Consider the following 253,712-nt stretch of genomic DNA (forward strand, 5'->3'; position numbering starts at 1 on the left):
CACCCGCTTTAGGAGAGCAGATAATAGTAAGATCCATCTTTTTTCAATTTTTGATTTGAATATACTTGTTTCTTCTTACTCGGAACATTTTCCTTTTTCTTCCTCCTCATCCAGGAACTGAATTCCAGGTGGAACGGAAGTATTTGTAATAAACTGTTGTTTCTTGGTTCCACACACCTGACATTTTCCCGTGACCATCGGCCGTCGATTTTTCGACATGCGATAGTGGACGTCGACCGTATCGGTCTTGGCTCGGCATTTCACACACCAAATGGAATACGAAACAGGTTCCGCGTCAGAATGCTCCATTGCAGTAACACACTCTTTATTATTTTCTTCTCTTTCGATAGAGAGAGAGATTTTAACCAGAAGTGTAGATATAAAATTTACGATACGTTTCGGATCCGTCGGCTCTTTTCGCATACCCCACTTCTTCACAGAGGTATTCCGTTTGCTGATCCGCTCTTCGAGGATAAAACTCGTTTCCCCAAGCATTGCGAGCATAACGAATTCGATCGCCGGCCGTTAAACAATATTCGACTCCATCCGCCTTTTTAGGATACATTTCATGCCCCGATTCGTCTTTGGCATAAGGGAATAAAACAGACGTATAAAGCGAATACTCGTCCCCATTTTGAAATTTCGGGTAATATTCTCGTCCAAAAGCCGTTCGGGCATACCATCGAGGAGCTAAAATGTATTGGTTTCCGTTTAAATCTACCGCGTAATATTCATGACCGTTTTCGTCTCGAGCCAAGATAGGATTTCCTTCAGGATCCGTGACGTATATTTCGTAATGAGGATGTTGGGGGTCGGTCGGGTATCGTTCTTTCCCCGATGCGTCTACTCGATAAACAGACATGCTTAGTTCTCGTCGCCTGCTCCTTCCTTCCTTCCTTCTCCCACTCGAGACCCGTTGAGATGAGGGTATGAGGTTGATATCTATAAAATGGGTTGACCCTTTCAAACTATTCCATTGTTTAAAGACGGGTGGGTTAGGAAAAAAAATAATAATAAAAGCAAATATCTGAACGGTTCAACACAACGGGTGAATGGAAAAAGGAATAGTTCTCTCTCTCCACTCACAGGATGGTTTCTTCTTCTTGAACGGCTCACACTCAACTGAAGCGAAACTCGGAACTCGAAATGTTTAAATAGATCATAGAGTCCATTCCAGAAAGAATCCGGAGATATCTTGTCCAGCCAAGTCGACTGGGAAAATAATTCTCAGAGCTCTGAAAAAAATTTCTGAGTAAAAAAAAAAAAAAAAAAAAACTTTTGGTTAATTTTTATCATGTCTTATAGACATGATAAAAATTAACTGTCCCCTCTTTTTGTCTGGGAATGATGTCTCACCCATTCGAAAAAAACAAACCATGACTCATTCTTGGAATGGTTGCCATTAGAAAGGGTGAGTGATGGTCTAATTTTAGAAAGAGTGAGACATCGTTCCCAGACAAAAAGGGGGTTCATTAATTTTTATCATGTCTAGAAGACATGATTAAAATTAACCAAAAGTTTTTTTTTTTTTTTTTTTTTTTTTTTTTTTTTTTTTTTTTTGAGTAACAGAAATTTTTTCCAGCCGACTCGATCGACAAGACGTCCCCATTTTTATTTAAGAATGGATTCATGTTTATTTGTGTAAGCATTCCGAGTTTCGTTTTAGATGAGTCTATGTTGTTGAAGAGGAAACATGGGTACCCTCATTTTTTATTTTCCTATCTGATTTCTAAGATGAATTCAGTGAGTTCACCTTGACCTTTTCAAATTTTGTTTGTTTACTTTTAGCCCAGAGGTCGACGGATAAATCATTCTGATTTTTTATATATTTTTTGTGTCCCTCTCTCTCTCTAAGAAACCTATCTCGTTCCAAGTCTTCTCGAAGTGCTATTGGTTCGTTTCGAGACGAGGTCATTTCACACCCCCCCTCCTCAAAAAGTATATATATAACGTAAAGGAAGTGATTTTCATACACACACTTCACCTTTTTAAGTGGTGTCACGATGAGCCTATCCAGTAGAGAACGTCTTAGGGAAAGAATGCGTGAACAGAAACGACGCTGGCGAAGCAATTCAGCTAATCGAGAGCGAGAACGAATACTTCAAAGGGAACGTTATGCTGTTCTTAAAAAGAACTCCCGACCGCGAAAGAAACATCTTCCTCCCAAGCAGTGGGAAAGCTATATGAATTTGCAGTATAAGGATATGTGGTCCGAAGAAGCCTATCAAAAATGTATTCGACAATGTAATAAAGAGCAATACAATTTCCTGATCTACGTTCTCGTCCGTTTGTACACCTATTACGCGTTACCTGAATCGAAACGTCCCCCTCCTCTGGATATTGTTGTGCAAGGATCTGCCGGAACGGGTAAATCTTTCCTGATCCAAGCTTTATACCAAACTCTGACTCGAACGCCTCTTTTTAGCGAAGCGTGCTCGGTTCTCAAACTCGCACTCAGTGCTCAAGGAGCGGTCTACTTTACGGGAGATACTTTGCATCATGCCCTGCGTCTTCAAATGAACGGGACTTTTGTTCGACCTCTGACCCAAGAGACTTTAGACTATTACAGACCCCTGTATGCTCCTTTACGGATGGTGATTTTGGATGACGTTTCCACGATCGGATCCAATTTATTTTCGCGCCTCGACCAGCAACTTCGACAATTGTGTCATGTGCCGGATAAGCCGTTTGGGAATGTGCATATGATTAAATTCGGAGATTTGCAGCAGCTCCAACCGATTCGCGACAGGCCCATTTTTTATTCTGAAGGGTGGTGGACGCCTCAATCCACGCTCTACTATGAACTAGTCGAATGTATGCGATTCTCTCTGGATTACGAGGAGAGACTCGATTGTTTAACGAGAATTCACTTTTTAGAACCGGACGATGTGGCATTTTTCCAGCCCCGCGTTCGCAGTTTCGACGAAATTCCTCGCGAAGCTATTATTCTCTGTTTTTCGAGCAAGGATGCAGAGAAATATAATATGAAACGTCTCCAATCCCGAGGGACGTACTGTTCGTGTCTGGCTCGAGACGTGATTTATTCCGAGAGCGAAAAATTGCGGAAGAGGATGATGAAACGGAGTCGACATTTACATCGATCTCAGATGGCGAATCTCGAATCCGTCCTCCATTTACAAAGAGGAGCGCGATATCAATTGACTAAAACGCTCGACATATCCAAAGGATGGATGAATGGAGCGCTTGGAACACTACACCAAATAGACCAGGACGAAGACGGAGTTGTGACGCGTGACGGAGTTATCGCGAACAGTTTCCTTTGATGTTAGCCGAAGCGATTACGGCTCATAAAGCCCAAGGATCCACCTTTCCGTCGATCGCAATATACATGCACGGACCTTTTAATCGATTTCAGCAATATGTCGCTTTTTCTCGAGTGACTCAACCCCAGGGATTGTATATTCTGGACCAGTTTCGTCCCCGCATGAAATTGGCGAGCAAGCAAAAATACGAGGAGGAACTGGAGCGATTGCAAAACATGTCCCGGATTCCGTATGATATATCGGCTCGAAAAGAGAACCAAGATCCATACGAGTTTCTCATGAACCTTCTTCAATGTGGGAATCGTCTTTCCTTCCATCTTTCCAATAGAAACATCTCCCAAGAAAAAGAAGTCGTCAAACTAGAAGAAAAACCTTCTTTCCATGTAAAACCTGTTATAAAATGTCACTCTTAAATCTTTTTTTAAAAATTCAATAAAAAGAAATATTCTCCATCAAAACCCCTCCATTCTTTCAAAGCTTCACAAAACGCTCAACAATGTCCACACAATGGGAAGAGAAAAATCGATCTCAACGGTCCAAACAACATGTTGTCTCCTCAAAATATGTCTCTCCCAAGTGACAGGATGCTTCTTCTTCAACGGCTGACACTCATCTAAAGCCAAACTGGGAATGCTTAAATAGATAAGCGAGAGTTTATTCTTAAAAAAATGGCGCTGTCTTGTCAATGGAGAATCGAGTCGGCTGGGACAAAATTTTGAGAGCCGGGAAAAAAAATTCTCTAACTCTAAAAAAAAAGGAAAAAAAAAAACTTTTGCTTAATTTTTATCATGTCTTCTAGACATGATAAAAATTAACTCTACCCTCCTTTTGTCTGGGAATGTTGTCTCTCCGTTTCTAAAAATAGACAAGAACCCATTCTTGGAATTTTATTCTTTTTAGAAAGGATGAGTGATGGTCTATTTTTAGAAACGGTGAGACAACATTCCCAGACAAAAGGGGAAGGTAGTTAATTTTTATCATGTCTTAAGACATGATAAAAATTAACCTAAAGTTTTTTTTTTTTTTTTCAGATTTAGAAAATTTATTTTCTTGGCTCTCAAAATATTTTCCCAGCCGACTCGATTCTCCAATTGACGACACAGCGCCATTTTTTTTTTAAGAATGGACTCTCGTTTATCTATTTAAGCATTTCGAGTGTCACTTCAGATGAATGTCAGCCGTTGAGGAAGAAAAACGCAGATTCCCATTTTCTCATTTCCTTCAGAGAGAGAGGGAGAGAGAGAGACCTAGATTTTCGAGACTCGATGACTTTTCAAGCACTTTTTGTTTAAGCTATTCGACTTCATATTTGTCTGAAGTTCAAGAGTATGATCTCTCGTGGATGGATCTCTTCCACCTCATTCTCTTTCCAGTCGATTTAGAAGGGGAAGGGGAGATTTTTTTCCCTCATGGAGGATGTCTCCTGAATACCGTTCAAAGAGTCTATGGAGAAATTATATGGTCAGAGTCACGGATTTTCAGAGCAATCTGCTTCTCAGCTAAAAAAAGGATCTCTCTTTCCCAGTCTGTCTTCGATTGCATCGTTAACTGTGAAACCCATCCCTTTTCCGATTTCATGGTTCTCCCAGTATAATCAGACAGTCGGTCACAAAAGTATTCGAACACCGGTACCCTATCAGAAAATGACAAGATGGCGTTTTTTTTCTCTTTTCCTCTGTGTGTCGTGTTATTCCATCCTAGGTTTTCTTCTCCCCCCCATCTTGGAAAAAACTGGAAAAAATTGGTCACGATCTCTTTTTGAATGGGGAGATGACATTTTGAGAAAAAGCTGACGACCCTATCTTGGAGAATGAACATGACCGCTCTACACACCCTTTCACTCTCTCTCTCTCTCTCTCTCTCTCTCTTTGAATTGGGAAGCCATTTTGGGAAAAAGCAGACGACCCTATCTTGGAGTATGGAAATGAACGCCTCTCCCTCTCTCTTTGAAATGGGAAGCCATTTTGCGACCCTCTATTCTTGGGGAGGGAGAAAACTGAAGTCTGCACTTCGCTGTCTCTGAATGCGGAAAGCCATTTTGGGAAAAGCGGACCCTCTTCTTCTGATCTTGGAGAACTGGAAATGAACGCTCTACACGATCTCTCTTTGAATTCAGAAGGTATTTTGGAACCTTCTAATATTAGAAAACTGAAATGAACGCTCTACGCATTTTCTCTCTCTCTTTGAGATGAGTAGCCATTTTGGAGGATTCTCCACCACCATCCTAACCTTGGAAAACTGAAATGAACGCTCTACACCTTCTCTCTCTCTCTCTCTCTCTCTTTCTCTGAAATGGGTAGCCATTTGAAAACTCCCTAACTTTGGAAAAAAACAGAAATGAACGCTCTACACCATCTCTCTTCGAAAATGGGGGTGTCATTTTGAGACGTCCCTCCCCTAAACTTGGAAAAAAAACTGAAATGAACGCTCTACACTTTTTCTCTTTGGACATGGGTAGCCCTTTGGGGACCCTCTCCTCTTGGTAGGAAAAAAAGAACTGAAGTGAAGGCTCTACACAATCTCTCTTGGAATGGGATCCATATTTCGGGAAACGTGGATCACCTCATGCTGGAAAACTGAAGTGAACCACCAAGATTGGACTCTATATAATATTTTTTTTAATTGACATCATGACCCTCCTCCAATTTGTTATTAAAAAAATTGTTTGTTTTTTTTGTTTTGGTTTTTATCCCATTTCCGATGTGATTTCAGAAATGCAATTCCATAACAGTTCAATTTCATTCGAGGTTAAATGATCTAAACAGTCTTTGACCCACCCATCCGTATGATTATTTTCTTCTCCTTCCTGTTGCATCAAATTTTGTAAGTCCATATAATCATTCCATACGGGAAGGGCTGGATCCTCACAAGGCTGTCTTGAAACACTTGGAGTCTCTTTGGGATGAGTGGAGGGATCTAGGATGTCTGGACCCGGCTGCGATTCTACCTCCATGATTTCTGGACCCGTTGGAACTTGTGAACCCGGCTGAAATTCTGCCTCCATGATTTCTGGACCCGTTGGAACTTGTGGACCCGGCTGACATTCTACCTCTAAGATGTCGGGACTTTTTGAAGCTTGTGGACCCGTCTGACATTCTACCTCTACGATGTCGGGACAGGTTGGAACTTGTGGACCCGGCTGACATTCTACCTCTACGATGTCGGGACTCGTTGAAGCTTGTGGACCCGTCTGACATTCTACCTCTACAATGTCGGGACAGGTTGGAGGAGAAGAAGAAGAAGAAGAGGATACTGGAAGAGGTTCTGTCTGTGAGGAGTCAGAAAGAGGCTGCCTGTTTGAACAAGTCGGGGAAGAAGAAGAAGAATCTTCTGGGTTCTGAAGCGGATCTTGCACGCCAGGTAGGTTCCGGTAAGTCGACCGATTTTTAAGAGGTAATTTTTTTTCTTCCTCCTCATCTTCAATCGTGATGACTTCAATTTCATTCCGTTGCCGGGTCGATTTTGTTTCGGGCCATGACGGTTTGGTCCAGCTCCTCTTATCATCTAAGGAAGGGATGGGTAAAGGTGGCGGGGGGTTTTCTTCTTCTTCTTGAAACACCATCGGCGATTGGAAAGAAATCTCCTTTTTCAATTGTTTCCAAAGCGAGTAGGAGCAGCGATCGACGAGAAACAGACTCTTCTGGGTCGTGACGATGAGATATTGCGTTTTCGGGAGAACGACATAGTTTTGAAAAGGTCTTAGAATATATTTCTTATATTTCATGCTGTCGCTGACTTTAAAACTTCTTTCCTTCAGATTGGGGGACGATGATTCGTAATAGGCGAGAGGAGCGGCTGTGGTCTGAACAATATGAACTTCGTCCTCAGCCGTCGTTCTCACTCCAAACGTAAAATATCGTTTCGTGAGAAAAATATTCTTCCACCGAAAACTCGTGCGCGGATCCGTTTGGATCTGTTTGAATTGTTTGAACCGGCGAATGTTATCGCCGGTCTGTTTGAATGGGCCGTCTCAAAGCTCGATCCATCCGATTCCAAGAGAAGGGAGATTCCTCTTTCGTTTGTTGCGATTCGAATAAATTTCTGTATATATTCTGAACGAGCAGGTTGGAGGATTCGACATCTTGGTTGAAAGAAACGATCGCTTGATGAGGTGGTAAATGCGGAATAAATGTCGCACAATGACACGCCAAAAAAATTTTCAAGTTGGAGATTTGCTTTAGCGTCTTCAAATCCTCCCCGTTCGAAATCCGTTGAGTTGGAAAAACGTCTAACAGCGACATGGCTCCCAATGGAAAAGAAATGATCTCGCCCAGTACTCTCGTCTTTTTATATATATAGACACACACAGACACACATAGAGGCTCTATGACGTCCGCTTTATTTGTTTTTTTCTCTCTCTCTTCTTTCCAAAAAATCTTATCTCCATGACCTCTTTTTCTTTTCTTAAAAGATGAATGTGTGTGGGAATGAGGAAGTGAAAGTAATAATTTAATAAACAAAAAATTATCCAACCATGACCTTCTTTTTTTTTCCAAAGTCACCCTTTCCAATCCAAGGACGTCCAGAGAAAGAGGAAGCAGGGAGAGAGGAGGAGGGAAGGGAAGGTCACACTCTCTTTCTCTCTATAAATAAAAGGGGAGAGCCCCAAAGTCGTATTTTTGTCCAAGTGGATCATGAGGAGGCATCCCCAGCTCACTACGTGTATTCCTTTCAAATATAAATATGTTGATCTTTCCTTTTATATCATCCAAGGAGTCGTTTACTTGAAAGCCTCCGATTTTTCAAAATGTGCGGGTTATCATACCGTGGGGAGTTGTCAAAAGATGCGGGACGAATTTTTGTCCGACGAAAACGTGTTGATGGCTCGTGAAATTCCACCTTTGGATGCACAAATTTTGTTAATGAAACGAGCCAAATATTTTTACACGTCCCACTTTCTAACCGTCTCGCAAATGAATAGGATTATGGATCGTCTTGAGAAGACAAAAGGGATTCTCGTTTATTTTAGTGAATGGTTGCACAAATGTCTGCACGAACCTCTCTCGATCGAGAAGACTGGGAAGAATACCTATTATATTCTTCTCGAGGACTCTCCTCATTCGTCTCATCTTAAGGAGGCCACGACTTTTGAAAAAATCCTCGAGCAAGAAAAAATAGAATGGTGGAACAACTACCCCATCCCTCTCCCCGAGCATCAAGAGGAGCCTGTTCAGAAGAAAAAGAAAAAACCTATCCAAAAGCCTATCCTCATCCTCCTCGATAATGATGGGGATGAGGAGAAGCCTGTTCAGATTCCTCTCCGTTTGTCAAAACCCGTCGAGGATGAAAAACCTCTCCCTTTCTCAAGACCCCTTGAGGAAGAGAGACCCCTCGAGAAGGAGAGATCTCTTCCATTGTCAAACCTCCTCGAAGATGAAAAACCTCTCCCTTTCTCAAGACCCCTCGAGAAGGAGGGACCTCTTCCTTTATCAAACCTCCTCGAAGATGAAAAACCTCTCCATTTATCAAGACCCCTCGAAAATGAGGGACCTCTCGATTTGTCAAAACCCCTCGAGGATAAGGGAACCAAAACTTCTCTCTCTTTCTCAAGACTCCTCGAAGAGCAGAGATCTCTCCCTTTCGAAGAGGAGGGACCTCTCAATTTGTCAAGACCTCGCGAGAATAAGGGAACCGAAACTCCTCTCCCTTTCTCAAGAATTCTCGAGGAGGAGGAGGAGGAGAGACCGCTCCATGTCTCAAGACAGGATCCCCCTCTATCTCTTGAGGATCCGAGGGAAATGATTCCTATTGAAAAACCATCTATCGACGATTCTCAGAAAAGGTCTTCGGAGGAGACTAGACTTCCATGTAGAAAACGAATCTGCCACAATCATCATCATAATAATAATAATATACCCCCCTCTCAACAACAGAATCCTACAACATTTGCAGATAAATGCATTCAAACCAATCCCTTTATAGTAACCCTTTTGATTGGAGAACCCGTGCATTAGCCTCGAAAAAAAATGAGATTCTAGACTGTTTCTATGACCAGAATGTTAAGCCAATAGATAGGTCTAGCTCAGAATTTTAATTTTTAAAAGAAAATAAATAAATAAATAACCCAAAGACTATTCGTAAATATAAATGGTAAAGTCTTGAGTCGGCTGGAAAGAAATTTTCAGAGCTGAGAAAAATTCTCCAACTCAGGAAAAAAAAAAAAAAAAAAAAAACTTTTTGTTAATTTTTATCATGTCTTAGACATGATAAAAAATTAACGACCCCCTTCCCTTTTCGTCTGGGAATGTTGTCTCACTCTTTTAAAAAACAAATCGTGATTCATTCATGGAATGATTGTCATTAGCGAAAGGATGAGTCATGGTCTATTTTTAGAAAGGGTGAGACATCCTTCCCAGACAAAAAGGGAGGGTCATTAATTTTTATCATGTCTAAGACATGATAAAAATTAACCAAAAGTTTTTTTTTTTTTTTTTTTTCATTAGAGAATTTTATCTCAGCTCTGAGAAATTTTTTTCTCCCAGCCAATTCGAGACTTTACCATTTTTTTTTAAGAATGATTTCTCCCTGATCTATTATTTCAAAATTCCAAGTTTCGCTTCAGAACCATCTGTGCTGTTGAAGAAGTAACGTGATATATGTATTTTTTAATGAGTTCTGTCAAGATTGAATTGTGCAGGATCGACCTTGCGAATTTCTTCTCTGTGTCTTTAAATAATAATGATACCGAACCGCTTTTTGTAGAGCGCAATGGAAAAAACCTTTTGTATGGTTAGGACAATTCATGTGTTCGATCCCATTGTATTTGAGAATCTCTTCCGTCGATCCCGAAATGCAATAAATGGATCTTTGCAACCATTTCTCTAAAAACCGCCGTTTCATTTCTCCTCGCACCCAAATCATGGAAAAGGGTTCCGTCAACATCGTTAACACCCATGGAAAATAACTGTACGGAATTTCTCCTTCGTACCACGACAAGCCGTGATAATAATCACTCGCCCACACAGCGGTTCGTTTTTCTTTTTCTGTGAGCATTTGCCATGGAAACGGGGGTTTAAAAACAAATACCCCTCGAGAAGTACCGCCCAGTGTGACGTAAGCCAATTCTTTCACAATAAAGGCTCCTTGAGAATCGTAGAAACCTTCAAAGTCGAGCACGAGTTCCATGTTTTTTATTTCTTTTTCTTTCCAAGGTGACCTTTATTATTATTATGATGGATGTGTATTGAGATACGCACGATATTATTCAAAAACAAATATATATACGAATGTGACCTTTCCCAGAATTCATACGACCTGTCACGTGCAACCTTCTCTCTCTCTCTCTCTCTATAAAAGAGGAGACGGCGAGAGAACGCTATCCATTTTTTCCTTCAGGACACACAGCGAGAGAGAGAGAGAATTTTTTTTTTCTCAATTGAAGAAGATGGACATTTTGAGTGCCAAACCTCTCAAAGATTCCTACATTGTTCTGGACATGGAATACTTTCACTGTTATGATCCAAAGACGGGAGATATATGTTTCATCTTGAAAGAACTGGGCTACATCACTTGCGATTTAACCTTATGCGGATCCATGATTTTTCTCCCTCCTGTCCATTACGATGACTTATCGTCCCGCAATCAAGCTGTGGTCAACCAGACTACAAATAACCGACACGGCCTGCAATGGACCGAGGGTCGTCTTTCCTACGAGCATCTTCCTACGATCCTGAAAATACTGACCGAAAATGTGGAGGCGATCTACGTCAATGGATACGATAAAGCCGAATTTTTCAGCAAGCTCTGCCAGCGATCCGTTTACGAGTTTTACATCCCAGGGAAAACCGAGTGGCGGAACAATTCGAAATGCACGCGACACCAATATTTCCAAAAGATAATTCATTGTGCCGAGAACAAGGTGAGAAATTTTCGATACCATTTGATGGAGGGTAGTTACGTTTTCCGGAAATTACATTGTTACCCCTCCGAGAGCAAAGCTCTCCGAAGACGAAGAGGAGGCGGAAGAATCTCCCCAGGAGAACTCGTGCGACGATGAGGAGGAGGAGGATGAACTTTCTAATAATAATAATAAATGTCTAAGTTGGGATGCTTTAGAGACCCAAGAATATTGGTCTCAACCCTTATCTCACCTAGACCTGAAAGAGGATCCTCAAGTGTACTCTTTGTGGTCCTCTTCTAAAATTTGGTCTTGGAGAGAACCCTTGAATGTTCATGAATGAAATGGTATGTAAATCCCTAGAGAAAAAAGTACAAAAAAGTTCCTTTTTTTGTAATATGTTGATTTCTTTCCAATCGCATTTCTTTTCCATAACTCCACCCCAATCGACGAGAAGAAGAAGAATTTTCCAAGTTACACAAGACGAATCTTCCAAGTTACACAAGACGAATCTTCCAAGTTACACAAGACGAATCTTCCAAGTTACACAAGACGAATCTTCCAAGTTACACAAGACGTAGAAAGATTTCACAAGGATTTATAAATCACACTCTCCCACATGATATATGTATAGAGAGAAAAAGACCCTCTGTTCTCTAGCCAATACGTCAAGACTTCCCTAAACTAAGAGAGACCATGAGTACCGAGGAAACCTTAGCAGAGCAAGTGGAAAGACTTTCAAAGAGATTAGAAGAGTTAAGACGGGATAGATTTACAGTTCCGCCGACTAAAGAGGAAACTATCATCGATTTCAACAAACCGCTGTACTTTAATCCCCTACCCCAAAGAATGAGACGAGTGGACTCGCCGTTGAACAGTTCCAATGAGAAACAAAATGTCACTTATTTAAATAGCCAATTTCAACACATGAATATTTCATAAGTATTTTTTTGTTTTTTTCCCTAAAGCGCAGGGAAATCGGATCAGTAGTTTTTCATCGTCGAAAAAGATTGGGAGGAAAAATCTTTCTCAGCTCTCTCAGAAAAATTTTACAACCTTAAAAAAAAAAAAAAAAAAAAAAAAAAAAAAAAAAAAAACTTTTTGTTAATTTTTATCATGTCTTAGACATGATAAAAATTAACTCTACCCTCTTTTGTCTGGGAATGTTGTCTCACACTTTCTAAAAATAGACCATCACTCCTCCTTTCCTAAAGAATAGAATTCCAAGAATGGGATCTGGTCTATTTTTAGAAACGGTGAGACCCTATTCCCAGACAAAAGGCGGGTAGAGTTAATTTTTATCATGTCTAAAGTTCAGGGTCCATCCATCTTCTTATGTGAAACGGTGACCCTGACGAGATCGAGATAAACAAGTCCTGTGAGTTGTTTTGTAATCTTGACGCGATCCAAGAAAGACTTTTTATTTTTTTTTTTTGAAATAGGCGGGGGGGGGGGGAGAGAAAATGTTCTCACGACCCTCAGATATCTTTTCATAAATATATTTTTTATCAAAGTGTTTCTTTCATTCCGATCCTTTAAAGAGGTTGGAATGACCCTGACATTTAGATGGGGTCGCGATCCCGACAGATGTCGCGCGAGTATAAAAGTGTATGTTCTCCGCGAGATTTCTTCAGAGAACAGAAGAAGACGTGAACTGAGCTGGTAAGTCCCTTTGGTCCTATGAATATGGTTATCTATAAAATCGATTTGATTCTTAGTTTTTTTTCAATAATCATAATAATCATAACTTCATTTAAAAAGACCTTTGAAACTTTGAAACTTCTTAACTCTTTGAAAAGAAAAATGTCTCTTTCAAGACGACGACTCTAAAACGTTTTATTGTTTTTTTTTCCTTTCTAGATCTTCCCTGTTATACATATATACCTTTTCGATTCTTTTTTGCTCCTGTTTGTGGGAGACATCACCGTATTCATCGCCATGGCGTGTTCAGAAAACTTTATCGTGCTCGATCTAGAGGGTTTCCAGTCCTACAACCACAAGAAGGGTGAATTTACCTACGTTTTAAAACAATTGGGCTATGCGACAAAAGATTTTTTGACCGTGTGATCGTTGACGTTTGCTCCTCCTCAACCCTTCCACCAACTGAGTGACAAAAACCAAAAGACGAATGCCTGGCTGACGAGAAAACTGGCACGGACTTCGTTGGAACGAGGGTCATATTCCCTACAACCATTTAGGACGCATTCTCCAATCGCTCACTCACAGCTTCTCCACGATTTATGTGGTGGGATGCCAGAAAGCTAAATTCTTTGCTAAAGCCTTGGATTATCAAAAACCCGTGACGGAAATTTATGTGCCAGATGGAATCATTTGGAAGTATCGGGAAAAATGTGCCCGACATCATCAAAGGAGGAAATATTTCCATTGTGCCGAAAACAAAGTGGCATATTACGGAAGGAGATTTTCATATCAATCACGTCTATCCAGACGGAACGGAGAAAGAGGAGAGGATCCAGGAGGAAGCAGACAATCCTCTGCAAGCTTTTGATAAGGCCTACGATCAGTTAGAGAAGTATCCGTCCCCAAAAGCGTACGATGACCTCATCCAGAAATGGGATAATCTGTCCTGTTTCCAAGTGATGGAACATCCGGATGAGCATACGCCTTTCCACTTGATGGGCTCTTCTACTTCTTCTTTGTCGTCAACTTCCTCCAATAACTCGAGGAAGACGGAGGGTTGGGGAGACATACCTGAAAATATTCCCCATTACGATCCAGCAGCCTGTTGGGACGAACCTTCCAAAATATCTTCAGAGGATCCAAAGACAAAATCCACTGAGTGTCGGGACGATGAACGGACGACTCATGCTCCAAAATCCACTAAGTGTTGGGACAATGAACGGACGACTCATGCTCCAAAATCTACTGAGACTACGTCCACTGAATGTTGGGACAATGAACTGACGACCCATGCTCCAAAATCTACTGAGACTATGTCCACTGAGTGTTGGGACGATGAAACCGAAAAGACGACAGAGAATTGGGATGACCGTTCTCAAAAGTATTTGAATTGATATATACATAAACTCAGGAGAAAAAAAAAAGAAAAGATTTTTAGAAATAAGTACGGAAAGGTTCTCCACTTTCCCTATATTTATGGAAATGGACTGAGAAGAGAGAGAGAGACGAATCAGGAGACCAAAAAAATGGGTCTTGGAAGGAATGAGTGCAAATGCATTCGATTCCTTCCGAGACCCATTTTTTTGGGTCCCTCTCTCATCCAATCTTGTTAAAGAACTTTGTCCTATTTTTCTAGGTCCATTCAAAAAGAAATGAATCTATCCATAAATTTTCTTAAAAGAAAAAAACAAAAAGATCCTTTACCTCTTGACGATCCAAAGTCGAGAATCTTGGAAAAAGTCATCCACTCTCCATCCAGTCAAGCTTCTCTGTGGAAAATCTAGTAGGTGCATCTGCATTCTTGAACACCCGGCAGTTATTATTGGACGCGAAACGTCGAATGCTGAAATAGTTAACAGTGAGCCCATTCTTAAAGAAACGGGGATGTTTTATTCATCCAGTCGAGTGCGGAAAAATTTCTGAGAGCCGGAGAAAAATTTCTCTGGTTGAAAAAAAAAAAAATACCCCCCCTTTTAGTCTGAAAATTGATGTCTTCAATTTTTCAATTTTTTTTTTTTTTTTTTTTTTTTTTTTTTTTTTTTTTTTCCATATCTAACTTTGAGCCACAGAAATTTTTTCCGGCTCACAGAAACTTTTCCCAGCCGACTCGATGTGAATAAAACTTTACTGTTTTTTAAGAATGTTATTTAATGGATCGATTTCAACCTATCGAGTTTCGCTTGAGTTCCGGCCGTGCTGTGGGCCCACCTGGATACAAGTTTTCCCCTTTTGGAATAGAATAAAACTTTACTGTTTTTTAAGAATGTTATTTAAAGAATCGATTTCAACCTATCGAGTTTCGCTTGAGTTTTAGATGTAAATAAAACTTTACTGTTTTTTAAGAATGTTATTTAATGGATCGATTTCAACCTATCGAGTTTCGCTTGAGTTTTAGATGTGAATAAAACTTTACTGTTTTTTAAGAATGTTATTTAATGGATCGATTTCAACCTATCGAGTTTCGCTTGAGTTCCGGCCGTGCTGTGGGCCCACCTGGATACAAGTTTTCCCTTTTGGAATAGAATTTCCGTCAAGGTAGGCTACTTTTCCTCTTTTTGCATTTTTCATGTCATTTCATTTGTATTACAATATACTGAATACGGGCGTTCGAACTGATTTCTAGGCTATTTCTATACAAATGGAGCTCGATCCAAGAAAGAAAGGATGTCTTTTTTTTATTTTGTGGATTGCCAATTTGTATTGGAATATACTGAAAACGGGTGTTTGAGTCGGTTTTCAGTATATTTCAATACAAATGGAGCTCGATCCAAGAAAGAAATGATGTCTTTTTTTTTATTTTGTGGACTGCCAATTTGTATTGGAATATACTGAAAACGGGTGTTTGAGTCGTTTTTCAGTATATTTCAATACAAATAGACTCGATCCAAGAAAGAAATGATGTCTTTTTTTTATTTTGTGGACTACCAATTTGTATTGGAATATACTGAAAACGGGTGTTTGAGTCGGTTTTCAGTATATTTCAATACAAATAGAGCTCGATCCAAGAAAGAAATGATGCCTTTTTTTTTATTTTGTGGACTGCCAATTTGTATTGGAATATACTGAAAACGGTTGTTTGAGTCGGTTTTCAGTATATTTCAATACAAATGGAGCTCGATCCAATAAAGAAATGATGTCTTTTTTTATTTTGTGGACTGCCAATTTGTATTGGAATATACTGAAAACGGGTGTTTGAGTCGCTTTTCAGTATATTTCAATACAAATGGAGCTCGATCCAAGAAAGAAATGATGTCTTTTTTTTTATTTTGTGGACTGCCAATTTGTATTGGAATATACTGAAAACGGGTGTTTGAGTCGGTTTTCAGTATATTTCAATACAAATAGAGCTCGATCCAAGAAAGAAATCATGCCTTTTTTTTTATTTTGTGAACTGCCAATTTTTATTGTAATATACTGAAAACGGGTGTTTGAGTCGGTTTTCAGTATATTTCAATACAAATAGAGCTCGATCCAAGAAAGAAATGATGCCTTTTTTTTTATTTTGTGGACTGCCAATTTGTATTGGAATATACTGAAAACGGTTGTTTGAGTTGGTTTTCAGTATATTTCAATACAAATGGAGCTCGATCTAATAAAGAAATGATGTCTTTTTTTATTTTGTGGACTGCCAATTTGTATTGGAATATACTGAAAACGGGTGTTTGAGTCGCTTTTCAGTATATTTCAATACAAATGGAGCTCGATCCAAGAAAGAAATGATGTCTTTTTTTTTATTTTGTGGACTGCCAATTTGTATTGTAATATACTGAAAACGGGTGTTTGAGTCGGTTTTCAGTATATTTCAATACAAATAGAGCTCGATCCAAGAAAGAAATGATGTCTTTTTTTTTATTTTGTGGACTGCCAATTTGTATTGGAATATACTGAAAACGGTTGTTTGAGTCGGTTTTCAGTATATTTCAATACAAATGGAGCTCGATCCAATAAAGAAATGATGTCTTTTTTTATTTTGTGGACTGCCAATTTGTATTGGAATATACTGAAAACGGGTGTTTGAGTCGGTTTTCTGTATATTCCAATACAAATAGAGCTCGATCCAAGAAAGAAATGATGTCTTTTTTTTTATTTTGTGGACTGCCAATTTGTATTGGAATATACTGAAAACGGTTGTTTGAGTCGGTTTTCAGTATATTCCAATACAAGTGGAGCTCGATCCAAGGAAGAAATGATGTCTTTTTTTTATTTTGTGGACAACCAATTTTGTATTGGAATATACTGAAAACGGGCGTTCACGTCGGTTTTCAGTATATTTCAATACAAATGGAGCTCGATCCAAGAATGAAATGATGTCTTTTTTTATTTTGTGGACAACAAATTTTGTATTGGAATATACTGAAAACGGGCATTCACGTCGGTTTTCAGTATATTTCAATACAAATGGAGCTCGATCCAAGAAAGAAATGATGTCTTTTTTAATTTTGTGGACAACCAATTTTGTATTGGAATATACTGAAAACTGGCGTTCACGTCGGTTTTCAGTATATTCCAATACAAGTGGAGATCGATCCAAGATAAAAATGATGTCTTTTTTTATGTTGTGGACAGCCAATTTTGTATTGGAATATACTGAAAACGGGCGTTCACGTTGGTTTTCAGTATATTCCAATACAAATAGAGCTCCATCCAAGAAAAAAATTATATATATTTTTTTTTTTTTTTATATGTTGTGGACAGCCAATTTTGTATTGGAGTATACTGAAAACGGGCGTTCGAGTCGGTTTTCAGTATATTCTAATACAAATGGAGCTCCATCCAAAAAAAAAATGATGTCTTTTTTTATGTTGTGGACAGCCAATTTTGTATGGGAATATACTGAAAACGGGCGTTCGAGTCGGTTTTCAGTATATTCTAATACAAATGGAGCTCTATCCAAGAAAAAAATGATGTCTTTTTTTATGTTGTGGACAATCAATTTTGTATTGGAATATACTGAAAACGGGCGTTCGAGTCCTTTTTCCTACTATTTCTATACACATTCCACTATATTAAAATGACGTCATGGTTGAGTCCAAACAGAGTCGTCCCCGGACAGAGTCGTCTCCGGACAAAGTCGTCCTCGGACAATTTTATACCGAATTTGTATAGAAATATACTTAAATGGGCTTGGAGTGGGGGCGCTTTCTAGTATATTCCTATATACATTCGGTTGCATTCAGAAACAAAAAGAATGTCTTTTTGAATGGACAGGATGACTATGGAAACCCGATCTCTCTCTCTCTCCCAAGATTGGATGAGAGAGTGCCTCCTATTTGTATTGTAATATACTGAAAACGGGCTTTCGAGTCAATTTCTAGACTATTTCTATACAAATGGAGCTCTATTTACGAAAAAAATTATTTCTTTTTTATTGTGTGGACAGCCCTATTTGTATTGCAATATACTGAAAACAGGCGTTCGAGTCGGTTTCTAAACTCTTCCTATACAAATTCCACCATCTATATAGAAATGATGTCATCGTTGAGTCCAAACAAAGTCGTCCCCGGACCATCTTGATGACCGAATATGTATAGAAATAGTGTGAAAATGGGCTTGAGGGCCGGTTTCTGGACGATTCCTCCACAATTTCGGCCGCATCCAGAAAAACAAAAATACATAATTTCTTTTTGGGTGGACAGGAGATGATAAATTTCTTTTCTCTCTCTCTCCCAAGATTGGAGGAGAGAGTGGCCCAAAAAAATGGGTCTCGGAAGGAATCGAATGCATCTTGAAATGCACTCATTCCTTCCAAGACCCATTTTTTTGGTCTCCTGATTCAACTCTCCAGTCTATGGAATAGGGAAAGCGGAGAACGTTTCCCCTTCCTTAAGCGACTGGAGACCATAGCGCATCATCATCATCATCATCATCACCATCATCCTCTTTCTCATTCTTTTCAACGAAGGTTTGATGTCTCTGGATGATTTTGGGGAGATGATGGATCCCGAATTGAGTGATGAAAAAGAGAGGACTCTTTTTCCTTTCTTGTTCGTCTTGCACAGTCTCTCGGAGGGTGATATACGTTTCCCCGTCCTCCTCAATTTTCGTCAGAGATCTCATGAATATTTTACACATCCAAGGGAAGAGCGACTTGTTATGCAGGGATTTCGAAGCGACGAAGGCCGCTTCATTCGAAGTGAGGACAATCTGGTTCGGATGACCCCATTCTTTGGAGTAGTTGTCCAAATCGCCTAGTCGAAGAAAATGGTGTCGATTAGGAAAAAAGACTTGGAGAACACTCGTCGTATGCGAGACGTTCGTAGGCAAGAGAGTCAAGATATCTTTGGCATTCCAGTACAGGAATCCTAGATCCACATACGCGTGCACGTAATAGTCATCGTTATATTCCAGTTTGAGCAGCATGGCTTTTGTTTTTTTTTCCGTTCTCAAGGCGAAACACTCGTCTGATATGAACAAGAGCTCGCTGGCGATCCGTTTATATAGACTCCTCAGGGAGACAGAGGGAGAGGGGAGGAGGAACAAGGTTGATGAATTCTAAAATAAAAAAAATGATAAAACATGAGTGTTTGTGAAGGTCATAGAGAGATGATTATAAAGTTGTTTTATTTTTTATTTCCTCAAAAGAAAAAACCAAAAGGGTCCCATTCCATACGACATGGCCTTTGAGAAGGTGACGGGGTCATGTGTCTACAAAGTTGATAAACTCTAGAATAAAAAAAAAGCTTTCATCACGTAACTTTCGAGAAGAAAATGACAGGGGTCTCTAGGAGAAGGTTATAGGTAGTATACAAAGGATGGTTGTTTTTTTCGTTCCTCTCAATCCCATGACTTTTGAGAAGGTGACGGGGTGTCCTTTAGGAAAAAAAAATAGAAGGTCATAGAGAGAGAGGTAGACAAAGTTGATTTTTTTTTCTAGAAGTCAACCGTCACGTCGCCCATCACGTGGTCTTCTCGTATATATAGAGAGGCGAGTGGAAGACAGACTCTATTTCCCAGAGAGAAAGACTGCTGTGCGTAGCCGTATTTCTACTCAAGATGATGATCCGCGTCTTATATAATGAGTTTGTGGGCATTCGCTGTTATGTGGCTGACGGAAGATTGTTTGGAACGCTACGGACATTTTGCCTCTGATTCATACTTCCAGCAAAAGAACCTGGGACATTCTCTCCGTGTTTTTCGACGAACACCACGTCTTCAGGAAAATAAAAGATCTTGAGAGTCTCGGCAGTTCTCAAGAGGGATATGTCCTCTCCAGCGAAGAAATGTTACATCTGGCCGAAAAGAATCCTAAAAATAATCAGCTTCTGGCCTGGGTGTACAGCATTTTAACTCAGCCGCTGGTTCGAGTTGTACCCAATCAACCCGTTTACCGACTGCTCTATCCGGGGGAGAGATTTCCCTTCATCACCCTCTTTAATCTGGGAGTGTGCTACATACCGCCTCATCCAGGCATGACGGATTCTTCTACTTACCCTAAACAATATGCCAGCGCTTATTGCCAGACAGACCCCCGTCAAGAAAAGGTCGTCGAGACTCAAACGGATCCTCTGGTGGTCTCTTTAAATGTCACTAAAGTCATCACCTTCTAAAAAAAACAACCACCACCACCCAAAAAAAAATTTGCTCCTCCTCCAAATTTTTTTTTATCTTCTCGAAAGAAAAAAAAAAGAAACTTTTCCATCTAGCCTCTTTCTTTCAATCCCTCTTAAGAGAGAGAGGGAGGAGAAAAGAAAGAGAGTTCTGAGGAGGCAAAAGAAATGGGTCTGGAAGGAAACGGGTGCATTGCGAGAAAAAGAGGGTCCTCTTTTCTTTCTCGAAATGCACCCGTTTCCTTCCAGACCCATTTTTTTTTATCACTTCTTCAAACCAATCTTGGAAAGGGGGGGACACAATAAATTGTGCGTAAAGTCCATTTCGATCAAGACTGAATTTTTTTTTTAAAAGAAAACATAATGTTATATATATAGATAGCTAAATCATTATCATGATATTCTTTAAGAATTTCTTAGCCATTTGTCAAAGAAGGGGACTATAATTGAAGAATTTATGAATTTGGGAACATGTCACCCATGCAAATCTAAAATCTTGGAAGTGGATACTGGAAAGCCCCGCTCTGATTATAATTCTGAGTTCTAGCATGGGACATTTTTTAGATCAATAAGCTAAACTATTTTTCTAGTCTCATATTCTCTCGTGACTAGGGTTTCAGATTTGGGTAGAGAGAGACACTGTTCTGAACAGAAACGTGGAATGCTTTTAGCTTTTATAGAAAAGTGAAGAGTTGAAAGTGAAAGTCGAAAAACGAAATGGGATCGGCTAGGAAAAATTTCTCAGAGCTCAGAAAAAAATTCTGAGATGTAAAAGAAAAAAAAAAAACTTTTTGTTAATTTTTATCATGTCTTCTAGACATGATAAAAATTAACTCACCCCCCTTTTGTCTGGGAATGTTGTCTCCCACTTTCTAAAAATAGACCATGACTCATCCTTTTAAAGAATAGAATTCCAAGAAAAGACTGGGTTCTGGTCTATTTTTAGAAACGGTGAGACAACATACCCAGACAAAAGGGGGGTGAGTTAATTTTTATCATGTCTAGAAGACATGATAAAAATTAACAAAAAGTTTTTTTTTTTTTTTTACATCTCAGAATTTTTTTCTGAGCTCTGAAAATATTTTGCCAGCCGATCTCATTTCGCTTTTCGACTTTCACTTTCAACTCTTCTCTTTTCTATAAAAGCATTCCACGTTTCTGTTCAGAACACTGTGGGCTGTTGAAAAGGCAACACGCCTCCCTCTCTACCCTAATCGGGAATCCTGATCCAGTTGTCCCCCGCTTCACGCTACCCATCTTCACCCATTTCTAAAGAATCTCAGAGAAAACTAAAAGCGAGATTGCAAAAAAAGAAATAGCCTCCAGTGAACACAATTCCAACGACAGTGGATAGCTTTTTGGGGTCCTTCCAGATATATTACCGGTGACAGATAGGTTGTTCAGGGTCTACAGCACAGACTCAATGTACCCCCTTTTGTCTGGGAATGTTGTCTCACCGTTTCTAAAAATAGACCAGAACCCATTCTTTTCTTGGAATTCTATTCTTTAGAAAGAATGAGTCATGGTCTATTTTTAGAAACGGTAAGACAAAATTCATAGACAAAAGGGATTAGTTAATTTTTATCATGTCTAGAAGACATGATAAAAAATTAACAAAAAGTACTTATAATATATATTATATAATATATATTATAATATATATATTATATAATATATATATTATATATTTTTTCTTTTTTTTTCTGACTCAGAATTTTTTGTCGGCTCTCAGAAATTTTTCCCAGCCGATCCCATTTTGCTTTTTGACTTTCACTTTCAATTCTTCTCTTTTCTATAAAAGTATTCCACGTTTTTGTTCAGAATAATGTGGGCTGTTGAAAAGGCAATATGTCTGGTCATCAAGATGGTCCGGGGACGACTTTGTTTGGACTCAACGATGACATCATTTCTATATAGATGGTGGAATTTGTATAGGAAGAGTTTAGAAACCGACTCGAACGCCTCTTTTCAGTATATTGCAATACAAATAGGGCTGTCCACACAATAAAAAAGAAATAATTTTTTTCGTAAATAGAGCTCCATTTGTCTAGAAATAGTCTAGAAATTGACTCGAAAGCCCGTTTTCAGTATATTACAATACAAATAGGAGGCACTCTCTCATCCAATCTTGGGAGAGAGAGAGAGATCCGGTTTCCATAGTCATCCTGTCCATTCAAAAAGACATTCTTTTTGTTTCTGAATGCAACCGAATGTATATAGGAATATACTAGAAAGCGCCCCCTTCCAAGCCCATTTTAAGTATATTTCTATACAAATTGGGTATAAAATTGTCCGGGGACGACTTTGTCCGGAGACGACTCTGTCCGGGGACGACTCTGTTTGGACTCAACCATGACGTCATTTTAATATAGTGGAATGTGTATAGAAATATTCGGAAAAAGGACTCGAACGCCCGTTTTCAGTATATTCCAATACAAAATTGGCTGTCTACAACATAAAAAAAAGACATCATTTTTTTCTTGGATCGAGCTCCACTTGTATTGGAATATACTGAAAACCGACGTGAACGCCCGTTTTCAGTATATTCCAATACAAAATTGGCTGTCCACAACATAAAAAAAGACATCATTTTTTTCTTGGATCGAGCTCCACTTGTATTGGAATATACTGAAAACTGACGTGAACGCCAGTTTTCAGTATATTCCAATACAAAATTGGTTGTCCACAAAATTAAAAAAGACATCATTTCTTTCTTGGATCGAGCTCCATTTGTATTGAAATATACTGAAAACCGACGTGAATTCCCGTTTTCAGTATATTCCAATACAAAATTGGTTGTCGACAAAATAAAAAAAAGACATCATTTCATTCTTGGATCGAGCTCCATTTGTATTGAAATATACTGAAAACCGACGTGAACGCCCGTTTTCAGTATATTCAAATACAAAATTGGTTGTCCACAAAATAAAAAAAAAGACATCATTTCTTTCTTGGATCGAGCTCCACTTGTATTGGAATATACTGAAAACCGACGTAAACGCCCGTTTTCAGTATATTCCAATACAAAATTGGTTGTCCACAAAATAAAAAAAAGACATCATTTCTTCCTTGGATCGAGATCCACTTGTATTGGAATATACTGAAAACCGACGTGAACGCCCGTTTTCAGTATATTCCAATACAAATAGGACAGTCCACAAAATAAAAAAAGACATCATTTCATTCTTGGATCGAGCTCCACTTGTATTGGAATATACAGAAAACCGACGTGAACGCCCGTTTTCAGTATATTCCAATACAAAATTTGTTGTCCACAAAATAAAAAAAGACATCATTTCATTCTTGGATCGAGCTCCATTTGTATTGAAATATACTGAAAACCGACTCAAACACACGTTTTCAGTATATTCCAATACAAATTGGCAGTCCACAAAATAAAAAAAAGACATCTTTTCTTTCTTGGATCGAGCTCCATTTGTATTGAAATATACTGAAAACCGACTCAAACACCCGTTTTCAGTATATTCCAATACAAATTGGCAGTCCACAAAATAAAAAAAAGACATCATTTCTTTCTTGGATCGAGCTCCATTTGTATTGAAATATACTGAAAACCGACTCAAACACCCGTTTTCAGTATATTCCAATACAAATTGGCAATCCACAAAATAAAAAAAAGACATCCTTTCTTTCTTGGATGGAGCTCCATTTGTATAGAAATAGCCTAGAAATCAGTTCGAACGCCCGTATTCAGTATATTGTAATACAAATGAAATGACATGAAAAATGCAAAAAGAGGAAAAGTAGCCTACCTTGACGGAAATTCTATTCCAAAAGGGAAAACTTGTATCCAGGTGGGCCCACAGCACGGCCGGAACTCAAGCGAAACTCGATAGGTTGAAATCGATCCATTAAATAACATTCTTAAAAAACAGTAAAGTTTTATTCACATCGAGTCGGCTGGGAAACGTTTCTGAGAGCCGGAAAAAATTTCTGTGGTTCAAAGTTAGATATGAAAAAAAAATACCCCCCCTTTTAGTCTAAAAATTGATGTCTTCAATTTTTTAAAAACACAAACCGTGACTTGGATCTTACATTGGATGCAATTAGAAAAATAAATTACCCCCCTTTTTAGTCTGAAAATTTGAAAATTGATATCTTCAATTTTTGAAAAATTAAAGACATCAATTTTCAGACTAAAAGGGGGGTATTTTTTTTTTTTTTTTTTTTTTTTTCAACCAGAGAAATTTTTCTCCGGCTCTCAGAAATTTTTCCGCACTCGACTGGATGAATAAAACATCCCCGTTTCTTTAAGAATGGGCTCACTGTTAACTATTTCAGCATTCGACGTTTCGCGTCCAATAATAACTGCCGGGTGTTCAAGAATGCAGATGCACCTACTAGATTTTCCACAGTGAAGCTTGACTGGATGGAGAGTGGATGACTTTTTCCAAGATTCTCGACTTTGGACCGTCAAGAGGTAAAGGATCTTTTTGTTTTTTTCTTTTAAGAAAATTTATGGATAGATTCATTTCTTTTTGAATGGACCTAGAAAAATAGGACAAAGTTCTTTAACAAGATTGGATGAGAGAGGGGGCCCAAAAAAATGGGTCTCGGAAGGAATCGAATGCATTTGCACTCATTCCTTCCAAGACCCATTTTTTTGGTCTCCTGATTCGTCTCTCTCTCTCTTCTCAGTTCATTTCCATAAATATAGGGAAAGCGGAGAACCTTTCCTTACTTATTTCTAAAAATCTTTTCTTTTTTTTTCTCCTGAGTTTATGTATATATCAATTCAAATACTTTTGAGAACGGTCATCCCAATTCTCTGTCGTCTTTTCGGTTTCATCGTCCCAACACTCAGTGGACATAGTCTCAGTAGATTTTGGAGCATGGGTCGTCAGTTCATTGTCCCAACATTCAGTGGACATAGTCTCAGTAGATTTTGGAGCATGAGTCGTCCGTTCATTGTCCCAACACTTAGTGGATTTTGGAGCATGAGTCGTCCGTTCATCGTCCCGACACTCAGTGGATTTTGTCTTTGGATCCTCTGAAGATATTTTGGAAGGTTCGTCCCAACAGGCTGCTGGATCGTAATGGGGAATATTTTCAGGTATGTCTCCCCAACCCTCCGTCTTCCTCGAGTTATTGGAGGAAGTTGACGACAAAGAAGAAGTAGAAGAGCCCATCAAGTGGAAAGGCGTATGCTCATCCGGATGTTCCATCACTTGGAAACAGGACAGATTATCCCATTTCTGGATGAGGTCATCGTACGCTTTTGGGGACGGATCCTTCTCTAACTGATCGTAGGCCTTATCAAAAGCTTGCAGAGGATTGTCTGCTTCCTCCTGGATCCTCTCCTCTTTCTCCATTCCGTCTGGATAGACGTGATTGATATGAAAATCTCCTTCCGTAATATGCCATCGATAGTTGCGCACTTATTTTTCGGCACAATGGAAATATTTCCTCCTTTGATGATGTCGGGCACATTTTTCCCGATACTTCCAAATGATTCCATCTGGCACATAAATTTCCGTCACGGGTTTTTGATAATCCAAGGCTTTAGCAAGGAAATTAGCTTTCTGGCATCCCACCACATAAATCGTGGAGAAGCTGTGAGTGAGCGATTGGAGAATGCGTCCTAAATGGTTGTAGGGAATATGACCCTCGTTCCAACGAAGTCCGTGCCGGTTTCTCGTCAGCCAGGCATTCGTCTTTTGGTTTTTGTCACTCAGTTGATGGAAGGGTTGAGGAGGAGCAAACGTCAACGATCCCACGGTCAAAAAATCTTTTGTCGCATAGCCCAATTCTTTTAAAACGTAGGTAAATTCACCCTTCTTGTGGTTGTAGGACTGGAAACCCTCTAGATCGAGCACGATAAAGTTTTCTGAACACGCCATGGCGATGAATACGGTGATGTCTCCCACAAACAGGAGCAAAAAAAGAATCGAAAAGGTATATATGTATAACAGGGAAGATCTAGAAAGGAAAAAAAACAATAAAACGTTTTAGAGTCGTCGTCTTGAAAGAGACATTTTTCTTTTCAAAGAGTTAAGAAGTTTCAAAGTTTCAAAGGTCTTTTTAAATGAAGTTATGATTATTATGATTATTAAAAAAAAACTAAGAATCAAATCGATTTTATAGATAACCATATTCATAGGACCAAAGGGACTTACCAGCTCAGTTCACGTCTTCTTCTGTTCTCTGAAGAAATCTCGCGGAGGACACACACTTTTGTACTCGCGCGACATCTGTCGGGATCGCGACCCCATATAATGTCAGGGTCATTCCAACCTCTTCAAAGGATCGGAATGAAAGAAACACTTTGATAAAAAATATATTTATGAAAAGATATCTGAGGGTCGTGAGAACATTTTCTCTCCCCTCCCCGGCTATTTCAAAAAAAAATAAACAGTCTTTCTTGGATCGCGTCAAGATTACAAAACAACTCACAGGACTTGTTTATCTCGATCTCGTCAGGGTCACCGTTTCACATAAGAAGATGGATGGACCCTGTACTTTAGACATGATAAAAATTAACTCTACCCGCCTTTTGTCTGGGAATAGGGTCTCACCGTTTCTAAAAATAGACCAGATCGCATTCTTGGAATTCTATTCTTTAGGAAAGGAGGAGTGATGGTCTATTTTTAGAAAGTGTGAGACAACATTCCCAGACAAAAGAGGGTAGAGTTAATTTTTATCATGTCTAAGACATGATAAAAATTAACAAAAAGTTTTTTTTTTTTTTTTTTTTTAAGGTTGTAAAATTTTTCTGAGAGAGCTGAGAAAGATTTTTCCTCCCAATCTTTTTCGACGATGAAAAACTACTGATCCGATTTCCCTACGCTTTAGGGAAAAAAAAACAAAAAATACTTATGAAATATTCATGTGTTGAAATTGGCTATTTAAATAAGTGACATTTTGTTTCTCATTGGAACTGTTCAACGGCGAGTCCACTCGTCTCATTCTTTGGGGTAGGGGATTAAAGTACAGCGGTTTGTTGAAATCGATGATAGTTTCCTCTTTAGTCGGCGGAACTGTAAATCTATCCCGTCTTAACTCTTCTAATCACTTTGAAAGTCTTTCCACTTGCTCTGCTAAGGTTTCCTCGGTACTCATGGTCTCTCTTAGTTTAGGGAAGTCTTGACGTATTGGCTAGAGAACAGAGGGTCTTTTTCTCTCTATACATATATCATGTGGGAGCGTGTAATTTATAAATGCTTATGAAATCTTTCTACGTCTTGTGTAACTTGGAAGATTCGTCTTGTGTAACTTGGAAAATTCTTCTTCTTCTTGTCGATTGGGGTGGAGTTATGGAAAAGAAATGGGATTGGAAAGAAATCAACATATTACAAAGAAAAAGAACTTTTTTTTTCTATTTTTTTTCCTCTAGGGATTTACATACCATTTCATTCATGAACATTCAAGGGTTCTCTCCAAGACCAAATTTTAGAAGAGGACCACAAAGAGTACACTTGAGGATCCTCTTTCAGGTCTAGGTGAGATAAGGGTTGAGACCAATATTCTTGGGTCTCTAAAGCATCCCAACTTAGACATTTATTATTATTATTAGAAAGTTCATCCTCCTCCTCCTCCTCATCGTCGCACGAGTTCTCCTGGGGAGATTCTTCCGTCTCCTCTTCGTCTTCGACAGCTTTGCTCTCGGAGGGGTAACAATGTAATTTCCGGAAAACGTAACTACCCTCCATCAAATGGTATCGAAAATTTCTCACCTTGTTCTCGGCACAATGAATCATCTTTTGGAAATATTGGTGTCGCGTGCATTTCGACTTGTTCCGCCACTCGGTTTTCCCTGGGATGTAAAACTCGTAAACGGATCGCTGGCAGAGCTTGCTGAAAAATTCGGCTTTATCGTATCCATTGACGTAGATCGCCTCCACATTTTCGGTCAGTATTTTCAGGATCGTAGGAAGATGCTCGTAGGAAAGACGACCCTCGGTCCATTGCAGGCCGTGTCGGTTATTTGTAGTCTGGTTGACCACAGCTTGATTGCGGGACGATAAGTCATCGTAATGGACAGGAGCGAGAAAAATCATGGATCCGCATAAGGTTAAATCGCAAGTGATGTAGCCCAGTTCTTTCAAGATGAAACATATATCTCCCGTCTTTGGATCATAACAGTGAAAGTATTCCATGTCCAGAACAATGTAGGAATCTTTGAGAGGTTTGGCACTCAAAATGTCCATCTTCTTCAATTGAGAAAAAAAATTCTCTCTCTCTATCGCTGTGTGTCCTGAAGGAAAAAATGGATAGCGTTCTCTCGCCGTCTCCTCTTTTATAGAGAGAGAGAGAGAGAGAAGGTTGCACGTGATAGGTCGTATGAATTCTGGAAAAGGTCACATTCGTATATATATTTGTTTTTGAATAATATCGTGCGTATCTCAATACACATCCATCATAATAATAATAAAGGTCACCTTGGAAAGAAAAAGAAATAAAAAACATGGAACTCGTGCTCGACTTTGAAGGTTTCTACGATTCTCAAGGAGCCTTTATTGTGAAAGAATTGGCTTACGTCACATTGGACGGTACTTCTCGAGGGGTATTTGTTTTTAAACCCCCGTTTCCATGGCAAATGCTCACCGAAAAAGAAAAACGAACCTCTGTGTGGGCGAGTGATTATTATCACGGCTTGTCGTGGTACGAAGGAGAAATTCCATACAGTTATTTTCCATGGGTGTTAACGATGTTGACGGAACCCTTTTCCATGATTTGGGTGCGAGGAGAAATGAAACGGCGGTTTTTAAAGAAATGGTTGCAAATATCCATTTATTGCATTTCGGAATCGACGCAAGAGATTCTCAAAGAGAATGGGATCGAACACATGAATTGTCCTAACCATACAAAAGGTTTTTTCCATTGCGCTCTACAAAAAGGGGTTCGGTATCATTATTATTTAAAGACACAGAGAAGAAATTCGCAAGGTCGATCCTGCACAATTCAATCTTGACAGAACTCATTAAAAAAATACATATATCACGTTACTTCTTCAACAGCACAGATGGTTCTGAAGCGAAACTTGGAATTTTGAAATAATAGATCAGGGAGAAATCATTCTTAAAAAAAATGGTAAAGTCTCGAATTGGCTGGGAGAAAAAAATTTCTCAGAGCTGAGATAAAATTCTCTAATGAAAAAAAAAAAAAAAAAAAACTTTTGGTTAATTTTTATCATGTCTTAGACATCATAAAAATTAATCACCCTCCCTTTTTGTCTGGGAAGGATGTCTCACCCTTTCTAAAAATAGACCATGACTCATCCTTTCGCTAATGACAATCATTCCATGAATGAATCACGATTTGTTTTTTAAAAGAGTGAGACAACATTCCCAGACGAAAAGGGAAGGGGGTCGTTAATTTTTATCATGTCTAAGACATGATAAAAATTAACAAAAAGTTTTTTTTTTTTTTTTTTTTTTTTTTTCCTGAGTTGGAGAATTTTTCTCAGCTCTGAAAATTTTTTTCCAGCCGACTCAAGACTTTACCATTTATATTTACGAATAGTCTTTGGGTTATTTATTTATTTATTTTCTTTTAAAAATTAAAATTCTGAGCTAGACCTATCTATTGGCTTAACATTCTGGTCATAGAAACAGTCTAGAGTCTCATTTTTTTTCGAGGCTAATGCACGGGTTCTCCAATCAAAAGGGTTACTATAAAGGGATTGGTTTGAATGCATTTATCTGCAAATGTTGTAGGATTCTGTTGTTGAGAGGGGGGTATATTATTATTATTATGATGATGATTGTGGCAGATTCGTTTTCTACATGGAAGTCTAGTCTCCTCCGAAGATCTTTTCTGAGGATCGTCGATAGATGGTTTTTCAATAGGAATCATTTCCCTCGGATCCTCAAGAGATAGAGGGGGATCCTGTCTTGAGACATGGAGCGGTCTCTCCTCCTCCTCCTCCTCGAGAAGTCTTGAGAAAGGGAGAGGAGTTTCGGTTCCCTTATTCTCGCGAGGTCTTGACAAATTGAGAGGTCCCTCCTCTTCGAAAGGGACCTCTCTGCTCTTCGAGGAGTCTTGAGAAAGAGGGAGAAGTTTTGGTTCCCTTATCCTCGAGGGGTTTTGACAAATCGAGAGGTCCCTCATTTTCGAGGGGTCTTGATAAATGGAGAGGTTTTTCATCTTCGAGGAGGTTTGATAAAGGAAGAGGTCCCTCCTTCTCGAGGGGTCCTTGAGAAAGGGAGAGGTTTTTCATCTTCGAGGAGGTTTGACAATGGAAGAGATCTCTCCTTCTCGAGGGGTCTCTCTTCCTCATAGGGTCTTGAGAAAGGGAGAGGTTTTTCATCCTCGACGGGTTTTGACAAACGGAGAGGAATCTGAACAGGCTTCTCCTCATCCCCATCATTATCGAGGAGGATGAGGATATCCTTTTGGATAGGTTTTTTCTTTTTCTTCTGAACAGGCTCCTCTTGATGCTCGGGGAGAGGGATGGGGTAGTTGTTCCACCATTCTATTTTTTCTTGCTCGAGGATTTTTTCAAAAGTCGTGGCCTCCTTAAGATGAGACGAATGAGGAGAGTCCTCGAGAAGAATATAATAGGTATTCTTCCCAGTCTTCTCGATCGAGAGAGGTTCGTGCAGACATTTGTGCAACCATTCACTAAAATGAACGAGAATCCCTTTTGTCTTCTCAAGACGATCCATAATCCTATTCATTTGCGAGACGGTTAGAAAGTGGGACGTGTAAAAATATTTGGCTCGTTTTATTAACAAAATTTGTGCATCCAAAGGTGGAATTTCACGAGCCATCAACACGTTTTCGTCGGACAAAAATTCGTCCCGCATCTTTTGACAACTCCCCACGGTATGATAACCCGCACATTTTGAAAAATCGGAGGCTTTCAAGTAAACGACTCCTTGGATGATATAAAAGGAAAGATCAACATATTTATATTTGAAAGGAATACACGTAGTGAGCTGGGGTTGCCTCCTCATGATCCACTTGGACAAAAATACGACTTTGGGGCTCTCCCTTTTTATTTATAGAGAGAAAGAGAGTGTGACCTTCCCTTCCCTCCTCCTCTCTCCCTGCTTCCTCTATCTCTGGACGTCCTTGGATTGGAAAGGGTGACTTTGGAAAAAAAAAGAAGGTCATGGTTGGATAATTTTTTGTTTATTAAATTATTACTTTCACTTCCTCATTCCCACACACATTCATCTTTTAAGAAAAGAAAAAGAGGTCATGGAGATAAGATTTCTTGGAAAGAAGAGAGAGAAAAAAACAAATAAAACGGACGTCATAGAGCCTCTATGTGTGTCTGTGTGTGTCTATATATATAAAAAGACGAGAGTACTGGGCGAGATCATTTCTTTTCCATTGGGAGCCATGTCGCTGTTAGACGTTTTTCCAACTCAACGGATTTCGAACGGGGAGGATTTGAAGACGCTAAAGCAAATCTCCAACTTGAAAATTTTTTTGGCGTGTCATTGTGCGACATTTATTCCGCATTTACCACCTCATCAAGCGATCGTTTCTTTCAACCAAGATGTCGAATCTTCCAACCTGCTCGTTCAGAATATATACAGAAATTTATTCGAATCGCAACAAACGAAAGAGGAATCTCCCTTCTCTTGGAATCGGATGGATCGAGCTTTGAGACGGCCCATTCAAACAGACCGGCGATATACGGATCCGCGCACGAGTTTTCGGTGGAAGAATATTTTTCTCACGAAACGATATTTTACGTTTGGAGTGAGAACGACGGCTGAGGACGAAGTTCATATTGTTCAGACCACAGCCGCTCCTCTCGCCTATTACGAATCATCATCCCCCAATCTGAAGGAAAGAAGTTTTAAAGTCAGCGACAGCATGAAATATAAGAAATATATTCTAAGACCTTTTCAAAACTATGTCGTTCCCCCGAAAACGCAATATCTCATCGTCACGACCCAGAAGAGTCTCTTTCTCGTCGATCGGTGCTCGTACTCGCTTTGGAAACAATTGAAAAAGGAGATTTCTTTCCAATCGCCGATGGTGTTTCAAGAAGAAGAAGAAAACCCCCCGCCACCTTTACCCATCCCTTCCTTAGATGATAAGAGGAGCTGGACCAAACCGTCATGGCTCGAAACAAAATCGACCCGGCAACGGAATGAAATTGAAGTCATCACGATTGAAGATGAGGAGGAAGAAAAAAATTACCTCTTAAAAAACGGTCGACTTACCGGAACCTACCTGGCGTGCAAGATCCGCTTCAGAACCCAGAAGCTTCTTCTTCTTCTTCCCCGACTTGTTCAAACAGGCATATCTTTCGGACTCCTCACAGACAGAACCTCTTCCAGTATCCTCTTTTTCTTCTTCTTCTTCTTCTTCTTCTCCTCCTCCAACCTGTCCCGACATCGTAGAGGTAGAATGTCAGACGGGTCCACAAGCTTCAACGAGTCCCGACATCGTAGAGGTAGAATGTCAGCCGGGTCCACAAGTTCCAACCTGTCCCGACATCGTAGAGGTAGAATGTCAGACGGGTCCACAAGCTTCAAAAAGTCCCGACATCGTAGAGGTAGAATGTCAGCCGGGTCCACAAGTTCCAACGGGTCCAGAAATCATGGAGGCAGAATTTCAGCCGGGTTCACAAGTTCCAACGGGTCCAGAAATCATGGAGGTAGAATCGCAGCCGGGTCCAGACATCCTAGATCCCTCCACACATCCCAAAGAGACTCCAAGTGTTTCAAGACAGCCTTGTGAGGATCCAGCCCTTCCCGTATGGAATGATTATATGGACTTACAAAATTTGATGCAACAGGAAGGAGAAGAAAATAATCATACGGATGGGTGGGTCAAAGACTGTTTAGATCATTTAACCTCGAATGAAATTGAACTGATATGGAATTGCATTTCTGAAATCACATCGGAAATGGGATAAAAACCAAAACAAAAAAAAACAAACAATTTTTTTAATAACAAATTGGAGGAGGGTTATGATGTCAATTAAAAAAAATATTATATAGAGTCCAATCTTGGTGGTTCACTTCAGTTTTCCAGCATGAGGTGATCCACGTTTCCCGAAATATGGATCCCATTCCAAGAGAGATTGTGTAGAGCCTTCACTTCAGTTCTTTTTTTTCCTACCAAGAGGAGAGGGTCCCCAAAGGGCTACCCATGTCCAAAGAGAAAAAGTGTAGAGCGTTCATTTCAGTTTTTTTTCCAAGTTTAGGGGAGGGAGGTCTCAAAATGACACCCCCATTTTCAAAGAGAGATGGTGTAGAGCGTTCATTTATGTTTTTTCCAAAGTTAGGGAGTTTTCAAATGGCTACCCATTTCAGAGAAAGAGAGAGGGAGAGAGAGAAGGTGTAGAGCGTTCATTTCAGTTTTCCAAGGTTAGGATGGTGGGGGAGAATCCTCCAAAATGGCTACTCATCTCAAAGAGAGAGAGAGAGAGAGAGAAAATGGTAGAGCGTTCATTTCAGTTTTCCAACATTAGAAGGTTCCAAAATACCTTCTGAATTCAAAGAGAGATCGTGTAGAGCGTTCATTTCCAGTTCTCCAAGATCAGAAGAAGAGGGTCCGCTTTTCCCAAAATGGCTTTCCGCATTCAGAGACAGCGAAGTGCAGACTTCAGTTTTCTCCCTCCCCAAGAATAGAGGGTCCCAAAATGGCTTCCCATTTCAAAGAGAGAGGGAGAGGCGTTCATTTCCATACTCCAAGATAGGGTCGTCTGCTTTTTCCCAAAATGGCTTCCCAATTCAAAGAGAGAGAGAGAGAGAGAGAAAGGGTGTGTAGAGCGGTCATGTTCATTCTCCAAGATAGGGTCGTCAGCTTTTTCTCAAAATGTCATCTCCCCATTCAAAAAGAGATCGTGACCAATTTTTTCCAGTTTTTTCCAAGATGGGGGGGAGAAGAAAACCTAGGATGGAATAACACGACACACAGAGGAAAAGAGAAAAAAAACGCCATCTTGTCATTTTCTGATAGGGTACCGGTGTTCGAATACTTTTGTGACTGACTGTACAGCTGCGAAACGTAAAAGTTTTCTTCCCTTAAACAATCTTATTTCTACATATCTTCTCTACATATAATAAAAGAAAGTGTCTGTCTGTGTGTGTGCCTTTCGTTCGCGCTGCGCGTAAGCTAATAGACCCACGGCTACGAAATTTGGTACATAGGTACATCTACACAAGAGCCAGTGCACTTCGAAGCGATTTTTTCGAAATTCGAATTCCAATTTTTTTTTATTTCATGTTTTGTGACGAAATCGTGTCATTTTGAAACATAATGGGCTATAGGAAAGCGAGGTTTTACTCTACACACTCGTTTTTCACATCGTAATGAAACGTAGGCACTTAGCTATTTTACGAACTTAAAATAAATTTCGTGTTTCAATAAATCGATTAAATACGAATTTATTTAACAAAGGGAGCTTAACACTTTTTCAATGGGATTTTTTCTAAAAAAGTTTATTTTTAAAAATGTACAGTTTATTTTTCTTTGATTTTTGAACACGTTAAACTTTCATCCTTGCGAATGCTTTTACAAAAAGATTTTTGGAAAAAATGATAATATTTTGTATTTTAAAAAGATTTTTTAAATGAAGCATCCGAGTACAGTTCTCACATCTCACATCTTTAAAAATGTGATTTGGGCAACAATTTTCCTCTCTTATTGTTGTTGATAGATTTTTGATGAAATCGCATTATTTTGAATAGTTTCATTCTTTTAGCAATATGGGTTTGGCAACAATTTTTCATCGTATTTCTTATGTCACTGTTTTTAAGAGATTGGCATATTTCATTGTCATTTTTATATAAATATAATATTTTTTTTTTTTTTTTGATAAAGTTGTTCTGTGGAGTAAAATTCTACGCGGAATTTTATGTTTTTTGAGTTGCTTTCATGTTATTTTTTGCTTATTTCACTGTTTATAAGATATTGAAAAGTTTTGCATGATTTTTGTTCTACGGAAAGTTTGTTAATTTTTTAATTAGCATAATTAATATTTGTATTAAGAGATATAGCTTATTTCATTGTAATTTTTCCCTTGAAAACATAAGATAAAATATCATTAATTATACTTTGCTTTTCAGAATTTTTTGTTTTTTGCATTCCTTTATTTTATTAATTGCTCATTTCACTGTTTTTAAGATATTGAAAAGTTTTGACTGATTTTTTTAGGAAACAAAGTTCTTAACCTCCTTAATACCATTTGAGTTCTTAAGATTTTGCAAAGGGAATTTGGTTAATTTATTTATTAGGATAATTACTATTTGTATTAAGGGATATTGCTTATTTCATTGTATTTTTGTTATACGTAATAACTTTTTTTATGAAGTTGTTCTGCATAGTAAAATCCTACGCAGTATTTAAATTTAACGTTTGGAGTTCCCTTCAGCCATTTTTCCGGCACATTTAAAAGCCAGACGAAGGCTCGCAGCGAAGCTGCTAGTTTTCAAATAAATTGGTTTTAAAATTTACCCGGTTAAATTTTAAATTCTTACGCATTTTTAACCCAAGTAACGTAAATCTGTATGTCACTGATTATCACCGGAATTTCAATGCAGACTGATTAAACTGCTATCACTAAAATTATATTCTGACAAATATCTGGTGCAACTTTCATTCCTTCTGAGATATTGCTGAAACATTTCGTATTATTTCAGATTTTCTGTATTTTTGTCATTAATTAAAAATCTTTAAAACCTTCAGCATTTTCCTATATTCTTCAACTGCATGCAACTAATAGTTATTTTAAATAATTTCTTTTTTCCTTAATTATTACGTAGTTTTAAGAGAGTAATAAACGAAACATTTGGATGTTTTTTAAGGGTAATAATATTAATATTAAATTTGCATTTTACTTTTCCATATACATTCAAGATATTCAGAAAGGGAATTATAACTCGAAACCGTTTTCAGTGTATCATAAATTTATTGATTCAAATTAAAAATTCTTGCTTTCCTGTCAAGAAACACTAGCAAATTTTATCTGAAATAGGAAAGATGAGACATATTAATAACAAACAAAGCAATTAATTTGGAAGTCAAAGAACAAAAATCAGCGTTATATTTTCAAATTTTCACAGGACTAGTTTCGATGGTTTTACCGAACCATCATCTTCAGCTGCAAAAGCGCAAATGGACGAGATAAGATATAATGAAAATTAGATTGTGAAAATTTGAAAATATAACGCTGATTTTTGTTGTTTGACTTCCAATTTAATGTTTGTTCGGCTTGTTATTGTATCTTAATTAAACAAAGCAATGTTGTTACTTATTAGCTTACAATATAATTTATTCAATATGGTATTTTTGTAAGGAAAGAGTTTTGCTGTACATTTGGTAAAGTATAAATAAGCATTTCATTTAATAATTATAAAAGTTATTAATTATTTAATAATTAATCATAAGAATATGAATAATTAAATATTTTATCGGAGATATATTTTCCGGCGATATTTTTTTTTTTCTAGGGATCCCAGCATACATTTTTGAAGCATTATGCTCTAAATAAATGTCTTGTTTAAACATAGCATTTATTGTTGACAAATCTCCAACCAAAGAAAATGCCTTACTAGGGAGGATATTCAAACAAAAATTTTTATTAGAATAAATATTTTGGTTATTTTAATACTACTAATAATATACAAACATTAGTTTAAGTTCACTATAGTTGAGTGAATAAGATTGCTGGATGTTGGTAGTTTGTTGTTGGCAACCGAACAGTTTAGCTGCTTGTGGTCTTTATGATTTTCCCGATGCGTAACGTGAATTCAAGCCAATTTTATTTAGAAAATTGCCCACGAAGGTGTTCTTTTAAAGCAGATAACCCATGACTTCTTAAAAACTGTAAAATATACTCTGTGAATATTTTCCGTTATACGATACCACGAAGAAAATGATTTCCTATACGAAACATAGGATCAGCGCTGTTATTGCCCGCCATGCATCCATCTTATTCCTTACAATTAATTTTCCTTTTTCAAAGAAAGTTTGATTTCAGTAAAATGTACTATTTACAATGTGTCATTTTATTTTGCTCGTTTTTTATGCAAATATTCAAATTCAGATAGATATTGAGTTAAGTTCAGAAAGCCAACTAGTCTCCAAGCGGTAAGATAGCTGAGCACCGGTAAATTCTAGCGGCTGCATGGGAGGTTTAGGGGTTTTTCATAAGTACAATTGATTGTTAATTAACAGTTTGTTTCCCGCCAAAAAAATCTACCTTGAAGACTTCCTTTCCCTTAGAGAAACAGGTCCTGTGTGCTTTATCATAACCCAAAATCTTAAGCGTAAAAAACTTTTATCGTAGCCGTTGATGACGATAACATATTTTCTATCTGATGTGTCAAGTTAGCATAATTGTATATTTCTAACGAAAATTGTTTGGCTCATGTTACCCTATAATGAAAAAAAAAGATTCAAATCGGTTTTTAGCTTAAACAGTATTTTCATTATTAATTATATCACGAATTTTATCAATAGTATTCTTAGTATTAATTGCAGGCATGTATTCAAGAATATAATATACACAAAGCTGTGTCTAATGATTACGGCTAATTTTTATATAAAATTTTATAGTATAAAAATTTAGGTTCATAGGTCAGCCATATTTGAAAGAGTACTTGTGTATTATAAGAAAAGAGAGAGAAAAATTTAAGAATAAAAAAATTTACCACGAAGTAATATAAAAATGCAATAGAATACAAAAGAGTACAATACTATTTCATGTTTTGTGGATATACTTGAAGACAGAAACATGTTTCAGCTGTATTCGTTCATCGGAGAAAAACTTTTCATATGAAGCTATTTTTTTCAAATCTTTCACTATACAAGTAATACAAAAGCAGTATAGGAATTTCTTTTCGTAATACCCAACCGAAGAGCTGAGGGGACGTACAATGATTAACATACAATGGGTGCCTTGAATTATTTTGCTTTACATGCAGTTTCCTTATATATGTAAAACAAAATAAACTTTCACCCATTCCAAGATTTCAAGAACTTACAGAGAGAGAGAGAGAAATATCTGTAACAAATTTTATTGCTGTCTGACTTCGGGAACATCTTCCAACTCAAGCTTTCAAGCTTCAAGCTATTCAAATACGAACGCTTCTCAGAAAAGCCATTTGGACCGCATCTGCTTTGTTAAAGAAAACCTTTTGGGGGTAAAATCATCCACTTCATCGGGTTTTTCAAACAAAGCAGTCAGTGGTCCTGTTACAACCTGCTGACCTAGAGAAATTTCTCAGAAACTTTTGTTCAAAAAAAAACGAGGTTTATATTTTTCAGAATTTCCATTCTGAGAGAAAGATTTTGTTATTTTTCATATATAGATGAAAAGAAACTACTTTGTTTTTAATAAAGAAGAAAAAAAATTAATAAGCTTATTTAAATTTTTTACAAAGCACCGAGTAAGGAGACGAAATTTAATTTTCTTTATAAATATTTTTCTCAGACAATACTTTAGTGTTTTTCAAATTACGAGAATAGCGCGTTAGTGCATGCATTTTCAAACCAGATTTATTTAATTAATATATATGGATATGCCGAACAAGTACACTTTCGCACACATACACTGTATATCAGTACATACTAAAAAATGAAATAAAATTTGAAAACAAGCAATTTAAAAACTACTGTATTGAAAAATTATTGAAAATTTGTTTTTACCTCATTTTATTTTCGTTATATACATTTACTTCATTTTTTTATATGCATTTACTTAATTTTATTTTCTTATATGCATTTATTTAATTTTATTTTGTTATATGAATCTGTTAGTCTTTTCGAAACATTTTTAGATTTTTTGACTATGGCAAAGGAAACGAGATCTATCAGCCGAAGGCAATGAATATCTCCATGGACGACTTTCTAAGTAAAACGTACTCATGTTCATGTTACACATAGGGAAAATCACAAAATTCAACCAGTTCGTTTGTTTGGGTTCGAATATGAGTCGAAATAGCGATAATCAGATATCTTAGCCAGGAGGCCATTGATTGGGTTTGACAGATTTGGAAACCTAATAAGTAGTATTTAATAAATATAATATTATTAAACGAATCGGATTTATATAAACCAAATAAAATTCTTATATCGAACACAACTAAAACTCGATATAACTTACACTGATAAACTGATATGTAATAACACTGATAAATTGAAATACTAAACGGAATATACATTAATTCTACATAGATAATTTTTTGTAATGTATTTCGCTAGGAATGTCTGGCCGCAAAATCCTTCAAAATTCAGTAAAATTAACAACTTTTATTTCCATGTTGAAAATTCTCTGAATCTTTTCAAATATAAAAGCACACGCGCGAAACAGTTTGCTTTAAATAAATACATGCAGCAACGAGAAGATGCGCTTTTGACAGCAACTCGTTTCGAAAATCGAAAATTTTTCTAAATGTAAGAGATTTGTCGCTTAAATTAATTTTTCATTAAACAAAAAAACAAAATAGAATCGCATATTATTAAAAGAATTTTATTGATAATTCAGATTCTGAAAACAAGAACATTGTTGTCATAAAAAACAAAGAAAAAATAAACAACATATTTCATTCAACGGGGGCCAACTTTGGCGCATGAACTTTTCAACATAAAAATATTTGAAGCATGTTATGGATAAAGGTTTATTTGATTATGGCAAAGTACTCGATGGGTATTTGCCTAAGGTGAAGGATGCCTTCGTTCGAGGATTCCCTAACGGAAATTGGCTTGCATACATGTTACACATATGGAAAACTAAGAATATCATCCTGGCAACCAGCCCGTCTGCCGGGATTCGAACCCCGGACAGAACCACCAGTTGTTCCGTTAGACTCCGCTCAGTCGCTGGTGGGCTGTCTGATAGCGGAAAAGTTCAAAATTTCAAATTAGAGGAAAAGTGCTAGCATAGTATAATTCGAAGTTATTGCCATTTCAGTAATGTGAAGAGATTTCAAGAATGTTTAATTATTTTATTTAGCGAATGACAAACTAAATAAAATAATTATATATTTTTGAAATCGCTTCTCTTAACATACTGGTAGTTTGACCTGCATTCAAACCCCGTGAACAAGCTGATTGCATGGGCGTTTTTACGGTTTTAACTTTTTGTAGTGTCTCTTAGAAAATCTGTCACGAAAGCATACCGCCCCTTAGACAGATCGCCTTCACGTGCTTAATAATCTAACAAGCCAAACCAAACACAACCCGAGTGAGGACTCGTAGTCAAGTCACGTCATCATGAAAAGCTAACTAAAATTGGCTCATATTCACATTAAACATGGGCAGCAAAAATTCGCTAAAACTGGTATGCAGGCAATCCATTCGTCAGGATTTGAACCCGCTTCAAGCTATTAGTATTCAACGATTTTACCGCTACTTCGTTGGCGGCCTTTTGTAGTACCTATAAGAAAAATAATCGCAAAGACACAATCATTGCATACCGACGGATGAATTAAGTTCGGAATTTAAAGAATAACTTTCATTCGTGTTATAGCTGTTAGCATTGACATTTGGACAGATGTTAATTTATTTTAAATTCTTTTAATGTAATTAATTCATATCTTTAAATAATTGATCTTCTGACTGCAAATTTTTCTGCAGAGTAGATCTAACCCTTACGTACACTAACTGTTTTAATTAATTTACACTCCATTAATTTTAAGAGATTTTATATCGATAGATTTCTTTCCAAAAATGTTTCAAGGATTGCATATTTTTTTCTTTAGATTTCAAAACATTTTGTATTTAAAATCTTAATAATAAAATTTTTAAAACAAATATTTCTAGAAATTTCTTCGGCGTATTCATTTATTCCATTTAGTTGAAGTTTCGAGTAGAATATCTTTCTTTCAACATTCATATAATTTTTATATGTCAGTTCGCCATTTCTACGGAGCATAGAGCCACACATACGAGTACAAAACTCAGGCATGCTGAAAGCACAGTTTTAACATTTAAGGATGTAAAAAGAAGAATATACCATTATAATAACGCGCATTTGAAATACGAAGACAAACAAGAAAGCTGGTTGCAACATTTTATATTTTTTTCCTGACGAATCAGAAATTGTAATCATTTTTCAATACAAAAATAAAATATTTCATTCTATAACATATAGGCATAAAGGCGTCCTCCGTTACAAATCTTATTTTTTCTTCTTTCTACTAAATTTCGGAAATGTACTATAACAACGTCGGATTCTGTTTGACGTTCATTTGTATAAAGTACCACAAGGCAAACAGTTGTAAAACGATTTATCTTCTTTCGCAAACTTTTAGTCGGCACACAGATAATACACACCTGCTGTCTGACAAAGATATTTCACTCTAAGGACTTTTTCCTAAAGTGCTCTTTTCAAAGAGACTTCACACCCTATTAAGACCTTTGTGTCAACTGACAGCCGCCTTTAGAAAGGTAGGGGAAGGAAGACCAGATCGCGTCGTCTAAACACGTCTTAAGCAATCTTCGCGAAATTCGGGCTTCTTGTATACACGTCTTAAGCATTTTTCGTGCGATTTGAAATTCGTGTAAAGACGTCTTAAGCATTTTTAAAGAAATTCCAAAAACGTTTAAACACGTCTTAAGCAGTTAAAGGGTTAAAAAAGCTTTAATTGAATTTTAATACTTTGTTTCAGAATTATAGTTTATCGTGTAAGATTTTGTTTAAAAGAACTGACACTAAAAATATTCAGCTTAAATTTATAATTGATATTTGTGGTAAAGAAGTATTTTAAAATTATTATTTATGCTTTACTTTTATTTGTATTGAATTTTTATATTGATAATTGATATGTGTAAGCCATCCCGGCGTTTATATATATAAAAAAGAACTGCTAGCTGAATTTTGAATTTGTTGCCAAGCAGGCGCGTGGAAAATAAGTAGCAACGTCAAACTGACGTAGTGTGATTTGATTATACTGCAGAATTGGCAAAAGTTTTTTTTTCTTAGTTCTCGCCATCCAGGCGTGTGGTAGATACTAACGTCATCCCAACGTATTATAGATTGTATATTCTAAAATTTGATTTGCCAAACTGGCAAAAATTGTTTTTGTTATCGCCAACGAGGCGTGGAGATAGATAGTAAAATCGTCAAACTGACGTGGGTAATTGCCTAACTGGCAAAGGTGTTTATATAGTTATAGCTAACGAGGCTTGTGAATAGTGAGTTAAAAAGGGAACCCGACGTAATATTATAGTATTTTGTGCCAACCTGGCAAAGTTGTTTAAATAAATCTCTCCAATTGGTTGGTGTGAATTTCGTATTTGAGAAATTAAGTCTCTCCAAAAATTATATATTTTTAATACAAGTACGAGCTTTTAGATTGTATTTCAAAAGGAAGCCTATTAAAGGTAACTTGTGTCAACATGTCATTCTTAGCTAGGAGTAAAAAAACAGGATTTAAAAGTACTAGCAGAAGAGTTAGGTTTAACCGTGAAAGCTGAATTTCAGATTGCTCAGTTGCATAAATTGATTACTGAAAGTCTCGGTTATGATGAGAAGTTTACTCGAGAACTACAGGCTGCAATTAGAGAAGAAAGGGAAAGAAAGGAAGAATGCGAAAGAGAAGAAAGAGAAAAAGAACGCGAAAGAGAAAGAAAAGAAGAACGTGAAAGAGAAGAGCGAATTAGAGCCTTGGAGCTACAGAAACTTCCGTTGGGAGCAATGGCTGCAACAGCACAGCCGGTAGAAACTACGCAGTTAGCTGAGCAGCCTTTAAAAATCAGAATTCACGATGTCATGCCACGTTTCAACCCTAAAGAAGATGAAATAAGTTTATTTCTGGTGTTATTTGAGCGTCAAGCTAAAATAATGAATATACCTGCTGAAAATCAAGTGACTCAACTTATTTCATTGCTGCCTCCTGATATTGTTCAGCTTATTACTAGAGAACTAGAAGAGGACGCGAAAAAGTATGAATATGTAAAAACTTTACTGTTACAACAATTTAAATTAAGTGCGGAAAATTTCGACAACTATTTAATAAACACCAAAAATCTACTGAAAGTACTTAGTATGATTTCTACTATGAATTAAAGAATTGTTTAGAAGGATTGCTTAACGGATTAAACATTAAAACTTTTGAACTCTAAAAGATCTCATGCTGGTTGATCAAATAAAAAAGCGTACCTCTCTTGATTTCAAAGAACATTTTATGGATCAATGGACAACCATCATTTCACCTACTGAAATAGTTAAGAAAATTGAAGATTTTGAAGATGTGAGAAAAACAATAAAACCGAAATTTTCTGTCAATCAGACTGAGAAAATTAACAAAGGATCATTTAAACCGCGTTATGATAATTTTAAGAAAAAAATAGAGCATCCGCCTCATTTTAAGCATTCTGATAAATGGGACGATTCAAAATACCAGAAAGATCACCGACAAAGAAGTGAATTTCAAAAGAAGAACCAAGAAAATTTATATGACAAAAGGTATCGACCATGTTGTTTCAAATGTGGATCATACGAACATTTTAAGCCTCAGTGTCCTCGCTTAAAACCAAATGAAAAGATAAATTGCGTATCTTCGAATGATGATTTGTTAGAGACATATACAATTAACGGTTTAGTTAATGGGCATGAAATGCCTATTCTTCGAGACACAGGAGCCACTGTTGATGTTATTTCTCGGAAATACATAGATAACGCAAAAATGACTGGAGAACATGTCTGGGTACAATATCTTTTAAATGACCATTTAGTGTGTCTACCGTTAGAGGAAGTTGAAATTAATTGCGAACTTGGTCATATAAAGACAAAGGCAGCTGTTGTTACAAATAATCCAGGCAGATATGTATTGGGTAACAAAACTGCCCAATTGTTCAAAAATAAATCATTCTTAAATTTAGAAAAAATAAATGCAGTTTTGACACGATCTCAAGTAAAAAGATCTCGTGAAGAAGATCGAAATAGAGAAACCGAAATGGAGAAACTAGAAGAACTGACGTTTATTGAAACTGACGAAGATATTTTACCTCAAGCTGATGAGGAAGACAGGGAACTTAATAAAGTGATTAATGTTAATTCAAAGGAATTAATTGAATCTCAGCATCAAAGCAGAGATCTAGCGTCATTGCTTAACGAAGCTAGAAATGAAAATTCCAGCAAGACAAATGATTTTAAAGTAAAAGAAAACGGATTGTTGGTGAAAAGGAAAATAGATAAAAATGGAAATGAAAGGGAATTAATTGTTATTCTTGAAAAATATAGAGATCAAATGCAGAACTACACAACTTTGATGCAGAACCAAACAAATAATCGTGCTAAAACTCAGTGTAATTTGGTCAATACTCACCTTCCTAAAAGTCAAGCTTCTGTCAATGCTTCACAGAAATCTGACAAACAATCTAAGCGTTCACCTCTTGATGAGAAAACTGAAGTTATTTATATGGAAGTTGACTCACCTTATTTACCCGGTGATTCATCTTCTATGGATAATGTGTTTGATTATTCCTCTACAAGTTCCCCAGTTCCTTCTTCTCCCAAAGGCAAAGATGTGTTTGACAGTTTGTTAACAGCAGATCAAAGAACTTTGGATAAAAGAACTCATGAAGGTGCTTCTAAAGCTAAGAAATTAAAAATACGTTCAGGATTTTTGCACGCGTCAGAAAACTTAGCAAAGAGGCACAAACATGATGAAGGATACTCAAAGTTGCCACATTCAATGAGAGTGCAAGTAGCAGATAAGAACAAAGATTCATCTCGCAAAGAACAAAAACTACCTGACAAGAAAGAATTCACAAAATTAAAGGATTCTCAGTTACAAGTTTCAGATGAATTGCTAAGTTCTGCAGTTGAGATGCAAGTCAAGGAGAAGTTTTTAAAGAAACTAAACAGACAACAGCGAGTTATTGAAGAAGCAAAACTGCCGCAAAAGCCCCTATCAATGGCGTAAATAAGGGTATGCAAGGAATGCCGTTGCATAGGGGCCCGAAGGTTCAGGGGGCCCTTAAATATCCTGCTGAACTACATTTACATGTTTAAACTTAAAAGTATTTTTTTGTATTTTTCCCCTTTCGCTTTTAATTTTTACTTTTAGAGTTTGTACAGTCGGTCACAAAAGTATTCGAACACCAGTACCCTATCAGAAAATGACAAGATGGTGTTTTTTTCTCTCTCTTTCCTTCGTGTCATTCCATCTTAGGTGTTTCTTCTTTCCCCATCTTGGAAGAACTGGACATAACCGCTTACCACGCTTCTCTCACTCTGTTTGAAACGGGAAACAATTTTTGGGGGGACTTTGGAAGTCTGTACCCCGCTGTTTTTTTTTTTTTTTTTTTTTTTTTTTTTTTTTTTTTTTTTTTTTTTCTGAATTCGGAAATCCATTTTTAGGGGAAAAAACGGACTCTCTGATCTTGGAGGATTGGGGGAAATGAACGCTCTACGCGATCTCTCTCTGTCTCTTTAAATTTAGAAAGTATTTCGGGACCTTCTAACCTTGGAGAATGGAAATGAACACTCTATATACCCTCTCTCTCTTTGAATTGGGTTACCATTTTGGAGGATTCCCTAACCTTGGAAAACTGGAAATGAACGCTCTACATGATCTCTCTCTCTCATCGAAATAGATCACCATTTTTTTTAAACTCCCAAACGTTGGGAAAAAAATTAAAATGAACGCTCTACACCGATTTCTCTCTCTCTTTGAAATGGGTCACAATTTTGCAACTCCTTCTCCCCCAAACATGGAACAAAAAAAAAACACAAATGAACGCTCTACACAATCTCTCTTTTGAAATAGGTCGCCATTTTGCGACTCCTTCTCCTCCCCAAACTTGGGGAGAAAAAAAAACTGAAATGAACGCTCTACACAATCTCTCTTTTTTGAAATGGGTAAGTAATATTTTTTTTAGGATTCTTCTTCCCCCTCCTTCTAACCTTGGAGAATGGAAATGAACGCTCTACACCCTCTTTCTTTGAATTAGGTAACCATTTTGAGAATCTCCCATCTTGGAAAAAACTGAAAAATGAACGCTCTACACGCTCTCTCTTTGAATTGGATAGTCATTTTAAGATCCTTCCCATCTTGGAAAATGGAAAAGGAACACTTTACACCTTCTCTCTCTCTCTCTGAATTGGGAAACCACCAAGATTGGTATGTATAATTTTTTTTATTGTTATCATGACCCTCTTACAAAAAAAATATTTTTTTTTGTTTACAACATTTCCGATGTGATTTCAGAAATGCAACCCCATAACAGTTCAATTTCATCCGAAGATAATTGATCTAAACAATTTTTGACCCACCCATCCGTATTATTATTTCCTTCTTCTTCAGGATTCATCCAACTTTGTAAGTCCATATCTTTCCACACGGGAAAGGCAACTTTGGATTAACAAATTTTGTCGATGAAAGGATCCAAATATCATCACACGTCTACCTTTCTAACCCTCCCGCAAATAAACCATATCATGAATTGTCTTCGGAAGAAAAAGGGGATTCTCGTTCATTTTAGCGATTGATTGCACAAATTTCTGCACGAAACAATCTCGATCGTGAGGACTGGGAAGAATCCATATTATATTCTCGAGAACAATCATCTGAACGAGACCACGACTTTTCAAAAAATTATCGAGCAAGAAAATATAGAATGGTTGAAAAGTTACTCCATCTCTCTCACCGATGATGAGGATGAGAAAGCGGGGGAGCCTGTTCAGAAGAAGAAAAAGTCTATCCTCATCCATGAAAACGAGGACACGAAGGAGTCTGTTCGGATTCATCTCCTTCCTTTGTCAAACCCCCTCGAGAACGAAAAATCAATCACTTTGTCAAGATCTCTCGAAGAGGAAAAACCTTCTCGATTTGTCAAGAGACTTTCCGAGGATAAGGGAACCGAAACTTTTCTCCCTTTGTCAAGACCCCTCGAGGAGGAGGAGGGACTGCTCAATATCTCAAAACAGGATTCTCTTATATCTCTTGAGGATCCGAGAGAAATCATTCCTACTGAAAAACAATGTAGGGACGATCCTCAGAAAAAACCCTCTGATGAAACTAGGCTTCTCTTCCAAAAACGGCTCTGCAATAATAATAATAATAATAATATGACATTTTCTTCTTCTTCTCAACAGGATCCCAGAGAATTTGCAGATAAATGCATTCAAACCAATCCCTTTATAGTAACCCTTTTGATTGGAGAACCTCTGTATTAGCTTTGGGAGGGGGGGAAATGAGATTCTACAATGTTTGTATGACAGTTTAGGAAAAAAGGGAGGAGATGGGGAAGTAAAAAGAAAAAACTTGTGAAAATCAATGGGTATATCTGGCTCAGAATGAAAAAAAAGTAATAAATAGATCAGGAAGAGCTCATTATTACAAAAATGGCGCTGTCTTGCCAATCGAAAAATCGAGTCGGCTGGGAAAAAATTTCTGACAGCCAGAAAAATATTTTCTCTGTCTAAGATTAAAAAAAAAAAAAACTTTTTGTTAATTTCTATGGTGTCTTTAGACATAAAAATGAACTTGACCTTCCCTATTTTGGATCGAATCAGGTCTCAACATGTTTCAACATGCTTCTAAAGCAAATTTCCAAGAAAAAAGATAACTCATTCTTTTCTTAGAAATCTATTTTTAGAAAGGAGAAGACATCATTCCCAGACAAAAAGGATATGTAGTTAATTTTATGATTAACAAAAAGTTTTTTTTTTTTTTTTTTTTTTTTTTTTTTTTTTTTTTAAATCTGAGTCAGAGAAATTTTTTTTCCCAACTCTCAGAAATTTTTTCCCAGCCGACTCGATTTTCGATTGTCAAGACAGCGGCATTTTTTTTAAAAACCAATCCCTTTATAGATATTTTATAGCTCTTACTGATCTATTTTTAAAAAAAATTCCAAATTTCGCTTCCAAACCATCCATGCTGTTCAAGAGATCATGTTTTATATATATATATATATATATATATATATATATATATATAACATATATATATGTAAGATAACAATATATGAATCAGAATTATAATATAACTATAAACATTAATTCTTCCCTATGAATAATTTAAATAGCTTAAAATTAATTACTTAATTTGCTCACACATAATTATGAAAAATTAATGAACAAGAATTTCAGATTTTCTCAAAACAAATTGCAGAAATTTTAACCAAAGTTGAAATATAAACTATAGAATTCGCAACATATTAAATGATTTAGTTCCTGAGAGTCACACGAATGTAACAATTTTTGAGCTGTTGAAAAAGCGGAAGTGCAAATAATTTTCTGTCGCACATACTTGCAAACACTAACTCAGATCTATCTTGAACCCGCTGTAATGCTTAATTCCTAAACGGTAATTCACTGATGATTTCCTTTTCACTAGGCATTCGAATTTCTCAATTTATCGAGAGATTACTTTCAATCTGTAAACACTACACGAGATTATTTTTTGAAGCACTTGCAAAACACCACAGCAGAAGAATGATCTGTTATTTTTTAAACACTGAAAAAACAAACTTGATGATTCACTTCTTTCACATTATCTTGGATTTATCACAAAACGATGATTTGAAGAGCTGAATTAAATTTTCCATTGATGTTTCAGGCTGCAGGAAACTATCCTTACCGGCTTAATTAAGTAACTGCCTAGGCACCCTGGGCCACCAGTGCAGAGAACACACTGGTTAGCTCACGAGGACAGCCCTATTGATGGATATGTTTGTTTAGAAGTATTGCGAGGCTTCCAGTTTGGTAAAATCAGGAATTGTAAATGAAAGATGATAACGGTGAAACCATAAATTCTGAAAATCTTAATCCTATTATTTATGATGTTAAATTATAATTTATCAGTATGGAAATAAGTATCATAAATATTTATGTGCATTACATTTAATTATAAGAAATGATTATGTAAAAGTTTTTGTGATATTCTGTAATAACAAGAACCTTCCCTGATGAATTATGATTATGTGAACTCTCAAACAAAAAGACTTTTGGACTGAAATGTTGAAAAATTCAATAGGACTCTAAAAATTAAGAATCTATTTTTTAAAAAAAAATTGATATTTATAAATAATACTTTACAGGATCAAAATTTTATTATTTATTTTTATTTTTTCTTACATTTGCTAGTGTTTTAACTTTTTCTCTTTAAAAAGGCTTCTCTGTCGCTACGCCTTTTTCTTTTTGAAGGGGGGAAATATGTAAGATAACAATGTATGAATCAGAATTATAATATAACTATAAACATTAATTCTTCCTCTCTATTCTAAAATAGTAATAACTTATCTGCATTGCGTCATTCAAATTAATCATGCGATCTTACGTAACCGTTAATACCAGATGCCTCTTGACGACCAATCACCGAATTGTAAACCAAAACTTTTCTCTTTGCGTTCTTCCATCTTTCATAACGACGCACTTCAGCTTTTGCCCTCTACTCTGCTAAGATGTAATTTCGCTGGCTTGCTTTCTATCTCAACAATATCAAAAATGTTAATCTTCTGTGGAAAGGCACGACTGAGTGCCAAGTGATTGTGGCCACAAATATGAATTGGAAATAAAAATGGAATTAAAACTGCCTCGACTGCCAAGTTCTTTAAATACTACGCAATCAAAATTCTTCTTCAATATGGATCTAAGCACGCATCTACAGTGCTCCGTCTTTTCCTTGTGCTTTTAATATTACATATATATATATATATATATATATTAGGAGTTCTGTCAAAATTGAATTGTGCCAGATCCATCTTGCGAATTTCTTCTCTGTGTCTTTAAATAATAATGATACCGAACCGCTTTTTGTAGAGCGCAATGGAAAAAACCTTTTGTGTGGTTAGGACAATTCATGCGTTCGATCCCATTGTATTTGAGAATCTCTTGCGTCGATCCCGAAATGCGACTTAGAGATCTTTGCAACCATTTCTCTAAAAACCGCCGTTTCGTTTCTCCTCGCACCCAAATCACGGAAAAGGTTTCCGTCAACATCGTTAACACCCATGGAAAATAACTGTACGGAATTTCTCCTTCGTACCACGACAAGCCGTGATAGTAATCACTCTCCCACACAGCGGTTCGTTTTTCTTTTTCGGTGAGCATTTTCCATGGAAACGGGGGTTTAAAAACAAATACCCCTCGAGAAGTGACGTAAGCCAATTCTTTCACAATAAAGGATCCTTGAGAATGGTAGAAACCTTCAAAGTCGAGCAAGAGTTCCATATTGTCTTTTTTCTTTTCAAGGTGACCTATTTTATTTATATTTTTTATTAAGATGAGCACGATAATATATTTGGGGGAGGGGAAAAATGTGACCTTTTACCAGAATTCATTGGAAGTGTCACGTGCTCCCTTGCCTATCTCTCTCTATATAAAAGAGGAAATCGCAGAGAGAACGCTATCCTTTTTCCTTCAGGACACATACAGAGAAAGAGAATTTTTTTTTTTTCTTTTTTTTTTTTTTTTGTTTCATTGAATAAGGAAAACCTGAGCGCCAAACCTCTCAAAGGTTCCTACATTGTTTTGGATATGGAATCCTTTCTCTGCCATGATCAAAAGACTGGAGATATATGTTTCATCTTGAAAGAACTGGGCTACCTCACCTATGATTTAACTTTATGCGGATCTATGATTTTTCTCCCTTCTGTTCCTTACGATGACTTATCGTACCGCAATCGAGCTGTCGTCAACCAGACCAAGCGGACCTGACACGGCCTGGAATGGAACGAGGGTCGTCTTTCCTACGAGCATCTTCCTACGATCCTGAAAATGCTGACCGAAAATGTGGAGGCGATCAATGTCAATGAATACGATAAAGCAGAATTCTTCAGCAAGCTGTGCCAGCGGCCCGTTTACGAGTTTTACGTCCCGGGGAAAACCGAGTGGCGATACAAGACGCGACACCAATTTTTCCCCAAGCAGCAGTTGATTCATTGTGCCGAGAACAAGGTAAAGAATTTTCGAATTCATTTGAAGGAGGGCAGTTACGTTCTCCGGAAACTACACTCTTACACCCCAGAGAACAAAACCGTCGAAAAAAAAAGAAGAAGAAGAGGAGCCAGCGGTGGAAGAAGAAGAAGTATTAAAGAAGAAGAAGAAGAAGTATTAATAAAGCAGAATTCTTCAGCAAGCTGTGCCAGCGGCCCGTTTACGAGTTTTACGTCCCGGGTAAAACCGAGTGGCGATACAAGACGAAATTCACGCGACACCAATTTTTCCCCAAGCAGCAGTTGATTCATTGTGCCGAGAACAAGGTAAAGAATTTTCGAATTCATTTGAAGGAGGGCAGTTACGTTCTCCGGAAATTACACTCTTAGACCCCAGACAACAAAACCGTCGAAAAAAAAGAAGAAGAGGAGCCAGCGGTGGAAGAAGAAGTGTACGAGGTCGAGGCTCCTAAGGAGAATAATCCCTGTGATGATGAGGAAGAGGTGCAGGAGAAGAATGAACTTTCTACGAAACGCTTAAATTGGGACTCTTTAGAAACCCAAGAATATTGGTCTCAACCTCTATCCAACTTAGATGTAAAAGAGAATCCTCAAGAGTACTCTTTGTGGTCTTCTAAAATTTGGTCTTGGAAAGATCCCTTGAATGTTCATTAATGGAAGAGTAAAGAAAATTTTCTTTTTTAAAAAAAATTTATATATATATATATATGTAAATCTCTAGAAAAAATAATAATAAAAAAAAGAGTTCCCTTTTTCATGATGTGTTGATTTCTTTTCTTTTTTTTTTCAATAACTCCACCAAAGTCTATATACGGGAAGAAGAGGAATCTTCCAAGTTACACAATACATAGAGAGAGAAAAGATTTCACAACCCTTCTTAAATCCCAATCTCTCACACACACTCTGTTCTCTCTAGCTAATCCCTTTTTTTTCCTTAAACTAAGAGAGACGATGAGTACCGAGGAAACCTTAGGAGAACAAGTGGAAAGGCTTTCAAAGAGATTAGAGGAATTAAGACAGGACTGGTGGACAATTCCGCCGGCTAAAGAGGAAACGGTTATCGATTTCAGTAAACCGCTGTTCTTTCACCCTCTACCCCAAAGAGCGAAACAAGTGCACTCGCAATGGAAGAGTTCCAATGAAAAATAGAATGCAACTCATTTGAGGAGTTCATTTCAACACATGAATATTTCCTAAGTATTTTTCCCCCTAAAAAGTGTAGAGAAATGGGATCAATCTTTTTGTTTTTTTTTCTCCCTTTCCATCGTCGGAGAAAGAATGGAAAGCAATCTCAACGGTCGACACAACCTGTAGATTCCAAAAAAAAACATTTCTATCCCAAGTGACAGGACGTTTGCTCTACAACGGCATATATTCATCTAAAGCCAAACTGGCAATGTTTAAATAGATAAGAGAAAAGCTATTTAAAAAAAAAAGTGACGCTGTCTTACCAATTGAAAATCGAGTCGGCAGGGAAACAAATTCTGAGAGCTGGAAAAAACTTTCTCTGGTTCAGATTGAAAAAAAAAACTTTTTGTTAATTTTATGATGTCTTTAGACATCATAAAATTAACGACCTATCCTTTCTGTCTGGGAGGTAGAGTTAATTTTTATGATGTCTAAAAATGTTTTTTTTTTTTTTTAATCTGAGCCACAGAAATTTTTTTTTTTCGGCTCTCACAAATTTTTTCCCAGCCGACTCGAAATCGACAAGACGTTATCATTTTTTTAAGAAATGAGCTCTCCCTGATATCTTTCAGTATTCAAAGTTTCGCTTCAATTTAGTCTGTGCTAAATACAAATGACTACATTGCGTATTGAAACAGATATTATTCATCGATCCCCATTTTTGTGGAAAGTGGATGTTTCTGTTCTGTTAACGCATTTTTTTTCGCTGTGTAAAACCCATTTCCCTCTATTGCTCTTCATGAAAGATATGTATCCATTGACTTTCCATGATCATCCTCTCATAGCCAAGATTGGATTCAAGAGGTTATCGAAAAAAATTGGTTTGAGTAAAGGAAAAAGTACATTGGATAAGACCATTTTTTTAAAATTTCTTTTCCAATGGACCATTTCCTTCACTCAACACGGTTTTTTTCGCCTCCTCCTTGACAGAACGGGAAAAAAACGAATAGGAGGAGGTCCCGTATATCATCTAAAAAAATATCATCCCTTTTATATAGATAGCGGGATGCTAACTCTTTTCATCATGATTTCTTTTTTTAGAGGGGGAGGGAAAGGTGTTTAATGATGAAACTCCAATACAGAGGAGGGTTCATGATGGGCTTTTAAAAAAAGTTTTTTTTCTTGGTTTAAATTTTCTTTCGAAACATCCAACCAGATTAGGATTTTTTTTGCCCCTCCGAGGTGACCTTTAGAGGACAATTCCTTCAGGGTTCATCTGATGTGAAATAGTGACCCTGACGAAATCGAGATAAACCAGTCCTGTGAGTTGTTTTGTGACTTTTTAATGCGATCCAAGAAAGTTTTTTATTTTTATTTATTTATTTATTTATTTTTTTTTTGAATAAGGGGCGGGAAGGATCATGAGGAGAGTCAATAAAGCACAGAAAAAACGTTCTCACGACCCTTCCATATCATATCATCTTCATAAACATATTTTTTTAATATCAAAGTGTATCTATCATCACGTTCCTTTTTAAGAAAAAGAAGGTTGGAATGACCCTGACATTTGGATGGGGTTGCGATGACGATTAGATGTCGCACGAGTATAAAAGTGTGTGTCCTCAACGAGATTTCTTCAGAACAGAAGAAGACGTGAACTGAGCTGGTTATCTATTTTTTTTTGGTCCTATGCATATATAAAATCGATTTTATTCTTTTTTTTAAATTATCATCAAAATACATTTAAAAAAGAACGATATGACCTAAAAACAGTTTTATTTTATTTTATTTTTTTTCTAGATCTTCCTCGTTATATATATATATACTTTTTAGATTCTATTTTTTTTACCTCTTTGTGGGAGAAATAAAACCGTATTCATTTTTTTGTTGTTCATCGTCATGGAGTGTTCAGATAACTTTATCGTGCTCGATCTAGAAGGTTTCCAGTCCTACAACCACAAGACGGGCAAATATACCTACATTTTAAAAGAATTGGGTTATGCGACAAAAGATCTTTCGACCGTGGGATCGTTGACGTTCGGACCTCCTCAACCCTTCAACCATTTCAGTTTCAAAAACCAAAAGACAAATGATTGGCTCACCCGAAACCGACACGGACTTCGTTGGAACGAGGGCCATATTCCCTACAACCATTTAGCGCCGATTCTCGAATCGCTCACTCACACCTTCTCTACGATTTATGTGGTAGGATGCCAGAAAGCTAAATTTTTTGCTAAAGTCTTGGACTATCAGAAACCCGTGACAGAAATTTATGTGCCAGGTGGAATCATTTGGAGGTACCGAGGAAAATGTGCCCGACATCATAGAATGCGGAGATCGTTGCATTGTGCCGAAAACAAAGTACGCAATTATCGGTGGCACATTCTAGAAAGGGATTTCTATATCAATCACATCCATCCAGACGGAATGGAGGAGGAGGAAGAAAAAGAGAAGAAGAAGCCCGAGGAGGAGGAAGATTCTCTGCAAGCTTTTGACAAGGCCTACGATGAGTTGGAGAAGAATCTGTCTCCGGAAACGAACAACAACCTCCTCCAGAAATGGGAAAATCTGACAGGTTCTTATGAGCCTCCGGAGATGAACGTTGCTCCTTCCTCTTCTTCTTCTTCTTCTCCGCCTATTTCTACCGAGACGTGGGCTTCGGGAGACCTACCTGAAAATATTCCTCATTACGATCCAGCAGCCTGTTGGGACGACGAACCTCCCAAAGGATCATTTTTATTAGAAGATCCAAAAGCTACGCAAGTCAAGACCACTAAGACTTTATCAGAGTGTTGTGGGACGACCGAACGTCCAGCAAAATGTTCCAAAATCCACTACGACTTTGTCAGAGTGTTGGGATGACAACAAAATAGAAGATGAAATGACTCAACCCAATGGCCCGATATCCACTGCGACTCTGTCAGAGTGTTGGGATGACAACAAAATAGAAGAAACGACTCAACCCAACGGCCCCATATCCACTGTGACTCTGTCAGTGGGTTGGGATGATGAAATAGAAGAGACGACAGAGAATCGGGATGAACGTTGTCAAAAATATTTGAATTTGTAAAACTCAGGAGGGGAAAAAAACTAAATAAAAACAAAACAAGTAAGGTGGGGAAATGTTCTCCGCTTTCTCTATTTTTTTAGGGAATGGACTAAGAAGAATCAGGAGACCAAAAAAATGGGCCTTGGAAGGAATGAGTGCTAATGCATTCTATTCCTTCCGAGACACATTTTTTGAGTCCCTCTCTCATCCAATCTTGAGAAAAAAAAAGAAGTTTGTCATATTTTTCGGGTCCCCTCTATATATAAATCCATTCATCAAGAGGTCAAAATTGGGAGGGAAATCTTGAAAATGTCCTCCACTGTGTAGATAAATTCAAATCGCTCTCCAGAAATGCATTTGCAGATTTGTATGCAGATTTGCATTCTTGAACAGCTCGCAGTCATCTGATGCGAAAAAACTGGGAATGTTGAAAAAATGTAAAGAAGAGTCCATTCTTGAAAAAAAATAGTGCTGTCTTGCCAATCGAAAAATCGAGTCGGCTGGGAAAAAAAATTTCTCTGGCTCAGATTTAAAAAAAAAAAAATTTTGTTAATTTTATGATGTCTTTAGACATTATAAAATTAACGACCTATCCTTTTTGTCTAGGAACGATGTCTCCCCCTTTCAAAAATAGATTTCTAAGGAAAGAATGAGTCATCTCTTTCTCGGAAATCTGCTTTAGAAGCATATTGAAACATGTTGAGACCTGATTCAAACAAAAATAAAGGAGGTCAAGTTAATTTTTATGATGTCTAAAGACATCATAAAAATAAACAAAAAAAATTTTTTTTTTTTTTTTTTTTTTTTTTTCAGCTGGAGAAATTTTTTTCTCGGCTTTCATAAATTTTCCCAGCCGACTCGGATTCATCAGACACGACAACATGATTCAACTCTTTCTAGAATAAGCTCTCATTTACCTATTTAAACCATTCAAGTTTCGCTTCAAATTACTCTGTGTTGTGGAAACAGTTGGTAAGTTATCTATTTCGCAAGTCATTCCAAACATGATTTATGTTTAATAAAAAAAATCCAATCTTGGGAGAGAGAAATGGACTTTACGCAAAATAAATTGTGTTGATCTTCCAAGATTGGCTTAAAGAAGTGATAAAAAGGAATGCGTCTGGAAGGAAAAGAGTGCATTAAGAAAAAAAGGATCATCATTTTTTTTCTCAATGCACCCGTTTCCTTCCAGACCCATTTTTTGCCTCCTGAAAACACTCTTTCTTTTCTCCTCCCTCTCTTGAGAGGGATTGAAGAAAGAGGCTAGATGACACCACCAAAGGATCCGTTTGAGTCTCGGCGGCCTTTTCTTCACGAGGGTCAGTTTGCGATTGAGCCGTTGCATATTGTTTCGGATAAGTAGAAGGTTCCGTCATGTCTGGATGCGGCGGTATATAGCGAACTCACAGGTTCAACAGCGTGACGAAAGGAAAATTCTCCCCGGGATAGAGCAGTCGAGAGACGGGCATGTTCGGAACGACTCGAATCAGCGGCTGAGTCAACACACTGTAAACCCAGGCCAGAAGTTGATTGTTCTTAGGATTCTTTTCGGCCAGGTAAAGCATCTCTTCGCTGGAGAGGACATATCCTTCTTGAGAACTGCCAAGCCTTCCGAGATCTTTGATTTTTCGGAAGACGTGGTGCTCATCAAAGAATACGGAGAGAATGTCCCAGGTTCTTTTACTAGAAGTATGAATGAGCGGCAAAATATCCGTTGCGTTCCAAAACAATCTTCCATCGTCCACATAACAGCGAACACACACAAATTCATTATATAAGACACGGATCATCATCTTGAATAGAGAGAAATATACGAATAACAGCTACGCACAGCAGTCTCTCTCTGGGAAAAAATAGAGTATGAAGCGTTGTCTTCGACTCGCCCCTATATATACGAGAAGACCACGTGATATGGAATGTGACTATTGACTTCTAGGAAAAAAATGGATCAACTTTGTCTACCGCTCTCTCTATGACTTTCTAAATTTTTGTTTCTCTAAAAAATGACCCCCCTTTTCAAAGGTCATGAGATATAACGATTGAGAGGAAAAAAACAACAACCATCCTTTGTATACATATGACCTTCTCCTAGGGATCCCTGTCATCTTCTCGAAAGTTTCGTGATAACGTTTTGTTGTTGTTCTAGAGTTTATCAACTTTGTAGACACTTGAAAATTATATATTCACCTCCCTATGACCTTCGCAAATACTCGTGTTTTTTTATACAATTCTATTTTTTTTAGGATTCATCAACCTTGTTATTCTTCCTCCTGTTCTACACTCCGCCCACTCTCTTTCTGAGGAGTCTATATAAACGGATCGCCAGCGAGCTCTTGTTAATATTAGACGAGTTTTATTTCTTCGTCTTGAGAACGAGAGAAAAAAGAAAAAAGCCATGCTGATTAAACTGGAATATAATGATGACTATTACGTGCATGTGTATGTGGTTTTGGGATTCTTGTACTGGAGTGCCAAAGATATTTTGACTCTCTTGCCTACGAATGGTGAGCATACGACGTGTATTCTCCGAGTATTTTTTCAATATCGAGACCATTTTCTTCGACTAGGCGAATTGGACAATTACTCAAAAGGGGTCCTTCGAAGCATATTGTCCTGACTTAGGATGAAGCGGCCTACGTCGCCTCTAGATCCCTGCATAACAAGTTTCTCTTCCCTTGGATGTGTAAGATTTTCATGAGACCTCTGACGAAAATCGTGGAGGACGGGGAAACTTACATCACTCTCCGAGACACGGTGCAAGACGAAGAAGAAAGAAAAAAGTGTCCTCTCTTCTTCCTCACTGAATTCGGGGTCCATCACCTCCCCAAAATTATCCAGAGACAACAAGCCTTAGTGGAAAAGTATGAGGATGATGAGGATGATGATGATGATGCGTTCTGGTCTCCAGTGTGTGGGTGAAAGGGAAAGGTTCTCCGCTTTCCCAATTGAATAGACCGGAGAGTTGAATCAGGAGACCAAAAAAATGGGTCTTGGAAGGAATGAGTGCATGTCCAGATGCATTCGATTCCTTCCAAGACCCATTTTTGGGCCCCTCTCTCATCCAATCTTGGGAGAGAGAGAAAGAGAACTTTATACTATATTTATTCCATCCAAAAAAAAAGAAATTTTTAAAATATTTTTTTGTTTCCAGATGCGGCTGAATTTGTATAGAAATATAGTTTAGAAATCAACCCTCAAAATCATTTTCAGTTTATTTTAAGTTTATTTTCTATATATACAAATTCGGTTGTCAAGATTTTCCGGGGACAACACTGTCCGGGGACGACTCTCCGGAGTCGACTCTGTTTGAACGCAACGATGACGTCATTTTATACGGTGGAATTTATATAGAAATAATCTAGAAACTGACTCAAACGCCTGTTTTTCAGTATATTCTAATACTCATTGACTGTCCAGAAAATAAAACCCGTTTTTATTTTTCAGTGGGTTCACAGCATAGATTCAATGGAAATAAAAATTCGAGATGCGATCCGGGGACAACTTTTCTTGGGGTCGACTCTATTTGAACGCAAAGATGACGTAATTTGATACGGTGGAATTTGTATATAGAAATAGTTTAGAAATGAACTCAAACGCACTTTTTTTCAGTATATTTCAATACCCATGAGTGTCAATGCGTTCTATTCCTTCCGAGACCCATTTTGGGGGGGGGGGGGTCACTCTCTCATGAAATCTTGGAAAACCTAAACTCACCTCTTGATGAGTCCAAAGTTAAGGGAAGAGGAAATTTTGAAGAAATATCCTTCACTTTAAACAAATTCAAATCGCTCTCCAGAAAATCTTGTATGCGGATCTGCATTCTTGAACAACTCACAGCCATCTGATGCGAAAAAAGAAACTGAGAATATTAAAAAATGTTAAAAGTCCATTCTTAAAACAAAATAGCGCTGTCTTGCCAATTGAACATTCGAGTCGGCTGGGAAATATTTCTGACAGCCGGAAAAAAAATTCTCTAGTTCAGATTAAAAATAATTTTTTTTGTTAATTTTATGTGTGTTTGTGATTATGGCAAAGCCTCGAGGGCTATCTGCCTAAGGGGAGGGTTGCCTTCGTGGAGGACTTTCTGAGGGAAACTGGCTCGTATACACGTTACACATGGGGAAAACCACGAAAACGCCCATGCAGCCAGCCCGTTCGCCGGATTCGAAACTCGGACCGAACTACCAGTGTTCAGCGACTTTACCGCTCGGCCGCTGGTGGGCTGTTAATTTTATGATGTCTTTAGACATCATAAAATTAACGACCTATCCTTTTTGTCTAGGAATGATGTCTCCCCATTTCTAAAAATAGATCATGACTCATTCTTTCTAAGAAATAGAATTCCAAAAAATGGGTCAAAATCTATTTATAGAAAGAGGGAAACTTTATTCCCAGAAAAAAAAGGTAGGAAGATCGTTCATTAAGTTCTTGGAATTATATTCTTAAAAATTGGAATGATTCCAATGGGTATTGGAAGGATTCGAAGAATGGATAATAGTCTATTTTTCCCAGAGAGAAAAAAGGGGAACTGAGTTAATAAAGTTCTTGGAGTTCTACTCTTAGAATTTGGAATGATTCCAAGAATGGTTGATATCAGTATTTTTTTCCTTTCCATCGTCTGAAATGAATCAAAATTTGCTTTAGAAACATGTTGAGACCTGATTTAAAGTAAATAGAGTTAATTTTTATAATCTCTAAAGACATTATAAAAATTAACAAAAAGTTTTTTTTTTTTTTTTTTTTTTTTTTTTTTTTTACTCTGACCCAGAAAATTTTTTTCTAAGCTCTGAGAATTTCTCCCAGCCCACTCGATTTCCAAGCCAAGACATTTCAAATTATTTCTAGAAGGAACTCGCCGTTATCTATTTAAACATTCCAAGTTTCGCTTCAAATGGGTACAAATTTGATGGAGCTAACACGCCTTTTTCTCTGGATCATGGAGAAATCCTTTCTTTTTTTTTTCTTCGTGCAACTACAAAACCTGAATGAGGAAGATAGACCCTATTTGAAAAATGATCCTGTACTTTTCCTACGGTCGAACAACGGGTTTTCATTCTGTTTCATTAGTGACCCGTTGTTCGTCTATAGACTTAACATGGGAAGCGATCTGCTTTCCTTTTTTCGCTTTTTGCTAGGGTAGAACAACGAGTTGTCTACTGAATAGCATGGCAATTCATTGTTTATCTCTTTTACAGGAAAAAAAAAAAAAACATATGTATCGATATTTCTTCCCCTCTATGCTTTTTTCCTGCGGGCGAAAAACGGGTTTTCATTCTGTTTCATTCGTGACCCGTTGTTCTACCATAGACATAACATGGGAAGTGATCTCCTTTCTCTCTTTGCTTTTTCTTAGGGTAGAACAACGAGTTGTCCACTGAATACCATGACAACCCATTGTTCTTGTCTTAGACAAAATATAGGTATCGATATTCATTCCCTCTGTATGCTTTTTTCCTATGGGCGAATAACGGGTTTTAACAGCCCATTCTTAAAACAAAATGGTGCTGTCTTGCCAATTGAAAATCGAGTCGGCTGGGAAAAAATTTGTGAGAGCTGGAAAAAAATTTCTCTGGCTCATTTAAAAAAAAAACTTTTTGTTAATTTTTTTAATGTCTTTATACATTATAAAAATTAACGACAACCCCTTTTCGTTGGAGATATGTCCCAATATGCCGTGATGTTTCTCAAAAATCAAATACTCCGTTCTTGAAAATCTATTTTTAGAAACATGACAACACGTTCAGACCTCCTTCAAACAAAAAAAGAGGGTACAATTCATTTTTTATGAGGTCTAAGAAACAAAACGCAGGTAACGATCTTCGTTCTATGCTTTTTTCCTATGGGCGAACAACGGGTTGTCATTCTGTTGCTTTCGCGACCCGTTGCTCTACCATAGACTTAACATGGAGATGAATCATTGGGTTCTTCTCGATCGAACAACGAGTTGTTGCTGTATTATTCAAGTCACGATGCATTGTTCGTCTGTCTACAAAGCATTGGGAGTGATTTTCTTTCCCTCTATGTTTTGTTTTCTTAGGGTAGGACAACGGGTTTTCATTCTATTCCTTTCGTGACCCGTTGTTCGCCCATAGACTTAACATGGAGATGAATTATTTGATTCTCGATCCGATTCCTAGGGGTCGAACAACGGGTTGTCGCTGTATTATTCAAGTCACGACCCGTTGTTCGCCCATAGACTTAACATGGGAAGTGAATTTTTGTTCTATCTATGTTATTCCTATGAGCGAACAATGTGTTGTCATGTTGTTCTGTTCACGACCCGTTATTCGTCCATAGGAAAAAAACAACATGGGAAAGTGATTTTCATTCCCTTTAGGCATAGAAAGGTAGAACAACGGGTCGTCCCACTCGATCCAGAGATTTTACCGTTCACCCGCAGGCTGTTCAGGAACAGGGGTGTTGCGGACCCTTTCTCCGTTCCCCTCCAAATGTTCTTTCGAAAAAGGAAAGATTTTATTTTTTCCCAGCCTTCGAGATTCCTTTTTCCGACTCGAGACCCAAATCCATCGGGAAGAAATATAATTTTTTTTAAGAACTTTCTGCTCCTAAAAACTAATATAAGATACGTATTAATTCTAATATTTTTAATGAATTGTGTAAGACGTATATAAATCCCCATGTATTTTACGAGCTGATTTATTATTTCCTACAATGTTTTGTAAATCAAAGTAACATGAAGGAATTGTATAATTATTTGTTTCTTCTAACCTCTTACAACTATATTGCTTTTCTAATACATTGTATACAAGCCTATAATAAGAGAATATGAACTTAATTCACCAAAAGAGTGTATAGCTAGTTTGAGTTAGCTGAATCCGTGAAAATAGTTAGATAATATTCATATCACGTAAATATTTGTAAAAAAAAAATGTGTTTCCTTCTTGTCATGCTACTTCAACCCTTAATCGTTTAAGAAATTTAGAGTGTTTTTAGATCAGTTTGTCCGATGAAGACAAAAAATATTAGAATTAATACGTGTGTTTGTAATCTATTTGGAAATGGTAAGTTCTTAAAAAAATTTATATTTTTTCCCGATGGGTTTGGATCTCGAGTCGGAAAAAGTAATCTCGAAGGCTGGGAAAAAATAAAATCTTTCCCTTTTCCGAAAGAACATTTGGAGGGGAACGGAGAAAGGGTCCGCAACACCCCTGTTCCTGAACAGCCTGCGGGTGAACGGTAAAATCTCTGGATCGAGTGGGACGACCCGTTGTTCTACATTTCTATGCCTAAAGGGAATGAAAATCACTTTCCCATGTTGTTTTTTTCCTATGGACGAATAACGGGTCGTGAACAGAACAACATGACAACCCGTTGTTCGCTCATAGGAATAACATAGATAGAACAAAAAAAAACTTCCCATGTTAAATCTATGGGGGAACAACGGGTCGCGAAAGAAAACAGAATAAAACCCCGTTGTTCTACCCTAGGAAAAAGGTGAGAGAAAATGAAAAATCGCTTCCCATGTTAAGTCTATGAGCGAATAACGGGTCGCGAACATAACCGAATGAAAACCCGTTGTTCGCCCATCTGAAAAAGCATAGAGGGAAGGAAGATTGCTACCCGTGTTTTTGTCTAAGATAAAAACAATGGGCTGCTGTTTGTTTTTTTTTTCCAGTGGACAACCCGTTGTTCGCCCTAAGAAAGGGATCGAGAAACAAATGATTCATCTACATGTTAAGTCTATGGGAGAACAACGGGTCGCGAAAGCAACAGAATGACATCCCGTTGTTCACCCATAGGAAAAAAGCATAGAACGAAGATCGCTACCTGCGTTTTGTTTCTTAGACCTCATAAAAAATGAATTGTACCCTCTTTTTTTGTTTGAAGGAGGTCTGAACGTGTTGTGATGTTTCTAAAAATAGATTTTCAAGAACGGAGTATTTGATTTTTGAGAAACATCACGGTATATTGGGACATATCTCCAACGAAAAGGGGTTGTCGTTAATTTTTATAATGTATAAAGACATTAAAAAAATTAACAAAAAGTTTTTTTTTAAATGAGCCAGAGAAATTTTTTCCCAGCCGACTCGATTTTCAATTGGCAAGACAGCACCATTTTGTTTTAAGAATGGGCTGTTAAAACCCGTTATTTGCCCATAGGAAAAAAGCATACAGAGGGAATGAATATCGATACCTATATTTTGTCTAAGACAAGAACAATGGGTTGTCATGGTATTCAGTGGACAACTCGTTGTTCTAACCTAAGAAAAAGCAAAGAGAGAAAGGAGATTACTTCCCATGTTATGTCTATGGTAGAACAACGGGTCACGAATGAAACAGAATGAAAACCCGTTCTTCGCCCACAGGAAAAAAGCATAGAGGGAAAGAAATATCGATACATATGTTTTTTTTTTCTGTAAAAGAGATAAACAATGAATTGCCATGGTATTCAGTAGACAACTCGTTGTTCTACCCTAGCAAAAAGCGAAAAAAAAAGAAAGCAGATCGCTTCCCATGTTACGTCTATGGCCGAACAACGGGTCACGAATGAAACAGAATGAAAACCCGTTGTTCGACGGTAGGAAAAATACAGGATCGTTTTTCAAATAGGGACTATTTTCCTCATTCAGGTTTTGTAGTTGCACGAAGAAAAAAAAAGAAAGGTTTTCTCCATGATCCAGAGAAAAAGACGTGTTAGCTCCATGAAAGTTGTAGGCATTTGAAGTGAAACTTGGAATGTTTAAATAGATAACAGAGAGTTCCTTCTTGGAAATCGAGTGGGCTGGAAGAAATTCTCAGAGCTTGGAAAAAATTTTCTGGCTCACAGTTAAAAAAAAAAAAAAAAAAAAAAAAAAAAAAAAAACCTTTATGTTAATTTTTATAATGTCTTTAGGCATTATAAAAATTAACTCTATTTACTTTAAATCAGGTCTCAAGATGTTTCTAAAGCAAATTTTGATTCATTTCCGACGATGGAAAGGAAAAAAATACTGATATCAACCATTCTTGGATTCATTCCAATTTCTAAGAATAGAATTCCAAGAACTTTATAACCTCTGTTCCCCTTTTTTCTCTCTGGGAAAAAAGTCTCCCTCTTTCAAAAATAGACGATGATCCATTCTTCGAATCATTCCAATACCCATTGGAATCATTCCAATTTTTAAGAACATAATTCCAAGAACTTAATGAACGATCTTCCTACCTTTTTTTTCTGGGAATAAAGTTTCCCTCTTTCTATAAATAGATTTTGACCCATTTTTTGAAATTCTCTTTCTTAGAAAGAATGAGTCATGATCTATTTTTAGAAATGGGGAGACATCATTCCTAGACAAAAAGGATAGGTCGTTAACTTTAAAATGTCTAAAGACATCATAAAATTAACAAAAATTTTTTTTTTAAATCTGAACCAGAGAATTTTTTTTCCGGCTGTCAGAAATATTTCCCAGCCGACTCGAATGTTCAATTGGCAAGACAGCGCTATTTTGTTTTAAGAATGGACTCTTAACATTTTTCAATATTCTCAGTTTTTTTTCGCATCAGATGGCTGTGAGTTGTTCAAGAATGCAGATGCGCATACAAGATTTTCTGGAGAGGGACTTGAATTTGTTTAAAGTGAAGGATATTTCTTCAAAATTTCCTCTTCCCTTAACTTTGGACTCATCAAGAGGTGAGTTTAGGTTTTCCAAGATTTCATGAGAGAGTGACCCCCCCCCCAAAAAATGGGTCTCGGAAGGAATAGAACGCATTGACACTCATGGGTATTGAAATATGCTGAAAAAAAAGGGCTTTTGAGTTCATTTCTAAACTATTTCTATATACAAATTCCACCGTATCAAATTACGTCATCTTTGCGTTCAAATAGAGTCGACCCCAAGAAAAGTTGTCCCCGGATCGCATCTCGAATTTTTATTTCCATTGAATCTATGCTGTGAACCCACTGAAAAATAAAAACGGGTTTTATTTTCTGGACAGTCAATGAGTATTGGAATATACTGAAAAACAGGCGTTTGAGTCAGTTTCTAGACTATTTCTATATAAATTCCACCGTATGAATTGACGAAAAAGATTGGATGAAAGAGGGGCCCAAAAAATGGGTCTTGGAAGGAATCGAATGCATCTTGACATGCACTCATTCCTTCCAAGACCCATTTTTTTGGTCTCCTGATTCAACTCTCCGGTCTATTCAATTGGGAAAGCGGAGAACCTTTCCCTTTCACCCACACACTGGAGACCAGAACGCATCATCATCATCATCATCATCATCCTCATACTTTTCCACTAAGGCTTGTTGTCTCTGGATAATTTTGGGAAGGTGATGGACCCCGAATTCAGTGAGGAAGAAGAGAGGACACTTTTTTCTTTCTTCTTCGTCTTGCACCGTGTCTCGGAGAGTGATGTAAGTTTCCCCGTCCTCCACGATTTTCGTCAGAGGTCTCATGAAAATCTTACACATCCAAGGGAAGAGAAACTTGTTATGCAGGGATCTAGAGGCGACGTAGGCCGCTTCATCCTAAGTCAGGACAATATGCTTCGAAGGACCCCTTTTGAGTAATTGTCCAATTCGCCTAGTCGAAGAAAATCGTCTCGATATTGAAAAAATACTCGGAGAATACACGTCGTATGCTCACCATTCGTAGGCAAGAGAGTCAAAATATCTTTGGCACTCCAGTACAAGAATCCCAAAACCACATACACATGCACGTAATAGTCATCATTATATTCCAGTTTAATCAGCATGGCTTTTTTCTTTTTTCTCTCGTTCTCAAGACGAAGAAATAAAACTCGTCTAATATTAACAAGAGCTCGCTGGCGATCCGTTTATATAGACTCCTCAGAAAGAGAGTGGGCGGAGTGTAGAACAGGAGGAAGAATAACAAGGTTGATGAATCCTAAAAAAAATAGAATTGTATAAAAAAACACGAGTATTTGCGAAGGTCATAGGGAGGTGAATATATAATTTTCAAGTGTCTACAAAGTTGATAAACTCTAGAACAACAACAAAACGTTATCACGAAACTTTCGAGAAGATGACAGGGATCCCTAGGAGAAGGTCATATGTATACAAAGGATGGTTGTTGTTTTTTTCCTCTCAATCGTTATATCTCATGACCTTTGAAAAGGGGGGTCATTTTTTAGAGAAACAAAAATTTAGAAAGTCATAGAGAGAGCGGTAGACAAAGTTGATCCATTTTTTCTAGAAGTCAACAGTCACATTCCACATCACGTGGTCTTCTCGTATATATAGAGGCGAGTCGAAGACAACGCTTCATACTCTATTTTTTCCCAGAGAGAGACTGCTGTGCGTAGCTATTATTCGTATATTTCTCTCTATTCAAGATGATCATCCGTGTCTTATATAATGAATTTGTGTGAGTTCGCTGTTATGTGGACGATGGAAGATTGTTTTGGAACGCAACGGATATTTTGCCGCTCATTCATACTTCTAGTAAAAGAACCTGGGACATTCTCTCCGTATTCTTTGATATATAGAGGCAAAGTTCTTTTATGACAAAGTTCTTTTTTTTTCTCAAGTTTGGATGAGAGAGGGACCTAAAAAAAGGGGTCTCGGAAGGAATAGAATGCATTAGCACTCATTCCTTCCAAGACCCATTTTTTTGGTCTCCTGATTCGTCTCTCTTAGTCCATTCCATAAAAAAATAGGGAAAGCGGAGAACCTTTCCCCACTTTACTTGTTTTGTTTTTATTTATTTTTTTCCCCTCCTGAGTTCTACAAATTCAAATATTTTTGACAACGGTCATCCCAATTCTCTGTCGTCTCTTTTATTTCATCATCCCAACCCACTGGACAGAGTCACAGTGGATATCGGGCCATTGGGTTAAGTCGTTTCTTCTATTTTGTTGTCATCCCAACACTCTGACAGAGTCGCAGTGGATATCGGGCCATTGGGTTGAGTCGTTTCTTCTTCTGTTTTGTTGTCATCCCAACACTCTGACAAAGTCGCAGTGGATTTTGGAACAATTTGCTGGATCGTTCGGTCGTTCTCCCAACACTCTGATAAAGTCTTAGTGGTCTTGACTTGCGTAGCTTTTGGATCCTCTAAAAAAATGATCCTTTGGGAGGTTCGTCGTCCCAACAGGCTGCTGGATCGTAATGAGGAATATTTTCAGGTAAGTCTCCCCAAGCCGCTGTCTCGGTAGAAATAGGCGGAGAAGAAGAAGAAGAAGAGGAAGGAGGAACGTTCATCTCCGGAGTCTCATGAGAACCTGTCAGATTTTCCCATTTCTGGAGGAGGTTGTTGTTCGTTTCCGGAGACGGATTCTTCTCCAACTCATCGTAGGCCTTGTCAAAAGCTTGCAGAGGATCTTCCTCCTCTTCGGGCTTCTTCTTCTCTTTTTCTTCCTCCTCCTCCTCCTCCATTCCGTCTGGATGGATGTGATTGATATAGAAATCCCCTTCTAGAATGTGCCACCGATAATTGCGTACTTTGTTTTCGGCACAATGCAACGATCTCCGCATTCTATGATGTCGGGCACATTTTCCTCGGTACCTCCAAATGATTCCACCTGGCACATAAATTTCTGTCACGGGTTTCTGATAGTCCAAGACTTTAGCAAAAAATTTAGCTTTCTGGCATCCTACCACATAAATCGTAGAGAAGGTGTGAATGAGCGACTCGAGAATCGGCGCTAAATGGTTGTAGGGAATATGGCCCTCGTTCCAACGAAGTCCGTGTCGGTTTCGGGTCAGCCAATCATTCGTCTTTTGGTTTTTGAAACTCAAATGGTTGAAGGGTTGAGGAGGTCCGAACGTCAACGATCCCACGGTCAAAAGATCTTTTGTCGCATAACCAAATTCTTTTAAAATGTAGATATATTTGCCCGTCTTGTGGTTGTAGGACTGGAAACCTTCTAGATCGAGCACGATAAAGTTATCTGAACACTCCATGACGATGAACAACAAAAAAATGAATACGGTTTTATTTCTCCCACAAAGAGGTAAAAAAAATAGAATCTAAAAAATATATATATATATAACGAGGAAGATCTAGAAAAAAAAAGAAAATAAAATAAAACTTTTTTTAGGTCATATCGTTCTTTTTTAAATGAATTTTGATGATAATTTTAAAAAAAGAATAAAATCGATTTTATATATGCATAGGACCAAAAAAAATAGATAACCAGCTCAGTTCACGTCTTCTTCTGTTCTGAAGAAATCTCGTTGAGGACACACACTTTTATACTCGTGCGACATCTAATCGTCATCGCAACCCCATCCAAATGTCAGGGTCATTCCAACCTTCTTTTTCTTAAAAACGAACGTGATGATAGATACACTTTGATATTAAAAAAATATGTTTATGAAGATGATATGATATGGAAGGGTCGTGAGAATGTTTTTTCTGTGCTTTTTTGACTCTCCTCATGATCCTTCCCCCCCCCCTTATTCCAAAAAAAAATAAAAAACTTTCTTGGATCGCATTAAAAAGTCACAAAACAACTCACAGGACTGGTTTATCTCGATTTCGTCAGGGTCACTATTTCACATCAGACGAACCCTGAAGGAATTGTCCTCTAAAGGTCACCTCGGAGGGGCAAAAAAAATCCTAATCTGGTTGGATGTTTCGAAAGAAAATTTACACCAAGAAAAAAACTTTTTTTAAAAGCCCATCATGAACCCTCCTCTGTATTGGAGTTTCATATCAAACTCCTTTCCCTCCCCCCTCTAAAAAAAGAAATCATGATGAAAAGAGGTGGCATCACGCGATCTATATAAAAGGGATGATATTTTTTTTAGATGATATACGGGACCTCCTACTATTCGTTTTTTTCCCGTCCTGTCAAGGAGCCGAAAAAAACCGCGTTGAGTGAAGGAAATGTTCCATTGGAAAAGAAATTTAAAAAAAAAATGGTCTTATCCAATGTACTTTTTCCTTTACTCAACCCAGTTTTTTTCGATAAACTCTTGAATCCAATCTTGGCTATGAGAGGAGGATGATCATGGAAAGTCAATGGATACATATCTTTCATGAAGAGCAATAGAGAGAAATGGGTTCTACACAGAAAAAAAAAATGCGTTAACAGAACAGAAACATCCACTTTTCACAAAAATGGGGATCGATGAATAAAATCTGTTTCCATACACATTGTAGTCCTTTGTATTTAGCACAGACTGAATTGAAGTGAAACTTTGAATACTGAAAGAAATCAGGGAGAGCTCATTTCTTAAAAAAATGATAACGTCTTGTCGTTTTCGAGTCGGCTGGGAAAAAATTTCTGAGAGCCGAGAAAACAAATTTCTGTGGCTCGGATTTAAAAAAAAAAAAAACACTTTTTGTTAATTTTTATGATGTCTTTAGACATCATAAAAATTAACTCTACATCCTCTTATTTGCTTCAAATCAGATCTCAACATGTTTCTAAAACAGATTTCCATTCGTTTCCGACGATGGAAAGAGAAAAATACTAATATCACCCATTCTTGGAATCATTCCAATTTTTCTTGGAGTAGAATTCCAAGAACTTTTTTTTAACTCTGTTCCCTTTTTTCTCTGGAAAAGAAGTCTCTCTCTTTCTAAAAATAGACTATGATCCATTCTTGGAATCATTCCATGACCCATTGGAATCATTCCAATTTCTCTAAGAATATAATTCCAAGAACTTAATGAACGATCTTCCTCCTTTTTTTCCTGAGAATAAAGTTTCCCTCTTTCTAAAAATAGATTTGGACCCCATTTTTTTTTAAATTCTATTTCTTAGAATGAGTCATGATCTATTTGTAGAAAGGGGGAGACATCATTCCAGACAAAAAGGATAGGTCGTTAATTTTATGATGTCTAAAGACATCATAAAATTAACAAATTAATTAATTTATGAAAATTAACAAATTAATAAATTAATTAATAAATTAACAAATTAATAAAATTAACAAATTAATAAAATTAATTAATTATGATGTCTAAAGACATCATAAAATTAACAAAAAGTTTTTTTTTTTTTTTTTTAATCTGAACCAGAGAAATTTTTTCCAGCTCTCAGATTTTTTTCCCAGCCGACTCGATTTTGAATTGGTAAGACAGCGTCATTTTTTTTAAATAGCTTTTCTCTTATCTATTTAAACATTGCCAGTTTGGCTTTAAATGAATATATGCCGTTGTAGAGCAAACATCCTGTCACTTGGGATAGAAATGTTTTTTTTTTTTTGGAATCTACAGGTTGTGTCGACCGTTGAGTTTGCTTTCCATTCTTTCTCCGACGACGGAAAGGGAGAAAAAAAAACAAAAAGATTGATCCCATTTCTCTACACTTTTTAGGGGGAAAAATACTTAGGAAATATTCATGTGTTGAAATGAACTCCTCAAATGAGTTGCATTCTATTTTTCATTGGAACTCTTCCATTGCGAGTGCACTTGTTTCACTCTTTGGGGTAGAGGGTGAAAGAACAGCGGTTTATTGAAATCGATAACCGTTTCCTCTTTAGCCGGCGGAATTGTCCATCAGTCCATTCTTAATTCCTCTAATCTCTTTGAAAGCCTTTCCACTTGTTCTGCTAAGGTTTCCTCGGTACTCATCGTCTCTCTTAGTTTAAGGGGAAAAAAAGGGATTAGCTAGAGAGAACAGAGTGTGTGTGAGAGATTTGGATTCATGAAGGGTTGTGAAATCTTTTCTCTATATATATATATGTTTTGTGTAACTTGGAAGATTCCTCTTCTTCTCGTATATAGACTGGAGTTATTGAAAAAAAAAAGAAAAGAAATCAACACATCATGAAAAAGGGAACTCTTTTTTTATTATTATTATTTTTTCTAGAGATTTACATATATATATATATAATTTTTTTTAAAAAAAGAAACTTTTCCCTACTCTTCCATTAATGAACATTCAGGGGATCTTTCCAAGACCAAATTTTAGAAGACCACAAAGACTACTCTTGAGGTTTCTCTTTCACATCTAAGTGGGATAGAGGTTGAGACCAATATTCTTGGGTTTCTAAAGAGTCCCAATTTAAACGTTTCGTAGCAAGTTCATTCTTCTCCTGCTCCTCCTCCTCCTCATCATCATCACAGGGATTATTCTCCTTGGGAGCCTCGACCTCGTACACTTCTTCTTCTTCCACCGCTGGCTCCTCCTCTTCTTTTTTTTTCGACGGTTTTGTACTCTGGGGTATAAGAGTGTAGTTTCCGGAGAACGTAACTGCCCTCCTTCAAATGAATTCGAAAATTCTTTACCTTGTTCTCGGCAGAATGAATCAACAGCTGCTTGGGGAAAAATTGGTGTCGCGTGCATTTCGTCTTGTGTAGCCATTCGGTTTTCCCCGGGACGTAAAACTCGTAAACGGGCCGCTGGCACAGCTTGTTGAAGAATTCTGCTTTATCGTATCCATTGACATAGATCCCCTCCACATTTTCGGTCAGCATTTTCAGGATCGAAAGGAAGATGCTCGTAGGAAAGACGACCCTCGTTCCATTCCAGGCCGTGTCGGGTCCGCTTGATCTGGTTGACGACAGTGTTATATGCCAAATTTCGGCACCAAATTTCGAGGGTCACGGTACCAAATGTTATATTTGTTTTGTTTAATAAATGTTATATTTGTTTGTTGCTATTGTGCCGCAATAACCTGTAATATGCTTGGAATAACCTTGTGCCGCACTAACCTGTAATATGCTTGGAAAGGACTAAGGGTAAGATGTATGAACTAGGAAATAAAAAATAAAATTTTAACTTACGCCAAAATGACAATATTGACTCGTTGAAACAATTCACAATTTATTAATTAGTCAGACTATAAAAGATATATATAAAAAAATATCGCATTGCCAGACATAAAACAACTGATACAAGGCGCACATGAAGCTGCTCGTGAGTAACAGACGAAGTCCAGACAAATCGTATTTCATCCGCGAAATTAATGTCCTTACGTTAATAGCACATTTCAGTAGAGGTATCTACATTAAAGTTGCTTACGTTTTTGATGAAATTAATTCAAATGCAATTACAGTTCGAAGTCTTAGACCTCGAGAATTAGCACGTGGCTCTGTGACTTCTTGAAACGAACAAATGTCCGATGAAATTTCGCGCAAAATGCCTTTTTGTCACAAAACATTATCAGAAGAAAACATCATTCTCGAGAAGCTGCCTTCCAGGCAATTGCCCAAATAAGTTCCTTTAATATGGAATTAATTCGATGAAACTGCAAAGATGAAAAATGGCTAACTCACGCAGCCAGTGAACAAGGAAATCTCGGGATGTGTCGACTCGGCCAGGACAGCCCAGAAGGGCGTCCTACCTCGACGGAGTCCAGCAGCAGAAGAGAGCGAGAAACCGGTTTCGTCTTTCAAACTCGCCTTGTGGTCAGTGCCGGTTGCAGTTAACATCTCATGTGGAGGCTTGCCTTCACATTACCTCCGACCAAAGAAAAAAATGACACAGTACAGTTCACAATGTCACAATCTTGATGAAGCACCACAGATTGTAGAAGTAACTAGGTATAACTAGAATTCACGTGACTTCAAACTGTATGAACTGGCACACGTATGAAAATAGCACATGTAAACTCAATCACATACCTGTCTGGCTTACACTAGAACTCATCATAAATAGCTTAATTAAATATACCTGTCTGGCATAATTAACATATGGTCAAATATTAAATTATCAACATATCATTGTCTGGCATAAATATGAGAAAAAAATATTTTCTGGGGTAAGCTGCTACACATGCGAATTAACTAAGAACTAATACATACAATACATGTCTCACATACAAGTAGCATAAAACTTCACTAGAATCTGTGAACACATATTTGAAGCATAATGAATCTCAAATTACATGCAATCTTTCATTGTTAAGAATTCTTACTCACAATATCTTACTTAACAATTTTTTAATATTGTATCATTTTATCAATTCTTTTAAAAAATTTTTAACATCATATCATTTTTATCAGTCTTTTGATAATTTGTTTTTACACCATAACATTTTTATTAAACTTTTTGCATATTATCAATTTTCTCATGCTTTGTAAATGTCTAAGAATGATTATACTACAATTTTCTTTTACTACTTATTTATTCCAAAGTACTCAAATTATTAAAATAGCAAATTTTCATTACTAGCTAGATACTTGTAATAATCACTAAGTATTCTCGAAATTTTTTCATTTTCTCTATCCCTTATTTTTTTTTCTTTTTTTGAAATTCCATGACTTAATCAACCCGGACCAGCCAGCAATTGACCAAACGTAAAATGAAGGTGGCCAACCTACATCCATACTAACCAAGAAACAAAATATATATATATATATATATATATATATATATATATTTAATTGGAATTAAATCCACTACCTTCATATGAAACACAAAATTTGTGTGAATTTTTTCTTACTTTCTTTAATTATTTTTTTTTTACTTAGTGAACAAGAAAAACAAGCTTGATGAAAACAATGCTATTAATTTGTGAAATTTGACCTCAGAGGAACTCTTTTAAATAACTTGCTACAATGAATTTTTTTAGTTTTGTTATCAGTGATATTTTGAATCAAATAATTTTCATTTCGAAAAATTTTTAAGACTTTGAAAGGACCAGTGTATTTTGGCTGTAAAACATGAGGTGGTTGTAAAGCTTTTAAAAATACTTCATCCCCAATGTTAAATTTAGGCCTTTCTCTACCTTTTACAACTTTATCTTGATTCTGAAAATACTTCTCTTCATTTTGTTTCACTAATTCTCTCGTAGCTTTAATGTGTTCTTTTTGACGCAACAAGTACTGCTAAGGATTGTCTGCTACAACTGGTTCATTATTTATGTCTAAAGGTGTATTAACCCTTTAACTGCTTAAGACGTGTTTAAACGTTTTTGGAATTTCTTTAAAAATGCTTAAGACGTCTTTACACGAATTTCAAATCGCACGAAAAATGCTTAAGACGTGTATACACGAAGCCCGAATTTCGCGAAGATTGCTTAAGACGTGTTTAAACGACGCGATCTGGTATTCCTTCCCCTACCTTTCTGCAGGCGGCTGTCAGTTGACACAAAGCTCTTAATAGGGTGTAAAGTCTCTTTCAAAAGAGCACTTTAGGAAAAAGTCCTTAGAGTGACGTATCTTTGTCAGACAGCAGGTATGTATTATCTGTGTGCCGACTAAAAGTTTGCGAAAGAAGATAAATCGTTTTACAACTGTTTGCCTTGTGGTACTTTATACAAATGAAAGTCAAACAGGATCCGACGTTGTTATAGTACATTGCCGAATTTTAGTAGAAACAAGATAAAATAAGAATTGTAACGGAGGACGCCTTTATGCCTATATATTATAGAATCAAATATTTTATTTTTGTATTGAAAAATGATTACAATTTCTGATTCGTCAGGAAACAATATAAAATGTTGCAACCAGCTTTCTTGTTTGCCTTCGTATTTCAAATGCGCGTTATTATAATGTTAAATTCTTCTTTTTACATTCTTAAATGTTAAAACTGTGCTTTCAGCATGCCTGAGTTTTGTACTCGTATGTGTGGCTCTATGCTCCGTAGAAATGGCGAACTGACATATAAAAATTATATGAATGTTGAAAGGAAGATATTCTACTCGAAACTTCAACTAAATGGAATAAATGAATACGCCGAAGAAATTTCTAGAAATATTTGTTTTAAAAATTTTATTATTAAGATTTTAAATACAAAATGTTTTGAAATCTAAAGGAAAAAATATGCAATCCTTGAAACATTTTTGGAAAGATATCTATCGATATAAAATCTCTTAAAATTAATGGAGTGTAAATTAATTAAAACAATTAGTGTACGGAAGAGTTAGATATACTGCGCACAAAAAATTACAGTCAGAAGATCAAGTATTTAAAGATATAAATTAATAACATTAAAAGAATTTAAAATAAATTAACATCTGTCCAAATGTCAATGCTAACAGCAATAGCACGAATGAAAGTTATTCTTTAAATTCCGAACTTAGTTCATCCGTCGGTACGCAATGATTGTGTCTTTGCGATTACTTTTCTTATAGATACTACAAAAGGCCGCCAACGAAGTAGCGGTAAAATCGTTGAATACTAATTGGCTTGTTAGATTATTAAGCACGTGAAGGCGATCTGTCTAAGGGGAGGTATGCTTTCGTGACAGATTTTCTAAGGGAAACAATCTCGCACTGCAAAAGTTAAAACCATAAAAACGTCCATGCAATCAGCTTGTTCACGGGGGTTTGAATGCAGGTCAAATTACCAGTATGTTAAGAGAAGCGATTCCAAGAATGTTTAATTATTTTATTTTGTCATAAGCTAAATAAAATAATTAAACATTCTTGAAATCTCTTCACATTACTGAAATGGCAATAACTTCGAATTATACTATGCTACTAATTTTCCTTTAATATGAAATTTTGAACTTTTCCGTTATCGGACAGCCCACCAGGGACTGAGCGGAGTCTAACGGAACAACTGGTGGTTCTGTCCGGGGTTCGAATCCCGGGAAACGAGCTGGTGTCCAGGATGATATTCTTAGTTTTCCATATGTGTAACATGTATGCAAGCTAATTTCCGTTAGGCAGTCCTCGAACGAAGGCATCCTTCACCTTAAGCAAATAACCATCGAGTACTTTGCCATAATCAAATAAACCTTTATCCATAACATGCTTCAAATATTTTTATGTTGAAAAGTTCATGCGCCAAAGTTGGCCCCCGTTGAATAAAATATGTTGTTTATTTTTTCTTTGTTTTTTATGACAACAATGTTCTTGTTTTCAGAATCTGAATTATCAATAAAATTCTTTTAATAATATGCGATTCTATTTTGTTTTTTTGTTTAATGAAAAATTAATTTAAGCGACAAATCTCTTACATTTAGAAAAATTTTCGATTTTCGAAACGAGTTGCTGTCAAAAGCGCATCTTCTCGTTGCTGCATGTATTTATTTAAAGCAAACTGTTTCGCGCGTGTGCTTTTATATTTGAAAAGATTCAGAGAATTTTCAACATGGAAATAAAAGTTGTTAATTTTACTGAATTTTGTGGATTCTTTGTGTTTTGAGGTAAAAGTCAAACCATCAGATATGTGATAATCTTAAAATAAGGGTATATATAATCAGGATTTTGCGTCCAGACATTCCCAGCCAAATAAATTACAAAAAATTATCTATGTAGAATTAATGTATATTCCGTTTAGTATTTTAATTTATCAGTGTTATTACATATCAGTTTATCAGTGTAAGTTATATCGAGTTTTAGTTGTGTTCGATATAAGAATTTTATTTGGTTTATATAAATCCGATTCGTTTAATAATATTATATTTATTAAAAACTATTTATTAGGTTTTCAAATCTGTCAAACCCAATCAATGACCTCCTGTCTAAGATATCTGATTATTGCTATTTCGACTCGTATTCGAACCCAAACAAACGAACTGGTTGAATTTTGTGATTTCCCCAATGTGTAACATGAACATGAGTACATTTTACTTAGAAAGTCGTCCATGGAGACATTCATTGCCTTCGGCTGATAGATCTCGTTTCCTTTGCCATACTCAAAAAATCTAAAAAATTTTCAAAAACACTAACAGATGCATATAACAAAATAAAATTAAGTAAATGCATATAAGAAAATAAATTAAGTAAATGCATATAAAAAAACTGAAGCTAATGTATATAACTAAAAAAAATTGAGGTAAAAACAAATTTTCAAAAATGTTTCAATACAGTAGTTTTTAAATTGCTTGTTTTCAAATTTTATTTCATTTTTTAGTATGTACTAATATACAGTGTATGTGTGCGAAAGTGTGCTTGTTCGGCATATCCATATATATTAATTAAATAAATCTGATTTGAAAATTCATGCACTAACGCGCTATTCTCGTAATTTGAAAAACACTAGAGTATTGACTGAGAAAAATATTTATAAAGAAAATTAAATTTCGTCTGCTTACTCGGTGCTGTGTAAAAAATTTAAATAAGCTTACTAATTTTTTCTTCTTTATTAAAAACAAATTAGTTTCTTTTCGTCTATATATGAAAAATAACAAAATCTTGCTGTCAGAATGGAAATTCTTAAAAATATGAAATTCGTTTTTTTCGAACAAAAGTTTCTGAGAAATTTCTCTAGGTCAGCAGGTAGTAACAGGACCACTGACTGCTTTGTTTGAAAAACCCGATGAAGTGAATGATTTTACCCCCAAAAGGTTTTCTTTAACAAAGCAAATGCGGTCCAAATGGCTTTTCTGAGAAGCGTTCGTATTTGAATAGCTTGAAGCTTGAAAGCTTGAGTTGGAAGATGTTCCCGAAGTCAGACAGCAATAAAGATTGTTATAAATATTTCTCTCTCTCTCTCTCTGTGAGTTCTTGAAATCTTGGAATGGGTGAAAGTTTATTTTGTTTTACATATATAAGGAAACTGCATGTAAAGCAAAATAATTCAAGGCACCCATTGTATGTTAATCATTGTACGTCCCCTCAGCTCTTCGGTTGGGTATTACGAAAAGAAATTCCTATACTGCTTTTGTATTACTTGTATAGTGAAAGATTTGAAAAAAATAGCTTCATATGAAAAGTTTTTCTCCGATGAACGAATACAGCTGAAACATGTTTCTGTCTTCAAGTATATTCACAAAACATGAAATAGTATTGTACTCTTTTGTATTCTATTGCATTTTTATATTACTTCGTGGTAAATTTTTTTATTCTTAAATTTCTCTCTCTCTCTTTTCTTATAATACACAAGTACTCTTTCAAATATGCCTGACCTATGAACCTAAATTTTTATACTATAAAATTTTATATAAAAATTAGCCGTAATCATTAGACACAGCTTTGTGTATATTATATTCTTGAATACATGCCTGCAATTAATACTAAGAATACTATTGATAAAATTCGTGATATAATTAATAATGAAAATACTGTTTAAGCTAAAAACCGATTTGAATCTTTTTTTCAGTATAGGGTAACATGAGCCAAACAATTTTCATTAGAAATATACAATTATGCTAACTTGACACATCAGATAGAAAATATTTTATCGTCATCATCGGCTATGATAAAAGATTTATACGCTTAAGATTTTGGATTATCATAAAGCACACAGGATCTATTTGTGTAAGGAAAAGAAAGTCTTCAGAGTAGTTTTTTTTTTTTTTTTTTTTTTTTTTTTTTTTTTTGTGGGAAACAAACTGTTAATTCACAATCAATTGTACTTATGAAAAACCCCTAAGCCTCCCATGCAGCCGCTAGAATTTACCGGTGCTCAGCTATCTTACCGCTTGGAGACTAGTTGGCTTTCTGAACTTACGCAATATCTATCTGAATTTGAATATTTGCATAAAAAACGAGCAAAATAAAATGACACATTGTAAATAGTACATTTTACTGAAATCAAACTTTCTTTGAAAAAGGAAAATTAATTGTAAGGAATAAGATGGATGCATTTAATTAAACGGCGGGCAATAACAGCGCTGATCATATGTTTCGTATAGGAAATCATTTTCTTCGTGGTATCGTATAACGGAAAATATCCACAGATTATATTTTACAGTTTTTAAGAAGTCATGGGTTATCTGCTTTAAGAGAACACCTTCGTGGGCAATTTTCTAAATAAAATTTGCTTGAATTCACGTTACGCATCGAGAAAATCATAAATACCACAAGCAGCTAAACTGTTCGGTTGCCAACAACAAAATAGCAACATCCAGCAATCTTATTCACTCAACTATAGTGAACTTAAACTAATGTTTGTATATTATTAGTAGTATTAAAATAACCAAAATATTTATTCTAATAAAAATTTTTGTTTGAATATCCTCCCTAGTAAGGCATTTCCTTTGGTTGGAGATTTGTCAACAATAAATGCTAAGACATTTATTTAGAGCATAATAACAAGACATTTATTTAGAGCATAATGCTTCAAAAATGTATGCTGGGATCCCTAGAAAAAAAAAATATCGCCAGAAAATATATCTCCGATAAAATATTTAATTATTCATATTCTTATGATTAATTATTAAATAATTAATAACTTTTATAATTATTAAATGAAATGCTTATTTATACTTTACCAAATGTACAGCAACACTCTTTCTTTACAAAAATACCATATTGAATAAATTATATTGTAAGCTAATAAGTAACAACATTGCTTTGTTTAATTAAGATACAATAACAAGCCGAACAAACATTAAATTGGAAGTCAAACAACGCTTTGTTTAATTAAGATACAATAAAAAGCCGAACAAACATTAAATTGGAAGTCAAACAACAAAAATCAGCGTTATATTTTCAAATTTTCACAATCTAATTTTCATTATATCTTATCTCGTTCATTTGCGCTTTTGCAGCTGAAGATGATGGTTCGGTAAAACCATCGAAACTAGTCCTGTGAAAATTTGAAAATATAACGCTGATTTTTGTTCTTTGTTTTCCAAATTAATTGCTTTGTTTGTTATTAATATGTCTCATCCTTACTATTTCAAATAAAATTTACTAGTGTTTCTTGGACAGGAAAGCAAGAATTTTTAATTTGAATCCATAAATTTATGATACACTGAAAACGTTTCATGTTATAATTCCCTTTCTGAATATCTTGAATGTATATGAAAAAGTAAAATGCAAATTTAATATTAATATTACCACCCTTAAAAACACCCAAATATTTCGTTTATTACTCTCTTAAAACTACGTAATAATTAAGGAAAAAAGAAATTATTTAAAATAATTATTAGTTGCCTGCAGTTGAAGAATATAGGAAAATGCTGAAGGTTTTAAAGATTTTTAATTAATGACAAAAATACAGAAAATCGGAAATAATACGAAATGTTTCAGCAATATCTCAGAAGGAATGAAAGTTGCACCAGATATTTGTCAGAATATAATTTTAGTGATAGCAGTTTAATCAGTCTGCATTGAAATTCCGGTGATAATCAGTGACATACAGATTTAGGTTACTTGGGTTAAAAATGCCTAAGAATTTAAAATTTAACCGGGTAAATTTTAAAACCAATTTATTTGAAAACTAGCAGCTTCGCTGCGAGCCTTCGTCTGGCTTTTAAATGTGCCGGAAAAATGGCTGAAGGGAACTCCAAAACGAAACTAATAGTCCTTCGGGATTCAAATCCCTTTGGACTAAAAAAAAAAAAAAAAAGAAAAAAAAAAAAAAAAAATAGTCCTTTAGGAACAAAGCCCCTTTGGACTAAAAAAAAATCTGAAATGTTTCAGATTTTAAATTACGTCCAAAGGGGCGTTTTTTTAACGTTTTGAGTGTTACCTTTATTTATTAAATATCATGTTCTTTGCACTTAAACCATAAAATTCAGTTCAAGAGCAATATCGCAAAATAATGTTAAATTAAGCATATCTTTAGAATTTCCGATATACACAGTCTCGCGAGCTGGAGATAAAAGTTTTTTTTTTTTTTTTCCTATATAACGTTGCCGTTTCTCGCTTTTAAAGCGGACGGTTTAAAAGCGGAAGCTTTTAAAGTTTGTAAATCAAAAATTCGTTAAAGTTTTACAAAATATAAAATCTATAATAAAACAAATTCCAAATTTGGGATTTCAGATGCCCATATTCGCAGTAGGATTTCGTCATTCAAAATTCGATGACTCTATGTACCATTGTTTTATCACAATGCGAGAAATAGACAATCATTTATGCAGATTTTTCATTATTTAATTTCTTCAAATATAATGCAGGACTCTAACATTTTGTGGCAACAGTTTGAAAAGTGAACCGACGTTTATGAGTCCGACGCAAAATCGCAAAACGAAAACAATAGTCCTTCAGGGACAAAGCCCCTTTGGACTAAAAAAAAAAATCAATAAAAATATATTATATTTATATAAAATGACAATGAAATATGCCAATCTCTTAAAAACAGTGACATAAGAAATACGATGAAAAATTGTTGCCAAACCCATATTTCTAAAAGAATGAATCTTTTCAAAATGATGCGATTTCATCAAAACTCTATCAACAACAATAAGACAGGAAAATTGTTGCCCAAATCACATTTTTAAAGATGTGAGATGTGAGAAATGTACTCGGAAGCTTCATTTAAATAATCTTTTAAAAATACAAAATATTATCATTTTTCCAAAATTCTTTTTGTAAAAGCATTCGCAAGGATGAAAGTTTAACGTATCCAAAAATCAAAGAAAAATAATCTGTACATTTTTAAAGATAAACTTTTTTAGAAAAAATCCCATTGAAAAAGTGTTAAGCTCCCTTTGTTAAATAAATTCGTATTTAATCGATTTATTGAAACACGAAATTTATTTTAAGTTCGTAAAATAGCTAAGTGCCTACGTTTCATGACGATGTGAAAATGGAGTGTGTAGAGTAAAATCTCACTTTCCTATAGCCCATTATGTTTCAAAATGACACGATTTCGTTACAAACATGAAATAAAAAAAAATCGAATTCGAATTTCGAAAAAATCGCTTCGAAGTGCACTGGCTCTTGTGTAGATGTACCTATGTACCAAATTTCGTAGCCGTGGGTCTATTAGCTTACGCGCAGCGCGAACGAAAGGCGCGCACACAAAGACAGACTCTTTCTTTTATTATATGTACAGAAGATATGTAGAGATAAGATTGTTTAAGGGAAGGAAACTTTCAAGTTTCGCAGCTGTAGCCTGCGGCATTAAGACGATCATCACGGAGAGTCTAGCCTTTTGCAATTCTCTTGAGAGCTCACAGGTACTGAACAATATATAGCAATCAATCTCACTTAGCGGAAGCATTGAAGTAAAATTCTGGGAGGGATGGGAAATAACAAAAGAACTGCTTAACAATTTTCAGAGGTTTAGGGTTATTTTCGCGACATTTTACGGGAAGTTCGGTCCAAAACTAGCGACAGTTTTAAAGAGATTCGTAGATAATCACTCGACAGGCTAAGGGTTAAGTTCTCGACCGAAAAATAACTGTGCAGGAGTGAAACCTGTTACTATGTGCTTTGAATTATTGTAATGCAGTTTAAAAAATGCCAATCTATCTGACCATTCAAAAACCTTATTAGATAAAGAAGCTATGGTTTCTTTCATAGTTCTGTGAACTCTTTCTACGATCCCATTAGATTGTGGGTAATAAATGGAACTTTTCCTGTGTTCAATATTTAATTCTCTTAAAAAATTCTCAAATTCAGCCGAACAAAAATTTGACCCGTTGTCAGTTAATATAATTTTTGGAATACCAAATTTAGAAAAATACAGATTCATACATTTAATGATTGTTGCGGAAGTGATATTGGTCAAAGGAATAGCCTCTAAATATCTCGAATAATGATCAATAATAGTTAAAATGAAAAATTTACCATCGTGTGACCTGGGTAATTTACCTACAATGTCAACTGCTAACATCTCTCCAGGAGCTAAATTAGATTTCTTTATATTACTTGTAACTGTTCTAGAAGATTTGGGTTTATTCTCCAAACATTTTTGACAATTTTCACAAAAGTTTTGTGTATCCAAAAACATGCCCTTCCAGAAATATTTCTTTTTTATGAATTCATAAGTCTTATTGGTACCAAAATGTGGAGCATGAGCAATCTCTAGACAAGGTTTTACTAAAGAATTTGGAAGTAGAATTTTGATTTCTAAATGCCTTGTTTTTAAACGATGTGCTTTAGGTTTTAACTTAATCATTACTACTCCATGTTTCTGATCAATAAAATATTTGCTACATGTCTCAGAATCATAGCTGTTAATCTTGCTTATTATATTTTTAATGGTTTTATCATCTTTTTGGTGATTTACTATGTTTTGGATATTTAATTGATTATTCTTTGGTTGAAATAAATTGATGTTGTTTACATTATGAGTTTGTTCAATAACTCTCGAAAGAAAATCAGCAGGATTAGAAAAACCAGGTATGTGCTTTAAAGTATAATCGAAATCTTGTAAATATAATAACCATCTAGCAACAATATCAGGCTGCTTATCCAATTGCATATGAAAAGTGAGAGGTTTAGCATCAGTTAGAATGGTGAATTTTTTACCATATAAATGTTCATGAAAATGTTTCACAGATGAAAATATAGCATAAAGCTCATGTCTAATAGATGGATACCTAGACTCAGCAGGAGTAAGTAGTTTCGAATAAAATTCTACAGGAAAGAATTTGTCATCAATTTTTTGCAAAAGAATCCCACAAATAGCTACTTTAGAAGCATCAGTAATTAAAAATATTTCATGATTATCGTTAATGTTTCTGATAGTTGGCTTTTCCAACATTATTGATTGTAATAAATCAAAAGCATCTTGACAATCTTGATTCCAAACAAAGGGTACATTTCTTTTAGTCAAGTGTACTATTGGCTGAGTGATCTCAGCAAAATTGTGGATTAAATGTCTAAAATAATTCATCATACCAAGAAAAGCTTGAACCTGTTTAACATCTTTAGGAATAGGAAATTTTGAAACCTTTGCTATATTGTCTTCAGAAGGAGAAAAACCTGCTTTGGAAATGTTAAAACCTAAATACGTTATTTCAGATTTACATAATTGCACTTTAGCTGGGTCCAAAGTCAAATTAAATGCTTTTAACCTATCAAAAACCTTTTGAAGAATTACTTTCAATTCAGATACACTATCAGCAGCAACAATGATATCATCCAGAAAAAATTGAACATTCCTACCTTTAATGTCATTTAAACATTTTGAAATTAGTGTGTGGAAATAAGAAGTACTATTGCGTGAACCAAAGGGAAGTCTACAAGGATGAAAATTACCAAGTTCGGTACAAAATGCCAACTTTTCTTTATCAGAATCTTGTAATTTAATTTGGAAAAAGGCTGATTTCAAGTCAAGTACACAGTATAAATTCCTGCCAGCAATGTTGTGCAAAATTTCAGAGATTTTTGGTAAGCAAATTTTATATGATTCTGTAATGCTGTTTAATAGACGATAGTCTACTACCATGCGAAATTTTGGTGTGTTTTTATCCTCACCAGGTAAACTCTTTTTTCTGACAAATATAACAGGAAAACTATAACTAGAAGAAGATGGTTCAATTATGCCAGCCTCTAATTATTTTACAATTTCTTGTTGTGCATACTGTTTAGCAATTTTAGGAATGGGATAAGGTCTAGTCTGAATAGGAAAATTATGAAGACGTTTAAATTCTGGTACAACTTTATCAGTGGAACCTAAAGGGTTATAAGATTTTGAAAATACAGCATAGTTATTCATTAACAATTCTATAATTTCACTTTTTGCTTTTTCATTTAAATGATCTAGTTCAAAATCTGATACATTCAATTCTTCTTTTCTGAGCTTAATTACTTCTTGCAGATTTAGTGTATTGATTTGTAGTGTTTCATGATTTTTTGGATTGACAATATCTTCAAAATGGAATGATGCAGCAGTTCCTATAACAGAATTCTTTCTTAAGATTAATTTTTCATTGGTATTATTTTCAATGATAGTCTGAATATGGTTATAACGACCAACTGTGTGCAGAGATTCATTGATGTGAAATCTATTTTTTGATGTCTTTGGACAAAGTAAAATTTCTTTAAATTGTTTTAAGGCCTCAGGTACAGCCAAGGAAATTATCTGAGATTGACCTGGCATGACAGTTATGTTAGAAACCATTCTTACTGCATTTAAATTGTGATTTTTCTTTTTTGCATTTTTAACTGAGTTCGTTACTGTTTTATTAGGAGAATTTTCTTCAAAATTCAGATGAGTGTTGTCAATTATCAGTTTCTTATTTAGAGTATCTAAAAAAATTCTGTTACATTGGATAAAGTCATACCCTAGAATCATCTGATATGTGGAATTCCAATTGTTTTGAGTAACATAAAATAAATTAGTAAACCATTCATTTTGAATTTTGAATTTCAAGTTAACTGCAGACATGTAAGGAATAGAAGAGTCTTCTATAGTCTTTATTCTGACCATACGAGAAACAAATTCAACCTTAGAGAACAGTTTAATCTCTTCAATAACATCTGGTTGAACCAAGGACAAATTAGCACCTGTATCAAGAAGAGCTTCATAAGTGTGAGAACCAATTTTAACTTTAATTATTGGCAGATAATTAGAATTTTCAGAGTTACAAGACATTAACAAATTGGTAGTATTTCTCTTTTCATTACTCTTATTTTCTACTAATTGATTGCTGTTTCTTACAATAATTTTTTATATGTATTTTGTCTGTTGAAATATTTTTTATGCCCCCAGACTTTATGAATTCATGCAAGGGGTCTAAATTTAGTATCATTTTTCTGGCAAGAACCCTTAATTAGTTTAAATGATTGTTATATCCTCTTTTATACTGATTATTGCCTCTGTACGGATGATAAGTCCTGCGCCAATTATTACGAAAGCTTCTCTGACCTCTGAAAATTCTGCTAGGATAATTCTGCCTATTATGCTTAGGAAAATACCAACATTCTGTTGTTAAGTTATCAGGTTCAGTGTTTCTCCTTACTTCCTTCGGGAACATTACATGACCTGACTCGGAACAGGGAGCTTACTAAAGCTATGTTCAATAAATGTGGGAAGTAGACAAAACGCACAGGAAGGGTATACGAAACCCTTTATTTTTCTCTCTTTACAATGATTTCCGGACTTCGGAATACAGAGACCAACCACTTGTGGTCTGAACGTAAGAATATAAAAATATTAACTAAATTCTAACTAAACTAACTTTGGATTAATAAACAAGTAGCTACTTGAAGATTGGCTGTATATTAACAGAAAGGCCGTATGTAGTACAGAGAACTGTTAACACTATGATACGTTTAAAATTACCAAGAGGATTAAACCTCTGGCCTTGAAGGCAACCAGCAACCGAATAAAACTGCTAAGGCAAGAGGCCTGCTTCTACTAACTCCTTCCTCTCTCTTGCTTGGCAAAAAGCCACAACTTAAGTACTTGGCGTTCGCAAGGCCAATTTGCATAAATAAGTTAAAGCTTTTAATTCTGGCCGGAAGTAGAAAATAAGAAGTGATAGTAAAGATTTAAAATAAAATAAACGTTAGTAAAACTTAAGATCCTTACATACTTCCCGCCAGAGTTAATTAGTTTGAAACTGAGGTCTGAAACGACCTTGTTGAAAACTTTTAGCTCTAGAATCTAACGCGAGGCCAATCTTTTACAAATATTTCTCACTAGAAACTAGAAATTTTTAAAAAAAATCGTTTTTACATTATCAATTCTATGGACAATTACTTTTCATCTGTACTGCATCTAAACAGGAGCATTTAGTTGAAATCTGGTTCCTTCCAGAGATCTGGAAGGAAACCTAGTTTAATGAAATGGCAAGTAACATGAATATTTATATTTCTCTTAACATTATTTCATTCATGACTTTATTTAATTCTCTCCCCGTGCTCTCTGACATGTGTTGTAAAAGAAAACACCAAACACGAATGTGTTTATGTACAAGTGTTCAACACTACCGCCTGCAATCAAAACACTAACGTGTTAAAATTCAACATAACAAGACCTCATAACACACCTTATATTCATCTCTAAACCCTGAGGTACTATTCTGAAAGTGGCTAACTCTGAAGTTTAGCGTCAGAGAGCCTAACTACATTCATTCAACCTTTAACACATATTCATAATAATTTTCTCTTTTTACAGTTGCACGAATATTTTTTTTTCCATTACTTTCACTTTTAACATATCACAGTATTTCTTAAGGCTTAAAATAACAGTTCACATTGTATATAAGAACATATTAACATGCCGTTAATTTTACGCATTTTAAAACATACATTAGTAGTACATTGTTAACTTCTATTCTTTTCCAAGCAAGTGCCAATTCTTCTACATTGAAATACATTTCAAAAGTCTTTCAGACTAAAACTTCTTTCTTTCCAGATTCTTTTAAATAAAATTTTATACAATAACTTTTACAATATTCAAGTATTTACACATTCCTATTATATATTAATTTTAGTTCTACTCGCGAGTAATTGAAAAACATAATACCAAAATAGGTAACAACTCATTTCTCGCCTTTTTGGCGATAAAGGTAGACCTCACATGAGGTAAAACGTCTTGAATTCTGCCACTTGCAGTAAGAATGAAAGATTAACTTAAGGTTGCAAAGTAACATAAAGTTTTACTTATCTTTGTGATATTCGGACATTCTTTTTTCTGCCCAGTCCTGGAATGTAGCAAAGATTAGCGTTTGGTTTATCTTCCTTCTTGTGCGGGCTCGCCCTTCAGTTCCTTCCTCTATGAGCTTTCTTTTCCTTCCAGTTCGGTCACCCTTGAAGACCTTCTTTTTCGCCTCTGTATGTGGTCTTGGCCGTTTGATGGCAGCTGGTCTTGGCGGAACCGGGACACTTGTCTCTCGTTCCTGCTTGGATTTCGTTGCTGGCTGTTCAAATTTTCCTTGTTTCTTTGCCTCCGCAGCTGGTGTTCCTTCCGCAATTCGTCGACATTTGCTGCGTAGACTCCTGTCGATGGGTAGATATTCCGTTTTGGAGCCGGGTTATAGTTGCCGTTATTTCTCCTGGCTCTCTTTGCATTCGTCGTACTTCTCTCTTTTTCATTCTGGAGGTGGTCGTGCGCTCTCTTTTCTGGTCGGTGGAACGGCCTCTTTTTCTTGTTACCTTCAATTTTCCAACGGGGAAACTTTTTTTTTCTATTGCTCCTGCCTCCTAATGGCTTGGCCTTGTGCTTGTCGTTGTTCCACCTCTGGAGCTTGTGCCTGCAGTGCCTGCCGTGCCGGATCCTGCAAAAGATCTTTAAATATTTGCATTTTATTACGGTCATAGTATGGTTTTATCTGGTTAATGTTTGCGGAGCATGTTTCACCATTCCTGGCTTTTAACACCACTATAGCCTGAGTTATTTTTTCTATGACATATGGTCCTTCAAATCGTGGAAAAAATTTGGCGGTTTTATCTTCTGGTGCTGAAGAAAGTGAATGCTTAATTTTTAATACTTCATCTCCTACTTTATAAGTTACTCCCCGTCGTTTCAAATCGTAATAAAGTTTTTTTCTCTGTGCTACTTCAGTGTTCTTTTTTGCTTCTTTAATTAATTTTTCTATATCATCCATTTTAAATTCTGGGGCTCTTTGTTGAACATAAAATAATTTATCTAACGGCGTTATAATCTTTCTGCCTAAAAATAACTCAGCAGGAGTTTTGCCCGTTGTATCATGTTTTGCGGTCCTAAGGGCGAAAGCTAATTCATTGACATAGTTATCCCAGCTTTTATGAAAATTTTTAACATAACTACGGATAATTTTCACTATATTTCTATTGACCCGTTCCGCTATATTTGATTGCGGCCGATACGGGACCATTTTTAAATGACGTATGCCCAGTTTTGGGCACATGTCTTCAAATATATTACTTACAAATTGAGGACCATTATCCGATATAACTTTTAGGGGCGCCCCGTATTTTAAAATATATTTATTTAAAATAGAATCAGTAACTAATTTCGCGGAGGCTCGTTTTAAGGGAACAATTTCGGTCCACTTACTAAAATGATCAACCATAACAAGGAGATGCCGACTTTTATTTAACTGACTTTTTGGGAAAGAGCCCAATAAATCGATGGCAATTATTTCATTTGGAAATTCCGATTTAATACTATTTAGAAACCCGGCCGGGCGGAAATTAATATAATTAACTGCTTGACATGTTGGGCAGGACTGGACATACGCCCTTGTTAGCTTTTGCAGTTCAGGAAAATAGACTGCCTCGCGTACGCGTTGGATAGTTTTTCGAATACCAGCATGAGAAGCTAATGGGCTGTCGTGTAACTCCTGCAGGATATTTAATCTAAGACTAGCTGGGATAACAGGTCGAAATCGTTGGTGGAATTTGTAGTTTTTGTATAAAATAATAGACCATCTATTAGTTCGTAATGGGCCGCCCTATTTCTTATCGCCACAATATCTTGGTGGCTAAAATTTTCAGGATCCTTTAAATACTCATAAATGTTTCTAAACTCAGGATCCTTACCCAGTTCGGTTATTACAGTTTCTCGGGAATTTATTGTACGTGCTCTGAGCATTGCCACCTTTACATTATTACCTTCTTCATCTATTTTTATTCTGGATAGGACATCTGCTACGATATTTTCCTTTCCGGGGGTGTGCTTGATTACCAGATTATACTCTTGTAACTTGAGTGCCTATCTTATTAACCTTGGGGATAAGTTTTCCCTGAGTACAATCTAGTTACCGCCGCATGATCAGAATACACTGTTATTGGCGCCCTTCCAAAATAGACTCGGAACTTTTGCACTGCTAACAGAACTGAAAGTGCCTCTCTCTCGGTCGCGGAATAATTTCTTTGTGTTTGATTTAAAGTTCGACTAAAAAATGCCCCTGCTGATGATTTTGCGAAAGTACCGCTCCTACCGCATAATCCGAAGCATCCGCTGAAATTTCTAAATTTTCATCCTTTTCAGGAAATTTCAAAACCGGGGCTTGCGTTAATGCTTGCTTTAATTTTTCGAAAGCACTATTGGCTTGGGCCGTCCACGAGAATCTTGCCTTTTTCCTTTTTAATTTTAACAATGGTTCAGCAATAGCTGCAAAATCTTTTATAAAGGACCTATAATATGAACAAAGTCCTAGAAAAGAAGAGAGCTTCTTCGCCGTATTTGGCGGCGGATACTTTTGCACAGCGATTATTTTTTATTCGTCTGTCTCGATTCCTTTCTGAGATATTTTGTAACCTAAGTATTTTAATTCAGAGGCTGCAAATTTGCACTTTTCGACATTAACTTTAGATCGGCCTCATTTAATAATGAAAACACCTATCTTAAATCCTGTACATGTTGGTCCAGATTATCACTAGTAATAATGATATCGTCTAAATAGATAAATGTGGACTTTCCAAGAACAGGCCTTAGCACAATGTCCATACATCGCTGAAATGTTGCCGGTGCCCCTGAAAGGCCAAACGGCATACGCAGGAATGCATAAGTGCCAGACTTGGTTATAAAAGCAGTCTTAGGCACGTCTTCCGGTCTAAGCCCTATTTGAAAATAACCAGTCGTTAAGTCTAAAGTCGTCATGTATTTGGTAGACGTTATGTTCCTTAGAATTTCTTCAATAATAGGTAACGGATATACCGGATATTTAGTCATGGAGTTTAATTTACGATAGTCAGTCGCAAAACGCCAACTTTTTGGATGTGTTACTGGATAGTCATTGTTTTTCTTACATAAAACAACCGGGCTAGCATAACTACTTGAGATAGGCGTTATGATCTTTTTACGTAACATATCTCTAATGTGCCACTCTATAATTTTTTCTTTATTCTTATCATACCGGTATGGTTTGTGGCGAACTGGCAGTGAATCTCCGGTGTCGATACTATGGTTAGTAACTTGAGTAAATCCTGGAATATCACTAAATAACGAAGCAAATTCACTTACCACTTGTCGGATTTTTTGTTGCTCTTCCTTAGGCAGGTGGTCAAGGTTTCACATTGGTGGTTCCGTTTTCTCTTCTCGAACTGGTTTCATCGTCAGCTTAAGGGACGCTTCGTTAAAATCCAGTGTTGCTTCTGCCTCTGAAAGAAAATCTATTCCTAAGATGATATGTGCTTGCAGATTCTTTACTATAAAAAACATAATCTTTACTTGTTCGTCCTTGATACGAACGTATAGCGGTAATTTACCTATACACTTGCATCTTTCTCCCTGCGCAGCTAACACTGTCGTATTATCCGAATTATATATGCGGTATTTCCGAAAATACTTCCTAAAAAATCTTCTGCCACACAGGAACACTGCCCGCCTGTATCCAGGAGTGCGGTGGCTGGGATGTTATTCACCAACACTTCAATCTTTGGAAGAGTCAAATTTTTCACCATCACTGTATTTAACTTGAAGGAAGAGGAGTTTTCTTGGCCTTCGGATTTCCGCACCCTCCCGTCAGCAGAAATCCGTTTTAGTTTAAATCTTGTTTTTTCCTTTCCATGCTTTCCTTCTTTTTCCACTGGCCTTCAGGCTTTTTTCCTGGATTGCTATTGAACTGTCGACGTTCGCTGGTTGTTGTTGGATACTCGGGTTTCCTTGCCCACTGATTCGCTTTGCTTCCGTAGCCGTGTTCTTGACTTTGCTGTGGTCTTGGCGCACCAAATTGGTTTCGTTGTTCATACTGGCGTCTTCTTTCAATGTCCGCCGTTCTTCTACTTTCAAACTGGATTGCTAGTTCAAATAACTTTTCCAGTCTAGTCGGATTCCTTAATTCAATAAAGTCTTGTACTTGGGGAAGTAACCTCGGCAAAATCACTTGAATTATCTCAGGATCCGGACGGTTTCCATACAAGAGTTTGAAGACGTGAATTTTTCTTAAAATAAAGCTTGAGAGATTTTCAATTCGTTTCTGGTATATGCTGAAAAGTTCCGTTTCTAATTTTGCGCGATCCCTTACGACAGGGAAGGCTTTTACTAGGGCAGTCTTGAAATTTTCGTAAGTATAGGTGGGACTTCCCGCTTGACCCAAGAGACTTCTGCCTATACATTTGAACCAATTAAGCGCTTGGCCCCTCAAAGCGCTGGTAGCTAAGGTGACTTTCTGGAACTCATACACGGGATACATCATGAAGTGGTCCTCCAATTTTTCCAAAAAACTGGTTACCGGTGAGTTTCCATTAAATGTTGCTTCTGGTTTCATCAAAGCGCGCATGGTCTGGACGATGTAGCCAAATCCTTCCAGGGCGGCAGCTGGCATTTCTGGATTCTGAGCCGCTTCTGCAGGCAGCACAGGTTCTTCTTGAAACTCGGCCATGGTTATTCTTCTTCGTCGGGCGCCACTGTCAGGTTCAGTGTTTCTCCTTACTTGCTTCGGGAACATTACATGACCTGACTCGGAACAGGGAGCTTACTAAAGCTATGTTCAATAAATGTGGGAAGTAGACAAAACACACAGGAAGGGTATACGAAACCCTTTATTTTTCTCTCTTTACAATGATTTCCGGACTTCGGAATACAGAGACCAACCACTTGTGGTCTGAACGTAAGAATATAAAAATATTAACTAAATTCTAACTAAACTAACTTTGGATATACCGGATATTTAGTCATGGAGTTTAATTTACGATAGTCAGTCGCAAAACGCCAACTTTTTGGATGTGTTACTGGATAGTCATTGTTTTTCTTACATAAAACAACCGGGCTAGCATAACTACTTGAGATAGGCGTTATGATCTTTTTACGTAACATATCTCTAATGTGCCACTCTATAATTTTTTCTTTATTCTTATCATACCGGTATGGTTTGTGGCGAACTGGCAGTGAATCTCCGGTGTCGATACTATGGTTAGTAACTTGAGTAAATCCTGGAATATCACTAAATAACGAAGCAAATTCACTTACCACTTGTCGGATTTTTTGTTGCTCTTCCTTAGGCAGGTGGTCAAGGTTTCACATTGGTGGTTCCGTTTTCTCTTCTCGAACTGGTTTCATCGTCAGCTTAAGGGACGCTTCGTTAAAATCCAGTGTTGCTTCTGCCTCTGAAAGAAAATCTATTCCTAAGATGATATGTGCTTGCAGATTCTTTACTATAAAAAACATAATCTTTACTTGTTCGTCCTTGATACGAACGTATAGCGGTAATTTACCTATACACTTGCATCTTTCTCCCTGCGCAGCTAACACTGTCGTATTATCCGAATTATATATGCGGTATTTCCGAAAATACTTCCTAAAAAATCTTCTGCCACACAGGAACACTGCCCGCCTGTATCCAGGAGTGCGGTGGCTGGGATGTTATTCACCAACACTTCAATCTTTGGAAGAGTCAAATTTTTCACCATCACTGTATTTAACTTGAAGGAAGAGGAGTTTTCTTGGCCTTCGGATTTCCGCACCCTCCCGTCAGCAGAAATCCGTTTTAGTTTAAATCTTGTTTTTTCCTTTCCATGCTTTCCTTCTTTTTCCACTGGCCTTCAGGCTTTTTTCCTGGATTGCTATTGAACTGTCGACGTTCGCTGGTTGTTGTTGGATACTCGGTTTCCTTGCCCACTGATTCGCTTTGCTTCCGTAGCCGTGTTCTTGACTTTGCTGTGGTCTTGGCGCACCAAATTGGTTTCGTTGTTCATACTGGCGTCTTCTTTCAATGTCCGCCGTTCTTCTACTTTCAAACTGGATTGCTAGTTCAAATAACTTTTCCAGTCTAGTCGGATTCCTTAATTCAATAAAGTCTTGTACTTGGGGAAGTAACCTCGGCAAAATCACTTGAATTATCTCAGGATCCGGACGGTTTCCATACAAGAGTTTGAAGACGTGAATTTTTCTTAAAATAAAGCTTGAGAGATTTTCAATTCGTTTCTGGTATATGCTGAAAAGTTCCGTTTCTAATTTTGCGCGATCCCTTACGACAGGGAAGGCTTTTACTAGGGCAGTCTTGAAATTTTCGTAAGTATAGGTGGGACTTCCCGCTTGACCCAAGAGACTTCTGCCTATACATTTGAACCAATTAAGCGCTTGGCCCCTCAAAGCGCTGGTAGCTAAGGTGACTTTCTGGAACTCATACACGGGATACATCATGAAGTGGTCCTCCAATTTTTCCAAAAAACTGGTTACCGGTGAGTTTCCATTAAATGTTGCTTCTGGTTTCATCAAAGCGCGCATGGTCTGGACGATGTAGCCAAATCCTTCCAGGGCGGCAGCTGGCATTTCTGGATTCTGAGCCGCTTCTGCAGGCAGCACAGGTTCTTCTTGAAACTCGGCCATGGTTATTCTTCTTCGTCGGGCGCCACTGTCAGGTTCAGTGTTTCTCCTTACTTGCTTCGGGAACATTACATGACCTGACTCGGAACAGGGAGCTTACTAAAGCTATGTTCAATAAATGTGGGAAGTAGACAAAACACACAGGAAGGGTATACGAAACCCTTTATTTTTCTCTCTTTACAATGATTTCCGGACTTCGGAATACAGAGACCAACCACTTGTGGTCTGAACGTAAGAATATAAAAATATTAACTAAATTCTAACTAAACTAACTTTGGATATACCGGATATTTAGTCATGGAGTTTAATTTACGATAGTCAGTCGCAAAACGCCAACTTTTTGGATGTGTTACTGGATAGTCATTGTTTTTCTTACATAAAACAACCGGGCTAGCATAACTACTTGAGATAGGCGTTATGATCTTTTTACGTAACATATCTCTAATGTGCCACTCTATAATTTTTTCTTTATTCTTATCATACCGGTATGGTTTGTGGCGAACTGGCAGTGAATCTCCGGTGTCGATACTATGGTTAGTAACTTGAGTAAATCCTGGAATATCACTAAATAACGAAGCAAATTCACTTACCACTTGTCGGATTTTTTGTTGCTCTTCCTTAGGCAGGTGGTCAAGGTTTCACATTGGTGTGGCTACTTGAAGTGGCTACTTGAAGATTGGCCGTATATTAACAGAAAGGCCGTATGTAGTACAGAGAACTGTTAACACTACGATACGTTTAAAATTACCAAGAGGATTAAATCTCTGGCCTTGAAGGCAACCAGCAACCGAGTAAAACTGCTAAGGCAAGCGGCCTGCTTCTACTAACTCCTTCCTCTCTCTTGCTTGGCAAAAAGCCACAACTTAAGTACTTGGCGTTCGCAAGACTAATTTGCATAAATAAGTTAAAGCTTTTAATTCTGGCCGGAAGTAGAAAATAAGAAGTGATAGTAAAGATTTAAAATAAAATAAACGTTAGTAAAACTTAAGATCCTTACAAAGTGTCTTTTACTACATATATGACAAGATACATTATCAGATCTGTTCATATTTTGAGATGTAGAAGCACTCTGATTAATTTTAGCATGTGAGGAATTTACCTGCCTATTTTGAGATAATTCATTAATTGTGTCTTTTAACTCTTGAATTATTTTATTTTGTTCAAATTTTTCTTTAAGCAAAGTATTAATTTCTAAATTTTGCTCAACATTAATGCTGTTAAGGTAAATCTTTTGATCATTTAAAGCATTTTCTACATTACTAGCTAGTTCTACAGCCTTATCAAATGAAGAAGGACCTAACTTTTTAACCTTTCTTTTAATCTGTGTAAGCTGGGATTTTCAACTGAATCTTCATTAATGTATTTTGTGGCTGCAGTCGTTATCTCTTCAGCTAATTCTCTGACTGATTGATTACATTTTTGAGAAATATTTGAAAATTTTTGTTGAATAACCTGAAAAGGTTCAAGTTGATCAAATTTCTCTTTTAGTAGTCTTTTTAATTATCAAAATTGTTCTCTTTAGCTGCCCGTGGGTCATTGACCAAGAAATCTAGAGCTTTATCCCGACAATTGATTTTTAGAATAATTAACTTTTTCTCATCTGGCCATTTTTCAAGCTGTGCCACACTATTTATCTCATCTAAAAAGAAGTTAACATTTTCAGAGACATTACCACTAAAAGTAGGCAGAGCAGAAGCTAGGGAAGTAGTCATCATAGTAGTTGATTTTACCTTAGATTTTGGCATAGGTCAGCTTAACTACTGATAATTACTTATATTGCTATATCTTTTTATATCACTTGTAAAACATTCAATTTTAACACATTAAAATATACATCATTTTTATCAGTACTTAATGCTAAATTGTAATGTGCATAAATCATTTATCAAATATGCATCATTTTTTGCAATCATCAATGAGAATAACAAACTTTAATCAATTCTTAATTATCATATGCTTCAACATATTTTTTACCACATATATGACAACAAAATGGATAGATCAGACATTTTTTTTAAAATTTGTATTTAGATACTGCTATATACTTATCAATATCACTGCACTCCAATGATATATCATTGAAATTTACTTATAAGTTAAATATATTACATATGTCTGAAAATATATATTCAAAATATTTCAATTCACATCACATGTGTAGCAATGAACTTAGATCACACACCTTATCTTGAGTCCATAACATGAACTGAAAAATTACGATTATTGATTATTTAATTTATTCCAAGTATTTAGGTTCTCAACCTTAGTAGATTCAATTTTTTCTTTTGGAACGGCACCAGATGTTATATTTGTTTTGTTTAATAAATGTTATATTTGTTTGTGGCTATTGTGCCGCAATAACCTGTAATATGCTTGAAATAACCTTGTGCCGCACTAACCTGTAATATGCTTGGAAAGGACTAAGGGTAAGATGTATGAACTAGGAAATAAAAAATAAAATTTTAACTTACCCCAAAATGACAACATTGACTCGTTGAAACAATTCACAATTTATTAATTAGCCAGACTGTAAAAGATATATATATAAAAAAATCGCATTGCCAGACATAAAACAACTGATACCAGGCGCACATGAAGCTGCTCGTGAGTAACAGACGAAGTCCAGACAAATCGTATTTCATCCGGGAAATTAATGTCCTTACGTGAATAGCACATTTCAGTAGGGTTATCTACATTAAAGTTGCTTACGTTTTTGATGAAATTAATTCAAATGCAATTACAGTTCGAAGTCTTAGACCTCGAGAATTAGCACGTTGCTCTGTGACTTCTTGAAATGAACAAAAGTCCGATGAAATTTCGCGCAAAATGTCTTTTTGTCACAAAACATTATCAGAAGAAAACATCATTCTCGAGAAGTTGCCTTCCAGGCAATTGACCAAATAAGTTCCTTTAACCCTCCAGGCGGCAAGGCCGTATATATGCGTTCGAAAATAATGGCTCTCATAGCGGCAAGGCAGCATATATGCGTCCAAATATTTTGGTCCTCATGGCGGCAAGGCAGCATATATACGTAAACTTAAATTTTGGCCCGAAACGGCAAAGCAGCATATATACGGCCTGTCTCAGAGTGCCCTCCCCTCTCTGCTCTTAATGTAAACTGACAGGTGATAATTTTTCTCTGCGGGAGGTAATTGAGGAGAGGAAACTATCTATTCGCTAGGGGCAAATGAGTTTTATCGTTAGGTTTTGAATAACAGCTCGGAATAAATAGCTCGTTCAAAACTTCCAGCTGTTCTGGGCTTATACCAGCTATAGTAAACTTAAATGTTTATGTTTGTAAAGAGAATTTTCATTTTCCAGCCTAATTATTCTCCAAATTTTAGATGCAGTTTGGCAAAATGTAATTGGAATTAAAATTAAAATTGCAAGAAACTGCAACAATATTTTGAAATATGTGATTTCAATTATATTGCAATTGTAATTAGCTTCGCAATTACAATTAGAAAGTAAATAATTTTTAAATGCAACAATAATGTATGTAATTGCATTTTAATTCTTAAATCTTACAATTACAATGCAATGATAATGACAAACATTATAATTATATAATCTAATTACAATTACAAATTTTATTGCATCTAATCACAACTACGGTAATATTAGCTAATTACAACGTAATTTTAACTGCAATTGCAGTAGGTAATTATAACTACGTAATTAGGAAAGTAATTGTCTCTGATAATTAGAATTACTTAACATAGTGTAATTATGATCATAATTGTAATTCTAAGTGTAGTATGCAATTGTAATAAAATTATGCAATTACTAAGTAGTTATAGTTAAAAAGTAGCTGTTTTTTTAATTACAATTACAATTTACGTAATTTCATTTAAATTACAATTACTCTATATTTGTGAAATCCAATTTCATATTCAATGCAACTGCAAACATATAATCTAATTACAATTACACTGTCATTGTAACTCCAGTAAGTAATTATAATAATGTAATTAAGATAGCAATTGTTTATGATAAAAGCAGTTACGTATCCCAGGAAAATCATGATCTTAATTGCACATGTAATTGCAGAATGCAATTGAAAACACATAGTAATTGGAATAATATTATGCAATTATCTTGTAATTACAATGTAACAATTTTTAATTATATATTCAATTTACTCAAATGCATTTTAATTATAATTGCATTTTAATTGTGAAATCTAATTGAATAAACGGTATAACTGTAATTATATAATCTAATAAAAATTACAATGCAATTGTAATGACCTCTTAATTAAAATTGCGCAGCAGATGATTGTAACTATTTAATCAGAAAAGCAACTGCCCCTTATTATTTCAGTGACATGTGCTAAGGAAATCGTGATAATATTTGAAAATTACAGTCAATAATATTATATTCGAAATGTTTCTGCATTTTGGATAATGAGTTTTTAAATAATACAACGGAATAATCACCTATAAGAAAAATACTAATATTTTCTGTCATGTCTTCTGAATCATCTTACATATATTGTAGTTTGTGGTACCAGCATAAATAGGAGTTTATTTAAAGGACATATTTTATATAGACCGAAATGCACATAACGTTAGTAAGCAAATATGTATGTTTATGATCTTCGATATACATGTGAACTTAAATTACAAGATTAAGGGAAAGCAAGCAAAGAGTTTATGCCAGTGCAAAGGGATGTTTTCGCAAAGGATTTGTTACGGGACGCTTGTCCAACCTATTGCTTTAGCTGGTAAAAAAGGATTCTGATCAGCAATCAGTATGCTTAATTGCTGTGTGTATTAGACATTTTACTAAATCCATTTATTATGAATTACCGCCCAGACAGTAAAACGGTTCGTGACTCTGGTTGCCGTACCGAAGAGCCTGTGTTCGAATCCCGGATAGGGCATGAATGTAATTTGTTCGTCCTCTTCATAGGTGGCAATGGTGGCCCACGTATTAGTTCCCTTCTTAATAACATGACCGGCCTTAGTAGTGATCAATGTCTATAAACGGCTACTCCCTTTGCCATTTAAAAAAAAATTACGAATTGGTCTTTTATTCAACATAACACACATTTTCCATAAATAGTTAAAATGCATTATTCAGTTACAAGTGAAAGTACTTGCATGAACTATTTTCCATCATTGTTTCACGTAAGAACAAATAAAAGTACAATTTTCTTATGCACCTGTGATTGTCATATTATTTGGATTACGGTAAAGACTGCAAAGATGCTTCTGTGGAGCACTTGCTAAGGGAAACTGGCTCATGTTCACATCACCCGTTAATAAAAGCAGGAAAAGATCTTTATTTAATTGAATGCAACGAAACATTTAAGAAGAATGCTGTACTCATAGAGAACTTTCTAAAATAAAATGATTTGTATTCATGTTACACATAAGGAAATCCACGGAGCTATCTAAACATTTAGATTGTTTGCCAGAATGGGCATCCGATTTGAACTAGTAGTATTCAAAAGACGACTTATTACTCTGCTGAGCGAAAAATCTAATTGCTTTTGAAGTTATATTGTAATTCGAAAAATCATTGTATTACAATTATTATTATTGTTTTTCCCCAATGGCAGATTGGGAACAGTTACAGTGCAACACAGTCCATTAGTCTATACATGGCCAGAAGTTGCAGTCACTTTATTATGGAGGCATCTAATATGTGGGCCACCATCGCCTCCTGTGAAAGGACGAACAGTTAAAGCCATGCCTTCTCCGGGATTCGAAACCAGGCCCTTCGGTATCGCAGTCAGGCTTCCCTAACCACTATACTATCTGGGCGGCACAATTACAATTATAACTGCATTAGTTGTAGTTTTAACTACAAAGTAACTACAATGAATTACCAGGTTTTCTCAGTCAATAACAGATAGCTTAAACTTTAAAGATAAATGGAAGGTCTTATAATTTGTCGAATGGCAATATTCTAAGAAAGTGTAGTCTCCAGGATGGTCGAAGTTTAATTACAGTCTTACATTTCGCATACTCGCAGCACTTGCCCAAAGGCTATTCCAAGATTATTTCTGTTCACCTCATCCATTAATTTTGGAGACAGAATCATGTCTAGAGACATTTTTTTCTGAGGACAATATTTTATATAATAGAAAAAAAATAATAATAATGCGTCTCCCTCAAGGTGCAGGAAACAACGAGTACTGATAAATTCAATTGAAATTACAATTACAGTTGTAGTTAATACAAATACAATGTTACTTTAACGGTTAGAATTACATTATAGTTCCTAATGGCAAAAATATCAAATGAGTTTTAGAGATTAGTATACTTATCACAATATTAAACTTTTAATACCGTTTTATTTTATTTAGCTTATCACAATATTGAGCTTTTTAATACCGTCGGTACTGAAAAAATGTTTTACTACTGTCATGAAATGTATATTCGATAATAGTTTCTCATTGTTGTTTTTCTTATATACTTTTCTTCATAATTCATAAATATTTGCAATGGAAATAATTCTGAGGCTTTTATAATACTTCTAAATTTTCATGAAATAAAGTTCCATTAAGGTTTACTTGAAGGAGACTCTCAATGCAAGCACTCGAAAAGAAGTTATGCTACATTTACATATTATGAAATGGTTGAATGTACAGTATTTACTTGTAACAGCGGTGCTCCAATATATCGCGTTTTCTGAAAGAATGCATATGTTGCCTAAAATCGAATTTAAATCACTATAATCAGAATAATTGGCTGAAGTATTAAATTGTAATTTTTACAACATGAATCGAATTAGTGGATTTTATTGAAGATAAAAATGTGTTGATATTGACAAGCTATATTAGTTTTTGTACTATAATGAATGCTAGCTAGTATCTATATGAATATAATGAATGTACTATAATGAATGCTACCTAGTAGCTACTCTAGCTAATAGCTAGAGTAAAACTCAGGATATGCTAACATTAAATAAATAAATAAATAAAATTTAAAAAAAAAAAAGAAGCAGAAAACGAAAGCGAAAAGGAACTGAATACATTCGGAAAGAGAAGGCTTACTATATGGTGAAACATTAGAAACGTGTAGACAAAGTGTTAATACTTATATGTGAGAAAATACTAAGGACAAATTAAAATACATCATAGCTACGTTTGGTGCTTTCTATATTATTTGTATCAATATTAATATAAGTACCGAAAAATACTTAAAAAATATGTATTTTCGAAAATTTAAAGGAACAGAATTGCAGTCTGAAAATTTATAGCAGCGGAACTTTTGAAGTAATTTGATGCCTTCTGAAGGTCGTCATGAACATAACAATTTATAACTGTCAGCTTTTACAACTTGGAATCAGATAAACTCTATTGTTTGGTAAACCGGACTGTCTAGTAATGTTTTCGGTACTGTCTAGTTTCCGGGAATGGCGATGTATGCAAGCTTTTTCCTCTTTCTGCCCTAAGAATAAACAGCTCATAGGGAAATTCTGAAAAATATATAACCCTTTCATATATGTACTCATACCCTGATATTGACAATAGCGTTTCTTTATTTAGATATCTTTGAGCATGCAAATTCAGTAAAAATCAGAAAACAAGTACCATACTTATAACAAAGCAGGTTATCTCAGTAAATGAAGGGAATTAAGTACCGGCGATGGCAAGATTTTCCCATGGTTTGAAGACTAAGTAATTTATTCCTTTCAGAAAATTTTCTCGGAAAGCAAATCATCACTTACGGATAGAAGAATGTTCTAAGAACTACGGGATAAATTTATAATGGGAATAAAAGAATGAAAGAAATCGGAAACTCTTTTCTAGTAATCATTTTACTCCTCGAAAGTTGGTTTCAGTATCACCTTTTTAAGGAAATGATACATGAAATGGATTTCAGAAACTGAATCTCGAAATCATCAATAACTATCCAATATTCTGCATTTTCAAATATTTATTTAATTTGCATTTCGACCAAATGTTGAAAACAAAGCGGAAAAAAATCTCCTTGCAAAAGGAGAAAAAAAAAAAGATTTCCATTCTTTTACAGTGATATTCCATTAAATTTTATCAGAAAATCATATCACTGTTGGATGCAATAAATACTAATTTCAGACATGTTACCTGTTTATGTTGTTAACTCTCTTTTGCAACTGAACACTGGTAGTTTTGCCTAAGTTTGAATTCCAGCGAATGCGTTCGTTGCTTGGTATTTTGGTGAATTTTAGGTTGAATATACCAAACCAGTTTCCCTGAAAAAGTCATCTACAAACGCACCCTTTTCCTCAAGCAGGTGACCATCGTATGCTGCCTGATGAATGTGCAAGAATTTTTCTTCTTTTACACAGCTTTCATAATCACATATTACCCACCAGCGGCCGAGCGGTAAAGACGCTGAACACGGGTAGTTCGGTGCGTGGTTCGAATCCCGCCAACGGACTGACTGCATGGTCGTTTTCGTGGTTTTCTCCATGTGTAACGTGTATACGAGCCAGTTTCCCTTAGAAAGTCCTCTACGAAGGCATCCCTCCATTTAGGCAGATAACCCTCGTGTGCTTTGCCTTGAATTATATTATTGAACATTTTTAATTTGAAAAACTATAAGTTATGGAAAACTCTATGACATATTTATTTAGATTAATAAAAAGATAAAAATTAAATGCGTCATCGACATCATTTTGTTAGTAATATCATTATATAATCTATTGTACTTTTTTTTTTTTTTTTTTTTTTTTTTTAGTGTACTGGGGAATTAAAGAAAATTTCTCAAAAGTATCATCATGTTTTCGTAAACTGATATATAGTGTTAAATTATTATATTAAATTTCAGTTTATTATAGCAGAAATCGTAAATAGCTGCATTATGTATAGCTCTTGCTTCACTGAGCTTTCGGAAGTTAATCTGCGTCCATCCGCATAATCGAGAAGCAGGTCGATTTGTTTCTCAGTGCAATCGCTGTGGGATCTTAATTCTACTGACCGATGTTCTATAAATTTAAAATATTTTGCCCTGCCTAAATTCTGTAGCTCTATACATTCTAAAACTTTTGCCGCTGTCAAGAGCCAAATTCTTAGAATTTCGCCATCCCTAAATTTTCTTGTTCGATGCCTCTTTAAATTCTAAGAATTTTTCAGCCATTAATCTGCCTCCTGGCCAGACGTGTTTTTCGATGCCACATATGTCACTGAAAAAGGTTGAAAAATCGGAATTTTAAAAGCAAACTTCCTACTTTTCATCAAATAAAGTTTATCGATTAGCAGTGCTATGGAAGCATTAAAACATTTATGTAACAAATACTTCAGTAACATTTTTTTCTCTCTACTGAAGAAAGGCCTGTCTCTGATTACCTGCGAATTTGATTAAGTTTTATCCAAAATCTACGTCAAAGCGTTTCTTTTTGGCCTAATATTAAATTTTACATTGGCATGTTCCTGTCCCTGCTTGATGTTGACAAGATTTATTCAAAACTGACTGTTCTTATTTTTTATTTTAAAACAAACAATTTAAATGGAAATCCTGAACTTGCTTTTATTTATTTAACTAATAACATTTGATAATGTGAATTGAGATATCTAAGTAATTTGCGTATTTGAACCCCAAAAAATGTTAAACACCAATTTTGAAGCTTTTGTTTTGGTTTGCTTTATTTTTCCTTCAAGGGAGAGCTATCTGCCTAAAGGAAGGAATGCCTCCGTGGAGGCCATTCTAAGAAAAACTTACTCGCGCCCACATTATGCACAGAGAAAACCACAAAAATTCCACTTTGAAAGGTAAAAGTGTCTAATTTTTTAGAGCGAGATTTTCCTAACAATGAATTTTAGCAATTTAATACAAGTGCTATATTTAATTAAGAATTAAAACAATGTTCTTTTGTGATTTACGTAAGGTAACTCTTTCTGTCAAAAATAATCATATGGAAATGCACCGAATTTCAGTACCATATAATTTAGTTCGGAAACTGAGAGGTATCTGTGACATCTTGTGTATATGTAGAAAATTTTTAATGAGGTTATTATGACTGAAATTTGTTTCAAAATATTCAATCAACCAATAAATGCGATAAAGGTAAACTCCCCTTTTATAAATATGAAACAAGAAAAACGAAATAAATTTGTGGTAAAATGAATTACAAACATTATGTCGAAATGACTGACACTGAGCATGTGTTTGTTATTTTAATAATAATTTAATTATCAATTACATGTAGCTTTCAATAGGAATTAGGTATATTAAGCCTCTTATAAATTTTTTCTTAGCGTTAAAGCTCGATAACATGAATCAAAAACAGAAAATTAGTTAAACTACACTGTCTCACTAGTCGTAAGATTAGATTACTGAAATATGCATATAAAAACAAATTAACATTCTATAAACGTACATTAAAATACCGAAACGCAATAAAAATTAATAACATTTATACTTAAATAGCAACAAAGCCGGGCTCATGTGAATCACTAGAAGAGGCGCCAAATTGGATATGCGAATTCGAAAATTACTTTAATTATTAGGGGAAATAAGCTTCGTCAAACTTAAATCAATAAAACAAACCAAAAAAATTGCAAGAAAACCTGGAAATTAATGCAATATGCATTTCAGTGTTATTTCTTATTTATCAAAAACGAATCTTTTAACGTTTTCATTTGAAAATTATAAATAATTGGCTACATTATTTCTCTGAATTTATAAAACTACGATTAAAAAATACTTTAAGAATTATGGTATAATTATGCTATAAGAGTTATGACATTGTGATTTAATACAATTACTTTTGCTTAATACAAGTGTAGCTATTTTCATATTTATATGGACGCGCATTGACCTTTCTGCCTCAGGTGAAAAAATATCTTGGCACGGCTCTGATAAGCAATTAAGATTAGAAATATGCACAAAATTAGTAACAATGCAATACAAAACTTCCTTTTCTGTTTTGGATTTCCAGAAAAAAATATCTTTTTTCGTCTAACCAAAGCATGGACACAAAACGAGCTCCTTCCTCCGTAAGGGCAAAAGCAGCCCATCTGCTTAATCGCCTCTAGGCGGTAATCAAAGGACAGTAAGAAGCCATCACTTAAGTGAAACGACTTGTTGATCGCCCTACAAGGAGGGGGGAAGAAAATCTAACAAATGCCGTTTTCAGAACAATTTTGGTTCACTCTAAGTGAAAAAAATATTGTAAACATGGTTAATTTTTACTGCAGTTTTCGAGACGTAAATAGATTTGAATGCGAGCCGCCCGGTGGGTTAATATGGATTTAATTCGATGAAACTGCAAAGATGAAAAATGGCTAACTCACGCAGCCAGTGAACAAGGAAATCTCGGGATGTGTCGACTCGGCCAGTACAGCCTAGAAGGGCGTACTACCTCGACGGAGTCCTCCAAACTCGCCTCGTGGTCAGTGCCGGTTGCAGTTAACATCTCATGTGGAGGCTTGCCTTCACAGACAGCTCGATTGCGGTACGATAAGTCATCGTAAGGAACAGAAGGGAGAAAAATCATAGATCCGCATAAAGTTAAATTATAGGTGAGGTAGCCCAGTTCTTTCAAGATGAAACATATATCTCCAGTCTTTTGATCATGGCAGAGAAAGGATTCCATATCCAAAACAATGTAGGAACCTTTGAGAGGTTTGGCACTCAGGTTTTCCACATTAAATGAAACAAAAAAAATTCTCTTTCTCTGTATGTGTCCTGAAGGAAAAAGGATAGCGTTCTCTCTGCGATTTTAACTTTTATAGACAGAGATAGGCAAGGGAGCACGTGAATCGCTAAAATGAACGAGAATCCCCTTTTTCTACTGAAGACAATTCATGATATGGTTTATTTGCGGGAGGGTTAGAAAGGTAGACGTGTAATGATATTTGGATCCTTTCATCGACAAAATTTGTGAATCCAAAGTTGAAATTCCACGAGCCGTGAAAATTTTTTCGTCGACCAGAAAGTAATGCCGCATCTTGTGGTAGCTCCCCACGATATGATATCCCGCACATTTTGAAAAATCGGAGGCTTTCAAGTAAAGAACTCCTTGGATGATATAAAAAGAAAGTTCAAAATTTTTATATTTCAAAGGGATACACGTGGTGAGCTGGGGATTCTTCATGATGATCGACTTCTCTTCCAAAAAACATAACAACTGTTTGGCTCTCCTTTTTCTATTTTATATATAGAGAGAAAGAGAGAGTTCCTTCCCCCCTTCTTCCTCTCTCTCAATATATATCTCTGGACGTCCTTGGGATAGAGAAAGGGTAACTGAAAAAATAAAATTGGGGAAGTTCATGGTTCGTTCATGATGACTTTCACTTCCGCATTCCGACCCACTCAAACCAAAAAAAAAAAATGAATGAAACTATGACGTCATAGAGATTCTACGTGTGTGTGTGTATATATATAAGAAGGCGGAGAGCACTGAGCGAGATGAATTTTCTTTCTTTCCCATTAGGAGCCATGTCGCTGTTCGATGCTTTTCCGACTCAACCCATTTCGGGAGTAGAGGATTTGAAAACGCTCAAGCAAATCAAAAACCTGAAAATCTTTCTCGCATGTCATTCTGCGAAATTTATTCCACATCTACCCACTTATCAAGCCATCGTCTCTTTCAAGCAGGATGTCGGATCCTCTGACCTGCTCGTTTAAAACCTGTATAGGAATTTATTCGAATCTCAACAAACGAAAGAGGAATCTCCCATCTCTTGGAACCGGGTGAATCGAGCTTTGAGACGGCCTATTCAAACAGATTGGAGGTATACGGATCCCCGCACGGGAAAGAAATTTTAACATCGCCGACAGGACGAAATTTAAGAAAGATGTTTTAAGACCTTTCCAAAACTATGTCATTCCTCCGTAAACGTGCTACCTCATCCTCACGATCCAGAAGAGCCTCTTTCTCGTGGATCGATGCCCGTGAACGCTTTGGAAACAAATAAAAAAAACAGATTCCTTTTCAAACGCCGATGATGTTTCGAGAGGATACACGGCCACTTTCTCCCATCCCTCCTTTAGATGATAAGTTCAGATGGATCAAACCGTCCTGGCCCGGAACGAGTCAACGGAAAGTAATCGAAATCATCACCATTGAAGATGAGGTGGAGGAGAAGGAGGAGAAAGAGGAGGAGGAGGAACAGGAAGAAGAAGAAGAGAAAAAATTATCGATTAAAAAACGGTCGACTTATCGTAACATGCCTGACGGGGAAGATTCATCCAAGAACCTGGAAGCTTCTTCTTCTTCTTCTTCGCAGACGGGTTCAGACAAGCAGCTTCTTTCGGACTTCTCTCAGACGTGTCCAGAACCTTTTCAAACATCTTCTTCTTCTTCTCCAACGTGTCCACAGATAATGGAGGTTGTCCAACTTCAGCCGGCTCCAGAAGTTCCAACGTGTCCAAAAGTCATGGAGATAAATTCACAGTCAAGTCCAGAAGTTCCAACGTGTCCAGAGGTCATGGAAATAGAATCTCAGCCGGGTTCAGACATCGTGGATCCTCCCACTCATCCCAAAGAGTTTCAAGACAATCTGGGGGGGACCCAGCCTTTCCCGTATGGAAAGATTATATGGACTTACAAAGTTGGATGAATCCTGAAGAAGAAGGAAATAATAATACGGATGGGTGGGTCAAAAATAGTTTAGATCAATTATCTTCGGATGAAATTGAGCTGTTATGGGGTTGCATTTCTGAAATCACATCGGGAATGTTATAAACAAATTTTTTTTTTTTTTGTAAAAGGGTCATGATAACAATAAAAAAAAATTATACATACCAATCTTGGTGGTTTCCCAATTCAGAGAGAGAGAGAAGGTGTAAAGAGTTCCTTTTCCATTTTCCAAGATGGGAAGGATCTTAAAATGACTATCCAATTCAAAGAGAGAGCGTGTAGAGCGTTCATTTTTCAGTTTTATCCAAGATGGGAGAGTCTCAAAATGGTTACCTAATTCAAAGAAAGAGGGTGTAGAGCGTTCATTTCCATTCTCCAAGGTTAGAAGGAGGGGGAGGAAGAATCCTAAAAAAATATGACTTACCCATTTCAAAAAAGAGAGATTGTGTAGAGCGTTCATTTCAGTTTTTTTTTCTCCCCAAGTTTGGGGAGGAGAAGGAGTTGCAAAATGGCGACCCATTTCAAAAGAGACATTGTGTAGAGCGTTCATTTCAGTTTTTTTTTTTTTTTGTTCCATGTTTGGGGGAGAAGGAGTCGCAAAATGGCGACCCATTTCAAAGAGAGAGAGAAATCAGTGTAGAGCGTTCATTTTAATTTTTTTTCCCAACGTTAGGGTGTCTTAAAAAAAATGGTGATCTCTTTCAATGAGAGAGAGAGATCGTGTAGAGCGTTCATTTCCAGTTTTCCAAGGTTAGGGAATCCTCCAAAATGGTAACCCAATTCAAAGAGAGAGAGGGTATATAGAGTGTTCATTTCCATTCTCCAAGGTTAGAAGGTCCCGAAATACTTTCTAAATTTAAAGAGACAGAGAGAGATCGCGTAGAGCGTTCATTTCCCCCCAATCCTCCAAGATCGGAGAGTCCGTTTTTTCCCCAAAAAATGGTTTTCCGAATTCAGAAAAAAAAAAAAAAAAAAAAAAAAGTGGGTTACAGACTTCCAAAATCCCTCCAAAAATGGTTTCCCGTTTCAAACAGAGTGAGAGAAGCGTGGTAAGCGGTCATGTCCCGTTCTTCCAAGATGGGTCTTTCCCCATCTTGGAAGAAACACCTAGGATGGAATGACACGAAGGAAATAGAGAAAAAAACGCCATTTTGTCATTTTCTGATAGGGTACCGGTGTTCGAATACTTTTGCTGTACTACTATGAGTTCTTAATATAATAGAATTCGTCTTCTTTTAAGTTTTTGAGGGCCCTCTTCCTATATGGTACAGTGACGCAGTTTCGTATAAGACGCAGAAAAGGGGCCCTTGGAAGCACATGAAACAGTCAATTCAGTGTTTGCAAAAGTTAATAGTCGGATAAGGTTCGGAGAAGAGCCTTGGTTGCGCCAACTTGGCTCCTTTAAGGATATGGGCGACATTTCATTATGCCAACGGAAGTAAATATCATGTGGGGAATAGGAGCTAGGGAGAAAAGGCAATATTTTTACTCACTGCTTATTGGTATCTACGATACATAGTATATTTGTAGCTGCGTGATAGGTATAATTCCTGAATAAATAAAATTATTGATTTAATCATTGGTTGCTAAAAATTAAAATTTTTTTGATTCAAATTCATTAGGAATATTAAACACGCTTACGCGGTGCTATATTTCAATGATTTGACTTATGTTGCATAACCTTTTCAGACAAAATAATGTATTTTAATCATAAAATTCCTGTTAACAAATAGTTTACAAACATATAACCTTTTAGAAAATTTCCATTTTGCAAAAGATCATACGTAAAATTATGTTTGCGTTTCCTCACATACCTGAAGTTTTGAAAAGGCCATTTCTTTCTGCGTTTAAAATATCCATTAACGTTCCCCATTTCTTTTTTCCATATTCTTTATTAAATCCAGCAGCGTATTTTTTCGGAAAATTTCACCATTTACTCGAACTCGATTTTTTTTTCTACCGCCATCCTCAGTAATAAGCACGTGCGAAACAGCCCCTTTGACAACAAACCACCCCCTTTCCCTGAGCCTGAAGCAATGTAGAGGTGAGATGGACTAGTTGCTATGCAATAAACGTCACTTCCGCACGGAATTTGCACTTCATTTTCCGCCGACGGGATTTGAAGGGGCCAGACTTGCTCTCCCTTTTGCTGTCGAGTGGAAAGAGAATCCCGACTGGTTTTACGATATCGATCTCGACCGGTGTCCAGACTAGACCCCTATATTATCAAGGTAATTTTGAATCAATAGGTCTCAAGTGGTGAACAAATACAATACCCACAAGATATAAATACACATAAATAAAAGCAGAAGAATACGTAATAACATGAGAAAGTAAACATAAAATCAGACTTCCATGATTACATTTGGATTAAGAATTGACATTGGCCTTTTTTTATTAGTATTGTTCTTATATATAAATTCTGAGTTGAGAGTTACTTATAGTACGTAAACGAATGTGAAACTGTCTGGCCAGGTGGTAGTAAAATCTTCTCAGTGGAATTATGCGTGGAACAATGCAATTCATGGTTCCGCATGAATTGCATTGTTTCTAATATAGTACGCACATTTGTAATTTGCGGCAGAACAACATTCTGGGCAGTTTGCAGTTTTTTACTTAGAGTTTTACATGAATACGCTCAGACTGGACAAGCAACTTATTATCTATAGATAGAACGCTTTTGGGCAATTAGCCCTTAGCCTGTAGAGCTATTTTCTGCAAATACCTTTGAAACTGATGCTAATTTTTGACCCAACTTTCCCTAAAATGTCGCGAAAATAAGCCAAGTCTTTTGAAAAATGATAGCTAGTTCTTTTGCTTTTTCCTCTTCCGTCACATAATTTTACATCAATGGTTCCGCCTAAGAGAGACTGATTACACCATAAACTTTAATAGATGAGAGTTTTCAAGAACGTTGCAAATGTATAGCTTCTTTCCGATGGACCGTGGGAGTGCTCTAAGGTAAATGTCCAGCAAGCGTTCAGAACGTTTCATGAGTAGAAGGTTTCAGTACTGCAAAACTTAAACATTTTCTTTCACAAAAATATCTTGTTTTCAAATAAATTGCTTTTAAAATTTACCTGGTTTCATTTTTAACTATTAAGTATTTTATAACCAAGTTACCTAAATTTCTTGGTGTAGATCGATTAAATTATAATTATAATTTATTATTAATAAATAAAATCTGTATTAACTGGTGCAACTTTCATTCCTTCTGTACAACATATAAATAGCAGTATTTATAGTTCACTTACATTTTGTATTATTTTCCGAATTTTTGTTGCAGTAAATTTAAAATCTTTAAAACATTTACTTTCTATATTTTTCATTTGCATGAAAATAATAATTATTTTTAAACGGTTCTATAATTTCTTTTAACATTTTTTTAATTTAAAAATGTTTAGCATAATATTTGAAAAATTATACAAAACTGTGTTTTATGATTTCGGCAAATTTAATAAATGCAATATGATGCGACTTTTAAAATGACTTTTTAAGGAAACTCATAGTTAAAAATTAAGTAGATTTTCAGAATAGAAATTCAATGGATGCTTGACTTGGATATTATAGAGGTGGGGGAATCTGACAACACTTCTCCGATGATACTAGTGGAAGCTCCACATAAAAATCCCGTCTTGTGTGAATTACCACTGTTTAAATGAAGTTACGGATACCAGTTCTATCCCTTGGCCAACATCGAGAAATGGGTGGAAGTTACTTCAAAATACAGCATGTCCATAATTAAACTTAAAATTTGCGAGGAGTCTAACAAAAACTGCGCATCAGAATTGCATGGAAATAGGGTAATGGCAAAATAAAATGATGGGAATTTTATCGAGAGAAAAAAATGAGTTTTGAAAACCGCCACTAGTTGGCGTTGTGCAATGTAAACTATTGGCATATGTAAATGTCGTAACCATAGTAATCCTGTGCGCGCACAGCAACCCCATAATTATGTGAGAGGCGAACGCAGTCATACTCGTTTCTAAGTCAAGAAAGATTATGATGACTCTCCAAGAACGTGCTTTAGTGGTAAAATTGCTTTACCAAAACTGAGACTCTGCTACAGAAGCTTTGCGGAAATTTTGGTCTTTGAAGCAGTTACGAAAAGGACCACTTACTAGTCAAGGACTAACAAACATGATTAGAAAAAATCAAGATTGATTGGGAACACTGGGGATTTCTCCAGGAAGGGTAAAAAAGTGTGTTGCAGCAAATGTAGTAGATAATGTAGCGACGCAAGTGGAGGAAGACAGATTGCAAACCATCGGCAGCACTAGCGTTTGGGACATTGCAGCATCTGTTGACCAACATTGTTTCTCGGCTCATAAGATACTTCAAAAAGTCTTATGCTACTATCCCTATAAACTGTCGTTATTGCAGCAGCTCTTACCAGCTGATCTGGAGAGTCAACAAACTTTAGCGTTTCGGTTTTCTTACGAGTTGAGCTCCAGGATGAATGGCCATGGAAAATTTTGTGACCGACGAGGCCCACTTTCATGTGGAAGGTGCGGTTAACACGCACAATTGCCGTATTTGAGCTGCTACAAATCCACATCAGTTCCTACAAATTCCATTACACTCTTCGTACATAACACTTTAGTGCGGCTTTACTGCAACGTTCATTGTGGGTCCATTTTTTTTCGTAGAGCACAGTGCCTCAGGGTCTGTGACATGCACCGGCACTGGTCAACGATATACTTCATTATTAGAGCAATTCGTTATTCCGGCTCTTCACGCAAGGCGATGTGATACAACTAGTGTTTATGCAGGATGGTGCTCCTCCACACATCGCCCGTTGCATGAAGCAAGTACTCCGCTGCCATTTCAGGGACGACAGAATCATCAACCGACAATTTCTTACAGCTTGGCCCCCTATATCCATTAACTTGAATCCTTGCGACTTTTGGCTGTGGGGATACCTCAAGGCCATGGTCTACAGTGATCCCATCACATGTCTATCCAATATTAAAGAGAGCATAGAATGTCATCTGCGTAACATTCCCCAGTTCATACGATTTTACGCTTCCAGATGGTAGCAGACAATGGTGGACATCATATCGAGCATGTTTTGTAGATTATTTATATGTTCTCAATAAAGCTATGATACGCCACCTAGGAGTGGTTTTTGAAACTCATTGTTTTTTCCCCTCGATAAAATTGCCACCATTTCATTCTGCCATTACCCAATTTTCATGCAGTTCCGCTGTATAGATTTTGCTACAGACTGATCGCAAATTTCAAGTTTAATTATGGACAACCTGTATATCACAGTTATAGGTTTAGTTAAGGGATACTGGGTTTAAAAAATGCTCCTTATCACCCCCCCCCAAGATGGATGTAAGGAATTTGCAGTTCTGTATCTGGATGATGTGGCTATTTTCTCAAAAACTTGGGATTGCTATTTCAAACATATGGTAATTGTACTGAAGTGATAAGCAGAGGAAAATTAACCTTTTAGCTTTTGAAACATCGTTTTGCTCAAAAACATGTCCTTTACTTGGGCCATGTTCTAGGCCAAGGAACCACAACCATCGAACGAAAAGAACAATGCTATTAGAAGATTTCCCAACACTAAACCTGATATAATGGCATATTTGGGATCAACAGGCTAGTATAGCCATTATATTCCGATGTATTCAGCAATCGCAGCTCTGCTGACTGATCTTTTAAAGGGCAAAACAGTAAAGGGTGATATTCTGAGAAGCGCAGAGAGTGATAGGACTTTCCCTGAACTGAAAGAGAAATGAACCAATCACCTAGTTTTACATATGCCTAATTTTACTCTTCACTTTATTCTACAAACTGATGCATCTGATCATGGAATGGGATTTGCACTAGCACCACTTTCTAGCAAGGGAAAAGAATATGTTATTATATTCCTCAGCCAGACGTTTTTCAGAAGTAGAAAAAAGTACTGCACTATTGAAAAAGAATGTGCACGGTTAGTTTCGGTATAAAAAAACTTCAATATTATCTGGACAGACAGGACTTAACTGTACAAACTGATCATAATCCTCTCACTTGGTTACAAAATAATGCCAGTACTAATCCTCGCTTACTGGGATGGACTCTTGCTCTCCCATATAATTTCACAATTATTCATCATTCAGGAAAACTGAATAAGAATGCTGATGTATTAAGGTGGAAAACTTGAGATTATATTCTTCTATACCTTCATTTTCTTGTCTGCGTGGACTTTTATAAACCTATATAATGTTTTAAGGATGTATATTGTATAATGCTTGTTTGCAGAAAAACTGTAAGATTCTATTTTGTCCAACTGTAATTAAGCTTAGTCGTTAGTATTTGTATTATTATTTTTCATTTTGCACTGGCCTCAATATAAAATTTCATTTTTAATCTTTGGTACTTACCATAGCATACTATAAATATTTGTGTTTTATGTTTATTTTTTTTGTCTGACTTCATGTGTTTCTAGCAGTGGTATTAAGCAAAGATTTGCCGAACCTGTATGACAGACCCCCACCCTCCGGGGATGGAAGAAGGATTGACAACATTGTGTGTGTCATTAGTGAACTTTTTATTCTCTTGCGTACGAGCCCCAGTGTCCACTTAAGCGCTGCGGTGGGGCCAGTGACAGTGTTTAAGAAAGACTTGTTAAGGACATCCCTTTTGGGGATGCATCCATTTCTCATTTTGTAGGAGTAAGAAAACAAGGCTTTTATCAGCAAAATGCCAAGAGTAAGAGTGCTCTGGTGTTGGGGAAAGCTGTTGTCTTTCCTTTTTGTAATAAAACCTTTCTGTAATAAAACTTTTCTACATTTCTTATGGTATTCTATCTTAATTATTTCAATCCCGGAAGTTCAGTGTCATTACAACACCATAACAATTTTTATGGCTATTAACATCAGAAAGAAACAGAACTGGTAAATGTTTTCTTTATGAATCAAAAGGCAATGCTAATTATAAATTTGATAAATTTGTTTTTAAAAATAAATTATTATTACTTTGATGTTATAAAACATTTATGATAAATATTAGAAACAGACACCAAAAGCCATGAAACTGGCATGTATTGCATAAGAATGCTTTATATCACAAAACTATATTTTATTTTTGAAAATGAATACACTGCTTCAATGTGCCCAAAATAGCACTGCATCAGACAGTTATACAACAAGCATTTTATTACACAACCCATCTTTAAAAATGAAGCAAAGCAACCACATATATTTTATTTCATTTTTAACAATTTTATCATCATAAATTATTCACAAAATAACACATGAAAAACACATAAAATATACTGATAATAAATAGAAAATCATTTTAGCAATAAATGCAGTATATAGCTCATTTTATTACAACAGGAGTATCCAATTTTTTTGTGGCTGGAATCGACTTTTTTACATTCAGCTCAAATCAAATTAGTGAAATTTAGCACCTTTAAACCATTGACCAATTAGATGAAAATGTTAAAAAAAAAATGTTAAAAAGAAAAACTATACAAACAAAATTGTGCTTATTCATTTATTCTGCTGTGTCATGATATGCATGTTGATCTGCAAAAAAAGTTATCTGATTGGCATGAGTGATCAAAAGTTGTTTTATGATCAATTGATTGGCCATATCTGCTTCACAGCATTTACATTACATAGACACTTGAAAATACAAAAAAAAAAAAAAAAAAAAAAAAAAAGATAGATTAATATAATAGGCAGGCATTTTATATCAATAATAGCACACATATTCTGCATTCTACATTCATTATTCTGCATGCAAAAAATAAATATTTACTGAATACATGTCTATTCTCACTGTATTTTTAATCCCAAAATAGTTGCGAAGAGGACATACACCACTCATTGTGCTATACTGCCTCTATACTTACGATGTCTGATATAATCATGCATAACTTTTCAAACATTTCCCTTAAAATACATTTTTTGCTGATACTTGAAAAATTTCCAAGCATATTTTTCAGTTGAATAAATGGTACCATCAATGCAACCGACTATGTAACAAAAAAATCTGCACAAACAATTTTCATATTTTTATTCTTTTATTTAAAATAAAGAAATTTTAAGTATAATTTTATTTACATATGCGATATTTAACTGTGATTCTCTCATTTCATTTTTCAATTATCAAGGCTTCTTTTAAAATTTGTTACATTTTACATTCAAATATTACAAATTTCTATAAATTTACTTTTACATTATTTAGATATTCGTTAAGCTATTTTTTCTTTTAATAGACACTTGCCTCAAACAGCAAGGCATTTGCTAAAGAAAACAGTGCTTTATCAGCAAGAATATTGTCAATAAAACAACACACTAAACTAAAATTGCTGGAATGGTAGAAATAACACAAATGTCTGAGCTATATCCAATATTTGCATCCACAACCATTAATATGGGAACTGATTCTCCTAATCAAAGCATCAAAAGGGGTGCTTAACTCGATCAACTAATCTATATTACTTTTATTCTACCCAATGATTGAAGAGTTCAAGTAACTGCAAGTCAAATTAGTTCAGGTGAAAGTATCGATAACACTGAAGAATGGAATATTTAAAAATACAGTCAAAAGTCGTTAATCCAGACTCGCCGGGACTTCGGCGATTCCGGATTATAGATCATCAGTTTAAATCTGGTAAGATGGTATGTAGAAATTATAAAATTAAAAATATGAAACCGTAATTTATGAAATAAAGAACAATTATGATCTAAAGGGTATCAAAATTTAGAAAAAACAATTATTAAAAGTACAATTATGATCTAAAGGGTATCAAAAAAGCTTAATATTTATTTGTTTACTTTATTAAACATTTCTTTCAATGTAAGTTGTTTAAGTTGCTTCATTTTTTATGTGATAATACTTTCTCTTTAATTCTATAAACAGACATAATTTCTTGTTCAGTTACAAAGTTCCGCTGTTCAAGTCCTATAATTGCTGTGTCGAGAATACCGACCAATTTGTCAATCGAAATTTTTTCGTTTTCAATAACCTCTGTGTCACTTTCTTCACTATTGGAAGCAAATTATAATGACGAGGAATTTGATTTAAATCATATCAAAGACAGAGTACATCGAGATGAAATAATACATTTAGTAAGGAATTAAAAGCCAAATAAAATAAAAACACCTGCTCTGAAGATAAGGATAGTGCTGACAGATCAACTTCCAATTCATTGCGCGCCACGGTGTTAAAGCTAAACAAAGTTTAGATAAACAAACGTTAAAGTTTAGATAAACAAAGGATATGCCTTTATCCACTTTTTGTTTAATGGACTTCGAAACATACTTTTGCTTTGTAGATCCTTTACATATTAGTAAATATATATCAGAAATTCTAATTGACATAATCGAAAGTTCAAGCTTACCTTTATAAAATTGCTCAAACAGTCTGCAAAAAATAATAAGCCTAATCCAATTCGAAGATTAAAGAACAACACAATCTGCAACATTAACTGAATTAGATAATTTTAGCTTAGCTTATACCATCTGTTATACATTAAACGCGCATTCGTAAACGTATTTTACGCACGCATATTCGCAGCCGTAAAGTTCTTACGCGCATGCGTCAGAAAGTTTGTAGCTTTGAGGTCCGGATTATAGATCATTCCGGATTATGGGTGTCCGAATTAACAACTTTTGACTGTAATAATATGAAGAATGGAATATTTAAAAATAATAATAGAAAAATCATGATTTAATCTTTGAAAGAGAATTTAACTTGTCAATACAAACTGTCGGGTTTTTTACATTTTAAGTATGATGTAGTGCATAGGTGCAAAATGATAGAATATTTTTTTTACTAAAAAAATACTTATAAATTTAATCTTTGAAAGAAAATTTAACTTGTTAATGTCACATTTTGTGCCGTTCCCCATTTGCTCATTACAAACCGGTGGGTTATTTACATTTAAGTATGATGAAGTGCACAGATGCAAAAATGACAATTTTTTTTTAATCTACTGGAAAAAGTACTTATTAAATTTTGCATAATTTGTATGTTAAATATTTTACCAAGTTTCATGTATTTTTTTTAAGCTCTTAAAAATATTCCAGTGTATTGAGAAGTATACTTTGTCCATGGCATGGAAATGCAGGTGTTTTATGATAAGTATACTCACCTATGGTAGTCAACAAGTTAATGAAAATAAAAAATATCGTTGTTCCATTTTCATTCACCCATGTAATAAATTTTTATTAACTTGAGTGACCACATATTTATATCTTATAGAGATTCTTGGAATAATTCGTGATTCAAATGTCATATCATAATTATATGTGAAATTTTTAAAATTAAAAAATATTATATTATTTTACTTTAGTTTTAAGATGTATCTACCCCTTTGCACCCATGGTTGTGTGAGACTTAGAGAACTTTAAAATATGTGCTACTAAAATGTACACTGCTTGGCCACCTACTAAATGTTTTTGTAAACTTGTCAAGATTCTAAAATTAAGAAACATTCAAATTTTAATTACATTCAATTAAAAAATCATTATTCTACATATTTTTCTTGAAATAAAATAAATGTCTTATTGCTTATAGAATATAATTTGTAAATGAAATAATTATTTTACATTATTAATAATTTAAACAATAATAGCAATGATACATGCCACTCTTAGACTATTTATGGCTTTATTATTCCACAGTTGACACTCTATGAGAAAAATAAAATATTACTTCTTATAATACAAAAATGTCAAGACTGTCTGGAATACCTTAAAATCCTGAAGGATTAGAATTCGCTTATATAAATTTTGTAGAAATGTATTGATAGATAAAAATGATTTACTGAAATAAATTATGTCATATGCTAATGATAGAAATACAACAATACCTTTTTCAATGCTACAGGCAAAACGTTCTACTTCCATGTTCTTTCTTTCTTCAAAATATTATAAAATCCATTATATTGGAAGCTTACTTAAAAATTTTGCTTTAGATATGTTAATCCAAATTACAGAATTAGCATATGTAAAATATTTAACAAAATAATCATACAATCTGATAATTAAAAATGCATAATTAATAATCTCTCTTCTTCATATACACATTACTTATACAAATACATACATATGTATAAAGAATATTTCATACACATTCACTTAATTATCTTTTTCTCTCACTATCTATCTATATATACTTTTACATTGCACATCTAAAAGGAAATTTGCAAAATTTCAATTGCAGGTTCCCAAGTAAGTTTTCAATGCCAACTGAAAAAGCAAAGAATATATTGAAATGTAAATAGTGGTTTTTTTTTTTTTTTTTTCAAAATCTATTGTTAAAGTCTAATTATATAATGGCTGTAGCCATTATTTTTGTTGTTTGCATGAACCTGTTCAGAGTGCAAATTATTGCTGCAATTTTAATTTAATTTTGAACACAACCATTTCTTGAAGCATCATATCAAATGCTTTCGCCTTAAAGATGCCAATTTACATAAACAGAGATATCCATGAAAAATGAACCAACCAGTTCTCATTTTCAAATTCAAAGCTATTGACATTCATTACTTTATCCACTGCTTCTGATTACTTGTCAATTGGTGAGCTCTGGAGGCCACAGGTTATCATGCCTGATAAAGTAAAATTTTATTTCAAAGTTCGCTATAATTCTCAGCTATATTTAGTTCTTCAGTTAGTTTTCTATGCTCTTCAAGGATCTTTACAACATGAAGATCTTCAAGGCTCTTCCTTAAACGACGACGTTCTCTATCGGTCATTTCACTTTTAATACTAAATTCAGCTATTTCTTTGAAAGCAGTAATAACCTGCATAAAGAAAACAGTAACATGTAATAGATCACTTGTTAAATACCTGAAACATGATATTATGTTTATGGAAATACAAACAGCAATCTAACCACAAGCATTTTGAAGTTATACTAATTGTATAACACAACCAGAATAAATTGATGCATGTTTTTCGATAAATTAAGTTAAAAATGTAATGCGGGATTTTCTTGAAATAAAATAGTTTTTAGAATGTTTAGGAAATTTTTAGTTTCCCTCTCTTAATCTCATCATGTTCATGAGACACTTTGATATTCATAAAGATGCACCATTTCCAAAATATGAAAATTAGCTCACATTTTTTTATCATCAGCATTTTAACTGTATTTATTTGTTGAAAAATTTATTTAAAATTCTGATTTCTTTCCATAACCACAATTTGGAGTTTTGCAAGGAGATACTATAATTCTCAGTAAACAATTACGAAAGTTATATTTATCTTATCTATTTCTTAAATATTGTCTACTACTAATTAATGCTTTATGATTATATCGAGTATAGATGGGTATGTATGCAACAGCACTCAACTTTCACAAGAAGTAAAATGATTTCAAAATAGCATGCCTTTTGTTTGCCATTAAGGTTTTATGATTATTTTGAGTAGAGATGGGTATGTATGCAACAGCAATCAACTTTCACAAGAAGTAAAAATGCTTTCAAAATAGCATGCTTTTTGCCTATAATTTTTCTACATTTGGTTTCCTTCCCACAATGACAACACACACTGACGAGCTAAGACATTATGACCATCCCCATACTTTTCAATAACTCATCTGGATGATGTATCTCATCTGGAGCACATGATTAAGTGGAAATGGTATTTAACTGCTGGTGGAAAAGGTACGGAATCATTCTTGCTCTTAGTTTTGAGAGTGATAGGAAAGGCTACTGATCTAAGCGAATTTGATAGAGGGCAGATTTTAACAGCTGAAAACTTGGAACAAGTATCTCTGAAACTGCATGACTGGTAGGTTGTTCAGGATCTGCCATTTTTAGTTGATAAATGATGATGAAACCAGCAGCAGACGCCAAGGTGTTGGATCTCCACGTGTCAAAGAAAAAGAATGTCAACAAATTCAATTGAATTATGCGCTTGGTACAGCAAAATAAGCACCAGACAGTGGCTCAGCTGACAGCCCAATAATGCAAGTCCAAGTGCAAATGTTTCAAAGCACACAGTTCAGCAAACATGGTTGGATACAGTACTGTGCAGCAGACGTTCCACTTATGTGCCTCTGTTGACAAAGCATCATTGTCAACTATGACTACAGTGGGCCTGGGAACACTGAGACTGGACCATGGATAAGAGGAAGATAGTTGTCTGGTCAGACAAATCACGATTTCTCATTCATCATGTTGACGGTTGTGTCAGGGTACACCATATTCCAGGCAAACAGTTGGTCCCCCCTATATAGCAAGTCATACACAGGCTGGTGGGGGGGTGGTATTATGCTTTGGAGGATGCTCTTATGGGTAGCTCTGGGACCCTTAGTTGTGCTAGAACAGACCATGAGAGCTGAGGACTATCTGAGCATAACTGTGCACCCTTACATGGTGTCTTACAAGTTGCACCCTTACATGGTGTCTGTCTTCTCAACTGGAAATGGAATCTTTCAACAAGACAACATCCCATGCCACAAGGCATAAATTATGTTGCAGTGGTTCAAGGAGCATAAGGATGAAATGCAATTAATGTCCTGGTCACCTAACTCACCAGATCTTAACCTGACAGAGCACATTTGGTAAAGATATACTATTATTTTAGAAGATAATATATAGATGACATTCTGTGATAAGCAAAGTGATATTCCTTTCAAATTTCCACCTTTTGGAAAAATGGTACATCTTTACAGGCATCTAACAAACATAAGAATAAATGATATTCACATAAAAAAATATGAAAACTTTATTAAATATTCTAAAAACACTGACTTGAGAATAAAATCCCATATTATACCCCCTCAAATATTTTGATATTCACAGTCACAGCCATGCCAGGGGCAGGAGAATAAGGCACGGGCATTGGGTAAAAATGAAAGGAATAGCAAAATTAAAATATAGCACATTTAAATATCAGTATAAAATTAATAAATATTTAAGGACGGCAATTTTTAAATTTACCTCAAAGATTAAAATACACTGGCATGAATCTGTTCCTTGCATTTCTGACAACATATGCACGTCTATGAACTATATCACATTATCTCTGTGGCATCTGTGTGCATAGGACACATTTCATCAGTGTTGAAGAATTTTATATTTTAAATATCTTGAGTTCCAACTTAATATCTTGAATTCGAAGTCTGCTTGCTATTACCTTTGAATTTATTATCTACTAGCCGCTATGTGGCCAGCCTTTGTCTGGCTTTTAAATGTACCGGAAAACATACATCCTCTTGACAAACATTGTATCCAAGTACCTCTTGACAAACATCCAGTATCCAAGAGAAACATTAAATTTAACAACTGTACAGAATTATCCCCCTCATTTTTCTGAGTGGCAACAGTGATATATCACCAACAATGGCTGCGTGACATTGTTGCAGATATAATGAGAGAGAATTATCAATTTGATGTGATTTCATCAAAAACATAAAATAAATAAATAAAAAAAAAAAACCTTACTTCGGTTTTATAATTTTTAAAATTTTATTACATATATACATTTATTTGAAATTACATTATATATTTATTTAAAACAAAAAACAGCAAAACTCTACCTTTCAACTTCATTTTTTTTTTTTTTTTTTTTTTTTTTTTTAGAAATGGGAATTTAAGTGGAATAAGTGATTTTGTAACCTACACATATTTAATATTATCTAATATATACATTAAGAATTTATGGATAGACACATAAAATTAAAGTGAGGTACAACTATATCCCAGGAACATTTCACTAAAAATACATATATGCATATTTTACTTAAGATCTAAAACTACATCATATTTGGAATTAGAACACTGAAGTGAATCTGACAACTCATATTTGCAGTACTATTTATTCACAGGTAGCTATATTTTTTCAGAGATCTAGCATTACTTTGATATTATTGACTATTTAAAAAAACTTAAGTAATTTTGCTGTGCAAAATGTTTTGTATTTTACTTTTACACCTCGCAGACCCTCATGTAAGAAAACCTCATGAAAAAAAAAAAAAAAAACCTAATTTCCGTTGGAAATAAATCGCTATCTTCGGATAAGGCCATTGCAAATGCTTTGGACAGTCTTATTCGCACTTCCAGGGAAAGGAAAAATATGCAAGAGAAATGTCAAGAAAGATTAATGTTGAATGGAAAAGGTTAGTCAAAATGCAGAATGCTATGGAAGAACTAAGTGGGAGGCTACTTTTGATGCTCTCTTTAATGCACAAGAACTGGAACTCGCACTTAGATGTCTTAACTTGAAGAATACTCTTGGTGTAGATTTGATCATATCCCTACAGAGTTTTTTATCTGCTTGGGCAATGAGGCAAGGAAAAGTATGGGAGTCAGGTCAAATTCCTGCACATTGGAGAAGAGCTATTGTTACTCCAGTCCTAAAGAAAAATAAGAACCTCGGACAGCTGAATAGCTATAAGCCCATCTCGCTTACGAGTATTCTTGCGAAAACTATGGAAAGATTTGTGGTAAATTGTTTGAGGTATCTTGAGGAATATAGTATTTTAGAAGTAGAACAGGTCAGTTTCCAAAGCAATAGGTCAATGTGTGACCAGGTGACAAAATTCAGCCAATTTATTAAGGTTGCTTTGGATGACAGAGACATTTTGACAGCTGTTTATGTTGACTTTATAGGAGCTTACGATTCTGTCTGGAGAGAAAAGCTCTACCAAAAGCTCCTCAGTATTGGTGTTTTAGCAAATTATTTAATTGGATTAGGTCTTTCACAAGCCAGAGGACATGCCGGATAAAGTTTGAATATTCTTTCTACAAATGTTTTCATTTACAAACTGGGCTTCCTCAGGGAGCAGTCAGTAGCTGCACCTTGTTTAATATATATATCGAAGATCTGGTTTCTTCTCTTAAATCAACACCTAGTACTAATTGTCTACTATTTGCTGATGATTTGGTAATTTGAACCAAGGCTCCAAAACATGGTGCATAAAAACCTTATTGAAAGTCAATTAAATAAGGCCTCGCAGGTGCTTTCAAATTGGTGTGAAGACAGCTTCACAGTCTTTTCTCTAACCCATGAAACTTTTTGCCCAGAATTAAAGTACCAAGAGACTTTGATTACCAACACGGGCAACCTTACTTATCTGGTAAAGACTTAATAATAAATTAAGTTGGAAGCTTCATGGTGAGCAGCTTATGAAATGTGTTTAAAAAAGACTTAGTATTCTTAAGCATCTAGCAGGACGCATTTGGAAATGCGCTCGGTCCACTCTTAATATTACATTTAATACTTATATCCTGCCTCTAATGATATATTGTTGTGAAACTCTCATCACTGCCCCACAATCGGTGGTTCATAAACTCGAAGTGATGCAAAACCAAGCTCTTTCCTTGATTAGAGGAGCTGTGAAGTCCACACCTAATAATGTGATGTTACTGTTGACAGGAAATAGACCCTTCTGGGATATTATGAAAATGAGGGACTTGGTTCTCTATGAGAAGCTACTGCAGATGGAGGATCCCTACGGGAAGGACTGCACAGTCATACCTAGGAATTTAAAAACTCAATATGGATTTATTCAAAAAGTCCTGGAGATGAAGAAAGATCTTGAGATTCCACATAATACACAATCTCTCTTGACAACCGGAAGCTCTTTGGAGGTGATTCATGTCGAAGTAAAGCTAGACCTAGTAGAAACCATTCATAGAAAGAGAGATGTTACACCAAGCATTTTGAAATGTCTCGCTTTGGAGACCATTGTGATTACATATCCACCTATTCAATGGCTGCACATTTTTACTGATGGTTCGCAGTTTAACTGTCATTTTGAGGTTGCGGCTTGTGTGTTTTCAAATATTTTTTCTTTCTACGCGCCTGCAGGATACATTGGTACCTCCTCCGATGGTGAAGTAGTAGTCATCTGTATACCCTACAGAAATTATTAGCTGTAGTTGAAAATATTTTGTTTTCTATTCATTTCAGTGTGAAATTTTTCTGCTGTTTTGTGTGTGCTTTATTATTGGTTAGTTAATTTAGTTTGATTTTCTGCATTGTTTATCATGCCTTCATCCATTAATCGTTTCACTAGATTACACCTGAAATGACAAAAATTCCTGAATCATCTTGACTTTTTACCCAAGTGTAAATTTAAAAAATTTATCCCCAATTTCATTTAAATCAAATCTAATCACAAACCTTCCAGTCGCGTTTCAAGAATTCTGTTAAACTGCAAGCTAGCCTTACTTTGGTCCATCATCAGGGATACACGTCAACAGTTATCCAAAATTGGACATGAGCTCTATAAGCTTTATCTGGAACTCGTTAATTCTTATCCAAAATTCACTGCCCTTGAACAAAAGTTTTGGTCTAGAATGGAGAATGCAGTTAATCATCATGAAAACACCGTTGCAATTAAATTTGAAAAACTTCTTTAACAGTCTTCCAGTTCAAGTAGTTCAAAAAATCTCCCCATTGTAAACATTAAGCCAATAGTTAATATTTCTAATGTTAGTTTATCAGAAGAACAAGAGAGAATTCTAAAATATAATTTTAACTTTTCACAAACCTCTAAACATTCGATTCCAAAGATTTTGGCTCCTATCGAAAAAGCTTTCAAGTTCAGTAAAGTTTCAGATTCACAGAAAGAAATGATTAGGCATCTTATCACTTATAATGTGAAATTCAATAATAAACCTTTGAAATCAAATCTAACCACGAGAGAAAGAGCTACAATACGGGAAATTCCTTCTAACCCGGATATTATCATTTCAAGGATAGCTCTCAAGGCTTTGGCATAATCACATGCACACAAATTATCATTTCAAAGGCCGACAAAGATGGCCAGATAGTTGTCATGGATAAGAACACTTACATCGATGGTGTCACTAAACTCTTAAACGAAGGACCATATAATCTGATCACTAAAGATCCTTCATCTTTGGACTTGTCAAAAATAAAAACTGCGATCAAATCTTCACAAATCCTTTCAAGCAGATGGGACAAACATTTGGTTATCCCATCTGTTGCGAATTGTGCCAGATTATATGCTCTTTCCAAAATTGATAAAAGTGGTATTCCTTTCCACCCTATTGTATCAAATTTAGGTACTGCCTCGTATCCATTAGCTAAATATTTAGTTTCTAGATTTTCAACTCTATTAGACAATAACATTTACACCATAAAGAATTCAATAGAATTTGTAAAAAAGGTCAAAAACATTTCTCCTAGAAATTTACTCATGGTTTCTTTTGATGTAAAATCATTATTCCCCAACGTTCCAGTGGAGGGTGCATTAAGATGTCTAGAAACCAGACTTCGCGAATTTCATTTCTCTTGCATCGAAATTGATGAGCTAATCTTTCTCACTTGTTTGAAACAAATGCATTTTGTTTTCCAAAATAAATATTACAAGCAAACTGAGGGATTAGCCATGGGAAGCCCTCTCAGTCCCATCCTGGCTGATATCTATATACATTATTATGAATGAAATTGTTTGAAACTTTAAACTTCCCGGTATAGTTCCACTACGTAGATGATACTTTTATTCTGTTTGAAGATAATAAAGATGATTTAAATAAAGTTCTTTCAACAGTGAATTCCATTGATCCTGCTATTCAGCTCACTTTCGAACTTGAGACTTGCAATTCTCTTTCATTTCTCGACATTCTGGTCACACATAACACATCCAACTTCAGTACTACGGTTTACCGTAAACCTTTATCGGTTTGTCTTCCACCACTTCAAATCATGTCATCCGACTAAACAAAAGTTAGCTTCATTTTATTCCTATGTTTCCCGTGCTCTTCAAGTCTGCTCCTCCAAACTAGCCCTTGATGAAGAACTAAAATATTTAAAAGCAACAGCTATTGACAGGGGCTTTTTAGCCAACATTATTAATCAAGCAGTTAAAAAATTCTCATCGCAACACACCAAAAGGCACATTCTTGTTTTAGATTATAAAAAATCTGTTGTCATTCCCTTTTTTCCATCAATTAGCTATAAAATTGCATGTATTTTGACGAAATTTAACTTTCGGGTCGTTTATACTCCCATCAATAAAATTCCGAGTTCCATACTCAAGGACCCCATTCCGGATATGAATTCATGGGGTATTTACAGGATTCCTTGACAGTGTCGTTTAATTTACATTGGTCAAACTAAAAGAGCCTTAAAATTTTGTGTTAAGGAACATGTGGCATATGTTAGAGAAAAGGAAACACAGAAGTCTTCTGTTGCCCAACATTGTTGGTCTGAAAATCCCTCTTTCAATTTTTCTGCTGCCCAAATTATTCAAAAAACATCTTCCATTGGTGAACTGGATTTTCTAGAAGCATTTCACATTCAAAAAAATCTTTCTGTTCTACTTAACGACCCTAATTCCAATCCATCTTTGCCTTTTACCTTTAAAGAAATTATGTTTTAGTTCTGGTTTCATCAACAGATGGCACCAGTAGCTTATCTCCTGTCCAGGCTTTCTCATCTTAACTTATCTAATCTCGTTAATTTGCTCTTTTGCAGCTGAAGCTGATGCTTCGGTAAAACCATTGATAGTCCTGTAAAAATTTGAAAATATAATGTTGATTTTTGTTGTTTAAATTAATATTTGTTTGGCGTGTTATTGTATCTTAATTATTAGCTATTCATTAGAAGTTTTCAAAGGAAGTCTTTATTTCCGATTCTCGTGCAGGTACTCGATCAATTAGCTATGTTAAACACCCATTAACACCTGGAATTTTGCAGTGTCAGGAATTCCTAAGAAGGGAAACAAATTGTTCTACAGTGAGTGCTTGGCCATTGTGGTAATGAACAAGCACAAACTTATTTCCTCGAATTTTCTTGCAAAACGAGGTGCCAGCTTACTACAACATTCTAATACAGTCATTTATTATTGGAGAATAAACTGTTTTTAAAAAGTTACATCTAATTTCTTACAAGATCTTCAGACTCATAGAGCATTAAAAAGCTGGAGAATGATAAGTCCATCTCTCATTCTCGATAATCAATCCAAGACGTAATGCAGTTGCGGCTTTCCATCTATCTACAGGACATGATTGCCTTGCCTTCAAGCGATCCTATTTGCCTACTTTGTAATTCTGGAGAAGAAATGGACAAAGACCACCTGCTTCGATGTGGGGATCTTTGTGGTCTTACACAGGAGTTGAGATACTGAGCGGCAAGACCGCTCCTTAGTCAGTGACTTCAGTCTTTTTGTTCTTTGTTCTATTGTTCGTAACCTCCGTTTTTAAGATTTTAGTTCTTTGTAACTTTTTGCCTAGCCATTGGAAACAATAATAATTAATAAAAAAAACTTACACCTTGAAGATGATTTTAGGATAACATCCCACTAAGAAAAATTTTAATATTCTGGAGTTTCCCCAAAAGTGGAGGTAAACAAGCAAAATACTGGTCTAAGTAGTTAAATTATATACTATTATAGTATCATATAGAAGGTTGAGATTCATATTCACTCCCACTAATCTCTGTAATCACATACTAGAAAGAAAATACATACTTTGGATTCAGAATATTGCATTTTCTTCAATATTTCTTGCTTAGCCATTTCCTTCTCAGCTAAGTTCAGCAGCATCTTTTTTTGATTAGCATTCTTAGCACGAACTGAATTCAATTCACTCTGCAGTTTTTTAAGCCTGGCAAGCACTTTATCTTCTGGTGGTTTAGGTTCATCTTCCAAAATGCCTAAAGAACAACACACAGAATTCTTTAAAACACATACACAGAGAATACTACTTCTATATTTCAAATAGTTCTGGGAAAAAAATTAATTGTTCAAGAAATTAATGTCATTAATAAATTGAGAGTTTTGCAATTAGCTTTTAGTAGCTGTAGTACCATAACTTTTACCTAATAATGTGCCTACCACAGAGGGGGAAAAAAAAAGTCTTATCTGTCATTTATAAAATAAGAACAAAGGAATTAAAAAAAAAAAAAACCCTCATGTGTAACCACATGACTTTCTTGTTTGTAATATTAAATTACACACATTTCCCCCCACATTTCATTTAAACTTATTTCCTCGAATTTCATTAGAGATACATTTCTCATTTAATTAATTCAAGTCTCACTTTGCGAAAAGGCAAAAATGCTTAATACCTAAAAATATTTTTATTAAAAATTGAAAAATATAAAACATAAATACAGTTAAAACAATTTAAAGAACTTTTACAATTAAAATTAGAGTTTCTATGCAAAAACAAACAATTCGGCCAGCGTGCAAGAAGGCAAATTTTTCGGTGCAAAAAACTGAAAGTCTGCTTTTGGTCTCGCTCGGCAAAAAGGCACTTAAGGTATAAAAACTGACTTAGTTTGTTGTGGATGCTGAGTCAATATACGGGACAATTTAATAACTTAAATGTTAATTCCAAAATAGATTAAGCATGATTTAATTCACAATGATAAAAGAAAACTTATCTTTGTTCTTGTGAAGCTTAGTTCTTTTTAGATTAGCAACAAATATTCTGCCAAGTTTCAAATGTAAACAAATATGGCTACTATGGTATAAAAAAATTAGGCTTAGCCACACTTAAACAACTTTCAAATTGCTGATAATTTTACAATTATTGCATGTATGTAAACTAAGGGCATAAGAACCTTAACCGGAAGTAAGAACAACATAATTCAATCATTTTTAAAGCAAAAAATGAGTACATAAGAATAAAAAAAGAATGAGCTCACCGAGCCAAGTAACAGAGTGGCTATATATATATATTTACATACTTTTGGTGGGATCAATTGCAACCAAAACGGGTGGTGCACAATAACATATTACAGCAGTCCTATATACAAAATTTCAACATGCTGAGGCTACTTGTTTTTGAGTTATGTGAGATACATACATATGTACAGACACATTTGAGTTATGTGAGATACATACATACATCTCTTTGAAATTTATTTTTGATCAGTTTCATATTGTTTTTTGGGGAAAAGGGTCCTATATTCTATCCTTACATACAGATGTCAATCAAAAACATTGTTAAATTGCATTTGATAGCAGTTAAAATGGATATTTTCGTTGAAATATGGTACCCAAAAGTTTTTGTTATTACAATACTTCCCCTTTACTTCATACAAGGAAGTAAAAATTGCTCAAACAACAGATTTTGTGCAAAGTTTGCTATTTTGTAGACATTTAAATATACAGAAAACTTTAACAAATTTTTATTTAGTAATAAACATAGCAAAACTACTGATAGACAGTTATAATATAATGATTAATTTTGACTTATATAAAACATTTTTTTAGTCAAAAGAAATGCCTTTTCTTTAACATCTTTCCTTTTTAAACTATTATAACTGGTAAAAAGTTAGAAAATGTTTCTGCAAACACCAACAAACTTTCTACAGATAGTTTGGGTTGACAACGGAGATGAAAGCAAATTACAGTTTATTATGAAAAGTTAAAAAAAGCTAAATATACATCTGGGACAATACTTAGTACAAATGAGAAAGTAATTCACACATAACACTACTGGTTTTATTTAATAATACTAAACTCTCATAGTTCATAAATACGCATTTCACACTTTTAATCATTTACTTGCTAAATACAACTATAGATAACAGTTATCTTAGCTAATAACAGATAATTACACAGTTATAACATACCTTTACAATTTATTATTTCTAATTACATCCCATTTGAAAATATTAATCATGTAAACAGGCAAATTTCATACCAAACATAATTGTAAAATATATTTTTAATTTTGTTCTGTCTCTTTTTCTTTTTAAAGTCAATCATCAGATTGACTTAATCACTTTATAAATTAATAATCATTATTAATCACCCTAGTGGCAAAGACCCTCAACTAAAATCTCTTCTTTTAAAGTCTTGACAAGGAACCAAATTCTGCTATTTCTTCTGCCCATTCTGTATCCAGAATAATGCTAAAAGCGGCAGTCATTTCACTCTCTTGAGTTGCCTTTTCCCCTAGTTCAAATGCCCGTCCTTTAAGAGGTGCGTATTGGCACATCTCTGTCCTTTTCTCCAGCAGGTTCCCATTATTACAAGGAAGATTTAATTGAATGTATACCAGGTTTTAGTGGTTATCGCCCTGTTGGCTGCATAACACGAAGCCAGATTTTAAACAGCGTATGTATTTTATGAATATGGGTTCAAAATTTATATCGCTTTGCGTTTTTAGTTTTGAAACATTATTTACTTTTATTTCTTCATGTTTTAATAAAATATTTCACAAAATCAGCATAAAAATTGTAGTTATTCTTCAAATATGAAAATTTATAGAAAATTACATTTTGATTCCACCATAATTTTCATACGATTACTCATTTTTATTACGTAGCAAAAAGAATAATAGGACTAATAATTAGGCCCAAAGAAACCTAACGCGGTTGCTGGGGGAAAGAAAACCTAACGCGAGCGTATATATGCTTGCTGGCCGCTTAAACCGAGATTTTGGTTGGACATATATATGCTTGCTGAGTGCTTAGAAGGGGATTTTGGTTGGACGTATATATGCTTGTCAGCCGCTTAGAGCACGATTTTGGTTGGACGTATATATATGGTTCGGCCACTTAGGTGGTTAAAATACAACCTAATTTATCAAATCGATAAATATCCTTGGTAAGAGATTTATAAAGACAAATGCCTTCAGCATAGCCAGTTGACTGTACTGCTTTATGCTGTTTACATACACATTGTACAGGAACACACGCAGTTAGCATTATCAAGTTTTTACAAAAATTTGGTGGTAAATATAATATTATATATAAGAAGATGGAAACAGATTACAAGCAGAGTACACAAATAAAAGGTTTGAAAATATGTGGTTTTCATCAATGATGCACAGAATTAAGGCACCAAATGAATTAGGCAAACATACACAAGAACACATGTTTTGAGTTTTTATAAAAATTACACAAAGTGCATAAGAGCTATTAGCTCAGAAAAAATCTTCATGAAAGACTGCTTATTAAAAAATGGCTTATATTAATGATACATAAAATATAATTCTCACAAATCTGAAACATTAATTACAAAAATTAAAAATTATTATAAATATTGATTTAATAACATAATACCATATTTAATCAATTTTTTTTGTATTTGATTTTCAAGTTCATCAGCTGATCCAAACAGAGATGATAGCTGCAATGATTTCATAAACTCTGGTTTAGCTGAAGTATGCATACTTGCAGAATCTTTGAAAAAATAAAATCAAAATCAAAAATAAAATAAATAAATATATAAAATAAATTGAAAATAAAATATTGATGTTAAAAGCATGTGCATATATAATGTTAAGTTTGAAAGGGTTTCTCATTCAGCTACATAGAATTGTTTCATTAAAATAACATCTAATAAATATTTGAGACTGGAAATACACAAAATTTGACGTATGATATTCAGTGCACTTACAGAAAAACTGTGATGTATTGTATGAAAAATAATTTCATAACAATCTGTAACAATTATAGTGCGTTAAATAAGATCAGTAGAAATAAATTTCAAAATACTATGTTTCAAAAATTATATTAAAAAAATAAAAAAGTAAGCAAATTTCCTTCACTGCTTCCTTAAAAAAGAAGTAGTGTTTCTTGCAATATAAAAGTGTATCATATGATTTGTTAGAAGACTGCACATTCTCATATACACCTATGTTCATTGTGTTACCTGAATGCAAATATTATTCACTGTTTAATTGGGTGAAATAGATAAGACAAACATCTGTTACCCCCAACTTTCAAGTCTTCTAAGCTCCTCCTTTTAAGTATTAAGTGTACGTTTCCATATTCTCGCCTTGCTAAAAGACGGCAATAGTGATTTGTTATATGCTCAAACTGTGAATTCATGCTTATTTATATGCAGCTGAGCTAGCTTTTGGTATTTGCAAATAAATGCTGCACTGAAAATGCTGTTTATTACAGTATAAAATCTGAATTCCAAATGTCCAATATTAGGAATGGTCTCATATCTTCACATCCAAACCAACACCAATTTTTTAAAAACAAAATCTAGAAAATAAGGCTATAATTAATGGTTTAAAAAAAAGTATGCTACTATAAAAGTGATTTTTCTCCAGGCAAGCTGAGATTTCTGTGTCACTTTAATGACAAAGGTTCCTCGGGTAGTCTAAGAGAATCTGGGGGGGGGGAAGAGGAGATTCTTCATCTCTGAAAAAGGTCACTACATCATAAAAAGGTGATACTGTGGGTATAAAAATGAGCTCAGCTGGAGAAAGCAAGCATACAGGTGTGGTGGCATGGCTTCTGGGAGAGCTCTGGCACAAGATCTTGAGAAGCAACCAGGAGCCCTTGGGCACAGTTTAGCAAGCAGCAGCACAAAACTGAGTAAAATATGTGAAGCAATAAGGCAACGACTCCAATTTCGTAAGTAAAGTCCAGTATTCAAATAATTACTCATTTACTTTCAACATACACAAGGTGATCAGATGATGACACTTATTTTGCAGCTTTGCATTTTGCTTTTGTTTCCTGAGGAATAACAATACTGATTGACGTTAGCCACGGCCACACTTCCTCCCCAAAAGTGGTTGTGCAGGGAACACTTTTTTTTTATCTGACCTAAACAACAACAGAAGCACCAATAGAATTCGTTTGAAATATTCTCATATGTGGAGAACAGAAAGAATTAGGTTCCAAAGAACTTCCAAGTTCAGTTAATATAGCAAATTGCATTTTTCCTTAACTGTACATTTGAGCTGGCTTTTTATCTTTTGCAGGTTATTACTATTACATCTATCTTATCAAAATTAAAGTTTGAATTTTTGTTTAGGTTGAAGAGAGATTCTACTTTTAGATCTTCAATCGGATCCACAAACAGAAAGCATACATTCTATAGCATCCTTGGTGCATTTTATGCTTTAGGAATTATAATTTCACAATTAGGCAAAACAATAACGTATTTTGACATAGATTTTAAATGCCATAGCATCCTTGGTACTGTGAAACTTTCTTTTTTTCATAAGAAAAATTTTTTTCCCACACTGAAAATTATGAAAATTTTCAATTTAACATGAAGTGAAAAATAAAGCTATTATATTCTTCTACAAAAGAGAGGCCTACTAGTGGACGAGCAATAAAATTGCAAAACACTGGCAGTTTGACTAAGTTCAAATCACAGCAAAAAAAAAAAAAAAAAAAAAAAGTTGGCTGCTTGGAAATTTCCATTGCTTTCCCCAAGTGTAATGAAAATATAACCCAGTTTTCTTTTAAAACGTTCTCCCCAAACACAACCTTCATGTTAGACAGTATTGAGACAAATGTGGGTTTCATTCATGAAATAAATTTGTATTTTTTAAATATTTTTATTCACATTACATAATAACTTTATTTTACATACACTCACATGTATGTAAAATAAAGTTATTGTTATAAATTAATAAAATAATTTATTAAGATTTTATTATATTTTTAAAGCATTCAGCACATTCCCTGTTCCTGCTTTGCTGGTTTTTTTTTTTTTTTTTTTTTTTTTTTCCCTTAATTTTGCTGGTGGTGGCATCCTTGCTATTGAAAGAGGGCACTAATGCCTCGACCCCCCGACACACACTCAGGAGGGTACTCAATTGGTATGATTAAAAAATACTTTACCTAAAATCAACTAAATGAACAACATCTAAAAACAATAGTAATAAAAAATTAATCATATATGAAAAGAAACAGATATTTAGAATATAAGATTTTGATATTGGATATTATATAACCTTAAAGTAAAATGGTTCTAGGAAATCGTTCATAAAAGTTCAAATGACTTTTGAATGAGATGAGCTGGTAGTCAACTTAGAATATTAACATTTAAATTACTTTTCCCACGGTTGTAGCTGACACTGATGTCACCTTTCCAAGACCAGGGACTTTGGAAAGGCATAAATTCAGTGCCAGAAGATCATAACAGTTCATTACGCCAATAATGAGTGACTTTCTTGGCTCACAGCAGAACTTGGAACATAACAGTATCTAAAGTTGAGTACAGTCAAAAGTCGTTAATCCGGACTCGTCGGGACTTCGGCGATTCCGGATTATCGATTTTTCCAGATTATAGATCATCAGTTTAAATCTCGTAAGATGGCATGCAGAAATTCTAAAATTAAAAATATGAAACCGTAATTTATGAAATAAAGAACAATTATGATCTAAAGGGTATCAAAATTTACAAAAAAAAAAAAGCTTAATATTTATTTGTTTACTTTATTAAACATTTCTTTCAATGTAAGTTGTTTAAGTTGCTTCATTTTTTATGTGATAATACTTTCTCTTTAATTCTATAAACAGACATCATTTCTTGTTCAGTTACAAAGTTCCGCTGTTCAAGTCCCGTAATTGCTGTGCTGAGAATACCGACTAACTTGTCAATCGAAATTTTTTCGTTTTTACTAACCTCTCTGCCACCTTCTTCATGTCTTTATCCATTATTTGCAGCAATTCAACTTTTTGTTTGATGGACATCGACACATACTTTCGTTTTGTAGATCCTTTGGCAGTTCCAGCATCGGAAATTCTATTTGACATAATCGAAATTTCAAGTTTACTTTTATAAAATTGCTCTTACAGTCTGCAAAAAATAATAAGACGGATCCAATTCGAAGATTAAGGAACAACACCATCATCAACATTAACTGAAATAGATAATTAGATAATTTTAGCTTATACCATCTGTTATACATAAAACGCGCACCCGAAAACGTATTCTGCGTTTGCACACATGCATATGCGCAGTTGTAAAGGTCTTACGCGCACGCATAAACGCCTATGCGCATGTGTCAACGCAGCGCATGCACAGAAAGTTTTTAGCTTTGAGGTCCGGATTATGGGTGTCCGAATTAACAACTTTTGACTGTACTTTGAGGTAATCATTTTTTCAGATAAAGTCAATGGGTTGTGGTCACTCACTATTTGGAGTTGACATCCATATATGCAAATTTCTAACTTTCTTAGCATGAAGATAATGGCATATGTTTCTTTTTCCATAGTAGCATATTTTCCTTGGAATTATATCAATTTCTTGCTCACAAAAGTGACTGGTCACTCAATTCCATCTTCATCAATTTCAGCAAGACAGGCTCCAATGGCTAAATTGGAAGCATCAGTGAAGCTAGTGAAAGAGGTTAGAAAATTTGAAGTAACACAATCAGGAGCTTCACAAATAGCTTTTTTGAGTTTCTTTAAAACATCATCATGTATTTTTGTCCATTGGTCATTACAACCTTTGCTCTTCATAAGCTCTATTAAAGGAAGTACTATTGCTGCAACTTTTGAGGCAATAATAGTAATTGGACACGATACCTAATAGACTTCTTACACGTTTCCTTGTCTTGGCTGGTAAAATGTTTTTAAATAGAAGCACTTTTCAGATCAGGTGAATGATTTCCGGAACCTACAGTTTGTCCTCGAAGTTTCACTTGAGGCTCAGCTGAATTTTTGGAGTTTAATCGTGAAGTTTGCTTCATCTAAGCTACTTGAAGCAGATCAAGATATTTTACATGATCTGTCAGATTATTCGAAAATATAGCAATACACCTGAATAAGCTTCATATAATTTATGATTAGTTTTATTGTATGCTGAAACGTAGCTGTGGCATTCTCCAATCCAAACAGCATAACTCTGAAAACATACTGGCCCTGATGAGTTACAAAAGATAATAAATATTTTGATTCAGATTTCATTTTAATCATTTCAACCTTTTAATAACTCAATCAAAGTTATAACTTTGGAGCTGGATACTCAATAAATTAAATCTGAAGCAATTGTTACAGGAAATGCATCCATTTCAGTTTGAGAATTCAGATAGTAAAAGTCTACACATAATCTTAGTTTGCTGTCCCATTTTGATACTTATACAACAGGATGTCCATATTCACTTCCAGAAGTCTCGGTAAGCTCTAATGCTAACAAGTCATCAGTTTCCTTACCTATTACTTCTTTTAAAATTTCAGGAATCCTGTATGGTTTTTTGCATTGTGGGTTTACTATTGGGTATCAATTTGATTCAATATTAATCAATTCCTGCAATTTTGGGAAATTCAGATAATAATGATGGTCTTTTGATAAGTAAGGCACAAACTGCTTGTTTTTGACTAGCATCTACGTTAGAATATTTCAAATATTCATTAAGAATTTATTTATCTGTTTGTTTTGTTACAAGGGTATTTTCAATGTCACCAAAATCTATCATCAGTTTCATAAATAACACCAGTGTTGGTTATTTGTACACTAAACACTTTTTATCTCATTAGTATGGATATGTTTTAGGCTATCATCTGGCATATGCACTAAATAACCATATTTAGCTTGCTTCTTGATGATGGTACAGGCAACATTTTATAAGTACTATTAGGTGTAATTTTTTATCTTTGTCTATGATTATTATAAAAGGCATAGGCTACTTACTTGGTACAGTCAAAAGTCATTAATTAGGACACCCATAATCCGGAATGATCTATAATCCGGACCTCAAAGCTACAAAATTTCTGCGCATGCGTCATGTTGACACATGCGCAGAAAGTACGGCCCTTTACGACTGCGAATATGCGTGTGCGCATGCACAAAATACGTTTACACATGCGCGTTTAATGTATAATGGACGGTACAAGCTAAGCTAAAATTACCTAATTCAGTTAATGTTGCAGATTGCGTTGTTCCTTAATCTTCGAATTGGATCTGGCTTATTATTTTTTGCAGACTGTTAGAGCAATTTTATAAAAGTAAGCTTGAACTTTCGATTATGTCAAATAGAATTTCTGATATATATTTACTAATATGTAAAGGATCTATACAGCGAAAGTATGTTTCGAAGTCCTTTAAACAAAAGTGGAATTGCTGCAAAAAATGTCCTAACCATTCCGAAATCTGTTTATCAATTTCATGTTGCTCTGCGCAGGGGGGGGGGGCAATGATGCCGCGCCGCGCAATGATTTGGAAGTGGATCTGTCAGCACTATCCTTATCTTCAGGGCAGATGTTTTCAATTTATTTGGCTTATAATTCCTTATTAAATGTAGTATTTCATCTTTGATATGATTTAAATCAAATTCCTCGTCATTATAATTTGCTTCCGATAGTGAAGAAAGTGACACAGAGGTTATTGAAAATGAAAAAATTTCGATTGACAAATTGGTCGGTATTCTCGACACAGCAATTATAGGGCTTGAACAGCGGAACTTTGTAACTGAACAAGAAATTATGTCTGTTTATAGAATTAAAGAGAAAGTATTATCACATAAAAAATGAAGCAACTTAAACAACTTACATTGAAAGAAATGTTTAATAAAGTAAACTAATAAATATTAAGCTTTTTTTTTTTTTTTTTTTTTTGTAAATTTTGATACCCTTTAGATCATAATTGTTCTTTATTTCATAAATTATGGTTTCATATTTTTAATTTTATAATTTCTGCATGTCATCTTACCAGATTTAAACTGATGACCTATAATCCAAAAAAAATCGATAATCCGGAATCGCCGAAGTCCCGACGAGTCCGGATTAACGACTTTTGACTGTAGTAGAAATAAGACCAGTCTGCTATACAGCTAATTCAAGTTTCATCTTCAGGTCGTTTAGATAATTCATAACAGATTTCACTTGTCCAAGGGAAACAGGAGTGTCACCTGTCCATGAGCTTTTCAATATGGATAAGGGATCTGAGGAACATCAACCACATAACATTTGAAATGGACTAACAACAGTTGTTTGAATAAGTACTTCTTGGTTGTTCTAATCATTAGGATTTTCTCTCATCACATGATGTACTATATTTATGAAAACACCATTCCATCGCTTGACAAACCTATTTGATTGTGGATGTTCTGGAATAGACAGCCTAGGAGAGGATCCTATTCTATTTATAAATTCTTTTGTAAGTCTTGAAGTTTGTACTCTGATCTGTAGCAACTATTTTAGGTAAGCCAGTTTCTCAAAAATATTTACAATAAAGCAGCATCACAAGTTGCTTAAGACATACAGATTCAAGCCACTGTATACATTGGTCTATTGCACACAATATATATTTAAATCCTCTACTGCTTGGGTCTATTGGATCTATGAGATCAACAATAATGATTTGAAAAAGCTAACCTGGTTGAATTACTGGAGTTATTGAAATTTCATCAGATGGTTTCTTTTTAACTTGTAATTGACATGAAATGCAAGTATCATAAAAATTTAGGACCTTTTTTTTTTAAATTCTTGGCCAACATAACAAATATTTTAATCACTCTAAATTCTTTTTATGCAGATGTCCACTGCCCACACTACAGTGTGTGAAGTCTAATAATCAAGTTCTACTGTTATGTAGAACAACTAATTGACTGACAGGTTGACATAAAATTTTATCTTTACAGAAAATCATTTTTGATATAATATCCATCAGAACCGTTTTTGGCATCTTGCCAACGTTTAACTAGTGTCTCATTGCTCTTTTTCTGAAAGAGAAATTTGCATGAATGCGAAAAAACATTATCCTTCACATTACTGTCATCAATATTAACACTTGTTAATTTTTGTATCTTTGACAATACCAGATGTCCCATTATTCTCATCAAAACTAACAGAAATATCTTCATAAGAGTGCTGTATTTCATCAACGTTCAGAATATCAACATAACTTTCAAAATTACCTTTAAATAAAATCAATTCATTGTAAGCACTAAAACTTAATAATTAAACCATGTACTAGAATATCAACTATAGCAGACATAACTATAACAGGGGCATACACATACTTGTGAACTCATCACTAAATTTACATTTAATAAAGGTGCATTAAGCAGATTTTAATGTTACGTTTCGGCATGGTCTTTTATAATACTCTGGTACAACAATACTCTTTATAATACTGATCTGTGTGGCAGCATCAACAATAGTATTAAATACGTTATTACCACATTCTACATTTACCATAATTAAAGAATCAAAATGACTATTATTGATTTTGCAAGACTTAAGTCTTCAAATTTATTAAAACATCAGTTGATATATTTGCTGTCAGTAAATGATTTTTTGTTTTACTACATTGTTTAAATTTTGCTTTTCACAATTACATAAAGATGTATACGATGGAGTTTACTGCATTAATCCCCCATCCCCAGAATTGAATTACATTAAAAGTAAAAAAGAACATTCAAAAGTGTTTGGGGTAAATCCAACAGCTAATCAAAAGAGTTATTTATGGGTAGGAAGTAAATTAGTAAAATCATCATTAGTAGAAGATTAGATTCAACCTCTAATAGTACTTAATAATTATTTTCCTTATTTAAAAGTTATTAATTGCCATGAAAGGAACATAATAATGGTGTAAATGAAACTTAGTGCATATAAAAGGAAAATTTTGTATTTTAAGAGCTATATGAGAAAATCTGTGCTATGCGATTGCAGATTTGTAAAACATATGGTAGAGTCTAACTCATTCAAATGCCAAACGAAAATCAAAAAATTAAATTATACGATGAGCAATCTGTACACCATCTGGTGTTCAACATTAGCACAATATATACAGTACAAAGTCCAAGATCAAGACTTGTCGGGACTTGGACAATTCCAGATTTGGTTTTTTCCCGGATATTAGATCAAAAGTTTAAATCTTGTCAGATGGCATGCAAAAATTATAAAATTAAAAATATGAAATAATGAAGCATTTAAGATTTAAAGGGTATCAAAATTTACAAAAAAAAAAAAAAAAAAAAAAAAAAAAAAAAACTTAACATTTATTCCTTAACATTATTAAGCTGTTTAAGTTGCTTCGTTTTTTATGCTAATACTTTCTCTTTAATTCTGTAGACAGACATAATTCATAATTTCTTGTTCAGTCATAAAATTCAATTGTTCAAGCCCTGTAACTGCTGTGTCTCAAGAATTCCGACTAACTTCTCAATCGAATTTTTTTGCATTTTAAAAAACTTCTCTGTCACTTTCTTCACTATTGGTAGCAGTATTTTCTGGATCTTGAACCATATTACAGATTTCGCCATCCGCTAATTGATTAATGATTGGGGCAGTGTCATCGCAATGAAAAACTTCTGATATATCATCTTCATTTATTACTGCTTCTCTACATTTCTTTACAAAATCCATTAATTGGAAAATGTTATCTTTGGTTTGCAATATCCAAAAACCTTCAAATACACGGCTATCATATTCATGATCCTTACCATGAAATATGGTGCCTGGCCATATATTATGCCAAACATTTTTGAAAGCATCTAGAAACACATCCATCCATGATCTTGCAATGCTCAACACAGCAGATTTTATGCTAAAATATTTCAAAAATTCTTGAATATTCTTGCCATTATTCAAGAAATTTCACATGTATTTTAAAAATATTACTTCATATTTGCATTTCAGGGCCTGCACTATTCTAATATCCATAGGCTGAATGATGGACAGACAATTTTGAGGAAAGAATAATATGGAAACATTATCTCTCACTAAAACTTGAAGTGAACTATGAATCTAACAGGTCTACAATCAAGACAATTTTTTGCATCATCAGGTAAACCAACCGAATTTAAATGTTGCTGAGACTTGAGTATGAAATGATCTTCAAACCAATCATTCATTAATGCTTTTGTCATCCATGTTCTTTTATTTGCATGATGTACACAACAGGGAAAATCTTTACTTCTTTAAATGCTCGAATTTGTGCATGTTTTCCCAATTATGAAAAGTTCACACTTGTGCACAGCTAATAAGGTCTAAGTTATTTGAGATATAGGGCCCTTTATAAGTCTGTTAAAATACATTCTAATACTATTTATACTATATTTTAATTTTTGGGGGGCCGCCAAGAAAGTGGGAATTCTAAGCTAAAAGAAGAAAGTGGGGACCCTAAGCAAGAAAGTGGTGGCTTGTGTAGCTTATGATAAATCCAACCCTGCATTTGTGCATTCCTGCAGCATTTGTGTATGCTAAAATTGTTAGTCTCGCTCTGGAATCTTTGACATTAGTTGCAGCCTTTTCTGCAGAGGTTGCCAAGGTATTTCGCGGTATCATATTGTCAGAAAAGACCAGTTTCATTAGCGTTGTAAATTTGTCCTGGAGATAACTTTTTATTATTAATCAGTTCAATGAATTCATCTGCAAATAGTTCTGCACCTTCAGTATCACCTGAAGCTTTTTCACTTGAAATTTTTAATTGCCTTATATAGTTCGACCGTCGCAAATGCAACCCTGGCTGGCATTCTACCAAAACACATAGATTTGCTCAGAAGGGGAATTATTACTTGCTGCGATGTGAAAAGCAAAAGTCTTCTCCGGAAAGAGAGAATTTATTTGGCGGTGGTGGCGGAGAGAAAGCCCCCATCCTTCCACCCTATTTTGAGAATTATTCGGTCTGAATGGTGCATGCTTGTTTACACTCATAGTCGCTGATGAGGCGGCCGAACTATACCATGGCAATTTTTAAATTTGGTAAACCAACCTGTCGAATATGTGTACTTAGTTTTTAAGTTCATTTCTTAATGAAACACTTTGGCTTGAGCCATTAGCACTGGACCCGTCAATGGCACGCCCTCGCGGCGACGCTGTCTGACCCATGCAGTCATCACTTTGTCATGATCGTCACTCTAGCATAATGAATAATATTTCAATTATTCATTGCGAGTGGGATATCGGAATCCACAAAAAATTCCTTTTTCTGTTTTCTTATATCATGTACATTTCCTTATGTCATATTATTTCCTCGTCAACATTGACTTTCCAATGCCATACTCCTTGCGTAATTTTGAGAGGGATAAAAAAATGGATAAAGCCCGAGGCCATACTTATTGTGCTTTATTCATTTTTTGTAAAATTCCACTTTTTGCTTGATGCGCACTAAAATATGCTTTCGCTTTGTAGATCCTGTTAGAATAGCTCCAGAATTAGAAACTCTTCGACATAAGCGAAAGTTCAAAATTTTAATTTTCATAAAATTGCTGTAATAATAACAGCCTGCAAAAAATAATAAGCTGGATCAAATCAGAAAGTTAAGCAGCAGCGCAATCAGCTATATTAACTGAAAGTTCTTGGAATCGGTAAAGTATAATTTTAGCCTAGCTTAACAGCATCTGCTATACATTATTGGCTTTGTTTCACGAGAATGTCAATGAGAGACAAGTTGTTCCGCTAAATTTTGTCTTGCTTCTATTGTGCACGAGACAATTAAGCCTAAATTGTATTATTTTAGTTAATTATTATACCAATGTCTATTTTTTGCACATGCTTAAGGATTATCTGAGTTCTGAATAAATAAATTCCCTCATATACTTAAGCTTACTGAGTGCCGGCACTAGATATTTTGGCATCTGATGCAGTCTGTGTGAGTCCTTAATTCTGCTACCAAGTTTAAGTTCTAAATTTTTGCCGCCCCTCAATTTTAGGTCCTAGGGCTTTCCCTAAACTCTAAAAATTTTATCATCTGTTAATTTTGTTACTCGGTGCTTATCTAAATTCCATAAATTTCATCTTCCCTAAATTCTGCTCTCTGGCGCAGTTATACAAGCTTTGGCACCAATTCTGGGTTTATGCGAATAAAAAATCAGTTATTCTTATTTCAAATAGCACTAAATGTCATCATTTTGGCCTATGAGTATCATTAACAAAATCTATTTTAGCATATGGGAAAAAAATTTTGTTAAATTTTTCCTTGCCAACATTTATTGCATTTAACCAAGCACCAAGCAGGCCAAATTATTGATCACACAAATTTATGCTAAAATGATTTCTTCAATAACAAGGTATTTTATTCAGTGCCGAAGTGAAATTAAAATTCAAGACTCTCCACATGTTTTATTATGAAGGGAAAAAATCAAATGTGCCTGCATAATGCCTTTAAAAAATTTCCTAAAAAAAAAAAAAAAAAGAAAAAGAAAGAAAGATTGTTGGTGGCTTTGAGATCCGGATTATAAATCATTCCGGATATTGGATGTCCGGATCTCTAAGTTATATTAATTAGTTATTTACGCTGATAAAGCTAGACCATTTAAAACTGAAGTTCACAAATTAAGATACTTATTTAAATTATGTAAATTTATAAATTTGATACATGTATTAAACTTAAAGTACACTGTGAAAAAAAAAAGGGGGGAGGGGCAGTTTTATATCTCCTGTTCTACTGGGGCAGTTGACAAAATTCAAATAGCGTTTTTCATGTCTCGAAAGTGCAACTTAGAATATATATTAGATTTACATATAGCATTGGTTTAACATGGGTATTTTGACACAAAATGACATGCCAATTTTTTTTTTTTTTCACTCGTGAATTACATGTTTATTTCTTTTTTTTTAATCTTAAATAAGTGCCAATAAAATGAAGTAATTCAGTAGTTAAAGGCTACCAGATTGCAAATATATCAAACAGACTTAAGTATACCTGAAAAATGTATACTGAAAAATTTACCTAAATTTTAAGCATTTTCTTTATATAGTTGGGAAATAAGTTTCTTATGCCTCTTATGAGAAAATGTAAAATTACTTTTATAAAACTTCTTCATCAAAACAGCAGAATTCGTTTTTATACCTTTTATACTTGTTGTTACATCTGTTTCTGGATTTCCATGGTCTTCCTCAAAAAAGCAAGAAATTAAACGTTGTGTCAAAGGACCCAAAGTCATACCATTACTTACTTCACTAGAATAACAGTTAAACATATTCATTAAAAATAAACATAAGAAACAGAATCACAAGTTATGTACAATACAAATTAAATGCAAAATTGACTTTAATGTAATAAATTCCTAATGGCATGCATGTTAATACTTAAAACAACATTAAATGCATATATATAAAACAGAAACAGGTAATTTAAAAAGTAAAATAAGAAATTATTTCAAAACAGTAATGACAAAACCATAACACATTATGCTGTTATGAAGATGACTTTCATACAATGTGTTTGTTAACAAATACGAAATATATAGGAAAAAATAACCATTTAAATTATTAAATATTAAATTTTCAAAATAAATTCAGAAAAGCAGTTAATCTGAGAAAACCTCCTAAAAAAACTCCATTTTTACTCATTACATGACTACTTACAAACTGATATTTTAAACTGGACACAATTTTATTAAAAAAATTTCTCTAGTTTTCTAAAATCTAGTTTTTTTTTTTTTTTTTTTTTTTTTTTAAATTTAAACTGTCAGTGCAATAAAATCTATTTTACATGGAAAAGTGAGGGAAAAAAACTCATAAGCTAATACAAAAAACTTTGCAATAAAATGCTTTCAGAATCTAGGCATAATTGCAAGTTTCTTTACTTACAAAAGACACATCTGGAAACAAAACAGAAACAATCAAACTGTTTACAAAATTGCAAACTTGTTGTTAAAATTTAAATTATCAACTTTTAAACTAGGAAATTAATAGCTTCATTATTAGTGTGGAAAGTTATCACTCTATTTAAAAATTTATTTATATAAGTAAAATAACCATTAAGCTGAAATAACAGACTTTTTTCGCCAAAATTTCTTCTAAATCCAATAGAGATTTTGACTAAAATTTACAAAGAAAAGTTAGCATGCACAGCTTCATGCTATATAAAGGGATAGCACAATTCATTATAAAATCATGATAACTTTTGCTAAGTTTTACAAATAAGCTAGAATTAACTAGGCTTGTGTTGCAGACAGACTGAAAAGAGGATAAGGATTTCCAGGAAATTTGATTTTCACTTTAATAAAGAGGTTAGAAGATTAAAATGAACATTAGCTAACAGAAAACTTTAATCACATTGCTCAACATTACTGTGGATCCAGTTGATCACATTCCACCTCAAATATTTCTATGATTTCAAATCAGACAACAACATTCCCATAACATCACATTTACATTCCTTGTGTAATATAACATCTATGCTGCTATGATACTCACATTCCTTAATGCCGGCAGGAGTATTCTACATTCCTGGAAAACACCTAGAGATATAAATGTTAAACTGAATCTTGATTTATCATTGAGTAGAACACAAAACTACTGTTTTAGAATCCAGTACTGATTCCATTATGTTCTCAGCACTACTTCAGGCAAAACCTTCGTTTTGAAGTCAGTGAAACAGAAGAAATAACATGAAAGTTCTTGTAACAAATAATGAGTATAAAATTAAATCAATAAAAAAGACAGCTAATAAAGCAAGTCTTCTAATTTTGACAATTTAACAATTCTCTACTAGGCAAGATATCCAACAGTATCAGTTATGGGACACGTGGTATTTATTTAGAAATATTTCAGAAATCACCGTAAAGTACTTGGCTTAATTAATATCCAAATAGAAAACCAAAAATACCCAGCAGTAAGCATAAGATGTACTAGTCTGGTGGAATGCTTGATAAGTAATATCCAAACAGAAAACCAAAAATACCCAGCAGTTTCAAATTAGATATTGTAAATACTGTCAATGAACTTGTTTTACTTTTAAATATTTGGATAAATTTTCAACTTTTTCATGAACATCTGCCTCTTGCAAGTACTTGTGTGACAAAATTTATGCCATATTGATTTTAAATGATTATAATTTGTGGTTTTTATCGCTTGGCAGAAAATTGTCATGTCTAACTGAAGCATTTAGTCATCATGCCACTTCTATAATTATTTGTTCTGCTTCTAAAAGCTCTCCATATTAAAAATATTTTTAAATAATACTACAGAACCATAAAAAGATGCTTTTATTACACTGATATTAAAAACTAAATTGCAGAATTCATGGGGAAATGAGTTTTATGCAAAGCTTTTGCCATATATCTGGATGATGTCATGTAATTACTTGTATTTCAGAAATAGCTAAATCTAATAGTGAAATTTAGATTTACTTTTTACTCATTTCATGAAAAAATATATATCATAAAAAAATCATTTTTTAAATGCAGTTAAGGATAACTTTGGATATAAACACAGTAAGTTTTATTTTGGGGGAAATTAGCTGAAGAGAGAGATAAATGCTTAAAATACCGATAATTACATAAATACATGGATAAAGAAAAATATTAAGCTTTAAAATAAAGTAATTATTTGCCGGACAAAAACAATGAGAAATCACACAATGTATCAAAGCAAGTTTTTAAAATATTTTACATGTAATATAATAAAAAAAATTCAGGCTTTTTTTTATTTTTTTCTGTAAGATTCTACAAAGTGAAAATGAACTAAAACACACTTTTCTCTTCAGTAAGGTGCTCTTCTGCTTGGGTCCTTAAATCTGATTTCATTTATTTACTTTATTAAGAAAGAATTAAGAGATTAAGTATCAAAGCGAATCAAAATATACAGAAAGACTCTACAACAGCAGCACCAACATTACTTCCACAGCACTGATTTAACTAAGTTGGAGTCTTTTTTTTTTAATGGGGGGTGAGATATAATTCTATAATATTAAATGAAAAATATAAAACTTTGACAAAAATCTAGATGGGAATCAGTTTGAATAAACCTATTAAGAACCCAAAAGTATTCATTCACTATAATCATATTGTAAATTACATGAAAAATTTCTTTAAAGTGAGCAAGTACTTAAAAGGTTAAACATTATCACACATAATCAGCGATGTTTTATAAATAATTCTTTTATTCAGTGTATTTACAATTATAGGGAAAAAATGATTTTTTAATTGATATATTTTGAAAAGGAAATAATCACACATTTTAAAAAGGCAAAGTATGAAATAAAGTTCAAAATGAAAACACATAAAAATGAAACACATAAAACAATTTATACAAAGAACAGTAATTATACAGATGTAATAGTTTAAAAATGCCCTAATATTTGTATCACTTAAAATATTGTTGTAATTAAGTACATGTTTAAAAATTTTACAATTGCTTCATGGTCACAACAATATACATATATTGAGTGAAAGAAAATCATTTTATGCATTAAAAACATGGCTATTTTAATACTACTACATATTTAGATGAAAATATCAGCTTGCAGCATAAAAAATAAATAACAGTAGCTGTACAGGCCCAGGCAACGGATTGAAGAGGAAAATAAGCAGCATTTTAAGGCTAATGCATGACTTTATTGTACACATTTAAATAAATGTTTTTGAAACTACTGAATGATAAAGTGAAACAATGATAACAATATAATAGCTAGTCATGCAAGTCTTAGTCAGAGCAATTAATAGTCTGAAATTCACAGTCTAAAACTGATCACTGATTCTAAATAGAGCAGTGATCACCAAACCATCGATAGCGAGCTACTAATAGCTTGCAGGGACATTTTCGGTAGATCATGTTAATGCTCCGGTTGGCTAACCTTGATTCCTCTATTGAGCTGACACTGATGACAACAACTGCCATTCTCAGCCTCATGGTTGACTGTATAAGCGTGAGGTTGTGTATATTTGTTAACTTGGATAGTTTGATACACATTGGTACCAAGCTAGGTCTGTTCTAACGATGGCATGTTCAAGCAAAAAGCAAAGGACTTATCACTTTCATTCAGAATGGGAAACTGATTACTTTTTTACTCTGGTAAAAGACAAAAGTGTGCATTTATGGTGCTATACAAATATATCAGTTCATAAAAAGTAAGGAATTCAACAAACGCTTCCAAGCTTTCAATTGTTTGTCAAATTGCCTTTGATAGAGATAAATGCTGAAGAGTTCTCTACTTGTGTTAAGGAACATTTTAATTTTCAAGAAGTCAGTGGAATTGATACTTACTGAGGCAGTGGAATTGATACTTATTGATTTTCAAGACGATTTATGTGTAAAATTACTTTCTTCAAGCTCAGAAAATATTTGAATTATTATAAGATTAATGATTATCTTTTTCCTAAAGAAAAATACCTCATTTTGGTCCAGGTTTGTCTAAACGTGAAGGCAATATTCAGCTCTACATAGCTGTGTGAAATTTCTTTTTCCAGTATGAAATTTATTAAAAATAAGCACAGATACAGACTCACCAATAAACATTTGCACAACTGTATTCGAATGGCAGCCACTACCTACTCTCTCCCAACACTAAAAAAAACTTGTTGATGACAAAAATGAGTTCTATGCTTCTTATTAAAGTTAATAAGGCTGATAAAAAAATCTGTCATTACATTTGTCCTTTATTACTAACTACATTTAAATTTCTTTCTTATGTACGATTCAATTTCAGTTCCTTTTTGTTATATACATATTAATTAAAATTAATTTCATATTTAGTAGAAATAATAGGCAATAAACAAATCTAAGATTTTTTTTTTAACTGGTAGTTCTTTTGGTTGGTAGCTTACAGTAGGATTTATAAACTATACAGTAGCTCAGAGGCTTCATAAGTTTGGCGACCACTGAAATAGAGGTTTAGTCATTTGCACGTGTAAAAAGTAAAATTGCAATATTTTATTTAATCAAGATTAATGATTATCATAAGATACACAGCTTATCAAAATTGTTAGCATAGTATAATGATGTGGAAACTCCACATAATTATCATATATGTGTCCCTAAATGACAGGGCCCACCAGTGGCCGAGCGGTAAAGACGCTGAACACTGGTAGTTCGGTCCGAGGTTCGAATCCCGCGAACGGGCTGGCTGCATGGGCGTTTTCGTGGTTTTCCCCATGTGTAACGTGTATACGAGCCAGTTTTCCTTAGAAAGTTCTCCCCGAAGGCATCCCTCCCTTTAGGCAGATAGCCCTTGTGTGCTTTGCCATAATTAAATAAATAATCCAATCCCTAAATGACTGAAATATATGAAAATCAAATTCTATGCACATTAAAAAAGACATGCACATCTCTCTCTCTCTCTACATGCATTTGTAACATAAAAAAAAAAAAAAAAAAAAAAAAAAAAAAAATATGAAGTACAAAATTACTAATTTTAATTTATCCTTTTAATTCCTGATTTCAATTTGGCTTTGTCTCCTTCCTGGAATCTAAAGTGAGTCTCGGAAAATCAATCCATTTTATATTTATGTAATCATGCTTCAATGAGACAGGTCTTGCCCAATAGGATTAAAAGACCTTTTTACTATGAATACCACTGCTACTATTACGCCCCCCTTTTTTCCACTCCGCTGCCTGTTGCTTAAAGATGTTGCTTTCCTGCTCTGCTTTGTCTCCACGGTCTGAAAATGTAAGCTTTCAAAATTGTGTGAGTGCATATGACATCCATGATATATGTGAAACTTTTAATTACAAAATAAAACTGCTTATGAATCAATGCCACCTCTGCTACGTTTTTCTTCTCCATCGTGTCATCTGATATATCTATGCTATCCTTAAGGCATCTATACCAAAATGTTACACACATACACTACCGGCATTAAAACTGCAATGCCAAGAAAGAGGGGACTGAAAATTATGCAAATTTCACGGTAGATGCATATTAACGAGTCAGGCGAACGACGTGAAATGTGCAACTCTTCAGCACATGTTGAAGAAGATACAAGGAAAGGAACCTGCAGAATGTTCAATTTTCATACCGTTATTTCTGCAATGGAAATGATCTTAGAAAATTTGTTCTTTTCTCAAAGGACGTGTGTAATAGCAGAGAATGCCAGGCTGTCATCAAAGGAGACAGTTCCAGCAGACAGACGATATTTTATGATGGACATGGTGATCAGACTGAGAAGGGCAGGTTCGTCCATATGGCAGAACGTCAGCTGACACACACCTGGATGCATTCACAAAGCACCGGTTGTGGCAACGATGGTTGGAAAAAAGAAATGTGGCAAGTTCGAGGGGTGCCAGTGCAGCCAGAGTGACATCAGCATGCGTGAATTGATGCATCCGCCGACAAGTGATGGCGCACATGCAAGCCATCTCTACCTCCATTCTGCAGCATGTTCAAGACACCCTAGATGTTCCCATATTGATCAGAATCATTTGTCATCAATTGGTGGCTAGTGGTTTGCACTCATGGCGTCCGTTAAGAAGACTGCCATTGACCCCACATCATAGACGCCAATGTCTGCAATGGTGCCGGGCTTGAGCGATGTGGATGATGCAATGGCACAGGGTCGTGTTCTCAGATGAGTCAAGCTTATGTTCCTCCAATGATAATCACTGCACATGAGTGTGGCACTGATGTGGAGTCAGATCCAATCCAGCAACAACTGTGGAACACGACACGATGCAACATCAAGTTATGGGGCGCAATTGCATATGATTCCAGGTTACAACCTCTAGTTAATATTCAAGGCACTACGACAACCCAATAATACGTGGATGATATGCTACAGCCAGTGACACACCCCTACCTTCAGGGTGTGCCCAATGCCCTTTATCAGCAGGATAATGCTTGACCACACACCAGCCAACATGCTCTGCAAGGTATGCAAATGCTTCCCTAGCCACCGTTCTTTCCTGATCTATCAGCAATCAAACACATTGGGGATGTGATTGGGTACCATTTGCAGACCTTGCCATTGTCGCATTCAGAAGACGAACTGTAGCAAATGTTTGACAAGGAATGGAAAGCTATTCCTCAAGACACCGTCAGTAGTCTCTGACTCTTTAACTAGACATGTTGCTTCGTGTATCTTCCCCCAAGGTGGTTCTACAACTTATTGAGTGTATGGTCTTCTTGCTCTGTATTATGCATATGATTTTGAAGTAAAGATCACTTATTGTTCGTTGCTGTCTCTCTCTGCTGCCAAGTTTCATCACCTTCTGGCCACTTCTTGGTGTTGCATTTTCAATGTTGGCTAGTTTATATATAATTCTGCAAAGACTTATGCTCCATATAAAAAACTGCACTAAAAACATACAATTTTTAATTTTGCTCAATTTTCCCTCTGGAATATTATTCCAAAGTGATAGATATTTACGTAATATATTCCTAGCATGCAATTTTACTATCATTTTTCACATATGATGTACTCTTGATTATCTATGTATTATCTGTGCATGGCAGTGCTCACATTATGCACAAGAGTGCATAAAAAACAAGCATGTGCTAGTCCAAGTATAATCTAAAATCCATTGAATTGCATCTTCAGGTTCAGTTTCAATGATTACCTCATACAATTCATTCAGCATGTGCAAGGCTTCAGGCCTTGGCTGTACTGCATGCCCTATTCAGAATATCAAGAGCTTGGTCGAAAGCAAAACAAATAACACTGGTTCGTTAAAGGAGAAATATTCTGCCTAATATAGAACTGAGATTTATCTAATTGTGAAGAAGTCGAGGCAATAACTGAAGTTATACACCAAAATACTGAAAATGAATATTTCTTCAAAAATGTCAATTAGGTAAACATCAAAGAATGGTTTGATGGCAATTCAACTGAGCCAGGTTTTCAATGCTTGAATGATACGGACATTATTTCAAATGTCACAAAAACAGAAGAGGCAAACAATGATATTGAAAATATATGCAAAGAAGATACTGACAATTACATAAATCCTGAGACAGCAATGACTTCTGCTGAAACTGCATTGGACTTCATCGATCAAAGGATATTTGAATACAATAACCAAATAGCACTTTGAAAAATATGCAATGAAATTCAACAAATATTTAAACATTCTCCCCCTCCAAAAAATACTGATTTCTTTAAGAAATAAACTCATACAATATGCATGAAAGTTTATAGCTTAGATTATCTGTTTTTCAATCTCCTGAGTCTGGATAATCAAAAGTACACTGTATTTTCAACTGGAGACAAGAATTGAGACAAATGTGAATTTGTCAAAATTTGATTTATCATGAATATTAATTATGAAAAATATTTAAAATGCACAAACAATAAATTTTAATAAGTTATATCAGAATATATTATGAATCATCGTTCTCATTATGACTTGTTTGAATTATATGGCAAACAGAAAAGATAACAATCAACATTTGGTGTTGATTTTACATCAAATAAGAAGGGTATGTTGGGTTTATTGAATACAGCAAAGCATACTAGGACTATCTTTGCAAGGGGATGCTTCATGGAGGACTTTCTGAGGAAAACTGGTTTGCACTCATAATTTACAAGGGGAAAACCACAAAAACTAATCATGCAGCCAGCCTGTTTGCCTGACACTGAAACCAGGTTAACTTCCAGTATTCAGTAGTCTTAACCACTGGGCCATTGGTGGGGCTCAAATAAGAATTTCATGCTGAATGAAAATTTTTTTAATATAATGCAAGTTTTATCTTATTAAACGATCTTCAAATCAACACTGCACTTCATTTTGAAAGTCTACAAATTATTAAATTCTATCAGGAAATAAAATGTCACCTTCACGTAACAAATTTAACACACACACACAACCCCCCCCCAAAAAAAACCCTCTTTTCCAGAACTCTTACAAACAGTTAGTTCCAGAAATCAGGACTATCTAAATTTACTTATTCTTATCATGTGAAGCAACTCCACGCCATTCTCATTCCACACAAATGATAGTTGGCCAAATTAAGTTCTTTTTTAATGATTTTGATTACATAAGACATATTTCACTCTCAATCAACAGTTTATTCCATTCTTAATCTTTTAAAATGCAATGCATTACAGATATAGAAACTTTTATGCCTAGAGAGGATACAATTTGCTTCATAGTTTCAAAATTTTCATGTTGCATCACTGACATTTTTCACATCCAATATTGTATCAAACTAAAATTTAAGCTTAAAAAAAGGTAAATTACACAATCAAATCTTAGCACAACTACTTACATTTTCTTTTATTTTTGTTTCTGTTGAAACTCCCTGTTGAATGATTGAAAAATTGAATAATGGATGTATTTTATCTAAATTGATAATTTTTAAAAATTAATAATTTTTTGGGCCAAAAGATCCATATGGAATTCTTATGATAAATGCTGAACTTTCTATGAATTTATTCCGATTTCATACTTGTTTATTAGGATGTTTGATTTAATATAAAACTCAATGTGTATCCCAAAGTGATAGAATGGCTCTATCACTTTGGGATACACTGTAATTCTGTATATTAAATGTACAATCTAATTTCTTATGTTTTTAGTTCTTCTTTATGGCTTGGAACATGAATTTGAGTTTAAAAATAATTTACATTCAGATATTCAAAATTTAACATGCATACAGAAATTTTCTGAATTCATAATTTACTTGTTTATATTACCTAAAATTCTGTTGTCAGTGCCATTATGCATACATAGGTAGACTTGCCTTTAATTGAAGCTAATCTTTGGGCTTGTTTTCTTAATTATGATGAATTTTATTTCATATATAGGGTTTGAGGTAGAACTATTACAACAAAAATTTAAAAAATTTGTATTTATGATGATCAAACTATGATGAAATTAATACTGATTTCAAACAAGTTAGGAATGAAGGAGGTCTTTAAACAATAATAACTTTGCAACAGTTCAAATCAAAAATTTAATTTTTAGTTCAAAAAATTTAACTATTAGTACCGAAATATTTGCAGATTTTTATGTCAGCAAGACTATAGTATAGAAATAAGACAGCTCATTTCAAATTTCTTAATAATTTATATTTATAATTATACGTTTGCAGGTGTAAACAAAACTATTTTTTTTTTTAATTCTCATTAATAGATTACACAATACTGATTTCAAGACTGAAGACTAATAAAGTAAACTACAAAATATTCACAAATAAAAGCAATTCATGCAGTGAGATACAGAGTATTCTTTAAAGAAAAAAAAAAAAAAAAAAAGAAGAAGATATTTATGTTTGTGGCTTACCTTATATTAGATAATCATTATCAGGATTGCATATTGCTCTCTTAAACAAATAAATTAATACTAAACTCACCAACAGCCATTAGATTTAATCATTTCCATTATGAAAACACAAGACTGTTTATTGTATACAATATTTCATTTACAGTTTTAATTTGCAGTTTGAGAATTTCATAACATACTACTGAAATAACTAACTGCATGTTGTAACGAATACAATTTAAGCTAGCTAAAATGCATAAAATGCTTCTGAAATAATGCACAGAATGCTTTTGAATGTCATCAAGCCACTGTTGCATTCATTGTAATTGAGGGGGAGGAAAGATTAAGTGATCATTAAATTTAATATTTTATTCAAATTTTTTAAAAACGAAGATCTTACATAGTTAAATTTTAAAGTAATTATCCATATTAAGTAGGACGAAAAGAAAGGCATCTCAGATGTATATACTTACCAATATTACAGCAAATGGACAGATATATACGAGTTTAGAAAAATAAATACATACGAGTATTTGCCTATAGAAGAATCAATTCTCTCTTTACATAGCTGTGTTCAAAGATCACACTTACTTTAAATCCTCTGAAATATGGTTAAAAACTTATCACAATAAACTAGATCATACCCAGAAATTCCAGAGAAAACTTCTCTCAGATATTTTTTTCATTCAAAGAAGATTTGGCTTTTGAGTATATCCTTTAAGTAAATCTTGGTGCAGTTCATTATAGTAGTAGCCTAATCCTGAAAGTAGGTTTAATTTCTAACATATTTTTTAAAAGTGCAGTCTTTAACTTTTGCTATTATATATCTAAACAGACAGATGACAATCTTTAAATATTTTAAACTTATTTAAATATTGATACTACAAACGTTTTATCAAAAAAGTCAAGCAACAGTAATTTACATTCTAAAATAAAAATATTTCAGTTCAAATATTACAAATCAAATGAAAAGCTCTACAAAAATTCTCTATTTAAATCCTGTGATTAATTAGTTTTTACTTTTTATGAAAATAATAAACTAAATGCTATGGCGATTTCTTTTTAAATAATTATAGGAAATTAAGACTAAAATAACATAAGCAAATAGGTAACATTTTCAAACAAGTAATTTAATGAACTACAGGCAGAATATTGAATTACGAACGGCAATCACAAATATTTGCTTGGTAAATACAGGTATAATACAAAGGAAAAAAATATAAAAAAAGAGGGAATAAATGTAAAAAGAATTAAGAGAAAACATAACTAAAAGGAAAGGATGGTAAATATCTAGGAGTGCTATACAAGTATTTAAAAGTTTATTACGCTTGTAGATAAATCTCAGATTATTAAAACAGGCAGTTAGTTCTATGATGCAAAACCTTAACTGCATCCACATCTAGGAAAAGACCACATTTAAAGTGAGCTTAAAAAGCTGTAAACAGAAACAGCGTTTACAAAGAAAATTTGTCATTTTCGTTTCAATATAGCTTTTAACTAGAATATAAGGTTTATTATTACTAAAAACACTGTTAAAGGAAACAAATGCCTCTGCTATTTAATCAGACTGTTTTACTTGAATAGGCCTTAAAACCATAAGAGCTTAGACAGAGTCAAAATGATTCTGAAAGCATATAAGTATAGGCCCGTTCAAGAGAACAGATTTGACAAAGCCGGTTCTTCCAATGTTTCCCATTCACACGGCGAACAAGCATTAACTGTGTCTCAGAATTGGAGGTAGAACTTGATTGAATGTTCCTACCTCTCCGGAGCAGGGCAAATGGGGAGATTTCCAATACTGCATTGCGTGATTGCACCGTTCACTTAATTTTAGCAAACAACATGGCTGATGAGCAACTGACTGCTCGCTGGACTGTCAGTGAAACAATCACTTTGATAGATATCTGGGGATGCGATATCATGAAAAAAAAAAAAAAAAAAAGATGGAACCGTACGAAATACGGAAATTTGTAAACAAGTACAGACAAGGTTATCTAATGCTGGGTACTCCAGAAATACAATTCAAATTAAAACTAAAGACACGCATATCGAATTCGACCAGGGGAATTGGTACCTTTTGAATGATTTTTTTTATTTAAGAACTTTCACCTACTTTTTATGAATATTATTAAATGGTTTTGTAAGACAAAGTGATTTAAAGGTGAAAAAAAGTTTTGCCAGTATTTTTTTTATTTATTTATTTTTATTATTATTATTTAAATTTTTGGAAATGTTTAATAATTAAAATGCTTTTCTTCTGCTACAATTTTCAATGTTTTTCCTCCAATTTTTTATTATATTTATTATAGTGTTCTTAATAACCTTAAGGATCGATTGTGCAATTAATGAATTAAGTTTTTAAGAAAAATTAAAAACATGTTTTTACGTAAAAACTTTGAAACAAATATGATTTCAATCACAATTTTACTTCAAATAATTTTTCTTTTCAGTATTTTGAAAAACCCATTCCTGTATCTATAAAGTATATGATTTTAGATAAGTGGTAAAAATATTAAATAATTTAGTCCATATAAATATAAGTTTTAGGTCCTTAAGTAAAAGGAATTTATTGAAAAAATGCAAACTAAGAAAACACAGTTTAAAGAATATAAACTGTCTAAATGGTCATAAAATCATTTCAAATTTCTTAAAAATTTTATTACTGAATTTCAATACTTACATATATACATATATATATAAAATAAAGCCTAGTGCTATTCAACTGGTTAATATAAACAAACTACAAGCTTTTATTTAAAATCTTTGTAAAACATGTTCAAAATAAATTTTAATATATGAATTAATTATAATAATATATTTTTTAAAACATTTATAATCAATAATTAAACATTTATAATATTAAGTTGCTGTTTTATTCATTTTTTCAAAAAGCAAAGTTTGAAATTTTAAGAGCCTTAAAATATATTATTTAAAACCGTTCAGCAGCATAAGTGATTTCTTTTCTTCTTTTAACAATTTGATCTTGTACATAAATTGCATTTTTAATTAATTTAGGTGTATTTTCATTAATTAATTTTTTCCCTTGGGCTTGAAAAACTGTTGTGTACCTTAACTGGGGACTCTTGGCTCAGCGGTTATGGAAAGGGGGGAAAATTATCGAATCAAGTCTTGACGACTAGGTGATTAGTACTCTATTGCAGGGCAGGCAGGGAAATGGTCAGGACTTCCTTTCAATCCAGTACCAATGCTCTAAGCGTTAGAATGCAGGATGCACTCTAATCACTTTCATACTGCAAGGTAGATGAATGCAGTTTTCCCAAGAAAAAAAATATTTTATCTTCAGATCAAATGTATGCTACAACTAGAAAATTTTGTTCTAAAAAGTGTTCCATTTTATGATTAAAATAGTTTTTTTAATTTGCACATAGATTATGCACTAAAAAATAAGCAAAGCAATTGGAGTTAAATATATTCACTTGTCATCATATCGAAAATTCAGCGAGTTAAAATATTCAAACATTTCCTGCAAACAATATATACACTTTCATTTTTAATAGTATTATTATTCTAATGTTAAAGAGCAAATTAAATAGAGTTTATTTACTACAAAGAAACTAAAAACTTTACTAAAAAGTATTTTCAGATTCCAAACTGAATGTTATTACTTTGACACCTCTGGTAACATTCATTTCTGGAGAGAAAGAAATTGGTCACTGCATTTGTACTGCACTAAAAATTTACAATGCGTGAGCCAAGAAATTTTTTATTTATTTTTCTTCCATGTGGCGTTGCAAATAGCGGTCCCAGAGTTGATCTACCTTTACATCAGGCATATAAGACGCTTAATTTTCTTTTTTTTTTTTTTTTATTTTTTATTTTTATACCGCTTCATAGTTTTTGATTCAAGAAAGAAATGCAGATGCAAACCCTGGAGCTTTAAAAAATAAAATCCTTGTTGAGTTTTAATGTATTCAGTAACAAAAATTTAGTTTTATAACTTAGCGATATAAGATATTACTTTGTATGATAGCTGGTCGATGATTTATATTGCTACACCATTTTTTCTTTGAATGCAAAATTGCATATACAGGAACGCATTGATATTTTAGAAAGTAAATATCTTTGTCAAATAACGAAATATTTCTTCAGTTTTTTATGATCTACATTTTCAGAATGCTAAAATCACCTTTGAGGTATCAAACTGTTACGCGAAATTTTCAGATCTCAAGCTATTTACAGTTGTTTTCTTTGGGAGTAATGAAGTTGGGAATGAAGATTCGTACTGAGTTGATGAATATTAATGAAGATTCGCACTGAGGATTAAATTCAGGGAACTAAAAAGTGGTACACATCTGAATTCCTGTATACATGCTTAGTATTCCAATATCTTCTTTGATTCCCTCCAAAACACAATTTGTCATGTAAAATTAATTACTTTCTGAGCACTACTAACAACCTAGTGGTTAAGGCCACTGAATGCTGTTAGTTCGACATCAGGGGATCAAGCTGGTTGCACGGTCGGTTTTCGTTGTGTCCCCGTAAATACGAGACAATTTCCTCTAAAAGATCTCCAAGAAGGCATCTTTTTCTTTAGGTAGGCAGCCTTCGTGTGCTTTCCCATGTTCAATTAACCTAAATGGTATCTAATTTCTGAACAAATTGATATAGATATGACATTATAGACACAAACATATAACAATGGATAAATTAATAAGTTTTGAAACTTTTTAAAATTTTGAATTAGAAAATGTTCCATAATAATTCCTTTAATAAAAATTTGTATTCCATTTGTCGCACAATTAAAATTCATTTTGTCATCAAAATTATTCATAAAAGGAAGGGTTTCTAAACATAGTTATGAAACACTCATAAGTTTAGCTTTCTTATTTCTAATATAATTTTATTTTTATTTGTCGGATTAAAGCGAAACTGGCTATCGTGGAGCGCCTTCAAAGGAAATTGGCTGATATACCCTTTATATAAAAGAGAGAAAAAGAAAAATTCATGCAGTCAAACTGTTCATCAGAATTTGAATTCAGGTTAAATTATCAGAGTTAAAGAAATATCCGCTCGGCCGCTAGTTATCATTTAGAACACAAGAAACCAAAATTTCACTCCAGTAAGCGGTAGTCGTGGAATGTACGTCTTTTAGAAATAACATTAAAATTAATTTTCATCACCTGAAACATTTATATTTATTATATTGCTTTAATATGCACATTAAAAATTGGAGTAAAGTGATAAAAACAATTATGAAGAGAATGAAACAAAGACAATTTCAAATTCGAATTGAAACCAAATTAAAAAGAATTTAATTAGAAATAATTGAAAAAATTATGCATTTTTAAATACATTCAAGCTTTTAAAATAATTTCTGAAGAATTTTAGCAGCCGAACTTCCGAAAATAAAATTTTTTTGATATTTGACCTCCAAGCCATATTTGCACAGGAAAAACCTGAAAACGCAAACGTATGTGAATCAAAATAACAAATTATTCTTTTTATTTTCTCCTCTCAACAAAATATTTCTTAGAAGATACCAAATTTGCCAACAAGACATGTGAATTCAAAACACGGGCAATTTCCCCCAATCCATTAGCGGAATCCCACAAAAGAACGCACTCTACGGGGTGTCATAAAGTAATCATCAAGCCTCAAGCGCTAGAATTCCTACCTTTGCCACCAATGACAAACTATCCCGAGCCACCAGTTGCTGTATACTTAGTTCAGGACACATATGTCCCAGCCCCTGAGAAAAGGTTAAAGAGTTAATGGCACTCTGATGGCGTTCTATAGCAATAGTAAACACTGTCAAAAAAGATGTTAGCAAACGTTAGAAATCCACTTGTTCTTTTCATGTGCGTGACATCATTGTTCACAGTGGCTTTTGGGTTAAGGGATGGAAGAAGATGTGCACCTGAACTGGTCCTGAGGGCAAAACTGTTTCATATCCCTGTTTCTTCCTAATATAAATGGTAGCGTGAAAGAGCGTTGCATGTGAAAGGGGCTTATTAGTACTCAGAACTGAAAGAAGGGGGGGGATTATTCAAGTTATTTGCAAAAAGGTGTGGTGAGACAGATAGTGAAAACAGAAATTCAATATGAATTCACTCTAAACCCACTGAAATTTTGAAACCATGAAGCAAATTCTATTCTCACTTGGAAAAAAAAAAAAAAAAAAAAAAATACTCTTATAAAATTTTCTAAATCTATAATGCATCCATCAAATTTTGAAAGATAATAAAAATGTACTTTGTTGGAATAAACTGTTGTTCGAAAGTGAAATGTCACTCTTGTGAAATCAAAATCATTAAAATATATACATATAAGTTTTTATAAAATAAGCTTTTGCAATAATAAGCAAATGAAATTTTGTGATAAAGTGAAATAAATGCACCAAAAGTCCAGATTTTTTTTATATGGAAAAATTTAAGTTACTCCTTGATATGAGCTGATTTTCTGTAAAAGCTAGAAATCCAGACAAGATATATGTAAAGTAACTTACCCCAAAAAAGAAAATTTATTAAAAGTTTAAATTTTAGACATAAAATTTATCTCCCAATCCTCCAATATGGTCACCATTTTAAGAGGAGGGTTCAAGTTTAGAGTTAAGCAACAATGACGCAGTTATAAGGTATTTCTTCCACCTTCTTAGCATGCCTTCATAGTGAAGTGGTCAGCATGCTCGACACAAATTCGAGAGGTCTGTGGTTCGAGTCACAGCGAAGGCGATGCTCATTTTTCATCTCTCCTGCTTTAAAAAAATACCTAATGTTTCTAAAGTGGCGCTTGATAACGTATTTCTCCCATCTTCTTAGCATGCCTTCGTAGTGTAGTGGCCAGCATGCTCAATGTGAATTCAAGAGGTCCATGGTTAGAGTCCTGGCAAAGGAGTTGCTCATTTTTCATCTCTCCTGCTTCGGAATTACCTTATGTCTCCACACAGTAAAATTTGGGAAAAAAAAAAAAACTGCCCAACTACTTTGCAAGAATAACTCTTCATTTCCCCCCTGATATCTATTTTATTTCATTTAATCTACTGTTACAGCATTTAGAAAAAAATATCAACTGGCTTTTTAATATGATATTCCTTTAATACTAGTCATCTTTCTTTCCAGTTAAATCCATAATAAAATTCACCAAATCAGAAATCTCACAAAATACTTTTACTTTAGAATCTATATTATTCTGGATGGATTTAAAAAAAAAAAAAAAAAAAAAAAAATTTTTTTGAATTCAGAAAAACTTCAGGAGGTTTTCATGAACACATGTGTGCATAAATATATATTATATGTGATTAAAAAAAAAAGAAGAAGACACTGCAAGTGTTGCAGGTGAAGAATGTTGATCAATAATGACTAAACATATTGGCAGTCGAGGCAGCTTAAATTCCATTTTTATTTAAATTCACATATGTGACCACAATTTACATGGCACTTTAGCCATGCCTATTTCCAGAATATTTACGTTTTTGATATTGTTGTGATAGGAAAGAGCACAGCAAAATTACATCCAAGCAGCACAGAGAGACAAGCTAAAGTTCACAATTATCCACCATTGAAGATCATCAAGAAGAAGGTTTGGGTTTAGGTTAGAAAAGTTTAAGTTCTTAAAATCTTGAGTTCAAGTTTCCCATTTGCTACATCATCAGCATAACACGAGCCATGTATCATAGATTGATCTAGAAATGATGCAGTACAGGAAAGTTATTGCAATTTTTAGAATCTAGAGAGGAAATACTAAAATTAAAAATAAGGAATTAAATGCCTATTGTTAGATTAAATTATAAAGCTTATTTACATATTTTTATCTTATTAAGATCATACAACATATATATATTAGATTATTTTCAATTTTCATGGAACATTTTCGCTTAGGTTTGATTTTTTTCTACATATTATGGGTAAGTTTTCAATGGTTCTTTTTAAATTGAAGAAAATCTTCATTAATGATTTTACTTTGTATTTTTTGCCATTTTTCTTTGCTCTGAGGAGGACCAGTTTTCAGGTGAACTGTTAAATTTAAAAATATTAAAATAGTTCATAAGCTAATTCTGGATACAGAAAAGCAAAGATTTTCTTAACCCTTTGTTGCTCAGTGTTCCACTACATGGAACACCCAAATTGAATCGCTTCTGAAACCGTTAAATTCAACCGTAAATGGATAAAAATGCCTTTATAATATACTTTAAACTTCTCTTTTTAAATAGCAGATGGCAGTATATCACAAGGAGACCCAGAATTTTCGTTTATGATGTGTTATTTAAATCCACTTTTTTCCTAGTAATTTTCTATATTTTTTTGTGACGCAAAAAAATTTGTTTGAAAAAAAAAATTCCATATAATTTTGATGGTTGTACTCTATATTATTTGTTATATATTTTTTTACATTTTTCATACAAAAAGCATACGCAGAATCATTGAATAAAACAGGGTGTTCCATTAGCGGGAACACTGCACCTTTAGCGATCTCATGCTGTTACACATCAGAACATCTGTCTTAGGAAAAAACATCTGTTGTATATGTTTTCTATTTATGTTGTTTTGGGGGAATGAATTCAAACAAAGCAGTCTTGAGGGGTGAGGTGTGGTTTGTGCTATGAAAGTCTGAATATGGGTAAGTTGAAATTTTTGTGAGTAGTTTTCAGGTGGGAATTTTATCAGTAGCTTGAGTCATCTTTATTTAGGGAAACTGTGTGAATTATTTTGCTATCGCTTTTTAGTCTCATTCCCATTTATTTACAATAATTGTGTAGATATTTTTTGTGTATGTATATCTTATAGGTTATTGTTCTTCATTGTTAATATTAATTGCAGTTAATTTTTTATTATTAATTTTCCATAAATGCCAGGAAAAGAAAGAGTTTCTTTCTCTCTTTTTACTTGGAATTCTAAACATATTGTTGCACAGAACAGAAGCCGCACAAAACAAGTTTTTTGTTCAAAATCTGCAAAGTTGGTTTATGCTTCTATCAAAAGGATGTGACATGCTTTGAAAATTTCACAAAGCTATGAAATCGAAAAATTTGTAAATATTTTTGTATATAAGACGTGTGTGTATATACATATACTCATTTATCCACATATATTCAAGAAAGTTGTGTATATCCAGAAAACCATGTATACAGCTATAATACAGTGTTTTTTCATTACTATACAAAAGCTTCTACTCATTTCCGTGCTTCACTGCAATGCTCGCTTAGTCGCACTTTTAAGAGCTCTGGTGGCGCAGTGTTCCACCTCATGGAACACCCACAAAATTGAAACAGTACGTGTAATTTTTACAAAATTTTATCTGTGTACTCCTTTAGGTCTAGATAGACTGCATACAACTTTTCTTGTTGAAATATCAACTTTAATGTGTAATGCACCACAAAGGCAAGCTCCTCTTCTTAAAGAGGAATTGTATTTAATTTCAATGTATCCTTCTCCTGACAACATTATGTCGAAGTTGATTGGATTCCTCTTCCTTCATGTTCATTTTTAAGATATTTATTTATTTATTTATTTATTTATTTTTGTAACAGTCTATTTTATTTTTTCTTTTAACATTAACAGAATTCTATATTTACAGGAATTTTCTTTTAAATTCATTAATTGAATTTCAATTTTGGTCTTTTTAATTTTGGTGAAAAAATTGTTCTAAATTTCTCTCTTCATATATTTACTAATCAATTTTCTGTGGACATAATGCATGAAAATTCTTGAAATAATTTATATTTTTCTTTATAAATTTTTTTTGTACTTACGTAATATAATATATATGTAAAATATAAAAAATAGGATGGCTTTGCTCTATGCGAACAAGCATCCTCTAATTAACTTTCTGCAGTTTCAGGATCTTCCTCCTAGATCAGTACTTTCGAGAACATTGAGGCCTATAATGTAACCGCTTCTATAGATAGAGAACTCGTGCCATTTTGCGTCAGAGACTGCTTTCTCCCTCTGCTAAGATCTGTGCCGCTGCTCTTCTGCCTTTCTTTGTTCGAGTAATGACACAGTAAATTTAAAGTTAATCTTAATTAGTAAATCACTATTGAATACATAATTTTGGAGAATTTAATCGAAAAGAATAATAATCTGCTGTTTTAATGGAATAAAGATATGGAGCTATAAATTTAAATTCTTCTGTGTCGTCATTGGATTACACTCAGCCACACAATGTTTGGAATTCTGATGTGACCACCACATTGATAAGTTTCACTCATGCACCCGACTGCCAAAATATTACATATATATATAGCGAACCAACCCTATAAGGTATTATATCTAAATAACTTGAAATAAAATGAAAAATTCAAAGAGAATTCAGTTTGGAACTCAAACAAAAACTCAGAAATCAAACAAAGAATCACATGGTCACCTTACTCTCTGCTAAGTTGCATAAATAATATGAGATATATGCAGTAGTAACAGAAGTAGAACAAAGGCATGTCCCCTCTTTGGTACATATCCTTCATGAGCTTCACGACTTTTGATTAAAAAAAAACAATAACAGAAGCAGCCCCCTGCAGACGTTAAAAAACTGCTGGGGTATTGGTCAAAGACTCAAAGCCTGTATAGAAGTTACACCCAAGTATTGTTATTGTAAACAAAATTATCACTATATTGGACAAAGTGTAATGCATTATTTCAGATAAAAATGTTATATTTAAAAAAAAATTTGAGATTTAAAAAAATAACAAAAACAAATGAAATTAGATAGTTTTTTCCCTCCAAATAAGAATCCAATAGTAACGTTGATAAATCACAATCCTCAACTAGATGATTCCATATGAAAGGTTAATTCACCTTGCTTTAAAGAGTAATAGCCTTCCTTATTTCACCGACTGGTTATTATACAATTTTTTTTATAAATATGCTATCATAAATACAACCATTCAATTACTTAATTCCAACATATTTGTTTTTATATATCGAATGATCCTATGAGAGGTACTTCAAAATGCTTTATAACATTAAATTTAGGGATTAGGACAGATAAATTCAGTTTACATTATTTCTTATGGGAAGATTTTACTCAAAAGTATAAAATAACTTGAAAGTTGAACCTTCTTCTGGAGTAGAAATATGATGAAAATTTATTAACAAATTAAACTTAACTGAACAAACTGGCAACAGGCCTTTCAATGGATAATTTTTTATTAAAGCACAATCCCTTCAAGGAAACTGCACTTTCCTTGTTTATATGCACTGCAGTAAACTTCACAATTGCTATCCTGAACTAAAACAAAGAATTTTCAAGCTTATACATAGTATTGCAACTAACTACACATGACCTTTTGCTGCATAAACTAAATGATGTCTCTTTGCCTAACCACATTCTTCCACTGTTCTAAAATTTAACTGTGAATAAAAAATTGTGAGAGCATGCTTAGCAACCACAGTGTTATACCAATTACGGAAAAATATGTTTCTGAAGAATTACTACAGTTAAAAAGTAAAAACTATGTTTTAATCATCAAGACAGTAGTGATTTTCCCTCTAGTCATCATCTATGCAATAATCTTCTCAGCCATGATTAAAACGTGAATTGGTGCATTCTCTAATCAAGTTCTCCTAATATTAAGTTATCTACAAAGAAATAAATCATCATAATTAACAGAGTATATCATGTATTGTTCTAATATTTCTAAATTACATCTTGATGCAATTCCTAAGCCTTCTCTCTGGATTTGCATAAACTGTATAAAATTTCTCTCCCTTTGATCTAATGCTTCCTTCTAAAAATGCTTTTCTATCACCAAGCCTTTTTCTCCTTGAAAATGGATGTGTACGTAAGACATAAAAAATAATAGAAATTTATTTAGAAATTAAAACTTAATTAGAAGAAACTGACAATATTATTAAAAATGTGATGCTGCATAATCAAAATTGTGAGGTAAAGATTGTTTCTATTGTGATGTACCATGCCATACAATCAATAAGTAATAAATATGTTTAGATTATCAAGTGATTTTGTAATTCTTCAAAAATTCCAGTCATCTCCTACTATACAACTGTTATTTCAGTTAACATCAATGCTCTTGAAACTGTAAAATAATTTATGTCTTCCCTAATAAAGAACTTATATGAAATTATCTGCAATCAGATGAATTATTACTACAGATACACATGTATATATATGTGTGTGTGTGTGTGTGTGTGTGTATGGGGGCACTTGATAAATTTTTAGCCAAATATACTTTCACAAGATAAACATAAATGTCTGTTATAGCCTTATTTTCTACACAGTTCATTAACCTTCAAACCATTCTTAAACAACATCCTTCAAACATTACCGTCACTATGGCACAAACCACAGAAATGCAGCTTTAGTCTTTGCAAAAAGAAGTCATTTAAAGCTAAGTCTAATAAAAATAGAGTAGCTAGAAAAGAAGCTGACATTTACCCAGGGATAAATAGATGAGCTAGCTCATTTCTTTGTTCGACTCCTCGCCGACGCGAGCCTAATGGGGGGACGTAACAGGCAATAATCTGACGTCACGATGATGTCACCTGTCCTGATTTCCCGCGTTTAAAACAGTAGTTTCATTGAGCTGCGAGACGATTTGCTAGAGGTTACATATCCCAAATTAATTTTAATAATATATATATCTGTTTTCTAATAATGTATATATTTAAAATAATTTATATATATGTAATTTTAGTCAGTTTTTATTTTAAATTTTTTATTGTAAAGTATCGTTTATGTAATATGGCTTTTTGCGCTGCAGTAACGTGCCGTAGCACTTACAGAAGTATGAAAGGATGAGATATTTTATTTCATGGGACCAAAGGATCCAAATGAGAGTACTTTTGACGAAAGAATGGATACACAAATGTCAAAGAGAAGATTCTATTAATGTGAAGAGTGGAAAAATCTGAAGCAATCATTTTCTAGTTTCTAGTTGCAGTGTTTATGAAGATGATATGAAAAATCGCTTGTTTGGATAGCCACAAAAAGAAACTGTTGAAATGGAATGCTGTACCAAAAGTAAATTATGATGACAATAATAAATCAAATTTTAATGATTTTGAAATAAAACTCACAAATGAAAATGTAGATCATCCTGAATGTTTAAGGATAAACAAGAATGCATTGATAATTTGAAGAACAAAATAATATCCTTAGAAAATTGTATCAAAGTATTGAAAAATAGAGAAAAGAAAAATTTTAGAATGTTTGTTCAGCGACAAAGAAGGTGGACGACATCTAGACAGAAATTGGTATCAGAAATTAAAATCTCAAATAGCGAAATTTGGGGGAGGGGAGCACAAATCGGAGAATTTGGAAAACTGTCTGAAGCCTATTTTTATAAAGACGCAGATTAATGCATTACTGAAAAAGAAGAAAAAAATCAGGTGGACTAGTGAAAATATTTCACGTTGCATTGTCATAAGAGCTCTGTCATCTTAAAGCTATGATTTTCGGAAAGAAAAAAAATTGGAATATCTTTACCTAGTATTATCAAATTAAAGAAATGGTGTTTATTTTATTTTTTAGTGTAGTCCAAAAATTCAAAGTAATGTTCTTACTCTAAAGAAGGAAAAAGGCGAATATTTGTATTCTGTAGAAAAAATATGCGTTCTCAGTTTTGACGAAATGCATATAGATTGAAAACTCTGCTATGACTCTAAACTGGATTAAGTTGGTTCTTTTCAAAATGTGCAGTTTGTTTTAATCAGAGGTCTCATTTCGTGCTCTGCCTCAAATTAATGAGAAATCGCGTTTTAGATAAAGGATTTGTTTTAGAAGATGTAACTGTTTTAAATTTTGATATGATTAAAGAGGTTTTAAATAGAGATTGAGAAGAAATCAAATTGTGTCACAAACTAAAACCAAATTATTTAATGGTCAAGGGAAATGAGAGACAAAAAGTCACTCCAGAGAAAACATTATTTTCAAAAAGTACCGCAAAAGGTATACTCTACCCCACAGGAAATCAGAAAGCATCTGACTTCTATGAGTAAATCGATAATATCTTCGGTATTATGAATAGTACCAACAAGAATAACAAGTATTTAAACTAATTTTGTTAAGTACTTGTTAAAGTTATTCTTATTGTATCCTTTGTAACTAATTATTGCTTAGATTTTGTACTAGATTAGCATTCTAGATAAAATATAATAGTATAAAACATCAAAGTAATTGGCATAAAAAACCTGCTTCCTTTACTCACACTTTTGAAAAATTAAATAACTGTTTTAGGTACTCTGAATAAAACTATTTTGTCAAAATTAAGGTAACAATCTTACATACATTTATTTAATTGTAATATAGATATAAGTATAAATTACAAAATTATTTAAAAAATATCTATTATATTGAATCGGAAGAGAATTATAACAATGTAAAATTTACAATTAGGCAAAAAATCAAACGTAGGTTAGCAGAAATGTTGCCATATATGTCATATATGTTTAAACCTATGTTGATGTAAAGTTGTTTTTTGAGTAAATTTAAATAGCTGCTATTATAGTTATCTTAGAAGCAGTATAAAAATTCTCTCAGTTAGCATGCAAATAAAGAAATGATTAGAAATAAACGTGCATTAAATAAAAAAAACCTGCAAATAAAAATAATAATAATAAAAAAAATAAAATAAACCACGGAACTTTATGTTAAAAGAGTAGCACATTTTATCTATTATTTTAATATTGAGTAAGCATTATTAAATTTTTTAATGGTTTAGTCTAAAATGCATAAAGCAGTAACATTGCCTCTTCCAAATTATAGCTATCTTTCACACACAACTCATTTTAAACGCTGGTTCGAAAACGTTAATTTCCAAGCTGTGAATTATATTGGCGCGCTCAGTGTCATCATGGCTACGTCATCACTTCTTACTTTCTGCTTCAGGGGGAAAAGCTCTATGAGCTAGCCCTTCTCTTCTAAGTCCTGCATTTACCTATCTGATCAGTTGCCTGTGAAATCAATCTCATGTTCTAGTTGCAGTATAAAAGCAAGAATTTTTTAGAGTTCTTGTCACAGAATTTTACATTTATGTCTTGTCAAAGTAAAGCCAGCATGCTTAACATAATAAATTCTTAGTATTCGGTCACCAGATGTGGTGTTTTTTGTTTACATTCAGAAGCTAGCTTGACAGCGCTATGATAGTATTTTGACACATGACAGTTCCATAAAAATCGAAAAACGGGACAATTTCGCATAAAAGAAACATTCCTAGTATGATGGATAATAGCTATTTGTATAGTTTAGCGACATTTACACAAAAATCAGACCTTGGTTATTTTTCGATAATTAACAATAGTGATTTTGATTATGAATTTGTTTTATAAAATTCTAAGCTGTTGAACTATAAAAATATAGATTTTAACAAAAAAGTTATGCTTAAAGAATGAAAAATACCTCACCGTACTTTTAAAATTTTATACATTTTTTGATACCCTTAATACAGTATTTGCTACTTTTATTTTATGTTCCAGACGCCAAAATGTTTTAACTAAAATAAATTTTTTTCACATTCACATATTATTGTAACATGTACTTTTTAAAATTAGTGTAAATTACTTTACTCAAAAAATATAGTGAATGCACAGAAATTAAAGATTTGCACATGACAGAAATGAAAAATATGAAATATGTATGGGTATTTATGCATGTGCTTCCAAAAAGAATGTATCTGCCTTTAATAAAATACGTAAATATTTATTAAATTATTTATAAATGTATTTGAAATGAAGGATTTATTCATTCATAAATAACTGTGAAAGTTACTGTGAAGAAATCTAATTATTAAATGTATCTAAATTTATAATGATTATAAATATTATCTAAATATATAATAACTTTAACATTGAATTGTAAACATAAATTGACATCCTGTTGACAAATACGTTATAAAACTATCTAAGCAAGAATTGATCATACTGGAAAGCAATCTGTTAAAAGGTATTGTAAAGCAATTTCTATGAGATGCGTATTTAAGAAAGTAATAAAGAAGAGTTTTGGAATATGTATTGTTGAAATTAAGGGTAAAAAAATCTAATAAGTATAATTAAAAGAATTATTCCCCTTACATTTTATTATAAGTCAGTTACAAGTTTTAAATAATATTTAAAAAATAATCCTTACTTTATTCCCTTTCAGAAATATTTAGAGAAAGTTAAGTACTATTTAAAGTATTTCGCTACTAAATTAAAAGGTGCTCTAATTTGAAATGGACCGAATAGAGCATTAATTATAAATTGACTTATAGTTTTCGATTTAAAAGATGCCTTAGAAGCTAAAAAATCATGTCATATTTAAGAAAGTATTTTAGGAAGAAGCTCTATAAATAGAAAAGAAATAATGCACAATTTTAATAATACAATAAACTTTGATCTTAATTTTTGTAATCTTTAACTGAATCAAATTAAATTACCTTAATTTTTTTTTTTTTTTTTTCCTAATGTAGTTAACGAAAACTTGTGAAAATATTTCAAATTAAACCATTCTGAGCACACTGTGAAAAGTATAGCATTTAATTCTGTTCAGAATGAAATGTTGTTTAAAAATGTATTCTTTTCATATACTTAGGACTCTGAAGTATTGTAGAAAAAGAAAATGGTATATACATTTATATCCATATTTACGACGTAATTACAAAGTATTTACATCCGATAATGTCAAAACCCATTGAACTCAATGGTAAATTACCCAATGTTTTGGTCACCAAAGAAGGGATCGCCAATGCTTCAAAGCAGGGTATGGGAGAACCGGTTTAGGGCCACTCCATCTAACTTCCTACCTCCATGATTCATCCACTGATAGTCAATGCAAAATTTAGCTGAACCATCTTTCTTTCTGACCAGGGTAATGGGAGAGTCTCCAAGACTTGCTGAAAGCTCAATTACATCACTTTCTTGTATGCCCTTTAGAAATTTTCCTACCTCTTCCTATTTAGCAGTCAGTAAATGTCTTGGATGTTCATTTATTGGTGGATGATATTCCGTATCAGTTCTATGCTGTGAAAAACTGGTTTGACCTATGTCAGAAGACGAGTGGGAGAAAATATACTAAATTCTTGAATGACATGTTCTACATGTACTCCTATTTTCATTTCTTAATCATACATTCTGCAATAACTCGTGTTAGGCTCTCCAAAGACACAGATTCTGGAAGACTACTGGTTTGTTTAATGCAGGTCACTGGAGTACATGTTACAACAACTTCACCTTTCCAAATGACTTATCATTTATGTTGGCAACCCTCACCAGGGTATGGGCCGTGGCCGTTTTGCCGTTGGGACGTTTCACCGTCAAGACATATTTTTCTTTACATGACTGTATTATATCTTATCTTGCTGTATCATATTAAATTGATTTAAACTAATAACTGTTTGGTTTAATAATTTAACTTAATTTGATAAAAATTTTAGATAAAATGTTTTTGTATACAGTTTTATACGAATACATCATTACACATGGCATATTAATTTTAGGAGAGTAAGGTGCTAACCAGCTTCCAAAGTAATTCCGTTTTCCATTCAGATTTCATAAAAATGTGAACTTCCTGCTTGCATGAGTGATTTCTCTGAACAAGCCAATTAGAATTTCAAGAAATTTTGACAAATCATGTAAATATTGTACCCGCATAATTTTAAAATTGATAATATAACTTCTGTTATATCAAAAGTTTAGCATCAGTTCTCTTTGATACTGACATAATTTTCCAACTATGTGTAATTTCTTTATATCTCTTATACTTGTAAATAACTATATATATTAAAAGCAACCTTCATGAAGTATACAAAACGCAAACAGAATTACTAAAGTAAATAAATTTAATACGAGTATAATGCGTCAAGATAAAATACAGTCCTGTAAAGAAAAATATGTTTTGACGGCAAAACAGCCACAGTAAAAAGTCCTAGATCCACCCTCACCAGGATGACAAACCTAGACGGTTCTTTAAAAAGTACAATCCGAGTATGCAAGGATCTGAAATGTCTGCCACTTATGCTGTGTAATGGTTAAGCAGCACTTCCAAATGCGATTTTAATGTTTACCTTTCGATCAGTTTCAATTTTATCATCGGACAGTTTGAAGAAACACTGATCTAGACCAGTGATTGCCAAACCATCGATCATGAGCTACTAATAGATGGCAGGGACATTTTCGGTAGATCGTGTTAATGCTCTGGTTGACTACACCTTCATTTTTCCACTGAGCTGAGAACATGGGACACTAACGACAACTGCCAATGTCTCAACCGCATCTCATAGTTGATTGCATACACGTGATGTTGTGAACATTATGTTTTTTGCACATATATTAGAAATGTGATAACTTGGATAGTCTGATTTACACATTTTTACTAAGCTAGGTCTGTTCTGATCATGGTGTGTTCAAGCAGAAAGCTTGTCACTTTCATTCAGAATGGAAAATCGATTATTTCTTTACCCAGGTAAAGTACAAATGTGTGTGTTTACTATGCTATTATGCAAGTGTATCACTTGGGAAGAAAGGGAATGTTGATCATCACTTTAAAACCGTCCATGCAGTGACTGAAAAGGATTTCCACTGAATTCTGCTCTAAGAAAATAAAGGCGAGTCAGCTAAAACCTAAATGCTCAAAAATCAACTTATTAAAGCCATTTAACAAGAATAAAGCAGCAACTAAGGCATCATTCCGAGTTTCAAATGTTAATGCACAGAACAGGATATCATACGAAGACGGTGAAATAATCAAAACTGCATTTTTATAAGCTGCAGATGCTGTTCAAACTTTTATAAGCTGCAGATAGTTCCAAAAATAAAACTGAGATAATGTCTGCTATTAAATCTACACAGCTTTATGCAAATACAGTAATGAGAAGGGTTGAGGTTATGAGTTCTTATGTTACAACTTAAAACTGACTTCGATCATTGCAACTTAACAAATCGACTGATATAGTTGATACAGCTCAGTTGGCTGTTTTTGCAAGAATGATTTTTGATATTTTTGAAATAGCAGAGTTGTTAAAGATTATATTGTTAATAGGATGCAATACAGAACAGGACATATTTTTAACAGTTAAAGAGCTTATCAACTCTGAAAACATTCCTATAAATATGTTGGTTGGCTTAACAACTGATGGAGCTCCTGCGATGGTAGGCAGGGAAAAAGGATTTATAAACTTGAGTGAAATTTCTGTCTTACCCTTTTGTAATACACTAGGAGTCAGTGTGTGGAAAGTTTTCAAGTATGAACAATGTAATGAAAACAATCATAAAAATAGTGAATAAAGTTAGACTTCCAGTATGGTTATATACTGCTTCATATGGAAGTTTGTTTGTTGAATAGAGACAGAGTTTTACAACATTTTCATGAGTTGTTTCCTTTCTTAGTAGAAATTTTGAAAGAAAGAGAGGAATTTTACCATGAACTAGAAGATCCAATTTTGCTACATGATTTTGCTTTTCTCGTGGACATCACCTAAAAGTTTTAACTTGCAGCTTCAAGGTAAGGATAAAGATATTGGTGGAACAATTTCAGATGTTGCTTTATTCTGAAAAAAGCTAGAACTGTGGAGGAAAATATCATCCAAGGTGAATACACCTTGAATGCCTGAAACAAATAATTGACAAGCAAGAGTCTTCAATGCCTCCTTACAACAACAAACAATATGTTGAAATTATTTCAGATTTGAAAAGTGAATTCAACAAATGCTTCCAAGATTTCAAGAGAATTTCAATTATTGCACAGAATGTCACATCACCTTTTATACAGACTGATGCTGAAGAGTTCTGTACTTGTGTCATGGATCATTTTGATTTTGATCAAGAAGGCAATACTACAGTGGAGTTGGAACTGATTTTCAAAATGTAAAATCACTTTCTTAAAATCTGAAATTATTTGGCTTCAAGCTTTGAAATTATTATTTCTAGTTCGTAAAGAAAAATACCCAATTTCGGTACAGGTTTGTCTCAGAGGGCAGGCAATGTTCACCTCTACATACAAGGTGCGACCCAAAAAAAAAAAAAGAGAGAGAGAGAGAGACTGGTCCAATAAATCATCGTACTTACAGAATCAGTTCTCCATGACATTATCACTTTCAAAGTAGTTCCCTTCAGCATTCACACACATCTGCATTCGGTGCTGTCATTGGTGGTAACAGTTCTGGAATAAGGTTTTGGGAAGGCCTTTCAGGATATTCTACGTTTTTGCCTGAACCTCTTCAGCTGAGGTAAAATGGGCTCCCTTTAAGTAAAATTCAACTTTAGGAAATAAAAAAAAAAAAAAAAAAAGTTGCATGGAGACAACTCAGGTGAATAAGGAGGATGCCCCATCACAGTAATGTTTTCGCTGGTCAGAAATTGCTTGACAGGTAGGGTCATGTCAACGGATGCATTGTTCTAGTGCAACAGCCATCCATCACTCCACAACTGTGGCCTTTTCTTTTCCTAATATTTTCATGAAGTTTTTTTTAGTACTTCAATGTAGTACTGTTGATTAACTGTCTGACTACTGGGAACCCATTCAATCATGATGAACGTGCTGGGCGCCCCCTTGAGCTGGGGAGTACTGCATCATTGAGTGAACACGTGCAACTGCATCCTGCCAGAAAAATGTCTAATGTAAAAACCGAACAGCGAATCAACATCACGTTTCTTGTAAAACCTAAGAAATCATCCATAGAGGAAACATTTTAAATGTTAACCGAGGCTTATGGAGATGAAACTTTGTCTCATGCTTGTTTGAATGGCATTAGCGGTTTTCAGAGGGGCGCCCAGCACGTTCATCATCTTCCACACTGTCCCTTCCCCCTGAAAACCGCTCATGCCATTCAAACAAGCATGAGACAAAGTTTCATCTCCATAAGCCTCGGTTAACATTTAAAATGTTTCCTCTATGGATGATTACTTAGGTTTTACAAGAAACGTGATGTTGATTCGCTGTTCGGTTTTTACATTAGACATTTTTCTGGCAGGATACAGTTGCACGTGTTCACTCAATGATGTAGTACTCCCCACTGGCGTGTTCGGTTAAGTCGAAACTGGCCGCATAGATAGAGGAGGTGTGAGGCATGACGTCACCAAAACAGTTGTTGCCAACTCCACTCTATTTTTAAGCTACACACTTAATCTCTCTTTTTTTTTTTTTTTTTTTTTTTTTTTTTTTGTGTGTGTGTGTGTGTGTGTGTGTGTCACACCTTGTATCTGTGCGAGATTTTTTTTTTTTTTTCCAATGTGAAATTTATTAAAAATAAGCACAGAAACTGAAGACTTACTGATGAACACTTGGACAACTATTCAAATAGCAGCCACTACCTACTCTTCCAACAATACAAAAAAATTGTTGATGACAAAAATTAAAGTTAATAGGTCTGATAAAAAATGTTATTACATTTGTTATTTATTACCAACTACGCTTCAGCTTCTTTCTTATGTACAATTCAATTTCAGTTTCTTTTTGTTATATACAGCTTAATTAAATTGATTTCATATTTACTAAAATGTAACTTTATACACAATAAAAAAATTGTAAGATTTTTTTAAAAAACTGCTGGTAGTCTTTTGGTTGGTAGCTCAGAAGAATTTAAAAGCAGTACGGTAGTTCAGAAGAATCATAAATTTGGCGACCACTGATCTAACTGAACAGTTAGTTGTTCTACTGGTTCCTGAATATCAGGAGTTCTGACTGTCTGGTGGTCTCTGTGGGTTGCTTGCTTTGCTGCCTCAAATTAAATGGGATACCTTGGCAATCGTTGTTCAAAGGGCTATCTGTATCTCAGGATCCCAGATGCCATCGATGAAGTACGGCACGAAGAGGACTTTCTGTGGGATGATTTTTGTTGGGAAATCCAAAATTAGTAAGACAGACTTTCAACATCCATGGCGAGCTCTTGGAGTGTTTCCATGGTAAAATTGTAGCAAGTGTTGGTAAGATTTCAGCTGAAGCCTACTATAGTTTTTTAAATTCTTGCTAAAGCACAGCTCCAATGTGCTAGATACAGCTACAAAGTATAGCTTCTGGTTTTCAAGCAGAGTTTGAAGGACACACACTGCACCTGCTCTCAGAGAAGCAGCGATGTGACAAGGCTTAGTTTCGAAATTCCATCCATTTGCATTTACCATTATAGAGAACCGAGTCTTGCAATACTTGCCAGGAGGCCTTCCCATCATACATGGATAGTTTTAGAAAGGATTGAGGAGATGTAGATAAAAGTCTAAACTATCTGGATTCTTTCCTGCTATTGGTGTAGATTTTCTTAAGCTGTCAAATTCTTTGGCAACAACAGCAGAAACTTTGTCATTGATTTGTTGTTTGGCAGCAGAAACTCTTCCATTAATTTCTCTGACATTATTTTCAACCACGTCTATTCCACAGCCCAAAATTTATTTTCTATTATGGTAGTAATTTCTCTTTTCATTTCCTCTTGACCTGGTTCAATCTTTTCTTGAACTGACTTGATGGCCCCTTCCATCTCTTGGCCCTCTTCCACCTTTTTGTAATAGCTTTCATTTCTTCTTTAACAGATTCTTGGCCTGCTTTCATCCCTTTAAATGCAACAAGTGCTGTCAACAGTTATCTTATTTACTCCTCCATTGCTCCTGTCACCGGCATTCAATCTCACAACATTCAATTCTGACAACAAAAATTGTTGCATGCTCAAGGATTCATAAAGGATTGAATACACAAAAGAATTGATGATAGCTTGATAAAATTTATTTTCCTGAAAGAAACAATTTACAGCACTGGAACTTTTTCACAAATGTACTTGCTGTAATGAACCTGCAGGACACAGCATATTCAGTAGCAATCATTTCAAACTATTAATAATGTTAAACACAGTGCAATGCTAAGCACATCCAAAGAGCGTAGCTCACATGTTTATCTCTCAATACTTTGAAGTCAGCTCTGAACTAAAAACTGCGAACTGTCCAGTCTTATATATTTTTAACCCGGCCACTGGGAAATCACTAGTACCTTTCATTTATCAAAATTACTTAATGGTATATATGGTCAAAGTTACATATAAGTGCCAGATATGGTTACATTTACATATACAAATCTATTACAGTTATAGTATCAATTATAGAAGGATTGGACGAAAATGCCACCAAAAGTTTGGCACTTACTGGTGATTTTTCACCAAATTTGGCAACAAAAATTAGTCTGCAAAACCATCCTTAGCTTAACAATTTCTCACTAATTTAGCAAGGCAGCTAGTTGTTAAAATAGATAGCCAATCAATGTTAAATAGACTAGTCCCTGTAATCTTATATTTCCTGCAGAGGCATTTCAGGTTACAATATACAAGATACTACAATTTTACATATAGTTTGACTAAAATAACTTGCATTTAAACAGAATTCATAGTAATATTAAATACAAAAGAATAAATTAAATAATAATGCTTCATTATTTGCCATTATATTTCCTTATGTTATTAATCTGTTAATGTTTTAAAATGTAATAAAAAGAGATGTTAGATAATTAATTTACAAATTGATAATGCATACAAGTATATTATTATAAGAATAACAAATTAAATGAAAATTTAAATTTAAATTTAAACAAATTTAAATTCTTAACAAATACGTATAAAAGTAAAAAAGCAAATTTAAATTCTAAAAAATGGAAAAAGCCAAAATAATTTTAAAATATGCAAACATGCAAAAGATTTAATTCTCGAACTAATCTACAATATCATTTAAATTCAGAAGCATAAGCAAATCATGTGCAAAATCTATCCATGAAAATAAATCGGAAGCACTTCCGCAGAGAACCCGGTAAATGTAAACATCGCCAACTTTGGCGATAATAGTTCAAACCTGGTAACCTAGCTAATTCATCCTATTCGCTTATGCGAAGGTTGTCGTTGTTCGCATTTGGAGATTTATATTATTTTTCTCTTATTTATTATTATTTTTTCTGAATTTTTTAACAACGAATAGATAGAAATATTTTCGCATAATTAAAGAAGTTTTCGTAGAAAGATGCCGGTTCTCGGGTTGTCAGTTCAGGATCAAAGGAAGAAATTATGGCGGGAGGGGTGAATGCTATTTTGTAACATGGCTGTTCACGTTATGTTCTTAATTATTAACAGCTGTAAGCACGCAGAACCATGAGGTTTCCAACCCCTATAATAATTTTTAAATGTGTTAAGTTCTAGTTTTATTAAAAATGCTACTGAAGAAAATTTGATTACTGTTGAAGGTTATTTGTATTGTGAAATATATTATGAAAAAGGATAGGTATTTGTTTCAACGTAAAATGCTTTAAGCTGTATGCAAGTAACTTGAAAAAAAAAAAATACTTAAAACTATGTAAAATGGATATATTAAAGGTCATGCATTCATTAATTTATTACATGGGCATGGCTCTTACCGAAATACATCAGTCAACAGGCAAAGTACTTAATAGTGAAAAAAGACATTTGTAATAGAAATATTAGTATTCTATATGAATTAGAGAAAATACATATAAGTATATTGTAAACTTAAGTATAAGAATACTAATTGTTATTTTTTAAATGAATTTTTACTTCCCGTTATGTTTAATACATTGTTTTCTGTGCTAATTGAATTTAATAGAAATTTATTTTCGTATATCACGTTTAACCTGTTAGTTTTATATCTACATACTTATTATCTGTGAATTTTTACTACCATTGTCTGCTAACTTGAATTTACATCACTAAAAACCACGTTTATAAAATATCACGCTTACGGCTCGGCTGGCGAGTAAAACTGCAACGGCGCCAAAGGGTTCTTTCCCGAAGCGCCGGATGAAAACCCAATAAATCTACTAATTTAATAAATTAAAATTAAATTAAACAATTTTTTTTAAAAATGCATATGTGAATGATCGTAGAGTAGGCAGGAGACAGACTTATCAAGGGGAAGTTGCCTCCAAACCTAACTCTCTAATCATTCAATTTGTGTTTTGTCATTCATGCAGGCAAGGGTAAAAGTCAAAACCAAAAGTAATTCCAATAAAGTGGTACCCTTAGAAATTAACATTTAAGTATTAACATTTAAGAATTAAAGTTCAAAAAGGAAAATACTAATTAAGTCTTTTGAGAAACAAGCAAGTAAAGTCAAGAATTAAACTTTTTCTTAAAAAATTAAATTTTTTAAAAATTAATTTTTTATAAAATAATAAAAAAATTTAGAAACCAATGTATTTTAGAAATCCTTGTCTACAGAAACTTCCCCTACACGAATATGCATATCAATAAACTATAAAAGAACTATACATAATCCATATAAACCAATAAGAAATAAAAGAACAAAAAGAAACTAAAAGAACTAATACACAATTTTTAAAATAAATATATATTTAAATATAATTTCATATTTAGAAAATACCTAGATACTACATAAAAAAGTTTTTAAAAAAATATTTAAAGCAAGTAAATAGTAAGTTTTAATTCTAACTTACCTACTATATGAGTGTTGGGGTCTGCAAAAGTGTTGTGAAAGAGAAGTAAGTGTGTTCTTCAAATTATATAGATGGCACTTATGTAGGTAAAGTTGAGTGTCAAGCTGCTATCTTTGTTATAGTAAAAAAATTTTTTGTAAATATTAATATTAATTAAATTAAAAATTCTAAAGGTAGTAATATCAATTATTTAGGGAGTTAAGTAACTGAGCCAATCAAGAGATGTATGTTTGCTTGAAGGAAATTAAAGTGGTATGTGAAAAAAATGTAAACTGTTTGTAATTTGAAATGTGTGTTCTGTTGAAAAATTGTGAAAATTGTTAAAAAAATTAAGTGAAAGATATTTTGTGTAAAAATTGCAAAAAATTAAAGTAATTAAGAAAAATTGAAATGTTTTAATATTAAAGTTTTAAAGTAAAATTTAAAATAAAATTTCCTTTTTTTTTTTTTTTTTTTTTTTCTTTTTGAAATGAAATCCTTAAAAAAACTCTAAAAATTCCAGAAATTTCTCAAAAATTCCTTTAGGATGTTAACTAAAACTTAAATTTGATGAAAGAAAATATTAAAAGTTTAATGAACTTGATTTAATTGGTATATTAAAACTTAACTAAATACTGGCTAAAGTATGGAAAATTAGAAGAAGATTAAAATCTTCACTCAATTCGGGCTATAATTGAGACTTTTGAAAAGAGTTAGCCCTTTATTAGTAAAAGGAAAGAATCCAGTATTGATTAAATATACATATTTACAAAATATTTACAATAAAAATTTACAATAATTTCTCTACTCTTTTATATCTTTCATTACCCTCCAGTTAAGGTTTAAGGTAATGTTATCATATCCAAAAGAGCCAAAAAATTATAAAGTCAAGGCCTGCCTTTTCAATATATAAATTAATAAATTTTGGGTGGTACTTGGCTATTAACTTGTACATTAATTAGTTTTATGATTTCTTCCTTTACATCGTCATTTTCAGTACATATATTTTTTATTCTTATAATATGGCTATGAAACGTGTTTTCTATTACTTTTCTAGAGATATTAGAGTTCCAATTAATTAGTTTAATAGTAGGAAAATGGAAATTCCTTCTTTTATCAAATAATTTAATTTTGTTGTGTTTAATAATTTGCAGGTCTAGGAATTCAATAGTATCTTGATTCGTATTCGTTTTATTAAGTGTTAAATTATTTGGGTAAATTTTCAATTTCTCAAAAGTAGAATTATTATTGAAAGTTATAATATCATCTATGTATCTAAAAGTATGAGCAAATAGCTTTAATTCATTTTTATTTAAACTGAGTTGGAATTTATATTCAAATGTAAAAAGAAATAGGTTACAAATTTGTGTAGAACTGTTTGCTCCCATAGGAATTCCTCTAACTTGCTGAAACATCTTATTATTGTATTTAATGTATATATTTATTTACCTAAAACACTTTTGCATGTGGTAAACTTTAAAACATGGAATGGTACACAATGTAGCATTTTTTCCTACTAAAATTTCCTTCACCACTTTAATCATCTTCTGAACTTTCAAAATAAATATCTGTATCTGAATTTGTATAATTTTCATCTCCAGAATCAGAAAATTTAAAAAATTGAATTTAAGAATTGTTCAAAAAATTTTCTTTAGCTTTCACTTTGATGCTATTTCTAGCTACAATGTGCATTCAAAATATAGCAAAAAAGCAAGACTTGCAATTATATGTGACAAAATACAGGGCTTCATTTCAACATAAATGCTTCATTCGCTTTGAAAAGGCTCTATTTTCAAAAGTATTTCACATATGCACATGAAAGATATACGAAAAGAATCACAAACTCATCAAGTTTATACACCCTCTACAAATATTCAGTGTGTGCCCCTATGGGGATACAACACACATCCAGACAATAAACAAGCTCATTCCATACATTTTGTAACATAGTTATTCAGATGCTTGTCTTGTTAACTGACCAGATGTTCGGAATGTCACAAAAAACTGTGTGCAAGATTTTGCATCAACAGTTGCATTTAAAACCGTACCATGTGTAGCTCCTGCAACAATTAAAGCCGGAGGATTATGCCTGTTAATTAGATTTTTGCATCAACATGCAGAAAGCATTTAAGGATGAAGATTTTGCCACCAAAATGATATTCAGCAATGGAGCAACGTTCCACTTATCTAGGAAACTTGGTGAAAGAGTGAAAAAAACTTGGTCAGTTTGTGGTTCTTTTCATGTATGTACAAATAATACTTTTGAAAATATAACCTTTTCAAAATGAATGAATCATTTATGCTAGCTCTGTACATTTCTAAATTTTTCAAACCAAAACATCAAACATCTCGAAATTGCAAATCAGTATTGCAGAAAAGGAGAACATCATCATTTTTGTACATCACCAAATATGAAAATATTTTTTAAGTTTGGGGACTTTCTCATTACAGTAATGATTTCATTTTACTTACATTAAAGCACCAGAAAACGACTTTGGTAATCATGTATGTGATTTATTGGTTTTAGTTGGTTATTTATTATTATAGAGGACGGCACTAAAATTGTTTATTGTTTTGTTCATTTCTTTTTCTCACCGTTTTAACACATGACTGAATTTTAAATTAGCATTTTAGTTGTGCCACCTAAATAACTAACTAAAAGTAATAGAATGCACACTACATGATTACCAGATCCTCTTTACCTACTAGCTGAGTATAAAGATTGGAATAAAAAATTTTTTACCCATCAAATATGAAACAGAAAATTTATTATTTGAACTTCAGAATGGTGGTTAAAAAAAGCCTTCATTAATTTACATGCGAAACTTTACATTGCAAAAAAGTTAAACATTACCTAGATATTCAAAAATCGCTCAGGCTCTTGTTTCATTGCAGAAGTCAATGCATAATAACCATATTAATCTTTTTCTTACCATATTTAATTTTGTTTCGTTCATATCATACATTAATTTGTAATATGATCTTCTTAATAACTTCATCATAAGTTAAATCCTTAAAATATTAAGTTTGCTCTTTTTAATTTTCAAAATGCTTCTTGCTTCTGCACACTTTGAAAACAAGATTAAAGAATGACAATGTTAACGGCATTCTTTTACATTTTGCAATTAGTTTAACAGAATGCCAACAAGCCAAAAACATAAAAGCAATTTTTCCAATTTTAGCAATTTGTAAGATTTGAGATATATGTGTCTATATATATATATATATTTTTTAAACACAATTTTCTTGCTAATTTCTGAAAAGTACACACTAGGCTTTTGTAAATGTACTGTCTTAACAGCCTGCACAATTAATTCTTTACAGTTTAGGCAAAATCAGCATGGCCAGCATGGCATTCTTCCCTTCTTAAATTATATTACTAGATCTAATCACATGCATGAGTAGTTCTCAAGGCCTTGATTCTGGAAATGAATTCTTAAAATTAACAGATTAACTATACCAGTTAATCTAAATTATAATTTGGAAATTGTTGCATTTTCTAATGAATTCTAGGTATCTCTTTGTTGCTTAAAAAACGGCTTTATTAAATGCCTTGAATACACCAATCAGTTAATAAACTATTTAACCAAAAATAATTTACTAACCAGGCCTATTCAGTGAAGTTTCAAATTTCACTATATTCTTATTAATGCTATAAAATATAAGGAATGAATATGCACTCTTTTCTCCCAACTCAACACAGACTCATAATATATATTACTATTTTTAACTGTAAACTGAAAGACATAAGTTTCAACCAAATATTATCATTACTTCTTTTAATGCCAGAATTTATCTGTGGGCAATAATATTATAGTACCATGCATTTACCATACATGTGACTTGAAAAACTATTGCATAAAACAAGAATTTTAACACTGCCTTCCACATGGTGTAGTTCCCAGAATGCTGCCATTCAATATGGCAAAATATCTTTATCAAATTATAATTACAAGACAATAAGAAATTTAAAAGCGATGAATATCCTGCTTAGTAACATTTTTGTTTTACTTTTTTAGTAATACACTTTATTGGTATAATTTAAATTACATTTAGCATGCATTCTATCTAATTAATAAGCTTTATAAACATTTTATTTGCAGCATCAAGGTATTTCTAGAGCCATATATTTCATGAGTGATGTAGTATACACAAATGCAAGTTTTTAAAAATTTTTATCTAATTTATATATACTGCATTATAAAATTTATGGAAATTTATAGCACTTATTTTCCTACATTTAGAATTCTACAATAAATAAAGAAGGGGGAGAAGAATTACTCACTAAGAATCCATCTCAAAATTAAGTACTTCAAAAAAAAATATATATATTTAAACTAAAACATCACAAAGAAGGCAAAAGATGAAAACAAAGAGATGCCTTTACATTTTATTATTTTAAGCAAACTAACACATAAAAATAATTGGTAATGTTGGCATCCTCAAAACTATATGTTATAATTTAATTTTAAAATTTTTATGTAACATGCTCTGTTTGATAAGGAGATCTTAATTTAATGCTTCTGATAAGATTTACCAAACAGCAGCAGTTAGGAATACTTTTTCACAATGATATATTCTTTACTAGCTAATTTTTGCAAATGTGTTTTAATATAAGCTTATTTATGCATTTCTTGGATACCTACAATATATTTATTTCTGTTATTTAAAAAACAAATACTGAATAAAATCCCAATTAACTGAGGTAAACTAATGATGATAATCCAAATTTACCATTAATTTCAACAACAATTAGAGGAATAATTTGCATAACACAATGCACAACACAGGAAAGAGGAATAACGCACATTATAATTAGTAGAAAAATTACTTGTATTTTATACAGCAGTTTGATTTTGAGAGTAAGCTCATTTGGTTATGTAAATTATATTCGCATTCAAAATAAGAACCTACTTAGACTACTGAATAGAAAGGTGAATATTTTTTATCTATTATTCTATTTTGATAGGAATAAATAGGGAACAGAAGATTAATGGCTATATACCTAAATTATTTTTATGATTTTGCATGTAGTTTTTAATAGATGACTTAACTATGCATTTATATGGGTGCTTTTCTTTACGGGTTCATGCAATTTGGAGTGATTGATGGCAACACTTGATGAAGAATAAAAATACAATTTATTAGCCAGTATTACTCAAGACAGCTCCAAAATCACATTTACAGTCATAAAAAAACTGCTGTAAACACGCTGAAACAATCAGCAACACAGCTATCAGACTATAACGGTGAATATTTTTGTCACCATTATAGCCTGATTACAGCTTCACAGCAAAGCACCAGCTCCTGACTCTGTTCAGTCGTTCTTGAAACTCTACATACTCTCGAGATTCCAGCCTTCAGAATGGTGAAGAAAGCTTCACAGCAAAGCACCACAGTACAGCTCCTGACTCAGTTCAGTTGTTCTCTTGAGACTCTCCATGTTATAATTCGTGATATACTCGATGACACACTCAATAGATTCGACGATGCACTTGCTAGACTCGCAATACTTCGACGACCAACTCAATACTAGACTGATGATCAGCTCATTTGATAAGGCATTGACTGACTGACTCCACGTGCAAACAGGGTTTATATAGCTTTTGGGCTGCCTTTAAGAACATTCTGGTCCAAACTGGGAAGAATTTTCTCTAGAAGGTTCTCCTCCATCTATAGCATATTACCAATTTTGTTGCCAAATAGGCGATTTCTCCCCAAATATGGCAACCCTGCCTTTCCTTGCATTTTCTGGCAACCCTAACTTGCTTTGCAGGGAAGCTATCCAGATTATGTAAAATTTGTTGGATGAAAACATTTCCAGCGGCATCATCCCATACATTTTTTGATTTCTCACAGAAATTTTATTTTATTCTGGTATACTGTTACAGAAAATTCCTTATCGCTTCTGCAATACACAAACTTCAGTTAGTTAATCGAGTTTAATTGCAAGTTTACTGTATGTCTGTGATTAGGAAGAAAGTAGTTAAACTGTTCACTTTTTCTCCTTTCCAGTCAACGAAAAATAGAAATGAAGATAGCAGTTTTAAGGCCCTTTTAAATAAATTTAAATATAAAATTATATCTTGTTCAAGATTTCTGTGATAAAACCACTTCCACACTTCTAAAATCAGTTGCTTGATTTTTAACCCATTTATGCCTTGCGCCATTTAAATTTGAGGCACTAAAAATTGCCTCTCATCTTTTTGTTAATAGGTATTTCTAAGCATTAAATAATACTTTTATTTCATTTTTACTTGAAGTTTTATTTGAAATTATTGGTGAATTTTTGGTATTCTTACAACAGGTGACTATCATCTATCTGGTGACACACTGTCATGAACCATGATAAAATCCAAAGAAAGTAATACTGTCCTGCTAAATAAAATATAAAGTTATATCTTGTGTATCTTGTTGTATAAACATGACCTCACAGACATTCTATCCCCTAAGTGTTGGCACCATGGCAGGATCATAAAAACTCGGCTGATGATTTGCTGGCAGATTGGTGTATTATCTGATTCATACTCATATAGCTGAAGTTCTACAAATTTACCCAAAGTTTAGAATTGCCCAGTATATTGATAATAAAGTAAATTTTTATATTATAATAAAAATAATGCATTGTGTTACATATATTCTATTTTTCTATCAAACATAACTAATACTTTTATTAATGTACTATTTTGAACTTAAAAGTTTTATACGCTTCATATTAATAACATGAAACGTAAATACACATCACTTAATGAACTACTTTTCATTTTGAATTTTAAAGATTTAGAAGAAAACATTTTGATTTTAAAATTACTCATGAAAAAATGTACTTGTGTACATAAGACATTCAAGTCATGCTTACTTCGAACTATTTGCTCCTTTCAGGAAATCTCTCTCATCTATGCACTTTTCTTCTGTAAACAAAATTCATATTATTATATCAAAAGAAACGTCTAAAAAAAGATATTTATAATTCCATTCCTTTTAAAGGAAGAAGAAATACAAAAATATTAATTTAATAAATTTAAATTGAAAGAATTAAAAATACATAATTTTACAGAAATATACCTTCACTGATTAAAATATGGTAATCAATATAATTAACAGACATAATCAAAATATGTTTAATATCTCAAAGCATGATTAACTGCAATTGCCATAATATGTAAAACTCAGGATTACACTGTTATTCTTCATATATATATAATTTTCCATGTCTACAGAAAAGACCTCTCTGTTAGGAAATTAATGAAAGGAAAAATAAAAATTCAGTACGGATATTAAGATCATTACATGAAGCTTAATTGTAATCTTTGGTAAATACAACGGTGAGCATGCAAACATAATAAAAACAGTAAATGCATGTGAGAAGACAGTAGTTATAAATTTTATGAAAATATTCATAAACAGATCTCAGGGTACAAAAAGTTAACTTAATTGAGCTCACATACATGCATATAGTGCTATGAGATATTCTTCAAGAATAACCAAAATGGAGTATTAAAATTCATTCAATATTACTGAAATGCACTGCTGAAAAATTTCACTCATATGGAAAAAGCCTGCTGCCTCACAGAATGACATTATTTAAGTCTGTGATTAATGAAAACAGTGCACAAAGATGATTCAGAAGTCATTTTAATTCATTTCATGCATGCTCAATGAAGTTGGAATCCACTGACCAACAGAGAAGCAATGTTTAATGAAGAGAATTTGAAGTCACCTGAAGTACAAACCAATGTTGTACATTGCCATCTAAAAATGTAAATTACAGTTGAGTTTTTATAAAATAAATAACATTGCTTAGAACATCCCTCATCTATACTGGATAAAACCTTGAATATGCAGGACCTATTTGGGCACACTCTTCTGAGACTGCATTGGGGAAACTTGACAAGATACAGACAAGAGCAGCTAAAATAATATCTGGAGCTGTTTCATCTATCAGCAATATTAAGGCAGAACAGGAGTGCAGACTTCGAACCCTTTTATAGAGAAGGAAATATCTCACACTCAAGTTTACAAACAAGGCCAGGAGCTGAGACATGGAGAACATATCAAGAAGGACTTTTGGAAACTGGAACAACAGCTCAAGACTTAAGAGGTCATCTACTCTGAAATATGACAATGAGATCAGAGAAAATATTGCCCTCAAACATGATCCCTACACTGTCCTTCTGGAGCCTAACCTGCCCTTTTACACTCCCATTAATATCAAAATAAATCTCAATCTGGTGGAATATTGTACAAAAAATGAAACTGAAGTTATTATCGAGGCTTGGTACTCGAAAAATTGAATCCTTTATGGTAGCTGATTTGGTAAAAATTTACACAGATGGTTTATCGGATGATAATATCCAACAGGGTGGACCCAGTCTTCACATCAACTCTACCAAATAAGGCAACTATACTCCAAAGCTATGGAGCAGGCAACATCACTTCCAACTTCACATGTGAATTAAGAGCAATCCAGGACGCCCTGAGAATTTACATCGACTTAAATGATAATGGCAAAGGACTTGTAATTTACTTTGGCACTAAGGCTTCCCTAGAGGCAATACTGCAAGGACATTCAAGATTTACCCAGGATGTACACATGATTGTGTTGCAGTGGGTGTCAAATCAGGAGGCAGACTTCGCAGCACTGCGGAAAAAGGGATTCAAAAATTGGTTGCGTGATATGACAAATGCCTTAATACTGGGATAAAATATGCAAAAAGTGAATTGAGGTAGATATAGCTTATTAAGGCCTTCATAAACAAAACTGATGACAAAATTCTACTTGTTTCTTTATTTCTAAACAGTACTTACTTTAAAAACATGCCAATATTGCCCATGTAGCAAAGGAATTATAATATTATTCACAGTATAGACTTCTAAGGAATTTTATCACTAAATATAGGGTGTTTCATACTGAATGGATAAAGAAAGCACACCTGTGAATGCTGTAATTACTTTATTTCAATAAACCAAATTTGCAATGAAATTATATTTATCCAAGTTTCATACATACTCTATGTGTGCCCCTTTCATGACACAGCAAATACTCATGCAGTATTCCAGTTCCTGCCACACTTGTAAAGGGTTAGATCTGGGGTTTTTGGTCGCCAACAAAGAAACAGCATATCATTTGACCCAGCATGGTCAAACCAGTAATAGGGTAGAATATCCTTCAAGTACTGGTGTTTTTATGCCAGCGTGGTGAAGCATCACTCCCTGCAATTGAGGGAACAACAAATCTAATATCATATCTTGATAAATGCAACTTTACTTAACTTTCCGTGCAGAAAAAAGGACCAAAAACACAACTGTTGGAAATGGCACAAAAAACATTCATTTCTGGAAACTCACGCTCATGTTCCATTACGTCATATGGATTTTTTGTGCCCAAAATTTGTAAAGTATGGTGATTAACTTTGCCAGAAACATGAAAAGTGGCTTCATCAGTAAACAAAAGTCTGTTCGCGAAACCGTCTATTTCCAGCTTATCTTGCAAATAAATTCTCACAGAAAGCTTTTTGCAAGAGTTTGTTAGAAGCTTTTAATGCTTCCACCATCTGAAAGGTGTATGGCCGGAATTACAGACTTTACTGTAAGAAAAGCCATACCGTGACATGAGGCACACTGAGTTCAAAACTCGTGCAATGCATTGATTTTGTGGAAATTTTTTAAAAAGGTTCACAAATTTTTTTCAACTACTTCAGTTTTGGATGCTATTCGTCCTAGGATAGTTTTCTTACACAGGCAGCCCATGTAATGAAACTGCTTCACCCAACGTTTGGCATTCTGATTATGCAGTGGTTCTTTGACGAATTTCATGAGAAAATTTTTTTGAACAATGATAAACTATGATGTTTTGGCCTGCTCCAAAACACGCTACTCTTTCTCCTGTATTTTCCTGTGTTTTCTCCTGTGCCTGCTTCTAGCAGAGATTTCATAACTGGACAATTTTTCATTGTTATCAGATAAAACTTGCACAATTGTAGTTTCAGAAATAATTGTTTCAAATTTATAAATCAATTACATATTTTGTATTATGCTATTATTTTTACCCCCATTCAATATGAAACACTCTGTATTTTAGATAACTTTATATATTATTACAGAAATAATTTTACTTTCCAAATACAATGCAATATTCAGCTCATCTTTTTACATAAGTAATTGAAATATTAAAATTAATGCCCATTTACAAATTAGTGATGTTATTTTATGTAAATACCGAGTTATGTTTTATTAAAAAAACACTTACTTCTCATAACCTTCCTACTCAGTCTGAAAAAAATTAATATCTCTTATAAAGAACAAAAGAAAAAATATTTTGATTATAAATTAGCAGTTAAATCAGTAATTCACTTCTGAAGAATCACGAGTTTTAAATTACAACATATTAAAGCAGCACCAATCTAAATGATCTGAAATAACACAGGAACAGAGTAAAATTTAGTCTTCTTAAAAAGTTAACACTGCACACTTTTATGATGATGCTAGTCATGATCATCGGATACTACAGTACAAAGTTTTTAATCCGGAAGTCCATAATCCAGAATGATCTATAATCCAGACCTCAAAGCTACAAACTTTCTGCGCATGCGTATAATGCATTTACGCATGTGCATAATACGTTTACGCATGAGCGTTTAATGTATAACGGATAGTATAAGCTAGGTTAAAATTATCTAATTATCTATTTCAGTTAATGTTGCAGACTACGCTGTTTCTTAAACTTCTAATTGGATCTGGCTTATTATTTTTTGCAGACTGTTAGAGCAATTTTATAAAAAGTAAGCTTGAACTTTCGATTATGTCAAAAAGAGTTTCCAATTCTGGAGCTGCCAAAGGATCTAAAAAGCAAAACTATGTTTCGATGTCCATCAAACAAAAAGTGGAATTGCTGCAAAAAATGGATAAAGGCATGAAGAAAGTGACAGAGAGGATAGTGAAAATGAAAAAATTTCGATTGACAAGTTAGTCGGTATTCTCAGCACAGCAATTACAAGACTTGAACAGTGGAACTTTGTAACTGAACAAGAAGTTATGCCTGTTTATAGAATTAAAGAGAAAGTATCAGCACATAAAACGAAGCAACTTAAACAACTTGCATTGAAAGAAATGTTTAATAAAGTAAACAAATAAATATTAAGCTCTTCTTTTTTTTTTTTGGTAAATTTTGATATCCTTTAGATCATAATTGTTCTTTATTTCATAAATTATGGTTTCATATTTTTAATTGTATAATTTCTGCATGCCATCTTACCAGATTTAAATTGATGATCTATAATCCGGAAAAACCCCTAATCTGGAATCGCCGAAGTCCCGATGAGTCCGAATTAAAGACTTTGTACTGTAGTCACAAGTGCAGTATTTTTTTTTTAATTAAAAATTGGATTTCACTTTCAATATTATTCAGATTTATATGTTACATATAATCATTATTGAGAACAGTTTTTACATAAGTTATTTTTATATTTGTGAAGAGAAAAACAAAATTTTTTGATAGTGAAAATTACTCTCTTCAAATAATAGATTTGATATTTAGCTAGATTCCACAAGATTTCTGTATAGTACTAAGAGATCTGCAACAAAGTAGCATCATTTGAGATCCACAATTCAGAAAAAAAAGCTAACCTGCTGGTAAATGAATCCAATGCCAAGAATCCTCATGATTAGCACGCGACTTAATAAAACACTTGGCATTGAAATATTAACCTTAATTATAAAAGGTTTTAATTTATACCAGCAAAACATGGCATCACAACTGCTGTCAGGCAGTATGGTTGATAATCGAATAATGATAAAGAATGAGGTTATATGGAAAATGGGAAAGCTGTGTGAATGATTTTCTAAAGAAAGTTGTTTCACACATATAGAGAAAGGTGACAGGATTTCTAAACGTAAACAGATTCATATTTATGAGACATTAGAAAAATCATAATTATAACAACACTGCCAATTTAGTTTCGAATCAGTAAATGAAACTGCCAATATTTAACTTGAATTTTCCAATTTTAACAACTCAGCAGCTAAGCCAAAAACTTTAGGATGGGCCATCTTTGTAGCACTGTACTAGCAGAGCTATTATACTATGCACTTTTCATGCAAGACAAGTGTTAAGATAGTCGGTTGAATTCATTGCACCCAGTGCCTTCTTCTAGAAAAGTTTTCTCAGATTTTTTTTTTTCTTTTTTTTTGGGGGGGGGTGAATAAAAGTTTTTTGTGCTCCTCATTTTTTGTTACAGTTGATTTAAGTAAGCAACAGATGTGCTGCGAAATTTTGTTCCTTGCTTGGGAAATATGCTGCAGTTCAGATCTTAAACACTGCTAACAAGGATGGTGCTATGGGTAAAACTCAAGTGTACAAGTGATTTTTTTCAATTCAAAAAAGAGGAAATATCAATTCATGACAAACATCATTCTGAATGTTCATCAGCTTCGTGAATGAATGAAAAAGTTGAAAAAAATTATGAAGTTGGGCTCGAAGACTGATAACGAGATATTGAAGATCTAGGGAATTTATCTGGACTGTCTTGCGCAATTCAGCAAATTTTAACAAAAGATTTAGCAATGAGAGGGAAAAAGATCACTGCAAAATTTGTACCTCAAATTCTGACAGACCAGCAAAAGACATCATCATGTGGAAACAAGCTGTGCTTTGAAAGAACACTTCCCAGAAAGACCCAGACATTTTCTCCAAGCTCATTACTAGTGACAAGACATGGCACTATTCTTTTGACCTTGATATGAAACAAATCAAGCCAATGGACGATGATACTGTCACCTCATCTAAAAAAAGCACAACAGGTGAAATCAAATATCAAGAGCATAATCATTTGTTTTTCTGATGTATGGGGAATAGTGCATTCAGAGTTCGTTCCACCAGGTCACATTGATAATCAAGCTTTCTATTTAGAAGTACTGAAAAGCTTGTGCAATGGTGTGACAAAAAGACCTGATTTGTGGTAGGTTCCAAAAACGTTTTTCTACCATGACAATACACCAGCTCAAACAGCCATCTTAGTGTGCCAGTTTTTGCAAAAAATAGCATGACTTCCTTGCCCCTTACTCACCTGACCTTGCTCCATGCAACTTTCTTCTTCCTCAAATGAAGTGGAACATGAAAAGAACTGCGAATTCACGATGAAGAGGTTAATGTTGTTTCATGTAAATAAATAAATAGCTTTTTAAAATAAATTCTGTTTTTTTTGGGGGGGGAAGAAGAAGACCTTGTAAGCTAGTATAAATATTGGAAGAAAAAGAATGAAGGTGCAAGTAGGAGAGTTATTTTGAAATTATAATCAAGAAAATTCTCTTTACTCTGAGCATTTTGGGATGGTTTATGGTTTGGGGGTCAAACTCATCACTGCTTAGAGGGTTAAAGATCACTTTCTAACAAATAATCTAATATGAAAACAGCAATTTTTACCCACTTTTTATAAGAATGACACATAGTTTCATAATGGTAATAATGAGACTATTTGTATCCTATTTTGCGCTGATAGAACAATCCTCTACTACTGTGAAGAATTCACAAAACAAATCATAAAGCTACGTTTCATTTCGTCAATTAATTGACATTTATACTTTGCATACCAACAGCTACTAGTTAAGCACCATTACTAACAAACTTTAAGAACATTAATCCTTAAAAAACTGCAAAATATAATTTCTGAAACAGCTGTACCACATCTTTATGAACTGATAATCTGTTTTGTGTTTTGGTTACAATAGCAATTTTAAACCCATGTTTCTTAAAAGTTTTTGGGTGGTACCCCACTTCGTCAAAATATTTTCTTTCACTGTCGAACCTTTTTGTATCTCAACACACGTTTAAAGAAAAAGAAATGGGGGGGGGAATACTTTACTTAATGAACATTACAGCTTTGCAAAAATTTTCTGTAGGAATTTCTAAATTTTGGTTTCAATTCAAGATTAATTTTCTGTCAATTTTTTTTTTTTTTTTTTTTTCCTATACAATGTTATAAATATTATAATTAGTTAAAAATTGATCTATTGTGATAATTTCAATTTAAGAAGATCAACAAAATTTCATTATACATTTTTTGCAAAATCCATAATCGATTCTAAAAATTGGAAAAATACTTTCTTTTTCCAATTCAGAATGTTTAAAAAATACTGCAATCTTCATTCTCTCAATTTTCATTTTGGAAGCAAGAATTTTGTAACATATGTCAAAATTTCTGATAGAACTGTAATAAAAGCCATATGTTGTTCAAGTGACAAACTTTCCAGAGCATCACCATCATGAGAACAAAGAATATTAATTATTTTTTATTAACCTATACCTTTGTAAAGGGTTCGTACACATTTCTGCACATGGAAAATAAGTACTTTTAAGAACCATTAATGAAAAAAATTAAGGACCTATACGCAAATGGAAAGTGAATAAATTCAATTAAAAATATTATTGACACCTAAACTTTACTTTTGTAATACCATCCTAAAAGTAAAACAGATCGTAAGTAGGATGCATTATTATTAAACATAATTATTAATAAGTTTGAGAATAAAATAAACATTATAAAATTTATCAAGTAGCATTAAATATTTTATACTTATAATAGTTACACATATTTGAAAAAAGATAAGTGACATTTTATCTATGTCTCATTTTGCCACATACTTGCTTAGTCTAGAGGTTTAGTAAATAGCAGGTAGATTTTATGTCAAGTGGCATAAGTTAAAATGAGAAGTAAAATCCTGATCACCATGATTCATAACAAAAGACTAACAGCTGTCATCACTGCTGCTTGCCTAGAAAGAGACCTGTTGATCAGAACAACATTGAAAAGTCTGGTGTAGGCACAGTTGGCAAATTTTGAATGTTAGTTGGACTCTGCCTGATGCAGTTATACTTGCTCAGTCTAGAGATTTAGCAAATAGCAGGTAGATTTATGTCAAGTGGCATAGGTTAAAACGAGAAAAAAAATCATAATCAGCATGATTTATAACAAAAGATTAGCAGTTGTCACCGCTGCTGCTTGCATACAGAGAGACCTGTTAATCAGAACAATACTGAAAAGTATGGTTTAGGCACAGTTGGCAAATTTTGAATGTTAGTTGGACTCTGCCTGATGCAGTTATACTTGCTCAGTCTAGAGATTTAGCAAATAGCAGGTAGATTTATGTCAAGTGGCATAGGTTAAAACGAGAAAAAAAATCATAATCAGCATGATTTATAACAAAAGATTGGCAGTTGTCACCGCTGCTGCTTGCATACAGAGAGACCTGTTAATCAGAACAATCCTGAAAAGTATGGTTTAGGCATGGTTGGCAAGTTTTGAAAGTTAGTTGGGCTCTGTCTGATGCAGTTAGTGTTGTAGCTTTGTATAGAGTTCCAGGGGTTGTAACCCAGTTAATACACTTTAAGGATAATATACTTTAAAGCACCAGAGTGATAATTTGTCTTGTATTACTTCAAGTTTTGCTAGATGTAAACGATAAGTTTTACGTGAATTTTTACATTTTTGAGTTTTATCTTGTGACCATGGTAAGGATTAATAATGAAAGGCATTAACTCACTTTAATGTGCAGAGATAACTTTTAATAGTGTCTAGTTATAAATAATTAAATTAGCTAGTTAGATAACCTTTAGTCAATATAGAATTACATGGCCATTATTAAATTTAGTTTTTAAAAATATTTGTTAAAAAAAGCCCTATTAAAATCACAATCTAATACAATTTTACGGTTTAAAATACATATAATTTATGACATTGATTCTTAAGTGATATTAGGATAATTGCACATTAAAAGCTACAAAACATTTACGCTTTGTAGCAACAACAATCAACAAAATATTTATGCTTCTTTTTAATTTGAAGACTTCCCAGACATTTTGACAAATTTATATCAATTTCCTTCTTTTTAAGCATCTTTTCTAACAATTAAAAATTTGTCTCAATATGCAAACCAATGTTCTCACTAGTTTCTACGTGCTTTATCTCCTAACTTGTCAATCTCTCTGCAATGTACCTATGAGGGTTTACTTGATCTGGTAAAAGCTAAACAGTCCAAAATCGCCTGACAGACGTGAAGCAAATTATCGCTATATCTGAAAATAACTACAAAGGTTTAAATAAGCCGCTTATTAAAAAAAAAAAAAAAACTTAGAACATAAAGGCATGTTCTTATGCTAACAAAATCAATTACAGTTTGTGGTGATGTAATTAAACAAGAAGAGTCAAATTCAAACTAAAAATGTGGACTAGTGGTCAAAGACTATACAATTTAATTTTAATTTAAGCTGGCTCAGTAATTCTGTCAACATAACAAATTCACATGTCGACACTGATAATGCAAAGAGGAATAATTAAAAATTATCAGAGCTGGCAGGAACTAATGCAGCGAGCAACAGGAAGTCAGAAACACACTGTGTCTTACACTCCAAAAATCTGTTTAAAAGCTGTCTAAGTAATTTGCATTCTGATGAGGAAATAGAAATGGGAAATTATAGTAAAGGCTGAAGTTAGAAACAGCTGAATAATTTACATAATAATAACTGTACATATCTTTGAAGAATAATTTTCGTTTGCTTTATATTGTTTCTTTTTTCAACATGTTTCCTTTCCTTTTTAGAATTTTCGGATTTAAAGATTTTTATTATTCTCAAAAAACTAAATGCATTTAGAACGTATAGAAAAAACTGCTAATTTTATTTCTTTAGTCCTATGAACGTTCAGAAGAAATATGAAATATGTATGGTAAGGGCCGGTTACAGAGCTGGCGTGGCGAAAATTTAGAATTTAGTGACAAACTGAGCAACAAAATCTAGGAAACTGCCAAACTTTAGAATTTAGGTCAGGCATTGGAAGCAGAGTTTAGATAGGTACTAAGCAGCAGAATTTAGGATTGACAGAGATTGCATCAGATGGGCAAAAGTCTAGTGCCAGCCCTGTGTATGATGCATTAAGACATAATATACTATGAATCCTTTTAAATTGTCCGTTTTCAATTTCTTTATTAATGAAAAAATTCCTTTCTATTATGCCTGTGCCTAGTGCCAGCCCTATATATGATGCATTAAGACATATGAAATGAATCTTTTAAATTGCCAGTTTTCGATTCGTGGTAAGATTAGAAACATTTTTAATATTTTTCGTGCTTGTGTCAAATGAAAAGTAGGGAAAATAAAGGGATGATAAACAGGTTATGGAAAAGATTCTAGTATCAGAAGTAAAACATTCAAATATTCTGTCTATAGTTTATAAATGTTACAATGTTTTCAAAAAAATCATCGAAAAATTCCCAGATCTTGGAATTAAAAATTTTCTACAAAAACTGATCTTAAAATCGCCAAAATGTTGATAAGTCGCCAAATTTAGAACTGTTTAACAAGACAATTCACATACCCAAAAGCGAAAAGTTGCAAGAGCTATTCATTAGCAAAAATGAAATAATTTCGAAATGCTTATGTTTGACTTGTTCAGAGCCTCAAGTACTGTCTGTCTACGAGAAGAACAGCTCCCATCAGAATACCTGGCGGGTGATGGTCGCTATAGCAGCAAGGCTAGTACATTTCAAATAGGGGTGAACTAAGGGTTGCTTTATTGTTATTTTGTTTTGGGCGACAGTTGACTGAAGGGGAAAGAGTTATCATTCGTCTTCAAGACACCCCTACATAAAATGGGTCAAGGTGCGTTTCTACGGCAACAGACAGCTGCAGACTAACTGGTGAGAGCTTTTCTTAGGATAGACTGTATCCCACCATATTAAAAGCAGGAACAAATTATAACCCATGAGCTCATTCATAAGAATAACCATACTAGTCAATGAATCGCAAAAATATTCCTTCAAAATACTAATTCACACTCAAAATGGAGTCGTAAAAACAGAAAGAAATTTCAGATGATTAAAATTAAGGACCTCCTGCCGATTTTGGCTGAAATTAAGGACTTTTAAGAACCAAAAATCGATTCCAAAAAATGTAAGGACTCTTAAGCACAGTACGAACTCTGTATTACCTATGAAAGCCATCTAGTGGGCACAAGAATTTACAACCACTCTATTAGTAACCCTTTTTGATTTATCACATTATTTGTGACATTCCACAAAAGAGTTGTAGCAATTTACTTTAACTATACAGTGTAATTCAAAAGTATCTGGTAAAAGTGTAAAGGCAGAGAAGGGACAGAAATAATTAGGTATGAAATCTGTGTGCAGAAATTACTCAGTGAGGTGTTATAAAGCGATATTGAGATTTAGTGTTCTGTTACCATAAATCCTCATTCCCATGTGGATTTCGAATGGTATGCATCCAGATGTGAAAACAGAGATCACCAACATGCATTTTATTTAAGGGGATAACAATAGAAACAATGCAGCTCTTTAGAGGAGATACTTAGGAATAGTATCTTTGAGCAGCTGCTTTGTTTTCACCACAGACCCCTAGAAAAAATTCATATCAGCCAAGCACTCATTAACAAAGTTATGCAAGCCAGTCAGAAGTTACACGAGGAATGACAATTTATGCCAGAAGAACATTTTCATCTACTGCTCAACAATGCCTTACATCACCGCAACAGGCCATTCCCCCCATATACTCATTTACAAAATAGCCTTATTTTGGTCCTTTCTACCTGAATTTAAAATTTTGCCAGATATTTTTTAATCACCCTGTACACTGTTCGAGTTTAAGATGTTAAAGACAGTTTTAGCTATATCAACCAAACAAACAAATTTCCAGAAGTATATTTTTAATCCCATTAACAGAGTCAAAAGCTTCATACTGAAATATAAGACATTCTGGCAAAATGACCTATTTTGTCATTAAAAAAAAAATTATCAACAAATATTATTTATTAAAATCATTTCATATACAGTACAAAGTCCGTAATCTGAACTCGTCAGAACTTCGGCGATTCCGGATTAGGGAGTTTTTCCGGATTATAGAGCTCTAATTTATGAAATAAAGAGCAATTATGATCTAAAGGGTAACAAAATTAAGAAAAAAAAAGCTTAATATTTATTTGTTTACTTTATTAAACATTTCTTTCAACGCGCGCATGTGTAAAGTGTACATTACACATAGTTGAAATTAGAAAATTGCAACAAGAAAATTATTTGATTTGTATTCGTGATATTTATAATGACGAGGAATTTGATTTAAATCAAAGATGGAGTACATCGAGATGAAATACTATATTTAGTAAGGAATTATAAGCCGAATAAAAAAAAAGCTTAATATTTATTTATTTACTTTATTAAACATTTTTTTCAATGTAAGTTCTTTAAGTTGCTTTGTTTTTTGTGCAAATACTTTCTCTTTAATTCTATAAACAGACATAATTTCTAGTCGAGTTACAAAGTTCCACTGTTCAAGTCCTGAAATTGCTGTGTCGAGAATACTGACTAACTTGTCAATCGAAATTTTTTTGTTTTCAATGACCTCTTTGTCACTTTCTTCGCTACCGGAAGCGGTATTTTCTGGATCTAGAACCATACTACAGATTTCGCTGTCCATTAACTGATTGATGATTGGGACATTGTCGTTGCAATGAAAAACTTCTGTTATATCATCTTTGTTTATTATGGCTTCTATACGTTTCTTTACAAAATCCAATAACTGCAAAATTTCACCTTTAGTTTGCAATGTCCGAAAACCTTCAAATTCGTGGCTATCATCTTCATTATCCTCACCACGAAATATGGTAGCATAAATTATGCCAAGCATTTTTTAACGTATCTGGAGACACATCCTCCCAACATGTAAACGCGCATGCATAAATGCGTTACGCGCGTGCGTAAAGCATCGGCTTTGAGGTCCGGATTATAGATCATTCCGGATAATGGATGTCTGGATTACAGACTTTGTACTGTATCTGCCATTTTGCTTTTTTACTGTTTTCAATTTTTTTTTTTTTTTTTTTTTACTTTAAATATACACCACACTGTTTATCATTGTTTTTTAATGCAGATCATGAGTGATATAAGATGAATTACTTTCATCCTTCTTCTTGGGGAAGAGGGATAAGATATTATTACTGACTAATCAAATGACACAAATTCCTGGGGGGGCTACAGACAGAAACAAACAGATTCTGATTAAATTTTTTCTCTCACTCGCATTTGCTTCTTTGCGTCACCTTGTGCATTATATCGACAAGCCTAAAACAGGGCTTTAGCTCACAGGGAAGGTAAATAATTTTGTGAAGGAATTTGAAACAAGCGTCTTTACATAGTACCTCTCATCCGTTTTTGGACACTTGTGTTTTTCAGGATCATTTGCAGATACAGTCAAAAGTCTTTAATCAAGATGTCCATAATCCGGGATGATCTATAATCCGGACCTCAAAGCTACAAACTTTATGCACATGCTTCAATGCATAATGCATTAACGCATGCACATAATACCTTCACACATGCGCATTTACGCATGCACATAATACGTTTATGCATGCGCGTAATATGTTTATGCATGCGTGTTTAATGTATAACGGATTGTATAAGCTAAGCTAAAATTATCTAATTATCTATTTCAGTTAATGTTGCGGATTGCGTTGTTCCTTAATCTTTTAATTGGATCCAGCTTAGTATTTTTTGCAGACTGTTAGAGCAATTTTATAAAAGTAAGTTTGAACTTTCGATTATGTCAAAAAGAATTTCCGATTCAGGAGCTACCAAAGGATCTACAAAGCGAAAGCATGTTTTGATGTCCATCAAACAAAAAGTGGAATTGCTGCAAAAAATGGATAAAGGCATATCCTTTGATTCTCTAACCATTCCGAAATATGTTTATCAATTTCATGCTGCTCTGTGAGGGGGGGACGCGGCACGCAATGAACTGGAAGTTGATCTGTCAACACTATCTTTATCTTCACGGCAGATATTTTTATTTTATTCGACTTATAATTCCTTACTAAATGTAGTATTTCATCTCGATGTACTCCGTCTTTGATATGATTTCAATCAAATTCCTCGTCATTATAAATATCACGAATACACATCAAATAGTTTTCTAGTAGCAATTTTCTAATTTCGACTATACATAATGTATGCTTTACGCATGTGTGCGTTAAAAGAAATGTTTAATAAAGTAAACAAATAAATATTAAGGGTTTTTTTTTTATTTTGATATTCTTTAGATCATAATTGCTCTTTATTTTATAAATTATGGTTTCATATTTTTAATTTTATAATTTCTACACCTTACCAGATTTAAATTGATCTATAATCCGACTGCATTAGTTACTAAATATTATCAAAATGATTTTGTAGAGTTCACTTAATTTGTTTAACCAGTTACTTTATGTTAAGAATCTTTACAGTCACTTCTCTCTCCATCTTCCTGCAAGAATGCATATAGGGTCGTGTGTATTTAAGGCTAAATTCGAGATGGTTTAGACATTTGTTATATAAAATAGTAAATGATAACATAATTAAGGAATGTAAGCCAAGTAAATGAGGTCTCTTCTAAAAACATATGTTAATTAAATATTTTTAATTTTTAATAAGCTTTGTACAGTTTTATATTTAAAAAGTTTCTACACTTTTGTTTCATTTTAGTTACTTTATATTATATATGAAGTTCAGTTACATATATTTTTATACTACTTAAAATTAATCATTCAACACTAATTAGTTTAAATCATTAATCACTACTTAAACATCTTTTTGTTCTATTTAAATGTACCTATATTAATAAATAACTTTTTAAAAATCTCAGTTAAAAAAGTATTTGCATTTTTATGTCATTCAAATTAGTATATATATATTTTTTTTTACATTTCCAGTCATCATTTAAATATATTTTAACTTTGATAGTTAATGCATATTTAAACCATGTGTCATGTTTTTAGTTCTTTCACATGCAATGATTAAAATATTTTGCATTAATATTTTCTTTTATTTCATGGGTTAATTATTTATTTTATGTTTTTATTTGAATTTATCTTCATATTTAAATAAATATTAAAATATATAGAGAGGGATAGATATATGTGTGTGTGTGTGTGTGTTTAATCAACTATTTCGTAAATAAGAGTTATTTAAATTATCATCAACACAAATTTTTAAATCTGAAATGCAATGAATAATTTTCTGTGCCTAAATAAATTCCATTTACCCTTGTACCCAGCAATTCTTCTCAAGACTGAAACGCGTTAAGACTAGAAGTCAGATTACAAATCAACACCTCAAGAATATTCTATACATAGCAGCTTCCAACATTGATGGCACCATGGATAACCTAGTCTAAAGAAAGTTATCTCAGATACTGGCACTGAGAAAAAAAAAAAAGAAGGCTTGAAAATGTAAAATAAGGTTTCCTCTGTTAACTTTTTGTTTGTAACTTTTTTTCACTTCTACAAATATACTGTATTGAATTTACTTTTTATTTAATTAGGTTTTCATGTTAAATACTTAATTTTTCAAAATAGAATTAACTATGCTTTGAAGAACCTTTCTCTATGATTTTCCCTATAAATTACCAAAGCCATAAGTTATGGGGAAAAAAACAAAATTTTCTATTTTAAAACTGAATACACCACCTATTAATTAGTAAAAAATCTTAGGTTTGATTATGTATTTTGTTTGATATGATTAATATTTCATTTGATTCACTGTATCATTATTCTCAGGCTAACTTATCAGTTTCTGTAGAAAAGTTCGTGCATATAACATTTTCATTCTCCATTTGAATTTTGATTTTTATATAAAATAAAAACTTCAAATTTCATATATATTAACTTAAGACAGTTACCCATTCCAACAAAAATATTATATTCTTTCTGGGAACAGGAAAAAAAATCTTTTTAATTTAAATGAACGTTCACAAACCATTTTGTTTTAGTGGGACTTTATCTCCAGCTATTTTATTCACATCTTCCAATGACTGTCCTGGTTCATTAAAGAAATCTGCATCACATGTATTAATAGAAGCCTTGAGTTTCTGTTAAAAAAAATACAAAAATTCTGTTTTAATTTTCTGAGGGTAATAAAAAAGCTCAGAAAATTACTTAGAAATTTAAAAATGCAAGATATTAACGATGTCTTGGATTAGGAACATAAGTATAAGTACTTATATGCACATAGTAAAGTATCAGTATATATATATAATAATGTAATCTCTGTATGCTAAATAATAAAAAAAATAATGAGGTAATAAACATTCCAATCCTTTTTTACAGGAATAATATTTGTACAGTAAAATAACTAAAAATATTTATTGCTTAATTTTTAATAAAAACTGCTAGAAATCATTCAAAAAGGAATAAATATATAGATTCATTTCTGGTATTTGCATATAAAAGAAGATTTATTGACTCCAACTAGCGCTGTTCAAAAACATGACTTAGATGTCAAAAACATACCAATGAAAATATAACATCTTATGCTCCTAGTATGATGGAGGAGAATAAAGATGCTTAAAACTGATGAAAGATGAAAATCCAGAAATGCTTCTTGTGCATTGTTATTCGTTGGGACAAAAAACAGGGCGACTTGAAATTGAAGTTAACTAAATCGGAACCTGACATAAAATATTTTTGCAACAAGCATCAAGTGCAGGGATTTCACTAAATTTAAATAATTACTAAAAATAATAGAGATATAGAAAAATGTTCATTAAAATTATTTTGTATTTGAATTTCAGGTCTGTTTTAAAGTTTACTTATTGTGTTTGTTAAAAACATTTCCTAGTGATTTCTTCCTAAAACCTAAATTCAAGTTTCTTTCGTAAACACTTTAATTTTTGAACATTAAAAATTATTTATATGCTAGGGAAAGCATAAGAATTATAGATAGGATTAAATGGGGCATAGCACAAAAAAGGTTGGGGAAACACTGGTTTAGATATGATTTCATACTTTTAATTTTATAATTTCTGCATGTCATCTTCCAAGCTTTACACTGATGATCTAATATCCAACAAGTCCACATCTCGAACTTTATACTGTACTATAAATGAACCATATGAAGCATCAGAATGGTACTATGATAACCATTCTGATGCTATATTATCTTCTTTTGCATCCTTACTCTCATATCTATACTGTGTTTACATTATACATTAAATCTGCATAATTAAATAAAAGTGAATCTCACATATGTATATTAGGTATCACATTCCTTTTTTTATGCCTAATCTGTATGCACCTGGACATTGAGAACTTTTTTGGTACATACAATTCAACATTCTTAGTCTTCACAATATTCAATCTTTTTATTAAGGGGGAAAAAAAAGTACAACACCTAAAAAAAAATTGTAAAATTTTTCTTTAATTTTATAAAATAAATTTATGAAATTAAAGAAATAAATTCAATTAATATTTTAATGCTTGTGTACTTGCTAGATACAAGTGAAAAATTGCTAAAAACTGACAACATAGAAAATTTTATCAATCTTATAATAATACTGAAATAAAAACAAAATTATTTAAACAGATTAAATTAATTTCAAATTGTGAATAGGACTTTTTCCCTGGTTTAAAATTGCTAATTTAAAGGTATGTGCAATTTCTGGTTTTCCTCCAACTGACATTGCCATTCTTCACAATGTTGGTTTTAGGAAAAATCTTTCTGACTCTTCCAGTTATGATAGCCCCAATCTAGTTATAATTGTTGTTTGCCTCTATAAGTTCTTCCTGTTCCCCCAGAAAGAAATGTTGTTAATGTTATTCAATTTAGGAATAAAATCGCAGATAATTTCTTAGTAATTTGCTATACCGATGGCAAAGTTGGTTTCACATTTGTTGTCTTCAGATAAGATCTTGAATTCGAGCACTCTGAATTTAGAATTTGAGATGAATGATCACTGAACAAAATAGGGTTGTTTCAGACTATCTCATTTGTATCAATTTTTGTTCATCCTTGGTGTATTTAATTATGGCAAAGCACACTAGGGCTATCTGCCTAAGGGGAGGGATGCCTTCGTGGAGGACTTTCTAAGGGAAAATGGCTCGTATACACCTTACACATGGGGAAAGCCACGAAAACACCCATGCAGCCAGCCCGTTCGCGGGATTCGAACCTCGGATCGAACTACCAGTGTTCAGCGACTTTACCACTTGGCTGCTGGTGAGCTCGTTCATCCTTGGAGACTGTAAATATATTTTTTCTTTTAAAAACACAATCATGCAGATTCAAAGACAATTTAAAAACCTAAAAGATGGAAACATTTTGATTGCTTTTGCATCTGTTCATGGGTATACAGATACTGATGGGAATGAACAAGCCTATTTTCTTGCAAAGACTGCCATCAAATAAGAAACTGACATTTTTGTCTATATCCCTAAATCCTAAATCCTTTTATAAGAATGTCATAAATGAAAGTACTGCAGAGTCGCAGAATCAAGAATACATTAGTTCAAATAAAGGAAACTTAACTAAAAGAGTTTTCCCATTCCATCCAAACAAAAATGAGATTGATTGTCATGTAATAATTTTTTCACAATTAATGATGCAATTCCTTACCAGCTATGGAAACTTTAAAAGTCATCTGAGCAGATTTAAGTCGAGTCCAGAGACTTTTTGTTACTGCAGCGTTGGTGGCGAGGAAAATGTCTGGCATGTGCGTCTCCTATGTTCCAAACTTGACAGTGAAAGATCTTAAAACTGGCATTTAAAAATACTACCCAGCCTCCAAATTTTCATCAGTCTACTTCTTAAAGAAGTTCCTTTAACTATTTTTGTGAATTCATTGTAAATTATTGTAATCCTTCATAATTTTCTTAACTTGTTCCTTTACTCTTTATTTTTTTGTATTGTGCTTGATATTTACATCTGTAAGCCCCACATAATACTTTATGGTACATGCCAAACTGCTTATGTTTTTAGTTTTATAATAATTTAAAGGTTTAAAAATAAAATTATTTAAACAGACTAAATTTGAATGAAGTGTTATTTCATATAAAATCTTTGTTAATTTAAGAAGTATAAATACTGTCTAATGCTTTATTATAGGGGTCTTCAACCTTTCACGCCTGAGAACCACATCAATAAATTCACAAAGATCTGCAGGCCACATGTATGTCAAAAAAATAGGGTACCCAGAAAATTTATATAAAAAAGGTAGGTTTGTTTTGCAAGACTACAATTGATTTTAAGCGAAGAGATAGTGTTACAGATTTGTATATGTATACATTGGTTCCAAAAAGTCAAACTGAAATTGAATTAAAATGTTTTGCAACTTTTTTTAACTATGAAACAAAATATAAAGGTGATTGTACAGAACATGCTACAAAATGCATTTACAATAAAAAAAAAAAAAAAAAATCTGTACACCACATGACTTCCTTGTACGGAATATTAAATTATACACATTTTTTCTTGCATTTTATTTATAAACTTATTAGATTGAATTAAACCTACTTCGCCGACAGCGCATAAACCACAATAGAATAAATGCATTCTTTAAAATTCACTTTGTTTACCACAGCAACACTCCGGTGCTAGGTTTACTTATCAGTATTATATTTCGTTCATATTATAACTCAGAATGCAAAAAATTTATATCATTTAAAGAATTATCTAATCGTTGCCACATGTTCTATTCAAATACTATAATAAAGCTAGAACGATGTATAAAAGAAATTACGCAAACGAAACAAAAAGAAACAGTTTCTCACAGACGATTGAGTATTTCTCATTCAATTAATTCAGTTCTCACTTCGCGAGAAGGCAAAAATACATAAAAACTCAAAATATCTGTATTAAAAATTACGAAGTAAATCTTAAACGCTTATTTCCTCGAAAAAATTCAAGAAAGGATTAAGCATGATTTAATTGGCGATAATAAATGAATGTGTTATCTTTGTTGTTGTGAAGCTAAGTTTCTCTAGATTGGCAACAAATCCACTAGTCTCCTGTTTCAAATGTAAACATAAATGGCCGCCATCAAATTAGGCTTAGTTGCACTTAAACAATTTTAAAATTGTTGATAATTCTAAAAATATTGCATAAAGATTTACTAAAGGCATAAAACCCTTAAACGGAAGATAAAAACAACATAATTCAATCATTTTTAAAGAAAAAAATGTACAATTTACAAACATATAAGAGTAAAGAAACTGAGATCACTGAGCCGGGTAACAGAGTGGATAAATTTATAAATATATTTATATACATATCGCGCGGCCGATTGAAACCAAAATACGAGGTGCACATCTACATCTTATAATAGTCTTATATACAAAATTTCAACGTTCTGAGGCTACTCGTTTTTGAGTTATGCGAGATACGTTCGTACGCACGTACGTACCTACGTTCATACAGACGCCACGAAAAATTCTCTTCAGAATTCATTTTAAAGCAGTTTTTTAGTTTTTTTTTTTTTTTTTTTTTTTTTTTTTTTTTTTTTTTTTTGGAGGAAAGGAGTCTTTTATTCTGTCCTTACAAACAGATATCACGCAAAAACATCGTTAAATTGCATTTGAAAGCGGTCAAAGTGGATATTTTCGTTGAAATATGCTGCCTGAAGCTTTTCGCGATTACAATACTTTCTTTTTACTTCGTACAAGGAAGTAAAAAAGAAAAAAAAAACTTGCATTACTGGCGGGAGATGGTAGTTAGTTTAGTTTTAATGTGAAATTTGATATTGTTTTTGCTTGATTAAAGCTTCAGTATTTGGTTTAATCTGTGTTGTTGCAATTCGTAAAGTTTCCTCTAAATGCCTGTCTGTCAGCGGTGTGCTTGTTTTTGATTTTAGGATTTCATTTTACTAAAGAGCTGTTCACATATGTAGGTGCTGCCAAAGACAGAAGACATGAAGAGTGCATATTTATGAATTCCTGGATACTTGTCTCCAGTCACATACTTCGAATAAAAGTCAATTAATGTAGGATTTTCACGAAACTTGCATTTTACTGCAGAGTCACACTGCAAATTTGTTAATTCTAATTGAAGTGCAGGTGGAACACTTCCAATGTCTACTGAAAACGAAGAGAACAACATTCTCATAAAAATTTCATTTTCCCGAAAATTGGCTTTTTAATTCCTCTTTCAAATTTGAAATGCATTGTACATAATTGTACATAATGTTTTTAATTCCATGTTGTAGAGTTCTTCACACACTCTATCTATTTTGGAAAGTGAGTGGAATTCTTATTTAGCAAGTGACTTTCCCACAGGATTAATTTTGTCTTTAAAGCTAAAGATTATGAAGAAGTAGATCTTTTCCCAGTAAGCATTAGTTCAAATTATTGATATAACCTGTAATATAGACAAGAAATGCAAAGTCTCTCAACCATTTCTCATCACTGAACTTGTGAATAGATTCCATGAATTGTTGCACTTCGCGCTTCAAAGAAAACAGGAGCTGAAGCATCTTTTCTCAGCTCAACGAACACTTCCATGTAATACACAACATCACCATATTCAGCTTCCAAATCACTCAAGAACTGTTGAAACTGCCTGTGATTAAGTCCTTTAGACCGAATTAACCACTTTTACAACAACATTCATCACACGTTCAACGTTTGAGAAGGACTTCTTGCACAAATTTTCTTGTAGATGATGCAGTGGAAAGTCATCATAGTATTAAATGTCTGAAGACACTTCCCTTCACATCAGATTTGAATAATGTTGTTACTTCTATTTTCTCTCCAATGATAGATTTAGCACCGTGGTTATAGCAGATATATTACTGCAGTCTAATTCACATTTATCCAAAGTTTGTGTCAGACTCGAATACAAATCTGCTCTTCATGTTGTAACTTTAAGTGCAACAACACTGGCTAATTCCTCTATAATTGTGAAGTCTCTATCAACGCCACGAATAAAAATGGCTACTTCTGCAGTATCTGTTACACCTGTTGATTCATCCATCACTATAGAACAAAACATTTTTTGCATTTGGATTTTAATTTACTGAATATATCTGTTGCAAGATCATCTATGCGTTCTTGCTACTGTCACACCAGACAAGCTAATATTCGATATGACTTGAGCCTGTGATGGACAAAGCACTTCAACTGCACACTGAAGACATTCTTTTATAATTTCTCCATCAGCAAAGGGTTTTTCAAGCATAGCAATTTTTTCTACTATTATGTAAGTAAAACAAACACTATTTTCAGATTCTTTATTCACTGTGGTGAAGAAAGACTCCGCAAACGCAAATTTAGTTTTGATTTTAATTCGCTCACCTTCGAAAAATGACCTTCCAATGCAGAATATTTCTCACTGTGCTTACTATCATTAATAGCTCTTATCGTTTATTCCTTTGTCATAGCTACACTGTTGTTGCAAATAAGGCAAACTGCCTGCTTTACCTTACATAGAACCAAAAAAAAAAAAAAAAAAAAAAAGATCTGACTAGTTTTCTTGAAAACATCTCACTTTTCCTTCAGCTTTACTGTTTTTGTTATCACGGCTTGCCATTGTGTACTCATTCAAAGACCATAAAAGCTTCTGAATTTTAGAATGTGGAATGAGCGTGAGCTTAAAATCAACAATAGAAAGTCTGCTTCTCACCAAATCAAACAGGATATTTAGGATCACCATTTTCTTTGACAGCTGATTGCAACATTAGGAGAAATAGAATTATGTTAATTTATTACCCCTCCCCTCTAAAGTAGCAGCATGCTCAAGGTCATCTTTGGCGAAGTATTGATGAAATCTGTTAGGCATAAGAATCTGAATTGAGATTCTATGCATAGTCAAATTTTTTATTTTTAAAATTACATAAAATAAAGTGAAATTTTTGAAAAATTCATCATTTTCAGAACATTGTATCTCAAATAATATCAAGCATGTCAATAAAATGTTTTAAATATCAAGAATAAGGAAAAAAAAAAAGTTTTTTCATGACAAAAAACTGACAAGGAAATTTTTCTTGAAATCAAAATTTCTTAAAATTCTTCAATTTTTCTTCAAAATTGGATGTGGGGGGGGGCCACTAAATGGCTTCAGCAAGCCACTGGTTAAAGACCCTACTTTATTATATACCTTGTTGAGCATAAGATCATTCTGTGCTTAATTAAAACAAAGCTATTTTTTTAAAAAAAACCAGATGACAAAAACATAAAGACTGCAATGTTGAAATAAGTTAAAAAGTAGACAAATAACAAAAATTGCCGGCTCCATAGTTAATATTCATTATTATTAAAATTAAAATCCAATATAAGTTAACACATACACTAAGATTCTCAGCTGAAATTTCACCAGAAAACATTTCCATAAACTTCCAAAAGTCAAAAAGAAAATCATCTCTAGGTACAACTGGAATATCTGCGACTTGTGGTGCTTGGTTTAATTTCTTTGGCTGTAACAAAATATTTTATTAAAAGTATTAGTATCAGCAGTTCAAAATAGTCAAAGCAAAATAATAATAACATTCTAGAATTTTTCATTAAATGTACGTAGAACTTACGAAGAGCTTTAGAAAAATATGAAAAAATAAAATGCACTTAAAGACAAAACTCTATATGTATTCATTAACTAATCATGGCACATAGATAAAACATTAAGAAGCTACTTTATGCATGGAATATTTTGCAGAAAATGAGTATACTATATAGTAGTAATATATAACTTTTTGAACCGGACACAAATAATTACCACAAACGTCATAACAGATTTTACAACTAATCATAGATATATCAGAGAAAATATTACATTTGTGATATTAAAAATGCTCTGAACATCACTTAAGCAGGCGAAATGTAAGGTGCAATAAACACATTTTGTATAGTTCGACCGCCTCATCCACGACCATGAGCACAAACACGCATGTGCCATTCAGATCAAATTATTCTCAAAATAGGGTGGAAGGATAAGGACTTTTTCTCCAGCATAGCTCTTTACGGAGAAGAGAAGACCTTTCACGTTGCAGCAAGTAATACCGCCGCTTTTGGGCGAGTCTATGTGTTTTGGCAGAATGCCAACCAGGGTTGGCTTGAGACGGTTGAACTATACCTGCTAATAGCTATAAAAATTATACATTTGCATGACATTAAAAGTTAATGGATAATATGTCATATTAGATTGGAATACTTATAGTGATAGCCAAAATTGCGGACACTTTTGGAAATTTTTATGTTTTTGAACTTTGTATGCTTATAGAAAACGTTACGTTTCACAAAATGCAAACTTGTATATATCATTTTAAAGAGAATTTATTACTGAATTCAATACAAAACACAAAATTAAATTATTTTCAATACAAAAAAGTTAAACAATAATAGTTATCGATATACATTAGATAGTGATGATTGCAGTGAGTTATCAGTACTTAGTAGGGTACCCTTTATTTTTGATTACAGCTTCACATCGACATTTCATCGAGCTGAGAAGAATTTTAAGCTCTTCTTTCGTTATTACATGATTCCAGGAAACAATTATAGCCTCTATTAGTTCTTTTTTATTTGATGGGCGCCTCATTCGGAGAAGAGTTTTCAAACGGTGCCACAAATTTTCGATAGGATTGAGGTCAGGACTGTTTCCTGGCCATGACAACAATTTAATGCTCTTTGTACGAAACCACTCTTTCGATATTTTGGCCGTGTGGCAAGGAGCAGAATCCTGCTGAAAAATAAACGAAGCATTGTTGGAAGGTAGAAGTTTTGGTTCTAGAATAGTGTCAATGTATTTTCTGGCATTCAGTGTCCCATCGATGACATGAAGGCAACCAATACCATCTGCTGACATGCATGACCAAATCATAACACTAACTGGGTTCTTCACAGTTGCTTGAATACAGTCAGGATGTAGCTCTTCTCCTATTCTACGTCTTACATATTTTCGCCCATCACTACCAAATAACGATATCTTAGTTTCATCACTCCATATAACGTGTGACCACTGATCATCTGTCCAATTAATGTGTTCCTTTGCCTGCTGTAGTCTTTTTTTCGTTGCTGAAAATTAAGATAAGGCTTTTTTCATGGAATTCTACCTCTCAGTCCAACATCTGTTAATCTTCTCCTGATTGTTCTTGAACTGAGAGAAACACCAGCATCATTCAGATCACTTCTGATGGCCACTGATGACATTTTTCTATCTTGGAGACATAGTCTTTTTATTCTTCTGTCATCAATAGATGTGGTGCACCTTTTTCGGCCTTTTCCTTCTTTGTTTTTTACTGAATTTGTTTCCTGATATCATAAACAAAACTTTCAGACTCCAGATGTAGTCACTGAACCACCCACCTGTCTTGCAATTTCAGCATAGGAAAGACCACTTTCTCGTAGCAGAATAATATTACATCTCTTTCTAGGTGTCCAATCTACTCTTTTATTTGATGTCATTGCTTCTTGACTAAATATTAAAAATTTTTACAAAAATTCCTACTTGTAATTGCAGTGTATAAGAAACAGGTCCTCCTTCTACAGAACAAAGCAAAATAATGAAATGTTTCAAGTGTAAACATGATGTCAGCTTCTACTGGCAGTTACTAACATTTGATTGGTTCTCAGAACAAGAACAGTGATTGGCCAGGAAAGCTAGACATTACAAACCACTTCATAACTGTGTTTTTTATTTATATTAAAGTACATATAACTTTTTTTGTATTGCAAATAATTGAATTTTGTGTTTTTTATTGAATTCAGTAATACATTCTCTTTAACATGATATATACAAGTTTGCATTTTGTGAAACGTAACATTTCCTATAAGCATACAAAGTTCAAAAGCGTAAAAATTTCCAAAAGTGTCCACAATTTTGGCCACCACTGTATAGGAAGCACAAATTTGAATTATAGCAAAATTTATACTCCATTTTCAATAATAATATGGCAACAATAAAATGTATCAGATGACTAAAAATAAGAATTATAAAATTAAATATCAGAAATTACGCATGCTTATTAAAAATTTTATTTTATTATGCAATGATGATAATTTTCACCAAAAAAGATATACATGCATGATCCTACAAATTACAAAATAAGTTTGAATAGTTATGTCCTTGTTGAAATGACAGAACAACTGATTTAGGACCTAACACAGACCTTTTTATGATTTTGCAGACTAAATATGTGTGTTCGTGGTGACCTCTATATATTTTGTGATAATTTATCAGTATTTCAATTGTAAAGATTGTTTAGAAGAGTTAATTTGTTTCATTGATATAAGATAATTAATTATAAAGTTATTAATTAAATGACTATCATACAAAATTTCAACCCAAATAGAATTATTTCAGCTAAAATTTTATCTGCAATTTTAAAGCTGTACATACATTGCTTATACTATAATTTCATAAAAAATTTTAAAGTTATATTTAAGTTGTATGCTAAACACATACTAGCTATATCATGCAAGTTTTACAGGTAAGTCATATGCTTGTATGTTGTAATATTCAAAAGTAAACAAAACTCTGACATCTAAATAAATTAATATTCCATTTTATTTCATACAGAAATATAAAAAGATATTACATATCCAACATAAAATTATAATAGCAAAAGAAAATTATTTGATTTAATATTAAATCAATAATTTAAAAGTTAAAGAATGCAATATAATCTTGCATTTGTTCCTTTAAAATAATGTTATTTTGTTTATGTTATAGAATTTTTTTTTTATTTATAATAAAATTATATTTGTTATCTTCCTGATATTTTCAAAACAATATTAATATCAGTTGTAGAAAAAGCAAAACAATATTTAAAAAAAGCATACCTTTCTTTATTAGTACTTCCTAATTATTCGCAACCCCCCCCCCCAAAATAAAAAAATGCAAACTTGTTGCCAGTTTTGGAGACTTGGAGAGCATTTGCAGACTTATTGGTGACTAATTTTTCACCAATGCTAATGCACGAAAGGCAACAACCATTTTCAAAAAATGAATTGATGCAATTGAAAAAACAAGCAATACCAGTAATAAAATATTAACATTTTCAATATATCCTTCTTTTTTGTGCTGTTATTCTCCCATGTATATGGCAATCTGTTTTCGTTTAAAAAAGAATTTCACAAATTCAACATGAAACAACATCAGCATTGCACACCAGCCTAAACCAGACATATGCTATGTGCATACCTGGTTTGCTACATAAATATGTTTTGGTGACATTATAGTTTGCCACATAACTATTTTGACAACATATTGCTTTATCTTATGAATACTGTTTCATGACTTTCTTATGGGATGAGGATAAACAGAAAGTACCTATTTATTTTGTACAATTAATATTCCATTAGAATACTGACACAAAAGTATAAAAATTGATATATCATTTTAAATTTTACATTATAGAGAACATTTGATTAGAGTAAATTGAAGGATGTGCCTTGTATTGTAGCAAAGTTGTTGTTTGATTTATGGTAACCTGGGTAGTTGAATGTTATGGAAACACTATTATGATATTCTCGGTCACACGATTGTGGTAAATTTTGAATTATGGGAAAAGATTTGTAAGGGATTGTGGTGCATGTTGGTTAGGAAGTACATTGTTCTTTTTGTGGTTTAGATGGTTATATGGCTGAATGTGGTTAAGATTAATTTGAAATTTCTGTATGATTTGAAAGAAAGGGGAAAAGAGCATTAATTGATTGGTGTGTAAATGAAGGTTTACTTAGTAGCCATTATTAAGTGTCCTGTTTAAAGGAAGGAAATGTGCATGGTAGAACATAGGACCATAAAGGCGCATTTTGTAATTTATGTGGTTACACCAGTATACAGATTTTAGTTCAGATAATTTTAAAAAGTTTTTGGATGCTGTTAAGGAATTTTGTTTAACTGAAGACACGTTAATTCATAAATAAGGTAAGTGGATATTTCCTTTGTGTAGCGAATTTCCTTTTTTATGTTATTTCATTGTTTAATTTAAAATATAGTTTATTGAGATTATACATTTTTTGTAGGCTGATTCTTTGACTTTAATATAGTTCAATGTGTGCATGCACAATGTCAAGGGAGTGCACAATGCCTAGTTTGTGCAATTCTCTGATTTTTTTAAGTGAAAATAGGTCGATGTGTACATGGATACCGAGTTTGTGCAATTCTTTGTCTTATTTGTCTTGTTATTCTTTGTCTTGTCTAAAACTACTTTTTGATCTTGACTTATGGAGTTTGCTGTTGTTTAAGATCTGTCAATTTCTCTTAGTATTTGCGTACAAATTATTTTATAAAAACCAAGTTTTAAATTTTCTGAAAGAGGATTAGAAAACAGATTTTTTGAATAAGACATCAAGATTGTGTGAATAACAAATGAAAAGATATCATCATTTCAAAACTGGAGATTTCGGAGTTGGATTTTATAATAATATTTAGTGTTGAAATGGCTTATCAACAGTGTGGTACGTCGTTTGAAATTCAAAAATCCGAATAACATTTAGGTAATACTAAAATAATGTTATAATAGCTCTGTAGAGGGAATTTTTGTCTATCCAGGTATTTAAGTTTTACCTTAAAATATTTAAAATTGTCAAAGTTATTATTATTTTAGTAACTTTTTATATTTCAAATTCCATAGAAAGACATTTTTATTTTTGATGATGCTTAAATTTTAATATTTGCATATGCAGAACATTTAAGCTTAATTTTTATTTTTGATAAAATAATACAGTCAAAAGTCTTTAATCTGGACTCGTCGGGACTTCGGCGATTCCGGATTATAGATCATCAGTTTAAATCTGGTAAGATGGCATGCAGAAATTATAAAATTAAAAATATGAAACCGTAATTTATAAAATAATGAGCAATTATGATTGATCTAAAGGGTATCAAAATTTACAAAAAAAGAAGCTTAATATTTATTTGTTTACTTTATTAAACATTTCTTTCAACGCGCGCATTCGTAAAGCATACATTACGCATATCCGAAATTAGAAAATTGCAACCAGAAAACTATTTGACTTGTATTCGTGATATTTATAATGACGAGGAATTTGATTTAAATCATATCAAAGATGGAGTACATCGAGATGAAATACTACATTTAGTAAGGAATTATAAGCCGAATAAAATAAAAATATCTGCCCTGAAGATAATGATAGTGTTGACAGATCAACTTCCAGTTCATTGCGTGCCGCGACGTCCCCCCCCCCACGCAGAGCAGCTTGAAATTGATAAACAGATTTCGGAACGGTTAGATAAACAAAGGATATGCATTTATCCATTTTTTGTAGCAATTCAACATTTTGTTTGATGGACATTGAAACATACTTTCGTTTTGTAGATCCTTTGGGAGCTCCAGCATCGGAAATTCTATTTGACATAATCGAAAGTTCAAGCTTACTTTTATAAAATTGCTCTTACAGTCTGCAAAAAATAATAAGCCGGATCCAATTCGAAGATTAAGGAACAACGCAATCTGCAACATTAACTGAAATAGATAATTAGATAATTTTAGCTTATACCGTCCGTTATACATTAAACGCGCACGCGAAAACAGATTCTGAGATTGCGCAGATGCATGTGCGCAGTCGTAAAGGTCTTGCGCGCACGCGTAAACGCCTATGCGCATGCGTCAAAGCGGCGCATGCGCAGAAAGATTTTAGCTTTGAGGTCAAGATTATAGATCATTCCAGATTATGGGTGTCCGAATTAACGACTTCTGACTATATTGTTATTTTCAGTTATATATATAGTAACATACAACTAAGCATTACAGCTAAGAACTTAACATGATTTTATTTTATTGCTAACATTCTTACTCTTATACAATATCAAATTTGTGTGCAATACTTGGTTGAATATTTTCATTTGTTAAATATTGATAAAAATTAATTTTTAAGAATACCACTTCTAAAACACCTTATAAATCCACCGCTTGATAGTTATTCTTACAGCACGAATTTCAAATTATTGTATTTCAATTTTAGAATCGATAAACACTAAAAACATCAATTCTACTATATATATCTCAGAAATTATGATGCCAAAATCTAAAACTTGATCTCCAAGTGTATCATCAACAGCTTTTTCTGATGTTACTTCAAATTTAATTCTTTGCATAACTGAATTAAGCTACTTCAAAATTCCATAATTTATTAACTATTCAGACCAAAATAATTAAAATAAGTGGAAACAACATTGAGTTATCTTAGTAAATTTAAATGTTACTTAATCAAGATCTACTAAATTTCCCCAAAGAAGTTCCATGAAAGTCATGGACAACTGCTCAGCACCATCGATTGAAGAAGATGTCATGATCGATTCAATCCAGGGAAATGAAGATGCAACTCAACAAGAGGAAATTATTAATTTAGATCCCCCAATACTAAATATAAAAGAACTTAAAACACCTGATCTTAAAAATTTACAGAAAAAGCTCAACAGATTAATTAACACCAAAAAGAATTGGCCGTTTTGTGATACCTGAAGCCCTCAGAGAGGACATTAAAGACGCAATACTTCCGTTCATAGAGATTGCAATTCTCCATTCTTCGCAATGTTCTTCAGAGCAAACACTTACTTCCATACTTTCCGGAATCCGCACTTCCCCTCAATCCATTGCCCCTCCACCAGAAAGGAGCTACAAAATTGCCAAAGTTTTGACAGCACATATGGAGTTACAACGTTAGCAAAGCAGAACCACTCCGAAAATATTATGCCTTAAGTGCACAACAATAATAACCCTTACCCAATTTCGATCCGGAATGTCATGCTGTATTTTATTACCATTGTTGCAATAATGATCCTCGCAAAATGCATTGACACATGCAGACATAGCAAAATTTGCCATTTCCAATAAGAAAAGGCTGAATTCACCAACACTACTAATTCTGCCAAATGAAAACTCTATTTATCAAAGTCTCTAAGAAGAACTAGAAAAGCATATGCCAATCACAAACATTGGAAATCATATAAAAACATTACAAACCTTAAGAAAGGAGATATTGCAGTGAGATGTGACTCAGACGAGGAAGAAAAATCAATATGTGAATTCCACCAAAATGCACAATCCATAATGTTGCACATGATCCATAATGTTGCGCAATCCATAATGTTACCACTCCAGAAGAGCTTTTAAAAATCATTTCCGACAATACTCAAGTCGATCCGTCAGGACTAAAAATCTCATTTTGTCTCAATGACAACAGAAATCACACCACAAAGTAGGTAGTAGAATGCTCTCCAATAGCATTTAGAAAAAAGCATACCACCTCATAGGAGGGAATTTTAGTGCTCATAGCACAACATGAGGATACTCATAGCACAACATGGGATCGACATATGACACTAGAGGTGAATCATTGGAAGACTTCATTTCTTCTAACAATCTTCTTATTCATAATGATACAACGGCCCCACCGACATACAAGACTATTCATGGTCGTGATTGGCCAGACATCACGCTCTCATCAATAAGACTTGCAAATGCAATAAGAAACTGGAGAGTTCATGAAATGGAGTACCCAACCTATCTTCAAATGTCCATTAACAAAAAACTATCACTTGAAACTTCCTGAGACTAACATATATCAGTGCTTACAAATAGATCTAAAAATCAAACAACTAAGAAGAAAAATAGAACCCTCAGTCATATTCCTCGCTCGTAGAGGAGAAGAATTGTGCAATACAAGATAAGCAAAAAATAACACACTGGAACTTTCAAAAAATTTTAATTAGAATTGACAAAATGACCTACTTGACAAAACATTGAAGGACAAAATTGACAAAAGTACAGACTAGAACTAACAAAAAGACTAGAGGACCATACAAACACTTCTTCGCATCCAATAAAATAAAAAAAAAAAAGTCTAAAATATTCTGAAAAAAAAATTCATATATAAAATAATTTCAGCCTGACTCAGTATATACTGTAATATTTTGTTATTTAACAAATAATTATATTTATTATTGAAATGGCAATGCCATATTTGTATGATGTAACTGTTGCTCAGCAACGTAAGAAATTGTTTAAAATTAGAATTCTGAAGTTTTACCAGTTAGAAGTTGCATGAAAAACTTGGAACTAAAAGACTATATTCAAATTGTCTATCTCCGTAAACTAAAAACAAAATTTATGTTATATTAAGAAGATTATCCGTTATTTTGTCAATTACTGCAAAATACATTAGTCTTATAAAATTGGAGGTTCCACCGAGATACTGGAAATTAGGAGTGCAATTATCAATTTCGATGGTGCTGGTCACATAATCCAAGAATGTGGCTGAAATTTTGGGAACAAGTTTGCTGGTACCAATTGCAGAGTTTTTTTATTTCAAGGTGAATTGGGTGTCAGAAGTCTGCCGTGTTAAAGCCAGATTTTGAAGTGGATCATTCAACGGTTATCTTCTGTGTTTCTATAACTTGCGTCCAAGCAAAGAATTGTCAGAACAGGATATTGCTGATCTCCGAAGATAAGATTAACTTTTGGTTTCATAAAAAACTGTTTATAGAATTTAAGTATTTCATATCAGAATTATATTTAAATAGTGTAAGTTTTTGTGTAAAATAACTGATATTAAAAATTTTACGCATAAATTATAATTGGTATTTGTGGTAAAAAAGGAATTTTAAATTATTATTTAGCCTTTACTGTTATTTGTATTGATTTTTTATGTTGATAATTGATATGTGTACGCACGCCATCCCAGCATTTATGTAAAAAAAAAAAAAAAATTGCTAGCTGAGTTTTTTAATTTGTTGCTAAACAGGTGTGTGGAAAATAAGTAGTAATGTCAAACTGACGTAGTGCGATTTGATTTTACTACAGAATTGGAAAAAGTCTTTTCTTAGTTCTCGCCATCCAGGCATGTGGTAGATAGCAACATCATTCCGACGTATTATAGATTGTATATTGTAAAAATTGTATTGCCAAACTGGTAAAAATTGCTTTTGTTATTGCCAACCAGGCATGGAGATAGTAGATAGTAAAATCGTCACACTGACGTAGATAAAATTCCATTGTATTCCCTAACTGGCAAAGATGTTTATATAGTTATCGCCAACGAGGCTTGTGAATAGTGAGTTAAAACATCCACTCGGCGCAGAATTATATTATTTGTTCCAACCTGGCAAAGTTATTGATAATTCTCTCCAATTGGTTAGTGTTAGTTTTGTATTGGACAATTTAAGTCTTCCCAAAATTTTATATATATATATATATTTAATACAAGTACTATTTATAAGATTCAATTTTAAAAGAAAGCCTATTAAATGTAACTTGTTCAACATGTCATTCTTAGCTAGGAGTAAAAAACAGAATTTAAAAGTATTAGCAGAAAGGTTTAACCGTGAAACCTGAATTTAAGATTGCTCAGTTGCATAAATTGATTACTGAAAGTTCTGGTTATGATGAGGAATTTACTCGAGAACTACTGGCTGCAATTAGAGAAGAAAGAGAAAGAGAAGAAAGGGAAAAGGAATGTAAAAGAGAAAAGGAACGGAACAGAGAAGAAAGAGAAAAGGAATGCGAAAGAGAAGAAAGAGAAAAGGAACGCAAAAGAGCATTTACGTTAGAGAAACTTCAATTGGAAGCTATGGCTGCAAGAGAACACCTGGTATAAACTACGCAGTTACCTGAGCAGCCTTTAAAAATCAGAATTCATGATGTCATGCCACGTTTCAACCCTAAAGAAGATTAAATAAGTTTATTTCTGGTGTTATTTGAACGCCAAGTTAAAATTATGAATATACCTGCTGAAAATCAAGTGACTCAACTTATTTCATTGCTGCCTCCTGATATTGTTCAGCTTATTACTAGAGAACTAGAAGAGGACGTGAAAAAGTATGAATATGTAAAAACTTTACTGTTACAACAATTTAAATTGAGTGCGGAAAAATTCCGACAATTATTTAATAAACACCAAAAATCTACTGAAAGTACTTTATATATATATAGGCAAGTTCCTTAGTTCCTTCTTCCCCAAAAAGTAAAGATGTGTTTGACAGTTTGTTAGCAGCAGATCAAAGATGATGAGAAAGCGAAGAAATTAAAAATACGTTGAGAATCAAAGCATGTGTCAAAAAACTTAGCAAAGAGGCACAAACATGATAAAAGATATTTAAAGTTGCCATGTTCAATGAGAATGCAAGTATTTTAGCTTAAAAAGATGAACGAGACAATGAGCATCCAGTATTATACCTCAGTAAGACGTTTACAGAAACTGAAAAAAAGTACTCTACCATACAAAAGGAATGTGGCGCCATAATATTTGCTGTAAAGAAACTTCAATGTTATTTAGATGGGCATACTAAATTCCTCATCATGACCAATCATAATCCCCTAGTTTGGCTCAAAAATAATGTGAGTCTAAATCCACGACTTATAAGATGGGCACTAGTACTACAACCCTACAATTACACGTTTGTTCATCGAGGTGGTAAAAACCATACAAATGTAGGCACATTAAGACGTACTCCCTGGCCTGATTAAATAATTTATTTCCTTATATAGACATAAAAGATATTTTGTTCTTTTCTTTCTTTCTTATTGTATATTATTATGTTATATGTAGTATTTCAATTATGTATTGTGTTGATATTCTGTTGTTTTGAAAAAAAAAAAAAAATCTGGAGGGGAAAGAGGATGTAATATTTTGTTATTTAACAAATAACTATATTTATTATTGAAGTGGCAATGCCATACTTGTATGATGTAACCGTTGCTCAGCAACGTAAGAACTTGTTTAAAATTAGAATTCTGAAGTTTTACCAGCTAATAGTTGCATGAAAAATTTGGAACTAAAAGACTGTATTCAAATTATCTATCTCCATAAACTAAAAATAAAATTTATGTTTTACTAAGAAGATTATCTGTTATTTTGTCAATTACTGCAAAATACATTACAATACTCTCTTACATATACAAGCAAAAAAAGTGCTCTTTGCATTTATGTATATAATCATGCTATATATATATGTTTGTAAATGTATTAATATATGTATGTCATTATGTAACAATATGTTATATATTTACCTTTATGTTATATATTTGTCTTTATGTTCTGTATTTATCATTATGTTCTATATTTAACATTATGTATTCGAGTATGAAGGGCACCATATGTCACAACTATATTGTAATCATATGTAAATATGCCAAAATTCTTCCCCAAAAAATTATAATGTGAAAATAAAGAGATAGTGCAGTTGGACAACACCCACACTACCAAACAATGGGTGTCTGCTGCACTACAACCTGAACTTGTCTTGTTATTTTGTCCTTCTGTAGCGACGATTTTTGTCACAAAAATTGTCACTATACAAGCCAAAATAACAAGTCAAAGAATTGCACAAACTCAGTACCCGTGTACCACCCAAAATCACCAATTTTCATCAATGCGCACCTGTAAATATGTTTTTACCACATATTTTACAGATAATCTACATTAATATTAATTTTATACATAAAAAAGGCCCAGTGGCTAGCGCATTGCACAGCAGCACCACAGGTAAGGGGTTCGATTACTGGGCTGGGCAAGGTCGACTCAGCCTTTCATCCCTTGATTTCCATCACTTGGGTCGATAAAATGAGTACCAAGTTCACTTGGAGACTAAACACTGAGGGTCCTGCAACAAGCTGACCACTTGTTTAGGGCATATGCTTACACATCCCGGGGCCCACAGTCAAGAAAGCAGATTTTGGGCACTGCAGGCCTTGGCCCATTGCGGCTGTTACGCCACTAATTTTTTTATTTTAATACATAAAAAGGCTTCATTGATTATTACCGGTGACAGACTACAGTCTGAAATTAAAGCCAACTTATATCTCTCTAAGACGCCTGTTAAGATTATTCTCAAAGTATAGTTTTATGAGTAGATTCAAAAGTACAAATCAAATATAATATAATAGTAACTATACAAAACATAATATACTAAGTATTCAAATAAAAAGAAAATGATATTGAATAATACAAAATAGTACTTTAGACTTCATTGTATCTGAAAAACTTGATTCTTCTCGAAGAAGCTCTTGTTTTTTCACAGAATAAACTAAAAGTTGTTTCAACTCATTTTTCAAAGGATCAAGGATGGACAAAAGATCAAGTTTATCATCCGCAATCACTGAAAAATATGGCATGTTATATCATTAAACTCAAAAAGAACAATTTCAAAAACTAATATATGAAAGGAAATTACTCAATATAAAACTTAAAGCAAGCAATAAAAATGATAACAGTTATAAAAATTTATAAAGATATTCAATAAAAATGGAGATATGAGCTCCCAAAATAATTTTTTCATTAAAAAACACTGTTTGGTTATAATTTACATTTTAATTGTAACAATGATTTAAAAATAAATTCTACAACAAATAAATACAGAACATATTTTATTTTAATCAAACTGTTAAGCTGATTGTGTAAAAAAATCTACTAACTTTAAACATAAAATATTCAAACCACATTTCATGCTTGAATAGTTACACAAGACAATTTTTAAAAAAATTTTAATATTAAAATTAAAATCATAAAAAAATTTTATATGATTTCAAAAATAAATTATACATTAAAAGACCAATTATTTCGCATTCAACCTAACTAGAAAGCTCAAATAACCAAAACAATTTTGAATTTTAGAAACTTTTTTGGCTAATCTTTGGAATATGGTAACAGGTAGTTTGGCGACATTTTGGTAAGGCGATAAAGGTTACTAGCTAGGACTTCAGCAGTGTACACGGATAAAGTCAAGAGTGTACGCAATGCCATTTTTGTGCAATTCTGGGATTTTTTTTAAGTGAAAATAGGTTGTCGACGTGTACATGGATACCGTGTATGTGCAATTTTTAAAAACGCGGCAAGCAGCGGGCGATTCTGCACTTTCTCCCAATTTCGCACCTAATCTTCATCATGATTAAGCACTTTTGTTCCATAAAAGTTCTAGCATAAGCGTAATTCAGCTAGCAGATTGTTGGAAAAACATTTTGAGTAAAAAAAAGAAAAAAATGCCTTTACTTTGTGAAAACAAAATGGCGTCCAAAAAAACTAGCAGGTTGCTGTAGCAGGGTTGGTGGCCAAATTTTCACCAAGTTACCATAATCCGAAGATTAACCTTTTTTTTTTTTTTTTTTTTTTTTTTTTAAGCATAACGTTAAACACACAAGAGATTTGTAACTCTGTTATAAACCCCAAACAGGATTATGATCTGAATCAATAAAACTGCCCTCAGACAATGATACTAATAATGTATAAGAGTGATTTAACAATTTACATTGATGTACATTCAATTAATTCTCACTAAGTGGGTTTAATTTTTGTATAAAAAAATGGTTAACTACTATTTATCTATCTTTCAATTACAATTTAAAAACTTTCAATTGAAAAAATCATTAAAATTTTGCAACTGTCTTCAAGTGAACAGCATACAGTAGAGTGTTTTCAAAATTACCAAATCTCGCATCGAGCAAGAAAAGTGCGACTTATGTGAATATAGATACACGTCTGTGCAACATGAAAAATTATATTAAGTGATTTAAGCTTTTAATATGTAATGTCAGTAAGCTGTATATGTTGATTATCTAACTAAATAAAAAGCGATATGTCCCTTCAAACTTCTGCCAAAATTACTGGCCCAAATTTGGTGAGATATTCACCCAATTTCACATTGAACCAAATTTTATAAGCAAATATGGTATTTTAGTTTGGTATTTATACCTGAAGTATCCTTTTTCCTTTCAAAATCTCACATAATTTAAATAATAGCTTTGACAATCAAGTTGATAATGAATAAAATTACTCTTTATAAATTTAGATAAGAATTTTTTTTCCCCTTTGTTTTTTATATACTCAATTAACAGGAATTTTCATGTATCCAGAATTCGGCACTTCCCAAGCTTTTACTCTACTATTCACCCAAACTTGGAAAAAATTAAAAATTTAAGGTATTAACTTATTATGAATTAAGTCAGCAATTTAAATCCTATTTCTGGGGCATTAATTGGTTGTAGTATCTTCAATTTATTTCCAGTTTTTCAATTAAGAGAATACAGTATAAAGTCCGAGATCCAGATTCATCACAACTTTGCCGATTCCAGAATTTTATAGATTTTCGATCATCAGTTTAAATCTAGTAAGATGAGGTATAGAAATTACAAAATTAAAATTATGAAATACATTCAAAAGTCGTTAATTCGGACACCCATAATCCGGAATGACCACAAAGCTACAAACTTTCTGCGCATGCATCGCGTTGACCTTTACAGTTGCACATAAGCGTGTGCGCATTCGCTTTTAATGTAAAATGGACGATATAAGCTAAAATTATCTAATTATCTATTCCAGTTAATGTTGCAGATTGCGTTGTTCCTTAATCCAATTTCACATTGATGTTAATGTTGCAGATTGCGTTTTTCATTAATCTTCGAATTGGATCCGGCTTATTATTTTTTGCAGACTGTTAGAGCAATTTTATAAAAGTAAGCTTGAACTTTCGATTCAAATAGAATTTCAAAGGATCTACAAAGCGAAAGTATGTTTCGATGTCCATCAAACAAAAAGTGGAATTGCTGCAAAAAATGGATAAAGGCGTATCCTTTGTTTCTCTAAGCATTCCGAAATCTGTTTATCAATTTCACGCTGCTCTATGGCGGGTTGGGGAGGGAAACGTCATGGTGAGCAATAAATTGGAAGTTGATCTGTCAACACTATCCTTATTTTCAGGGCAGATGTTTTTATTTTATTTGGCTTATAATTCCTTACTAAATGTAGTATTTCATCTCGATGTACTCCGTCTTTGATATGATTTAAATCAAATTCCTCGTCATTATAATTCGCTTTCGATAGCGAAGAAAGTGACACAGAGGTTATTGAAAACGAAAAAATTTCGATTAACAAATTAGTCGGTATTCTCGACACAGCAATTATAGGACTTGAACAGCGGAACTTTGTAACTGAAGAAGAAATTATGTCTGTTTATAGAATTAAAGAGAAAGTATTATCACATAAAACGAAGCAATTTAAACAACTTACATTGAAAGAAATGTTTAATAAAGTAAACAAATAAATATTAAGCTTTTTTTTTTTTTTTTTTTTTTTTGTAAATTTTGATATCCTTTAGATAATAAATGTTCTTTATTTCATAAATTACGGTTTCATATTTTTAATTTTATAATTTCTGCATGCCATCTTACCAGATTTAAACTGATGATCTATAATCCGGAATCGCCGAAGTCCCGACGAGTCCGGAATAACGACTTTTGACTGTAGTTGTTTATGAAATAATGAAGCATTTATGACATTAAAGGAACAAAATTTAAAACACGGGGGGGTCAAAAATTTTTCGCTTTATTAAATGTTTCTTTCAAGTACAAGTTGATTCCTTTTTTATGCTAACTCTTCCCCTTACTTTGTAGATAGCCATAATTTCTTGTTCAGTTACAAGGTTCCATCATTCAAATCTTGTAACTACTGAATTGAGATTCCTATTAAACTGTCAACTGAAGTTTGAAACAACTGAAACAATGAAAAACTTATGCTATATCATCCCCATTAATTACGAGTTTTCCCACACTTCTTCAAAAGTTCAATTAATTAGAAAATTTTGCTTTTTGTTTGCAACATCTGAAACACCTTGAAATTTACGGTTATCATTATTTCCACTAATTTTTGTCTTGCTTTTATAGTAGGCTGCAGAATTTAAGTCTGCATTATACCAGTTTAATTATTTATTACAGGATGTTCGGGATAAATTTGACATATTTATACAGTCAAAAGTCGTTAATTCGGACACCCATAATCCGGACCTCAAAGCTAAAATCTTTCTGCGCATGCGCATAGGCATTTTACTCGTGCGCGCAAGACATTAACGACTGCGCATATGCGTCTGCGCAAGTGCAGAATACGTTTTTGCGTGCGCGTTTAATATATAACGGACGGTATAAGCTAAAATTATCTAATTATCTATTTCAGTTAATGTTGATGATTGCATTGTTCCTTAATCTTCAAATTGGATCTGGCTTATTATTTTTTGCAGACTGTAAGAGCAATTTTATAAAAGTAAGCTTGAACTTTCGATTATGTCAAATAGAATTTCCGATGCTGGAGCTCCCAAAGGATCTACAAAACGAAAGTATGTTTCGATGTCCATCAAACAAAAAACGAATTGCTAGAAAAAAATGGATAAAGGCATATTCTTTGTTTATCTAACCCTTCCGAAATCTGTTTATCAATTTCACGCTGCTCTGCGCGAGGGGGGGGACGTCGCGGCGCGCAATGAACTGGAAGTTGATTTGTCAATACTATCGTTATCTTCAGGGCAGTTGTTTTTATTTTATTCGGCTTATAATTCCTTACTAAATGTAGTATTTAATTTCGATGTACTCCGTCTTTGATATGATTTAAATCAAATTTCTCGTCATTATAAATATCACGAATACAAATCAAATAGTTTTCTGGTTGCAATTTTCTAATTTCGGCTATGCGTAAGATATGCTTTACGCATCCGCGCGTTAAAAGAAATGTTTAATAAAGTAAACTTTTGACTGTAATTGATTATATTTTTCCGTAGGTTGGAGGTATTGACACACACTACTCATCATTTAAAAGTTTGGACCCTTTTTCATTCATATACAAGATGTCAGAAAGAATGAATGACTGGAACCCACCTGAATCATGGAAGAGAATTACTTACATCATGATGATTCGTGCCGACCATCAAAATACGGATATTATGACTGCTGCCCAATGCTCCCTTGCAGTAAAAACAATCAGGCATGAACTAGAGACTTGCAATGGTGACTACGAGGATGTAGCAAGAAGAAAGATCCCTAGCAGACGATCTGATTATGTTCATACAGCAGAATTTCTTGCAAATTTGCAGGAACAGGTGTTGAAGAACCCTGGCATTGGAATTTGGGCTTTAAAAATGTAGTCAAGCCCTGGTTAACAAGGGTAGCCAAAGGTAGGCCGTATGTATGGCAGCAGGATTCGGCCCCATGCCACACCTCTGGGAAAAGTCAAAAATGGTTGTCTGAAAATTTCTACGACTTCACCAGTCCAAATTTTTGGCCTCCAAATTCCCCAGACCTTACTCCCATGGATTATTTTATATGGGGCACAGTTGAAAAAGACACCAATAGCACTTCCAGTAATACAAAAGCCCAGTTAATGGATAAAATTAAAACAGTTTTTAAGGCCCTTCACAGGGAGACTGTAGCATCAGCTTGTTCGAGGTTTCGAAGCAGGATTGAAGCTGTGTTCAATGCTAATGGTGGTTATTTTCAGTGAATCTTGTTGATAGTATTGTAATTTACTCTGCCTGTATTTTTTTTTTTTTTTTTTTTTTTTTTTTCAATCCATTAAATTTAATAGATACAAAGCGGATTTTCTTTTTCCTTATGAAACTGTCAAATATATCCCAAACACCCTGTATATTTATGTCTATTTCCTGCATATCTAAGGCTTTAAAGTCTCAAATAAATAAAGTTCCACATATACTTATGTGAACAACAAATCTGTTGTCCTTAACTCATACACCATTAAATGTAATCTTTGGCCTATAAATATTCACAAAATCAATTTTTTGCATATGAAAATAAATTTTTCCTCATTAACACACTTAACACTTTGCAGTGCAGTTACCTGAAATCTTTAGTTGTCACCAAGAAATCTGTCTGTAATTGTCAACATATAAGGTTATCATGGTGTTTGGCATTTAATTACTAACATTTAAAAAAAACAAAATTGCTTTACACATCCCAGTGTGATTCATTTCTCAAGCTGCTATAAGCTAATAATCATGTGGTGATGAAAGCAAAAAGTAATAAATTATTTGCCAAGTTGGCATCAGGGATGTAAGTTATTCACAAATGTAAAATCAGAGTTATGAACTTCGGTAAATTATTTTGGTTTGAGATATATGCTAAGCAAAAAGGCTACTAGAAAACCAAATTATTGACACTATGGATTTATGCTAAAAAATGAATGTTTCTTCAACATGCATGTGTATTAATACTGAAGTGAAATTAAGATTATGACCCCCAACATACTTCATTACAAAAAAATATCCACTGTACATGAATCAAACATTAAGTACCGTAATTTAAGGAAGAAAGGCCGCATCAGCGTAAATGCCGCTCTCGAGAAGACTGGCGTGAAAAAAATTTAAATTACATGGAAACATTGCATCAGCATAAACGCCGTAATAGATTAACCCCTTAACTGCCATGGGCGTATATATACGCCTTGCTCAGCCGATGCGTTAACTGCCCCAGGCGTATATATACGTCCTTCCAAACTGCTATCATTTGCTTTGCGCTGCTACACCTAAAATTATTCGCAAAGTTAACGCATCGGCTGCGCATCTGGGGGGCAGTTAACGCATCGGCTGAGCAAGGCGTATATATACACCCGCGGCAGTTAAGGGGTTAAATTGCATGTGACATCGTCGTGGGCCATATAGATGCAAAAACTCAACCTAAGTCCTGATATATGACATATCAGTTAAGAAAAATGCATGAAATGAAACCATAACTCAAAAATAAATTAAAGGTAAGAAATGTTTAAAATATATTTATGTTCATGTATATACTTATATTTACCCACTAAAGAAGTCCATATTTGTAATACTCAGACTATATTATAAAAAATGTTGCAACAACGAAATATTAAATTTGGATAACAAAAGGAAATTTTAAATTTTACTTACAAAAGGAAGTACAGAAAACTATACATCATATGAAGCCATCAAAATCTGATTCTTCACTATCTGAATTAAAAAGATTTAGTAAATCTTGATCTAAGTCCAAGTCTTCCAGATCATCAGATTCATCCTCTTGGTTTACAGTCTCTTTATCTAAGGATATAATTTCAGCTTCTTTGAACCCTGCTATTATTGACGATGTTTTTACTGATTTCCACTTTGCAACTTCTTCATAAGATGCTCTATGCATTTTACCGCTTTTGGTATACGTATGCAACCCTTCACTCATCCAACACTCCCACCGCTTTCGCACTTCAGCTTTGAAAGATTTATTACCTGACAAATCTAATGGTTGTAAGATTTTCGTCAACCCATCAGAAATTATTGCTACGGTCATAGACAATTTTTGACATCTGGTTTTCACTGACTCAAGTAAATGAGCACGCATGGAATCCATTATCAATAACCCTTTTGGTTGGAAAAAAGATCCCTTACGACACTGCCAAACTTTTTGTAGCCACTCATGCATGATTGTTTCGCACATCCAGCTGTTCTCGTTTGCACAAAAATTACGTCATTTGGAAAATCTCCCTTCGGAATATTCTTTCATTTAAAAATTATCATCGGCTTTATCTCGTCATCATTTGTGACACAAGCTAACACACATGTAAATGACTTTCTTTCATGCCCCGTCGTAAGCACAGATACAGTTCTTGCAAAAGTTTCATCAACAGTTCTGTTTGCAGGAAAGTTGAAAGCTAACGACGTTTCATCCATATTTATTATCTGTGACCGAAGAAGTTTTTTTTTTTTTTTTGTCAATATCTGTCGCATATTTTAGAAAAGATGCCTTTTTATTCTGGCAGTCCATTGGTAATTGTTGCCCGACTGTTGTTCTAGTACGCACAGAAATATTGTTTCTTTTCATAAATCTGCTACACCAGCTAGGCCCTCCTTTGAAATAATTTACGTTTATTTGATTTGCTATAAATTTTGCTTGTAAGCGAATTTTTACAGATGAAATTGCCATTCCCTTTTCTCACTGCTCCTTTCACATCTTTTGGCTCGTTTCTGTTGTAGCATATTTTTAAATTCTTTTTCAGTTCTCCAACGTCAAATGGGAATAAAGTAACAAATGTATTGGTTGAGTCCTAGCAGAGCCCACACCCTTGGCGCACCCACATATATGGCGCATATCAATGTGTAAATGGACAAAGTCAAGGGAGTGTGCAATGCCAAGTTTGTGCAATTTTTTACTTGTTATTTTCAAGTTAGCGATTTTGAGAAACGGGCGAAGCAGTGGGTGATTCTGCACTTTCCCATTTTTTCGTCAATGGTGTGAGCTCTCCTAGGACTCTACCAATTTAATTCTACATCCCTGGAACTCACTTTTTTTCTTCAAAAAGCAAATAAAAAATACAGCAATAACAATCAATTTATATCTTTAGTCACAAAAATAAAAAAAAGGCAGCATAACCATAATCGATCTGGATTACATCAAACAAAAACACAGATGTTATCAGCATGTTGTAATGTTATGCTTCTCCATAAGTGGCACTAAATCACACTGCTTGGTGACAATTTTCCATGACTGGCATAATATGAAAGACACAGAAAAAAAAAAAAAAAACTGCTTATAGTTTGGATATTAGATCATTCCAGATTTCATACTGAACTACAATGTTGATGTTCAATGGTTACAGGTCTAATCACTTGATTTTTTCATTTCTCTCCACATTCTCAGCTAGACTAAAGAACAATTTTTTTTTTTTTTTTTTTTTTTTCTATATTAGTAGTTGACTTTTAATTATGACAAACTAATAGTGTAACTGTTGTGATTGACCGCTTATTGTCCACTTGAAAGATCAAAATGAAAAAAAATTAGGATTTTCATTGAATAAATGGCCTAAAGTTATAATTAATAAATTAAAAATGAATATTTAAAGAAATAAATGAAATAACATCATAAATGAGAAAACAGATACGGCAATATGAGATTTATACATGTATGCAATGAATTTATTATGGTAATTAAAGGAATGTTCATACATGTGTATCTCATGTACTCATAGAAGAGTATATTAAAACTAGTTTGGTCCTGGAGTGGAAAACTTAAATCTGTTCTTTAAATGTGGAAAACTTGGTGGGTTCTGGTGTAATTATGGTGATAATCAGAGGCTTTGGATAAAAGAAATAGATAAACAAAGAATAGACATCTAAAAATGAGTGCTGGAAATCAGACTGAAAAAAAAAGAGAAGTTATTTGAATTAAATGTATCAGTTGATCTTTACATTACGGTAACTTGGCGATTTTTTGGCGAAAATTTGACGACCAACTCCCCTACAGCAACCCTCTATTTTTTTTTCCCCCGCCGCCATTTTGTCTTCACGAAGTAAAGACATGTTTCTTTTCTTCTTATCTACTGAACACTTCTTCCAACAATCTACTAGCCGAATTACACTTATGCTAGAAATTTTATCAAACAAAACTGCTTAATCATGACAAATGTTCACTGCAAAATTCGGAAAAAGTGCACAATACCATACACCTTACGCGTTTTTCAAAATAACACATACACATAAACCATGTACATGCCGACTTATTTTTACTTAAAAAAACATCCCAGAATTGCACAAAAATGGCATTGCGCACACTCTTCACTATATCCATGTACACTGCTTTTTTCTCATAAATTCGAAAAATTTCACGAAAATACATGACAATTTTCTCAATCTTTAAACCCGGTAAAAAGAACATATATGAAATTACCTGATCGCGAAAAAGTATTTACCCTTTACAAATATGAACATTTCCACATATAAAATAAATAAAATATCCAAAAACTTTTACCTCTAAATCATCTATTACATTATACACGTCACCAACGAATTCATACATGAAGCATTACAAATATTTAGTATCAAATATTTAAATTATTTCCATGCACGTTTATTTCAACTTAAACGTAAACCAAATTCCTACAAGCATAAAATTCACAAAATAACTATCATTTCATTAAAATATCACTGAACCATGTACACGTCGACTTATTTTTACTTAAAAAAACATCCCAGAATTGCACAAAAATGGCATTGCACACACTCTTAACTATATCCATGTACACTGCTTTTATCTCATAAATTAAAAAAATTTCACGAAAATACATGACAATTTTCTCAATCTTTAAACCCGGTAAAAAGAACATATATGAAATTACATGATCGCGAAAAAGTATTTACCCTTTACAAATATGAACATTTCCACATATAAAATAAATAAAATATCCAAAAACTTTTACCTCTAAATCATCTATTACATTATACACGTCACCAACGAATTCATACATGAAGCATTACAAATATTTATTATCAAATATTTAAATTATTTCCATGCACATTTATTTCAACTTAAACATACACCAAATTCCTACAAGTATAAAATTCACAAAATAACTATCATTTCATTAAAATATAATTAAATTCAAAAACACCATTTAAAATATACATGAGCACATACATTCAATTAATAAAAATTACCTTACAATCCTAATTACTTTAAACTAAATCATTGCTAATAACAATTTTCCCAATAATACCAAATTCCTTTCCACCTTACATTTCCAACAATGCATAAAAATAATTAAAAATACTAACTTACCTAATCTCCTTCAGAATCTTCATTACGTGGCGGATACACTTTTCTTCATTCTCTTTCAGAATCTTTAAAATCATACTTATCTTTCAAAGCAAGATACCACGTAAAATAAATAACATAATAAAACATGTTTATTTCTCTCTCACACAACCTTAAAAAACATTTCTTACTATCCTTTTCAATACCACTAAATACCCATTTCGAATTCACTTTACTTACGGCCATGGGATCCAAAAATTCACAAACACTATTTCACACAACACAGAATAAAGCCAAATACAAAATTCCCAGATTTTTTCCCATTAAAGAACAGTAATTCGTCCATTAAAATCACATGACATATCCCATGATCTCTTCCGATTAAAGAACCGTAATTCGTCCATTAATATCACATGACATATCCCATGATCTCTCATTTCCCCCACACAAAATAATGCGTAATCGGAACTCAGTACTGCTCACATTATTACCAAAGTCCCAGGTAGTAACCTTTATCGTCTCCAAAATGTCGCCAAACTACCAGTTACCGTAATGTAAAGATCAACCAATGTATCTTCCAGTATGTTAAAGGGATAAGAATACATCTGCTGTAAAAGTTAAATATCACAAAATATTCACAGAAATGTGTCTAAATAACGTTAACAGAAAAAAAAAAAAAAAAAGTAATAACAGTAATACCTCAGATGGTTCCAAATTTAATCAAAAATAATACCTTCGTTTACACTTTTCAGAACATTTGGAAATCACTTAGGTGAACTAACTAAGTATGTAATGCAAGCACCAGGATACAGTCTGATCATGTGTGTGTCAATGCAGATAAATGATACCAATTTATGGCCAGCATGAAGAATTTTAAATGATGGTGATTACTTTATGACTAATAATTCAATAATTATCCAAAATAACTTTTGATGAATTTTAAAAGATTAAAATTAATTATTATTACAGTGAGAGCAATACTACAATGTGCAGTGTGTAAACACTAATGAAAGGAAACAAGGGGAATGCTAGAAGAATGGGTGCTACTTCCAAACAAGTTTATTTATGAGATAACCAGCTTTGTACTGTTATCGACAATTTTTGTGATATTTACATTTACCAAATTCTTTTATTTAATTTACCTATTATATTTTAAAATAATATATATTACAATAAAGCATTAAAATTTTACTATTAAAAAGTTAATAAGTATTTTATATACTACTCACTAAATAAGAGATCTGTAAAATATTGGAGCTCGTTATATATATATATATATATATATATATATACCAGAATTTCTGCATATATCTGCTTTTGTGATTAGAAGAAATAATACATAAACAGAAATTTAAGACATTTAAATGATTACCAAAAATTTGGCATAGAAACTTTATGTAATGTTTTCCTTGTAACTTTTCTAAAGTTCCAAACTTCAACTTAACTTAAAAATGTATCTGTATTGAAATTAATGAAAGTATCTGCACCTGACCCTCAGCAACTTATTCTTTCTTAATTACTTCTTCATACACAAAAATGGTATTTCAAAATTAAATGATTAATTTTCAAGCTTAAAAATGTCATGAACCACCAAAATTGTATTAATTTGCTTCATCCATACATGAATTTACCATACTTCAAATTAATAAGTTACAAATACAGCTCCTGCATAAAAATTTATGAACTTCCATGAATAACCACAGATATGTAAAATAATTTAAAGCATATATATAATACAACATTTTATAAAGTTTAGGTATTATATTGATAATAATTCTTATTCTGCTATTTTCAAAATGCACTTCTTCATAATCAAGAATAACTAGAGCTAATTATCTTTTACTTCTTAGAGTTACTATGACGTTCCAACACGTCATCTTATTTAATACACTTATAAAAAAAAATTCTTAAAGAAGCTAAGTCCATTACCTGAAGTATAATATGGAAACTTTGCCATCCAGTCAGATACACCATTTTTAATGTCCCACGTTTTATCTTCATAATCATGTCCTTTATCTACAGTTCTTGCAATAAACTTGCCTTTAGTTTCTTCATTAATTTTGTGTTGAGTTTCTCCATTATTACTTATTTTACTCTTCGAAATTCTTTGTATTTTTCCTCTACTATTCCCTTCGCGTATCTTCCTCCGCATCTTGATTTTAAAAATAAGCCAAGAATTTTCGAAAAAGTTCACATCAAAAATTCATTACTCGGAGCGACAAAATAATCTAAGCTCTTATGCTTATGCTTTACGTTCACTACAGGCATCAAAGGCATAAACCTGACAGACAGACAAAATAGACAGACGTCTTGTTTTGCATAAGTCTTTTGGCCCCGGTTTGCGAAAAATCAAGCTAGGTGCGAAGGAAAGAGGACAATTTTGTATTTCAGAGGAGAGTAAAAAGGAACTTCGTACATTTTGTACGAGTTCGAAAGGTCAGGCAGAAAATACGGGACAAAATAAAATTTCAAATAAATGACCCAAATATTAATAGAGGGGGGGGAAGGGGGCCTATAGAAAGAAAAGGAAAAGAAGTAGAAAATGTCCTAAAATACGTTTGTGTCCATGAGTGTAGTAAAAAAGACAAGAAGTTGTCTTCATTTACAATAAATAGTGACTCACAGGTGTGTGTGTAGTGAGTGTGTTTGGTTATGCTGAAAAGATGTGATACTGGGGGAAAAAATTGACAGTGTTAAAATGCTTCGTATCAAGGTATTTGGCATGGAATAAAAAGTAATGTATGCTTGCATCCTGAGACGCAACACCAAAAGACCCATAACATCAGACAAAAGTATATATTAATTTAACTAAACTAATGCTATTTTCGTTCAAAACATTTTCATACCTTTTTCAAAAAACAGCAGCAGACAAAGAACATAGAACCATACACAATACAAGACCACAAACGCACACACACACACACAAATATATATATATTGTAAGCACGATTGTAAATTATTTGTTGTTATTAGACAAAATATCTATTGAGAAATGGCAACAGCTAATTTCTGGATGTCGTTCTATTTTATAGTTTAAAAAAGATATTCAGATGATGTACGGTAGAAATGTTTAATGATACGATGCAATAAGTACGTTTGTTATGTTATGTACGTTTACGAATACTGTTGTGAAATGAACTGAAGTAATAACCGGCGCGAGGCGCTGCTGTTTTGTGACGTCAGCCTGCGTGCTGAGTGTTTCGAATGTTTTGCTTGTAGACGGAACGAAAGCTGATCTCGGAAGAGTGATACTGTTTTGATGGAAATAAAGAATGACTTATTAAGAACTTTTTGTCTTTATTCATAATGCACCCAGCCTCGGGTAGAGGCAGGCCCGCAACTGAACGAACTGTTTTGAATATATTTGATTTATATATTTTCTGTGTTCTTCGTAACATAGTGGTACCCTCGGTGGGACCGGGTGCTTTGAATTAGAATTTTCCGATTGAATTTTTGATATTGAATTTCGATTTTGAATATACTTTGAAGATGGATTTGATCGTTTTAAAGGCCCAAAGAAAAGGACTTAGAATTGCGTTTTCGCAAACCTCAAGAAAAACCGAAAGTGAATTAACTAAAGAAGTAAGATATTTAAAAATACTTTCGATTTTGAAGTGTCAACTTTGTGATAAATTCCAGAGACTTGATGTATGCCAGAGTGCTTTATCGCAGCAGATTTTGCAGACTGAAGATGGAGAAAAATTATTTAGTGATGATTTTCAAGAAGCGGAGAATTATCGAGATAAGTTTCTAGAACAGTGTGCTCAAATAGATGCGGAAATACAAGCCTCCTCTCTTTCAAATAATTCCGAATCTAGGAAATTTAAATTGCCTAAAATTGAGCTTAAAAAATTCAGTGGTGAAGCTAAAGATTACCTGACTTTTTGGAGTCAGTTCCAGAAAATCCACGACGACAGAAGTATCGCGGATGAAGATAAAATTCAGTATCTGTTGCAGGCTATGGAACCCAAATCGAAAGCAGAACGCTTAGTCCTTAGCAACGGCAGATAATTATCCTAAAGCCATCGAACAACTAAGAGAGCGCTTTGGACGCGAAGATTTACTTGTGCAAATCTATGTGAGAGACTTGTCAAGCCTAGTGATGAAGAACGCTGTAACCGGAAGAGCAAAAACGGATCTACCCTCCCTGTATCATGAACTAGAAGGAAAATATCGAGCGTTGGAAAGTTTGGGGAGAACCCAAGAAAAATATGGGGATTTTTTGACTCCCTTAGTGGAAAGTTGCTTACCAGAAGAAGTATTGATGGCATGGGAAAGAAGCAGAAATCACGACTCCATTGAAACTAAAGGGAATCGATCTTTGAAATATTTAATGAATTTCTTAAAACAGGAAGTTAAGGGGGAAGAGATGGTTCTCCTCGCAAGAACTGGTTTCGCTTCCCAACAGAACCATCGGAAGAAAGATTTTAACCACGAACAGGTAAAGCAAAATGATCCCGTAACAGCATCAGCTCTAGTAAGTCTTGAGAATTCAGGTAAGAGTGTTCTGAACTGTAATTTTTGTGAAAAGAAACATTTTAGTGAAAAATGTTACTCTGCAAAAAAATGACTTTAGCTGAAAAACAACAATTGTTGTTGAAAAAAGGTGCTTGTTTTTCTTGTCTGAAAAGAGCGAGTCACATTAGTAAATTTTGTCCTTTCAAAGGTAAGTTAAGTTGTTCTATTTGCAAAAGTTGTAATCATTTTGATGTAATGTGTAATCAAAAGCTAAAAAATAATGATCAGATAAATGTTTCAAAAGAGAGTTCTCTTTCTAACTGTAGCAGAAGCGAAACTGTATTTTTGCAAACGCTTTGCGTTCGAATTCGGTGTCAAGATCTCGAGAAAATTATTCGCTGCATAATTGATAGCGGAAGCCAAAGTAGCTACGTTAGTGAAAATATGATGAGTCAGCTTAAAGCATCTCCACTTCGGGAGGAGACAGTTATACATGCACTGTTTGGGGGGGGACGAAACGAAACCTAAACAGCATGAAGTGTTTTCGGTCGAGGTCAGCAATTTAAAAGGAACATTCGCATGTAGTTTTGAGGCATTATCGGAAAAAAAGATTTGCGGTTTCATTCCTAAGGTTAAAGATAAATTTTTTAACCTTAGAAATTTTGAATGAATTAAAAGAAAAATAAATCGAATTTTCTGATCCATTGCGAAAGGAAATTGAAATTAACCTTTTAATCGGAGCAGATGTTATAGGAAAATTACTGACGGGAAATTCTATTGAATTACAGTCCGGGGTAACGGCTGTCGAAACAAAACTTGGGTGGACGGTATTTGGCAAACGAAATTCGGGTGAAAAGGATAATATTTTGAAAACATTTTCAATGCATGTCAGGAGAAGTCATCTGAATGAGTTATGGGAACTTGAAAAAATAGGAATATGCGCTCCAAACGAAACTGTTAAAATGAATGAAAGTTTTAATTTATCTGAATTTGAGAACAAAATGAAAATTTTTCCAGATGGAAGATATGAAGTAGAACTTCCGTGGAAATGTGATACGACACATTTAACCTATAATAAAGAATTATCCTGGAAAAGGTATCAAAAGATGATCTATAAAGTCAGATGTAGTAAATTTTTCGATGATTATCAAAATGTGTTCAAGGAATGGGAAAGGTTGAATATTATTGAACGCGTACCAGAAAACGAATTGAATAATGAATGTCATTATTTGCCGCACAGGCCTGTAATCAAATTAGGAAGTGAAACCACGAAAATTCGTCCTGTTTTTCACGCTTCTGCACCTGAGAAAGGGAAACTCTCTTTGAACGAATGTTTGTGTAAAGGAATAAATCTTATTGAATTAATACCTGATATTATAGATCGTTTTAGAATGTATCCGATTGGTATTAGTGCTGATATTGAAAAGGCTTTTTTAATGTTATCCGTCGCATCTAAAGATAGAGATTTTCTCAGATTTTTTTTTTCCCATGCAATGAAGAGCAATTAATTTATAGGCATTGCAGAGTTGTGTTTGGAGTTTCTTCGAGCCCCTACTTGTTGAACGCATCTATAATGCATCTGTTAGAAAACTGTCCACGTCAATATAGTGAAGTTGCTCAAATATTGAAATCGTCATTTTATGTGGATAATTGTTTATCTAGTGTTTTTAGTATTGATGAACAGTTTACGTTTATTGAACATTCCAAATTAATCATGTCAAATGGATGTTTTAACTTGCGCGGTTTTGAAAGCAATGTGGCTGGTACAAATGTTGACAAACATTCAGGGGATACTTCCGTTTTGGGGGTAGTTTGGAATTTGGATAATGATACGCTGAGGTGCTGCACAGACACAGATACATTGACCTGTGATACGAAAATCACAAAGAGGACAATTTTTGATCCTATTGGTTTATTAACGCCAACTACATTGCTTCCAAAACTGTTGTTGCAAAAATTGTGGAAAGTGAAAATTGCATGGGATGATGAATTGTCTCCGAATGATGTAAATATATTTTTGAACTGGTTTAAAGAACTTAATGTTTTGAAAGATGTTACTTTGCCTCGATACTTGTTTATCAATGACACGTCTGAACTACATGTATTTGTGGATGCTTGCAAGGGGGCGTATGCAGCGTGCGTCTTTGTTCGATCAGTATTTAATTCTGAAGTAAAAATAAATCTCGTACGGGCGAAGTCTAGAGTATCACCTTTGAAATCTTTAAGCATTCCTCGCTTAGAATTAATGGCCTGTTGTATAGGTTCTAGACTTGTAAATTCTAATATCAAAGCTCTCAGTTTGCCAGATTTAAAAGTTACCTTCTGGTCTGATTCAACCACTGCCCTTTGGTGGATAACAGAGCAAGGAAATTGGTCCGTTTTCGTCGAAAATAGGGTTAAAGAGATTCGAGAGTTGACGCGAGGTCATTCATGGAGACATATCCCAGGGAAACTAAATATTGCCGACTTGTTGTCGCGCGGATGTTTTGCGAAGCAAATGCTTCGGTCTAGATGGTGGGAAGGCCCCTTGTGGTTGCGAGAAGGCCCTGAAAACTGGCCCACTGGTGAGATTATTTATTTGCATGAAGAAGTAGAATTGGAGAGAAAAAAGATAAAAAGAGTGAATATTGATCTATCAAAAGACGCACCCCCTTGGCATCGAATCAGTGTATCCAATTATGATAAAATGATTAGAGTATTTGCATGGATATTTAGAATTGTAAAGGTGGTTCTGAAAAGAATGGAAACATTGAATTTTCACAGTATGAAATTGAAAATTCTGAGAAAATTTTAATTCGTTTTGTTCAAAATTATTATCTGACTGATAAGAAATCTTATAATTTTATTGAAACGCTCATTGATGATGATGGTATTCTAAGAGTTAAAACGAGAATACTAAATAGAGATGAATATGAATCTTTTCTGTATCCAATACTGTTACCAGAAAAATGTGATTTCACTAAGTTATTAATCAGAAATGTGCATAATAAGAACTGTCATGCTGGTCTTCAGATGATGCAATGCATATTACGAGAAAGATTTTGGATAGTCAGAGCTAGAAAGGCCATTAAAAATGTCCTCTTTAACTGTATCGTTTGTAAAAGATTTAAAACTAAGGCTATGTCAAGCGAACCGACACCTCTGCCACCAGATCGAGTTACGGATTGTGCGCCATTTGAAATCATAGGGATTGATTCGGCCGGACCGCTGTTTTTAAAAAATGGAGGAAAGGTGTGGATCGCGCTTTTCACCTGCGCTGTGTACCGTGCCATTCACCTTGAACTCGTAAATTCTCTTTCTACTGATGCGTTTCTCCTGGCGCTTCGACGATTTGTTGCTAGGCGCGGACGCCCTAGAATAATCTATAGTGATAACGGGACAAATTTTCGGGGTGCATCTAATGATTTATCAAAACTAAATTGGGCTAAAGTATTAAAGGAAACAGGCACTGAAAGGATAATCTGGAAATTTATTCCACCTACTGCAGCTTGGTGGGGTGGCTGGTGGGAGAGGTTGGTTCGTACAGTAAAAGAATTGCTGAAACGTACTTTAGGTAAATCAGTGTTATCATATGAAAAACTTTATACTATTATTTGTGATTGTGAAACTATAATTAATTCTAGACCCTTAACTTATGTTTCTGAAGATCCGCAAGAATTTGTACCTCTGACACCCGCCATGTTTCTTGTCGAGAACAGAAATTTCAATGTTGAAGATCTTGATGAATTAAATTCGTCAAGTCTTAATAAGAGATTAAAGTATAGAACTAAATTGTTAAATGATCTGAGACAACGATTTAGAAAAGAATACCTTAGTCAACTGGTTCAAAAGCATAATGAAAAACGATCTCGGGAACCTGTAGTAGGAGAAATAGTACTGATGGGGGATGATAACAGAAAACGTTTATTTTGGCCTTTAGCCCGAATTACAGAATTGATCCCTGGACGTGATGGAAAGATTCGTACGGTTAAACTTAAGACCCGGCATGGAATAGTTATACGACCAATACAACGCATCTTTCCTCTGGAGATACAGTCCAATGATAGAAACATAATTCCTGATAAGAAACTGGGTGCAGAGGAATCTAATTCTAATGCTGGGTGTACGTTAAAAAAGGGAATTGCACCTGATAAAATGGTGATGCAACAATATTCCTCCTCTGGACGACTTGTAAAAGCTCCAAAAAGACTAGATCTTTTAAATAATGTTTGTTATGAGTTTGAGACTCAACCTGAGTCTCAAGGGGGGGAGGATGTTGTGAAATGAACTGAAGTAATAACCGGCGCGAGGCGCTGCTGTTTTGTGACGTCAGCCTGCGTGCTGAGTGTTTCGAATGTTTTGCTTGTAGACGGAACGAAAGCTGATCTCGGAAGAGTGATACTGTTTTGATGGAAATAAAGAATGACTTATTAAGAACTTTTTTGTCTTTATTCATAATGCACCCAGCCTCGGGTAGAGGCAGGCCCGCAACTGAACGAACTGTTTTGAATATATTTGATTTATATATTTTCTGTGTTCTTCGTAACGTGTAGGTTATTAAGATTTATCTTAAATGTTTGTCTTTTACAACCATTTTATGAGTGATTAATTTAACTATAGAAGGAAGTTAACATAAATCAGAAGTGGAATTGTTCTGAAACCTAAACCTAAAGCTACAAGAATTTGCTATACGTAAATAAATTGAAAAGAATTTGAATTTCAAGGTATGTGCATTGATTGATGTAACATATTTAGGTGCTACTTGGTAGACGGTTGCACGGATTTTGGCGATTTTTTGGCGATATTCTTTTGGCGAGTAATACAACTTATGGTAAACCCACTGCTAGATAAGTTATTTGTGGTAACCGATACTTTGTTGTCATTTTATTCAAAAAATAATGTGTTTTATTGTGCATAAATTCCGTGTTTTAAATATTATGGTGCTACTTTGTTAGACGGTTGCACGGATTTTTGGCGATTTACGTTGGCGCGATTTTTACAAACGTCAGCCATCTTGAAAAACGCTGTTTTCATGCATAGTAAAGTATTCGAAACTTAAAAAAAAATAAATATCGTTAGAAGTAATGGATTAATTTTTTGTTGAAAATGCCGCTTTTTAAGATGGCAGGCAAGTGTAAATAAATACATTTACTATGAGTATAAAATACTAAAGTAAGGTTATTACTTTCGGTTTTGGTTTGGTTATTACTTTCATATAGCAAAGAAGAGAATAAAAACACCGCTATAAAAACATTGTGCCAAAGTTTAATTATATTAAATTATTACTGAAATTGAATATCGAATTAAAAACCATCATCCAACATTTAAAAGAATTAGAATATTATTAAATTCAAATACTTTAAAATACGTTGTATAGAATATAATTAACATTAAAACATATGTGACAATAATTATCTCAGCAATTTTTAAAAATAGTGTATGAATTTTTTTAACAAAAATTGAAGTATACAATTATAAAATAAAAGAAAAGTATGTACTTACATTTTTTTTGAATCATTTAATCTATTGTTTATTGATAAGTACCACAAAAAAATCGGAATCATAATTTAGATATCAATGAAAAAAATTTGAAAAATGTAATATCAAGGGCAGGAATAAAAAAATTTAAAAAAAAATTATAAATAGATAAAGCAATTTAGAGCTAAATTAATGGATCATGAAAATTAAAAATAACAAAAAAATTTGAAAAAAAATCCAATAATAGGTATTGTTTTTAAGATTCCGAAGATCCTTTAAACGCCCCTCCCTGAAGTACATGCCAGTCTTCCCAGTCTATGTCTCTAATAATTTCGAGAAATTTAACATATGGATGGTCATTCAATGCAGAGCAAATTTTCCTAAACAAATACCAGGTTATGTATCCTTCAAAATCTCCTCGACGATTGTAAACCGGCAAAGAATTTTTGAAGTCACGCCATTGTCTTTCAACTGTGTTAGTATGAGCTCCGGTTTCAGGATATACAAAATGGAGCGAATGGTTAACTTGCAAGTGATTAAAACCTTCTTCGCTCAAACGATCATAAGCTTTCCAGCAGTCCGAAATAATCTGGGTTCCCGGTTCGATCCAATCCTTAATTAAAGCGAGAAGAGTATCCGCTGTTCTGTCTGGCACAGCAACTAAAAAACAGCGACCTGATTCGCGCTCTATACCCCCAAAAACCCACTGCCCTTCAACGAATCGACCCTTGTTAAACTTTCGTTTCCCGATTTTAGACTCATCAATCTCCACGATTTTCCCTGGCCGTCCGATCTTCTCCGTTTTAGTTTCTACAAAATTAATTAAAACGTCGGTTACATAACTGCGCCAGTCGGCTACAGCTTCTGAAAAAATACCGAGCTCACATTGAATTCTATTGTACGAAGAACCCATGAATATTTCGTACACTAGAGCTAAAATGACAGCAATTGGAAGTTTACTGCCGGTAAAAAAGGAGGAATGTCTAATACTTTTTTTACCGTTACAGCGATTATTTCTTCCACCGTGACCAGAATACCATATACGGATATCCTCGGAATCGGCTCTTTTAACCATCTTCATCTGTGAACCACATTTCTCGCACTTCATTGAAGAAGCAATTAGCGAGGTTTCTTCCAAAAACTTAAAATAAATTTCCTATGACTCTTGTAACAATTTGTAAACAAATCTTTGATTAGGAAAGCCAGGCTGGCCAAAATAAGGTCTCAAAGGGCAATTTTTTTATTCCGATACCAATAATTCTTGGTACTTACCAATAACAACATTCATCTTAGAGAGAGACATCTTTGAAGGAATTCCAAGAAATGAATTAAATTTTAAAATGGCGCGGAAATGCACAAATTTTCAGTAACCAATCAGGGAGCTGATTACAGCTCGTTAATGCACAAATACTCTATAACCAATCAGAGAGCTTATTACATCACGCCTAGAATTAAATTTGTTTAAAAATTCATACATAATAAAATCATTTTAAAAAAATGCAAAATTAAATTGTATTTTAATATTTAACAGCCATAAATATGTTTAAAACATTAGATTAAATTTATACATATTAAAACCAATTACTTTTAGAGTAAGGTGACGTCATTCATTACATCATCCACAACATAAAATTTCATAGAATATGATAAACAAAAAAAATTTTATTTCAAATAAAAATGCAAAATTAAATTGATTTTTAATATTTAGAAGCCATAAATAATATTTAAAACGCGGAATTTATGCACAATAAAACACATTATTTTTTTTTAAAAAATCGAGTAACAAACAAAAACAAAGTATCGGTTACCATAAATAACTTATCGAGCAGTGGGTTTACCATAAGTTGTATTACTCGCCAAAAGAATATCGCCAAAATCCGTGCAACCGTCTACCAAAGTAGCACTAATATTATTTATGGCTTCTAAATATCAAAAATCAAATTAATTTTGCATTTTTATTTGAAATAAAATTTTTTTTGTTTATCATATTCTATGAAATTTTATGTTGTGGATGATGTAATCAATGACGTCACCTTACTTTAAAAGTAATTGGTTTTAATATGTATAAATTTAATCTAATATTTTAAACATATTTATGACTGTTAAATATTAAAATACAATTTAATTTTGCATTTTTTAAAAGTGATTTTATTATGTATGAATTTTTAAACAAATTTAATTCTAGGCGTGATGTAATAAGCTCTCTGATTGGTTATAGAATATTTGTGCATTAACGAGCTGTAATCAGCTCCCTGATTGGTTACTGAAAATTTGTGCATTTCCGCGCCATTTTAAAATTTAATTCATTTCTTGGAACTCCTTCAAAGATGTCTCTCTCTAAGATGAATGTTGTTATTGGTAAGTACCAAGAATTATTGGTATAGGAATCAAAAAATTGTCCTTTGAGACCTTATTTTGTCCAGCCAGGCTTTCCTAATCAAAGATTTGTTTACAAATTGTTACAAGGGTCAGAGAAAATTTATTTTAAGTTTTTGGAAAAAACCTCGCTAATTGCTTCTTCAATGAAGTGCGAGAAATGTGGATCACAGATGAAGATGGTTAAAAGAGCCGATTCCGAGGATATCCGTATATGGTATTCTGGTCACGGTGGAAGAAATAATCGCTGTAACGGTAAAAAAAGTATTAGACATTCCTCCTTTTTTACCGGCAGTAAACTTCCAATTGCTTTCATTTTAGCTCTAGTGTACCAAATATTCATGGGTTCTTCGTACGATAGAATTCAATGTGAGCTCGGTATTTTTTCAGAAGCTGTAGCCGACTGGCGCAGTTATGTAACCGACGTTTTAATTAATTTTGTAGAAACTAAAACGGAGAAGATCGGACGGCCAGGGAAAATCGTGGAGATTGATGAGTCTAAAATCGGGAAACGAAAGTTTAACAAGGGTCGATTCGTTGAAGGGCAGTGGGTTTTTGGGGGTATAGAGCGCGAATCAGGTCGCTGTTTTTTAGTTGCTGTGCCAGACAGAACAGCGGATACTCTTCTCGCTTTAATTAAGGATTGGATCGAACCGGGAACCCAGATTATTTCGGACTGCTGGAAAGCTTATGATCGTTTGAGCGAAGAAGGTTTTAATCACTTGCAAGTTAACCATTCGCTCCATTTTGTATATCCTGAAACCGGAGCTCATACTAACACAGTTGAAAGACAATGGCGTGACTTCAAAAATTCTTTGCCGGCTTACAATCGTCGAGGAGATTTTGAAGGATACATAACCTGGTATTTGTTTAGGAAAATTTGCTCTGCATTGAATGAGCATCCATATGTTAAATTTCTCGAAATTATTAGAGACATAGACTGGGAAGATTGGCATGTACTTCAGGGAGGGGCGTTTAAAGGATCTTCGGAATCTTAAAAACAATACCTATTATTGGATTTTTTTTCAAATTTTTTTGTTATTTTTAATTTTCATGATCCATTAATTTAGCTCTAAATTGCTTTATCTATTTATAATTTTTTTTTAAATTTTTTTATTCCTGCCCTTGATATTACATTTTTCAAATTTTTTTCATTGATATCTAAATTATGATTCCGATTTTTTTGTGGTACTTATCAATAAACAATAGATTAAATGATTCAAAAAATGTAAGTACATATTTTTCTTTTATTTTATAATTGTATACTTCAATTTTTGTTAAAAAAATTCATACACTATTTTTAAAAATTGCTGAGATAATTATTGTCACATATGTTTTAATGTTAATTATATTCTATACAACGTATTTTAAAGTATTTGAATTTAATAATATTCTAATTTTTTTAAATGTTGGATGATGGTTTTTAATTCGATATTCAATTTCAGTAATAATTTAATATAATTAAACTTTGTCACAATGTTTTTATAGCGGTGTTTTTATTCTCTTCCTTGCTATATGAAAGTAATAACCAAACCCAAACCGAAAGTAATAACCTTACTTTAGTATTTTATACTCATAGTAAAAGTATTTATTTACACTTGCCTGCCATCTTAAAAAGCGGCATTTTCAACAAAAAATTAATCCATTACTTCTAACGATATTTATTTTTTTTTAAGTTTCGAATACTTTACTATGCATGAAAACAGCGTTTTTCAAGATGGCTGACGTTTGTAAAAATCGCGCCAACAATTGCGCCAACGTAAATCGCCAAAAATCCGTGCAACCGTCTAACAAAGTAGCACCCATATTTATTCTAGAATTTAATTTTGTTATTTTTTTATCATTTTGGAAAGAGAGTTTATTTTTTCATTTCTTTAAATTTTGAAATATGTTTAGAACGTCAAACAAACTTATGAAATACCAATAACTGTGTTCTACTAAGTTGTCTAATTGGAAGTTAATAATAGCATATATATATATATATATATAAATGCTATTATTAACTTCCAATTATATATATATATATATATATTTGCATTTTAATAAGTACGAAAATGTCTACTTTCGGTAAGGCAAAGAAATTCGATTTAAGAATATTAGCTGAAGAATTGGGAGAAGATGTAAATGAGAGTCATAAAATGAGCGATTTGAAAAAGATAATTTTGGCTAGCAAAGAATACGATGAAGAATGTGCCAAAGAATGGTTGAACATTATACTAAATGAAAGAAATTGAAGAACGTAGGGGAAAAGAAGAAATTGAAGAACGAAAACGTCAAGAAGAAATTGAAGAACGTAGGCGAAAAGAAGAATATGAGGAAAGAAAACGAAAGTATGAAATGGAATTTGAACTGCAAAAACTACGTATTGAAGCAGAATGTATATCTACAAATTCTGGAACCAATGAAAATGCTAGTGGTACCAAGGCCAATTAGATATCTACAGGCCTGCTCCACCGATTTGTGACGTCACAATCGAAGGCGCTCGTTCCCCGGTAGACGCAGCCGACTGATTTATTTATGTAGTACGCAGCGTTTTATTTCAAACTCAAGTCAAGTTAAATTAATTTTTACAACTAATATTTCGAATTTTAGGAATAATAACGTACTATGTTACATCGTAATGATGGATATTTAAATACTAAATACCGTTCTACCGATTTATCAAACAGAAAATAAAAATAAGATTCGAGTGATATTGTAAATATAGCAGAGCTGATTTAAATAAACTGAAACATATCTGAACTTTTATACAGAAATAAAATGGACACAAAATTATTTATAAAAATTATACCGTATGTTAATATCAATGAAAATATAACATATGTAATGAACTAAACATGAGATGTTTTCATTTTGTAATAAAAAGAAACAATATGTTAAGGTTATGATGATTTTATATTTCTTAAATTATGAAGACTGATTTATACTGCTTGAATACTAAACAAACATATATAGTATTTCATAATAAAATTAATATCAATTCATTAATTCTAATATAATAAAATATTGCTTTATAATTATTTTTCGGTGCAATGATATTGAAGCAAAATTAACTCTTTCTTTTCTTCATTCCCATTTTTCAAGATTCAATCAGAGATCCTAAGATGCTTTTTAATAATAAATACACATGTGGACATTAAGTGAAATACATAAATCTTATTAATACATTAATATATTAAAAGTATATCTGAAGTTTAGTCTACATATTGAAAAAAAGGTTCATTCTAAAGATGTTTTATACCAAAAACATTACACAGAATATTCAAAAATATATTTCAAAGTCTCTTAAAAAAAGCAAGATCATAACTATGCAATCAATCCCAATGAGCATCATCTCATGCTCCGAAAAATTCGTATGAAAGAAAATCTGATTAAAAATACACTCTTAATACATCTCATTAAAAATCACAATATTAAGCAATGAAAAATCCTGAGAGTCATTACGATAGTATAAGATACTGATTAGCCAGTTGAAATTATCATTTCACATCTGCAATAAGTTGTCATTTGAATTTTTTAAATATTAATAATGGAACATTATTATTGTAGACTCTGATGTGAGGTCCACAAAAATAAACTTCAAACTTGAATAAGTTTCTACGACTCACTGATATTACAATATATCATCTATATCATTCTATATGCCAACATGGATATAGTTTACAGATGCTTAGTATTCAATTAATTTAGACATTCTTCTTTTTTTTTTCTTTTAAAAATATTTAAACTCTTTGTACACCACATACTACTACATTAATTTGTATTGCTTAAATTAATTAGATTGATTTATACTGCTTAAATATTAAAAAGATATGTGATATTTCATAACAAAATTCATAAACATATTAATTTTAATAAAATTTTGACTTACATTTATGATTTTACATGCAATCCTATTGAAGCAAAAGCCAATTTTTTTTTCTTTCTCATAAGGACGTTTCAACATTCAATCTAATATCTTAAGGTACTTTGGTATTTACGTATTATCGCAACCAGGTTGACGCTATTCGTAAGTTTTGACGCTATTTGTAAGTTTGAGTAAAAATGTATGAATAGAAAGAAAATGTACATTTATTAATTACAGATAATTTATAATACAGTTTTTTATATTATTTTCTTTTAAAATATAAAATAGCAATTAAACCCTTCCGGTTTCGAATTTGAATAAGTTGCAGAATTATTGTTTCGGCGGAAATCTTTTGGCTATTGCTTTTAGCACTGATTAAAAACCGTATTCGCCATAACCATGTACACGTCGACTTATTTTTACTTAAAAAAACATCCCAGAATTGCACAAAAATGGCATTGCTCACACTCTTCACTTTATCCATGTACACTGCTATTTTCTCATAAATTACAAAAATTTGCACGAAAAATGCAGGAAAATTTTGTGAATCTCCACATGCTCTTTTTACAAAACTACGTATAACACGTAGGGTTGCCGTAAGTAGAGTTGCCAAATTTCGCAATTTATGCGAATTTTGACCTGGTTGCGATAATACGTAAGTACCGGTACTTTTTAATTATAAACGTACAAGTGAACATTTTGGGAAATACAGTGAAAAGTCGTTAATTCGGACACCCATAATCCATAATGATCTATAATCCGGACCTCAAAGCAAAAAACTTTCTGCGCATGCGCCGCGTTGATACATGCGCATAGGCGTTTACGCGTGCACGTAAGACCTAGAAATCACAAATAATCCTGTTTTCAACTTTCTCTGTGATGAGACTTATTAATATATAGAAAGTTGATCTTTTGATGAAATATATAATTTCTCATACATTTCAGATATTAGGATTGAAAATATTTGAAATTAAATAATTAAATATTTAAATACCTCTGCAGGTATTAATGAAAAGCACAAATTCTGTTGGCCAAAATAAACCACCTCGATCAATAGCAGCTAAGTATGCAAAATCTTCACAATATTCAACTATTAATTCTTTGTCAAGAATTAATTTTTTTCCTGCAAAGATTACAATTTATATACTTCAATACAGATCTACAAACATATCCAGAAATGTAAATTAGACACATTATATCTTTTTCTGTAATATTAACATCATTGGATTGATGCAAAACATCAACAAATTCCTTATCAAAAAGTTGATAATCATTAAAATCTTCAATATCGTTACAAGAAAAATGTTATGTAATGTAATGTAAATGTAAAATAAATGAACCTTTCTCAGAAGACTGCATTTTAAGCAAACTAATTAATTTTAGTTTTCTTTCCGACTCTATAATCTGCTGTAAGGATACATAATAATTACAGCCACTCATTTGTCGAAATTGACCGAAACGTCCCTCAAGGTTATCTGTCTGAAATTTTCCTAAAAGAATAAAAGGTAATTTAAATTCTTTTAACAAAAACTTTGAAAGTTCATTCAATGTTGCTGTTGTATGGAGAAGAGCAACTTGGGTTTCTTTTGACAGTTTCCCAATTTGTGACTTACAGTTTTTTGTTGTTGGGCAAAAATCGTTCCATGATATAAGCCACGAACAAAACTGTGATAAATATTCTAAGCTTTTATCTTCTGGTGTCCTTATAGGCTGCATAAATACATCTCGAAACTGTAACGCCTTTTTAGAGTGTTTAACATTCACAATTTTCCACCTTTTTAAAATTATATCAATAAAATGTTTAGTTCCTAAGACATCTTTTCCATACCCAGTTCTATTATTCTGTGATTCAATTTGCAGAGCAGCTAAAGTCTTTTCATTAAAAAGTTTAATAACAGTACTTCTGCTTCTCTATAGAAGACGGAAATAAAAATAAAGTTGGAGCCATTTTAATATTATCATTTTTTTCTATTTCATACAATTTTTTTAAATGTAGAACACTGGAATTGTAAACAATATTTGAGTTTTCAAATGACGGTATAAAAAATGTTTGGTTTGAATCTTTCTGATTGAACCAGTTGTTTCGTATAGATTTCAATAAATGAACTGTATCAAATAATATAAATATAGGAAGATTATGCATGGTAGGGTTTATAAATGAGGATTTTAATGCACCACCACAAAGCATTTCGAACATATTTCTGTTAATACTATTATTGTCTGATATTAGAGTTATAATTCGATAGCCACAAGACTGTACATGGTCAATTACTTGTTTTGTAAATATTAATAATTGATGTGATGATAAGTTTTTTACGGGAAACATTGCTACAATATCTCTGTTTTTTGATAATATAGAGCTTATCATAAATGTTTGCAGAGTTGTGGCCTCCATCTGTGAATTATCCGAAAAACCTAAAACACGACCACTTTTATACGAAACTTGTGGTTTTATATATATCTCATCTAATAATAAATTGACAATTTTTTCAGAATCATTTAAAATTTCACATTTTTTTTTCAAATACATTCAGTGACTTTTTTGCAATCCAGAATCTGCTCGGCCAATTTTCAGAGATAACTTCCTCAAGTATGACGGATGAGGCAATATAAAATACTTACTGTTACGTATAATATTGTAGCTGTTTGGATTACAATAAAATATATAACAAGACCAGGCAAGGAATTCTGCATTATACGAAGGCTGTTTCATTTGCATTAATTGAATCTGTTCATACAAAAACTTAAATTTCTCAGAATGTGGGTTATTTTCTGTTTCTGCACATTTCAACAGTAGTTTTGACATTTTATCTAAATTTAAATTGCAGTCATCATGAATACCAGAAGCAGAAAAACCATCCAAATGGCTAATCATTGTCTCAAGTTTAGACCATTTATCACATAGCTTTTCTTCTCCAAATATCCATTTGAACTTTTCAATGGGAATTTCATTTTCATTGAAAAAAAACTCTTACATTTAAATCTTCCAATATTTTTAAAGATACAAGCACTTTTGGACAGTTTAAAAATTCTAATTTCGATAGCCAAAAGATCTTACCTTTGGTAATGAATATCCATGAAGAGGGAAAACCTATTTTTTTTTTTTTTTTTTTTTTTTTTTTTTTTTTTTTTTTTTGCAAAACCATTTATTAGGTTTTCAAAATCGCCAATAATATCATTCTTTTTTCACTGTTCAAATTGTTTATCACAACGAATATCAATTTCTGCTTCTCTTTCTTCCGGTGTTTTTCTTTTTGTGGGAAGTTTCTTCGATAAATAATATGGCTGGTTTTGAAAAATCGTTGGATAAGCTTCTTTTTTTAAAGCTGGAATAGTTCTAGGAACTACTAATACCGTCCCATCATCACGAACAGCTTTATCTTCTCGAACGATAAATTCTTCTTCGAAATGCTTAATGCATACACTACTGTGTTTGCCAGCTACAAAATCTTTGCGATTAATATTTTTTATCCATTTCTGAGAGAGTACAGGATCCGAAGGAAATTTGAAAGTGGATACATGTTCAGTAGTGCTATCGTAATTTGATCGGCATTTAGGTACACTACACTTTCTTGGCATTCAAAAACACACTTTTTCTTATAAATTCGAATTCACAATATAATATTTTACTTTCCGGTAAAATACAAAATTTTTCAGAAGAAAAAACACATGTAAACAATTATCTCACTAGCACTAGTCCTACGGAGAAGCAAGCTCAACCTACAAAATTGAAAGCCTAAGATTATGACGTCAGATCATGTGATCTTCAGATTGGAGCAGGCCTGTAGATATCTAGTTGGCCTTGGTGGTACGCACATGAATCCAAAACTTCATCGTTTGATGCAAAAATTTTGATATTGCTCAGTTAATCGCCAGAGAAACGGATGAAATTGCAAACGATTATAAAGAAGTTAAAAGGATCTTATTAAACCGGTACAAGATAACACCTGAAAAATTTCGCCAAAAATTTTTTACGCACAATAAGAGTGTAGGAACCACATGGAAGAATTTTGCGTATGAGTTAAGAAATTTTTTAATGAATGGATAAGCGGAATTAAAGTAGATACTTTTGAGAAAGTTAGCAACCTTATTGTAGCGGATCAGATAAAACGTAAAGTGTCTCCAGAAGTAAAAACTCATTTTATTGACATCTGGTCTGAGTTTCTTTAGTGGTCTAGTCTGGACAGCGGTCGAGATCGATATCGGAAAACCAGTTGGGATTCTCTTTCCACTCGACAGCAGAAGGGAGAGCGAGTCTGGCCAGTGCCTCTTAGATATAAAGCCGTCGGTCTGTGACGTCACGAGCACTAGGCCGTAGAATATGAAACGGCGGAACTTCCGATAGCGATTTCTCCGTGCATACGAGTATGAATTTGCGTTAAATAATGAACTCTCAGAATAATCCAGAAACTATATTTCCGCAATAAAAAATTTATTTTACTATCGGAATATCTTTGAACATTACAATGCAAGAGCAATAAAACTCATTAAAGATGCATTAAAATTTCATATGTAATGTAATAAGATTTGATACTTAGTCCAGCAAAACTTTATCTTGAATATCGAATTTGGCTTTATAAAATGATTAGTAGAAGCTGAATTTTCAAATCATTCAATTAAAAATTAGTTCTGAAAACCAAAACTTCTCAATATCTTAAAAATTTCTGATATGTTGTTTTTATCTCATCTATAGACATAATATCATGTTTTCATAAAATCATATTCCTAATATAATTTTCATAATATAATCTACGAGGCACTGGTCTGGCCCCGTAAAATTCCGTTGGCGGAAAATGAAGTGGAAACTCCGTGCGGAAGTGACGTTTATTGCATAGCAACCAGTCTATCTCACCTCTACATTGCTCGAGGCTCAGGGAAAGGGGGTAGTTTGTTGTCAAAAAGGGCTGTTTCGCACGTGTTTATGGTACGTACTACTTTGGTAGACGGTTGCACGGATTTTTGGCGATTTACGTCGGCGCGATTTTTACAAACGTCAGCCATCTTGAAAAATGCTCTTTTTACGCATAGTAAAGTATTCGAAACTTAAAAAAAAGTATCGTTAAAAGTAATGGATTAATTTTTTGTTGAAAATGTCATTTTTTAAGATGGCAGGCAAGTGTAAATAAATACATTCACTATGAGTATAAAATACTAAAGCTTATTATTACTTTCATAGAGCAAAGAAGAGAATAAAAACATTGTGCCAACGTTTAATTAGATTAAAATATTACTGAAATTGAATATCGAATTAAAAACCATCATACCAAAATTTAAAAGAATTAGAATATTATTAAATTCAAACACTTTAAAATACGTTTTTAAAATAGTGTATTAATTTTTTTTAACAAAAATTGAAGTATACAATTATAAAATAAAAGAAA

The 253,712-nt window shown here is 33.5% G+C and overlaps 1 protein-coding gene across 2 annotated transcripts; it reads right to left on the bottom strand.

Annotated features, from left to right (window-relative positions):
• Positions 1–114,428: 114,428 nt before the first annotated feature.
• On the bottom strand, positions 114,429–234,481 carry LOC118201886 (transcriptional adapter 3-B-like). Of its 2 annotated transcripts, XM_035374047.2 has the most exons (9): positions 234,123–234,481; positions 221,847–221,986; positions 209,220–209,345; positions 201,923–202,034; positions 185,991–186,042; positions 143,763–143,872; positions 131,330–131,449; positions 127,779–127,963; positions 114,429–119,133 (listed from the first exon to the last, which is right to left on the bottom strand). In XM_035374047.2, exons 1-9 carry the CDS (start codon positions 234,343–234,345, stop codon positions 118,960–118,962), a joined length of 1,242 nt encoding a protein of 413 aa, XP_035229938.1. In that variant the 5' UTR covers positions 234,346–234,481; the 3' UTR covers positions 114,429–118,959. The 2 variants fall into 2 exon arrangements, with proteins under 2 accessions (XP_035229938.1, XP_085677956.1); XM_085821830.1 differs by lacking the exon at positions 221,847–221,986 and having other exon boundaries at positions 234,123–234,257.
• Between the last annotated feature and the right edge of the window lie 19,231 nt (positions 234,482–253,712).

This window comes from Stegodyphus dumicola, chromosome 8 (genome assembly GCF_044657685.1).
Source record: "Stegodyphus dumicola isolate Sdum_Otavi_A_Nest chromosome 8, ASM4465768v1".
NCBI lineage: Eukaryota > Metazoa > Arthropoda > Arachnida > Araneae > Eresidae > Stegodyphus > Stegodyphus dumicola.

Excerpts from the sequence above, each read along its gene's own strand:
- LOC118201886 (XM_035374047.2), bottom strand. The coding sequence starts at position 234,345 with ATGCGGAGGAAGATACGCGAAGGGAATAGTAGAGGAAAAATACAAAGA. Across the intron at positions 209,346-221,846 it reads CAGATACAATGAAGTCTAAA|CCAAAGAAATTAAACCAAGC; the intron begins GTACTATTTTGT and ends ATTTTGTTACAG. Across the intron at positions 143,873-185,990 it reads AAAGGAGCAAATAGTTCGAA|TGAAGTAAGTAATGGTATGA; the intron begins GTAAGCATGACT and ends CTGTTATTCTAG.